Here is a 279866-nt window from a genome sequence, read left to right as displayed (position 1 = left end):
GCTGTGTGTTAAGCATTGTGCTGAGGGCAGGGGATAGAGCTGAGCACAATCGCCATTTTCCATCAATTTCTGTGAGTGGTAAGGGCTTGAGGACAGTAAAACAGGGTGATGGGCTAGAGGCCTGGGAGTCTAGGAAGACTTCTTCTGCATAGGTGATACTTGAACTGCAGGATTGCCATGGGAAGAGGGGGGCAGGTAAGTGGGAAGCATTCCAAGTAGGCGGGAGAGCAGGTGCAAAGGTCCTGAGGTAGGACTGAGTTTGGGGTATCTCAGAAACTGAAAGGCAGCCAGCGTGGCTGGAGCACTGGGAGGGAGAGTGAGAGTGGGATGGGCCAGGCTAGAGAGGGAGGAAGGGACTTAAGGGACATCCTAAGAACTCCTTCCTTCCCTTCCTCCCTCTTCCTTCCTTTCTTCTCTCCCTCCCTTTCTTCCTTCCCTTCCTCCTCCTCCTTCCTTTCTTCCCTTCCTCCCTTCCTGCCTTCCTTCCCTTTTTTCTTTCCTTCCTTCCTTTCCTTCTCCTTCCCTCCTGTCCTTTTTTTCTTACTTCCTCCCTCAATCTCTCTCTCTCTTCCTACTTTCCCTCCCTCCTTCCTTCCTTCTCTTGTTCCTTCCTCCCCCCTCTCCTTTCCTTCCTTCCCTCCTTCTTCCCTCTTCCCTCCCTTTCCTTCTCTCCTTCCTCTGTACTTCTTCTTTTTTTTTTTTTTTTTTTTTGAGACAGAGTCTCGGCCAGGCATAGTGGCTCACGCCTGTAATCCCATCACTTGGGGAGGCCGAGGCAAGTGGATCACCTGAGATGAGGTCAGGAGAGTTTGAGACCAACCTGGCCAACATGGTGAAACTCCGTCTCTAGTAAAAATACAAAAATTAGCTGGGTGTGGTGGCGGGCGCCTGTAATCCCACCTACTTGGGAGACTGAAGCAGGAGAATCACTTGAACCTGGGAGGCAGCAGTTGCAGTGAGCCAAGATCATGCCACTGCACTCCAGCCTGGGCGACAGAGCGAGACTCCGCCTCAAAAAAAAAAAGAGTCAGAGTCTTGCTCTGGCACCATCTCAGCTCACTGTAACCTCTGCCTCCCGGGTTCAAGCAATTCTCCTGCCTCAATCTCCTAAGTAGCTGGGATTACAAGCACCTGCCACCACATCCGGCTAATTTTTGTGTTTTTAGTAGAGATGGGGTTTCACCATGTTGGCCAGACTGGTCTCGAACTCCTGACCTCAAGTGATCTGCCCACCTCGGCCTCCCAAAGTGCTAGGATTACAGGCGTGAGCTACTGTGCCAGGCTCCTTCCTTCCTTCTTTCCTTCTTTCCTTCCTCTTTTTCCTCCTCCCTTCCCTCCCTCCGTTCCTCCCTTCCTTTTCTCTCTCTCCTTCCTTTCTTCCTTCCCCCCTTCCTCCCCTTTTTCCCTTCCTTTTCTCTCTCTCCTTCCTTTCTTCCTTCCCCCCTTCCTCCCCTTTTTCCCTCCTTTCCTACCTTCCTTCTTTCTCTCCTTCCTTCCTCCCCTCCTCCCTCTCTTCCGTCCTTCCTCCTCTCCTTCCCTCCCTCCCTTCCTTCCTCCTTTCCTTCCCTCCCTGCTTCCTCTCTCCCTTCCTTCCCTCCCTCCCTCCTTCCTCTCTCCCTTCCTACCTTCCTTCCTTCCCTCCCCTCCTTCCTTCCCCCCCTCCTTCCTCTCTTCCTTCCTTCCCTCCGTCCTTCCTTCTTTCCCTCCGTCCATGCCTACTGTTTCTCAAGCACTGGCCCAGGAGGCTGCAGGCCTCTGAGTCTCTGTGCTTCTCTCCCTCTTCCCTTCTCTCTTCTTCTCCCCTCCCCCTCCTCTTCTAACAGCTGCCCCACCCCCACTGGTCCAGCTCTTTCCCCTCCCCCCTACCCCATCTCCTCCCCTCCACGCCACCCCCTCCCACTGACAATGGGGAGGAACCCTGGGCTCAGCTCCCCACGGTATTGTCCCTTTAAGGAATCCCTAAATCCGGACACCCCTCTCCTCCCCCACCTGAGAACCAATTAGGGTTCCCGAATTCAAGTAGAGGCTTTTGTGTGTCACGTGTTTGGGGAACAAAGCCCTCTCCGGCAGGAATAAAAGCTTCTATTCAGGAGCCAGTTTGTTCTCATTCTAATCGTTTCCACTCCAGCCTCGCCTCCTTCCCGGGTTCCCAGGGCCGCCCAGCTCGGCCTCACCTTCCCGCCTCAGCACCCTGTATTAGTGCCCTACCCAAAAGCAGGTGGCCACCGACCCAGGGCTCTGCCCACCTTTTCTTCCCGAAAGATCACGTGATGCCGACCGGCTCCGAGCTGGGCCGTGGGCTCAGCGCTGTGTGAGCATCATTGTATGGGACTGTGAATAGCCTCAATGCAACGGAGGAAACTGAGGCTCAGAGAGGTTAGGGCACTTGCCTGAGGTCATAGGGCTGGTAAGACAGGGAGTCTACACCCTCGGGCATTATTCTACGGTACCCCCAGCTGGCCCTAGCATAGCACAGGGTGCAGAAGAAGGGAGCTGCCATTTTTATAAAGCCCATGGGTCCAGGCACCTGCTGAATATTAGAGACTCCTGACAATGCCACGTAAAGGAGCAACGATTGAGGTCAAAGTCACTGTCAAGTCCGAGGCAGGATGGCGTTGGGACTCAGAACTTGGAGGGAAACAGTGGGGCCCTCAGGTCTGAAGATGAAGAGACGGGGAGTATGGGAAGCCCATATTATGAAGCCATTAAGAAAACTGTATTGATATGGAATGGTAATTGACACATTGCCAAGAGAAAAAGGCAGTACACTGAATGGAATATAATCCCATTTGCATAAGATGAAAAGGAAATATCTACACACAAACACGTATACACATATTGCATATTTCTATGTGTATGGAATAAATTTGGGGAAAAAACGTCATAAATTGTAGTATCCTTTATTTCCTTGAAGAATGGAAATTGAGCATGGAGAGAAGTCACTTAGTACCATTCTGTGCTGTTTAAAAAAAGATATTTTCTTACTATGATCATGTATTTATTTTATGATAATTATTTTTGTGTTATTGAAGTTAACTATTTTAAAGCGTGCATTTCAGTTGCATTTAGTATATTTACAACGTTTTCATCACCCTAAAGGCAAACTTCTAACCTCATATCCAGTAAGCAATTACTTCTCCTTCCTTATTCCCCCCGCCCCTGGCAATCACTAACCTGCTTTCTGTCTCTACAGATTTACCTATTTTAGATATTTCATAGAAATGGAATTATAGCATTTCATAGAAATGGAATCAGTATGTGACCTTTTGCATCTGGCTTTTTTCTTTTCTTTTCTTTGTTTTTCTTTTCCTTTTTTTTTTTTTTTTTTTTTTTAGATGAGCTCTCACTCTGTCACCCAGGTTGGAGTGCAGTGGTGCAATCTCAGCTCACTGCAACCTCCACCTCCTGGGTTCAAGCGATCCTCCTGCCTCAGCCTCCCAAGTAGCTGGGACCACAGGTGTCTGCCACCACACCCAACTAATTTTTTTGTATTTTTGGTAGAGATAGGGTTTCTCCATGTTGCCCAGGCTGGTCTCAAACTACTGGGTTCAAGAGATCTATCCACCTTGACCTCCCAAAGTGCTGGGATTAAGGCCGGCAAAATGCACCCCTGAGCTCAGCCTGGCTTTTTTCATTTAGGATGATGTTACTGAGGTTTATCCATGTTGTAGCATGTGTCCTATTTCATTTCTTTTAACGGCTAAATAGTATTCCCTTGTATGGGTATAGCACATCTTGTTTACCCATTCATCACTTGATGGACATTTGGGTTGTTTCAATCTTTTGGCAGTCGTGAATGGTGCTGCTATGATCATGCATGTTTTTGTCTGAATACCTGTTTTTAATTATTTTGGGTATATGCCTAGGATCTGGGTCATATGATAATTCTGTTTTACTTTTTGAGAAACCATCGAACTGTTTTCCACAGTGCCACACCATTTTACGCTCACACCAGCAATGTACAGAAAGCTCCAATTTCTCCACATTCTTGCCAACACTTGTCATTTTCCATTTATTTATTTATTCATAGCTGTGGTAGTAGGTGTGGAGTGATATCTCATTGTGGCTTTGCCCTGCGTTTCACTAATGGCTTAAGATGAATATCTTTTCACAAGCTTATTGGCTATTTGTGTAGTTTCTTTGAAGAAATGTCTATTCAAGTCCTTTGCCTATTTGTACTTATTTATTAATTTATTTTTTGAGAAAGAGTCGCACTTTATTGCCCAGGCTGGAGTATAGTGGCTTGATCACAGCTCACTGTAGCCTCGACCTCCCTGGGCTCAAGTCCTCCTGCCTCAGCCTCCCAAGTAGCTGGGACTACAGGCACACGCCACCATGCCTGGCTAATTTTTGTATTTTTTTTTGTAGAGATAGGGTTTCACCATGTTGTCCAGGCTGTTCTCAAACTCCTGACCTCAAGTGATCCGCCCACCTCGGCCTCCCAAAGTGCTGAGATCACAGGTGTTACAGGTGTCAGCCACCGCACCCAGCCCTTTTCACTTTTCTTTTTTTTTTTTTTTTTTGAGACAGAGTCTCACTCTGTTGCCCAGACTGGAGTGCAGTGGTGCAATCTTAGCTCACCGCAACCTCCACTTCCCAGGTTCCAGTGATTCTCCCACCTCACCCTCCCGAGTAGCTGGGACTACAGGGGCCCACCACCACTCTCAGCTAATTTTTTGTATTTTTAATAGAGATGGGGTTTCACCAAGTTGGCCAGGCTGTTCTCGAACTCCTGACCTCAAGTGATTCGCCTGCCTTGGCCTCCCAAAATGTTGGGATTACAGGCTTCAGCCACCACACCTGGCCTCACTTTCTTGATAGTGCCTTTTGATGCACAAGTTTTTATTGTTATTTATTTATTTATTTATTTTGACACAGGGTCTTGCTCTGTCACCCATGCTGGAGTGCAGTGGCACAATCATAGCTCACTACAGCCTCGAACTCCTGAGTTCAAGCCATCCTCCAGCCTTAGCCTTCCAAGTACCTGGGACTCCAGGCTCGTGCCACAACCCAGCTAAATTTTGTTATTTTATGTAGAGACGAGGTCTTACTATGTTGCTCAGCCTGGTCTCAAACTCCCGAGTTTAAGCAATCCTCCTGCTTAGCCTCCCAAAATGCTGGGATTATAGGCATGAGCCACTGCACCCAGCCAAAAGTTTTAAATTTAAATGAAGTCCAATATATCTGTTGTTTTCTTGTGTTGTTTGTGCATTTGGTGACGTAACTAAGAATTGCCAAATTTAAGGTCATGAAGATTTACCCCTGTGTTTCTTTTATCCATTTTGAGTTCATTTTGTTTTTACATGGTGCCAGGTCCAACTTTATTCTTTCACATGTAAATATCCTATAATAATTGTTTTTAATCCTTGTCTTTGCTGTCTTAACCAATGATCTCCAAATTTTTGTGATGATACATCCCTAAGAGGAAACAATCTTTGAGCTCATATTTCTAGCATACATACATTTATATATTTACAAAATATATACATATACACTCTACTGTTATAGTATCTATGTTACAAACATCTATGCAAAAGAAATTTTTAAAAAGATGAAATAGGCTGGGCACAGTGTCTCATGCCTGTAATCCCAGTACTTTGGAAGGCTGAGACGGGTGGATCACTGGAGACCAGGAGTTCAAGCCCAGCCTGGCCAATACGGTGAAGCCCAGTCTCTCCTAAAAATACAAAAATTAGGCCGGGAGCAGTGGCACGCACCTGCAATCCATGCACTTTGGGAGGCTGAGGCAGGCGAATCACCTGAGGTCAGGGGTTCGAGACCAGCCTGGCCAACATGGCAAAACCCCGTCTCTACTAAAAATACACAAATTAGCTAGGCATGGTGGCGTGTGCCTGTAATCCCAGCTACTTGGGAGGCTGGGGCAGAAGAATCGCTTGAACCCAGGAGGCAGAGGTTGCAGTGAGCCGAGATTGCACCACTGCCCTCCAACCTGGGCCACAGAGTGAGACTCCATCTCAAAAAAAAAAAAAAGCTGGGCGTGGTGGCACACGCATATAATCCCAGATACTCAGTAGGCTGAGGCAAAAGAATCGCTTGAGCCTGGGAAAAAGAGGTTGCAGTGAGCTGAGATTGGGCCACTGCACTCTAGCCTGGGCGACAAAGTGAGATTCTATCTAAATAAATAAATAAAATAAGCAATTAGCCAGATATAGTGGCATGCACCTGTTGTCCTAGCTACTCAGGAGGCTAAAGGGCTAAAGTGGGAAGAAGGCTTGAACCCAGGAGTTCAAGGCTTCGGTGAGTTATGATTACATCACTGCTGCACTCCAGCCTGGGCGACAGAGGCAGACCCTGTCTTAAAAAAAAAAAAAAAAAAAGAGCAGGAGAAAGAGATGAAATAGAAAAAAATACTATAGAAGGCCTGATCTTTTCTTGGTGGATGATTTTGAGTGCTCCCAGGGACACTCACCCCTCTGGTGCTTGCTGGTGCTGCTGATGACAGAGTGAGGTCAGCCCACCCTCTAAAGGCACAGCTGGGACAGCTGCAGGCAGGCATGGGAGTGGGCTCTCCAGGTTGGGTCTGACTTCCCTCTTCTGAGTCACAAAATCTCACATCAGAAGGACGGGTGTTTGAATCCTGCTTCCATCTATTTCCTAGTTGTGTGTTACTATATTAAGCTATATTTGGCCACGTGCGGTGGCTCACGCCTATAATTGCAGCACTTTGGGAGGCCAAGGCAGGTGAATCACCTGAGGTTGGTAGTTCAAGACCAGCCCGGCCAACATGATGAAACCCCATCTCTACCAAAAATACAAAAATTAGCCAGATGTGGTGGTGGGCGCCTGCAATCTCAGATACTTGGGAGGCTGAGGCAGGAGAATCGCTTGAACCTGGAAGGTGGAGGTTGCAGTGAGCCAAGATCACACCACTGCACTCTAGCCTAGGCAACAAAGCGAGACACCGTCTCAAAATAAAAGCCATATAGCTATATTAAAAAGCAAAGTCCTAACAGACTATTTTTTTTTTGGACAGGGTATTGTTCTGCCATCCAGGCTGGAATACAGTGGTACTATCATAGCTCACCGCACCCTCGATCTCCTGGGCCCAAGCGATCCTCCCACCTCACGTTTCCAGGTAGCTGGGCTTACAGGCAAGTGCTGCCATGCCTGGCTAATTTTTAAATTTTTGTAGAGACAGAGTCTCCCTTTGTTGCTCAGGCTGGTCTCGAACTCCTGGCCTCAAGCAGTCCTCCCACCTTGGCCTTCCAGAGTGTTGGGTTTATAGGTGTGAGCCTTACACTTAGCCTTTTTTTTTTTTTTTTTGAGACGGAGTTTCACTCTTGTCCCTCAGGCTGGAGTGCAATGGTGCAATCTCTGCTCACTGCAACCTCTGCCTCCCAGGGTCAAGCAATCCTCCTGCTTCAGCCTCCTGAATAGCTGAGATTACAAGCATCCGCCCCCATGCCAGGCTAATTTTTTTTTCCCGCGACAGAATCTTGCTCTGTCGCCCAGAGCTGGAGTACAATGGCTCAATCTCGGCTCACTGCAACCTCCGCCTCCCAGGTTCAAGCAATTCTCCTGCCTCAGCCTCCCGAGTAGCTGGGATTACAGGCGCGTGCCACCTCGCCCAGCTAATTTTTGTATTTTTAGTAGAGACGGGATTTCACCATGTTGGCCAGGCTGGTCTCGAACTCCTGACCTCGTGATCTGCCCACCTCAGCCTCCCAAAGTGTTGGGATTACAGGCGTGAGCCACGGCGCCCAGCTGGTTATTATTTCTTAAGACTTAAAGGGGCCAATGTGTCTTCCCCACAATTCACCTATTTGTTCATTCAGCCAAGATGTAAAGAATGCCTACTATGTGCCAGCCATAATAGGGAACAAGAAGAAAGCAGTCCTTATTTATTTATTTATTTATTTTTAGAGGTGAGAGTCTTGTTATGTTGCCTAGGTGTTTGCAACGGTGCCTGGCTAACAGTCCTTTCTTTTGAGAAGCATATGACCTCGGGATACACAGACATTGCAATATACACACACAAATACACATTGTGTGTATTTATGCAGTGGAGCAATCATAACTCACTGCAGCCTCTACCTTCTGGACTCAAGAGATCCTCCCACTTCAGCCTCCCAAGTGGCTGGGGCCATATAAAGGCATGAGCCACCATACTCTGCTAATCTTTTATTCTTAGTAGAGGTGGGGGGTCTCAGTCTTTTGCTCAGGCTGGTCTGTCTTGAACTCCTGACCTCAAGTGGTCCTCCTATCTTGGGCTCCTGTCTAGCTAGGGTTACAGGGACATGCACACCACTCTCAGCTAACTTTATCTCTCCATTTCTGATGAATGAGTTCTTTTTTTTTTTTTTTTTTTTTTAGGTGGTGTTTCACTCTGTCGCCCAGACTGGAGTGCGGTGGTGCAATCTCAGCTCACTGCAACCTCTGCCTCCCAGTTTCAAGTGATTCTCGTGGCTCAGCCTCCCGAGCAGCTGAGCAGCTGGGATTACAGGCGTGTGCCACCATGCCCAGTAATTTTGTATCTCTAGTAGAGATGAGGTTAGCCAGGCTGGTCTCAAACTCCTGACCTCAGGTGATACGCCCACTTTGGCCTCCCGAAGTGCTGAGATTGCAGGCGTGAGCCACCTAGCCTGGCCAAATAAGTTCTTTTTTAATTTAATTTTTTTTCTGCCCCCGAAACCACCCTGAATGAGTTCTATTCTGCATCAGTCAACCAATAATTTAATGATGACTCAACACCATGGTGGACACTAGAGGCAATAGTTGGGCCAGTGGTAAATACACAGTTCCGCCAACACAAGTACCCACTGGCTCTCCTTTGAGGAGTGCCCACTTCTCCGTTTCTCCTTTTCCGACCCAGCTTAGATGCCAGCCTTCCCTTTCCTCTCCAACCCACTGTACTCCCTCCCTCCCTTGAGCTTCCAAAGCTCTCTTAAGGCTCTCATACTTTGCTTTGGGATATAATTTGTCCCTTTACTGGAGCGTAAATGCCTCAAGAACTGTCAGCAAGCCTTATTCAGGTGTGGATACCTCCCGAGTACCTGACACGGTGGAAAAGGCACATTTGATTCATTCACTGAGAAGAGAAGAGGCAAAGATGTAGCCGCTGAGTACTAGCTGTGTGACCTTGGGAAAAATAATCCTTTCTTTGGATCTCTAAGTTTATCCGTAAAGCAAGAGGGGGATATCAGAGGCTCTCCAAGGCAGCCTTTCTGAACCTTTTTAAAATTGGGACACTCCTGATGAATGGCATTCCCACGTGACTCATGCTTCTATGGTGTTCAGATAAGATAGTCTGAATTCTGCGCAACCCCAGCTCTTCCTCTCTCCCTCTGGAGAGCTTGTCCAAAGGCCAGGGAGCAAGAGTGATGTTATTTATAGACATAACCTTGACTCCACTTCTCCTCATTTGTTTATTTCTTTTTCTTCTTCATTTATTTATTTAAGGCAAAGAAAGCATTCTCAAGCTTCAGTAGAGGTAGTGGTTAAAAATGCCAGGCCAGAAACCAGAGACACTTGCCTTTGAATCCCCTCTTTGCCATTTCTGAGTGCAGTATCCTTGGGTAAGTTTACTGAGCCTCAGTTTCCCCATCTACAACATGGGAGGATCATCATAGAACTAACTTTAGAAGGCTGTAGAGGGGATTAAATGTGATCAGACAGGAAAGCTCTTAGCACCATGCTGTATACGGTAAGGGCTCAGTAAAGTTGTCAATATCTACTTTGTTGTTATTAGTTACATGTTACATGTGACACACTAAAAAATTGGGATATGATGCTGAGACCAAAAAGTAAACTCTTGATTAGCTTCTGCCAAATTTGATCTTTTGGGATTTTCTCACCCAGTCTTGGGGACGCTGAGCCCTGGTGAATTTCTCTGCCGGTGGAAATAGATTCACGGATGTAGCTCAATCCTTCCTTATTTTATTTTATTTTATTTTTGAGATAGAGTCTCACTCTGTTGCCCAGGCTTGAGTGCAGTGGCGTGGTCTCGGCTCACTGCAAGCTCCGCCTCCCGGGTTCACGCCATTCTCCTGCCTCAGCCTCCCGAGTAGCTGAGACTAAAAGCGCCCGCCACCATGCTAATTTCTTGTATTTTTAGTAGAGATGGGGTTTCACTGTGTTAGCCAGGATGGTCTCGATCTCCTGACCTCGTGATCCACCTGCCTCAGCCTCCCAAAGTGCTGGGATTACAGGCATGAGCCACCGCACCCGGCCAGATGTAGCTCAATCCTTCTTTACCTTTGTTACTCTATCTCCACTCGCTCATCCTATTCCCCTTTTAATTTTTTCTGTGTGTGTGTGTGTGTGTGTGTGTGTGTGTGTGTGTGTTTGTAAAGTATCACTCTCACTTCTTTTTTTCTTTTTTGACAGGGTCTTGTTCTGTCACCCGGGCTGGAATGCAGTGGCACAATCATGGTTCACTGTTTCCTCAAACTCCCGGGCTAAAGAGATCCTCCTGCCTTAGCCTCTCAAGTAGCTGGGACTACAGGCTCATACCACCATATCTGGCTAATTTCCTTATATTTTTGTAGAGGGGGGATTTTGTTATGTTGCCCAGGCTGGTCTTGAACTCCTGGCCTCAAGTGATCCTCCCACCTTGGCCTCACAAAGTGCTGGGATTAGAGGTGTCAGCCACTATGCTCGGCTTGGATGAATTTCAAAAACTGTATGTTGAGGCACAGTGACTCATGCCTGTAATCCTAGCACTTTGGGAGGTGGTGGAGGGCAGATCACTTGAGCCTAGGAGTTCGAGACCAGCCTGGACAACATGGCAAAACCCCATCTCTATGAAAAATACAAAAATTAGCCGGGGGTAGTGGTGCATGCCTGTAGTCCCAGCTACTCAGGAGGCTGAGGCAGGAGGATCGCTTGAATTCGCTTGAGGTCAAGGCTGCTGTGAGCCGAGATCATGCCACTGCACTCCAGCCTGTGTAACAAAGTGAGACCTTGTTTCAAAACAACAACAACAACAACAACAAACTGTATGAGCAAAAGAAGCCAGATGCAAAAAAATACATACAAAAATTCCATTTATATGAAATTATGAAACAGGCAAAACTAATCTATGGGAATACAGGTCATAATCACGTTTTTCTTTGGGAAGAGGGAAGCAGATATTGACATGGAAGCAGGAGATAACTTTCTGGAGGAAGGAAAGGTTCAATATCAGTGCTGCCCAATAGAAATAAAATGCCAGCTACACTCATGCCTGTAATCCCAGCACTTTGGGAGGCCGAGGCGGGCGGATCATGAGGTCAGGAGATTGAGACCATCCTAACACTGTGAAACCCCGTCTCTACTAAAAATGCAAAAAATTGGCCGGGCGTGGTGGCGGGCGCCTGTGGTCCCAGCTACTCGGGAGGCTGAGGCAGGAGAATGGCATGAACCCAGGAAGTGGAGCTTGCAGTGAGCCAAGATCGCGCCACTGCACTCCAGCCTAGGCGACAGAGCGAGACTCCATCTCAAAAAAAAAAAAAAAAAAGCCAGCTACAGCTATAAACCATATATGTAATTTAAAAATTTTCTAGGAACCACATTAAAAAGACATAAAGGCCGGGCGCGGTGGCTCACTCCTGTAATCCCAGCACTTTGGGAGGCCGAGGCCAGTGGATCACCTGAGGTCAGGAGTTGGAGACCAGCCTGGCCAACAGGGTGAAACCATGTCTCTACTAAAAATACAAAAATTAGCTGGGTGTGGTGGTGGGTGCTTGTAATCCCAGCTACTCGGGAGGCTGAGGAAGGAGAATCGTTTGAATGAAGGAGGTGGAGGTTGCAATGAGCCAAGATTGCGCCACTGCACTCCAGCCTGGGTGAAAGAGTAAGACTCTGTCTCAAAAAAATAAATAAAAATAAATAAATAAATAAAAATAAAAAGACATAAAATGAAACAGGTGAAATTTATTTTAATAATATATTCAAAAATTACATTTCAACATGTAATCAATGTAAAATTATTATCACTGTATTTTACATTCATTTTCTGCATTCTTTGATATCCAATGTATATTTTGCACTTACAGCACTGGTCAGTTTGGGCCAGCTGCATCTCAAGTGCTCAGTAGCCACACATGGTGAGTGGTCACTTTTATGGATCTGTATCTTAATCTGGGTTGTAGCTATATATAAAAATTTATATATAAAACTTGGGAGGCACTCCAGCCTGGGTGACAGAGCAAGACTTTGTTTCAAAAAAAAGAAAGAAAGAAATTCATTTGTATTGTTATATGTGTCTGTCATTTGTGCCTTTTTTTTTTTTTTTGAGATGGAGTTTTGTTCTGTTGCCCAGGCTGGAGTGCAGTGGCACGATCTCAATCTCGGCTTACTCCAATCTCTGCTTCCTGGGTTCAGGCAATTCTCCTGCCTCAGCCTCCCCAGTAGCTGGGACCACAGGCTCACACCACCACACCCGGCTAATTTTTGTATTTTTAGTAGAGACGGTTTCACCATGTTGGCCAAGCTGGTCTTGAACTCCTGGCCTCAAGCAATCTGACCGCGTCAGCCTCTCAAAGTGCTGGGATTACAGGTGTGAGCCACCAAGCATGGTCTTTTTAAGCATGGTCTTTTTTTCTTTTTTTTGAGATGGAGTCTCTGTTACCCAGGCTGGAGTGCAGTGGCGTGATCTGGGAATGATCTTGGCACACTGCAACCTCCGCCTCCCGGGTTCAAGTGATTCTCAGCCTCCCAAGTAGCTGGGATTACAGGCCTGTGCCACCACACCCAGCTAATTTTTGTATTTTTAGTAGAGATGGGGTTTCACCATGTTGGCCAGGCTGGTCCTGAACTCCTGGCCTCAAGTGATCCACCCGCCTTGGCCTCCCAAAGTGTTGGGTGCCCGGCCCTTTTCATTTTACATAGTATTCCATTGTATGAATATATCATAGTTTATCCATTCTCCTGTTGATGGACGTTTGGATTACTTCCAGTTTCTGGTTATTATGAATAATGCTGCTATCGGTGTTCTTGAACAGTCTTTAAATAGACTCATTTAAATTATTTTTACTGTTTTCTGGTTGTTAAGATAAATCCATACTCACAGAAAAAATTCATACTCATACTAACACACATGCCTCCCCACAACGTTAAACAGTTTTTACTGTTTTCTGGTTGTTAAGATAAATCTATACTCACAGAAAAAATTCATACTCGTACTAACACACACGCCTCCCCACCACATTAATGGTTTGATGCAAATGGCTTACGGTTTGATGTAAATTCTTTTCCTCCACATATAGAATCATGTATTATCATTATTAATAAAATTGTCACTTTGATGGTTCCTCCCTTGGTTGTCTGACTCCTGGGGATGCTGCATAGCTCTTAATCCTTGCCCTTCTTGTTGTAAGGTCTCTAGAAGACCAAAACTGGAAAAGACGTAGTGATCATCTAGTCCAGAGAAGGCAACACTATAGCACACTTTCTACTGTTCCATGACTACCTGCACCAAGGCAGACATCACTAATCAATCACCCGATTTCTATCCTTGCCCAGCCTTAGCCACTATCATTCATTTTGGAGGTAATTTGGGAGGCCAAGTAGAAAAACTGAAACCAATTTTCCATCTCTGGAATAATATGCCACTTTCCATTTTGCACATGAATAAACTAGTGCTCAGAGAGGGGAAGAGCCTGCTTCAAGGTCAGAGGTGGAGCCCCAGGCTCCTAACTCCCTAATACTTTTTCCACTAAGTTCACAAACTCCAAAAACTATTTCCCTGGTCCCTGAAAACCTGGGCTCTAGGGAGGGCGCTTTGTTCTCCAGACGGGGCTCAGAGATGAGAACCTCCCCTCTAGCCAGCCCCTTACCTTTAGGTCTGGCCTAAGTGTAAGAGAGGCCCCTGCCTGCAGCCTGGCACCCCTTCCCCACCGTCAGCACTGACAGACCTGTGGTTTCACTTCTCCAGGTCCGCAGTTTCAGTTTCCCAAAATAAACATTTTAAAAAATAAAACATAAAGGAGGCATCCTCTTAACATCTTTGTCTTTGGCCCCTGAATTGTAGAATGATTAGTTGAGCAGATTAAATCACAGAGTTAATTACAGCAGAGAGGTGACTTCAGATGCTGAAACCATAGAACTCTGAAGCATCCCCCCTTTCACTGACACATCAAACCAGCCCTGGCTGTCATTGGAAGCGACAGTGAGAAAGTGAGAAAGTGGGAGAGTCAGCAGGTCTGGACAGACTGTGGGTGTTCTCAGCTGGGCAAGCAGAATAGTTTATTTAATTCCCTCCCTGCCAGGGCAGCGGGGGAAAGTTGGGGGGTGGGGAATGGAGACAGAGTGTAGCATAATGTTTGGGTCAGGTAGAGCTAGATTTTTAGACTGGCCAGCTGCATGGCCTTGGACACGTCACTTCAGATGTTTGAGTTTCAGCTTCGTCATCTGTAAGGCAAGCACATTAATAGAACCTACTACATTTAATTATTGCAGTGATTCAAATGACTTGGTTAAAAAGATGTATATCAGCCAGGTGTGGTGGCACATGCATGTAATCCCAGCACTCTGGGAGGCTGAGGCGGGAATATCGCTTGAGCTCAGGAGTTCAAGACCAGCCTAGACAAAAAAGATGTATGTAAAACTACTGTGTCTCCAGATTGTCACATCTGTGAAAGTAGGAATCACTGTCTGTCTCCTTCACCATCTCATCCTCCAGCCCTAGCACAGTGATGGTTTCTAGGCAAGTACAACTAGTGAGGCCGGGCGTGGTGACTCATGCTTGTAATCCCAGCACTTGGGGAGGCTGAGGCGGGCAGATCACTTGAGCTCAGGAATTTGAGACCAGCCTGGGCAACATAGCAAAACTCTGTCTCTACAAAAAATACAAAAACTAGCTGAGTGTGGTGGCTTGAGCCTGTAGTCCCAGCTATTTAGGGGGCTGAGGTGGGAGGATCCTTTGAGCCCAGGAGGCAGAGGTTGCAGTGAGCCGAGCTCATGCCACTGCATTCCAGCCTGAGTGACAGAGTGAGACCGTGTCCCAAAAACAAACAAACAAACAAACAAAAACCACTATTGAGTACTTAGTGTAAGGTATGGTCCTGAGGATAAGGGGTGGTGGAGGAGAATGCAAAGAGGTTTAAGGGACTTTCCCTTAGAGAGCTCCCATTCCAGCCTAACAGACATTCCAGAACCATCTGTAATAATAGGTGCATTGTGTGTGCATTAAATAGGTAGATAACATAAAATTATGTTCATGATGAAGTGCATGATGGGAATTCTGGTATCAGACTTGAATTCAAATCTCAGCCCCCTCACTTACCACCCATCTTATCTTTATTAGCAAGTTGACCTCTCAATGTTTTCATTTCCTGATCTGTAAAATAGGGACCTGCCTCAGAGAGCTGTTGCAAGGATTGAATGAGTTTCCCAATGCAAAGTGCCTGATACACAATAATTGCTCAATACATCTTAGCTATTAGCTAAATGTTAGCTAAATGCTAACATTTAGTACAGATGATCCCTAATTTACAATGGTGCGACTTATGAGATTTTGACTTTATGGTACGTTTTTCTGGGTATGAAATGCATTATACACACACACACACACACACACACACACATATATAGAGAGAGAGAGAGAGACAGACAGAGAGAGAGAGAGACAGGATTTCACTCTGTTGCCCAGACTGGAATACAGTGGCACAATCATGGCTCACTGCAGCTTCAACCTTCCAGGCTCACCTCACGCCTCAGCCTCCAGGGTAGCTGGGACTACAGGGCATGCCACCACACTTGTTTTTTCTTTTTTCTTTTTTTGAGACAGAGTCTTACTCCCTTCACCCAGGCTGGAATGCAGTGGTATAATCATGGCTCATTGCAGCCTTGACTTCCTGAGCTCAAGTGATCCTCCCACCTCAGCCTCCCAAGTAGCTGGGACTACAAGCATGTGCCACCACTCCTGGCTGATGTTTTGTATTTTTAATAGTGATGGGATTTCGCCATGTTGTCCAGGCTGGTCTCAAACTCCTAGACTCAAGCGATCCTCCTACCTCAGCCTCCCAAAGTGCTGGGATTACAGGTGTGAGCCACTGAGCCTAGCCTGAAAATATTTTTGGCTTATGATGGTTTTATTGGGATGTAGCCTCATTGTAAATAGAGGAGTATCTGTATGTGACTTTGGACAAATTACTTAACTTCTCTAAGGCTTGTTTTCTTGGTTAGTAAAATAAAAACTTAGTAGTTCCTACCTTGTAGAATTGCTGGGAGAATGAAATGGGAAAATCCCTGCAAAGTGCTTAGCACCATGTCTAGTAAGTGGAAAGCGTTTAATAATTTCTAGATAATAATAATAACAATAAAAGTGAAAGCACAGTGTTATGGGAGAAAAGAGGGGCAATTCATTTCCATGGATAGGCACTGAAATCAGGGAAAGGTTCAAACTAGGTAAATGGTTTTTGTTTTTTTTTTTTTTGGTAACAGCTTTATAGAGATATAATTCACATGCCATCCAATTTACCCACTTAAAGTATGTAATTCAACATTTTAAAATATATTCACAGAATTGTGTAACCATCACTATAACCAATTTTAGAACATTTTTATCACTCCAGAAAGAAACCTGGACCCATTGGCAGTCACTCCCCACTTCCCCATGTCTTCCCTCACACTGCAAGCTCTAGGCAGACACTATTTACTTCCTGTTTCTGTGGATTTGCCTATTGTGGACATCTCATGTAAATGGAATCATGAAATGTGTGGCCTTTTGTTTCTGGCTCCTTTCACTTAGTAAAATGTCTCCAAGGTTCATGTGTGTTGTAAAATGTACCAGTACCGTATTCTTTTTTATGGCCAAATAATATTCCATTGTATAGAGTTGATGGACAGCTCTATCCTTACCTTCCCATCGTGCTGCTTTTTGTCCTAACTTTTCTCTTTTTTTTTTTCCTTCTCTCAGAGTGCTGCTTTTTGTTCATTTGTTTTGAGATGGAGTCTCACTCTGTTGCCCAGGCGGGAGTGCAGTGGTAGGATCTCGGCTCGCTGCAGGCTCTGTCTCCTGGGTTCAAGCGATTCTCCCACCTCAGCCTCCCCAGTAGCTGGGATTACAGGCATGTACCACCACGCCTGGTCAATTTTTGTATTTTTGGTAGAGACGGGGTTTTGCCATGTTGGCCAGGCTGGTCTCAAACTCCTAACCTCAAGTGATCTGTCCACCTCAGCCTCCCAAAATGCTAGGATTACAGGCGTGAGTCAGCACACCCGGCACCCCCATAGTGCTTTTGATGGACTACCTTTACTTTCCCATAGTGCTTTAGAGTGTCTAAGGTGCTTTCAAATACATGATCTCACTTAAGTCTTGCAGCAGCTCCGAAAGTAAATGGAAGCTCAGAAGGCTAAGTGGCGTATCCTTAGAACCACCCAACCAGAAACAGTGGTAGTCCTAAGACCAGCATATGGATCTTTGGACTCTCAGTCAAGTGCTCTCATTACTCCAGCTCACAGCCTTCTGGTTGAGTCCAGAAATCTGAAAGAAGGAAAAAAAAAGAGAGAAAAATTAGGACAAAAAAGTGTGGGACTGAAGACCTATGTCCACACAAAAACCTGAGCTTTCATCATAATTGCCAGAACCTGAAGGCAACCAAGACGTCTTTCAGGAGGTGAAGGGATGCATAAACTGTGGCACATCTAGAGCACATTCAGCACTAAAAACAGACGAGCTTTCAAGCTATGGAAAGACATAGAGGGGGTCAGGCGAGATGGCTCACACCTGTAATCCCAGCACTTTGAGAGGCTAAGGCAGGTGGATCACTTGAAGCTAGAAGTTCCAGACCAGCCTGGGCAACATGGTGCAACCCTGTCTCTACAAAAAATACAAAAATTAGCCAGGGGCGGTGGTGTGTGCCTGTAGTCCCAACTATTCTGTAGTCCCAGCTATTCGGGAGGCTGAGGTGGGAGGATCACTTGAGCCTGAGAGGTTGAGGCTGCAGTGAGCCTGATCATGCCACTTCACTCTAGCCTGGGCAACAGAGTGAAACTTTGTCTCAAACAAACAAACAAACAAAACAAACGAGCAAAAAAACCCAAGAAACAAAAAAATAAAACCCACACACAAAAAAAGCCACCATAGAGGAATCTTAACTGTGTGTTACTAAGTGAAAGAAGCCAATCTGAAACAGCTACTACTGTATGATTCAAACTATACGACGTTCTTTTTTTTTTTTTTTTTTTGAGACGGAGTCTCGCTCTGTTGCCCAGGCTGGAGCGCAACGGGGCGATCTCGGCTCACTGAAAGCTCTGCCTCCTGGGTTCACGCCATTCTCCTGCCTCAGCCTCTCGAGTAGCTGGAACTAAAAGCGCCCACCACCACGCCCACGCCCAGCTAATTTTTGGTATTTTTAGTAGAGACGGGGTTTCACCATGTTAGCCAGGATGGGCTCGATCTCCTGACCTCGTGATCCGCCTGCCTCGGCCTCCCAAAGTGCTGGGATTACAGGCGTGAGCCACCGCGTCCGGCCTATATGACATTCTTGAAAAGAGAAAACTATGGAGAGTGAAAGATCAGGGGTTGTCAGGGGTTGGGGGAGGGGAGAACAAATAGGTGGAGCACAGAGAATGTTTAGGACAGTGAAACTACTCTGTATGACAGTATAATGGGAGATACATGTCCTTATACATTTGCCCAAACCCATAGAATGTATAAAACCAAGAGTGAACTCTAAACTATGGACTCTGGGTGATAACAATGTGTCAGTATAGGTTCACCATTTGTAACAAATGTAGCACTCTGGTGGGGGATGTTGACAGTGGGAAAGGTTAGTGGGAAAGGTTACATACATGTGGGGTCAGTGGGTATGGGGAAATCTCTGTACCTTCTCCTCAATAAAAATAAAGTCTACTTTTTAGGCTGGGCATAGTGGCTTATATTTGTAATCCCAGCACTTTGGGAGGCCGTGGTGGTGGAGGATTGCTTGAGTCCAGGAGCTTGAGACCAGCCTGGGCAACATAGTTAGACCCCGTTCTGCAAAACAAAATGAAACAAAAATTAGCTGGGCATGGTGGCATGCATGTGTAGTCCCAGCTATTTGGGAGGCTGCGTTGGGAAGACTGCTTGAGACCAGGAGGCTGAGGCTACAGTGAACCCTCATTGTGCCACAGCGCTCCAGCCTGGGCAACAGAGTGAGACCCTGCCTCAAAAAAAGAAAGAAAAAATATATATATAGGTATATATATATATTTTTTTAAGTGGGGGAAGTTTGTAAAATGGACTGATTATAAATGCATGGCTCTTAATCAGCTTACAGTAAATTTTTCCTTGTCTTGCATGGACAAGAAATGGGAAGTTCCAGGTAATTCAGAGCTTTGTTTGGATATTGCATTTTCTTTTGTTCTTTTTTTTTTCTGAGATGGAGTCTCACTCTGTCACCCAGGCTGGAGTGCAGTGGTGCAATCTTAGCTCACTTCAACCTCCGTCTCCCGAGTTCAAGCAATTCTCCTGTCTCAGTCTCCTAAGTAGCTGGGATTACAGGCGTGTACCACCACGCCAGGATAATTTTTGTATTTTTAGTAGAGACAGGGTTTCACCATGTTGGCCAGGTGGTCTCGAACTCCTGACCTCGTGATCCATCCACCTCAGCCTCCCAAAGTGCTGGGATTACAGGCGTAAGTCACTGCGCCCGGCCAATATTGCATTTTCAAAGAATGAGAACACTGTGAAATACTCTGCATGCTAAAACCACATGGACTATAATTTAATCTTTAATTTTGTTGTTGTCATTCTCAAAGGCTCTTCAATATATCTTAAAGCTGTGTTTCTCCGAGAGTGGCCAAGGAAAACCCTCAGCTCTCAGCCTTCTCATCTGATAGAGGTGTTTGTTCAAAAACTGCCATTTTCTGAGCCCCCATCCACCCCTAGTCCACTTGACCTACAGTTTTAGAGTAGTGCATATCAAAATACGAATGTTGGTTATCATTGCACTTAAGAGATGCAGACATTCTGCTTAAATGAGAGTTCTGTATCATAGAGTAGACTCATTTACCTCATCTCCTTCAAGTCTTTGCTAAAACATCACCCTCCCCATGAGAATGTTGTTGATTTAAAATTGCATCTCAGGCCAGGTGCGCTGGCTCACGCCTGTAATCCCAACACTTTCAAGGGCAGAGGTGGGCAGATCACCTGAGGTCAGGCGTTCAAGACCAGCCTGGCCAACACGGCGAAACCCCATCTCTACTAAAAATACAAAAAATTAGTCAGGAGTGATGGTGGACGCCTGTAATCCCAGCTACTGGGGAGGCTGAGGCAGGAGAATCACTTGAATCCAAGAGGCAGAGATTGCAGTGAGCCGAGATCACGCCACTGCACTCCAGCCTGGGTGACAGAGCAAGACTCCATCTCAAAAAAAAAAAAAAATATATATATATATATGTATATATATATATAAAATTTCATCTCACCTTCTTCCCCATAGTACCCACCCTCCCTATCACCCTTCCTTCTCTGTGGCACTTACAACATCTAACTGAACACACCATTTATTTATCTATTATTTATTCATTCACTCATTCGTTCATTCATTTACTTATATGACTCTCATCTCTAGAACGCAAGCTTTACAAAGGCAGCTGCTGGGACTACAGCACCTAGGACAGTGTCTAGTACGTAGAAGATGTTCAGTAAATACGTGTGCCAAGTTGCATATCATTTGCCCACTGTCTTTCTCAAGAGGATTTTTAAAAAACTATAAAGCAAATTCTTCTTTTATTCTCTGAGTGATGTTCTGTGTGTGTAGTACCAGAGAAAAAGAGCTGGAACCACATCCTCTAATCTCTTAATTCTGAAGTCTGGGCCTGTTGCTCTAAAGATCATTTTTCCTTAATACCACTGAGATCCTCAATTTACTATGAGGATCATGAGTTTACAACTGCATTGTTCTGTGAGGGCTACCTCTAGAAGGACTTGTTGCCCCTACTGTGAACAAAGTGGACTGAAGCTGCCGCGGCTGAGATAAACCTGCACTGAAAGAGGACTTGTCTAAGTCTAACCCATGTTACTGTGATACAAACAAGCTACTGACCAAAAGAGGTAGACGCTTCCTCCTCAGATTCTCAATGAATATGCTAATACATGGATCCTATCTCAAGCTACTTCTTACACAGCGTTGGCTGACTCTGAACAGATGCCCTTACCCATTTCCTTTTTTTTTTTAATCCAAAATGTGTTTATTGAGATGGTTTCCCACTCATCTTGATTCAGAGTGCTTTGAGTGCTGCTTCCTCCTGAAGGAACATCCTTCTGTAGCCTTCCTTTTCCTCCTGTAGGCTGGCAGAGAACAGTGGAGCAGGCAACACACAAAACTACTGTTTGTGCATGGCTACAGACCATGGTGATTTTATAGCATCCTGGGCATGTCACATCCATGAAGTAGGAATTGGGACTCTGCACCAGGCGTTTCTTCTTCTGTTTCCTCTTCTCTTCTGGAGAGGGATGAAGGAGATCCCTTTCGAGAGGCATGTTCTCGTGGGTAGGTCGCCACTGCCGGAAAGGACCCATTTCCTATCCTTCAAGCTCATCTGCCCAGCAGCACCAGCATACAAACCAAAGTCCAGGAACACTGGAAGATCTCTACTCCCCGCACCTCTCCAATGACGCTTTTTAAGTTCAGACCTAAGAAGAGTCAGCTCCCTAATACCGCAGAGGCTGCCTGCTCACCCTCATCTGTGTCTCTGCTACGACACAAACTGGAATGCTTTTGTGTTGGAATGGTAAGAAATGCCTTGTGTGGCTGGCCCCCCAGTCCCCAGTCCAGGGGATGCTGAGAAACTGTGGGGCAGAGTAGGGGACACAAACAGGAAAGAGCAAGTTTGTTTCTAGTGTTATGCTCACAGGGTGGCAGGATATACCTGCTGAGCGTTCCCAGAAGGTCCCCAAGGAAACCATTACTGTAAGTCTCTCACTTTCTTCTCTGCCTGGTGGTTGGGGTGGGGGGAGGGAAGGAGGGCTAACAAGAGGGGGATGGGCACCCTTCCAGGGGTCAGAGTTATGATGCCCAGGAATAAAAGGTGTTGAATTCAGGATGGAATGTGAAGGTGAACAGCAAAGGGCTTGTCAACATGGGTTGTCACTGGATTACACTGGATGGATTAAGGTAGGGATGGGGGAAGGAGTAGAAGGTGAGTTGGGAGGGAGGGGCTTGGATGGCACTGAGACCCCCAGCAGGGATGGGAAGAAGGGGTGTTGGCCGCCTAAGCTTCCTGGTTTGACCCTTTTTTGGCTGGTTTCAGCTGGGGAAGTGAGGGGTCCTAAGGCTTGGATATGGAGAGGTGGGGATATGGAGAGGTGGGGATATGGAGAGGTGGGGACATGGAGAGGTGGGAATATAGAGAGGTGGGAATATGGAGAGGTGGGGATAAGGAGAGGTGGGAATATGGAGAGGTGGGGATAAGGAGAGGTGGGAATATGGAGAGGTGGGGATAAGGAGAGGTGGGGATATGGAGAGGTGGGGATGAGAGTGGCCCCGCAGCTCCCCTGGCGAACCAGAATACTTTCTCAGGGTTGTTCCCAGGCTGGAGGGAGGGAATTTTAGGGGTATGTGAGGTGACTCCCAGGAGCCTTGGGTGCAAGTGCTGGGGGATCCCAGAGACCCAGAAGATGGGGGTAGAAAGGAAGGTGTTTGCCTTCATGGGGAGTAGCCTCAAAATAAGAGGGACTGAGGGAAGTCATTCCAAATGCAGTGGGTAGGTAGTTTAGTCTCTTCCAATCGGATGGGGTGGAGCTTAGACCTCTGCAAAAGAAGGGGGTCATTCGGAGGGGACGGTGCACAGCTGAGGCGTTGGGCTCCTAAACTGGAAACAGGAGGCTCTAAGAGGCACTGCCTTTTCCTCCAGCCTCGGTGTGGTGGGGGTGGTGAGCGTCTGGAACCGGGTTTCCCGAATCAGGACAGGAGTCTGAATGGATCTCACAAAAACCGGCCAGGGAGGGAGAGAACCAGGGGAGGCTCCTCACACCGGGGGGTGGGGGTGGCGGCAAAATGGGAACCCGGGCTTGGGGCGCGGGATTTTCTCAACAGACTATAGGGTCCACTAACGTGGACGGCAGGGATTTGGGGAAACTAAGGGGGACTATCACTTTGGACACCAAGGGCTGAGGACGGATTGGGGAAGAGGATACGGTTTCTACTGGGGTGCTGATGGAGCTTCCCCACTCGGGACGCGAGGCATTGAGTGGGTCCCCCAAACTGGATATAGGATCCTGGGAACGGAGCGAGGGCTCTAAATTAGAGCCCTGGGGTGGGGGTGGGGGGCTCTAAATTAGGTTGGGAGGAAACTGGGCCCTCTGAGGGCGGCTTCTCGCTCCGACTGGGGAAATGGAGCGTGTGGGGACTGGGGAGCACTGGGGCTATCTCCCGCCCGACCCGAGGAGATTGGGGTTCTCTTCAATTCTGGACAGCAGGGACCTGAGAGGGAAGACCGGGGGGGTTCCCGATCCGGAACCGAGCTACCTTGAAGGCACCGGGAAGCGCTTCATTCCGGGAGGGCGTTCCCGCGGCCGGGCCCCCGCGCCGGGGTGGGTGGGGGGTGCGGCCGCGCCCTGGTCCCGGCCCGCACCGGGATTCGGGGTCTCGCTCGGCCCCGGAGACCCGGGAGCCCCGCGGGAGGGGGGTCCCGGCGCCGCCGCCTCCGCGGGCGCCCGGGCGCGCGGGCGAGCGCGGGGCTTTATGCGCGCAGGGCGGCGGGGGGAGGAGCCGGCAGGTCGGCCCCCGGCGGGCCCTCCCCTCGGCCGTCCCCGCCCGCCCGCCCGAGCGGGGTCGGGGGAGGGGGCAGCATGGCCTGTCCGTCCGGCCCCCTTCGCCGCGCTCCTCATCTGCCCCGCGCCGAGCGCCGCCGCCGCCGCCGCCGCCGCCGCTCCGCTGCCCGCGCCGCCCGCGGCTCCCGATGGAGACTGACGCGCCCCAGCCCGGCCTCGCCTCCCCGGACTCGCCGCACGACCCCTGGTACGGCCCGGCCCGGCCTGCTTGGCCCGCGCCCGCCCCGGCCCCGCCAACATGGCCGATCCGGGTCGGGCCGGGCCTCCCCGGGGCCCGGGCCCGCGCCCCCTGCGCCCTGGCGCCCGGCGCTCACGCGGGCCCTTTGTGTCTCTCCTCCTCCCGCAGCAAGATGTTCATCGGGGGACTCAGTTGGCAGACTACGCAGGGTGAGCGAACCCGGGAGCGCCCGCCGGTCCGGCAGGGCACCCCGGACCCCCCGGCGCCCCGGACCCGGACACCCCAGCCCGGCCCTGCGCCCTGCTGACCCCGGGCGCCCTCGCGCCCTCTTTCGCGCCCCGCCCGGAGACCCCGAAAGCGCAGGGCGATCCGCTAGCGCACCCGGCCCAGCGGGTGGAGGAGAGCAGATGAGGGGTTCAGGGGGTATCGGGGGGTGGGCTGGGCGCCCGGGACCCGCCGGCGGCAGCGCCAACTCTGCTCGCACCTGCGGCTCAAACTTTTGTGAGGCTGCTCCCGGAGCGGCGGGAACCCGGCCGGAGCTGTCCCCCCTCCAGCCCAGCACGGCCCTCGGCTTCCCGGGGCCCCGGTGGGCGCCAGGAGGCTCAGCGGGAACGGGGCGAGGGCGGTGGGGGGCGGCGGCAGTGGAGAGCGCGCGGGCAGCTTGGCGCGGGGGCGGCCGGGCCGCTCCGGGGTCACCGGGGGCAAAGGACGGGGGAGGGGGGAAGGGCGCGGGGCCCGGGCTGGTCCGAAGGCGGGTGTGTGGTTACAGAAGGGCTGCGCGAATACTTCGGCCAGTTCGGGGAGGTGAAGGAGTGTCTGGTGATGCGGGACCCCCTGACCAAGAGATCCAGGTGAGCCCCTCACCCCCTCCTCCTGCTCCCGGCTCGCCCCCCTCCACCCGCCACTCACTGCCTTGTAACCATCTGCCTCTCCCTCACTACGGCGCGCAGGGGTTTCGGCTTCGTCACTTTCATGGACCAGGCGGGGGTGGATAAAGTGCTGGCGCAATCGCGGCACGAGCTCGACTCCAAAACAGTGAGTGGCCCTCGGGGCTTCGGGGGTCCTTTGGGAGAGGGAGGCTGCCGGAGGAGAGGGTCAGGACTCTCCCCAGGGGACAGCTGGACGGGGTCCGTGAGGAAGGAGGGAGTTTTTCTGAGTAAGAGGGCTGCCATGCTCTGAAACTTTGTCACTAGAGTTGGGGGGGAGAGGGAGGAGAAAAATCCCTGGCCTGCCATGAGATGCTACATCCCCCCTCCCCTAGTCCTAGTGAGGGAAGAGGCAGCCGCCACCCTCTCCCTAGAAGTACTAATCATGATGCCTCAGAGCAGAGCTTGGGGTGGGGCTAGGTCCCTCCCCCAGCCCAAATTGGGTGAGTCAGGGTAGCACTGACCCACTCGGTGGCTTCTGTGAACTCTAACTAGTATTTGGCTCTGCGACACCCCCTCTTCATCCAGACCAATGGCAAAGCATCCCTTGAAGCCCCCTCCCTCTCTCCTTCCCTCCTCCCCCGACTTTTGGTCAATGAGCTCCTTGCTTTGTGTGGAAGACAGGGACCTGCTTTGCCCACGGAGGGGATTTATGAGAAGGGCTCTAGCTTGCCTGGAAACGACCCTTCGGAAGACTAGATCTTAGGAGAAGCTGCTTGGTTGGCATTCAAACTCATGGAACATTTTGCTGTTGTCCCACAGCTCCTTCGTGTCTTAGACCCTGCAGGGGGCGCTGGCTCCAGGGCAGATGGAAAAGGAGAAAAGTCAGAGGAGGGGGTTACCCCCATGTGATGGGGGTGTCTGTCTGCCGGGGGCAGGGATAGTGTGGATCTCTTCTCTCCATGCTTCCCGGCTGTCCCCCAGCCTTGGGCCTCTCTGCTTGGGTCAGTCCCTGGCTCCTGTTTACCTGCAACAATAGCTGCTTGTGCCCAAGAATTTGTCAAATTACCGCCTGTCCCCAGCTCCTGTTATCTCTGCCCAGTGGCTCCCGTTCCCGCTCGCAGTAATGAGCAAATGAGGCCAGGCCTCAACTTTGCCGGCTCTGAAAGGATCTTCTTGGCGCAGCCTGAGTGACCCAAGCCTGGAAATGGAGAGACAGTGGCCTATTGTTTTTGGTGATTATCTGCCATCAAGCTGCCTGTTCTGCTACCATCCCCTGTCCTCAGAATGCACTGATGGCTTCTGCAGTGCTGAGGAAGCTGAGATTTAGGGGCTGGGGGATGGAGGAGTGGAAGATTGATAAAGAGGAAGAGAATGAGGGAGGAAGGAGGGTGAGATGAGTATCCTTAGGAGATGGGGCCGAAAAGGGCCAGGGCTTTGTCTGTGTTTGGCGTCCTCCAGCCTGGGAAAGGGGGTGGGAGGGAGGTTTACTGTGGGGAGTCTATTTTGAGTCCTGACTTTCACCTTTTATTTACTTGTTGGGTTTTATTTATGTTGCCAGCTGTGAGTCACAGTGGAGGTGGGGTGTGTCAGGGATGGGGTGTGCGTGGGTCTGTGAGAACGTGGCTTGGGTACCATCTCCCCATTGGGGTCTGTGTAGGGGGACTGTGTGGTGCGCTGGTGGCTGGGGAGGCTGCTTGTGGGAGAAATAGAAGGATGGACATGTCCGTGAAGGTGTGGAATTGAAACTTCAGGCGGGAGAAATGGGCAGTTGTGATTTTTCCCTGGAGCCCAGTGGGACTTGGCAGGAGAGGAGGCATTGCCCTAGTGTGGATTTTGGAGGTTCCATCTCTGTGGACAGATTCCAGTGGGGGAGCCTGTAGGAGGCTAGTTCCTGGTCTGTGCCATTCAGAGAGAAGCCAGAGCCAGCCGCCTAGAAAGAGGCTGAGTTTTGAACAGAAGGAACTTTGGGAAAAGATAGATCTTCCCTGCGATTGGCTGGTGAACTTATGAATGACGTCCACCCATGTGGGTGGCAAAAAGCTCTGGCCTGACCTGGCCCTGTAGGCCCTGCATGGATCACAGCGTCTCATGCCCTGTCTTTTGCTGTTCGTCATACAGCTATAGTACCCAGGAGTACACCCAGATGCATCTTGATTTTTCCCTCTGGTTGTTCACAGCCGAGGGCAAAGGTGGCCTGCTGGTAATAGCACCTTTGTTTGTGCAATGAAGGGCAGTTCACAAAGGGCCGCTTTCACCCGCGTTATCTCATCTGATTCCCCGCAGCTGCCCCCGGGAAAAGCGGGTGTGATTGTCCCCACTTTGCAGATGAAGGAACTGAGGCTCAGAGAGTTCGAGTGCATTACCAAGATCACAGGCTTGGCAAGAGGCCCAGAGTTTCTAAGTCAAGTCGCATGCCCTTTCACGTCACCAAAGACTGCACTCTGCCTTGCCCCAAGCCTAGCTGTATTATCAGGGAGCTGTTTGCTCACAGCCTCAAGGAGAGCTGTTTGATGTTGATAGTACTGGGAAAACAGAACTGAGCCTACTCCTGATGGTTATGAACTCTCAGCTTGTGGCCTTTTGCAGACAAAGAGTATTCCCATTTGCAGGGTTTCCAAAGCCTGAATCGCATACCTTACCTAGATGGGTCATCTGTGTGAAGTCAGTTACGCAAGGAAGGCCCTCGATTTACCTGATACTTGAAGGAATAAGACAGCTTACATTTTTTATGTTTTTGTTTTTGCTGTGAGCTAGACACCATGCCAAGTGCTTTGTGTGCATTATCTCCAATAATCTGCCGATGACCCTTTGAGGTGGGTGTTATTATTTGCCCATTTTGCAGGTGAACTTGACCCTGACGTTCAAAGAGGGGAAATAACTTGACCGTGGTCTCACAGCTGGGAAGCAGTGCAAATGGGATTTGAACCCAGCAGTGGGACGTTAGGGTCTAAATGCTTAACTGGCTGGGCGTGGTGGCTCATGCCTGTAATCCCAGCACTTTGGAAGGCCGAGGCTGGTAGCTCACCTGAGGTCAGGAGTTTGAAACCAGCCTGGCCAACATGGTGAAACCCCGTCTCTACTAAAAATACGAAAATTAGCTGGGTGTGGTGGCACGCACCTATAATCCCAGCTACTAGAGAGGCTGAGGCAGGAGAATCACTTGAACCCGAGAGGCAGAGGTTGCAGTGAGCTGAGAGCGTGCCACTGCACTCCAGCCTGGGTGATAGAGTGAGACTCTGTCTGAAAAAAAATGAAAATAAATGCTTAACCACTATTCTGTCCTCCTAGAGGCTTTTGTGATTTCCGTCACCTTTGTGTCCTGGGAGGAGAGAGGTCCTGAGGGCTGAAGGCTGTGTGGTCACTATTCTAAAAATGCAATAACCAAGACCCCTTCTACCTCTCCCTTTTCTTGTAGATTGACCCCAAGGTGGCCTTCCCTCGACGAGCACAGCCCAAGGTAGGTGTGTCTATGTCTGGGAGGAGCTCTCTTACTATGGGCAATGCTGGGCAGTGATTTTCCCAGTATTTCCTGCTCTGGAAGATGCTTCTGGAACCTCTGCTTGGAGTGTTTGTGGAATGGGCTGGGCTGGGAGAGGGGATTCTTGACGTCCTTGCTCTGTGGCCTGAAGACACTACACGTCTTTCCACGTGAGCTCTGGGGTGGACTGGAGAGGGGCTTGTGTGTTTTGGGAGAAAGGGGAGCTACTCAGAGGATTCATCGTCCTGTATTTGAACCCAGTAGAGTTTGGAGCCTGAGTCTAATTCCAACATCATAGACCACAGCTTTGACGCCCAGGCCTCTGGAAGTGAAATACAGGCCAGACTTAGACTCTAAGGCCGCGCTACAGGCAGGCTAGGGAGCTACCCTTGGATCCCCCCAGTCACCCTTTGCAGAGGCAGAGGGGACCACAGACTGTGTTACCTGTTGACTTTCAGTTTAGATGTCTGTGGCTGCTTTCTCAATGCTCTCTTACCCTGCTGCTCTGGCGAGTTTTCCCGGTGAGAGGGGCAAGGTGCGCAGAAAACGGATTTCTGAGCAGTTGAGCAATACAACACTCAAAAAACTTTTGGTGCAGGGCAGGGGCCTAAGAGTCTATTCCAGGCCTCAGGGCAACTACCAGGTCTTCCTTTTGAAGCAATTGAATATAGAGGACAGAAGGAGAGACTGATTGCGGAACACGGGGTCAGGACCCCTGAGTTTACTGACTTATCATGGGTCCTAGGACGAGGTCCCTCTCCAGGAGAGCTCGGTTTCCTCCTTTGCCAGGTGGAACTAGAGCTCTTTAAGATTCCGGGCCAGTGAATTCCATCAAGGCCCCCAACTCCTTCCAGGGCTGAAGGAGAAGAAGAGTTTTGGGAGACAGGAAAGGGGCATCTCTGGAAGGGTCCAGTAGAGGGCCTGAAAGCAATTATGAAGCAGGTATTCGAAGGAAGCCACACCAGGGAGCACATGGTCGGAATTGGGTTAATTCCATTAAGCAGTTTGGTGACAGAAGGTGCTTTAGTGTTAGGATGGGGCTGGGAATTGCCGCGGATTAGCCATGCGCTCCTGGGGTAATTAGGACCATGTGTTCTTCCTAAAACAGGGCTGGGGCCATGGGGCTGCCAGAAGTTGTGTTGGGAGGAGGCTGACAAGGAAAATGTCGGCATTGAGTTCAGGGAGACTCTGTGATGGAGCTTGGGGGGTCTACCAGGAGGGCCAGTGGGGTCTTAGAGTTAGGGCTAGGGCATGGGTCTGGGTCACTGGCCCGCCCCCTTCCCTGTGTTAGTCCTTAGGGAAGGCATTTTCTGGACATAGTCTCTAAGGAGGGAGGCAGGAAGGAGGCACACTCGAGCCAGCCAGGGTGTGGGTGCACAGCTGCCCATGACAGGCCTAGAGGCGGGGGTCCAAGAGGGAGCTTGGGGGAGGCCTTTCAAGAGGCTGGGGCCACAGAGAGCTTGTCAGCTGGCATCCTGGCAGGGGGGCTCGAGCCCCTGCTGGTGGCGGTAGGCCACAGGACTCAGATGCCCACTTTCTCATTCCCTCCCCTAACAGATGGTGACTCGAACGAAGAAGATCTTTGTTGGGGGGCTGTCGGTGAACACCACAGTGGAGGACGTGAAGCAATATTTTGAGCAGTTTGGGAAGGTGGGTTTAAACTGGGGGCACTCGCTGCTGGGGCTGTGAACACACTGTAGAATGGGGCACTAGCAAGCCGAATCCAGCCAGGTCATTCCATTCCTGCAAAAGATGAGAGTGGGGCTGGATCCTGCTGTGGGGGGAGACCAGGCCAATCCACCTTGCAGCCTCCTGGCTCATCTGTGAGCTTCAGACTCAGGATATCCCTAGGGACAGAGAAGCCACACAGTAGCTGGCCCTGTTGTTGCCCTTCTACTGTATTTTTCTCTTACTTATCTTCATTCTCACAAGGGAGGCAGTGCTCCCGCAGCCAGTTCAATCAAGTCACCCCGTGGCCTCCTGGGAGTTTGCACCTGTCCAGGCCACGGGCTATTGAACCTTTCCCCACTCCTTCCAGGTGAGGATGATAAGGAGGCAATAAATATGACTCCCAATTGCACTCGGCACCCTATTTGCACAGGTGGGGAGCTTGGAGCAGGAGCTGGGGGGCTGCTGGTCCCCTGGGTATTGGGGGGAACTGATGAGAGCACCCCCCAATTCCTGATGAGGCCCAGAGGATTGGCTGTGAGCTGTAAGGGGCATGGAGCTTTAATTTCTGGGCCTCTGAAGAGGTAGATGTTGTGGCGACATCCGACAATAGGGTGTCCTCTGAAAGGTGGAGAATGTGAACTTTGGGGTCCCATGGGGAGATGGCAGAGAGGGGCCTAGGTTTGAAGTCTAGGAGGGAAAGAGGGTTGTTTTGCTTGGGGCCGGGGTCCCTGGTCTTTCTTCTTTTAGGTGAGACAGGCGAGAGGCTGGGTCTCTACTTTCCCATCAAGACACTTCGAGTCACCCCCAGGCAAGCGAAGGGGGACGTGGCCTGGGAAATGGGCCTGGGATTGTGTGTGGGGGGGAGGTGCCCCCTGGCCAGCTGAGGCTGGTGGTGTGGGGACCAGAGGCCTCGGCTTTCGTGCCTCGGTGGGCACCTGGGTCCAGGACGGAGGGCAGGTCGGGCGGGCCTGGGCCCCAGAGGGTAGGGCGCTCCTGGGAAGCAGCAGGCCCGGCTCGACTGCGGCGGGGTGTCTTTGTGTCTGAGCGCCGAGCATTAGAGCTCGCACTAATCTGATCCAGCAGCTGTGATTGGAGGCCGCCTGCCCCCGGGGCCGGCGTTGCCATGGCAACCGGGCCCCAGGAGAAGCCGTCAGCGGCCGCGTCTTTTGTTCGGGCCTAAATCGGCGTTGGCATGTGAAACCGGCCCGGGGAGGCCAGGGGGAGCCGGAGAATAGGCTGCCAGGGAGCGAGGGGGACAGCCGGGAATGCCAAGGGCCCCGCGGCGGGGGGCCCCCCGCCCGGATCGAGGGGCCGCCGCCGAGGGGGGAACAATGGTCAGCCGCCATGGCTGCCACTCAGGCTTAGCGGCCGCCGAACTTGGCGGCTCGGCTCCCACTGGTCAGCAGGCCTCGGCCGCCTCCCCTCCCCCCGCCCGATCCCCCCTGCCCTCGGGTTCCCATGGAGACCAAAGCCTATTAAGGACACTGGGCCGGGAGCCTCCCTCCCCTCAGCTGGCCCCAGGAGGGGACACCGGTGGGGGTAACCTGGACCCCCAGCCATCTTCCTTGCCGCCTGCCCTGGCCTCAACCCCACCGTCCCACTAGGGGCCTCTCCCGCCAAGGCCCAGGTTGAAGGGTGTAGTGGGGCCAGGGATGGTGGCTTTCCTTGCAGGGTTGGGTGGAGGAAGGTGGGAAAAGTTGTGGATTTGGGCTGAATCCATTTGTGGGTCAGGCAGGGACTCGGACCTGTAGGATTAGGGGGGAGGGTGTGGCTGGTTCGTTCATTCATTCATTCATTCATTCATTCATTCAAAAAATGATTGAGCTCCAGTCAAGGTGCTCAATAGGATGGTGATCATGGCCCTAAATGACACAGACGCTGTCCTCACGCAACCTTCAAGCCAGTAGTATCTGGCTGCTCTCTCCCCATCTTTGCCACGTTCCCCCCGTGTAACTATGGGCAAGTCCCTCCCTTGTAAAGATAACAATAATAGCTATTATTTATTAGGCACTTACTGTATCCCGGGTGCTGTGAGTTAAGAGTGTTACATGCACTATCTCACTAAATCCTCTCATAGCCAGGCTCAGTGGTACACACCTGTAGTCCCAGCTACCAAGGAGGGTGAGATGGGAGGATTGCTTGAGCCTAGGAGTTCAAGACTAGCCTGGGCAATATAGCGAGAACCCTTTCCACAAAAAAAAAAAAAAAAGTGTCTTTCATTTAACTTCAACCTGTGAGACAGACACTGTTATGCCTGTTTCACAGATGAGGAACCAAAGCCAGAGAGACATCAAGTCACCTGCCCAAGGTTACCCAACCAGCAAATGCAGGATCCAGGATTCCAACTCAGGCCCGTCCTACTCAAAGCCTGTGCTTTGATCACAATCCTTCTTTCTGGGTTTCTGTTTTTCATTGGTTAAGCGAGGGGTAGGGAAGATGTGCTGAACCTGAAATGATTGTCCCATTCGGGTGGTCCAGCTGATTTGGGATTGGGACTCAGAGTGGGTCCATAGGATGGGAGTGAGAGTGCCACTCTGCTGCATGGGCCCCAGTACAGGCAGCTCTTTGAGAAGAGAGATGTCATGAGATTCTCCAGGGACCTTGTTGCCTCCTGGCTCAGTGGGGTCCTGGTTCTCCCAGTGGGAGTCAGAGGCCCACTGTAGCTTGATGCCTAAGGAGAGCTGGAGGATCACTGTAGTTCAGGGTCTTTAATGAGGCAGGGGAGGGCCTTTAGAAGGTGGATGATGAGGTCGGGCCTGGTGGCTCACGCCTGTAATCCGAGCACTTTGGGAGGCTGAGGCGGGTGGATCACTTGAGGCCAGGAGTTCAAGACCAGCCTGGCCAACATGGTGAAACCCCATGTCTACTCAAATACAAAAATTAGCCAGGAGTGGTGGCATGCACCTGTAATCCCAGCTACTTGGGAGGCTGAGGCAGGAGAATTGCTTAAACCTGGGAGGCAGGGGCTGCAGTTAGCCGAGATCACTCCACAGAACTCCAGCCTGGGTGACAGAGTAAGACTCTGTCTCCAAAAAAAAAGAAGGTGGTGGATGATGGGCCTGGAAGTAGAGGGAAGGAGAGTAGGGAAGAGGCTGGTTACCCATGGCTTGATGGCTTGAGAAAAGTTTCTTTTTTTTTTTAATCCTTTGGATGTCTGGTCATTTGGGGGAGGGTTGGGGCCTGGAGTAGGATTGGGTTCGCTATCAGAGGCAGCCCCTGATTTTTACCAAAGGTGACTCAGACCTTAGCTAAGAAAGAGGGCAAGGAGGAGGCACCAGATGCAGGCAAACGGAAGGTGGCACCAAGGCCTTTGGTGACCGGATATCCAAGGGGTACCTAGAGGAAGTAACAAGAGTGGACTGGGGTCCAAGAGAAGATGGATGATGTAGATCCTCCCCCTTCCCCAGTCTCCTTCCCCTCCCCCAGTCAGTGGGAGGCAAAGCAGCCCAGGCACTGAACTCTACTTGCTTTAATTACAGCCTCTAGCAAAAGGAAACCTCAATTAGAGGAAAAGATCTGTAGCCAGAGAGGGGAGTCCAGTCTGGTTGCTGTCCTCCTGGCCTTTTACAGAAAGGGATGAGGCTTTTGCTTCCCCATATTGTCATTTTCCTCCCTCCCATATTTCCTTCTCTAGCATCTTCTCTGTGCCTCCCCAGCTTGGTCAAGGTCTTGCTGTGTGATCTTGAGCAGGCAACTTCACCTCTCTGAGCCTATTTTCTTATCTACACCATGGGGATCTTACCATGCAGGGAATGTTGGGAGGACGATGGAGCTTAATAAATGCAGGCTGGTGCATTGAGATGGTGGTGATTGAAAAGGGTTTTCAGTGGGGTTGCAGAAGGAAAGTTGTCCCCTGTGCAGGGAGCAGGTTGAAGGTCAAGCCTGGAGTGGGCAAGAGGGCAGTGGGTTGCCAGAGCCCCTGTTCCTTGGTGGTGGTGGGTTCCGCTGGTATCTACTGGGTCCTCCATGGCAGGCTGTGTTTCAGGTGGACGACGCCATGCTGATGTTTGACAAAACCACCAACCGGCACCGAGGTGAGTGTGGCCCCCTCCCCCTTCCCAGGCTGGGCCCCGTGGTCAGCCAGGGGGCTGCAGGTCACAGCTGCCCTTTCATCTTGCCTCCTGACATCCTATCCCCCAGGATCTGCGTCCTTTCCCGGGCCTGGCCTTACAGAAGGCTTTTGTCCCACCATTTCCTGTGCTAGAAACTTGCCGAATTGCAGACACATGAGAGGAACAGAGGAGTACCCACCCCCCCACCCAGTCCCCGCAACCCACTGAGTCTCCTACCCCCACCCTAGTGGTGTCTGCCTCTGCCCGGGCTTACCTTGTCCCTGGTAACCAGAGCTTAGGCCAGGCCGCCCAGGGTCAGGCTGACTCCACAGCCCCAGGCAGTCACCTCCTGCCCAGCCCCCAGCCCCCAGCCCCGTTGCCTCTGAACCTGTGACCATCTGGGCCACACCGTGTGCGTGTGCGCCACCTGGCTGGTTTTCTCCCGAGGGCCTTACTTTCTGAGAAATCCCTTTCCAGCTGCTGGGGCACACCCAGGAGGAGATGGGGTTGTTTCTCCAGTTGTTTCAGGACTTTTAGTCCATTTTGGGAGTGGGGTATATGCTCTGTGTGTGTGTGTGTGTGTGTATTTGTATCTGTGCAAAAGGGGGTATCTGTGCCTAAATATCTGTTTATATCTGGTATGTCAGGGTAACTGCATGTGTAGAGCAGCCCTCAGAGTCTGTGTGATACACGGGTATCTAGGTGTGTGCATGCGTGAATGTGTGTGTGTCTATGTACATTTGTATGTTTGGACATGTACACCTTTGTGTAAGTTTAAATGAGTGTGCATGTGTGTTCCTTCTTCCCTCTTTGGAAAACACCTGAGGACTAGAAAAAGCATGTTGAGTGTATTCTCATCACAGCTCTACCACTTTCTAACTTGCTGTGTGACCTTGGGCAAGTAACTTCACTTATCTGAGCCTTATTTTCCTCATCTGTAATCTGGGACTTGAAACCCTGTCTCAGTGGATAGTTGGGAGGATTCCAGGCTGTGAGCAGAGCCTTTCATTAACTCTCACTCGCCAGAGAAAGAGAAGCGGGGATATTGGTATGACCTGGGGTTGAGTTTTGACCCTGCACTCTGGTTCTGACCTTGCCTTTATCCTTTGTCCAACCTGTAGGGTTCGGGTTTGTCACGTTTGAGAGTGAGGACATCGTGGAGAAAGTGTGTGAAATTCATTTTCATGAAATCAACAACAAAATGGTGAGTTGGGGCTGGGCGCAGTGGATGACGCCCGTAAGCCCAGCACTTTGGGGAGGCTGAGGTGGGGAGATTACGTGAGGTTAGGAGTTCGAGACCAGACTGGCCAACACAGTGAAACCTTGTCTCTACTAAAAATACAAAAATTAGCCAGGCATGGTGGTGCGTGCCTGTAATCCCAGCTACTCAGGAGGCTGAGGCAGGAGAATCGCTTGAACCCGGGAGGTGGAGGTTGCAGTGAGCTGAGATTGTGCCACTGCACTCCAGCCTGGGCAACAGAGTGAGTGAGACTCTGTCTCAAACAAAACAAAACAAAAACAAAAACAAAAACATGGTGAGTTGGGATTGGTTGGAGCACAGGCACAGAGAAGACTGGGCTCCTTGTGGGGCCTGCCAGGGAAGCTCTGAGATTCTAAAGGCAGGCAGAGGGGCTTCGAGTGAGTGGAGGCAGAGCCAGTTCTTCCAACCCCTGAAAACCTAGACAGAGAGGCAGTGTCACACAGTAGTTAATCGGGCAGATGACCTCCCTTCTCTGAGCCTCAGTTTCCACATCTGTCAAATGGGACTGGAAAAGCTCCTCCATCATAGTATTGGTGTAAGCATTCATTGAACGATTGCATGCAAAGCCGTTTACACACTCCCCAGCACATAGTGAGTGCTCCATCAGTGATAACCATGAAATTGTTTTCAGCTGGACAGTGAAATTAATAAAATTAATAAAGAGGCTTTTCAGGGAACAAGAGGGCTAATGACTGTAGCTCTGTGGGAAAGACTAACCGCCAGGTCTCATTGCAGGTGGAATGTAAGAAAGCTCAGCCAAAGGAGGTGATGTCGCCGACGGGCTCAGCCCGGGGGAGGTCTCGAGTCATGCCCTATGGAATGGACGCCTTCATGCTGGGCATCGGCATGCTGGGTATGCGCGAGCCTGCGCCTGCGGCTTCTTTCTGCCGGAACTGCTCCCAGGGCTAGCAGGGGCTGTGTGGGTGTTGCACCTCCTCTGTGGTCTGCCCTCCTCCTGTCTGAGTCATTGGGCAGGAGTGGGAACTAGGGATCTGTCGGGTCTGGCAGTCCTATCCAAGGTGGGGTGGTTTGGTTGGGGGGTGCTGCCCTCTGGTGGTAGCCAGCAGAAAGGTCCAACCATATTCATTGGTCCTGTCAATCCGTCCATTCTCTCGTCCATCCATCCCTCCATGTGTCCATTCCTCTATCCATTCATCCATCCAGTACAGTTATTGAGCAACTCTATATGCCAGACATTATGCCAGGAACTGCAACAATGACTTTCTTTGGAGCTTTACAATCTGGCAGGGAAAACAAGTAAGAAGATAAATAGATTTCAGATGCAGATGTGTAGGGTGCCGAGAGAGTGTGGTCACAGGGAACTTGACCATGACTTGGAGAAGTGGGAAAAGAAGTTACATTTAAGTTGAGTCTGCGGGTGGAGTAGGGAAGGCTGGAGAGACGGGAAGGGCAACAGTGTTCCAGGCAGAGGGAACAGCATTTGCAAAGGCCCAAAGGCCTTTGGAGGGGGCAAAAGGAAGGCTCCCTGGTCTTATTCATTCAAGTAATATTTATTGAGCAACTTCTGAGAAGCAGAGCCTGCTCTCATGGGGCTCTCCTTCAAGTTGGAGACAGGAGTAAATGGGCACTGCCACTACAGAGTGACTGGAGGCTGTGGGAGGCCCAAGGAGGCACCTAAACCCACCTGGAGGTTGGGGAGACTTCCTGGAGGAGGTGAAGGCTGCCATGAGCCTTGAAAGCTGAGCAGGAGTCAGCTGTACTTTGGGTCCAAGACTGAGGGTGGTAAATCTGAGTTCGGCCCCCCAGGAAGCTCATAGGCTCCCTGGGGAGATGAGATGTGTACACACAGAAAGAGAAGCGTACAAGGGGGTCTTTATGCCAGGCATGGGGTAGTGGCACACAGAGAGGTACTCTGGGAATTCAGAGGAGGGGGCACAGCATGGGCTAGAGGGTCAGAAGTCAGGGAGGCGAGCAGCCTCCAAATAGGGCACAGTCTTCCTTGAAGCTTTTCTTTTTCTTTAACATGTTATTTGGAAGTAATCCCAAACTCAGAGGAGCTGCAAAAATAAAACAGTACAAAGAACATCCATATACCCTGTTATCAGATTCACCTGTTCTTAACATTTTGCCCCCATTTTGCTTGATCAGTTTTACTCTATGTGTATATATGTGTGTGTATGTGTGTTTGCAAATATGTATGTACACATGTATACACACACACAGACTTGTGATTTTTCACTGAATCATTTGAGGGTTAGTTACATGCATCGTGGCCCTTTACCCTTTGATGCTTCCTAAGATTAGGGATATTCTTTCATATAACCATAGTTTAGTTATCAACTTCCTAAGTTTATAATTGATACAATATTTTTATCTAATCTACTTTCTATTTGCCAATTTTATCAATTGACCCAATAATGCTCTTTTTTTTTTTGGTAGAGACGGGGTCTCACTATGTTGCCCAGCTGGTCTCGAACTCCTGGCCTCAAGCAATCTTCTCACCTCAGGTTCCCAAAGTGTTGTGGTGGTAGGCATGAGCCACCATGCCCGGCCAGACCCAGTAATGCTCTTTATAGAATATTTTTGTCCTTCAGAACAAGATCCAGGCTAGAATCAGGTATTGTAGTTAGTTGTCCTGTCTCTTTCACCTTGTTTTGTTTAGAACATTGAGAAAGTTTTATTCTAAGGTGATTCATGAGCTGTATTCACCCTTCATTTAAGAGGTGGAAAAAGAGGTTAGGCACCTTGGCTCACGCCTGTAATCCCAGCACTTTGGGAGGCTGAGGCAGGTGGATCACCTGATGTCGGGAGTTCAAGACCAGCCTGACCAACATGGAGAAACCCTGTCTCTACTAAAAATACAAAATTAGCTGGGAGTGGTGGCACATGCCTGTAATCCCAGCTCCTTGGGAGGCTTGGGCAGGAGAATCGCTTGAACCCAGGAGGCGGAGGTTGCGGTGAGCCGAGATCACGCCATTGCACTCCAGCCTGGGGAACAAGAGCGAAACTCCATCTCAAAAAAAAAAAAAAAAAAAAGTGGAAAAAGAAATTATCTAACAAATAGTGAGATCGGTGGTTAAGAGGTTTGGAGCCAGTCAGATCTGAATTTTAATCTTAATTGCACCATTATTGCTAACTATTTGATTTTTCTTTGAGAAGACAGAAAATCAGCACTTAAAGAAATCATGAGTACTTTCTGGCCATGCTTGTAATTCCAGACCAAGGCAGGAGGATCACTTGAGGCTAGGAGTTCGAGACCAGCCTGGGCAACATAGCAAGACCACATCTCTACAAAACAATTTAAAAATTAGCCAGGCATAGTAGCACACACCTTGTAGTCGCAGCTACTGGGGAGGCTGAGGCAGGAGAATCACTTGAGCCCAGAAGTTTGAGGCTGCAGTGACCTATGATTGTACCACTGTGCACTCCAGCCTGGGCAAAAGAGCAAGATCCTGTCTCTAAAAAAGAAAAAAGAAAAAAAATCGTGATATAAGTTCAGATAATGATCATCAGTACTAAGAAAAGCCAAGGTGACATGATAGAAATTGTAGCTGATGGGAAGGAGGGCAACTATGGGAAGATGTTTTGGAGTCTTGCACAATGAGAGGGACTCAGGCATGCAGTCATCTGGAAAGAGTGCTCCAGGCAAAGGCACCAGCATGTGCAAAGGCCCTGAGGTGGGAATGAGCTTGGCAAAGCTGAAAAACAGCAAGGAAGCCAGTGTGGCTGGAGCAGAGGGAGGGAGGGGCAGTGTGCAGGAGATGAGGACAGGAGGGAAGCAGGAGCCAGAGCTCGAAGAGCATTGGATTATTCTCAGCCAAAAAGTGTCACCTTTCAGAGCCTCGGTTTCCTGTCTGTAAAATGGGGCGCCTAACAGTACCTACCTCTAAGGCGAGTTTAACGGGATAATAGTGTGCAGTGTGCTCGGCACAGGGCTTGGTATGAAGAAGGTATTTGGAGGGTGTAGCTATTATTCATGATAAAGGAAGGTGAGGGGACATGAGTGGCTCAGGTCCTTCTCCATGATCAGGATCCGCCCTGTGGATGAGACATCTGACACTGCCCCCTTGCCCCATCAGGTTACCCAGGTTTCCAAGCCACAACCTACGCCAGCCGGAGTTATACAGGCCTCGCCCCTGGCTACACCTACCAGTTCCCCGGTAAGTCCTGCTCGGTATCCCTCTGCTGCCAGCATGCCCCTGGTTCCCGGGCAGTCTGACTTCTCAGGGTGGTGTCTAGGGGTGCATGGCTGGGGGTCTGCTTGCTGGAGGCTTGGAAGGAAGGGCATGTCTGAGGAAAGAGGGCCTCTCCCCACCCATCCCCCGCAAACCCCTCCCCAGAAGCTGGGGACAGGGGCTCCCAGCGTGGCCCTGCATGGCACTGTTTTCTCCCAGGCCATCCTCTGCCTGCCTCCTGCCTGTCTCTCCTCCACACCCGACTCCAGGGTTGCCACTTCCACCAGAGAGGGCATCGGGCTTGTAGTGGGGGCCTCTCCGAGGGCCATTGTTGGTTGCATCATCACAGACACCTATAATGGCCAGGCTCTAGGCTGAGCTCTTTCAAGTCCAGACAAGGTATTATGCTGAGACCCTAAATGCTGAAAACCAATTGAAAAGCATTATCATTACCACGCTTATTTGTAAGCCAACATAAAGATAACACTAGACCTGAAAGTAAATGTCAGGAAGCCCAGCAAAGTTCTGGACTTCCCATGATGACTACTCAATGCAGTTTTCTTTGAAATAAGAAATACCAAACTTTTGCAAGGCTATTTATTTATTTATTTACTTGGGGGTCTTATTTATTTGGAGGGCCCCTAAGCACTTACATCCTCTGCCTCAGGGCTGTTCAGCTTGGAGAACTTTGTGTACGGGACGTTGCCTAATTCTGTCAATAATCTCATGGGGGAAGGACGCTTATCCTCATTTTAGAGATGAGGACATAGGCTCAGAGAGGAAGAATGACAAGCTAAGAAGAGCCAACTAGGAAGTGGCAGAGCTGGGACTTGAACCCAAGCCTGAGCTGTTCTACCTACTCTAGGGCCGTCGCTTTTCATCAGGCTCCCCGCCCCCCCCCCACCAACACACACACACACACATACACACACACACACACACACACACACACACACACACGCACGAGAAGAGGATTCTGGGAGATGTTTTTGGTAATAATCAAATTGTAAGCCTTTTAGAGACACCCGAGGCTGGACATGGTGACTCACGCCTGTAATCCCAGCACTTTAAGAGCCTGAGACGGGAGGATGGCTTGAGCCCATGAGGTTGAGATCATCCTGGGCAACATAGTGAGGCCTTGTCTCTATGCCTATGTCTCTTGCCTTGTCAAGTTAGCCAGGCATGATGTTGTGCGCCTGTGGTCCCAGCTACTCAGGAGGCTGAGGTGGGAGGATTGCTTGAACCCAGGAGGTCAAGTGTATAGTGAGCTGTGTTCATGCCACTGCATTCCAGCCTGGGCAGCAGAGTGAGACCCTGTCTTTTTTTTTTTTTTTTTTTAATAAAAAGGGCCGGGTGCGGTGGCTCACGCCTGTAATCCCAGCACTTTGAGAGGCCAAGACGGGCGGATCACGAGGTCAGGAGATTGAGACCATCCTGGCTAATACAGTGAAACCCCGTCTCTACTAAAAATACAAAAAATTATCCGGGCGTGGTGGCGGGCGACTGTAGTCTCAGCTTCTTGGGAGGCTGAGGCAGGAGAATGGCATCAACCCGGAAGGTGGAGCTTGCAGTGAGCTGAGATCACACCACTGCACTCCAGACCGGGCGACAGAGTGAGACTCCGTCTCAAAAAAAAAAAAAGAGAAAGAAAAGAAAAGAAACGGAAAAGAAGGAAACAAACACCTGGAATCGTAGCTCCAGCCCTGCCCCGTGCCCAGGGTATAGGTGGCAACTCTGCTCTCTCTCTCTGTCTCTCCTCTGTGTCTGTCTCCTTTGCCCTCCCCTGCCTTCTGGGAACTGTGCTCTCCCCCTCCCCAACTCTTGGGTCCTGTGCATGGCCTGTCTCCTCACCCAGTGTCCCTGTGGGTGCATTTGTCCTCCCTGGGCCATGTCCAAGGGGCCTCCCCTGCTTCTTCCTAAGCTGTTTTACGTTTCATTTTAGAATTCCGTGTAGAGCGGACCCCTCTCCCGAGCGCCCCAGTCCTCCCCGAGCTTACAGGTCAGTCGCTCGGATTTTGTATACCTCTCAGGCCACATGGGGAGAAAGAGAAGGGGCCCAGGGAGTTTCCTGGGGAAAGCTAACGGGATCCTTTTCTCCTGCCTGCCAGCCCTCTGGCTGTGGGGACACAGCAGACTGTGCCTGGGCACTGGCCAGTCTGGGCGGCTACATGGCCCTTAAGGGTGGGGCATAGGGCCAAGCCAAGCAGATGGAGGCAAAGTCAGTCATTCATCCATTTGGCAAATATTTATCTAGCACCTCCTGTGTGCCAGGCTCCATGGAGGCTCTGGGATCCCGCAGTGAACAAGCCAGGGTCTCAAACTCATTGCAAAGTGGGCTGGGTGGGGACATCTGCACACCAGCGTGGGCATACCTGCCCTCGGTGCCAGCCGACTCTTGCTGGGAGGGGATACAGACTCACTATGCTCAGATCTCATGTTTTTCTAGAGATGCCAGAAACCTGGCTTTTGCTTTCGTATGAATTTTTCCATTATTTTTCAATGTTGGCAACAGATTCTAAATGTTTAAAACCCTGTGAGCCAAATGAAATATTGCCAAAGGCTGAATCCAGCCCTTTAGTGACTTCTAGACAAGTGGGGTGAAGGTGACAGAGGGCCGGTTTCCTGGCTGGCACCTTCACTTCGGCTAGCCAGCTCAGCTGCAGGGCCAGCCTTGAGCCAAGGACACTGCAAGCACGTGGGGTGGGCTGCACGGGGTTTCTCTATCCAACCTGCTTCTCCCCCACCCCACCCCCAGACTCCCCTCAACCTGGCCATGTGTGGAAGACGTGAGCATGGACCCTGCTTTAGATAAGACCTTCCTTCCAAGGGGTGCTCAGGGTTCCCCCAAAATGGGGGAGAGGAAGAGAAACCTGGAGTGAAGGAAGGGGTGGGGAGGAGAACCCTAGAGATGCAGGTGACAGAGGCTCTTCCCTGAAAAGAGGGAGAGTTTGGCCAGTAGTTGTCGGGGTGGAGGGCTGGAAGGAGGTCCTTGTTACTCATTTAAGAACTATGTGTGCTGGGCGTGGTGGTTCACGCCTGTAATCCCAGCACTCTGAGAGGCCAAAGCAGGAGTATCCCTTGAGGCCAGAAGTTCAAGACTAGCCTGGGCAACATGGTGAAACCCCATCTCTACTAAAAAACAAATAAAAAACTAGCCAGGTGTGGTGGTGGTACATGCCTGTAGTCCCAGCTACTTGGGAGGCTGAGGTGGGAGGATCCTTTGAGCCCAAGAGGTGAAGGCTGCGGTGAGCCATGATTGCATCTTTGCACTCCAGCCTGGGCAACAGAGCACCATGTGTTACGGACCTACTGTGCACAGGATGCTCTCCCAGATCCTGGGGACAGAGCAGGGATAAAACAGAGGCAGGCCCTGATCTCACAGAACTTGCAATTTAGAGAGGGGAGCAAATACTTATTACATAAATAAGTCATTCTTTAGTGTGGTAAGCACATGCTGGGGTTGGCTCCTCTGACTTTATGGAAATGCCTAAATGAGCCAAACAACAGACCTCAGAGCCCAGTCCCTGGCCTTAAAGAAATGACAGAAGAAATGTCCCTTTTAGAGATATCTTGGCAGGCAAAGGAGTAGGTACAAGATCAACAGTGCTTGGGCACCTAGGATCTGAACTTTCCTCTAGCCTTGGAGAAAAGGAGACTTGGGTGGTTTTTTCATGCATTCAATAAATATTCATTGTACCAGACACCACTCCAGGCACTGGGGACACAACAGTGTGTGAGACAGACAAGGTTCCTGTCTTCCTGGAACTGAAATTCCAGAGGAAGGAGACAGCAGTAAACAAGTAAACAGGCCGGGGGTGGTGGCTCATGCCTGTAATCCCAGCACTTTGGGAGGCCGCATCAGGTGGATCACTTGAAGTCAGGAGTTCGAGACCAGCCTGGCCAACATGGTGAACCCCCATCTCTATTAAAAATACAAAAATTAGCTGGATGTGGTGGTGCATACCTGTAATCCCAGCACTTTGGGAACCTGAGGCAGGCAGATCACCTGAGGTCAAGAGTTTGAGACCAGCCTGGCCAACATGGTGAAACCCCATCTCTACTAAAAATACAAAAAAAAAATTAGCCAGGCATGATGATGCGTGCCTGTAGTCCCAGCTACTTAGGAGGCTGAGCCAGGAGAATCACTTGAATCCAGGAGGCAGAGGTCACAGTGAGCCGAGATCATGCCACTGCACTCCAGACTGGGCAACAGAGCTAGACTCTGTCTCAAAAAAAAAAAAAAAAAAAAAATCAAGTAAAACAAGAAAGGCTTACCTGAGTATCCCCAAAGCAAATAAGATATTTTTGGGCTGGGTGCTGTGGCTCATGCCTGTAATCCCAACACTTTGAGAGGCCAACACAGGAGGATAGCTTGAGGTCAGGAGTTCGAGACCAGCCTGGGCAACATACCAAGACCCTATCTTTTATTTTATTTTATTATTATTATTTTCTTTTGAGATGAAGTTGTGCTCTTGTTGCCCAGGCTGGAGTGCAATGGCACAGTCTTGGCTCACTGCAACCTCCGCCTCCTGGGTGCAAGCGATTCTCCTGTCTCAGCCTCCCATGTAGCTGGGATTACAGGCATGCACCACCACGCCTGGCTAATTTTTTTGTTTTGTTTTTTATTTAGTAGAGACGAGGTTTCTCCATGTTGGTCAGGCTGGACTTGAACTCCCAACTTCAGGTGATCCGCCCACCTCGGCCTCCCAAAGTGCTGGGATCACAGGCATAAGCCACCGCACCCGGCCTTTCCAAGACGCTATCTTACAAAAAAATTAATTAAAAAAAAAAAGATATCTTTGGAGGGTGAGAAGTTCCATGAGGAAATTAAAGCTAAGGCGTTATGGTTGGGGACAAGGGGCCGCCTGAGTGGGGGTATTCAGGGAAAGCTTCTTAGAGGAGGTGGCATCTGAGTGAGAAGGAGCCCACCGTATGAAGTTTTAGGAAAGATTCACAGGAGGAGGTGCTTACCTCTCAGCCCCAGGGAGCTCCAGGCTCAAGCCATTCAAGCCACTGGGTGTTTTAAGCAGAGGCCCTTTCTACTCCTTCAGCAGTTATTAAACACCTTCTGTGTACAAGGCAAGGTGCTAGGTGCTGCAGAGGTGACGATGATGGCAGACACCAAACAAGGGGATAGGTGCCTGTGTCTGAAGAGGAGATGGCAAACAAAGAGGCTGGGGGGATTTGGGGGAGGCAGTGGTCATTTCTGGGTGGTCAGGGAGGCCCTTGGGGTGCTCTCAGGAGACAGGGGCGAGGGGAGCAGGACAGGCAGCAGAGGGTGTGGTGCAAAGCTATGTCCTCAGTGGGAGCCCAGCCTCAGCTTGACCCCTGGGCGCTCTACCTGGGGGCAGCAGGCCTGGGGGGCTGTCCCGTGTCTGTCTATCACTAGCTGTCATGGGCTGCGAAGAAGGACGTGAGCTCCCAGGCACCTCTGGGCCAAGTGATCCCTGTTTTGCCAAGGGCATCCTGGAGAAGGGGGCAGCTGCGGGCAACCTTCGCAGCTTCTCAGGGTTGGGTGCCCTGCCTCCACCCTCCATGAGCTTTGGGTTGTTCAAGCATGTCCCCCCAGACCAGGGGAGAAATTGAGGCTCAGCTACTCACTGGGAAGCTGTCCTCTCTCCCACCTTTTTCCATCCATGCCACAGGTCAGGACACAGATGGTGGCCCAAGGTAGCCTTTTCTGCCTTGACCCTGGGGCTACATGGAACCCTCTGAGGTAGGGCCAGGCTGGACAGGCTCTGCCTAAAAGGTAGGGGCCTCCTTCACCCATCTCTGCCCCTCACCGCCATGCTGATGTGCCCATCCCTTTCCTTTCAGCCATTCCTCTCACTGCCTACGGACCAATGGCGGCAGCAGCGGCGGCAGCAGCTGTGGTTCGAGGGACAGGTGAGCTCTTCTGAGGTGCAGGAAGAAAGATGAGGGAGCGCAGGGAGCAGAGAAGTCCAGGGGAGGGGAGGAGGCCACTGCCACCCCTTTGCAGAGGGACACTTGTTCATTCACTCAAGTATCACCTGATTACCTGCTCTGTGCGGGGCATCGTGCCAGCATGGGCAAGCCAGCCCTCAGCAAGACTGACAGGGTCGGCTGGGTGCAGTGGCTCTTGCCTGTAATCCTGGCACTTTGGGAGGCCGAGGTGGGCAGATCACCTGAGGTCAGGTGTTCCAGAGCAGCCTGGCCAACATGGTGAGACCCCGTCTCTACTAAAAATACAAAAATTAGCTGGGCGTGGTGGTGCGCGCCTGTAATCCCAGCTACTCGGGAGGCCAAGGCAGGAGAATCGCTTGAACCCGGGAGGCAGAGGTTACAGTGAGCTGAGATCACGTCACTGCACTCCAGCCTGGGCAACAGAGTGAGACTCCGTCTGTCTCAAAAGAAAGAAAAAAAAGACTTACAGGGTCTCTGCCTTCCAGGGCTTGCAGCCTGGTGGTGGCATCAGGTATTAAAAAGGCAATAATGCTGATGGCTGATGCTGCTGCACTACGGGGAGTCCGGTACCAGAGGAGGTCCCAGCTGGGGCCTCTAGGAAAGGCGAGGGAAGGCTTCCAAGAGGAAGGGCCTCTTAACTTTGCATTCAAAGGCAAAGAGGAGGAAAAGTGTTTCTGGTTGAGGGAATAGCATATGCAAAGGCTTGGAGGCCAGTGGGTGGGGAGAGTGCGGAAGTGGGAAGTGGAAAACGGAGGCAGGAGGAGCCCGGGTGTTGGGGAGACAGTGGAAATTGCAAGTAGCAGAGGGACGCAGGTCAGGGTTTAGAACATGCATTTAGCTGCTAGGTGGGGAGAGGTTGGGAAGGGGCTCAGGAGGTGAGGCTGCTGAGTGGTCAGACGAGATGATGGGGGTCAGGGCTAGGGGTGACTGGGTGGATAGGCGTGGGGAGATCTCCAGGAGGTGGGCCCACAGGACTTTCTGAAATGTGGGGCTCCAGGTTAGGGTGGGTGGGACAGGCTTGAGGGGGTGCCGTGGGGTGGCAGAGGGCACCGGGGCTATCACCGTCTTCTTTCTGGGTTGCCAGGCTCTCACCCCTGGACGATGGCTCCCCCTCCAGGTTCGACTCCCAGCCGCACAGGGGGCTTCCTGGGGACCACCAGCCCCGGCCCCATGGCCGAGCTCTATGGGGCGGCCAACCAGGACTCGGGGGTCAGCAGTTACATCAGCGCCGCCAGCCCCGCCCCCAGCACCGGCTTCGGCCACAGTCTTGGGGTGAGTGGCCAGGCCCAGCGGCCTCCATCTCACCCCCCACACCTTGAGAGACCCCCAAGTTGGGGAAGGGAGAGACCTTCTTTGTCTCTGGGGGCAAAAGGAGGGTGAGGGAGGATAAATGGGGAAAGATCACTAAGGAAGAACTGTGGGGGTTATCATTCATTCAGTGGGCACTTAGTTATCGTCTCTGAATGCCAGGCATAGTGGGCTGTAGGTGCAAATGAGACACATGGCATCTCTGCTCGCATGGAGGTTTGATTCCAGGGCTGCCCTGGTTTATTCCGGGGTACGGTTTGTGCAGATTCCCTGGCCCTCTGTTGGAGAATCTTTGAGCAGACCTGCAGTGGGGGGCGATCCGGCCAGGCAGACCTGCAGTGGGGGGGCGATCCGGACAGGTAGAGAGAGGTCTGCGCCTCACCTCAGATGTCCTGCAGAGAGAGAAGGAGCCCCTGATCTTCCTCTACTTTCCCAGGAATCTAGGAGTCAAATTATTTCCTTTTCAGGGCCCTTTGATTGCCACAGCCTTCACCAATGGGTACCACTGAAGCAGGGGACGGTGGCAGGAGGTGAGGATGTGGGGGTGGGCAGGTGGTGGGGTGGCACTGGGGAAGCCTGTCCTGGGCCATCAAATCTGGGACACAGACCCCATCCCTGCCCTCAAGAACCACAGTCCCAGGGGAGACAGATCTTTATACCAGCTGTGGTCAATAAAGATGAAAATCTGCTCACCCTACTCCATTTAAACACAGAATCAAAGCAACCGTAAGGCTTCACATCCCACCTATCAGGTTGGCAAAGATGATGATTATTATTATTTTTGAGACAAGATCTCGTTCTGTCCCCCAGACCTCCTGGGCTCAAGGGATCCTCCCACCTCAGACTCCTCCCGAGTAGCTGGGACTGCAAGCACATGCCACCATGCCTGGCTAATTTTTTAACTTTTTTTGTAGAGACAAGGTTTCACTGTGTTGCCCAGGCTGGTCTCAAACTCCTGGGCTCAAGGGATCCTCCTGCCCTGGTCTCCCAAAGTGCTGGGATTACAGGTGTGAGCCACCAGCGCAGGCCACAAAGATTTTTTAAGATCTTTTATTATTATTACTATTATTTTATTTTATTTTTTTAGACGGAGTCTCGCTCTGTCGCCCAGGCTGGAGTGCAGTGGCTCAATCTTGGCTCACTGCAAACTCATCCCCTGGGTTCAAGCAATTCTCGTGTCTCAGCCTCCCGAGTAGCTGGGACTACAGGCATGTGCTACCACACCTGGCTAATTTTGGTATTTTTTTTGTTTTTAGTAGAGACGAGTTTTGCCATGTTGGCCAGGCTGGTCTCAAACTCCTGGCCTCAAGTGATCCATCTGCCTCGGCCTCCCAAAGTGCTGGGATTACAGGGGTGAGCCACCGTGCCCAGCCCTAATATTATTATTATTTTTAATAGAGATGGGGTCTCACTGCCACCCAGGCTGGAGTGCAGTGTGCAATCACAGCTTGCTGCAGCCTGGAACTCCTAGGCTCAAGCCATCGTCCACCTCAGCCTCCCAAGTAGCTGGGACCACAAGAGCATGCCACCATGCCTGGCTAAGTTTTTTTAAAAAAATTTTTGTAGAGATGGGGTCTCATTATGTGGCCCAGGTTGGTCTTGAACTCCTGGCTCAAACGATCCTCCTCTGCCTCGGCCTCCCAAAGTGCTGGGATTTCAGGCATGAGCCACCGGGCCCGGCCACAAAGATTTTTTAAGATGAACACTGCCCAGCATTGATCAAGATATGGGAGAAGCAAGTAAGTACAGTGGCTCAGGGGTTCCCGGGGCAGTCTGGCAATGTTTGTCCCAGTTTCAAACATTCATGCCCTTGGACCCAACAATTCCACTTCTAGGCATTTATTTTTAAAATTGCAAATAACTGAAATATCCATCAAAAGGAGAGTGGTTAAACAAATTAGTGTGTGTACAGTGGTATAGTACACAGCTATCAAAACAGGATACCTTGGCCAGGCGCAGTGGCTCACGCCTATAATCCCAGCACTTTGTGGGGCCAAGGCAGGCGGATCACCTGAGGTCAGGAGTTCTAGACCAGCCTGGCCAACATGGTAAAACCTCATCTCTACTAAAAATACAAAACTTGGCTGGCGTGATGGTGCGCACTTGTAATCTCAGCTACTCGGGAGGCTGAGGGACAAGAATCACTTGAACCCAGAAAGCGAAGGCTGCAGTGAGCCAAGATCAGGCCACTGCACTCCAGCCTGGGCAACAGAGCAAGACTCCACCTCAACAAACAAACAAACAAAAAACAACAGGATACCTTGACTTATGGGACTGTGTACATGGCCATCACAGTGTCTATCCAGATGGTGGGAGACTGTGAGCCCATGACATTCTGTTCATTCACCCATTCATTTATGAGCCCCATTCCAGGAAAGAGGGATGAACAAGACGGACAAAGTCCTCTCTCATTTCTCAGGACAAAAATCAAGTGAACATATGAGATAATTCCAGACTGTGCATGACAGGGCTATTTTAGATGTGGGGTTCAGAGAAGGTATCTCTGAGAAGGGGACATTTGACCATTCAAAATCTGGGGAAAGAGCCATCCAACCAGGGACCAGAAAGTGCAAAGTCTGGCTGGGTGCGGTGGCTCACATTCGTAATCCCAGATCTTTGGGAGGCCAAGGCAGGAGGATGGCTTGAGGACAAGAGTTTGAGACCAGCCTGGGCAATATAGTGAATCCCCATCTCTGCTACAACAACAAAAATGAGCAGAGTGTGTTTGCCTTCACCTGTAGTCCCAGATACTACCTGTAATCCCAGATTCTCAGGAGGCTGAGGCAGGAGGATCACTTGAGCCTAGGGAGGTTGAGGCTGCAGTGAACTATGATCGCTGCCACTGCACTCCAGCCTGGGCAACAGAGCTGGACTCTGTCTCTAAAAAAAGAAGAAGAAGAAAGTGGGTAGTTTACGAACAAAGCTCTTCTGGGAGAGAACTGGGGAGGGCTGCGTGTGCCCCGGGAGCCCCCATAACCTCCTGGCTGTGTTCCCAGCGCCCCAGCCTGCAGCTGACTGAGGACCACGAGTGAGCCAGCGAGGGGGCGGGAGACCTCAGCCGCAGCCGCCGCCCCCTCCCCTGCAGCGACTCGGACCCGCTACTGCCTGCCCCCCACTCCCCGGGCCCGGCCCCTGCCCTGCTGCCCCCGACAGCGTCTGGCTCCCCTACTAACGTCCCCCTCTTCGCCCTTGCCCCCGTCCTCACCCGCCCCTCTCCCGGCCCTGCTTTTATTTATTTTGGATTAGCCGGTTGCCCACCCCAGCCCTCTGGTCCATCCCTCCCTGCCGCGCCCCTCCCTCCGTGCCGCGCCCCCCTAGGACCGCCCCCTCCCCAAAACGCTTTTGGATTTGTGCATAGCTAGAGTGAAGGCGGAGGGAGCCTGCTACAGGCCGCAGCCCAACCCCTGTTTTTTATTCCGATTTCCCCTCCTTTACCCTTTCCCTTTTTTTTTTTTTTTAAAGAAACCGTTTTTAAACTATTTCTAGGTTTGCGAATGTGAAGCCCCAGGCCGCAGGGGGCAAGGGGCCAGGTGCCCCCCACCAGCTGAGAACAAAGTGTCTATCTGGGTGTGGGCCCCTGGCCGCCTCCCTCCAGCCCTGGAGAGGAGGGCAGGGCTGCGGGGAGGCCAGGCCGAGCCCCTGGAACCATCCCGTCCTGTATCATATGTAAATACTGTGAGGTGATGTGCCCACCCCTCTCTAAGACCCCTCGGGGGTGAGGGGCTCCCCCCTCCCCTGTTTCTGTCCCCTCAGACACCGTTACTGTAAGCTTGCAGGCCTCAGCTGTGGCCACGGCAGGCCCGCTCTCTCAGGCCCTCAGGGGTCAAGGCCTTGGTAGGACCTGCCCACTCCAAAAACCCAGTGTGGGGGCAAAGGGCGTGAGAAGAGCAGGGCTTGCCCAGAGACACTGCTGGACAGGAATTAACTCTCCAAAGGTCTCCCCTGCTCCCTACCTAGGTTGGGTCTTCATGGTTTCTGCTCAGTCTGTCCCCCTTCCCCCTCCACCCCCGCAATGAGTGGGCACCAGGGGACGCTCTGGTGAGGGCAGACCCCAGGGGAAAGCAAAGGGCGTCTCAGGGAACCCCCACATTCTCTCACTGAAGTTTCCCACCAGGATGACCCCACAGCCAGAGTCCCTTGGCAGCCCCTCACCCCAGAGCCCCCTTCTAAGGAAAAAAAGAGGTTCAGAGCGTTGGACCTTCATGAACAGTGGCCTGGCTGGCGTGGCAGGGCCAAGGCCCACCCACTGCCATCCCCCTTCTGTGTGTCCCTGTCCCCCAGTTATGAGGCCCAGGGCCTGAGCTCTCTTCCCCAGCATCGCCCCTACCCGGAAACCCTGCCTTTGGAGAGTTAATTGTCTGTGTGAGGTGCTTAACCTATCAGCCCTGAGAACACAAAGCAATAATCTTTGTTACTGAGATGCGCGGCTGTTCGTGTTTTGGGTTTTTTTTTTTTTTTAATGTTTCCTAATAAAAGAGAAGCTGCATTTTATTGGTTTTTATTTTTAATTTTCTACACGTTTGAGCTGAGTCCTGAGACACTTAGCTTCCCTCTCCCTCATCCCCAGACCCTTCCACCCCACTGGACCCAACCATGGGCTCAGGACCCTGGAATTCCGTTTTCTGATTTGTTTGGGGATTTTTTTTTTAAAGATGTTACATGGTGTTTCGAAGCCAGCAAGTTACCACCCTCCGGTGTCTCTTCTCTCCACATCTGTAACTTCTTTTTCCAGGTTTTATTTTCAGTTTTAAATTCCTAATAAATTATTTGAAAACGTTGCTGGGCTTGTGAATGTCTTGTGTCTCTGTGCATTCAGGGATACCTCATTTTCCTGTTTTAGGGATGACAGGACTCACCTCCATCCTCTTAGGGTCCTGGCAGGATCCAAGAATTAAATTGACACAAGATAGATGAACAGGGCCAGTCAGTCACGGTGGCTCATGCCTATAATCCCAGCACTGTGGGAGGCAGAGGTGGGCAGATCACTTGAGGTCAGGAGTTCGAGACCAGGCTGGCCAACATGGCGAAACCCCATCTCTACTAAAAATACAAAAATTAGCCGAGTGTGGTGGTGGGCGCCTGCGGTCCCAGCTACTCAGGAGGCTGAAGCAGGAAAGTCGCTCGAACCCTGGAGCTGGAGGCTGCGGTGAGCTGAGATCGTGCCACTGCACTCTAGCCTGGGTGAGAGTGAGACTCTGTCTCAAAAAAAAAAAAAAAAGAAAAAGAATAGGAGAAAAGCATACACATTTATTTATTAAAAGTTGTGCATGGCATGGGAGCCTCCATAAAGAAAAGAAATGAAGGCAGAGTGTGGTTGCTCACACCTGTAATCCCAGTACTTGGGGAGGCTGAGGCAAAAGCAGTGCTTGAGGCCAGAGGTTCAAGACCAGCCTGGGCAACATAGCGAGACCTTCATCTATATAAAATATTAAATTATTTAGGCATGGTGGCACAAGCCTGTGGTCCCAGCTACTCAGAGTACAGAGGTGGGAAGATTGCTTGAGCCCTGGGAATTGGAGGCTGCAGTGAGCTGTGTTCTTGACACTGCATTCCAGCCTGGAGGACAGAGCAAGATGCTCTCACTCTCAAAAAAAAAAAAAAAAAAAAAAAAAAAGAGGGAGAAATGAAGATCTAAAGAAGCAGTTAGAGTTACTGATACACTAGATTGGACAAAGAATAGTAAATTATGAAAAAGCCACTCAATTATGTGGAGAAGCTTAAAAGATAAGAGCTATTTTGGGCCAGGCATGGTGGCTCACGCCTATAATCCCAGCACTTTGGGAGGCCAAGGCGGGCGGATCGCCTGAGGTCAGGAGTTCGAAACCACCCTGGGCAACATGAAACCCCGTCTCTACTAAAATACAAAAAATTAGCTGCGTGTGGTAGCACGCACCTGTAGTCCCAGCTACTTGGGAGGCTGAGGCACAAGAATCATTTGAGCCCGGGAGGCAGAGGTTGCAGTGAGCCAAGGTCGCGCCACTGCACTCCAGCCTGGGTGACAGAGTGAGACTGTCTCAAAGAAAAAAAAGAAAGCTATTTTGGCTGAGTACAGTGGCTCAAAACTGTAATCGAAGCACTTTGGGAGGCTGAGGCAGGCGGATCCCTTGAGTCCAGCAGTTCGAGACTTGCCTGGGTGATATGGTAAAACCCCATCTCTACAAAAAAATACAAAAATTAGCCGGTTGTGTGGTGGTGCAGGCCTGTAGTCTCAGCTACTTGGGAGGCTGAGATGCGAGGATTTCTTGAGCCAGGGAGACAGAGGCTGCAGTGAGCTGAGATTGCACCACTGTACTCCAGCCTGGGTGACAGAGCAAGACCCTGTCTCAAAAAAATAAAAAAATTAAAAAAAATTACTTTAACAAGCGTCTGCACAGAATTATCTTGGTGCCGACTTCTCGCCCTTGAAGATAAGGATGTTGCCTTTCCTTCCAGTACAGGTTGGGGGTCTTTCACTCAGGAATTTCATCATCTTCTGCTTTTAAGAAACAGCACAAAGGTGAGAGTGATCATCTTTTTCCTGCTGTTTTTCAAGTGTCTTTAACTTAAATAATCAGAGTGGATATTTTTAAATATTCTCTGCACTTTCTCCCTCCTGCTTTCCTCCTGGGAAGATCTTTACTTTCCATTTGACCCAGAGCTTAGTGTTGACAATGAGATGCCACTTCACACTCATTGCTGGGATTACAGGTGTGCACTACCGCACCCAGCCCTTCAAACAGATATTTGTACGCCAGTGTTCACAGCAGCAATATTCATGATAGGCAAAAGGTAGAAACAACCCAAAAGTCCATCAATGGATAAATGGATACATGAAATGTGGTCTATCCATACAATGGACTATTTATTCAGCCTTAAAAAGGAAGGAAATTGGGCTGGGTGCGGTGGCTCACGCCTGTAATCCCAGCACTTTGGGAGACCAAAGCAGGTGGATCACCTGAGGTCAGGAGTTTTGAGACCAGCCTGGCCAACATGGTGAAACCCTGTCTCTACTAAAAATACAAAAATTAGCCAGACGTGGTGGTGGGCACCTGTAATCCCAGCTACTTGGGAGGCTGAGGCAGAAGAATCGCTTGAACCCAGGAGGTGGAGGTTGCAGTGAGCCAAGATCATGCCACTGCACTCCAGCCTCCAGCCTGGGTGACAGAGCAAGACTCTGTCTCAAAAAAAAAAAAAAAAAAAAAAAAAAAGAAGGGAATACTGTCATATACTACAACATGCATGGATGAACCTTGAGGACATCATGTTACATTGTGTTATGTGAAATAAGACTGTGGATGAAATACTATGTGACTCCACTTATATGAGGTACTGAGATTAGTCAAATTCATAGAAACAAAAAGTAGAATAGTGGTTACCAGACCCTGGGGCAAGGGAGAAAGGAGAGTTGTTTAATGGGTGCAGTTTTGGATTTGCAAGATGAAAAAGGTTAGCAGTGTGAATATACTGAACACTACTGAACTGCCTATTCAAATACGGGTTAAGATGGTAAACTTTATGTGTTTTTTACCAGAATAAAAAAATCCTTAAAGTTTGAAATGCATACAGAAGTGCTTATGAATAAAATGACTTGAGAGCTATGATTTGCTTTAAAATAGCCAATAAAAAAGAAGTATGTGGGTGATATGGTTTGGCTCTGTGTCCCCGCCCAAATCTCATCTGGAATCGAAATCCCCAGGGAGGGACCTGGTGGGAGGTGATTGGATTATGGGGGTGGTTCCCCCCATGCTGTTCTCATGATAATGAGTTCTCACAAGATCCATTGGTGTAAAAGTAGCACTCCCCACTCTGCTCTCTCTCTCCTGCTGCCATGTAAGACGTGCTTTGCTTCCCCTTTGCCTTCTGCCATGATTGTAAGTTTCCTGAGGTTTCCCAGCCATGTGGAACTATTAAACCTCCTTTCTTTATAAATTACCCAGTCTCAGGTAGTATCTTTATAGCAGTGTGAGAACAGACTAATACAGAGAACTGGTACCAGCTCTCATGAGATCTGATGATTATATAAGGGAGAGTTTTCCTACACAAGGTCTCTTCTCTTGTCTTGCCACCATGTAAGACATGCCTTTCAACTTTTGCCGTGATTGTGAGGCGTCCCCAGCCAGGTGGAACTATAAATCCATTAAACTGTTTTTTCTTCCCAGTCTCAGGTATGTCTTTATCAGCAGCATGAAAACTGACTAATACATATGAAAATGCCTGGATGTCCAGGCAGAAGTCAGCTGCAGGGGCAGAGACCTCATAGGGAACCTCTGCTAGGGGTACTGCTATACAGATAACCTGAAACTTGTAGATGTGACTTTGGAATTGGATAACAGGCAGAGGTTGGAACAGTTTAGGGGGGCTCAGAAGAAGACAGGAAGATGTGGGAAAGCTTGGAACTTCTTAGAGACTTGTTGAACGGTTTTGACCAAAATGTTGATAGTGATATGGATAATGAAGTCCAGGCTGAGGTGGTCTCAGATGGAGATGAGGAACTTACTGGGTACTGGAGCAAAGGTCATTTTTGCTATGCTTTAGCAAAGGGACTGGTGGCATTTTGCCCCTGCCCTAGAGATCTGTGGAACTTTGAACTTGAGAGAGATTATTTAGGTTATCTGGCAGAAGAAAATTCTAAGCAGAAAAGCGTTTAAGAGGTGATGTGGCCTTTTCTGAAAGCATTCTATCATGTGCATTCACAAAGAGATGGTTTGAAATTGGGACTTATGTTTAAAAGGGAAGCAGAGCATAAAGGTTTGGAAAACTTGCAGTCTGACCATGTGGTAGAAAAGAAAAACCCATTTTCTGGGGATTCAAGCCAGCTGCAGAAATTTGCATAAGTAACAAAAAGCCAAATGTGTTAATGGCCAAGACCGTGGGGGAAAATGTCTCCAAGGCACATCAGAAATCTTCATGACAGCCCCTACCATCACAGGCACAGAGGCCTAGGACAGAAAAATGGTTTTGTGGGTCAGACCCAGGGCCCCATTGCTCTGTGTAGCCCCCAGACATGGTGCCCTGCATCCCAGCCACTCCAGTTCCAGCTGTGGCTAAAAGGAGGCAAGGTACAGCTCGGGCCATTGCTTCAGAGGGTGCGAGCCACAAGCATTGGCAGCTTCCATGTGGTGATAGGCCTGCAGGTGTGCAGAAGACAAGAGTTGAGGTTTGGGAACCTCTGTCTAGGTTTTAGAGGATGTATGGTGATATGGATTGGCCGTGTCCTCACCCAAATCTCATCTTGAATTCCCACGTGTTGTAGGAGGGACCTGGTATGAGGTAATTGAATCATGGGGGCAGCTCTTTCCTTTGCTGTTCTCATGATAGTGAATAAGTCTCATAAGATCTGATGATTCTATAAGAGGGAGTTTCCCTACACAAGGTCTCTTCTCTTATCTGCCACCATGTGAGACATGCCTTTCACCTTCTGCCATGATTGTGGGGCATCTCCAGCCATGTGGAACTGTAAGTCCGTTAAACCTTTTTTTCTTCCCAGCCTCAGGAGGGTCTTTATCAGCAGCATGAAAACGGACTAATACATATGAAAATGCCTGGATGTCCAGGCAGAAGTCTGCTGCAGGGGCAGAGCCCTCATGGAAAACCTCTGCTAGGGCAGTGCAGAAGGGAAACGTGGGGTTGGAGCCCCCAAACAAAATCCCCACTGGGGCATTGCCTAGTGGAGCTGAGAAGAGGGCCATCATCCTGCAGAACCCAGAAAGGTAGATCCACTGACAGCTCACACCATGTGCCTGGAAAAGCCACAGGTACATAGCCCCTGAAAGCAGCCATGGGGGCTGTACCCTGCAGAGCCACAGGATGGAGCTGCCTTAGGCCTTAGGAACCCACCCCTTACATCAGTGTGTAGGGTCCAGCCCCACAGGGTTGGTGGGTCTCTCCCCGTGTGCAGAGATGAGAGTATAGAAATAAAGACACAAGACAGAGATAAAAGTAAAGACAGCTGGGCCCAGGGGACCACTACCACCAAGTCGCGGAGACTGGTAGTGGCCCCGAATGTCTGGCTGCGCTATTATTTATTGGATACAAAGCAAAAGGGGCAGGGTAAAGAGTGTGAGTCATCTCCAATGATACCTAAGGTCACGTGGGTCACATGTCCACTGGACAGGGGGCCCTTCCCTGCCTGGCAACCGAGGCAGAGAGAGAGAGGGAGAGAGAGAGACAGCTTACGCCATTATTTCTGCTTATTAGAGACTTTTAGTACTTTCACTAATTTACTACTGCTATCTAGAAGGCAGAGCCAAGTGTACAGGATGGAACATGAAGGCAGACTAGGAGCGTGACCACTGAAGCACAGCATCACAGGGAGACGGTTAGGCCTCCAGATAACCACGGGCGAGCCTGACTAATGTCAGGCCCTCCACAAGAGGTGGAGGAGCAGAGTCTTCTCTAAACTCCCCCGGGGAAAGGGAGACTCCCTTTCCCAGTCTGCTAAGCAGCGGTTGTTTTCCCTTGACACTTATGCTACCGCTAGACCACGGTCCGCCTGGCAACGGGCGTCTTCCCACACGCTGGCATTACTGCTAGACCAAGGAGCCCTCTGGTGGCCCTGTCTGGGCATAACAGAAGGCTCGCACTCTTGTCTTCTGGTCACACCTCACTATGTCCCCTCAGCTCCTATCTCTGTATGGCCTGGTTTTTCCTAGGTTATGATTATAGAGCGAGGATTATTATAATATTGGAATAAAGAGTAATTGCTACCAACTAATGATTAATGATATTCATATATAATCATATCTAAGATCTGTATCTGGTATAACTATTCTTGTTTTATATTTTATTATACTGGAACAGCTCGTGTCCTCGGTCTCTTGCCTCGGCACCTGGGTGGCTTGCCACCCACAGTGTACCCTGGATGTGACATGCAGTCAAAGGAGATCATTTCAGAGCTTTAAGGTTTAATGACTGCACTGCTGGGTTTTGGACTTGCATGGGGCCTGTGACCCCTTTGTTTTGGCCAATTTCTCTCATTTGGAATGGGAACATTTACCCAATGCTTGTATCTGCATTGTTTCTTGGAAGTAACTAACTTGTTTCTTATTTTACAGACTCATAGGTGGAGGGACTTACCTTGTCTCAGATGAGACTTTAAACTTGGACTTTCGGGTTATTGCTGGAATGAATTAAGACTTTGGAGGACTGTGGGGAAGGCATGATTGATTTTGAAATGTGAAAAGGACATGAGATTTGGGAGGGGCTGAGGAGGAATGATATGGTTTGGCTCTGTGTTCCCACCGAAATCTCATCTCAAATTGTATTCCCCAAGTGTAGAGGGAAGGACCTGGTGGGAGGTGATTGGATTATGGGGGCGTTTTCCCCCAGGGTGTTCTCAAAAAAAAAAAAAAAAAAACAAAGAAGAGAAAAAATATATAGCATATTTGAGTTTTAAAGCGTAATAACACCCAGTAACCTCTACCCAACCCAATAGTCATTTCAAAAAACAAAACAAAACAAAAAACAATGGTTTAAAACTACGTATCAGAATCAGCTAGAAAAAAAATTTTTTTTTTCGAGATGGAGTTTCATTCTTGTTGCCCAGGGTAGAGTGCAATGACGCGATCTTGGTTCACGGCAACCTCCGCCTCCCGGGTTCAAGTGATTCTTCTGATTCAGCTTCCCGAGTAGCTGGAATTACAGGCATGCACCACCACACCCGGCTAATTTTGTATTTTTATTAGATATGGGGTTTCTCCATGTTGGTCAGGCTGGTTTTGAACTCCCAACCTCACGTGATCCACTGGCCTCGGCCTCCCAAAGTGCTGGGATTACAGGCGTGAGCCACCATGCCTGGCCTGCTGAAAAAAATTTTAAATAAAAAAGAGCGGCTGGGCATGGTGGCTCACGCCTGTAATCCCAGCACTTTGGGAGGCCAAGGCAGGCAGATCACCTGAGGTCAGATGTTTAAGACCAACCTGGCCAACATGGCGAAACCCCATCTCTACTAAAAATACAAAAAAATTAGCCCAGCGTGTTGGCACATGCCTGTAATCCCAGCTACTTGGGAGGCTGAGGCTGGAGAATCACTTGAACCTGGGAGGCAGGGGTTGCAGTGAGCTGAGATTGCACCACTGCACTCTAGCCTGGGTGACAGAACCAGACATCGTCTCAAAAAAAAAAAAAAAGAGAGAGAGACCACAGATTTCAGATCCTTATACCCAACCTGCACATCTTACGTTCCAACAATCTGTATTACCTTTTTTTTTTTTTTTTTTTTTTGAAACAGGGTCTCCCTCTGTTGCCCAGGCTGGAGTAGAGTGGTGCAATCACAGCACAATGTGGCCTTGAATTCCTGACTCAAGCAATCCTCCTGCCTCAGCTTCCAGAATAGCGGGATTCTAAGCCTGAACCATCATGCCCGGACTATATCACTCTTTAAGTTTTCCAGGGGAGTCCAGGGATCAGTCAAGTTTGGGAACCACTGGCTACACTATTCCGTCTCTGGAGAGATGGAGGTAGACAATGCCATTATAGCAGTTAGGAGGCTGTCAGGAAGATCCTGACACTGAGGATGGTGGCTTTGGGAGTGGAAAAGGTTTAGTTACACTGGTATACTGCCTCCATTTGCTCATTGGCACCTGATGGTAGGCTAGCCTATACAAGGCTCTTAGTATCCTTCCTAGCACAGCCTCACAGCATGTTAATTGCTGCTGTTGTTATCACTGGAGAGAGCAGGAATCAGAGGCAGGTAGACACAGGTTCAAATTTTTTCTCCACCACTTTGTAGCCATGTGACTTTGAGCAAGTTACTTAAACTCTCTGAAACTGCTTCATCATCTATAAGATGGGGAAGATGCTGACAACCATCACAGCAATAATAACTATATCAGAAGAGTGTTGTTAGGGTGAAAGACAACATATGTAAAGCACAGTGCTAGCACGGTGCCAAGCGTATAGAAACACTCAGCAAATGGTAGCTGGTAGCTGCTGTTAAGCACTTCCTAGAAACAGGAGCCTTATCCTTTAGAAGCCAAGTAGACCTGGCCGGGCATGGTGGCTCACGCCTGTAATCCCAGCACTTTGGGAGGCCAAGGCGGGTGGATCACCTGAGGTCAGGAGTTTGAGACCAGCCTCAACATGGGGAAACCCCGTCTCTACTAAAAATACAAAATTAGCCGGGCATGGTGGTGCATGCCTGTAATCCCAGCTACTTGGGAGGTTGAGGCGGGAGAATTGCTTGAACCTGGGAGGCAGAGGTTGTGGTGAGCCAAGAGCATGTCATTGTACTCCAGCCTGGGCAACAAGAGCAAAACTCCATCTCAAACAAAAAAAAAAAAAAAAAAAAAAAAAAAGAAGCCAAGTAGATGTGACCTTGCAAAAGTGTGGGTATGCCATCACCTGAGGGAGTCAAGAAGCTATGCTTAGCTGTTCTTTCCACTGAAGAGTGTGTTTTCCCAGGCTGGGAGAGGCTGTGCTTCGCACACCTGTGCAGGGATCTGGGGTGGTGGAAGGTCAAGGTACAAAGAGCGTAGGGGCTTGGGGAGCTACCTAGTGCCCTTCCAGGTCCCTTATACTGTCACCTCTGTGGCAGGGGCCACAGAGGTCTGGGCTGTCACAGTGAGCATGTCTCTTTCCAGGGGGAGAGGGTTGTGGCAGCAGCCGGACCCCCTCCCCACCAGATGCTTTGCCTAAACTCCAGCACGTGGAGTTTGTCTAGATTGTCCTTAGGAAGGCTTTCATGGGCTGGGGAAGGAGGGAAGTCGTAGGTTGGACTGAATCTCTTCCTTCCTCAAGGGACTTTCAGTACTCCCTAGCCTGAGATGGCAGCATGAGAACCAGATCGAACTCATATCTTGGTCCTGATGTGTGGCTCTGGGGCAGTCACTTAACCTCTCTCAGCCTCAGCTGTCTTCTCTGTAAAATGAAGTTTGTACTTGGACCCACCTCGACCTTTGTGCCAGGTTCTTAGCATATGGGACCTGGGATGGAGTTAGCGCTCAGTTAATAGTAACTCGTTAGCCAGGTGCGGTGGTTCACGCCTGTATTCCCAGCACTTTGGGAGACCGAGGTGGGTGGATCACTTGAGGCCAGGAGTTTGAGACCAGCCTGGCCAACATGGCAAAACACTATCTCTAATAAAAATACAAAAATTAGCCAGGTGTGGTGGCACTTGCCTATAGGCCCAGCTACACAGGAGGCTGGGGCAGGAGAATCACTTGAATCTGGGAGGTGGAGGTTGCAGTGAGCCAAGATTGCGCCACTGCACTCCAGCCTGGAAAAAAAGGGTAATTAATAACTTTATTTGCAACCACAGCTGTTTCTCCTTCTTTGAGCCACCCCCAATCACCCACTTAGGATCCTTCAGGCCTAAATCTAGGAGCAGTGCCTGATCCTCTGTCTTGTTATGACCCCAAGGAACCCACTTAAGAGGGACTGAACATTTTGCTGGGCAAGGCTTCCCTTTGCTTGGGCAGACTGCACTCATTCTGGGGCTGCAGAGGCAGGACCATTCAGTCAAGCTGATGTGGGATTCTGACCTAACCAAGTCCCCCTCCATTAGTCCTCATAGCCCCCACCTCCCATGGGGCAGCCCTGAGACAGGCTCTGTGACAATCCACAGCAGCCCTGTCCAACAGAAACTTCTGTGATCATGGAAACATTCTGTAGCTGACAATCTGGCAGCCACTGGCCACATGTGTCTATGAGCCTCGAAATGTGGCTATTGTGACTGAGAAACTGAATTTTTAATGGTATTTCATTTTTATTTTTATTTATTTATTTTGAGACAGAGTCTCACTCTGTCGCCCAGGCTGGAGTGCAGTGGCGTGATCTCGGCTCACTGCAAGCTCTGCCTCCCGGGTTCACGCCATTCTCCTGCCTCAGCCTCCCAAGTAGCTGGGACTACAGGCACCCGCCACCACGCCTGGCTAATTTTTTGTATTTTTAGTAGAGACGGGGTTCCACCATGGTCTTGATCTCCTGACCTCAGGTGATCCACCCGCCTCGTCCTCCCGAAGTGCTGGGATTGCAGGCATGAGCCACCGCGCCCGGCCCAGAAAAGAGGTGATTAAACACAAAGCAGCCATGTGATGAAATGGCATTTTGCCTCTGTGGTCTTCCTCCCCCAAACCCATAACTCTAATCCAATTATGAGAAAAACACAGGGCAATTCCAATAGAGAGCCAGGCGCGGTGGTTCACGCCTGTAATCCCAGTGCTTTGGGAGGCTGAGGCAGGCAGATCATGAGGTCAAGAAATCAAGACCATCCTGGCCAACATGGTGAAACCCCGTCTCTACTAAAAATACAAAAATTAGCAGGATGTGGTGGTGTGCACCTGTAGTCCCAGCTACTCGGGAGGCTGAGGCAGGAGAATCACTTGAACCTGGGAGGCAGAGGTTGCAGTGAGCTGAGATCGCGCCACTGCACTCCAGCCTGGTGACAGAAAAATAAATAAAAATAAATAAATAAAAATTAGCTGGGCATGGTGGCACATGCCTGTAATCCCAACTACTCAGAGGCTGAGGCACAAGAATCACTTGAACCTGGGAGACAGAGGTTGCAGTGAGCCGACATTGTGCCACTGCACTCCAGCCTGGGCGACAGAGTGAGACTCCAACAAACACACACACACACACACACACAAATTCCAAGAGAGGGTCATCCTGACCAATACTCCTCAAAACTATCAAGGTTGCCGGGCACAGTGGCTCACGCCTGTGATCCCAGTGCTTTGGGAGGCTTAGATGGGAGGATCACTTGAGGCCAGGAGTTCAAGACCAGCCTGGGCAACACAGGGAGACGCCATGTCTCCAAAAATTTTTTTGGAGACAAGAATCTCGCTCTGTCGCCCAGGCCAGAGTACAGTGGCGTGATCTCGGCTCACTGCAAACTCTGCCTCCTGGGTTCACGCCATTCTTCTGCCTCAGCCTCCCAAGTTGCTGGGACTATAGGCGCCCGCCACCATGCCCGGCTTATTTTTTGTATCTTTAGTAGAGACGGGTTTCACTGTGTTAGCCAGGATGGTCTCCATCACCTGACCTTGTGATCCGCCCGCCTCGGTCTCCCAAAGTGCTGGGATTACAGGTGTGAGCCACCGTGCCTGGCCCCAAAATTTTTTTTTAATTAGCCAGGTGTGGTGACACATGTCTGTAGTCCCCACTAATTGGGAGGCTGAGGTGGGAGGATTGCTTGAGCCCAGGATGTTGAGGCTGCAGTGAGCTATGACTGGGTCACTGCACATCAGCCTGGGGAACAGAGTGAGACTTTGTCTCAAAAAAAAAAAAAAAAAAAAAAGATAAATAAATTAAATAACCAGGCCCCCCTTATCCCACAGGATTGTTGTAGAGGTGACATAGGAACAGAAGAGCACCAAGTTAACCAATTATAAATCTATAGACAGAGAAGCAGATCAGAGGCCAGGCACGGTGGCTCATGCCTGTAATCCCAGCATTTTGGGAGGCTGAGGCGTGTGGATCACCTGAGGTCAGGAGTTTGAGACCAGCCTGACCAACATGGTGAAACCTTGTCTCTACTAAAAATACAAAAATTATCCAGGCATGATGGCAGGTGCCTGTAATTCCCAGCTACATGGGAGGCTGAGGCAGGAGAATCGCTTGAACCTGGGAGGCAGAGGTTGCAGTAAGCTGAGATCGTGCCATTGCACTCCAGCCTGGGAGACAAGAGCGAAACTCTGTCTCAAAAAAAAAAAAAAAAAAGAGAGAGAGAGAGAAGCAGATTAGCAGTTACCAGGGGCTGAGGGAGTGTGACTGCTAATGGGTACAGGGTTTCCTTCTGGAGTGATGAAAATGTTCTGGAACCCCATAGAGGTGACAGTTGCACAACACTGTGAAGGTACTAAATGCCACTGAATTGTTTACTTAAATGTGGTTAATGTTATGTGAATTTCACTTAAACAATGTTATATAGATATTTGGCCGGGCGCAGTGGCTCACGCCTGTAATCCCAGCACTTTGGGAGGCCGAGGCGGGTGGATCACAAGGTCAGGAGATCGAGACCATCCTGGCTAACGCGGTGAAACCCCATCTCTACTAAAAATACAAAAAAAAAAATCAACCGGGCGTGGTGGTGGGCGCCTGTAGTCCCAGCTACTTGGGAGGCTGAGGCAGGAGAATGGCGTGAACCTGGGAGGCGGAGCTTGCAGTGAGCCGAGATCGCGCCATTGTACTCCAGCCTAGGCAACAGAGCAAGACTCCATCTCAAAAAATATGTATAAATAAATAGATATGTGATGTGACAGGTTTTTTTTTTTGAGATGGAGTTTTGCTCTTGTCCCCCAGGCTGGAGTGCAATGGCGTGATCTCAGCTCACCGCAACCTCCGCCTCCAGGGTTCAAGCCATTCTCCTGCCTCAGCCTCCTGAGTAGCTGGGATTACAGGCATGCACCACCATGCCTGGCTAATTTTGTGTTTTCAGTAGAGACAGGGTTTCTCCATGTTGGTCAGGCTGGTCTCAAACTCTCCACCTCAGGTGATCTGCCAGCCTTGGCCTCCCAAAGTGCTGGGATTACAGGCATGAGCCACCGTGCCTGGCCTCTGATATGACAGTTCTAATGCCCTTTAGTATTCTATAATTCAGACTCAGGCCTTTGGAATCCAAAGCCCAGGTTTTTCTCACAAACCCACACTGCAGAGGGGAGTGGTGGAAAAAAATAAAACCTCTGCCTTGGAATCAGACAGATCTAAACTGGAGCCCTATTTTGTCATTTGCCAACTGTGTGACCTTGGGCAATTACCACAACTCTCTGAACCTGTCTCTTCATCTGCAAGGTGCATGACTGATGGGACTATTCAACCAGACCCAGTGCACAGATTCAGGCACTTGATAAGACATGGAGGCTGCAGGCAGCAATCTTTTTTCTTTTCTTTTTTTTTTTTTTGAAATAGGGTCTCGCTCTGCCGCAGAGGGTCAGTCATGGTTCATTGCAGCCTTGATCTCCCTGGCTCACGAGATCCTCCCATCTCAGCCTCCTGAGTTGCTGGGATCAAAGGTGCAATCCACCACCACACCTGGTTAACATTTTTTTTTTTTTTTTAGAGATGAGGTCTCTCTATGTTGCCCAGGCTGCACTTCCTTCTTGTCTCTCTTATCCCAGCATCCGACTGAACTGACGGCTCTGCTTTCCCCAACCAGCCCATGAAGCGGGGCTGAGTACAAAGTGGTGGGTATGAGGGTCACGATTGTAAGATCTGAAAACTCTAGAAACCATCCCTTTGGTTAACAGTTGCTAAGGACAAATGCATAACATATTTTCCAGTGATCCCATGCTGGCAAGTCGTCAGGGTCATTCCTGCAACAGACAGATTCAAGGCCAGCCCCAGACTCAGCCAAGAGCAGAGCAAACACTCTAGCCTTATCTGGGCGGGAGTGTGTGGAGACTGACTATAAGACTATACCTGAGACTGGTCATCTCAGTTATTTTCTCACCTCCTTGACTGCAAGATGAAACTCCTTGTGCTAGCTGTGCTGCTCACAGGTAGGCAAGTCTCCCCGGCTCCACCCGCCTTTCTCTCCCAAGTGAGCTAAGATCTCACTCCTCTGGAATGGGGGCCACAGGCCACAGCAGACAGGGCTGGCCAGCCCCGCAGTCTCAATTCGAGGTTCCCAGTGGAGCTTAAGGGCTCCTCTACTGGGGTTCCCTCAAGGCTGGCACCTTTTCAACCTGCAAGTCTGAACTCAGATTGCCTGAGCTAAGAAAGCTTGCCTTTATTTTCTTTTTTCCAGACAGGGTCTTGCTCTATCACCCAGGCTGGAGTTCAGTGGCACAATCATAGCTCACCGCAGCTTCCAACTCGTGGGCTCAAGTGATCCTCCCACCTTAGTCAACTAAGTAGTTAGGCCAATCTCCCATTTATTTTATTTTATTTTTATTTTACTTTATTTTATTTTTGAGACAAGGGTTCACTCTCACCCAGGCTGGAGTGCGGTGGCGTGATCTCAGATCACTACAACCTCCGTCTCCTGGGTTCAAATAATTCTCTTGCCTCAGCCTCTCAAGTAGCTGGGACTTCTAGCTCTCAAGTAGCTGGCACACACCACCATGCCCAGCTAATTTTTTTGTATTTTTTTGGTAAAGACAGGTTTTCACCATGTTGGCCAGGCTGGGTGACCTCCCTTTTAGATTCTCCTCATCCTGCTCTATTTTTCCCCTTTCTAACGCAGAATCCAGTTTCCTTACTTATCACATTTATTATTATTATTATTATTTTTTTTTTTGAGACAAGAGTCTTGCTTTGTCGCCAAGGCTGGAGTACAGTGGCGTGATCTCGGCTCGCTGCAAGCTCCACCTGCCGGGTTCACGCCATTCTCCTGCCTCAGCCTCCTCAGTAGCTGGGACTAAAGGCGCCCACCACCACGCCCGGCTAATTTTTTTGTATTTTTAATAAAGACGGGGTTTCATCGTGTTAGCCAGGATAGTCTCAATCTCCTGACCTCATGATCCACCTGCCTCGGCCTCCCAAAGTGCTGGGATTACAGGCATGAGCCACCACGCCTGGCCTTATCACATTTATTATTTATTGTTTTTCTCTCCCACTAGGTTGTAAGCTCCATGAGGTTAGAGATTATTATTATTATTATAATATCTGTTCACTGCTATATCTCTAGCTCCTAGGACAGAGCCTGGCATGTAGTAAGTGCTCAATAAATATTCACTGGATAAACAATGCAGATAGCTTAAAACTATCTGGCCTAGGGAGGCTGAGGCAGGAGAATGGCGTGAACCCAGGAGGCGGAGTTTGCAGTGAGCCGAGATCCTATCACTGCACTCCAGACTGGGCGACAGAGCAAGACTCCGTCTCAAAAAAAAAAAACTATCAGGCCTAGCTGGGTGGCACAAGCCTGTAATCCTAGCTGAGGCGGTAGGGTCCCTCGAGCCCAGGAGCCCAGAGACCAGCCTGGGCAATATGGCAAAACCCCGTATCTACAAACAACACAAAAAATTACTAGGGTATGGTGGCCCATGGCTGTAGTCCCAGCTACTTAGGAGGCTGAGTTGCAGTGAGCCATGATTGCACCACTGCACTCCAGCCGAGGCAACAGAGTGAGATCCAAAAAGAAGAAGAAGAAGAAAATATATATATATATATATACACACACACATATATATAAACTTTATATATATAAAGTTTTCATTAAAAAAAAAAACCTCTACCCACTTTCACTTTACCAGGTTCCTGGGTCCAACGGTCTTCAGAGGAGGCAGCTGGCAGGCGTCAGGGAGCAGCGTGGGGCCCGAGGGAGCAGGAAGGCACTGTGTCCCCGGGGTGCTGGCAGACCGATTTGAACTCTGGCTATGTTTTCTTGCAGTGGCCGCCGCCGACAGCGGCATCAGCCCTCGGGCCGTGTGGCAGTTCCGCAAATTGATCAAGTGCGTGATCCCGGGGAGTGACCCCTTCTTGGAATACAACAACTACGGCTGCTACTGTGGCTTGGGGGGCTCAGGCACCCCCGTGGATGAATTGGACAAGTAAGTGATCCGCCTGGAGGAAAATTGGAGTGCCTGCCGGGGGCGGGGTGGGGCACACGCCAAGGATCTCAAGAGGCATACAAAGGGGACTTGCATATCTGTTAAGGATAACATATTTTCACCTCTTGTCAAATAAAGAAATATGTTCCAAGAGGACCCTGTAGCGAACGCTCCCCATTAGAGATGGAAACAATGACCGACGTACAAAACAGTGGGCAATGCTACCCTCCAGTGGCAGAATGTGGCAACAATAAACATCACAGCAACTATCCACGTGTCATTTTCTAGCAGTGGTTAAGTGTCACTGCACCTTATGAATACAGGATTTTACTGTATTCTTGCAACCATGTTAAAAATCGCTTTCAGGCCAGGCGCAGTGGCTCATGCCTGTAATCCCAGCACTTTGGGAGGCCGAGGCGGGTGGATCACTTGAGGTCAGGAGTTCAAGACCAGCCTGGCCAACATGGTGAAACCCTGTCTCTACTAAAAAATACAAAAATTAGCCGGACGTGGCGGCGAGCTCCTGTAACCCCAGCTACTTGGGAGACTGAGTTGGAGGTTTCAGTGAGCCAAGGTCGTGCCACTGCAGTCCAGCCTGGGCAACAGAGCAACTCTGTCTCAAAAAAAAAAAAAAAAAAAAAAAAAAAAAATGCTTCCAATAAATATACGATAAAAGGACTTATATTTTTTGAAGCCATAGGATCATTTCTCCTGAAGCATCTTGGCAAATTCATCCCCACCTCTTCCTGAGAGTGGGCAGGTGAGGGCTGACCTATTGCTCTGCCCTTACTCCTATGTCAGCTGTCCTTCCCACTTTCCAGGTGCTGCCAGACACATGACAACTGCTACGACCAGGCCAAGAAGCTGGACAGCTGTAAATTTCTGCTGGACAACCCGTACACCAACACCTACTCATACTCGTGCTCTGGCTCGGCGATCACCTGTAGCAGTAGGTTTACACCTTCCTTGACCTATGAATTCTAGTAGGTTCTCAGTAGGCCGGGGGGAAATAATAGTAACAACAGCCATGATTTAGTTATAATTTTCTTGGTTCTGAGCAGTGTCTCCTTTAATCCTCACAACAACACTATGGGATAGGTACAATTATCCTCACTTAACAGATAAGAAAACTGAGGCTCAGAAGGCTGAGCTATTTGCCCAAGATCACACAGCTTGTAAGTGGTGATGGTTTGGGTTTTTTTTGTTGTTTAGAGACAGGGTCTTACTCTGTCACCCAGGCATGAGCACAGTGGTGCGACCATAGCTCACTGCAGCCTCAACCTCCTGAGCTCAAGGGATCTGCTGACCTCGGCCTCCCAAGTAGCTGGGACTACAAGCGTGCACCACCATGCCTGGCTAATTAAAAAAATTTTTTTATAGAGACTGGGTCTCACTATGTTGGCCAGGCTTGTCTTGAACTCCTGGCTTCAAGCAATCCTCCTACCTTGGCATCCCAAAGTGCTGGGATTACAGGCGTGAGCCACCATGCCCAGCCACTTATTTCTTTACATTCTATCTTTCCAATAGAATGTAAGATCCACAGAACAGGGATTACTGCCTATTTTCTTCCTTTCTTTTTTGAGACAGAGTCTCACTCCATCACCTCAACCTCCGCTTAGCTCACTGCAACCTCTGCCTCCTGGGTTCAAGCAATTCTCCTGCCTAAGCCTCCTGAGTAGCTGGAACTACAAGCGTGCACCACCATGTGCGGCTAATTTTTTGTATTTTTAGCAGAGATGGGGTTCTACCATGTTGCCCAGGCTGGTCTCAAACTCCTGACCTCAAGTGATCTGCCTGCCTCGGTCTCCCAAAGTGCTGGAATTATAGGCATGAGCCACTATGCCTGGCCGATTACTGACTATTTTCTTTATTGCTATATCCCCAGATCTAGAGCAGTGCCTGACATATAGTAGGTGCTCAGTAAATAATTGATGAATGCATAGCCTAGATATAAACTTTCTTTTTCTTTTTTTAAAACAATCTTGACAACTTTGCAGAATAAATACAATCTTGCATTCTGCCTTTTCACTTATCACCTTGTCATGACTTTTTCATATTGCCTCAAACCTTTATTGTTACTGTTTTTTCCACTGTTACTATTTTAATCACTGAATAACATGGCTTAATTTGCTTATACATCCTCCTGCTCCACTTTAGAAGGCCAAATTTACAAATCTGATGAAAGCTATGAACCCTCTCCCCAGGGAAATACACACACACACACACACACACACACACACACACACACACACAGAGTTTCTTTTTAATGTTTCCAACTAGAACAAGAAACCTGCATTAAAGGATGTTTGCTCATATTAATTAAAAATAACTCAGTTGGGCACAGTGACTCAAGCTTGTAATCACAGTACTTTGGAAGCCCAAGGTGGGTGGATCACTTGAGGTGAGAAGTTCGAGACCAGCCTGGTCAATATGGTGAAACCCTATCTCTACTAAAAATACAAAAATTAGTTGGGTGTAGTGATGCATGCTTGTAGTCCCAGCTACTTGGGAGGCTGAGGCAAGAGAATTGCTTGAACCTGGGAGGCAGAGGTTGCAGTGAGCCGAGATCCCACCACTGCACTCCAGCCTGGGTGACACAGCGAGACTCTATCTCAAAAGAATAAATAAATAAAATAAAGGATCGGAGAGAAACAAAACTAATAAGATTCCTGAAGGTAAGCAGAGATACATTATATGTAATAAAGTTTAAATGCATTTTGACTGTAATCTTATTGTTTATTTTGGTTACAAAATAAACAAGCCAAAAGTAATGCAGCTTCAAACTCTACATAAATATCTGTTATGGAAAGTGGAAGGCATCTATAACCCAAAGATAACCAGTTACATATTCCTCCAGATTTTTGGGGCATACACTAGCTTTTTTTATTTGGGAAAATTTCCATGTGCAGGCGTACCTAATTTTTCTAAATGTCTATATAGTATTCCATTTAAGGACGTTCCATAATTTTTAAAATACATGCTTTAAAGTAGAGAAACTAGGCTGGGCATGGTGGCTCACGCCTGTATCCCAGCACTTTGGGAGGCCAAGGCAGGTGGATCACTTGAGGTCCGGAGTTTGAGACCAGCCTGGCTAACATGATGAAACCCTCTCTCTACTAAAAATACAAAAATTACCTGGGCACGGTGGCGAGCACCTGTAGTCCCAGCTACTCAGGAGTCTGAGGCAGGAGTGTCACCTGAACCCAGGAGGCGGAAGTTGCAGTGAGCTGAGATCGCACCACTGCATTCCAGCCTAGACGACAAAAGGGAAACTCTGTCTTAAAAACAAAACAAAACAAAAAAACACAGGATGCCCAGATAAATATGACTTTCAGATAAGCAATGGATAATTTTTTGGGGGGTATATGTCCCAAATATTGCATTCATTGTTTATCTGAAAGTCAAATTTAACTGGGCATCCTGATGTATTTGTATTCACTTAATCTGTCAGCCCTAAATGTGCATCAGTGGAATGGCTGCCAGATTATTCCAGTTAATTCTTCTTGCCCCAGATTGTACAAAACAGGGTCCACCTTGGCTCACTCCTCTCCTTTCATCCCTCTCAAGGCAAAAACAAAGAGTGTGAGGCCTTCATTTGCAACTGCGACCGCAACGCTGCCATCTGCTTTTCAAAAGCTCCATATAACAAGGCACACAAGAACCTGGACAACAAGAAGTATTGTCAGAGTTGAATATCACCTCTCAAAAGCATCACCTCTATCTGCCTCATCTCACACTGTACCCTCCAATAAAGCACCTTGTTGAAAGACCTCATGTTTGGATATTGTTTTATTCTCTGTCTATAAACTAGGTCTCTGCCTACTCTTTTATTTTTATTTATTTATTTTTTCTAGGTGGAGTCTTGCTCTTTGGCCCAGGCTGGAGTGCAGTGATGTGACCGTGGCTCACTGCAACTTCCGCCTCCTGGGCTCAAGCAATCCTCCCGCCTCATCCTCCCGAGTAGCTGGGACCATAGGCATGCACCACCATGCCTGGCTAATTTTCGTATTTTTTGTAGAGACAGAGTTTCGCTCTGTTGCCCTGGCTGGTCTCAAACTCCTCAGCTCAAGTGATCTGCCTGGCTCGGCCTCGCAAAGTGTTGGGATTACATGCATGAGCCGCCATGCCTGGCTACTCTGCCTAGTCTTTTGTGAGTATCATTTCTTCCAGCCTTGGAAGCTAAGTTGAATTAGAAAGACACTTCCAGGAAGCAAGCAAGCACCTTGAGACCTGAGTAGTGATTAACAATCACCATCTACTGATTATTTACTCTGTACCAGGACTGTGTGTCCATAAATCCTCTTGACAGCCCTATGAGGTATTGGCACTATTAGCAAATCTTATTTTCCTAAGCTGAGGCTCAGTAGGAGAGGTCACTTTTCCAATGCTATCATCTAGTAAGCAGCAGAGAGGGAATTTGAACCTGGCAAGTCTAACAACAGAAAACACATGCTGAACCACTGCCCTTCCCTGCCTGAAGTGGTAGGCTTTAGTTTGAGCCAGACCTTGCCCCCGTCTCATGATTCTGCCTCCATTTTCAACTGTATTAAACCATTTTTCTACAACGACTTTTTTTTTTTTTTTTTTTTTTTGAGATGGAGTCTTGCTCTGCCGCCCAGGCTGGAGTGCAGTGGCGCGATCTCGGCTCACTGCCAGCTCCACCTCCCAGGTTCACACCATTCTCCTGCCTCAGCCTCCCTAGCAGCTGGGCCTACAGGTGCCCGCCACCACGCCCAGCTAATTTTTTGTATTTTTAGTAGAGACAGGGTTTCACCGTGTTAGCCAGGATGGTCTCAATCTCCTGACCTTGTGATCCGCCCGCCTCAGCCTCCCAAAGTGCTGGGATTACAGGCGTGAGCCACCGCACCCAGCCACAACTTTCTTTTCTAAATAAAAGACCTCCCACACTCTACAAGCTAATTTTGACACTGTAGTCATGAAATATAATAAACATTAACAAGCCTGGCATGGTGGCATGCACCTATGGTCCTAGCTACTCAAGAGGCTGAGGCAGGAGGATCTCAATCCCAGGAGTTTGAGGCTACAGTGAGCTATGATCACAGCACTGCACTCCAGCCTGGGTGAAAGAGTGAGACCCTGTTTCAAGCTACTAGGGAGACTGAAGTGGAAGGATCCCCTGAGCCCAGGAGTTGGAGGCTGCAGTGAGCTGTGATCATGCCACTGCACTCCAGCCTGGGTGACAGAGACGCTATCTCAAACAAACACACACACAAAACCCAAACAAAAAAACAAAACCAAACAAAAAACCAATAACAGCTTGCATTTCTTGAGCACTTACTGCATACTTCCTTGTTCTGAGTTTTCCACATCTCATCTCATTAAATGTTCAAACCAGCTCTGTGATATTGATATTTTTGCTCCCATTTCATAGATGTGGAACTAAAAATTCAGAGAAGTTAAGTCATTTGTCCAAGATCACACAAATGGCAAAATCAGGATTTGGCCAGGTCTGTCTGATGGCAGTGCCCGAGCTTTTAACCACTAAGTCACTTCAGCCCAATTCCTCTATGAGTATTTATGACTACATTTACATTGAAATTCACCAGAACTAAGCCAGGGACAGTGGCTCACGCCTGTAATCCCAGCACTTTGAGAAGTCTAGGTGGGCAGATCACTTGAGGCCAGGAGTTTGAGACCAGCCCGGCCAACATGTCAAAACCCTGTCTCTACTAAAAAATACAAAAATTAGCCGAGTATGGTGGCACAGGCCTGTAATCCCAACTACTCAGGAGGCTGAGGCAGGAGAATGTCTTAAACCGGGGAGGCTGAGGTTGTAGTGAGCTGAGATCACACCACTGCACTCCAGCATGGGTGACAGAGTGATACTCGGCCAAAGAAAGAAAGAAAAGAAAAAGAAATTCACCAGAGCAAGTGGGGAGAGGCAGAGAAGGGAACTGAAGCAGAAAAGCAAAATTGAGGCCAGGCATGGTGGCTCATGCCTGTAATCCCAGTACTTTGGGAAGTCGAGGAGGGCAGATCACTTCAGGTCAGGAGTTCGAAACCAGCCTGGCCAACATGGCGAAACCTCATCTCTACTAAAAAATACAAAATTTAGCTGGGCATGGTAGCGTGCATCTGTAATCCCAGCTACTCGGGAGGCTGAGACAGAAGAATCACTTGAACCTGGGAGGCAGAGGTTGCAGTGAGCCAAGATAACACCACTGCACTCCAGCCTGGGTGACACAGTGAGACTGTGTCCACTATCAAAAGGCACCATTAAGCAGTTTCAGACCACTGGAAACTGACAGAACAGCCACCACTTCTGGGTATGTGGTGGGCAGTAGAAGACCTTCCATTTGAAGAAGGGAGTGTGTGTGGACTTATCTTTTGGCATAATTTCTCTCTTATTTATTTATTTATTTTTATTTTTTTTTTTTTGAGGCAGATTCTCACTCTGTCCCAGGCTGGAGTGTAGTGGCGCAATCTCGGCTCACTATAACCTCTGCCTCCTGGGTTCAAGAGATTCCCCTGCCTCAGCCTCCTGAGTAGCTGGGACTACAGGCGCGCACCACCACGCCCAGCTAATTTTTTGTATTTTAGAGATGGGGTTTCACCACATTGGCCAGGATGTTCTCGATCTCCTGACCTCGTGATCTGCCCGACTTGGACTCCCAAAGTGCTGGGATTACAGGTGTGAGCCACTGCGCCCGGCCCCTCATTTTATTCATCCATTCAATGATGATTTATTGAACTCTTACTCTGGGCCAGGAACCATACAAAATTCTGAGGATACAATGTATTTGGGGCTGGCCACAAGACAATGATTTAGTGTTAGTATCTGTCTACAATTCAGTCTGCTCTGAGACTTTTTTTCCTACTCTTCAAACTGGCATCCTTATATATATTATGCTGTATGCTCCAGACCTTGTCATGTCTTTTGCACAATTATCTTGTCATCCTTGAAGTTCTATAGTTGTAGGTACTGTTATATCCACATCTGATGGATGAGGAAACTGGCTTAAAGATGCAATGGATTGCCAAAAGTCACTCATTCCTGGGTGGCATAGCTGACCTTGGAACCCAAATCCAGATAATTCAGAGAAGTGCTATCAGATTGTGAACGTGTTGAAGGCAGAGTGAGGTGTCTTAGCCACTTTTGTTTCTCTACTTGCCTATAGGAGACACTCAATAAATGATTGCTGAATGCTAAATGAAGTGTTGGTCATCAGTGCTCAGGGTCTTTTTAATTCTTTGGTAGGCAAGAATGGGACTATTCTCAAATTCAAATTCAACAAGCATAAACCGAAGAACGCTTCTTTGCATATTGTGCTATTGAGAATTTCAAGGGATGCAAAATCAAGTTAGACCTGGCCTTAATCTTCAACGAACTGTGAAGGCCATAAAAAATATTTCTTCAGTGGAAAGAGATTGCAAGTCCCTGTTGGATGGAAGAAAAGTGGGCTTTTAGGAAAATGGTGCTTACTTCTTCTTATTTATTTAGATGACAGAACAAACGAGAGAGAGAGAGCAGTCACAGGGCTACTAAAGGCTCTAAAGATATCCTCTGATGTAAAAATCTATCTCTTGGGCCGGGCGTGGTAGCTCAGGCCTGTAAATCCCAGCACTTTGAGAAGCTGAGGCTTGCTTGAGTCCAGCCTAGACAACACGGTGAAATCCCGTCTCTACAAAAAATCAACAAGGTGTTGCATGGCTGTAGTCCCAGCTACTCGGGAGGCTGAGATGGGAGTATCACCTGAGCCCAGAAGGTTGAGGCTGCAGTGAGACTGCACTCTGGCCTGGGTGATAGAATGAGACCCTGTCTCAAAAAAAAAGAAGAAAACAAACAAAAAACCAAGAACAAAATAACCTACCTCTTTTTCATTATCAAGGCTTGGGAAGAGAGAATAAATTCCCTTAATAATCTTTAAATGAGCATTTGTATGAAAGTAAGATACGGAAAACTAGATGAATGTCTAGGATGATTTGAATGAAGAAACAAGGAAATAAGCTGGACAGAGTAATTTGATGGAGAGATTACAAATTCTAGCAACCGCAGTGTCTTCATATTGTCTAGCGCATCACATAAGTTCATTAAATAATTGTTCAGAGACGGTAGTGTGACGTAATGTTTCGCCGAAGCCAAGGAGAAAAAGCCACGTGGCCGTATTTACCTTTTCATGTCACGTGATGCTGCGTGCCCAACCCGATCAACTTCTAGTCTACCGCCCTCCCAAGCCACCGGCACAAGATGTGATTGTGATTGGATATCTTGTGAGCACGTGGCTCTCGATCTCTCTTTTCTATTGGTGAATAGCGGCCCAGCCCCCCGGTCTACTTCTGCCCCTCCCCGGCCCAGGCCCCGCCCCTCGGCGCGCACAGGAAATCCGAGTCGGCGCAGTGGCTGGTAATGGTCGCACTAGGTGGCGTCCGCGTGAGGTGGAGGCGGCGGCGGCTCCTGTGTGCAGTTTCCTGGGGTCCTGGCGGCGCTCTTCTCCTGAGCCAGAATCCAGCAGGAAGGACAGAATGGGCGCTAGAGTGTGAAAAGAGGGCGAACTCACGTGGATGTGACTCTCCGGGTCGCTCTTCCCTGTCCCCCAGCTCCCCCTGCCGGTTTCCTGTGGGCATCGCGTTCATTGCTTTTATCCCGGGGACGGATTAGGGGATAGGGAAAGTGGGCTGCAGGGAACAAAGGGGAGCTGAGAGGAGAGGTGGCCAAGCAGAGAGGCAAGGGGATGTTGGGCGAGCCACAGGCCTCTGAGGCGCCCCAAATCTACACTTAAATTTCCACCCCCACATTGAAGGGGAAAAAAAACGAAGAGATTTGGTCTAACCGCCATGCTTTTGCATGGGTGGTTTCCTCCCTTTTCCTTCCTGGTGAAGGCATGTTTATCTTTCAGAACCCAGCCTGGGTCACTTCTGGAAGTTTCTTGAGCTTTGTCCTTCTTCCCCAGGTACAGCTGCTGTTACCCCACCGGGTTTCTACAGCAGAAAGTCCGAGAGCGAACTCAGAACTGGACAGACTGGCCTTCATTCCTGGCCTAGTCACCCTCTTGGTGACCTTGGGCAGGTTACCCGAAATAACAGTGCTCTTATCGTAGGGTTGTGGGAATTAAGTGTGCAAATATGTTGTGTAAATGCTTCCTAAGTGCTTGTTGTATAGTAAATGTTCAATAAATACTATTTTCTTAAGGGGAAGGAGAGGAAAGGATAATGCACTTTAATTTTTCTTTAGAAGGTCTTTATTACATTAAGCAAGCCTTGATTTGTAATCTTTTTCTATTTTTTTACTTTTTATCACTATTATTTTTATTTTATTTTTTGAGACGGAGTTTAGCTCTTGTTGCCCAGGCTGGAGTGCTATGACGCTATCTCAGCTCATTGCAACCTCCGCCTCCCAGGTTCAAGCGATTCTCCTGCCTCGGCCTCCCAAGTAGCTGGGATTACAGGCGCCGGCTACCATGCCCAGCTAATTTTGTATTTTTAGTAGAGGCGGGGTTTCACCATGTTGGTGAGGCTGGCTGGTTTCGAACTCCTGATGTCGGGTGATCCACCCGCCTCGGCCTTCCAGAGTGCTGGGATTACAGACTCATGTGAGCCACCGTGCCGGGCCTATTATTATTATTTTATGTATATATATACATACACACATATATATATATACACATACATATATATATACATACATATATATATATATATATATACATACACATATATATATATATTTTTTTTTTTTTTTTTTTTTGAGACGGAGTCTTGCTCTATCGCCCGGGCCAGAGTGCAGTGGCATGATCTTGGCTCACTGCAGCCTCTGCCTCCTGTGCCCAAGCGATTCTTCAGCCTCAGCCTCCCGAGTAGCTGGGGTTACAGGCACTGGCCACCACGCCCGGCTAATTTTTGTATTTTTAATAGAGACAGTTTTCACCATGTTGGCCAGGCTAGTCTGGAACTCCTGACCTCAGGTGATCTGCCCACCTCGGCCTCCCACTGAGCCTTGTTTGCAATCTTTTTTAAAAAAGACAAACAGGTACACTTTGGGAGGCCGAGGCAGGTGGATCACGAGGTCAGGAGATCGAGACCATCCTGGCTAACATGGTGAAACCCCGTCTCTACTAAAAAAATACAAAAAAAAATTAGCCGGGCGTGGTGGCGGGCGCCTGTAGTCCCAGCTACTCGGGAGGCTGAGGCAGGAGAATGGTGTGAACCTGGGAGGCAGAGGTTGCAGTGAGCTGAGATCGCGCCCCTGCACTCCGTTCTCAAAATAAAAAGAGACCAACAGGTACCCAAAAAGGAAATGAGGCTCTGGGGGAAGATGATTGTGAAGGCTAGTTAAAGAGGCTGGGCGCAGTGGTTCACAATGTAATCCCAGCACTTCGGGAGGCCAAGGTGGGCAGATCACTTCAGGCCGGAAGTTCAACATGGCGAATCCCCGTCTCCATTAAAAATACTAAAATTAGCCAGGTGTGGTGACCCACGCGTGTAATCCCAGCTACTCGGTGGCTGAGGCACAAAAATCGCTTGAACCCGGTAGGCAAAAGTTGCAGTGAGCCAAGATCATGCCACTGCACTCCAGCCTGGGCAACAGAGTGAGATTGTCTCAAAAAAAAGCACTCAATGTGGGCCAAAGGCAGATATGATGATTTCCTTTTCCACCGTCCTGTCCATCTCCTAATGATAGTGGCTGCATTTCCTTATTACGTGCCAGGTACTGTGCTACAAGCTTCACATGCATCATTGCCCTGCTTAATCTTGAAACCAACCCAATGAGGTAGCCACTATTCATCTACAAAGAGCCTGAAGTTAGATAAAAATAACTTGCCCAAGCTCTTCTAACTAGTAAGTAGAAAAACTGGGATTGAGACTGGGTAAGGTGGCTCACACCTGTAATCCCAGCACTTCGGGAGACGAAGGTGGGAGGATCGCTTGAGTCCAGGAGTTTGAGACCAGGCTGGGCAACATAGTGAGATCCCATCTCTACAAAAAATTAGCCAGGCATGGTGGTGCGCACCTGTGGTCCCAGCTATGTGGGAGGATTCCTTGTGCCAAGGAGGTTGAGACTGCAGTGAGCCCTGTTCCTGCCACTGCATTCCAGCCTGGGTGACCGTGTCTCAAAAAAAAAAAAGGGGGGGGCATTGAATTCCAAGTCAATCTGTAACCTACGAGTTTTTTTGTTTTGTTTTATTTTGTTTTTGAGACAGAGTCTCACTCCGTCACCCAGGCTGGAGTGCAGTGGCACGATCTTGGCTCACTGCAGCCTTTGCCTCCCACGTTCAAGCGATTCTCGTGCTTCAGCCTCCCGAGTATCTGGGACTACAGGTGTGCACCATCACACCTGGCTAATTTTTGTATTTTTAGTAGAGACAGAGTTTTGGCATGTTGGCCAGGCTGGTGTCAAACTCCTGGCCTCAAGTGATCCACTCACCTCGGCATCCCAAAGTGCTGAGATTACAGGCATGAGCCACCTCGCCTGGCTTCCTAAGAGTTTTAATTCCATGCTATATTCCTTTTCTAATAAATTGAGAAAAAAACAAAAAAAGAAAAACCTAGGCTGGGCACAGTGGCTCCCACCTGTAATCCCAGCAATTTGCAAGGCCGAAGCGGGTGGATTGCTTGAGGTCAGGAGTTCAAGACCAATCTGGCCAACATAGTGAAGCCCTGTCTCTACTAAAAATACAAAAAATAGCCAGATGTGGTGGCATGTGCCCGTGATCCCAGCTACTTGGGAGGCTGAGGCAGGAGAATCGCTTGAACCTGGGGCGGGGGTGAGGGTGGGGGCGGGGGTGCAGAGATTGCAGTGAGTGAGATCGTGCCATTGCGGTCCAGCCTGGGTGACAGAGCTAGACTCTGTCTCCAAAAAAAAAAAAAACTCCTTTCTTGGATTGGTTTAATTTCTTTCTTCATGAAGTGGAAATTACCTGTATTGTGACATAAACATTAAGTAAAAAATCTATATCTCAAAGCAGTGTATGGAATCTCAGCAAGGATAATATATTTTGAATTAATTATGATATCTGGGTGGCTGGGCGCGGTGGCTCACGAGGTCAGGAGATCGAGACCATCCTGGCTAACTCGGTGAAACTCCGTCTCTACTAAGAAAATACAAAAAAATTAGCCAGGCGTGGTGGCGTGCACCTGTAGTCCCAGCTACTCGGAGGCTGAGGCAGGAGAATGGCGTGAACCCGAGAGGTGACGCTTGCAGTGAGCCAAGATCGCACCACCTGCACTCCAGCCTGGGCAGCACAGCGAGACTCTGTCTCAAAAAAAAAAAAAATTATTGTATCTGGGCAACTTCTGTTGGGTGAGTTGCATGATGGTCAGGGTGACCAACTCATCCTGGCTTTAGCACTGAAAGTCCTGCATCCTGTGAAACCCCTCAGTACTGGGCGATTTGCGACAGTTGGTCACGCTTCTTAGGAGTGTTGGGTTTCCTACTGGTCCTTCCGTTGATCTACTCAGAAAAACTTAATTCACTTTTGCGAAAGTTCACCTTTATGTATACCCAGACATCTCTTGGGGGGTAAACTTTCATTAAGTGGGTTAATGTAAAGCCGGGCGCAGTGGCTCACGCCTGTAATCCCAGGATTTAGGGAGGCTAAGGCGGGTGGATCATTTGAGGTCAGGAGTTCAAGACGAGCCTGGCCAACATGGTGAAACCCCATCTCTACTAAAAATACAAAAGTTACCCGGGCATGGTGGCACGTGCCTGTAGTCCCAGTTACTCGGGAGGCCAAGGCAGGAGAATTGCTTGAACCCGGGAGGTGGAGGTTGCAGTGAGCCGAAATCATGCCACTGCATTCCAGCCTGGGTGACAGAGCAAGACTCCATCTCAAAAAAAAAAAAAAAAAAAAGTGGGTTAATGTATTGTTAAATGCTTTGCACAGTGTTTGGTTTATGGTATGTGCTCAATAAATGCTTAGGGTTTTGTTTTTTTTTTTGAAACAGACTTTTGCTCTTGTCGCCCAGGCTGGAGTGCAGTGGTGCGATCTCAGCTCACTGCAACCTCCGCCTCCTGGGTTCAAGCAGTTCTCCTGCCTCAGCCTCCCAAGTAAGATGGGATTACAGGCACCTGCCATCACACCCAGCTAATTTTTTGTATTTTTGGTGGAGACGGGGTTTTGCCGTTTTGGCCAGGCTGGTCTCGAACTCCTGACCTCAGGAGATCCACCCTCCTCAGCCTCCCAAAGTGCTGGGATTACAGGCATGAACCACCGTGCCCAGCAAATAAATGCTTGTATTTCAGGGAGAGGTGAGAGAAGAATATCCATTTATGAGAGCACTAAAAGGAAGAGTATGAGTTAGTGGGGAGGAAGTTTCCAGTCTTATATACCTGTTGGCCTATGTGAATCCCACTTACTAAAACTGTGACAGCGGAGCAGAACTGCTGAGGCAACTGAGCGGGACACAACCCAGAGTCATGCTTAAGGCTGGTCTTCTGCAGCTGGGACCGCAGAACCAGGCCAGTGGCAAACTGATAGCACCCACTACTAGTGTGTCACTCTAATGAAGGATACATGCAAGTGGGTGAGGATCTGCCACGATGGTAGAAAGCAAAAGACTTAAAGCAAGGAGACAGACATGAGGAGTGTCAGCTTCAGGAAATACCACCTTCCTCTTGGGGTGCATTTTTTGGTGGAAAGAATTCCATCTGAGGAGGAAATATGAACAAAGCAAACATTCCAGAGGCTCTCCAGACTTGATTTCATCATTCGTGCCAGTTCTGAGGTGCTAAAAGAGCCTGCCTTCCCTCCCTGGCTGCCTAATCTGCTCTCCGTTGGTCATTACATTTTTTTTTTTAAGTGCAGAAATCTTGGGCAAGGTCACTACATTGTAACCATTCCTGGTCTCCTTGGCCAAGTGTACTACTGATTTTTACTTCAACTTTGGGCTGGCCACCTTTGCCACAATCTGATCATAATCTGCAGACAAATGAGATTGCTAAAAAAAGAAAAAAACTATGCCAGATGGCGGTGGCTCACACCTGTAATCCCAACACTTTGGGAGGCCGAGGCAGGCAGATCACTTGAGGTTAGGAGTTCAAGACCAGCCTGGCTGACATAGTGAAACCCCGTCTCTACTAAAAACACAAAAATTGGTCGGACGTGGTTACACATGCCTGTAATCCCAGCTATTTGGGAGGCTGAGGCAGGAGAATCACTTGAACCTGGGAGTTGGGGGTTTCGGTGAGCCAAGATCGAGTCATTGCACTCCAGCCTGGGGGACAGAGCAAGACTCCATCTCAGAAAAAAATAAAAAAAGGCCGGGCGCGGTGGCTCACGCCTGTAATCCCAGCACTTTGGGAAGCCGAGGCGGGTGGAGCACCTGAGGTCAGGAGTTTGAGACCAGCTTGGCCAAGATGGTGAAACCCTGTCTTTACTAAAACTACAAAAATTAGCCGGGCGCAGTGGTGGGCGTCTGTAATCCCAGCTACTTGGGAGGCTGACGCAGGAGAATCGCTTGAACCTTGGAGGCGGAGGTTGCAGGGAGCTGACATCGCACCACTGCACTCTAGCCTGGGTGACAGAGTAAGACTCCATCTCAAAAAAAAAGAAAAAGAAAAAAACTGGAAGGAAAGTCTACTTCGATTCTAGTTATGGCTCTGACATTATATAGTGTGGCCTTAGGTGAATCTGGATTTTAGTTTCTTAAGAAATAAAATGGGCCAGGCTCGGTGGCTCATGCCTGTAATCCCAGCACTTTGGGAGGCCGAGGTGGGCAGATCACGAGGTCAGGAGACTGGGACCATCCTGGCTAACACGGTGAAACCCCGTCTCTACTAAAAATACAAAAAATTAGCTGGGCGTGGTGGCAGGCACCTGTAGTCCCAGCTACTCGGGAGGCTGAAGCAGGAGAATGGTGTGAACCCTGGAGGCGGAGCTTGCAGTGAGCCGAGATCACGCCACTGCACTCCAGCCTGGGCGACAGGGCGAGACTCTGTCTCAAAAAGATAAAAAATAAAAAAAATAAAATGAGGGGATAGAGTAAATTTTCTCTGACTCTGTTGTTCTGTGCACTACTCTGACGTTTTCTGTTAGAGAATAAGGAGGGATGGGTGGTGGTGGCGGTGGAGAAACAGTATATTCTCTGCCAGCCACTTGAGGACAAGACAAGTTGTATCTTTGTATCCTTAGTACCTTAATACTACTGTGTCTGTCAGTAACTTGATGAGGCTGGGCGTTGTGGCAGGTGCCTGTAATCCCAGCAATTTGGGAGCCTGAGCCAGGTGGATTGCTTGAGCCCAGGAGTTCAAGACCAACCTGAGCAACAGAGCAGGACCCTGACTCTACAAAAAAATAATAATTTTAAGCCAGGTGTGGTGGCTTACACCTGTAATCCCAGCACTTTGGGACGCCAAGGCAGGTGGATCACCTGAGGTCGGAGTTCGAGACCAGCCTGGCCAACATGGCAAAACCCCATCTCTACTAAAAATACAAAAATCAGCTGGGCATGGTGGCACACACCTGTAATCCCAGCTACTTGGGAGGCTGAGGCAGGAGAATCGCTTGAACCCGGGAGGTGGAGGTTGCAGTGAGCCGAGATCACACCATTGCACTCCAGCCTGGGCAACAAGAGTGAAACTCCATCTCAAAATAATAATAATAATTTTTTAAAAACTGTTGATGAGATTTGTGGATGACAATGGCTTGAGATTCAAGACCCAGATTTTAATACAATTGTTGGTACTGACTTTGGGTAACTGAGGAAATCTGGTTGAAAGCAATTCAGGATCCTCATCCGCAAAAAAAGCTGGAAAGAGATTTACTTACAACAACCTTACACCTCTTCAGAGTAATGACCATGAGCAAACCCACAGTTGTTCAGGTGAAAAGAACTCTGTGTTTCCACGATCTTGGATTATCCTAGTTGACTGAAATTGCTTCCTGGGCAGGTACAGGATGGACATGTATTGCCTGCCCTGATTTTAGACAAAAGGCTATCAGATATGTGATTCTTTCATCTACCTCACTTTTTTTTTTTTTTTTTTTTTTTAAGATGGGGTCTTGCTCTGTCACCCAGGCTGGAGTGCAGTGGTGCAATCACGGATCACTGCAGCCTCGACCTCCTAGGCTCAAATGATCCTCCCACCTCAGCCTCCCAAGTAACTGGAACTATAGCCACACACTGCCATGCCTGGCTCATTTTTAATTTTTTGTAGGGATGGGGTCTCACTATGTTACCGGGGCTGCCACTCACTTTTGATGAGATTATGCAGAAAGCTTTAGCCTGGTATACTGATTCTTTTTGGCTAACTCAGGCATCAAACAAGTCTTGCTTCTTTCCTCTGCAGAAACAAATCAACTTAAGTGCCCATTTAGGAATGAACTGTTTCCTCTCTATGGAATAGGGTCAAGCCAGGTGTCTATTCTGACAGCCGAAATGGAGTAGAAATCAATCCTTAGAAAACTGTCATAAAGCCCCATTCTTGCCGGGTATGGTGGCTCATGCTTGTAATCCCAGCACTTTTGGAGACTAAGGGGGGGCAGATCACTTGAGGTCAGGAGTTCGACACTAGCCTGGCCAACATGGTAAAACCCTATCTCTATTTAAAAATACAAAAATTAGCTGGGCATGGTGTTGCATGCCTGTAGTCCCAGCTAACTGGGGGGCTGAGGCAGGAGAATCGCTTGAACCCGGGAGGTGGAGGTTGCAGTGAGCCAAGATTGTGCCACTGCACTCCAGCCTGGACAACAGAGCTAGATTCCATCTCAAAAAAAAAAAAAAATCCTCATTCTCTTTTTAGCTGATTAAATATATGTATATATGTATATATGTAAATATGTGTGTGTGTGTATATATATATATATAGCAGGGCATGGTGGCTCACAACTGTAATCCCAGCACTTTGGGAGGCCGAGGAAGGCAGATAATAAGATAAGGAGTTTGAGACCAGCCTGACCAACATGATGAAACCCCATCTCTACTAAAAATACAAAAATTAGCCGGGCGTGGTGGCGTGTGCCTATAATCCCGGCTACTCGGGAGGCTGAGGCAGGAGAATCCCTTGAACCCGGGAGGTGGAGGTTGCAGTGAGCCGAGATCTCGCCATTGCACTCCAGCCTAGGCAACAGAGTGAGGTTCCCTCTCAAAAAAAAAATAGGCCGGGCGCGGTGGTTCATGCCTATAATCCCAGCACTTTGGGAGGCCGAGGCGGGTGGATCACGAGGTTAGGATATCGAGACCATCCTGGCTAACACAGCGAAACCCTGTCTCTACTAAAAATACAAAAAAGTTAGCTGGGCGTGGTGGCTGGCGCCTATAGTTCCAGCTACTCGGGAGGCTGAGGCAGGAGAATGGCGTGAACCCAGGAGGCGGAGCTTGCAGTGAGCCGGGATCGCGCCACTGCACTCCAGCCTGGGCTAAAGAGAAAGAGCAAGATTCCGTCTCAAAAAAAGAAAAAAAATATATATATATGTACATATATGTATATAAAAATATATATGTATATATAAATATATGTATGTATATATAAATATATAGGTTTTATATATATATATAATTAAATATATAAACACGCAATCCACATACCTAGTGTGTGTGTGTGTGTGTGTGTGTTTTTTTTTTTTTTTTTTTTTTTTTTATGAGACAGAGTCTCGCTCTTTCACCCAGGCTGTTCAGTGGCACAATCTCGGCTCACTGCAACCTCCGCCTCCCGGGTTGAAGCGATTCTCCTGCCTCAGCCTCCTGAGTAGCTGGGACTACAGGCACGTCCCATCATGCCTGGCTAATTTTTGTATTTTTAGTAGAGACGGGGTTTCATCATGTTCGCCAGGATGGTCTCAATCTCCTGACCTTGTGATCCGCCCTCCTATGCCTCCCAAAGTGCAGGGATTACAGGCGTGAGCCACTGCGCCTGGCCCTGGTGTGCTGTTTTTATTTTTATCTATTATTATTTTTTTTTTGAGACGGAGTCTTGCTCTGTCGCCCAGGCTGAAGTGCAGTGGCGCGATATCAGTTCACTGCAAGCTCCGCCTCCCGGGTTTACGTCATTCTCCTGCCTCAGCCTCCCAAGTAGCTGGGACTATAGGCGCCCGCCACCGTGCCCGGCTAATTTTTTTTTTCTTTTTTTTTTTTTGAGTCTCGCTCTGTCGCCCAGGCTGGAGTGCTGTGGCAAGATCTCGGCTCACTGCAAGCTCCACCTCCCAGGTTCATGCCATTCTCCTGCCTCAGCCTCCCGAGTAGCTGGGACTACAGGCGCCCGCCACCACGCCCTGCTAATTTTTTTGTATTTTTAGTAGAGACGGGGTTTCATCGTGTTAGCCAGGATGGTCTCGATCTCCTGACCTCGTGATCCGCCCGTTTCGGCCTCCCAAGGTGCTGAGATTACAGGCTTGAGCCGCCGCGCCCGGCTGGTGTGCTATTTTTAAAAGATTCCTTTATCCCTTGGTTAATAAAAAATTCATTCATGGCCATTGCTTATTTTTTCAAAAATTATATCAAAATTGTTCAGTTAAAGACACTTAACCATTTGGATTATAAGTTTAGTCATTTCCTTCTACCCTTACCCCACAAAATTAGTGAGATCCTTGGGTTGGCACTCCAGAGACCACTCTGGCCTACATATGTCCCAGGCCATTTCTCCTGCCGGGTGAGATAAAAAGGAAATGTATGCAGCTGCTTCTTTGAAAAAGTCTTTGTTCAGGGGCAAATCTCGTCAGCCTAGACCTTAACTCGTTGGCTGGGAAAGCTGCCGGGTTGAGAAATGGGCTGGCAGAGAGATGTTGGTTTGTTGCCCCCTACAGGCTGCACTCAGCGAGCTTCGACTAGTTTGAGAAAAAAGGGATGCTCCTTAGGGCTCTGTAAAGAAATGAAACAAGTTAATGCAAAGATAAACCAAGAGCGGGGTCCAGGGAATGCTTGTGAACATCAGCCTATCAGTCACAATACCATAGCGCTTAGGACATGGAAAGATGACCACTGGCCGGGCGCGGTGGCTCACGCCTGTTATCGCAGCACTTCGGGAGGCCGAGGTGGGCGGATCACGAGGTCAGGAGATCGAGACCATCCTGGCTAACATGGTGAAACCTCGTCTCTACTAAAAATACGAAAAATTAGCCAGGCGTTGTGGCGGGCGCCTGTAGTCCCAGCTACTCGGGAGGCTGAGGCAGGAGAATGGCATGAACCAGGGGGGCGGAGCTTGCAGTGAGCAGAGATTGCGCCACTGCACTCCAGCCTGGGTGACAGAGCGAGACTCCGTCTCAAAAAAAAAAAAAAAAAAGATGACCACTATGTATTATTAAGTGAAAACAGGATGTAATAAAACACGAAGCACAGCTTGAGTCAATTTTCAGAAAAACACATTTAGTTATCCCAGAATGTTAAGCTTCAGCTATCTCAGTGGTAAGATTATGGGTAATTTGTATTATCTTCTTCTATGTACCATTTAACTTTCTACAATAAATATGTATTATTCTAGTAGTAGGAAACTAGTTTTAAGGTGTATTTTATTTTATTTTTTTGAGATAGCCTTGCTCTGTTGCCCAGGCTGGAGTGCAGTGGCACAACCACCACTCACTGCAGCCTCCACCTCTTGGGCTTAAGTGATCCTGTCACCTCAGCCTTCTGAGTAGCTGGGACTACAGGTATGTGCCACCTTACCTAGCTAATTTTTTTTTTTGTAGAAACAGGAGTCTTGCTATGTTGCCAGGGTTGGTTTCAAATTCCTGGGCTCAAGCAATCCTCCTGCCTCAACCTCCCAAAGTGCTGAAATTACAGGCATGAGCCACCGGGCCCAGCCAGTATCTTTTATTTTATTTCAATATTTATTTATTTTATTTTTTGAGGCAAGGTCTCTCTCTGTTGTCCAGGCTAGAGTGCAGTGGCGAGACCACAGCTCACTGCAGCCTCGACCTCCTGGGCTCAAGCAGTCCTCCCGTCTCAGCCTCCCAAATAATTGGGACTATAGGTACACGCCACCATGCCCAGGTAATTTTTTATATTTCTTGTAGAGATGGGGGTTGCCCCATGTTGTCTAGGCTGGTCTTGAACTCCTGGGCTCAAGCAGTTCTCCCACCTCAACCTTAAAAGTATCTTTTATTTTGGCCAGGCGCGGTGGCTCACGCCTGTAATCCCAGCACTTTGGGAGGCCGAGGTGGGCAGATCACAAGATCAGGAGATCGACACCATCCTGGCTAACATGGTGAAATCCCATCTCTACTAAAAATACAAAAAATTAGCCAGGCGTGGAGCCACGCGCCTGTAGTCCTAGCTACTTGGAGGCTGAGGCAGGAGAATCACTTGAACCCAGGAGTCAGAGATTGCAGTAAGCTGAGATCGCACCAGTGTACTCCAGCCTGGGCGACAGAGCGAGACTCCGTCTCAAAATAAAATAATTTTTAAAAATCTTTTATTTTTATTTTATTTAGTTTTTTGAGACAGGATCTGTGTCACCCAGGCTGGAGTGCAGTGGCACAATCATGGCTTACTGCAGCCTGGACCACCTGGGCTCAAGTGATCCTCCCACATCATTTCCCAAGTAGTTAGGACCACAGGTTTGTGCTGCTATGGCCAGACAATTCAGACAATTGTTTTGTATTTATTTATTTATTTATTTATTTTTTGAGACAGTTTCACTCTGTCCCCCAGGCTGGAGTGCAATGGTGCCATCTCAGCTACTGCAACCTCCGCCTCCTGGGATCAAGTGATTCTCCTGCCTCAGCCTCCCGAGCAGCTGGGATTACAGGCGCCCACTACCACGCCCGGCTAATTTTTTTTAATTTTTAGTAGAGACAGTGTTTCACCATACTGGCCTGGCCGGTCTCGAACTCCTGGCCTGTCAAATAAGGAAACAAAGTCATAAGGCCGGCGCAGTGGCTCACGCCGGTAATCCCAGCACTTTAGGAAGCCAAGGCAGGTGGATCACCTGAGGCCAGGAGTTTGAGACCAGTCTGGCCAACATGGTGAAGCCCCATCTCTACCAAAAATACAAAACAATTAGCCAGACGTGGTGGCGGGCGCCTGTAATCCCAGCTGCTCAGGAGGCTGAGGCAGGACAATCGCTTGAACCCAGGAGGCAGAGGTTGCAGTGAGCCGAGACTCAACAAGAGCAAATCTCTGTCTTAATACATATGTGTGTGTGTGTGTGTGTGTGTGTGTGTGTGTATGTATTTTTTTTTTTTAAGGTCAGGCCAGGTGCAGTGGCTCAGGCCTATAATCCCAGCACCTTGGGAGGCCAAGGCGGGCAGATCACTTGAGGTCAGGGAGTTCGAGACCAGCCTGGCCAACATGATGAAACCCCATCTCTACTAAAAATACAAATAATTAGCCAGGCATGATGGCTGGCACCTGTAATCCCAGCTATTCAGGAGGCTCAGGCAGGAGAATCTCTTGCACCCGGGAGGTGGAGGTTGCAGTGAGCTGAGATTATGTCACTGCCCTCCAGCCTGGGCGACAGAGCAAGACACCGTCTCAAAAGAAAAAGGCCAGGCGCAGTGGCTCATGCCTGTAATCCCAGCACTCTGGGAGGCCGAGGTGGGCGGATCACCTGAGGTTGGGAGTTCGAGACCAGACTGACCAACATGGAGAAACCCCATCTCTACTAAAAATACAAAATTAGCTAGGCGTGGTGGCGCATGCCTGTGATGCCAGCTACTCGACAGGCTGAGGCAGGAGAATTGCTTGAGCCCAGGAGGTGGAGGATGTGGTGAGCTGAGATCATGCCATTGCACTCCAGCCTGGACAAGAGTGAAACTCCATCTCAAAAAAAAAAAGGCCATCCACTGACTGGGCACAGTGGCTCACGCCTGTAATCCCAGCACTTTGGGAGGCCGAGGTGGGTGGATCACTTGAGGTCAGGAGTTCGAGACCACCCTGGCCAACATGGGGAAACCCTGTCTCTACTAAAAAGACAAAAATTAGCCAGGCGTGGCGGCACATGCCTGTAGTCCCAGCTACTTGGGAGGCTGAGGCAGGAGAATCGCTTGAACCCGGGAGGCAGAGGTTGCAGTGAGCCAAGATCACGCCATTGCACTCCAGCCTGGGCAACAAGAGTGAAACTCAGTCTCAAAAAACACACAAACCAAACAAAAAAAAAGTATGAAGTGTTCAGAATAGGCAGAAACAGAGTGATTAGTTGTTGCCAGGGGCCAACAGGTGATAATGGCAGTGGTGGGAAACAGGAAATGACTGCTAATGGACCCAAAATGTCTTCTTGGAATGATAAAAATGTTCTGGAATTAGATAGGAGTGATCAAAGCACACCTTTGTGAGTGCACCAAAAAATAAGTCAATTGTACACTTTTAAAGAGTATACTTTATGTTGTATAAATTATTATTTCAAAATTATTATTTTTAAAAGTGGGAAAAAGCAATGGCAGATTTCGGAACATTTAGTGTCTTAAAGAGCTACATGTCTAGAATTTGAAAACCATAGTATTTCAAACACTACAGCTTAATGTACATTTAAAAATTAGCTTTGGGGCCGGGCTTGGTGTCATGCCTGTAATCCCAGCACTTTTGGAGGCTGAGGCAGGTGGATCACTTGAGGCCAGGAGTTCAAGACCAGCCTGGCCAACATGGTGAATTGAAAATACAAAAATTAGCCGGGCATGCTGGTGGGCACCTGTAGTCCCAGCTACTCGGGAGACTGAGCCAGGAGAATCGCTTGAACCCGGGAGGCAGAGGTTGCAGTGAGCCAAGATCATGCCACTGCACTCCAGCCTGGGCTACAGAGCAAGACTCCATCTCAAAAACAAAACAAAACAAACAAACAAAAAAAACGCCCGGGCACGGTGGTTCACGCCTGTAATCCCAGCACTTTGGGAGGCCAAGGCAGGCAGATCACTTGAGGTCAGGAGTTTGAGACCAGCTTGGCCAATATGGTGAAACCTCGTCTCTACCAAAGCTATAAAACATTAGCCAGGTGTGGTGGTACGTGCCTGTAATCTCAGCTACTTGGGAGGCTGAGGCAGGAGAATCACTTGAATCCAGGAAGCAGAGGATGCAGTGAGCCAAGATCACACCACTGCACTCCAGCCTGGGCAACAGAGTGAGACTATCTCAAAAAAAAAAAAAGTTTTGGCCAGGTGTGGTAGTTCATGCCTGTAAAGTCAGCACTTTGGGAGGCTGAGGCGAGTGGATGGCTTGAGCTCAGGACTTTGAGACCAGCCTGGGTGACAAAGTGAGACCCTGTCTCTACAAAAAATACAATTAGTTGAGTATGGTGGTGCACACCTCTAGTCCTAGCTACTTGGGAGGCAGAGGTAAGAGGATGGCTTGAACCTGGGAGGCAGAAGTTGCAGTGAGCTGAGGTCAGGCCATTGCACTTCAGCCTGGGTTACAGAGCCAGATCCTGTCTCAAAAAAAAAAAAAAAAAAAAAAAAAAAAAAATTAGTTTTAGTGCTCTCTTCAGCAGCACATATACTAAAATTGGAATGATACAGAGGTTAGCATGACCCCTGTGCAAGGATGACACACAAATTCATGAAGCATTTCATATAAAGCTGAACAATTTTTTATTTTAAAAAATGAGTTTTAATTAAGAATATCCACACATTAAGTTACCTAGAACCTTCTATACTTTGTCAGTACACCCTACTCTGTCGAATGGGAACTGGAATCTGTCATCTGAGAAGGCATTTACCTTTAGCAGCAAGATTCAAGTGAAAGTCCCTGTTCCAGGTTCTGGAATATCAGGCTGTGGTCAGCGTGGGTCTATCAAAGGCAGCAACTCTCCACAACGAGAATTCAGTTTCAGACATGCCAAGTCATCTGACCGTGTGGGTCCAATGTTCAGTATTGCAATCGGGAGCTTCTTCTCCCAGGCAGTGAGGATAAACCTGTAACCGGAGTATACCTGCATGGGGAAAAGACATACATAAGAATGTCTAGGTTCTCTAGATCTAGAAAAAGTTAAACCAAACAGGGGGTCTCTCCAGGACTCCCAATCCCGCACAAGGGGCAGTTACCACTCTCGCCAAGTCAGATACCTGCAAGGATGATCCCACCACCAAGAGGGAGTCGGCTTCTTTTACACGCTTGTGCACAAAATCAACCTTGTCAGGGTTCACTGTGTCCCCAAAGAAAATGACATCTGGTTTCAGACGGCCTCCACATTGAACGCAGGTTGGGACCTGAAAGCTCCGGACTTGCTCCTCTGAGAGAAAGACGTCACCATCAGGAGCCAGGCCATGGGCCTCAGCACTCCAGGTGGGGTTCAGGACTTGGAAACGCTCTTGCAGCACCCCCCGGGGAGTCTGTTCCCCACAATCCAAGCACAGGACCCTGGAACCAAGGAAGACGCCGACTGAACAGTATGCCCTTGGGAAGCACAAAGCTGTCAGAGACGTTTCATCCCCAACCACTTTCAGCCCTTCCATCGCTGCTTTCTTTCCCTAACACACAATCCCCACCCCGTTTTAGCCATACTTTCTGTTTTTTTTTTTATATTTCTGGAGACGGGGTCTGGCTGTTGCCCAGGCTGGAATGCAGTGGCACGATCTCAGCTCACTGCAGCCTCAACCTCCTGGGCTCAGGTTATCCTCCCACTTCAGCCTCCTGAGTAGCAGGGACTACACTACAAACACGCGCCACCTCACCCAGCTAATTTTTGTAGTTTTGGTAGAGACGGTGTTTCACTGTGTTGCCCAGGCTGGTCTCAAACTCCTGGCCTCAAGTGATCCTCCCTTCTTGGCCTCCCAAAGTGCTGGGATTACAGGTGTGAGCCACCGCACCCAGCCCATCTATTTCCTTCCTATACACTCCTTCCTAACCTTCTGCTATAGCTCACTTCTATCCTTAACATGACTGCAAATGCCTTGCCTGCTGATTTCCTTAATGCCCAAACCTGCATTTTTCCCTCTATACTTTCCCTTGCTCATGTGCTGCATTTGCCACTGTCTATTACCATTCCCTCTAAAATGCTTCTCCTTCTTGGTTTCCAGGACACAGTGTCTCCTGGTTCCCTTCTCACCTCTCTCTTTTTTTTTGAGAGCGAGTTTCACTCTTATTGCCCAGGCTGGAATGCAATGGCATGATCTTGGCTCACCGCAACCTCCACCTCCTGGGCTCAAGCGATTCTCCTGCCTCAGCCTCCTGAGTAGCTGGGATTACAGGCAGGCGCTACCACACCCGACTAATTTTTTTTGTATTTTTAGTAGAGACGGGGTTTCTCCATGTTGGTAAGGCTGGTCTCAAACTCCCGACCTCAGGTGATCCGTCTGCCTTGGCCTCCCAAAGTGCTGGGATTACAGGTGTGAACCACTGCACCCGGCCCCCCTTCTCACCTCTCCAATCACCAGAGCTTAAGCCAGTGAGGGAGAGCACTTTGTGTCTGTTTTTATTTTTTTATTTTATTTTTATTTTTTTGAGACGGAGTTTCGCTCTTGTTGCCCAGGCTGGAGTGCAATGGCGCGATCTTGGCTCACCGCAACGTCCGCCTCCCATGTTCAAGCAATTCTCCTGCCTCAGCCTCCCAAGTAGCTGGGATTACAGGCATGCACCACCACGCCCGGCTAATTTTGTATTTTTAGTAGAGATGGGGTTTCTCCATGTTGAGGCTGGTCTCGAACTCTTGACCTCAGGTGATCTGCCCGCCTCAGCCTCCCAAAGTGCTGGGATTACAGACATGAGCCACCGCGCCTGGCCTATTTTTTAAATTTTTTTAAGAGACAGGGTCAGGCCAGGTGCAGTGGCTCATGCCTGTAATCCCAGCACTTCGGAAGGCTAAGGCGGGCGGATCACGAGGTCAGGAGATCAAGACCATCCTGGCTAACACGGTGAAACCCCATCTCTACTAAAAATACAAAAAATTAGCCAGGCGTGGTGGCAGATGCATGTAGTCCCAGCTACTCGGGAGGCTGAGGCAGGAGAATGGCGTGAACCCGGGAGGTGGAGCTTGCAGTGAGCCGAGATTGCGCCACTGCACTCCAGCCTGGGCGACGAGCGAGACTCCGTCTCAAAAAAAAAAAAAAAAAAAAGAGACAAGGTCTTGGCCAGGTGTGGTGGCTCTTACCTGGAGTGCAGTAGCATGATCATAGCTCACTGCAGCCTTGAACTCCTAGGCTCAAGCAATCCTCCTGCCTTAGCCTTCCAAAGTGCTGGGACTACAGGTGTGAGCCACCACACCCAGCTTCATTTTTCTCCTTTTAGTTCTAGTCAGCCATCAGATTATGTTGATTTTCTCCTCTTAAAAGGCCCCCTGTGGTCAGGTATGGTGGCTCACACCTTGTAATCCCAGCACTTTGGGAGAGTAAAGCGAGAGAATCGCTTGAGCCCAGGAGTTCCAGACCAGTCTGGGTAGACAGCAAGACCCTGTCTCTACAAAAAAAATTTTTTTTGCTTGTCTTTTTGTTTTTTGAGACGGGGTCTTGCTCTGTCGCCCAGGCTGGAGTACAATGGCGCGATCTCGGCTCACTGCAACCTCCGCCTCCTGGGCTTAAGCAATTCTCCTGCCCCAGCCTCCCGAGCAGCTGGGATTACAGGCGCCTGCCACCACGCCCAGCTAATTTTTGTGATCTGCCCACCTCGGCCTCCCAAAGTACTGAGACTACAGACATGAGCCACCACGCCTGGCCAAAAAAAATTTTTTTAATTAGCTGGAGTTCTAATTACCCAGGAGTTCTAGGTTACAGGTAGTTATGATGGCACCATTGCACTCTAGCCTGGGTGTCAGAGCCAGACCCTGTCTGAAAAAGAAAAAAAGGCCAGGCCAGGCGCGGTGGCTCACACCTGTAATCCCAGCAATTTGGGAGGCCAAGATGGGTGGATCACTTGAGGTCAGGAGTTTGACACCCGCCTGGCCAACATGGTGAAACCCCGTCTCTACAAAAATACAAAAAAATTAGCCGGGTGTGGTGGCGCACACCTGTAATTCCAGCTACTCAGGAGGCTGAGACAGGAGAATTGCTTGAACCCAGGAGGTAGAGTTTACAGTGAGCGGAGATCATGCCATTGCACTCCAGCCTGGGTGAGAGAGCAAGACTTCATCTCAAAAAAAAAAAAAAAAAAAAAAGCCGGGCACAGTGGTTCATGCCTGTAATCCCAGCACTTTGGGAGGCCAAGGCAGGCAGATCACCTGAGGTCAGGAGTTTGAGACCAGCCTGGCCAACACGGTGAAACCCAAAAATACAAAAATTAGCCGGGCGTGGTGGTGGGAGCCTATAATCCCAGCTACTCAGGAAGCTGAGGCAGGAGAATCGGTTGAACCCGGGAGGTGGAGGTTGCAGTGAGCCAGGATTGCACCACCGCTATCCAGCCTGGGCGACAGAGTGAGACTCTGTCTCAAAAAAAAAAAAAAAAAGAAAAGAAAAAAAGGCCCCTGTGAAATGTCAAGAAGTCCTGGATTGTTTTAAAATGCTTAAGAAGAGACAGAGAGAATGGATAAAGTAGACATGACAAAATCTTGATAAAACCTTGGAATCTGGGTGATGGTATATGAGAATTCATTATACTATTCTCTTTACTTTTGTGAATGTTTGAAATTTTCATTATTAAAAAAACAGATTTTCATTATGAAAAAAATTGGTAGTTTTTTTTGAGACAGAGCTTCACTCTTGTCACCCAGGCTGGAGGGCAATGGTGCAGTCTTGGCTCACCGCAACCTCCACCTCCCAGGTTCAAGCGATTCTCCTGCCTCAGCCTCCCGAGTAGCTGGGATTACAGGCATGTGCCACCATGCCCGGCTAATTTTTTGTTGTTGTTGTACTTTTAGTAGAGACAGGGTTTCTCCATGTTTGTCAGGCTGGTCTTGACTCCCAACCTCAGGTTATCCGCCCACTTCGGCATCCCAAAGCACTGAGATTACAAGCATGAGCCACCACGCCCGGCGAAAAAAATTGTTTTAATGAATCCATAAGCATCATTAACTCAAATTCCCTGGATACCACCTTAGTCTAGGTCCTTCAGGCTGACCTCCCTGACCTGCTCTTTTTAATCCTGTCTAGCCTTCCTCAAATGCTATTTTTATCATGTTGCTTTCTTGCTCAGAAACCACTAATAAACCCCTTTGGTGTCTCACAACAGACCTAACTGCACTGCCTGATTTTCAAATGTAACCATGATTTGGGCCTAACTTTCCCAGACAATCTGGTTTCTGCAAGTCCCAGGTCCAAACCTCTACAGAGGCCAGGCCAGACTCCTCTGGGATCTACAACTTCCCTTCATTTGGAAAGCCCTGTTTCCTGCTCTTGCCTAGACAAACCTGAGCCAGTCTCAAGCCCCCTGTACCCATAAAAGCTTTCTTGGGGCAGGTGCAGTGGCTCACGCCTGTAATCCCAGCACTTCGGGAGGCCGAGGCAGGTGGATCACGAGGTCAGGAGTGAGTTTCAGACTAGCCTGGCCAATAAGGTGAAACCCTACCTCTACTAAAAATACAAAAAATTAGCTGGGGGTGGTGGCAGGCGTCTGTAATCCCAACGACTCAGGAGGCTGAGGCAGGAGAATCACTTGAACCCAGGAGGTGGAGGTTGCAGTGAGCCGAGACCACACCACTGCACTCCAGCCTGGGCAACAAGAGCAAGACTCTGTTTCAAAAAAAAAAAAGCTTTCTTGGGCCAGGCGTGGTGGCTCACACCTGTAATCCCAACACTTTGGAAGACCAAGGCAGGAGGAGGGCTTGAGCTCAGGAGTTCGAGACCAGACTAGGCAACACAGCAAGATCCTGTCTCTATTTTTTAAAAGTTTAAAAAAAAAAAAAAAAAAAAAAAGCTTTCTCAACCGATTATTCCAATCTTTACTAAATCTGTTTATTTGAACATGTACAGCATATAAATCAAGAACCACACAATTTAACAATCATGCATTGTCATTTATCATTAATTATGTGTTTTTCTTTGTTTGTTTGCTTGTTTGTTTTTTGAGAAAGAGTTTCATTCTTGTTGCCCAGGGTGGAGTGCAATGGTGCGATTTCGGCTCATTACAACCTCTGCCTCCAGGGTTCAAACGATTCTCCTGTCTCAGCCTCCTAAGTAGCTGGGATTATAGGCATGCACCACCATGCCTGGCTAATTTTGTATTTTTAGTAGAGACAGGGTTTCACCGTGTTGGTCAGGCTGGTCTTAAACTCCTGACCTCAGGTGATCCCCCCACCTTGGCCTCCCAAAGTGCTCGGATTACAGGCGTGAGCCACCGCGCCCGGCCAATTATATTATTTTTGTGTCTTCCCAAATATTACAAAGTTCTTGCATATAAAGTCAGCCATGTTTTATGCTTTGGTTTTTGTTTGTTTGTTTGAGACAATCTCCCTCTGTTGCCCAGGCTGGAGTGCAATGGCACGATCTTGGCTCACTGCAACCTCTGCCACCCATGTTCATGCAATTCTCCTGCCTCAGCCTCCCGAGTAGCTGGGACTACAGGCACCTGCCACTACGCCCGGCCGATCTTTTATGTTTAGTAGAGACTGGGTTTCGACATATTGGCCAGGCTGGTCTCAAACTCCTGAGCTCAAGTGATCCACCCCACTCAGCCTCTCAAAATGCTGGGATTACAGGTGTGAGCCACTGCGCCCAGCCTATACTTTGGTTTTGACCACTAAGAAGCACAGTAATTAGTGTTATAATGTACTACATGGTGTAATGTATGTACACCATACATTCTAGGCACCCAGTAAATATTTCACCATTGGCAGACTGACTTTAGCCCTCAGAGGAGCCTCTCTAGGGCTTAAATAAATAAGTCTCCAATTAGCTACAATTATTGCCAGACCCATAAGCATGATACCCTCCCATGTATCTGCTCCCTCATTATTGATTGAGTTCTGACTACTGCCCGGCTACGTTATGGTCTATGTATCTAGGCATCCTAGGCATTGGAAACCCAGCAGTTTATAGCACATGCTATTGGTGTTCAGCTCATATTTTCCTCAGAACATGCTAAAGGCCACATTCGAACAGTTTCCTTTCTTTTTGTTTTTTTATTGAGATAGAGTCTTACTCTGTTGTCCAGGCTGGAGTGCAGTGGCACAATCTTGGCTCACTGCAACCATTGCCTCCCAGGTTCAGGCGATTCTCGTGCCTCAGCCTCCCAAATAGCTGAGACTACAGGCGTGCACCACTATGCCCAGGTAATTTTTTGTATTTTTAGTAGGGACGGGGTTTCACCGTGTGGGCCAGGATGGTCTCGAACTCCTGACCTCAAGTGATCTGCCTGCCTCTGCCTCCCAAAGTGCTGGGATTACAAGCATGAGCCACCGCACCTGTCCCAGTTTCCTTTCTCTGTTTTTTTGTTTGGCTTTTTTTTTGACGGAGTTTTGTTCTTGTTGCCCAGGCTGCAGGCTGGAGTGCAATGGCACAATCTCGGCTCACCGCAACCTCCGCCTCCCAGGTTCAAGCTATTCTCCTGTCTAAGCCTCCCGAGTAGCTAGGACTACAGGCATGCACCACCATGCCCAGCTAATTTTGTATTTTTAGTAGAGATGGGGTTTCTCCATGTTGGTCAGGCTGGTCTCGAACTCATGACCTCAGGTGATCCGCCCAACTCAGCCTCCCAAAGTGCTGGGATTACAGGCACAAGCCACCGCGCCCAGCCAATTTCCTTTCTTAAAAAAATTTTTTGTAGAGATGGAGTCTGGCTGTGTTACCCAGGCTGGTCTTGATCTCCTGGCCTCAAGCAATCCTCCTGCCTCGGCCTCCTGAGTTGCTGGGATGACAGATATGAACCACAGCACCCTGGTGCACACAATTTTCTTTTCTTTTTTTTTTTTGAGACAGAGTCTCACTCTGTCACCCAGGCTGGAGTGCAGTGGCAAGATCTCGGCTCACTGCAAGCTCCACCTCCCAGGCTCTCGCCATTCTCCTGCCTCGGCCTCCCGAGTAGTTGGGACTACAGGCACCCGCCACTGCGCCTGGCTAATTTTTTGTATTTTTAGTAGAGATGGGGTTTCATCATGTTAGCCAGGATGGTCTCGATCTACTGACCTCAAGATCCGCCTGCCTCAGCTTCCCAAAGTGCTGGGATTACAGGCGTGAGCCACCGTGCCCGGCCTACACAATTTTCTTACAAGCAGTTTCCTGTGTCTCTCTTGCCTCGGATGTTCTCTGCCCATGGAAGCCTCCTTGGGAGGAGCAGAGTCAAAATGTTAGGGAATTAATTCCCCTAGAGTGATCCTGGACCCATGAGGGATGAGAGATGGTGAATAAATACCCTAGCTTCAAGGCCAAGCACAGTGGCTCACACTTGTCATCCCAGCACTTTGAGATGCCAAGGCAGGAGGATCACATGAGCCCAGGAGTTCGAGACCAGCCTGGGCAACATAGTAAGACTTCATCTCTACAAAAAATAAAAGTTAAATTAAAAATTAGCCGGGCATGGTGGCGTTTGCCTGTAGTCCCAGCTACTTAGGAGGCTGGGGTGAAAGGATCACTTGAGCCCAAGAGATGGAGGCTGTAGTGAGCTATAATCACACCACCGCATCCCAGTCTGTGTGACAGAGTGAGAGCCTGTCATACATACACACACGTGCACACACAAACACAAAATAAAAGAAAAAAGAAAAAAAAAATCACTCTAGCTTGCTCAACTTTCCTTTTTTTTTTTTTTTTGAGACAGAGTTTTGCTCTGTCACCCAGGCTGGGGTGTGGTGGCATGATCTCAGCTCACTGCAACCTCTACCTCCCAGGTTCAAGCGATTCTCCTGCCTCAGCCTACTGAGTAGCTGGAATTACAGGTGCGTGCCACCACGTCCAAGAGATTTTTGTATTTTTAATAGAGACGGGGTTTCACCATGTTGACCAGATTGGTCTTGAACTCCTGACCTCAGGTAATCTGCCTGCCTCGGCCTCCCAAAGTGCTGTGATTACAGGCGTGAGCCACCACACCCGGCCTCAATTTTCTTTAAAAAAAAAAAATATATATATATATATAATATATATATATAAAATTTACTTTATTTATATAGAGACAGAGTCTCACTGTGTTGGCCAGGTTGGTCCTGAACTGTTAGCCTCAAGTAATCTTCCTGCCTCAGCCTTCCAAAGTGCTAGGATTACAGGTATGAGCCATTGTGCACCGTCCTCAACTTTTTTTTTTCTTTTTTTTGCGCTGTTGCCCAGGCTGGAGTGTAGTGGTGCAATCTCGGCTCACTGCAGCAACCTCTGCCTCCCAAGAGATTTTCCTGCCTCAGCCTCCCAAGTAGCTGGGATTACAGGCATGTGCCACCACGACCGGCTAATTTTTGTATTTTTAGTAGAAATGGGGTTTCACCATGTTGGCCAGGCTGGTCTCGAACTCCTGAGCTCACGTGATCTGCCCACCTCAGCCTCCCAAAATGTTGGGATTACAGGCGTGAGCCACTGCGCCTGGCCCCAGTCCTCAAGTTTCATTGAGACGATCCTCAGGCATGTCCTAGACAGTTGGAGGGTCCCTCACAGGACTGAACCCCAGTGCCCAAAGCAGTAACCCACTCATTAACACACCCTTTCTTGGCTTTCCTCTCTTTCCTGTTTTACATCCTTGCTCCGTCAATGAATTTACTGGAATCAACTGCAAAATAAACAACTTGCTCTGAAATCCTTTTCTCAAGGTCTAAGACTGTGGTGATCAAGACAGCCAAGGTCCCTACTCTCCCAAAACAACACACGGGTTTGCGTTCAAACCGTGTACACCTCCTGCACCTGTGCATGCATCCGTGAAGCTCTGTCAGGCGCCGACTGCCCGCCTTGGTGTGCAAGGCATCCACATTTTGCGTCACCAACCAGTACAGCTTTCCGAGTTTCTCCCAGGTGCTCAAAGCCCAGTGTGCAGGGTTAGGCTGGTGGGAGGAGAATTGAGGCCAGCCTACGAAGTTTCTTGCCCAGTACCGCTGGCGGATTGGGGCACTCCGGACAAAATCGCCATGCTGGATGGGCCTGCGGTCAGTGCGGGCATAAAGCCCCACTTTTTCTGACCTGTAGTCTGGTATCCCCGATTCGGTGGAGATTCCTGCCCCAGTCATCACAAGGAGTCTCTTGGAAAGGGTGATGAAACGCTGTAACTCTTTGACCTTCTCAGGGTCCAAAGGAGGACTTGCTGGCACAAATAACCCAATGGAGGCTTTGGAGCACGGCTGGCTGGGGTTTGCGATCCAACGGCCTTTTGCTGACCTGAAAGTCAACACAAAGCTCATCTTCATTCTAGAGAAAAAGAAGCCTCATGTGAGAAACTGGGGTGTTTTTTTTCTCATTTTTTGTTTGTTTGTTTTTGTTTTGTTTTTTGAGACAGAGTCTCCCTTTGTTGCCCAGGCTAGAGTACAGTGGCATGATCTTGGCTCACTGTAACCTCTGCCTCCCGGGTTCAAGTGACTCTCCTGCCTCAGCCTCCAGAATAGCTGGGACTACATGGCCACCATGCCCGGCTAATTATTGTATTTTTAGTAGAGACAGGGTTTCACCATGTTGGCCAGGCTGGTCTCGAACTCCTGACCTCAGGTGATCTGCCCGCCTCGGCCTCCCAACGTGCTGGAATTACAGGTGTGAGCCTCTGAGTCCGGCCCTAATAAGTCAGGTTTTGTTTGATTTTGTTCATGTAATTAAGCACACACACGCATTCCTTTTATTTTTTCATTTCCCCCTTATTTTAGTTTACCCTCCACTGCAAGCTCTGCTATGTGGACACGTCAGAGAGACAAGACCCCTGCCCGTCAGCTTTTCTAGCTGTAACAATAGAGGGCCGGGTGCGGTGGCTCACGTCTGAAATCCCAGCACTTTGGGAGGCCGAGGCAGGCAGATCACTTGAGATCAGGAGTTCGAGACATGCCTGGCCAACATGGTGAAACCCCGACTCTACTAAAAATACAAAAAAAATTAGTCGGGCATGGTGGCACGTGCCCGTAATCCCAGCTACTAGGGAGGCTGAGGCAGGAGAATTGCTTGAACCCGGGAGGCGGAGGTTGCAGTGAGCCGAGATCGCGCCATTGCACTCCAGCCTGGGCGAAGAAGCAAGACTCCGTCTCAAAAAAAAAAAAAAAAAAAAAAAAAAAAAATTTGACATATTATTTGATATAATGCTTAAATCCTCTAGTGACATGCACCCCATATGTAAACATTATTTTATGCTTGGCTTTCCAGATCTGAGATCAGGACCCCGCTTTCTCCTTGACATTCCACAGCAACACGTGAACAGCTGAACAAACACACAGTCCGGTTTCCCGAGACCAAAGGGTCAGGGAAACCCCCGCTGAAAACGTGCATCAGTGGAACAACTACTCTCTTCCAGGTCCCACCAAGGGCAAAGAGGAGAAATAGAATCCCTCACAATAAATCCACAACTTCTAGAAACCCGCAGCACACACAGAACACACTTACCTCTCACAGCTCTACGGACACTTCACAGCCCACAGTGGGACCGTCTGATTACATTTGCATTTTGGGACATGTAGTCCAGAAAGCTTAAATGATGCGAGAAAACTACAAGTCCCACAATCCTCCGCGTCTCTCAATTGACGGCCCCGGAACATCCAGGAACGCCCCCTGTCGGCTCTTTCTGGTCGGAGGTCCTCTGTTAATATTAAAGCTTTTAATCATGGATTTTTTTGTTTGTTTTCAATTTCTGTGGGCACTTAGTAGGTGTATATATTTATGATGTACATAAGATTTTTTTTCTTTTTTATTTTTTTTTGGGATGGAGTTTTGTGTTTTTTTTTTGAAAAAACTCCAGTCTGGAGTGCAGTGGCACGATCTCGGCTCACTGCAACCTCCCTCTCCCAGGTTCAACCGATTCTCCTGCCTCAGCCTCCCGAGTAGCTGGGATTATTTTTGTATTTTTAGTAGAGACGGGGGTTTCGCCATGTTGGCCAGGCTCGTCTTGAACTCCTAACCTCAGGTGATCCGCACGCCTTCACCTCCCAAAGTGCTGGGATTATAGGCGTGAGCCACCGCGCCCGGCCATCTTTTCTGTTATTTTTTGTCTTTTTTTCTTTTCTCTGTGCCTATCTATGCTTTACCCACATGAGATGTTTTGATACAAACACGCAATGTGAAATGAGCACGTCATTAATCATGGATCTAGATTTGACTTTTTTTTTTTAAGTTTTTGTATGTTTAGTAGAGACGGAGTTTCACCATGTTGGCCAGGCTGGTCTCGAACTCCTGAGCTCAAGTGATCCAGGCTGGTCTCGAACTCCCGACCTCAGGTGATCCACCAACCTCGGCCCCCCAAAGTGCTGGGATTACAGGCCTGAGCCACTGTTCCCGGCCTAGATTTGACTCATTCTAAACATCAGAGTTTGTGATCCTTTTCATTCACAGCGACAGTATCAAGTTATTTGCTATTGGTAAAATACCTTGAACTTGTGAAGAAATGTGTTTATACATATCTGAAAAAGTGATAGTTTTTTTTTTTGTTGTTGTTGTTGTTTGTTTTTGAGATGGAGTCTGGCTCTGTTGCCCAGGCTGGAGTGCAATGGTGCCATCTCGGCTCACTGCAACCTCCGCCTCGAGGGTTCAAGCAATTCTCCTGCCTCAGCCTCCTGAGTAGCGGGGATTACGGGCGCGTGCCACTACGCCCAGCTAATTTTTTTATTTTTAGTAGAGACAAGGTTTCACCATGTTAGCCAGGATGCCCTCGATCTCCTGACCTCATGATCTGCCCACCCTAGCCTCCCAAAGTGCTGGGATTACAGGCATAAGCCATCGTGCCCAGCCAAAAGTGATGTTTTTACAGTTAATATGAAGCCAAATATATTATACGTGGACTAATGTACTTAACCTGCTTGGCTTCTCCAATTTATCATATTTTTTTTTATTAAGTTAATCAACACAAGGCCTGCATCTTACTCCCAGTGATTCTGATCTACAAATTTCCTAATTGTTCCTAATGTGTAGACAACCAGAACTGCTGTTCTACAGCATCACCTAAATCAATAAATTTATAAGTGTCTTTGGACATAAAGGTGGGCAGCTAGCAGGGACCTTGAAGACCACCTAAGGACTCCCTTCACCCGTTTTAAGATGAATTGGGCTGAGTGCAGTGGTTCCCTCCTGTAATACCAACACTTTGGGAGGCCAAGGCAGGAGGATCACTTGAGCCCAAAAGTTCAAGACCAGCTTGGGCAACATAGTGAGACCCACTCACTACAAAAAATAAACAAAATTAGCTAGGTGTGGTGGTGTGTGCCTGTAGTCCCAGCTACTCAGGAGGCTCAGGTGGGAGGATCACTTTGAGCCCATGAGATCGAAGCTGCAGTGAGCCATAATTGTGCCACTGCACTTCAGCCTGGGTGACAAAGTGAGATCCCATCTCTTTAAAAAATAATAATAATAAATAAAGATGAACTGAAGTGCAGAGAAGTAATATGGAAGCTTGAGAAAGAGTTTTTAGGTTTTTGGTTCTATCATTGTATCTTTGGAGGTAATATTGGTAAAATGACCATTTAGTAGTTTGCCCATTTCTGCTTTTTTTTTTTTTTGAGACAGGGTCTCGTTCTGTCACCCAGGCTGGAGTGCAGTTGTGACATCACAGCTCACTGCAGTTTCTACTTCCCAGGCCCAAGGGATCCTCCAACCTCATCCTCTCAAGTAGCTGAGATCACAGGCATCCACCACCGCGCCCAGCTAAATTTTGTTATTTTTTATTTTTGTTGAGACATGGTCTCACTATGTTGCTCAGGCTGGTCTCAAATTTCTGAACTCAAGGAAAGCTCTTGCCTTGGCCTCCCAAAGTGCTGGGATTACAGGTGTGAGCCACCATGCCGGGCCTGCTTATTTCGACTTGCCAGCATTGTTTCATGAAGCCTCTGACTCTGTGACAATATACAGCTCTCCAGAAAGATGCTTTGAAGACAAAACACAATAGAGCACAGAGCCCTCCATGTCTCTTCCAAGTCACTATATTCATTAAAAGATAAACGACTCCAGTCATTGCCTTTTCCTGCACAAGATAATGTCTGATGGGGTTAGTGATGATACCTCTGTAATCCATAACCAGATATACTCTTGCACCCAAACTTTGATATGATTGTACTTTAATGTAACTTTCAACAAGTTTAATGTGATTTTGCAGGCACCGAACACTCACCACTGGTATATGAGTGGCTGAAATTCTGTGTTGGACCAGTCTGATGGAACTGCTCCCACGCTATAGCCCTCGGTCTGTAATCCTCAGTAAGACTTGTAAGTAAAACTAACTTTAATTTTTTTTGAGAGAGAGAGTCTGGCTCTGTTGCCCAGGCTGGAGTGCAGTGGCACGATCTTCGCTCACTGAAGCCTCTGCCTTCCCGGCTGAAGTGATTCTGCTGCCTCGGCCTCCGGAGTAGCTGGGATTACAGGCGCCCACCACTGCGCCCGGCTAATTTTTGTATTTTTAGTAGAGATGGGGTTTCGTCATGTTGGCCAGGCTGGTTTTGAACTCCTGACCTCAGGTGACCCACCTGCCTCAGTCTCCTAAAGTGCTAGGATTACAGGAGTGAGCCACTGCACCCCGCCACTTTTATTATTATTATTATTATTTTATTTATTTATTTATTTATTTTTGAGACGGAGTCTTGCTCTGTCGCCCAGGCTGGAGTGCAGTGGAGCGATCTCTGCTCACTGCAAGCTCCGCCTCCCAGGTTCACGCCATTCTCCTGCCTCAGCCTCCCGGCTACAGGCGCCCGCCACCACGCCCGGCTAATTTTTTGTATTTTTTTTAGTAGAGACGGTTTCACCGTGTTAGGCAGGATGGTCTCTATCTCCTGACCTCATGATTCGCCCGCCTCAGCCTCCCAAAGTACTGGGATTAGAGGCCTGAGCCACCGCACCCGGCTATTTATTTATTTATTTATTTATTTATTTTTTGAGACGGAGTATTGCTCTGTCGCCCAGGCTGGAGTGCAGTGGCACGATCTCAGATCACTGCAACCTCCGCCTCCCCGGTTCAAGTGATTCTCCTGCCTCAGCCTCCCGAGTAGCTGGAATTATGGGTGCCCGCCACCTTGCCCGGCTAATTTTTGTATTTTTAGTACAGACGGGGTTTCACCATGCTTGTCAGGATGGTCTTGAACTCCTGACCTCGCGATCCGCCCGCCTCAGCCTCCCAAAGTGCTGGAATTACAGGCATGAGCCACTGCGCCTGGCCACTTTAATTATTTAAAAGCTTATTTTTTTATTTTGGGGACATGGTCTCACTCACCCAGGCGGGAGTGCAATGGCACGATCACTGCTCACTACAGCCTCAACCTCTTGGACTCAAACCATCCTCCCACCTCAGCCTCCTGAGTAGCTGGGACTACAGGTGGGCCACCACGCCCAGCTAATTTTTGTATTTTTTTGTAGAGAGGGAGTTTCACCATGTTGCCCAGGCTGGTCTCGAACTCCTGGGCTCTAGGCTTTCCAAAGTGTTGTGATTACTGGTGTGAGCTACTGCGCCTGGCCGATTCTTTTTTCCTTAGTGGACAGGGAGTAGTAGCTCCAGCAACAGCGAAAGTCAGTAGCTGTAGGATCTACTAGGCGGGGAAACTCATATGACAGCCCCCCTCCTTTTTTTTTTTTTTTTTGAGATGGAGTTTCACTCTTGTTGCCCAGGCTGGAGTGCAATGGCGCCATCTTGGCTCACTGCAACCTCCGCCTCCCGGGTTCAAGCGATTCTCCTGCCTCAGGCTCCCCAGTAGCTGGGATTACAGGTGTGAGCCACCGCGCCCGGCCACCCCCTTTTTTTTTCAAGGCTGCAGTGAGCCATGATCCTGTGACTGCACTTCAGCCACTGACAGCCCTTTCTGCATTAGTTAACCTGACCACATCTGCTGAAAGAAAGAACCAGAAGCTAGACTGAAATTTTCATTGTCAAAAAAATTATAATCCCCCCCAAAATTAAAAAATTATAATCCAGCACATTTTCTGCACACATTTTCTGAGTATTTGATCATAACTTTAAAAAATGTGAAAACAGTGACATTCTCCTTCCCCACCCACCAATTTTACTATGAAAAAGTTCAAACCTAGGTTATTTTTTCAGTTCTCCAAGTGGAATGATCATCACTAATAGAGATTGGTTGGGAATTCTATTGTGTTTCTAGACCCCCAAAAATCTCATGCTCTGAGGAAAAGTTAGCTGAGTTTTCAATTTTTCTCATGCTGCTGGAAAATCATCCCTGGAAGGTGAAGTCATCCAAGTCTTTTTTGTTTTGTTTTGTTTCTTCTTTCTTTCTTTTTTTAAAAAAAATTTTGTATGCTTTTTTAAATTTGTTTCTCTTTTTTTTTTTTTTTGTCAACCAAGTCAGCTGGTTTGAAACACACAATTTCACTTGATAGCTACTGAGAGAACGTAATGGGCCACCCATTCTAGAATTCTCAAGGGCTAGGAAGTTCCTTTGATACCCTCATGGGATTAGGATTAGGGCTTTAGTCTTTTTCTCTCTCTGTTTTTTTTTTTTTTTTTTATTATTACAGGCGTGAGCCACCGCGCCCAGCCCCATTATTTATTTATTTTATTTTATGTATGTATGTATTTATTTATTTATTTTGAGATGGCGTCTCGCTCTGTCGCCCAGGCTGGAGTGCAGTGGCCCAATCTAGGCTCACTGCAACCTCCGCCTACCGGGTTCAAGCGATTCTCCTATGTCAGCCTCCCGAGTAGCTGGGATTATAGGCGCCTGCCACCATGCCCAGCTAATTTTTGTATTTTTAGTAGAGACGAGGTTTCACCATCTTGGCCAGGCTGGTCTTGAACTCCTGACCTTGTGATCCACCCGCCTCGGCCTCCCAAAGTGCTGGGATTACAGGCGTGAGCCACCGTGCCTGGCCTAGTGTTTTTCTCACAACTCCACCCCACCCAGAATTAATGACTAAATCCTTGACTGGATGATCAAAGTAAAAGAATCTAAATTCACCACATTGCTAGTCTTTTTTTTCTACTGATTGCTGGTGTAGGGAAAATCAGTATCCAGGCTGTGACTTAAATAAGTAGTCGGCTGCAGTGGCTCAGGCCTGTAATCCCACCCCTTGGGGAGGCCGAGGCGGGCGGATCACTTGAGCCCAGGAGTTGGAGACCAGCATGGACAACATGGTGAAACCCTGTATCTACAAAAAATACAGAAAAATTAGCTGGGCATGGTGGCGCGTACCTGTAATCTCAGCTACTTGGGAGGCTGAGGCAGGAGAATCACTTGAACCCAGGAGGCAGAGGTTGCGGTGAGCAGAGATCGCGCCATTGCAGTCCAGACTGGGCAACAAGAGCGAAACTCAGTCTCAAAAAAAAAAAAAAGGAAAATAGGAACTTAAGCTGGTATTTTCACACCAATAGCAGCATTATTCCCATAGACAAAAGGTGGAAACCAGCAATGTCCATCTAAAAATAAATGGATAGGCTGGGCGCGGTGGCTCAGCACTTTGGGAGGCTGAGGCAGGCGGATCACTTGAGGTCAGGAGCTTGAGACCAGCCTGGCCAACATGGTGAAACCCTGTCTCTACTAAAAATACAAAAATTAGCCAGGATTGGTGGCACGCACCTGTAATCCCAGTTACTCGGGAGGCTGAGACAGGAGAATGGCTTGAACCCGGGAGGCGGAGGTTGCATGGGCTGAGATTGAGCCACCGTACTCCAGCTTGGGCAACAGAGCGAGACTCTCTCAAAAAAAAAAAAAAAAAGGATAAACAGTTGGCCCGGGCGGCAGCTCATGCCTATAGTCCCAGCACTTTGGGAGGCCAAGATGGGAGGATCGCTTGAGCCCAGGAGTTCGAGACCAGCCTGGGCAACATGGTGAGATCCTGTCTGTATGAAAAATACAAAAATTATCCAGCTGAAGTGGGAGGAGGATCACTTGAGGCCTGGAAGCAGAGGTTGAAGTGAGCTGAGATTGCACCACTGCATTCCAGCCTGGGCGACAGAGCCAAAAGGTGTCTCAAAAAAGAATGAATGGGACCGGGCGCGGTGACTCACGGCTGTAATCCCAGCACTTTGGGAAACCGAGGCGAGTGGATCACCTGAGGTCAGGAGTTCAAGACCAGCCTGACCATCATGGTGAAACCCCGTCTCTACTAAAAATAATCCCAGCTCCTCGGGAGGCTGAGGCAGGAGAATCGCTTGAACCTGGGAGGCAGAGGTTGATCTCGCCATTGCGCTCCAGCCTGGGCAACAAAAGCAAAACTTCGTCTTAAAAAAAAAAACAAGAATAAATGGGCTGGGTGAGGTGGCTCACACCTGTAATTCCAGCACTTTGGGAGGCCAAGGTGGGCAGATCACGTGAGGTCAGGAGTTTGAGACCAGCCTGGCCAACGTGGTGAAATCCTGTCTCTACTAAAAATACAAAGAATGATGGCATGCATCTGTAATCTCAGCTACTTGGGAGGCTGAGGCAGGAGAATCGCTTGAATCCGGGAGGCAGAGGTTGCAATGAGCCGAGATCATGCCACTGCACTCCAGTCTGGGCAACAAGAGCAAAAACTCCATCTCAAAAAAAAAAAAAAAAAAGGATAAACATCTCATACAATGAAATATTATTCAGCCATAAGATTAATGAATTGCTGATACATACTACAACATGGATTAACCTTAAAAACATTATTCTGAATGAAACAAGACTGACCCCAAGGACAAATATTGTATGATTCCATTTATATATATAAAGTACTCACAAAGTCGTAGAGATAGAAAGTAGAAAAGAGGTTGCCATGGGGGCTGGAGGAGAAGGGAACAGGGAGTAAGGGTTTAATGGGTACAGAGTCTCAGTTTCCACCATTGGGCATGAAAGATAAAGTTCTGGAGGTAAGTAGTGATGATGGTTGCACAACAATGTGAACATATTCTATGCCAGTGAATTTACACTTAAGGTTAAAATGGTAAATTTTATGTATACTTTGGCTCAATTTAAAAAAAAGTCTGAAAAAGAAAAAAGACAAAACAATAATCGTCTTTGGAGAAGTCAGTTACACTGAATCTGGAGCCAAGTGAACAGAACCCTGATTTAGATCCCTTTTCTCTCAAAAGCCCCTTGCAGTCTCTGAATTAAGTCTATTAGCATGTTCCTCCCACAGTGCTTTGCTTCATAGCAACAAAAACCTAGCTAAGTGAAATCAGCAACAATATGCAGAAACCACCTACGTAGCTCACAGACATCCTTCTATGATTGTATAATTTTCAAGCAAGCAATAAGTGAAGATTTTTCCATAGGCCCTAAACTCACCTTTGCGAAATAGGAAGCTGACTTATAGGGAGTGATGAGCAGGAGGCGTAACTAGTTAGCTTTGCGCAGTGGCAGTATCGTAGCCAATGAGGTCTATCCGAGGCGCGATTATTGCTAATTGAAAACTTTTCCCAATACCCCGCCGTGACGACTTGCAATACAGTCGGCACTGGCAATTTTTGACAGTCTCTACGGAGACTGGGCTTTCTTAGTGATTAAAAAGTAGATTTTTTCGTCTTACTGCTGGTGTGTTTCTGTTATGAGAAATGGAGTGGTAACTATCTACTATTACCTGACGCTCTAATTCGGGGATGGAAAGGATTTCCCGGCCATCTCTACAGAAAAGGTGCAGTTCTTAACGTGTTTGGTGTTTTGCGTTTGTGAAGGACGGAGTTGCTGTTTTCGTGATCTCTATTTTCAATCAGGGTGGTGTTGAATTTTCTTGCCAGCTGGCTGTTCTGTTTTCTTTCTCTCGCACTGTTTTTTGAGACGAAGTCTCACTGTCGCTCAGGCTGGAGTGCACTGGCTTGATCTCGGCTCGCTGCAAACTCTGCCGTCCGGGTTCAAGCGATTCTCGTGCCTCAGCCTCCCGACTAGCTGGGATTCTTGCGTCTGCCCACCGCACCCCGCTAATTTTTTTGTATTTTTAGTAGAGACCCCGTTTCACCATCTTGGCCAGGCTGGTCTTGAACTCCTGACCTCGTGATTCACTCGCCTTGGTCTCCCAGAGTGCTGGGATTACAGGCGTGAGCCACCACGCCCAGCCGTGTTCTCCATTCAGATTTTGTCACAGTGACGTCTTAAAATTATTCCCAACTCCCTCACCCTGCTGTTTCCGCACCCTCGAGCACAGCTAGTCGTCCCTCTGCGCCCTCCAGGCTCACTTTCCCACTGCTCACTCTCCTCGCTCAAAATTCGAGTCTCAACCGAGTCATCTCTGTGACGTCACGTTGATTTGCATAAGATTCCCCAGCGTCCCAAGCGAATGTCCTTATCGTTTACAAAATCTGAATGTTTGACACAGGATGTTCCAAGAACAAGAAAACTCCCATGCAGATGGGCCTTAAATACGGCTAGTGGAGTGGGAACACGTTGTATATACGGACAGAGTGGCAAGCACTCACCCTCAATGTAATGGGAGTCATCATCCGTGGGGGAGCGGGGCGCGAAACATGATTTTTCAGCTTTGCGCAGTGGCAGTATCGTAGCCAATGAGGTTTATCCGAGGCGCGATTATTGCTAATTGAAAACTTTTCCCAATACCCCGCCATGACGACTTGAAATATAGTCGGCATTGGCAATTTTTGACAGTCTCTACGGAGACTGAATTATTGTAAGTCTAAGGAAAGTTCACAGGTATGTATGTTGTTGAAATTTGTTTACTGTATTTGAGGAGTTGTAAGCTGCTGGTATGGTATGAGTTTTTTTTTTTTTTTTTTTTTTGAGGAATACACAGTGATTGAATACTTGGTGTTTGTGCGGATACTCTGAGTTATTTTCCAAAATATATGACAGACTATGTGGGGAATTGGGTTCTTAGACAGTTACTGTTGATCTTCCTTATCCAAATGCAGCTGGCGAGTGAGCTACTCTACTTGTTTTGTCACTGAAAGTCATAAGGGAATCTTAAAGGGAAGGGGAACTCTAAAACTAACACATTAATACATCCAAAGTCTTCCTTTTTTTTTTTTTTTTTTGAGACGGAGTTTTCGCTGTTGCCCAGGCTGGAGTGCAGTGGCGCAATCTCGGCTCACTGCAACCTCCACAGTCCGGGTTCAAACGATTCTCTGTCTCAGCCTCCGGAGTAGCTGGGATTACGGGAGCCCAACACCACGCCCGGCTCGTTTTTGTATTTTTAGTAGAGACGGGGTTTCGCCTTCTTGGCCAGGCTGGTCTCAAACTCCTGACCTCAGGTGATCCGCCCGCCTCGGCCTCCCAAAGTGCTGGGATTACAGGTGTGAACCACCGCGCCCGGCCCAAAGTCTTCCTTTTAAAGCCACCAAGAGGGAAAAAGGCACAGAAGACTTGCTCAGGTCCTACTGTGGAGTCCTCGGCAGAGCTGGGGCTGATCAGGTTCTCTTGCCCCTAGTGTGGTACTTGTTCCCACTACACCAGCCTCTTCCAGTCTTATCTTTTTACGAAGACCTGGGCTGTCCATGGACAGAGGTCCTCAGGAGTCACAACCCTGGGCATGGCGGATCCAGCTGGACCTGCTTAGGACACCGCCCATAAAAGACTCCTCCAGCCTGTAGCAAAAAGAGGTGGCAAAAAGGGTGGCAACAATACCTACAAGGTCAAAGGCGGTGCTGGGAAAAACAGCTCCAGTGGCAAATTAAACTCAGTCCCCAGTTCAAGGACCTCCTCACAGACTGGAGACATGGAGGCGAAGGTAGCAGTGAGCTGAAATTGCGCCACTGCACTCCAGCCTGGGTGACAGTGAGACTCCGTCTCAAAAAAAAAAAAAAAAAAGAAAGAAAGAAAGAAGAGGCCGGGCGCGCGGTGGCCCACGCCTGTCATCCCAGCACTTTGGGAGGCCAGGGCGGGCAGATCACGAGGTCAGGAGTTCAAGACCAGCCTGGCCAACATGGTGAAACCCCATCTCTACTAAAAATACAAAAAAAAAAAAAATTGGCCGGCCATGGTGGTGGGCGCCTGTAATCCCAGCTACTCGAGAGGCTGAGGCAGGAGAGTCGCTTGAACCCGGGAGGCGGAGATTGCAGTGAGCCAAGACTGCGCCATTGCCCTCCAGCCTGGGCGACAGAGTGAGACTCCGTCTCAAAAAAAAAAGTTATCCAAAACTTAGAAATAACGTAAAAAGAATAGTGCATGTCCTTTCAAAATCGAACTACAACAATTTCTTAAATTTTGGTGTGCATAAAAATAACCTTGAGAATTTGTTAAGACACAGATCGAATCCCCATTCCTAGAGATTCCAATTCAGGAGGTCTGGGATGGAGACTAAGATTCCGCATTTCTAAAAGTTCGCAGGTGCTGGTCCAGGGTCCACAGCTTGAACAGCAGGGGAAGAAATGTAGCATTGTATAATTAGCATCATCACACTCTAGAGGAAAACTCCACTTACTGTTTATTACAGATTTTTTATTAGAGATGTGTTCTTGGCCGGGCGTGGTGGCTCACGCCTGTAATCCCAGCACTTTGGGAGGCCAAGGCAGGAGGATCTCTTGAGTCCAAGAGTTCAAGACCAGCTTGGGCAACATCGTGAGACCCTTGTCTCTACCAAAAAATATGAGAATATTTTTGTTGTTGTTATTTTTGTTTTTGTTTTTTGGAGAGAGCAGGGTCTCACACTGTCACCCCAGCTGGAGTGCAGTCATGCAATATCAGCTCACTGCAGTCTCCACTTCCCAGGCTCCAGTGATCCTCTCACCTCAGCCTCCTGAGTAGATGGAACTACAGGCACGTGCCACCACACTCTGCTAATTTTATTTTATTTTTTATAGAGACGGAGGTTTTGCATATTTCTCAAGCTAGTCTCAAACTCCTGGGCTCAAGCCACCCACCTGCCTTGGCCTCCCAATGTGCTGAGATTACAGGCATGAGCCATCATGCCTGGAAAAATTAAAAAATTAGCCAGGCGTGCTAGTGTTTGACTGTAATCCTAGCTACTCAGGAGGCTGAGGCAGGAGGGTTGCTTAAGCCTAGGAGGTTGAGGCTGCAGTGAACCGTGATATCGCCACTGCACTCCAGCCCAGGCGACAGAGTGAGACCCTATCTCAAAATCCCCCACAAGGAAAATCCAAACAAAAAAATTGAGGTAAAATTTACATAACATAAAATTAACCATATTAAAGTGGATCCTTTTTTTGTTATTATTCTGCAAGGCAAGGAGAGGAGAGAGGGCTCCATGTGATTTTTACGTATCATTGTTTTCTGTTTCAACCCTAAATTCTTTTTTCTGAATACAAAAATTACTGCATGTTTGTATATAAAATTCAAATATACACATGAAACAGTGACAAAGGCTCCCACAATAATCCCACCTTGACTCCAAGGAGATAGTCACAGGTAGGTGAGATTATTCCTCCAAAATGTTCTACTTATAGGTCAACATAATTATTAACAAAAATTGGATTATACTTGGCTGGGCAAGGTGGCTCACACCTGTAATCCCAGCACTTTGGGAGGCCAAGGCAGGTGGATCACGAGATCAGGAGATCGAGACCATCTTGGCTAACACGGTGAAACCCCGTCTCTACTAAAAATACAAAAAACATTAGCCAGGCGTGGTGGCGGGTGCCTGTAGTCCCAGCTACTCGAGAGGCTGAGGGAGGAGAATGGCGTGAACCTGGGTGGCGGAGCTTGCAGTGAGCCAAGATCGCGCCACTGCAGTCCAGCCTGGGCGACAGAGCGAGACTCCGTCTCAAAAAAAAAAAAAAAAAAATTGGATTATACTCTACATATAGTTCTATCACTTCCTTTTTCTTTCTGCTGTACGATACATTGTGGACACATTTTCCATGCCAGCACCTAATTCCCCTTTTCCCATATGGATGTGACCTACCAAGGTTAACCAATCCCCCATTATTGGACATGTGAGTTGTTTCCAGTTTTTCCCATAAGCAATGCTATAATGAATACGCTTGATGCTACGTCATCTTTCCTTACTCTTGGGGTATTTCTGGGGTGAAATCTCTTCCTTTCTTTCTTTTTTTTTTCTTGAGACAGGGTCTTGCTCTGTTACCCAGGCTGGAGTGCAGTGGTGTGATCTCGGTTCACTGCAGCCTCGACCTTCCAGGCTCAAGCAATTCTCCTGTCTCAGCCTCCCGAGTAGCTGGGATTACAGGCATGTGCCACCATGCCCAGCTAATTTTTGTATTTTTAGTAGAGACGGAGTTTTGCCATGTTTGCCAGGCTGATCTCGAACTCCTGACCTCGTGATCCACCTGCCTCGGCCTCCCAAAATGCTGGGATTACAGGTGTGAGCCACCGCGCCTGGCCTGATATATACATTTGTAAGTGTTCTGCAGCTTTCACGGGGCTGTCAAGGGTCAGGGAGGGGAAGAAGCGGAAGGGTGAACGTGCATCCATTCTCCTGAGGCGCTGACTGTACAATCCAGCTTCAACCTAGGTTTGTCTTCCAGCTGTTTTCCAGGCAGAGAGAAGGGAGAAGGGGCTGAGTTGGGTGAGATGAAATGTCTCGGAGGGAGAAGAAATCTGGGCTCATCCAAAACTGACCTTCTCCCTATCCACCATGTAGGTAATATCCTTGGATACATTAGCCACCCCACCCGCCATGAGGCCAACCCCCACCCACCCTCCCACCCACTGGCTCCAGGGGATGGAAAAGTCCTACTACAAGGGCTATCTCGGCAGGGAAAGAGCCCACAGACCCCTAAACAATCTGCTCAGCGTTCAAGGCACTGCAGAATGTTAGCAAGAATCACCAGCTTCTAGGTTAAAAATACCCCGTGCCCAAGGGGCCCTCAGTGTCTGTCTCAAAACAGAGCTGGCTCTAAGCTCTACAGTTTCTCCATCGCTGGGAAATTAACTGAGGCCAACTGATTTTTTTTTTCCCCCATGAATCTTTGAAGCCAGACTTGGGTTCAAGACCTTGCTTCGTTATTCTCTACTTGCATGACGGTAAGCCACTCATCTACCCTCTCATGCTTCAGTGTCCCTGGCTGTAAAAACAAAGAGAGTCCTGATTCTATCTCAGAGTTCGGTAGGTCTCCACCCTGACTGTGTGTGCACAAAAACCACCTGAGGAGCTTTACAAAAATCCCTGTGCCCCGGCTGCATTCCAGACCCATTAAATCAGAATTTGTGAGGAATGGGTCAGGGCAAAAAAATGTGTGTTAAAGCTTCCAATGTTTCTCCAAGGATGAGACCCACTACCAGAGAGATTTGGTGAGTATTTTTTTTTTTTTTTTTTTGAGATGGAGTCTCGCTCTGCTGCCCAGGCTGGAGTGCAGTGGCGCGATCTCGGCTCACTGTAACCTCCACCTGCCGGGTTCAAGTGATTCTCGTGCCTCAGCCTCCTGAGTAGCTGGGACTACAGGCGCCCACCACCACACCCGGCTAATTTTTTTTATTTTTAGTAGAGACGAGGTTTCACCGTGTTAGCCAGGATGGTCTCGATCTGACCTCCTGATCCACCTGCCTCAGCCTCCCAAAGTGCTGGGATTACAGGCGTGAGCCACTGCGACCGGCCAGAGATTTGGTGAGTATTAAGTGAGATATGGGAAGAGTGCTTCCTTTGGTGCCTGTTTCAGAGTTAGTGGGGGTGGGGTGGTCATAGGACTGACTAGCTAAGCCTGGGTGGTTGTCAAGGAGGGCTTCCTGAAGAAGGGGGTAGCTGAGCTGTGAACTGAAGGAGGAGAGGCATTAACCAGGACAAAGAGGACAGGATGGATTTTAGCAGCGGTAACAGCACTGGCAGGGGCCTGGAGTCAGGAATATGTGGCCTTTCTGTTGTGGTGGTTGTTGTTGAGATGGAGTCTTGCTGTGTTGCCCAGGCTGGAGTGCAGTGGTGAAATCTCAGCTCACTGCAACCTCCACCTCCCAGGTTCGGGCAATTCTCTGGCCTTAGCCTCCCGAGTAGCGGGGATCACAGGTGCTCGTCACCACACCCGGCTAATTTTTGTATTTTTAGTAGAGACGGGTTTCCACCATGTTGACCAGGCTGGTCTCGGATTCCTGACCTCAGGTGATCCGCCTGCCTTGGCCGCCCAAAGTGCTGGGATTACAGGCGTGAGCCACTGTGCCCAGCCTTTTTTTCCTTTCTTTCTTTTTGTTTTTTTTTTTTTGAGCTGGAGTTTCAGTCTGTCACCTAGACTGGAGTCCAATGGCACGATCTCGGCTCACTACAACCTCCACCTCTCAGGTTCAAGCAATTCTCCTGCCTCAGCCTCCCAAGTAGCTGGGATTACAGATGTGGGCTACCACGCCCAGCTAATTTTGTAGTTTAGTAGAGATGGGGTTTCACCATGTTGGCCAGGCTGGTCTCGAACTCCTGACCTCAAGTGATCCACCCACCTCAACATCCCAAAGTGCTGGGATTAGAGGTGTGAGCCACTGTGCCCGGTGTTTTTGTTTGTTTGTTTGTGTGTTTTTTTTTGAGATAGAGTCTCTCTCTCTGTTGCCCAGGCTGGAGTACAGTGGTGTAATCTCGACTCACTGCAGCCTCCGCCTCCCAGGTTCAAGTGATTCCCGTGCCTTAGCCTCCCAAATACCTGAGACTACAGGCATGCATCACCATGCCCAGCTAATTTTTGTATTATTTATTATTATTACTTTTTGAGACAGAGTTTCACTCTTGTTGTCCAGGTGAAGTGCAATGGCACAATCTCGGCTCACCGCAACCTCTGCCTCCCGGGTTCAAGCGATTCTCCTGCCTCAGCTTCCTGAGCAGCTGGGATTACAGGCATGCGCCAGCACACCCGGCTAATTTTGTATTTTTAGTAGAGATGGGGTTTCTCCATGTTCAGGCTGGTCTCGAACTCACGATCTCAGGTCATCCACCTGCCTCGGCCTCCCAAAGTGCTGGGATTACAGGCGGGAGCTACCATACCCGGCCATCGTGGCCAATTTTTTTTTTTTTTTTTTTTTAAGATGGGGTCTTGCTCTGTCTCCCAGGCTGGAGTACAGTGGCACGACCTCAGCTTACTGCAAACTTTGCCTCCTGGGTTCAAGTGATTCTCCTGCCTCAGCCTCCTGAGTAGCTGGGATTATAGTCATGCACCACCACGCCCAGCTAATTTTTTTATTTTTAGTAGAGATGGGGTTTCGCCATGTTGGCCAGGCTGGTCTCGAACTCCGGTCCTCAAGTGATCCACCCGCCTTGGCCTCCCAAAGTGCTGGGATTACAGGTGTGAGCCACCACACCTGGCCCAACAAAGCTTATTGAACAACCTGAAAATCATTCCCAGTGAGTGGAGCTGAGAAGGGAGGAAGTAGAGAGAGTTGGTGAGGAGGTACATACTGGGTCCTCTAATGAGATCATGAAAAACCACTGGGCTTTATTCTGGTGTCATGAAGGTTTTATGCAGGGCAGTAACCCAGACTATGTCCTTCTCCCAAATTCAGAGGCAGCCAGAGCCTTCCCAAGGCACTGTGTCCAAGTCAGCTGGCAATCCTGGACTTGCCCAAAGGCTGTGGCACAACCCTGACACTCCCCTTCATGAGTCAGACAGTCTTGGGTTTGAATCCTGACTCTTCCACTTTGTAGCTGTAGCTGGGAGCAGGTGACTTTACTTAATAAGCCTCAGTTTCCTGGCCTGTAAATAAGACATAAAACACCCGTTAGGTTTTAAAGACTTAACATGATGCTTTACACATGTTAAACAATGTGTTCTCAATAATAATAATATTTATTGTTAACTCACAACAACTCGATTCAGCACTTGGGTGGCTGGATAAATCCCCAAAACTGTCCTTTTCCCTCTTAGCCCTAAAGTCTCACTTCGGTTCTTCGATGATGCTAATAGCTACAATTTCTCAGCCCTTTTCATGCATTTTTGTTTTTTGTTGTTAAATCCACGTAACAGCCATGGAAGGCATATATATGTTTTATTATCCAGATTTACAAATAAGGCAACTGAGGCTCAGAGTGGTCAAGTCACTTGGCCTCAAACCACACAACTACTAAGTATTAAACCTGTAGAACCTCACTCCCATTTTACTGAAGAGAAAAGTGAGGCTCAGAAAGGTGAAAGGTGAGGTATCATGCCTAAGACTACACAGTTGGCAGATAGAACTGGGATTTCTTTTTTTCTTTAGATGGGGTCTCACTCTGTCACCCAGGCTGGAGTGCAGTGATGGAAGCTCAGCTGACTGCAACCTCCGCCTCCTGAGCTCAAGCGATCCTCCCACCTCAGCCTCCGGAGTAGCTGGGACCACAGGCACCCACCACCACGCCTGGCTAATTTTTTGTTTTTTTAGTACAGACAGGGTTTCGCCATGTTACCCACGCTGGTCTCGACCTGCTGAGCTCAAGTGATCCACCCGCCTCGGCCTGGGTAGTACTGGGATTATAGGCGTGAGCCACCGCACCCAGCCAGAACTGAGATTTAAACCCTTGCCTGTTTTGGGTTTCCTGGACATGAGGAGCTTCTCCTAGAGGGCCAAAATGCCTGGTAGGACCCACGCTCTGAGCCATGAGGCTCCTCCTTGAGATAAGCCAGGGGAGGCTGGAAACTTTCCGTCTTACTACCCCTATTCTGGAGCCCTCGGCATAGCTTTCCAAATACCAACCCCTCCTTCCAGAATGCTCTTCCCACAGCCTCCCTTTCGCAAAACATCAAGCTAGGGTTAGCTCTTTCCAGGAAACGTTTTCAAGTCTCAGTTGAATTACTCTTGAGCGGTTGAGGCCCCTCTTGTTAGTGTCTGTACTGCCTTTCTTTTCTTTCTTTTTTCTTTCTTTTCTTTCTTTCTTTTTTTTTTTTTTTGAGACAGAGTCTCACTCTATCGCCCAGCCTGGAGTGCAGTGGCGTGATCTCAGCTCACTGCAACCTCCGCCTCCCGGATTCAAGTGATTCTCCTGCTTCAGCCTCCCGGGTGGCTGGGACTACAGGCACGTGCTACCATGCCCGGCTACTTTTCTGTATTTTTAGTAGAGATGGGGTTTCACTGTATTAGCCACGATGGTCTCGATGTCCTGACCTCGTGATCCACCCACCTCAGCCTCCCAAAGTGCTGGGATTACAGGCATGAGCCACCGCTCATGGCCCGTCTGTGTCTTTCTTTCTATTTATCTTTCCCCTCCCTCCCTCCCTCCCTCCCTCCCTTCCTTCCTTCCTCCCTCCTTCCCTCCCTTCCTCTCTTCCTCCCCTCCCTCCCCTTCTCTCTTTCTGTCTTTCTTTTTTTTTTTTTTCCAGCTTCCAAAAGCTTTATTGGCAAATATACTCTATCAAAGAATGATCAATCCTGTTGCCTCTAAGTCAGTGGAATGAAGAGCTGTGTCCAGGGACACACCACGCCGTGCTGAAGGAGACTGCTGCTGTGTCCACCTCTTATTCATAGAGCCAGTCATGAGCAGGAGACTTGTAGTCAACCAATTCTTCAGGCTTAAACCATAGGCTGATTTCTTTTTCAGCACTTTTTACTGAATCACTGCCATACATGATGTTCCTGCCAACCTGAATGCAGAAGTCCCCACGAATGGTGCCTGGCTTAGAATCTGCTGGATTGGTCTCCCCAAGCATCACTTGGCCTGTCTTCACCACGTTCAGCCCCTCCCAGACCATGGCCACGACCGGCCCTGAGTTCATGTACTTCACCAGCCCAGGGAAGAATGGGCAGTCCTTCAGGTCAATGTAGTGCTGCTTCAGGTGTTCTTCAGAGGCCGGGAGGAACTTCATGGCCACGAGGCGGAACCCCTTCTGCTCGAAGCGCTTGATGATCTCGCCCACCAGGCCGCGCTGCACGCCGTCCGGCTTGATGGCGACGAAGGTGCGCTCGAGGTTGGCCATGGTCCGGGAAGCTGGAGGGGCCGGGTGGCGGCGCTGCGCTCCTCTCTTTCTTTTTTGAAACAAGGACTGGCTCTGTCACCCAGGCTGGAGTGTAATGGTGTGATCATGGCTCACTGCAGCCTCCAACTCCTGGGCTCAAGCAATCTTCCTTCCTCAACATCCCCAGTACCTAGGACTACAGGTTGGCACCTCTACAACTGGATAATTTTTTAATGTTTTGTAGAGATGGGCTGTTTTCCTGAACTCAAGCGATCCTCCCGCCTGGCTTCCCTAAGTGCTGAGATTATAGGTACTAGCCACCACACCCGGCCAGTAGTGACATTTTTTTAAATGTACTTTTTAAAAAATTTTTATTTATTTATTTATTTTATTTTATTTTATTTTATTTTTTTGAGACAGAGTCTCCCTCTTGTCGCCCAGGCTGGACTGCAGTGGTGCGATCTCAGCTCACTGCAACCTCCCACTCCTGGGTTCAAGTGATTCTCCTGCCTCAGCCTCCCCAGTAGCTGGGATTACAGACATGCACCACAATGCCCGGCTAATTTTTGTATTCTTAGTAGAGACGGAGTTTCACCATGTTGGCCAGGCTGGTCTAGAACTCTTGACCTCATGATCCGCCCGCCTCAGCCTCCCAAAATGCTGGGATTACAGGTATGAGCAACTGCGCCTGGCCTATTTTTGTAAAATATTAATTTGTTTTAGCAATAGATTAAGTTACATATGTGGGCCAAGCTCGATGGCTCACACCTGTAATCCCAGCACTTTGGGAGGCTGAGGCAGGCAGATTACCTGAGGTCAGGAGTTCAAGACCAGCCTGGCCAACATGGTGAGACCCCATCTCTACTAAAGATACAAAAAAATTAGCCGGGCACGGTGGCACACATCTGTAATCCCAGTTACTCAGGAGGCTGAGGCAGGAGAATCGCTTGAACCCAGCAGGCGGAGGTTGCAGTGAGCCGAGATCGTGCCATTGGACTCCAGCCTGGAGATAGAGCAAGACTCCGCCCCTAAAAAAAAAAATTCAAACTATGCAAAAGAGTACTTAGTGAAATCTCCTTTCTACTCTTGATTCCCAGCCACCCCATTCCTCCAGCCCCACCCCTAGCCAGTTAACATTGGTAGTGTACATTCTTTCAGAGTTGTTCCAATTTGTATAAGTATCTTTTTTTTTAGACACGGCCTCACTCTGTCCTCCAGTCTGGAGTATAGTGGCACACTGCATCCTCCACCTCCTGGGCTCAAGTGATCCTCCTACTTCAGTCTCCTGAGCAGCTGGGACTACAGGCACCCACCACCATGCCTGACTAACTTTTTTTGTATTTTTTTTAGAGATGGGGTTTCACCATGTTGCCCAGGTTGGTCTGGAACTCCTGGGCTCAAGCAGTCCACCCTCCTTGACCTCCCAAAGTGTTGGGATTACAGGCGTGAGCCACTGCACCCAGGCTTGTATAAGTACCTTTTTTTTGAGACAGAGTTTCACTCTTGTTGCCCAGGCTAGAGTCACTCTTGTTGCCCAGGCTAGAGTGCAATGGCTCAATCTCTGCTCAACACAACCTCCCCCTCCGGGTTCAAGTGATTCTCCTGCCTCAGCCTCCCGAGTAGCTGGGATTACAGGCGTGAGCCATCATGCCCGGCTAATTTTTGTATTTTTAGCAGAGATGGGGTTTCACCACATTGGCCAGGCTGGTCTCGACCTCCTGACCTCGTGATCTGCCTGCCTTGGCCTCCCAAAGTGCTGGGATTATAGACGGGAGCCACCGCGCCGGCCTGTATAAGTATCTTATAAACATATTGTATCCCACTTTTTCCCACAGATGATACCCACGTTACCTACATCGTTCAGTGTTATGTTTTCAGATCTTGGAAGCTGTTTCGTATCAGTACATTTGAGCTTCCTGGGATCTTTTCTGTGGCTACATAATTTTCCGTTGTAGAACTGTATGTGATTTAATTAACCAGCCCCCTATTGATGGACATTTGAGTTGTTTCCAGTCTCTTGCCCTTAAAAACAGCACTGCGGCTGGCCATGGTGGCTCACGCCTGTAATCTTAACACTTTGGGAGGCTGAGGCAGGTGGATCACGAGGTCAGGAGTTTGATACCAGCCTGGCCAACTTGGTGAAACCCCATCTCTACTAAAAATACAAAAATTACCTGGGTGTGGTGGCTCACGCCTGTAATCCCAGCTACTCGGGAGGCTGAGGCAGGAGAATTGCTTGAACCTAGGAGGCGGAGGTTGCAGTGAGCCGAGATTGTGCCATTGCACTCCAGCTCTGGGCAACAGAGCAAGAGTCCATCTCGGGGAAAACAAACAAACAAAAAAACGGGCCGGGCATGGTGGCTCATGCCTGTAATCCCCAGCACTTTGGAAGGCCGAGACGGGCAGATCACAAGGTCAGAAGATTGAGACCATCCTGGCTAACACGGTGAAACCCCGTCTCTACTAAAAATAAAAAAATAAAAAAAATTAGCTGGGAATGGTGGTGGGCGCTTGTAGTCCCAGCTACTCGGGAGGCTGAGACAGGAGAATGGCGTGAACTCGAGGGGTGGAGCTTGCAGTGAGCTGAGATCGCGCCACTGCACTCCAGCCTGGGCGACAGAGGAGACTCCGTCTCAAAAAAAAAAAAAAAAAAACCACTGCAATTAAGACCCCTGTACTGTCTTGTGTGTCAGTCCTGGGAAGATCTGTGAATGGCCTGTGAAGGAGGAGAGAGATTTGGGCTGGGGGCCAGGACATTGGGGTTTTCATCCTGATGCTACAACTAATTATGCAGCCCAGCTCACTCATCTCCTGGCATCTCCATGTCGCCAGTCTTTCATTCGTTCAAAAATAGTTACTCAAACCTACCATTCCAGATGCTGGTGAACAAGCAGCAGACAAGACAGACATAGTCCCTGTTCTCATAGCCCTGACATTTTATGGGGGAGGCAGAGACAAATAATAAACAAGTAGACAAATAAATGCAGAATATAATGGCAGAAGGTGAACCTCAACAAATACCAGGGTAAGGAGTCTGATTTGGTGGGGTACGGGGAGACTTTAGATAAAATATTCAGGACCCGCAGAGGTGGCATGTGAACAGCTATGCCAAGATCTGAGATCAGCTATGTCAAGATCCCAAAGTGCTAGGATTACAGGCATGAGCCACTGCAACTTTATTTATTGGGCATTAGCCCAATAAAGTTGATTTTTTTTTAAAAAAAATGTAACATTGCCGGGTACTCACGCCTGTAATCCCAGCACTTTGGGAGGCCGAGGGGGGCGGGTCTCCAGAGGTCAGGAGTTCGAGACCAGACTGGCCAACATGGTGAGACACTGTCTCTACTAAAAATACAAAAAATTATCCAGGTGTTGTGTCGTGTGACTGTAATCCCAGCTACCCAGTAGGCTGAGGCAGGAGAATCACTTGAACCTGGGAGGCGGAGGTTGCAGTGAGCCGAGATCACACCACTGCACTCCAGCCTGGACGACAGAGTGAGACTCCATCTCAAAATAAATAAATAAATAAAATAAAATAAAATAACATTAGGCTGGTGCCGTGGCTCACGCCTGTAATCCCAGCACTTTGGGAGGCCGAGGGGGGTGGATCACCCAAGGTTAGGAGTTCAGGACCAGCCTGGCCAACATGGCAAAACCCTGTCTCTACTAAAAATAAGAAAAATTAGCTGGGCGTGGTAGCGTGCCTGTAGTCCCAGCTACTTGGGAGGCTGAGGCAGGAGAATGGCTTGAACCTTGGAGGCGGCGGTTGCAGTGAGTCAAGATTGTGCCATTGCACTCCAGCCTGGGTGATACAGCAAGACTCCATCTCAAAAAAATTTTTTTAAAAAGATAACATTGGCTTATTGGCTTCTGGGTAGAAAATTGACAACAGAGGTCCAGTTTGGAGGTTCATGCAGTAATCCCAGGCAAGAGAGGGCAGTGCGTGGCTGCACCTAGAGAGATAATTGCAGAGGTGAAAATGAGGGGGTAGGGGTGGGAATTGGGTTACACTTTGCTGATGGACAGGCCGAACTGGGTATGGAAAGCGAGGACAGGGAGGAACAGAGGATGACTTCCAGGTGGACACCCGGGCAACATGTGGGGTCCTTAGGTGATAGAGAGGAGGATGAAGGTGAAAATCCAGCCCCCTTCACCTGAGAAAAGTTTGGAGAATCTCTTGAGATCCTTTTTGAACTTATAATTCTTTATTTTCTTTAACTTTTTCTTTTTTTTTTTTTGAGATGGGAGTCTCACTCTGTTGCCCAGGCTGGAGTGCAGTGGCCCAATCTCGGCTTACTGCAACCTGTGTTTCCTGAGTTCAAGTGATTCTACCTGCCTCAGCCTTCCAACTAGCTGGAATTACAGGTGCGTGCCACCACACCCAGTTAATTTTTGTGTTTTTAGTAGGGATGGGGTTTCACCATGTTGGCCAGGCTGGTCTCGAACTCCTGACCTCAAGTGATCTGCCCACCTCGGCTTCCCTCAGTACTGGGATTATAGGCATGAACCACCATTCCAGGCAGTCATGCCATACGGAGAAGAATTCTCAATATCCCCATCTCACAGATGAGAAAACTGAGGCTAAGAGAGACTCTCCCAGGATCACCAACTGGGAACTGAGGAAAACTGGAATTCTAGCTCAAATCTTCTTTTTGTTTTTCTTGAGATGAAGTCTTGCTGTGTCATCCAGGCTGGAGTGTGCAGTGGCACGATCTCGGTTCACTGCAACATCCGCCTCCCAGGCTCAAGTGATCCTCCCATGTCAGCCTCCCAAGTAGCTGGGACTACGGGGCCCGCACCACCACACTGGCTAATTTTTGTATTTTTAGTAGAGATGGCATTTTGCCATGTTGGCCAGGCTGGTGTTGAACTCCTGACTTCAGGTGATCCACCCTCCTCAGCCCTCAGACTCCGAAAATGCTGGGATTATGGGCGTGAGCCACTGTGCCCGTCCCTACATAGTTTTAAGTGGACTCACTTTAAAATAAACAAACAAACAAAAAAACCTTATCTTTATCCTAAACAATAATATTGGAGCCAGGCCAGGCGCGGTGGCTCACGCCTGTAACCCCAGCACATTGGGAGGCCGAGGCAGGTGGATCATGAGGTCAAGAAATCGAGACCATCCTGGCCAACATGGTGAAACCCCATCTCTACTAAAAATACAAAAGCTAGCCGGGCGTGGTGGTATGTGCCTGTAGTCCCAGCTACTCGGGAGGCTGAGGCAGGAGAATCACTTGAACCTGGGAGGCGGAGGTTGCAGTAAGCCAAGATTGTGCCACCGCACTCCAGCCTGGCGACAAAGCGAGACTCCGTCTCAAAAATTAAAAATAAATAAATAAATAAATAATATTATTGGAGCCATCACAGGTTTTATGTGCTAATTAGATAATTCTCTAACACATAAATATGTAACTATTAAAATAAGGAATCTGGCCGGGCACGGTGGCTCACGCCTGTAATCCCAGCACTTTGGAAGGCCAAGGCGGGCGGATCACGAGGTCAGGAGATTGAGACCGTCCTGGCTAACACGGTGAAACCCCGTCTCTACTAAAAATACAAAAAATCAGCCAGGCGTGGTGGCAGGTGCCTGTAGTCCCAGCTACTCGGGAGGCTGAGACAGGAGAATGGCGTGAACCCAGGGGATGGAGCTTGTGGTGAGCCGAGATCGTGCCACTGCATTCTACCCTGGGCGACAGAGCGAGACTCTGTCTCAGAAAGAAGAAAAAAAAAAAAAAAAAAAAAGCTGATCTGGGCATGGTGGCTCATGTCTGTAATCCCAGCACTTTGGGAGGTCGAGGTGGGAGGGTTCCTTGAGCCCAGGAGTTTGAGACCAGTTGGGCAACAAAGTGAGACGTCTCTGTCTCTGCAAAAAAAAATACAAATAAAATAATAAAATAAATCTTTGTACTAGCTACAACCTCTCATTCCACCAGTGGCAGTTAGTCACGCTATATTTGGGAGAATTATGCCTGGGACCGCCCTACAGTGTTGCGTGTCAACTCAGTACTCATTAAATATACATGATATATTTATCTAGATACAGCTGTTATAGACCACACTTTGTCAACACATAGTAAACGGACTAACGCGACACTTAACCTCACACTTCCACTCCTTAAGAACTGATCTGCAGGAAATCATTAAGAAAGTGCTCCGAGATTTAACTACAAGGATGTTCTCCTAGCATTGCTGATTATAGTGAAAATTTGTAACTAACTAAATTTTATCAGGAGATTGGCTAAGTAAATCCTGGTACAATTATACAATGCGATGCTGTTTTACCCAAGGAATTGATGTTTCAGAAGAATGTTAAATGCCATGAAAAGATGCTCACACTGGACTGGCCACAGTGGCTTATGCTTGTAATTCCACCTCTTTGGGAGGCCAAGACTGGAGGACTGGTTGAACCCAGGAGTTGAAGAACAGGCTGGACAACATAGGGAGACCCCCAGCTCTACAAAAAATTTAAAAAAATAACTAGATGTGGTGGTGCACACCTGTAGTCCCAGCTACTCAGGAGGCTGAGGTGGGAGGGTCACTTGAGCCTGGGAGGTCGAGGCTGCAGTAAGCCGTGTTTGCACCACTGTACTCCAGCCTGGGTGACAGAGGGAGACCCTGTCCCAAAAAAAAAAAAAAAAAAAAACCCAAACAAAAAACAAAGTAGTGATAAATGGGTAAATGAGAAAACCAAGTTTCAAAACTGTGCAAAAATATTCAAATATATATTTAATGTTTTATATCTAAAAACATATGTGTATGTTCTTTGTGTGTAAAAGAACACTCTGGAAAATCTACAACTGGTCATTCTTTTAGTTTTGGATTATGGATAATTTTAATTTTCATCTTAGTTTATTCATTTTAAAATAAGTTTTTTACTTTAAAAGATATCTGTAGGTCTGAATCTGAAAGGAAATCCAATAAAAAATAAAATAAAAATAAAGAAGAAGTCTTACTATGTTGCCCAGGCTGGTCTCGAACTCCTGAGCTCAAGTGATCCTCCTGCCTCAGCCTCCCAAGTGCTAGGATTACAGGTGTGAGCCACTGTGCTTGGCCATTTATTCGAGTTTTTGAGACGTTTTCCCGCAATGACCAACTATTGCTTTTGTAAAGAAAATGTCCATATCTATATTATAAGCTGTGGAACTGACTCTTCTAGATCTGCTTTTATTCTCTCTCTTTCTTTTTTTTGAGACAGAGTCTCACTCTGTTGCCCAAGCTGTAGTGCAGTGGCACGATCTTGGCCCACTGCAAGCCTCCCAGTTTCAAACGATCCTCCTGCCTCAGCTCCCCTAGTAGCTGGGATGACAGGCACGTGCCATCATGCCCAGGTAATTTTTTTTTTTTTGAGACAGAGTTTCACTCTTGTTGCCCAGGCTGGAGTGCAATGGCGCAATCTCGGCTCACAGCAACCTCCGCCTCCCAGGTTCAAGCCATTTTCCTGCCTCAGCCTCCCGAGTAGCTGGGATTACAGGCATGCGCCACCACGCCCGGCTAATTTTGTATTTTTAGTAGAGATGGGGTTTCTCCATGTTGGTCAGGCTGGTCTCGAACTCCGGACCTCAGGTGATCCACCTGCCTCAGCCTCCCAAAGTGCTGGGATTAAAGCATGAGCCACTGCGCCTGGCCAGTAATTTTTGTATTTTTAGTAGAGACGGGGTTTCGCCATGTTGCTCAGGCTGGTCTTGAACTCCTGACCTCAGGTGATCCACCCACCTTGGCCTCCCAAAGTGCTGGAATTACAGGTGTGAGCCAGCAGGCCTGGCTGCTTTTTTTCTCTTAACCTTTTTCTTCCCAACTTCAGTTAATGCAGTGCTAAGGCTAATTCATTAAGTGTGTGGTTAATAAATGTTATTCACCCAACAAATCTCTATTGAGCACCTGTTGTATGCCAGCACTGGGATAGAACAATGAGCAAATGGTCTCCACCTTTCTGAAGCCTAGAGTCTAGTAGGATACAAACACAAATAACAAGTTAATAGGAATGATGATGATTATTATTTTTGAGACAGAGTCTTGCTGTGTTGCCAGGCTGGAGTGCAGTGGCGCAATCTCAGCGGCTCACTGCAAGCTCCGCCTCCCAGGTTCACACCATTCTTCTGCCTCAGCCTCCCGAGTAGCTGGGACTACAGGCATGCGCCACCACGCCCAGCTAATTTTTGTATTTTTAGTAGAGACGGGGTTTCACCATTTTGGCCAGGATGGTCTCTAACTCTTGACCTCATGATCTGCCCACCTCAGCCTCCCAAAGTGCTGGGATTACAGGCATGAGCCACCGTGCCTGGCCGGAATTATTTAATTATAATCATGATAAGTGCTTCTAGAATGCTAAAAAAAAGATCTTATTTATTTTCATTTTTATTATTTTTATTTTTATTTTTTGAGAGGGAGTCTTGTTCTGTTGCCCAGGCTGGAGTGCAATGGTGCGATCTCAGCTCACTGCAACCTCCACCTCCTGGGTTTGAGTGATTCTCCTTCCTCAGCCTCCTGAGTAGCTGGGATTACAGGTGTGCGCCACCACACCTGGCTAATTTTTGTATTTTTAGTAGAGACGGGGCGGGGGGTGGTTTTTCACCATATTAGCCAGGCTGGTCTTGATCTCCTGACCTCGTGTGATTCATCTGCCTTGGTCTCCCAAAGTGCTGATTACAGGTGTGAGCCACCACGCCTGGCCCCAAAAAAGATTTTAATAACAGGGCTGACATAGTTCAGCAGGTCAGGGAACAGTTTTCTGAGGAAATGATTTTTAGGTTAAAACCCCCAAAATAGGCCAGGTGTAGTGGCTGACGCCTGTAATCCCAGCACTTTGGGAGGCCGAGGTGGGCGGATCACGAGGTCAGGCATTGGAGACCAGCCTGGCCAACATGGTGAAACCCCGTCTCTATCAAAAAAAATACAAAAATTAGCCGAGTGTAGTGGCATGCGCCTGTAATCCCAGCTACTCGGGAGGCTGAGGCAGGAGAATTGCTTGAACCCTGGAGGTGGAGGTTGCAGTGGGCCGAGATCGTGCCATTGCACTCCAGCCTGGGTGACAGAGCGAGACTCCATTTCAAAAAAAAAAAAAAAAAAAAAAAAACCCAAAATAGTGATGACAGCTGACATTTAAAACTGTACTGTTCAACGCAGTAGCCGCTAGCCACATGTGACTACTGAGTACTTAAAATGTGGCTAGCTGGCCCGGATGCAGTGACTCATGCCTGTAATCCCAACACTTTGGGAGGTAGAGGTGGGCGGATGGCTTGAGCCCAGGAGTTCAACACCAGCCTGGGCAACATGGCAAAATCTCATCTCTACTAAAAATAAAAAATATTAGCCAGGTGTGGTGACATGTGCCTGTAGTTCCAGTTACCCGGGAGACAGAGATGGGAGGATCACTTGAGCCTGGGAGATTGAGGCTGCAGTGAACCTCGATCTCACCACTCTACTCTGGCATGGACAACAGAGTGAGACCCTGTCTCAAAAGAAAAGAAAACAAATGTGGCTATTTGGATTGAGATGTGCTGTAAGTGTAAAATACACATTGGATTTTGAAGACTTCATACAAAAAAGAGTAAGATATCTCACTGATATTTTGTTATATTGATTACAAGTTGAAATGATAACATTTAGGATTTTTTTTTTTTTTGAGACAGAATCTTGCTCTGTCGCCAGGCTAGAGTGCAGTGGTGCGATATCAGCTCACTGCAACCTCTGACTCCCTGGTTCAAGTGATTCTCCTGCCTCAGCCTCCCGAGTAGCTGGGATTACAGGCACATGCCACCAGCTAATTTTTGTATTTTTAGTAGAGATGGGGTTTCACCATGTTGGCCAGGATGGTCTTGATCTCCTGACCTTGTGATCCTCCCGCCTTGGCCTCCCAAAGTGCTGGGATTACAGGTGTGAGCCACCGTGCCCAGCCAACATTGAGGATATATTGAATTAAATAAAATATATTATTAACATTAATTTTATCTATTTTATTTATTTATTTATTTATTTTGAGATGGAGTCTCATTCTGTCCCCCAGGCTGGAGTGCAGTGGTGCGATCTTGGCTCACTGCAAACTCCACCTCCCAGGTTCAAGCGATTCTCCTGCCTCAGCCTCTGGAGTAGCTGAGATTATAGGTGCCCACCACCATGCCCAGCTAATTTTTGTGTTTTTAGTAGACCAGGCTGTTAGCCAGGCTGGTCTTGAACTCCTGACCTCAGGTTATTTGCTCACCTTGGCCTCCTAAAGTGCTGGGATTACAGGCATGAGCCGCCGTGCCCGGCAATATTTTTTTTATTTTTTATTTTTTGAGATGGAGTTCTGCTCTTGTAAGCCAGGCTGGAGTGCAGTGGCACGATCTTGGCCCACTGCAACTTCCACCTCCTGGGTTCAAGCGATTCTCCTGACTCAGCCTCCCAAGTAGCTGGGATTACAGGCATGTGCCACCACACCTAGCTAATTTTGTATATTTAGTAGAGATGGGGTTTCACCATGTTGGTCAGGCTGGTCTCGAACTCCTGACCTGAGGTAATCCACCCATCTTGGCCTCCCAAAGTGCTGGGATTACAGGCATGAGCCACCGTGCCTGGCCTGTTTCTTTTATTTTTTTTAAAGATTTTTTTTAGAGAGGAGGTCTTGCTAGTTTCCCAGTTTGGACTCAAACTCCTAAACTCAAGCAATCCTCCTGCCTCAGTATCCCATGTAGGGGGACTACAGGCATATGCCATTGCACTTGGCTAAAAAAGTTTTGATTGGGCCGGGCGTGGTGGCTCACACCTGCAATCCCAGCACTTTGGGAGGTGAGGCAGGTGGGATCACCTGAGGTCAGGAGTTCAAGACCAGCCTGGCCAACATGGTGAAACCCCATCTCTACTTAAAAAAATACAAAAATTAGCCAGGTGTGATAGCGGGTGCCTGTAATCCTAGCTACTCAGGAGGCTGAGGCAGGAGAATCACTTGAACCTGGGAGGCGGAGGTTGCAGTGAGCTGAGATCATGCCACTGCACTCCAGCCTGGGCGACAGAGTGAGACTCTGTCTCAAAAAAAGGAAAGAAAAAAAAGAAAAGTTTTGATTGCATATCCGGCTTGCATTCTGTTTCTTTTCTCTCTCTCTCTTTCCTTCCTTCCTTCCTTCTTTCTTTTTTTTTTTTGACAGAGTCTCGACGGTGTTTCGCCATGTCGGCCAGGCTGGTCTCGAACTCCTGACCTGGAGTGATCCGCCCGCCTTGGCCTTCCAAAGTGCTGGGATTACAGGTATGAGCCTGGTCGAGTTCTGTTTCTACTGCTGAGTTAAGAGTGCTATTTTGTGGTGACAAGGACCATTCTAAGTACTAGGTGTGTAGTTTCTTATTTAGTCCTATGAGGACTCTGAGAGGTAGCTACTATTAACCTTTCTATAGGGGAAGAAACTGAGGCACAGAGTAAATTGCCCAAGATGAACCACTAGCAAGAAGTCAGCAGGGTTGTCCATCTTCTCTGTCAATGTCGTTTAATCTTTAGGAAGAATGAAAAAACCTGATTGATTTTATCAAATGCAAGGGACTGAATGTTCATATCCTTGAAAATTCATATGTTGAAATCTAATCTCAATTCAATAGTGTTAGGAGGTGAGGCCTCAAGAGGTGATTAGGTCATGAGGGCAGGGCCCTCATGAAAGAGATTAGTTAGTGCCTTTATTAAAGGGACCCTCTTTGTGCCATGTGAGGGTACAAAACGTCAACAGTCTGCAGCCCAGAAGAGGGCCCTCACCAGAACCTGACTGTGCTGGCACCCTGATCTTGAACTTTCAGCCTCCAAAATTGTGAAAAAGTAATTTCTGTTGTTTATAAGTCACTCGGTCTACAGGATTTTGTTGTAGCAGCCTGAACTAGACACCAAGTTTAACTGCTGTGGGGTGAGAGTCCGAGGGAAGAAGGAAGCCAGGGAGGAAATGGGGGTTTAGGAATGATTTACATGAGGAAATCCCTGGCAGGGACCTGAGTGTTCGAGTTCACCAGCACTCATCTCTGAAGCTTCAGTTCTCTTTAGAACTCCACATACCAATGAGAAACTTGCCCATTCAATGGGTGCCTTGCATTTCCAGACCACACAGCTTTGAAAAAGAAAGGTTTTAGACCTTTGGAGAAGTGGACAGGCGTATGCCCTGGGGTTGGTCTAAGTCATTAGCAGTTTCACTTAGCCGTTTCATAACCAGGCCTTGGCATAAGCCTCCCCAGGTTCAAATCTCAGTTTCCTTACTTATTAGCTGTATGACCTGGAGTAACTCAACCTCTGACTCTCAACTCTTCCAGCTGTAAAAGGGGCTAACAGTGCTCATCTCCTAGGCTTGTGGTCAGTATTAAATGTCTTGTCTACAGATCTTTGCACATGCTGTTCCACACAGCTGGGAGTGGGGCGAGGCTACTCATCCTTCATGCTAGCCGCTTTGCTCTTTTGCGTGCACCTTTAGATTCAAGAAGGTAAACATCATGTTAGTCTTATTCATCATCCCAGCCTACTCAACAAAGCAAGACTGTGTCTTAAAAACACAAAAACAAGCTGGGCGTGGTGGCTCACGCCTGTAATCCCAGCAATTTGGGAGGCTGAGGGGGAGCAGATCACCTGAAGTCAGGAGTTCAAGACCAGCCTGGCCAACATGGTGAAACCCCGTCTCTACTAAAAATACAAAAATTAGCCAGGCATGGTGGTACACACCTGTAATCCCACCAGGAGGCAGGAGATCACCTGAGATCAGGAGTTCAAGACCAGCCTGGCCAACATGGTGAAACCCCATCTCTACTAAAAATACAAAAATTAGCCAGGCATGGTGGTATGCGCCTGTAATCCCAGCAGGAGGCAGGAGAATCACTTGAACTTGGGAGGCGGAGGTTGCAGTGAGCTGAGATTGCACCACTGCACTCCAGCCTGGGCGACAGAGTGAGACTCCATCTCAAACAAAAACAAAAACACACAAAAACTAAGACAAAATAGAGGTATGTGCAAGATGTTGGAAAAGCATGCAATAGAGTGTTTGAGGAACAGTCTTGGGTCTTGAATTTATTATAGGAGAATGTGGCAGCCACAGAAGCTGCTTGGATCTGCCTTTACAAAATGACTGAACATGGTGGGAGCATTGGAACCCGGATACTTCTGCCCAAGGGGACTTCTCATTTTTTTTGTCCTGGAATTCCCTGATGGGTTGACCTGTCTGTCAGATCTGAGTCTCCTTGCCCAACCCTGATTATTCCCCCTTCTCTGTCACAGGCATTACCCCTAGCTTTATCTCAGCATCTCATCTGCTTTCTGGAGGACCTGACCTGACCCAGAAGGCCTGGATTCTTGAGGGACAAGGGGAACTTGAAGCTGTACTTGCAGAGCAGTTTTATATAAAATCCACAAACTGCCATCACCCATCCCAACGGGTAGGGAAGTACCTTTAGGAGGATTAATTTAGAGAACAGCTATATAGTGTCTGTCTATTCAGACACTCAATAAATGGTAGCTGTTATTATTACCCAATTTCCGAATGTGTGGGAGCACTGGGTGTGACTTTCCTGTAGTTTTCCCTTTAATGTCTAATCTGGGGTCCCCTCTGCCCCATGCAGTTTTGGAAAAGTGACTAGGGAGGGTGGATGTGTGGAAGTAATATTAAGAGAGATGGAACCACACAGATATTGGGTTTGGGCCAGAAAGGGTGAACTACGAGCTGCACTGCCATTGATCCAGAGGACAACCCCAGGAAAGGTCAGCTACGGGCTCCGGGCCTTGCCTGATACTGATTTATGGTCCTCCTGGGTGGTGACCTACAGGTGACAGACGGACAGGTGGGCAAAACTGACTGTCCAGTGGACAGGCATGTGATGACCGAGTGGCTGACGAATGCACAGACACATGGCTGTGGACGGATTTGTCATCCGCAGGGTCAGGCAAGTGACTTTGAGAGGGACAGAAAGATGGATGGGAGTGGCTGGAGGCCTGGGAGCCGCCCACCTGCCCGCTTAGCCGCGAGGGGGCGCCACCGGCCCGCCCAGCGACGCCCACTGCCCGGGCTCTTGGTGGGGGCGGGATCAGCGTGCGCAGGGGGCGGGGCCAGCAAGTTAGCGGGGGTGTCCGGGGGCGGGGCGCGCGTGCACAAGGGGGCGGCCGGGGGCGGGGCGCGCGGCGGGCGCGGGCGCGCGCGGCGGCGGCGCGTTCCGTTCCGGGCCGAGGCTCGCGGCGGAAAAGTTGCGGTGCATAGAGGAGCGGCCCCGGGACGGGCAGCTAGCGCGACCCTGAGCCGGCGCCCGTGGTCCGGCCATGGACGACCTCGGTGAGTGAGCGGGAGGCCGAGGGAGGAGGAGGCGAGAGGCGCGCAGCTTGGGGCCAGGCGGGCGCCAGCGAGCGGCTGGGGCCGCGGGATCCCACCCTCGGCGGCCCCGGCCTCAGCTCTCGTCCCTGCCGGCCGGGGCTCCGCGGGGCCGGGATCCCTAACCGGGCCTTAGTCCCGGGCCAGGCCGGCCCCGGCACCGACCGCACAGCAGCGACTCCCCGTCTGGGACGGCTTCACCTCTGGACACCCGACCTCGAGGACCCATCCACGTCTCCCAGAAGGGCCCCAGGGACCAGTCCGCCCCTCAGGGACCCACCCCGTCCGCTGCAGGGACGAGACTTCCTGCGGCAGACCACCTCGTCAGCTACGGGACCCTCACCTCGCAGACCTTTCCCCACCCCCACCTCACAGATCGACCGCCCAACTCGGGGAGCAGCTGCCCGATCTCTTGGGCTGCTCCCTCATTTCCTCGACCTGCTCCCCGTCCCTCCAGGGCTGCCCCCTACTTCACAGACTGGCACCCCCCTTCAGGGATAACCCCTCGGAGCCCACCCCTTTCATTTCACAAGTCAGATGCAAAAGCTAGAGATGAGCGTGTGATGACCACACCCCCATTTCAAAGATAAGTTTCCCAGTCTGCCTGCTCTCCTGACCCCCCACTTCAAATCTGCTCACCCCGTTTCAAGGACCCATCACTCGTTTTCTCTCACTGACCTCCGCACTCTGTGGACCAGCCCCTCAATTCACAGACCAGTCCGTCTTCCATGTTATCTAAGTCTAGAACGGTAATTTGGGAGTCCTGATTCTCTCCCCACCCCCAGATTCTGGTGAAATGCCAGGGGAATGAGGTGGGAGGTGGGCCCCAAGCTATGACCATCCCTGAACGTGTCCTGGCTAGCAGGGTCCCCTCCACCCTCTCGGCGGGTCAGGCCCTGCTGGAAGCCACGCAGGTAAAAGAGGACAGGATGCCCAGAACAGAGTTTTACTGTTTTCCTGTTATTGGAGCCCCAAGGCTACTCTTTTCAGTCCAGTCTTGATCTGGTGTTAGGGGAAAGAAAGTATCTCCTGGAAGCCGACTCTAAACCCAAGGGGGTTGGTGCCAGGGTTCTAGGAATGCCTTGGGTGGCGTGAATGCAGGAGTGGGAGGATTCGCTGTTTCTCCCTTCCCTTCATGCCTGTAGCTGGAGGGCCCTGAGCTTGGGAGGTGAGGAGGGGGGCAGCGTTTCTTCTCTGTAGGAGCCTTGTCTTTCCTCTCTGGACTGTGGGTGACTTGTGTGACCACTGATGCTTCCTCTGTCCCAGGCTCTGAGGAGTAGATTCAGCAGACAGGACTGATGGACCTCTACCAAGCAGCGCCGGGCACTAAGTTAAGACTGGCTATTTGTAGGCGCTGGACTTGACTGCTTCCCTCCAGCTTCCTTTTGGGATCAGGGTGCCCCTGAGATCCTGGAGCTGGGGTTGGTGTAGGGTCCTGCCTGTTTTGCAGAGTGAGATGGCTGCCAAGCGTGGTTCTGCCTTTGGGTCAGGCTTGGCACCCATTTTTCCAGTGTGCTCAAGGTTGGCATGGCTTCCAGGCAGGTATTTTTTTTTTTTTTTTCACATAAAAATAGCTCAGCTGGAAGGAGGCTGGGGGATGTTCTTTGAACCAGGATCTAAGAGTCTCAGTGCTTTCCCAGTGGGAACTAGGAGCAAAGTTACAGTTTCTAAAATGCTGGTGCAGTTCTGTTGCTTCTCGGCAGTCCCTGTGCTGTTTCAAGGACTGAGAAAGTCTTTGTAGAGCTCGCCATCGAAATCCGGAATTCCTGTCTTCTGACAGTCTTCCATTTAGGGCCGGGAAACTGAGTTCTGAAAGCAAAGAGTACTGTATATGGGAGAGGGGATTGTAGGGATTTAAATTGCTGTTTGTGGAGTACTTCCCTATACCTCGATTTGTGATATCCGTACAACAACCCTTTTATCAGATTCCACCTTAAAGCCAATGCTGTCATGACCACCTGCCTTTTTACAGATTGAGAAAGCTGAGACTAAGAGAGGCTGATTCTCTTGCCCAAGGCTGCACAGCCGTGAAATGACAAAACCGTAACTGGAAGCCCAATTCCTAGCTCCGAGATCTGTGGCTCTTGTATACCGAGAAGACTTTTCTTCCTGGGGAGGAGGCAAGGGCACTTGAAGGAGGGGTTGCCACTGGGTGATGGCGATCACCTGTGACTTCTGCTGCTTTCTACCATAGACTCCCAGTTGCTTACATCCGGGCTGCCCGACTTCCTTGGCCTGAGCTCCCAAGGGGCAAGCCACGCCTGACTGACCGGAGCCCGGGGTGGGAGGAATGGGGTATGCAGGAGGGGAGAGGAATTTGCCTCTGCACTGGGGCCCCGTCAGCTGTCTGGATGGTGGCTCAGCACACTGCCCGTCAGCTGTTTTCCTTAGTTAGGGTGGACACAAAGCCCAGACCTCTTGTTTTTATTTTTCTCCTGAGCGTGCTCTCAGCCGTGTGCCTCCTGGTCCCTAACACAGGGGAGAGTTTATGGTGTGTCCAGTAGCAAGGCCAGAGGGTGCATCACCTCCTCTGTGACTTTGTTTTTTGGTCTAATAAAAAATGGGGAACTCTTCTCCTTCCCGTAGTTGCCAATGACAGACTCGCCATGTGCTGCTTAATAAGTTACAAATTTATAGCTCTCTGAGCAGAAAAATATCAACACAGCGTGTTCTGCCCTTCCCTGTGTGTTCTCTCCACTTTGTTCTTTGGGGTGGCTGCCTGGTGGCTTTTCTTATTACTGTTTAGATGCTGGTTTGGCCCAGAGTTCACTCTGTTCAAGTTCTGGCCGGAGTTTCCTGGACAGAGTTCCCACAACACTGAGATGCACTCTGACTGTGTTTTCTAAGCTGATTGCTTGCTCTCCCTCTGTTCATGTTCTCAGTGTACTTGGTGGGGGCTTTGACCACAACTGAGGTCTAATCATGATCATGTGCGCTTCATGGAAGACAGGCGCTGTACTCAGCACTTTACGAGCTGTATCACAACCTTTCAGAAAGGGAGGTGTTTTCCCTCCACTTTATAGATGTGGAAACCTGAGCTCAGGGAAGTTTAGTGGTAGTGCTGGGATTTGAACCCAGGCTCATCCAATTCCAGATCCGGTTATCTTAATCATCATAAGATGGTAGGTGCTGGTGAATAACCAGGGGGATGAGCCTTGGGGCCTGCTGAGTAATTGATAGTTACCTTTAACAATCTCTGCCCTAGGGGCCCTTCCCAGGAAATGGCAAAGGGTGTGTGCAGTGCAAGACTCGGTAGCTTTGCCTTCCCATCCTCTAGCAGGGGGAACAGCCAGCTGTTGGCAGTGCCCAGTTGCTGCTGGAATCTGGACATGTCTTCTTTCAGCTTCTCAGCAGTCTTGACCCTTTGGAAAACAGTGCCTCATTGTCCTTGGGGGTAGTGCTAGGGGGGCAGAGGAGTTGCCTGGGGCATTGGGAGCTATGGAGCCTCCCTGTTTCCATGGAAAGTCTGGACTTTGGGCTTTCCTGTCTGTGGTCCCTCTGTGTGTTAGGGCAGAGTCAGGGCACCCAGCTGCTGGGCCTGTGGCAGAGGCGGCATTTACCCATGCAGCGATGGTGCCCTCCTGGTGGGCTCTGCATCAGTGCCAGACCTTCTCCTGGGCTTTGTGCTAGTAAGGGGCAGAGCTGGGATTCAAACCCTGGTGTGTTTGATTCTTCAGCGGGTACCCTTTCTGATATGTGAAGCCGTCTGCTGCCTGGGCAGACATAGCTTGATGGAGAAAGGCTCAGCCTACTGGAACCCAAAGCCCTGTCACTATGGATTCAAGGTCTTTTGAGGGAATATCTCAGTATTCCTTTTTTCCAGCTTCCCTAGTGATGGTCATGCATTGAAGAGACTGGGTGTACCCTTGGCTGGCGAGGCTGATGGAAGGTCAGAGTTATTGGTGGGCCACTGAGCAGCCCTCCTCTCCTATTTAGTCATCGTGCATGGAGTATCTGACTCTGAAGCTTCTCTTGGGTCTTTACCTCGCTCCAGAGATGTTGAATAAACTTCCAGCCTCATTGCAGCCTTTCCTGGGGTCGTCCTAGTCTCAGTGCCTTCATTAATAATAACAAAATCTGCCGGGCATGGTGGCTTACACCTGTAATCCCAGCACTTTGGGAGGCCGAAGTGGGTGCATCATTTGAGGTCAGGAGTTCAAGACCAGCCTGGCCAATGTGGTGAAACCCAGTCTCTACTAAAAATACAAAAATTAGCTGGGCGTGGTGGAGCGTGCCTGTAGTCTGAGCTACTCTACTCAGGAGGCTGAGGCAGGAGAATTGCTTGAACCCGGGAGGCAGAGATTGCAGTAAGCTGAGATCGCATCACTGCACTCTGGCCTTGGGGGTACTTTTCTTTTTTACAGTGTTTACAGAACTTTTTCTCATAATACTTATTGAGCACTTATTATGTGCAGGCACTGTGTTGGGCACCTTACATGCATTGTTTGTTTGAATCAAGCTGGCCATATGAGGCAGGTTTTATTAGTCATATTACCACTACCCATTTTATAAGTGAGGAAACTGAGACACAGAGAGGTGAGCTCACTTGCCCAAGTTCTACAACTAGTGAATGGCAGTGCTAGGATTTGAATCCAGGTGGTCTGGCTGCTGAGCGGTACTTGCAGCCAACTGTTTTGTACACTTTTTTTTTTTTTTGAGACAGGGTCTGCAGCCTCCGCCTCCCAGGCCCAAGTGTTCCTCTTCCCTCAGCCTCCCGAGTAGCTGGGACTACAGGCGCATGCTGCAATGCCCCGCTAATTTTTAAAATTTTTTGTGGAGACAGGGTTTCACCATATTGCCCAGGCTGTTCTTGAACACCTGGCCTCAAGCAATGTGCCCGCATCAACCTCTCAAAATGCTGGGATTACAGGCGTGAGCCATTGTGCCTGGTGCATTCTTTACACTTCTGTTCATAATACTGCATCTGATATGGGTTGCCCATTGGTTTGACTGTTCTCTGTTTCTAGGACACTAACATTTTTCTGCACCCACCCTATTCTCTGTTGTCTTCCACATCTGTCGTTTCCCTGTTCTCTGCAGCTTCTTCTCTTTCTTTTGTTCTTTCTTTTTTTTTGAGACGGAGTTTCACTCTTATTGCCCAGGCTGGAGGGCAATGGCATGATCTCGGCTCACCACAACCTCCACCTCCCAGGTTCAAGTGATTCTCCTGCCTCAGTCTCCCAAGTAGCTGGGATTACGGGCATGAGCCACCACGCCCAGCTGATTTTGTATTTTTAGTAGAGACGGGGTTTCTCCATGTTGGTCAGGCTGGTCTCGAGCTCCTGACTTTAGGTGATCCACCCGCCTTGGCCTCCCAAGGTGTTGGCATTACAGGCGTGAGCCACTGCACCCAGCCTTTTTGTTCTTTCTTGGGGACACACACTCAGGATGGGATGCAGGGTCCTGGGGGGAGTGTCTCCTGTTCCAGGGGAGGCCCCACTCCTCCCTCCCTGGTCACCTCTCCAGTCACCTGTTACTCTTGAGACAGAGCAGTGGGCTTACAGCACCACTGCCAAGGAGAACCTGGGGCACGTCCCCTGTGGTCCCTTGCCACCTCCTCTGCTCAGGAGTCAGAAGACTTCCTGTGCCCCCAGCCCCACTGCACCTGAAGATGCTCCTTGTCTTTCCTATATCCAGAGGAGGGAGTTGTTGAAAACTTTATGGTGGAGAATGAAGGATGTCCTATGGGAGGGGGAGAGGAAGAGAAAGAATCAGGAAGCTGAGTTTTCTCAGAAATGTTCACAAAGCAAGTCATGGAAATGCCTTCGGGGTGCCCTCCTCACCTGGGATGGGCCCTGAGACTCCATCGACAGCCTCACGGGGTCCACTGTGCCTTTTGCAGTCTGGGTCTTGTTGGGAGTCTCATATCTTGCCTTGAGTGTACATTCATATCCTGATAAGTCTTCCAACTAACTAACCGATTGCCTAACCAGTGGTGCTCAGGGCTGGCCTCTCCAGGGAGGCCTTGGATGCTGGGCCATTGGTAGACAGAACATGCGGTTGGCCAGGCCCAGTGGAACCCCAGTGGCCAAATCTTCCCTTAAAGACAGCCTTTTAATGCTTATTTCTTGTGTGATTGTGGTATTGTGGTTTTATGGGAGAATATTGTTATTGTTAGGTGCATGCTAAAGTATTTGGGAGTGAAGTGTCATGATGTCTTGCAACTTATTTTTTCATTTTTTATTTTTGAGGCGGAGTCTTGCCCTGTCACCCAGGCTGGAATGCAGCAGCGCGATCTTGGCTCACTGCAACCTCCGCCTCCTGGGCTTAAGCAATTCTCCTGTCTCAGCCTCCTGAGTAGCTGGGACTATGGGTGCATGCCACCACACCCGGCTAATTTTTGTATTTTTAGTAGAGGTGGGGTTTTACCATATTGTTTAGGCTGGTCTTCAACTCCTGATCTCAGGTGATCCACCCGCCTCAGCCTCCCAAAGTGCTGGAATTACAGGCGTGAGCTACCCCACCTGGCCTCAACTTAGTTTTATTTGTTTTTTGTTTGTTTGTTTTGAGGCAGAGTTTTGCTCTTGTTGACCAGGCTGGAGTGCAGTGGCGTGATCTCAGCTCACTGCAACCTCTGCCTCCTGGGTTCAAGCGATTCTCCTGCCTCAGTCTGCTGAGTAGCTGGGATTACAGGCATGCACCACCACGCCCGGCTAGTTTTTGTATTTTTAGTAGAGACCAGGTTTCTTCATGTTGGTCAGGCTGGTCTCGAACTCCCGACCTCAGGTGATCCACCCACCTCGGCCTCCCAAAGTGTTGGGATTACAGGCGTGAGCCACTGCACCCCGCTCAACTTAGTTTTAAATGATATAATGAAAAAAAGGATACACACATAAAGGGCAGAGAGCACAAGGGCCATGCGTTTACACAAAGTGGTAAAACAATGACAGCCATTCAATCTAAGTAAGAGTACCCCAGCCTCTCAACTTCTCTGTGTGCTTAGACATTTTTATAATGAAAAGTTGGAGAAAAGTAAGGAAACCCTGCTTTTCCATGGTGGGCTTGGAGTTGTTGGGCCTAGGTGCTGGCCTGTGCCTGCCTATGTTTGGCCTGAATGACTGTTGGTCTCCTGTGATTGCGCAGGTGGTGGGAAGACTGGGTGAGCAGAGACAGAAGCTGGGGTGCCTCAGGTGACAGTGACTGCTATCAGCTGGGAAATGGGGAGCACAGTGCTGTGACCTGTGCAGAAAAAAGACAGGCCCAGAGACAATGTGTGTCCATAGGTGTGGAGGCAGCCTCATGAGTTATTTGAGCATGATGACATTAATCAGACCAGGGTTGAAGCATGTGAGATGCTGAACTCTGGTTGGAGTTTGAGATGGGTTGTCCAGGCTGATGGGATGCAGAGCAAGACTTTTTTTTTTTTTTGAGACGGAGTCTTACTCTGTCACCCAGGCTGGAGTGCAATGGTGTGATCTTGGCTCACTGCAACCTCTGCCTCCCAGATTCAAGTGATTCTCGTGCCTCAGCCTCTCCAGGAGCTAGGATTACGGGCGTGCGTCATCACGCCTGACTAATTTTTGTATTTTTAGTAGAGATGGGGTTTCACCATGTTGGCCAGCCTGGTCTCGAACTCCTGACCTCAGGTGATCCGCCTGCCTTGGCCTCCCAAAGTGCTGGGATTACAGGTGTGAGCCACGGCGCCCAGCCACAGCAAGGCTTTACACAATTCAGGGAATGGTCTCTGGGCAGCTCGAGGCCTGTGGGAGGGGAGGAGATTGTCTTTTGCCTCACATCATGAACCCCTTATCTGTGGCCAGTGGAACACCATTAACCTGTGGGCAGTGATGGCTGAGTGTCCCCGGGCTTTTGCTTGTAGCTCAAGTCTGACCATCCAGTTTTCCAGCCTTCAGGCTCCCCCTCCTGGAATCCCCACTCCCTTGGTCCCTCCTTTCTAGTTTGTGATGACTCAAAGCTGGCCCTCTTGGACCTCCAGTCTGTTTTGGGGAAATAGCTGGGTTCTGGCACCAGTGGCCCTCTTGGCTCTGAGGCAGAGGTGAGGGCCCTGGTGCCTACTAGAAACATTTCGGGCAGCCAGCAGGCTCTCATGAGGGGAGGGCTTCATGCCAAGGTCTTCTTTCAGCCTCATGTCATCTATGTCAGCATGCAGAGATGCCGAGGCTGGCCACTTGGCGAGGACTATGAGGTCTTCTAGCGAGGGCTCAGAGCTTCACTCTGCCTATTTGAAAGCAGCATGATGTGTGTTTTATGGGGGAGGGGGTGGTGCTGGGAGGAAGCTTTATGTAATTCTTGGCTGGAGCTCAGGTAATTGTTTTAATGAAATGGAATGCAGCTTATTCAGAATTCGCTTGGCAGAAACAGCCATGTTCTGTTCTGTTTTCTTGTTGGGGAGAGCAGGGCACACATTTCCAGCTGTTTTGAATCGTAGAACTCTGGGTGAGCTGGAGCAAGGTGGGTGGAACCCTCCAGGGAGCTCCAAGGAGCTTCAGGCCGATTCTCTTCTGGATCCCGGTCTGTGTGTATCGTTTTGAATGAGCCTTGGAGACTTTGGCCTCTTGTAAAACATAAAAACCCTACTGAGGCCGGGCATGGTGGCTCATGCCTGTAATCCCAGCACTTTGGGAGGCTGAGGCGGGTGGAACATCTGAGGCCTGAGGTTGGGAGTTCGAGACCAGCTTGACCAACATGGAGAAACCCCATCTCTACTAAAATACAAAATTAGCTGGGCGTGGTGGCATATGCTTGTAATCCCAGCTACTCGGGAGGCTGAGGCAGGAGAATTGCTTGAACCTGGGAGGTGGAGGTTGCGGTGAGCCAAGATCAGGCCACTGCACTCCAGCCTGGGTGACAGAGTGAGACTCCATCTCAAACAAACAAACAAACAAACAAAAAACCCTATTGAAAGCAGGCTATGAAATGGGCGCAATGCCTGCCTTCCACATTGTTGGGAGACTGAGTGAGGTGCTTAGCACATAGTAGACAGATCCTCAAGGATGGCCTCTATTTGCTCACGCTTTACTCCACCCGCCACGTCCCCATCTTTCCACCCCCTTTTATACCTCATGGCCATCATCTTCTGTCAGTGTAGATGGCTGTGCCCCATGTGGCCCAGAGGTCCCCATCTGCAGGTCCACCTGGCTCTCCTTTTTCTTCTGGTTCCCTTTTTCTCCTCTCCTTCTCTTCTTTTCTTTCTCTTTTCTCACAGGGTCTTGTTCTCTTGCCCAGGATGAAGTACAGTGATCTGATCACAGCTCACCGTAACCTCCAACTCAAGCGATCCTCCTGCCTCAGCCTCCTGAGCAGCTGGGACTACAGGCACGTGCCACCATGCCTGGCCAATTTTTTATTTTTTATACAGACGGAGACTCATTATGTTTCTTAGGCTGGTCTCGAACTCCTGGCCTCAAGCAATCCTTCTGCCTTAGCTTTCCAAAGTGCTGGTATTATAAGTGTGAGCCACCATGCGTCTTGCCTGTTTCCCTCTTTTTACTTTTCTGCTCTTACTAACTTCAGTTTTTTGTTTTGTTTTTTAGAGAGTCTTGCTCTGCTGCCCAGAATGGAGTATAGTGGCATGATCTTGGCTCACTGCAACCTCTGTCTCCCAGGGTCAAGCGATCCTCCTGCCTCACCCCCTGCCTCCCCACCCCACCGCAGTAGCTGAGATTACAGGCACACACCACAATACCTGGCTAATTTTGTATTTTTGGTAAGGATGGGGTTTCATTTGCCATGTTGGCCAGGCTGGTCTCGAACTCCTGAGCTCAGGTGATCCGCCTACCTCGGCCTCCTAAAGTGTTGGAATTACAGATGTGAGCCATTGTGCCCAACCTCCTCTTACTAACTTTTTTACTTTGCTCCTTTTTATTTTATTTATTTTTAAATTTATTATTATCTTTTTTGAGATGGAGTCTCGCTCTGTCACCCAGGCTGAGTGCAGTGGCACGATCTTGGCTCACTGCAACCTCTGCCTTCCGGGTTCAAGTGATTCTTCTGCCTCAGCCTCCTGAGTAGCTGGGACTACAGGCACCTGCCACCACGCCTGGCTAATTTTTGTGGTTTTAGTAGAGACGGGGTTTCACCATAGTGGCCAGGCTGGTCTTGAACTCCTGACCTCGTAATCTGCCTGCCTTGGCCTCCCAGTGCTGGGATTATAGGTGTGAGCCACCGCGCCCGGCCTGCTCCTTTTTAAATTTTAACACAGCCTGACGCATTCTTCCACGTTTGCTCGTTTGCTGAGACAGCTGTCTCACGCTTTAGCTGCCATATTTTTTTCTCCCTTCCTTAAGCTCCGCTTGCTTCTCCAGAGACCCTCCCACCTTCTTGTCCTAGGTCTCCTCTGATCCCTGAGTGGAGGTGCACCTGGGTGTTTTCCCAAAGGATTTCTCTGAACTCCTTGTTTTTCTCCTATGCACCTCGGTCAGTTAATCCACTGCATGACCTCTTTTATAACCTGTGTGCTGGCGACTCCCAAATTTATATTTCCACCCCTGACGTGAATTCTATTGTCCAGATTCTTCCGGTCTGCGCGCCAGCAGAGACTCAACTCATTTCCTTTCCACTCTCCCTTCTCATCTACTCCCTTCTCATTTCCTTTTCACTCTCCCAGGCCCCATCTACTGCCTGTTCTCTGTTAGCGCCCCCTCTCTTCTCTGGGCCTGTATTAGATAATGGGCATTTGTGTAGCACGTTAAGCTTGAGGAAGTATTTTCATGTGCTTCTTTATTTTTTAAAAAACTAAACCTTAGGCCGGGCATTGTGGCTCATGCCTGTAATCCCAGCACTTTGGGAGGCCAAGGCAGGCGGATCTCGAGGTCGAGAGATCAAGACCAGCCTGGCCAACATGGTGAAACCCCGTCTCTACTGAAACTACAAAAATTAGCTGGGCATGGTGGCGCGTACCTGTAATCCTAGCTACTCGGGAGGCTGAGGCAGGAGAATCTCTTGAACCCAGGAGGCGGAGGTTGCAGTGAGCCAAGATCACGCCATTGCACTCCAGCCTGGGTGACAGAGCGAGACTCCATTTCAAAAAAAAAAAAAAACAAAAACAAAAGAACCACTAAACCTTATTGTGTATATTCGAGGTTTACAACATGTTGTTATAGGATGCATATAGATAGTAAGGTGGTTACTAAAGTGAAGCAGATTAACCTATCAGTCATCTCACAGTTACTTTCCTGTGTGCCAAGAGCAACTAAATCTACTTATGTAACGAAAATCGGAAAATCCCTAGTACGATTTTCTTAACTTCAGCCTTCATGTCATACATTAGATTTCTAAACTTGTGCATCCTGTGTATCTGCTACTTAGTATACTTTGACCCACATCTCCCCATTCCCTACTTCCACCCATAGTAACCACTGTTTCATTCTCTATCTCTGTATTTGACCTCTTTTTATATATATAAATATATATATTGGACTGGGCATGGTGGCTCACACCTGTAATCCCAGCACTTTGGGAGGCTGAGGTGGGTGGATCATCTGAGGTCAGGAGTTCGAGACCAGCCTGGCCAACATAGCAAAACCCGGTGTCTACTAAAAATACAAAAATTATCCGAGCGTGGTGGCACGGGCCTGTAATCTCAGCCACTTGGGAGCCTGAGGCAGGAGAATTGCTTGAACCCAGGAGGTGGAGGCTGGAATGAGCCAAGATCACGCCACTGCACTCCAGCCTGGGTAACAGAGCAAGACTCCATCTCAAAAATAAATAATAAATAAATAAATATATGTATATAGTACATGTAAGTGAGGTCACGCAATGTTTTTCTGGTTGTGTCTGGCTTATCTTACTTAGCGTGTCCTTCCCTGCTGTGGCAAATTGGCAGAATCTCCCTTTTTAAGGCTGAATAATTCACTGTATCTATATACAATGATATATAAACCACATTTTATGTATCTGTTTGTCCATTGACGATCATTTTTTATATGGTTCTGATAGCCACCCTTTGAGGTAGATAGTAGTTATTTTCATATTATTAATGAGGAAGCTAAAATGAAGCCCAGAGGAGTTAGGGGAAGGGAACACACCCAGTGTTACCACAGGCAATGATGCAAGAACCTGAACCTTGGGTGGGTCTTCCCACAACTAGCCCAGTCTCTTTCTGGTTTTTCTTTTTCTTTTTTTTTTTTTTTGAGATGGAGTCTCGCTCTGTCACCCAGGCTAGAGTGCCGTGGCTTGATCTCAGCTCACTGCAACCTCCGCCTCTGGGGTTCAAGCAATTCTCCTGTCTCAGCCTCCCAAGTAGCTGAGACTACAGGCGTGTGCCATCATGCCTGGCTACTTTTCATATTTTTAGTAGAGACGGGGTTTCACCATAATGGTCAGGCTGGTCTCAAACTCCTGACCTCCGGTGATCCACCTGCCTTGGCCTTCCAAAGAGCTGGGATTACAGGCCTGAGCCACTATGCCTGGCCTTCTTTCTGGTTTTTCATATGGGAAACCTCAAGGTAGAAATCAGAAATCTACGGGTCAGATTTGGTCTGCAGACCCTTGTTGCTTGGTCTCCATGGTATTTAAAATATTCCAAATTAGTTGCCAACATTTAAAACATCAGGAGATTGCACCAAAAAGTCCGTGTCGTTCTTTTTTTTTTCTTTTTTTTGAGACAGAATCTCACTGCGTCACCCAGGCTGGAGGGCTGTGGCATGATCTCGGCTCAACTGCAACCTCCGCCTCCTGGGTTCAAGCAATTCTCTTACCTCAACCTCCTGAGTAGTTGGGATTACAGGCGCCCGCCATCACGCCCGTCTAATTTTTGTATTTTTAGTAGAGACGGAGTTTCATTACATGTCGTTTCTTTTGAAAAATCAGATCAGGCTTCATGGGATGTGGGTACTCTGTGTCACCACTTGGTTAACCTCAATAGCTCCAGCCTTGTATTTGACCCTCTCTGTTGCCTACATTGGGTCTCACTTGCCTTATACATAGTCCTACTTGGCCCCTGCTTCGGGGGATTCTAAGAACTCTCTGTGCTCGATATTTAATGACAAATGCAGTTGCCAGATCTAGGGGGTATCTTGTACTGCAGTCTCTGAATTACATTTGACTTCTGACCATACCAACCACTCAGTTCTGCCTTGAGTCTAGATCTTGGTTCAAGTTGCAGAAAATAGCCTTCTCCTGACTCACCTTACCCTCTGCCTTTAAAATCTTAGCTGAATCCACCTTTTTGAGAAGGCTTTTTTTCCCGATAAAACTAACCAGCCTGTTGACCCTCCTACTAAGGTAAAACTTTACAAATCTGTGTAAATTAGGCTTGCTTCTGTCTCCCGCTCTGCCCAGTAAGCTCCTTGAAGACAGGGATTTTATCTGCCTTTCAAATATCTCTTGCCACCAAGCACTGCTCTGTTCTCTCTGTGGTCACTTAATAAATACTTGATGGTGGTTGGTGATTAAATGGGTATGAACTGCGACACCCACAGTGATGCTGAGCCTGCAGCAAACCACTTCCTCCTCTGGAGAACCTGAGTTCTCTCTGGGTTCGGGGTGGGGAGGTGGCATAGAACCCAGCCTCTGACATCAGCCACACTTGGTTCTGTATCAATGCTGTCGCCTACTACTTGTGTGACCTTGGCAGATCACTTTACACTCTGAGCCTTGGTCTCCTAATCCATGAAATAGGTGCATTTCCTGACATACTTTCCCGAAATACTTTCAAAGTGCTCAGTAACTGGTGACGGTTATCGTTCATTCTTGGAATAATCTTGACAACTCCTGGGGTGGAGGGTTTGGCTTTTGGTATCATTCTCTTGGCATTTATTTGTTTGTTTTATTTATTTATTTGTGAGACTAAGTCTCGCTCTGTTGCCCAGGCTGGAGTGCAGTGGTGCAATCTCGGCTCACTGCAGTCTCTGCCTCCCGGGTTCAAGCGATTCTCCTGCCTCAGCCTCTCAAATAGCTGGGATTACAGGTGCCCACGACCACGCCCAGCTAATTTTTGTGTTTTTAGTGGAGACGGGGTTTCACCATGTTGGCCAGGCTGGTCTTGAATTCCTGACCTCAAATGAGCTGCCCGCCTCACCTCCCAAAGTGCTGGGATTACAGGGGTGAGCCACCGCGCCTACCTGTTTGTTTATTTATTTATTGAGATGGAGTCTTTGTTGTCCAGGCTGGAGTGCAGGGGCGTGATCTCAGCTCACTGCAGCCTCTGCCTCCCATGTTGAAGTGATTCTTCTGCGTCAGCCTCCTGAGTAGCTGGGATTACAGGCATGCGCCACCATGCCGTCTATTTTTTGTAGTTTTGGTGGAGGTGGGGTTTCACCATGGTCGCCAGGCTGGTCTCAAACTCCTGACCTCAAGCGATCCACCCACCTTGGCCTCCCAAAGTGCTGGTATTACAGGCGTGAGCCACCATGCCAGGCCTTATTTATTTTTTAATTAATTGATTTTTTTTGAGACAGAGTCTCGTTCCGTTGCCCAGGCTGGAGTACAGTGGTGTGATCTCGGCTCACTGCAACCTCTGCCTCCTGGGTTCAAGTGATTCTCCTGCCTCAGCCTCCCGAGTAGCTGGGATCACAGGCGCCTGCCATCACGCCCAGCTAATTTTTTGTATTTTTAGTAGAGATTGGGTTTCGCCACGTTGGCCAGGCTGGTCTTGAACTCCTGGCCTCAAGTGATCTGCTCACCTCGGCCTCCCAAAGTGTTGGGATTACAGACGTGAGCCATTGCACCTGGCCCACTCTTCGAATTTAAGCTTCCACTTCCTCTTTAGGTTGGCTGCATTTCCCGTGGCCTTGGTGGTGGGCACTTAGTGCAGTTGGCCCTGTTTGGTTGCTTAGTTTGGCCTGGGGGAAGAATCTGACTTCAGTTATTTTCTGGAAGAGTGTGATTTAAGACTCTTCATGGCGCCGTGGGTTAGAGAATGTTTGGAACTGTAATGTGGAGGTGAAATGGCCACACCCCTGGGCTGGTGGTGTTAAGTTGGGTTTTGGTTATATGACTTTTAATTTCCCCTGAGCCTCTTTGGTGGCTTTCATGAGGAAGTGGTGGGGGAGGAGGTGGCTTGGTGGCTTGGTTTATACTAATCGCTCATCTAACACTAATATTAGTGAGAGCTGCCACAGGGAGCTGCACTGAGATCCACTCCCAGATCAGCCCTGGGCTTGTCCTAGCACTCTAGGCATCCAGAAAGCCTAATGGGGTGGTCTGGCCCCTGAGGCTCCTAGTAGCAGTAGAAAAAAAGAGAGTCGGTTTTCTGGACTATAAACTTGGTGGTTGCATACTGAGTGGACACAGCTGTGTCATGAAGCTGGCCCAGTGACTGTACCCCTTTAGGGGCAGTTGATCTGTGGGACCCACCCTGGGCTCTGTTGGAGGTTTGAAGTGGCTCAGAGAGTCCTGGCCAAACTTTGCCCCCTCTGTTTCCAGGAACATTCCTCTTCCTTAGGTGGAAATGGGAGTGTCCCATGGCCTGCACTTGGTTTCCTCTGGATTTGCCATTTCCCCTGTGTGCTCCTGGCTTGGCTGGCCGGCTAAGGCAGTTTCTCATCACTGATGTGCTCTGGGACAGTCGAGTGGGACGGGCTCCTCTGGGGTGGGTGTGGAGGAGTGTTCGTGATGCCTGGAACACTGCAGTCACTCCTCAGAGACCCAACTTGGCAGCCCTCCTGAGCCTGCCTGGTTACATGCTGCCCGTCTTGGAAGGTCCTCTGTCCCAAGCAGTGGATGTGCAGTTTCTTTGCCCCTCCTTAGCATCATCAGGCACAATGCGTCTTTGAGGTGAGGTAGCTGTTGGGATAGCTGGGTGGTCTCATTTCTTCCCTGCCTTACCACCTCAAATGGCCTCTTCTGCTGTGTCCTGAACTTTCCAAGAACTTCTCCCCCTTCTCTCTTTGGAAGTTGGCACTTGAAGTCTTTTTGTCTGGTCTTTGGAGGCAGCCAAGCCGGAAAGAAGCTGGGGAAGAAGATCGTCACCTGGAGGCGGTTGTCATGGCTTCCTGTGGTCACTTGTGGTCATCTGCTTCTAAACATCCTGTTTGTGCCTCTAGAGCAGCAGGAACAGTGACCAGGAGACAGCTGTTATCTGCCTGACTTTGGCCAAAGCATGGGGGCTGGGGTGTCACTATCCTGGGGGATGCTTGATTGGCTGATCACTGGCAATTGAGGGCATCGCTGGTAGCAGCTCCTTTGGGCACCACTGGCTCTGTCCTTCCTCTTCTCCCGCTTCGACTGTCTGTGAGACTTTCCCTCCTGACGGCCTGTTGGGTATTATCAGTCTGCACTCCCCCTCTGCGCTTCTGGACTGATCCATTCTTTCTTAGAGTCCTCCTGTGCTTCCAGAGCTAGAAGGAACCTTAGGATGTCATTTCCTCCTATGGTTGGGAGTTTGTGGCCGTCACCTTCTTCAGTCAGAGCTGCTTACTTTTTCTCTGTTTATATATTGGGCTTCCATCTAAGACCACAATTACAAAAGGGGTTTTGTGGATTTTTATTTTATTATTTATTTATTTTGAGACAGAGTCTTGCTCTGTCGCCCAGGCTGGAGTGTAGTGGCGCAATCTCGGCTCACTGCAACCTCCGCCTCCCGGGTTCACGCCATTCTCCTGCCTCAGCCTCCTGAGTAGCTGGGACTACAGGCGCCTGTGGGCACGCCCGACTAATTTTTTTTGGGATTTTTTAGTAGAGACGGGTTTTCACCGTGTTAGCCAGGGTGGTCTCGATCTCCTGACCTCGTGATCTGCCTGCCTTGGCCTCCGAAAGTGCTGGGATTACAGGCGTGAGCCATTGTGCCCAGCGAAAGTTGTTTTTTTCCTTAACTTCTTTTTTTTTTTTTTTTTTTGTGACGGGGTCTTGCTCTGTCGCCCAGGCTGGAGTGCAGTGGTGCGATCTTGGCCCACTGCAGCCCCAATCTCCCAGGCTTAGGTGATCCTCCCACCTCAGCCTCCTGAGTAGCTGGGACTACAGGCATGTGCCACCACGCCCAGCTGATTTTTGTATTATTTATAAAGACAGGGTTTCACCATGTTGCCCAAGCTGGTCTCAAACTCCTGGGTTCAAGTAATCCTCCTGCCTCGGCCTCCCAAAGTGCTGAGATTACAGGCATGAGCCACTACTCCTGGCCTACTTTTATGAAAGTTTTTAAGTTAAAGAAGATACATGTGGCTGGGCACGGTGGCTCATGCCTATAAGCCAACACTTTGGGAGGCTGAGGCGGGTGGATCACCTGAGGTCGGCAGTTCAAGACCAGCCTGAACAACATGATGAAGCCCCGTCTCTACTAAAAATACAAGTTATCCGGGAGTAGTGGCAGGCACCTGTAATCCCAGCTATTCGGGAGACTGAGGCAGGAGAATCGCTTGAACCCAGGAGGCGGAGGTTGCAGTGAGCCGAGATGGCACCATTGCACTCCAGCCTGGGCGACAGAGCAAGACTCTGTCTCATTTAAAAAAAAAAAAAAAATGATACATGCTTATTGTAAAAAGAAAAAAAAAAAGCTACAGAAGCGAAAGTTCCTTCTTCCTTTCCTCCACCAGGTGTAAATATTGTTAATAGTTTGGTGTGCATCTTTCTCAACCATTTTCTATGCATTTATAAATATATAAGCATGGATATGATATGCATATCCTTCAATGTTATTTTTTTAAAACTAAGGTGAAATTCACATAGTGTAAAATTAATGATTTTATTTAATTTTATATCTATCTATATATATAGAGAGAGATAGATATTTTTTCAGACAGAGACTCACTCTGTCGACCAGGCCAGAGTGCAGTGGTGCAGTCTTGGCTCACTGCAACCTCTGCTTCCCATGTTCAAGCGATTCTTGTGCCTCAGCCTCCCACATATCTGGGATCACAGGTGCGCATCACCACACCTGACTAAGTTTTGTATTTTTAGTAGAGATGGGGTTTCACCATGTTGGCCAGGCTGATCTCAAACTCCTGACCTCAGGTGATCCACCCGCCTCAGCCTCCCAAAGTTTTGGGATTACAGACGTGAACCACTGCACCTGGCCATAACTGCCAACATTAATACAGTGTTACTCACTCTGTGGCAGCCACTGTTCTAAATACCTCCCTTGCATTCCCGTATCATTTCCTCACAACAGCCCTCTGAAGTAGGTATTCTAGATGACGACACTGAAGCACAGAGAGGTGAGCGACTTGCCCGAGGTTAGTTGCTGGCTAGTGGCGGAGCTGGGATTGGATTCAGTGACTGTCCCATACAGCCCTTTGCTCACATTGTAGACTCTGTTCTGATTCCTGCTTGCCAGTGAGGATGATGCCACGCCGTGCCACTGGGGAGGAGGGAAGAGAGGGGACAGTCTGGGTGGGTGTGTGTGTGTGTGTGTGTGTGTGTGTGTGTGTGTGAAAGTCATCTGTGGATCGTATATGGTGTGCTTGGGGGTGCAGTAATTGAGGAAACATAGTCAACCAGGTGTCTGCTGAGGGCAGTGGGGGCTGTTGAACACTGACCCCTATCCAGGGTTGTCAGGGACTGACAATGACCCCAGGAGAAGTGTGGTGTGAGCTGGCGTGCTTCCCTCTGGAGAAGGTCTGTGGACTGTGCACAGAGGAGGGAGCATTTCCTGATCTGTGGCCATCCTCCAGCCCCCTCTTCTACCGTGAGCAAAGGCTGGCGTCCCTTGTGTTCCCCAGACCAGCAGTCTGGCAGCCCGCTGTCCTCCTGCTCTTCACCTCTCTTGGGTTGTTTGCTTATATCTTCCCCTGGCTTCCTTTGGAAGAGTTTGTTCTCAATTATTGAGCTTTCTCAACTGGAGAGTCAAAGTCTCCAGTTTCCAACTAGGATTGTGGATTTGTCACTTTTTCTTTTCAATTTTGTCCATTTTTGCTTTATCTACTTTAGAGCTCTGTCGTTGAGTGGGTGTACATTTAGGATGATTATGTCTTTGGGACGAGTTGACTCATCATTATGACATGTCCCTCTTTACCTCTGGTAATATTCCTGTCTGGAAGTCTGCCTTGTCTGATATTAACAGAAGCACTTCAACTTCCTTTTTTTCTTTTAAACAACTGCTATTCTGTTTAATAAAATAGTTGCTTGAACCATCTGCAGTGGTGACTTTAACCTTGAATCTCAGCTCAGTACAGATGGACGTAATCTGCTTAGCAATCTCGGGAGGACCATCCAGGTCAGTGAGTCACTTGTGGATTCTCATCTGGAAACGATCGCTTGTCCTAGAACCTTCACCACGAGGCGTTTTTCTTATAGTGATTCTCAGAGTCTTGGTAGGCATCCGAACTGATCCTTCACTTTGAGATTCTTTTCCTTTGCACCTCTGATCAAGTCAGCACACACCTTCTCCAGAGATTTGATGTTGTGGCAGGCTAGGGTAATTCTGATTTAATAAATTGCCACCTCTAGTTCCACGGATGGCTTTGAAAGCCATAGCTGTGGTGTGGCTTCCTAGCTGACTTGTTCTGGGGTGAGGGCAAACAGTGGCAACTCGGGAGCAGGCGAGGGCACACCAGAGCTCAGTGGCAGCTGCCAGCTGGCTCCCTCAAAGGGCCACTCTGCCTTCCTTGATATTAGTGTTTGCATGGTATATCTTTCTTCATTGCTTTACACTGAATCTATCTGTGTCTTTATATGTAAAGTATGTTTCTTGTAGATAGCGTGTATTAAATACTGCATTTCTACCCAGGCTGACAATCTCTGCCTTTTAATTGGAGTATATAAACCTTTTAGATTTTAAAGTAATTATCAATGTGGTTAGATTGAAGTCTATCATGTTGCCATTCGTTTTCCATTTGTGCCATCTGTTTATTCTTTCTTCTTTTCTAGCCTTCTTTTTTTTAAAATTTTTTTTTGTAGAGACAGGGTCTTGCTGTCACCCAGGCTGAAGTGCAGTGGTACAGTCATGGCTTACTACAGTGTCAAACTCCTAGGCTCAAGTGATCCTCCTGCCTTAGCCTCTCGAGTAGCTGGGATTACAGGCATATGCTAACATGCCTGGCTCCATTTTTCTTTTTTTTTTTTTTTTTTTTAAGACAGAGTCTCACTCTATTGCCCAGGCTGGAGTGCAGTGGCGTAATCCTGGCTCACTGCAACCTCTGCTTCCAGGGTTCAAGTGATTCTCCTGCCTCAGCCTCCAGAGTAGCTGAGACTACAGGCACGCACCACCACGCCTAGCTAATTTTTTGTATTTTTAGTAGAGACGGTGTTTTACCATGTTAGCCAGGATGGTCTCGATCTCCCGATCTCATGATCTGCCTGCCTCAGCCTCCCAAAGGGCTGGGATTACAGGCGTGAGCCACCGCGCCTGGCCTGGCTAAATTTTTCTTTTTTCTTTTTTTTTTTTTGAGACAGAGTCTTTCTCTGTCCCCCAGGCTGGAGTGCATGGCTCACTGCAACCTCTGCCTCCCAGGTTCAAGTGATTCTCATGCCTCAGCCTCTGGAGGAACTGGGATAACAGGCATGCGCTACCATGCCCAGCTAATTTTTGTATTTTTAGTAGAGATGGGGTTTCACCATGCTGGCCAGGCTGGACTCGAACTCCTGACCTCAAGTGATCTGCCCACCTCAGCCTCCCAAACTGCTGGGATTAAAGGCGTGAGCCACTGTGCCCAGCCTAATTTTTTATTTTTATTTTTGTAGAGACGGAATCTCACTGTGTTGCCCAGGCTGGTCTCTAACTCCTGGCCTCAAGCAATCCTCCTGCCTTGGCCTCCCAATGTGCTGGGATTATAGGTGTGAGCCATTGTGTCTGGCCTCTTGCCTTGTTTTAGATTCATTGAGTATTTTTTAGGGTTCCGTTTTATTTCCACTCTTTGCTTATTTAGCTATACTTCATTGATTTGATTATTTTAGTGGTCACTCTATGGTTTGCAGGTTTAAATTAATCACAATCTGCCTTCAAATCATACCATACCATTTCACGTATAATGTAAGAACAGTATATTTCCATTTCCCCCTCCTGTTTTTTGCGTTATTTCTACATATATTATGAAACCCGTACTATGTAGTCCACCTTTTATATTTATCCACAAATTTACTATAATATTTCTAGCATTCTTTTTTTTTTGAGACGGAGTCTCGCTCTGTCGCCCAGGCTGGAGTGCAGTGGCGCGATCTCGGCTCACTGCAAGCTCCGCCTCCCGGGTTCACGCCATTCTCCTGCCTCAGCCTCCGGAGTAGCTGGGACTACAGGCGCCCGCCACCACGCCCGGCTAATTTTTTGTATTTTTTTTAGCAGAGACGGGGTTTCACCGTGTTAGCCAGGATGGTCTCGATCTCCTGACCTCGTGATCCACCCACCTCAGCCTCCCAAAGTGCTGGGATTACAGGCGTGAGCCACTGCGTCCGGCCGCATTCTTTTTTTTTAAAGTCTAAAGAAGTTACCAAAAATGTCGGGAAACCATTGTGTTTTTTTTTTCTTCCCCTCCTTTTCCCATTCTCGTCTGAGAACGTGTTGTCTTCTTCCTCCCTGGCTGGTTTCCCTGCCTGTGAACTCCCTCAGCCTCACTAATCTGTGCGTGCTTTGTGGCTCATCCCATCTGGGGTTCAGGCATGATAATCGATGCTGTCAGTCTCTCTGGGCTACACAGCCCCACACTTAGTGTTGCTGACACGTTCCGGTGGTGCACGTTTGAGAAAATCCGCACATTCCAGCTCATGTCCCCTGCCTCCTCTGCTCCGTGGGGAGAGGTGTGACCAGATCTGCATGGCCTGGAGCTGCCACACTCCTGTTCCTTCTTGCTCTGTTGCTACGTAATGCCCCTCCTCCTCCTTCCCCAGCACCAAGCCAAAGAGTCACCCAGTCCCGGGCCCCAACTCCCTTCCAGCTGCCTCATTCCTATGCCCTGAGCCCACCTCTTGGAGCTCCCCTTCCCCACCCACAAAGGAAGCCAGATAGGCCACTCAGTGAGTTTAAACCTTAAGTACCCACAAGGGGCTATGCTCCAGCCACAAAGTCTTGTGGACTATTCCTTTTATTTTTTATTTTTTTATTATTTATTTTATTTAATTTATTTATTTGTTTTGAGACAGAGTCTCGCTCTGTCACCCGGGCTGGAGTGCAGTGGCACGATCTCAGCTCACTGCAACCTTTGCCTCCCGGGTTCAAACAATTCTCTGCCTCAGCCTCCTGAGTAGCTGGGATTACAAGCGTCCGCCACTGCGCCCAGCTAAGTTTTGTATATTTTTGTTTGTTTGTTTTGAGACGGAGTCTTACTCTGTCATCCAGGCTGGAGTGCAGTGGCGCGATCTCTGCTCACTGCAAGCTCCGCCTCCTGGGTTCACGCTATTCTCCTGCCTCAGCCTCCCGAGTAGCTGGGACTACAAGCGCCCGCCACCACGCCTGGCTAATTTTTTTTGTATTTTTAGTAGAGATGGGGTTTCACCGTGTTAGCCAGGATGGTCTCAATCTCCTGATCTCGTGATCCACCCGCCTCGGCCTCCCAAAGTGCTGGGGTTACAGGCGTGAGCCACCGCGCCCGACCAAGTTTTGTATTTTTAATAGAGACAGGGTTTCACCATCTTGGCCAGGCTGGTCTTGAACTCCTGACCTTGTGATCCACCCATCTCAGCCTCCCAAAGTGCTAGGATTACAGATGTGAGCCACCATGCCCAACTATTTTTTTTTTGTTTGTTTATTTTAGGGTAGGAGTTTTGCTGGTTGGGGAGGGGTGGTGGCAACTAGATCACAGTAGATGGGACATTCTGGGATAGAAGAGTAGGAACAACTTGGGCCCTGTGCTCCTGTGTTGCTCTCCCTCACCGGGCTTTTCATATAGTGAGCTCTTAGGGAGGACCGGGAGGTGGCGTGAGCTGAAGTGGCAAGGCTGATCTCAGCAGCAGACTGGCTTGGCGCAGGTCATTTGTTGATTTGTTTGGTATCATCCATGGAGCCCCTATTATGTGCTAGGCTCTGCTCAATGCTCAGATGAAGATGAATATAGGCATACTCCCTACCCACAATGTGCTATTCCTACGCTGTGAGACATGGCCCCTTAGGCACACAGTTCCTACCAGCTTGAGATGTTCTCATAGGAGAAGTGCACAGTGCTTTGGGAACTCAAAGGCATGGAGCCTCAAACCCTTTGTAGGAGAGTAAGGTCAGGGAGGGCTTCCTGGAGGACATGGTATCCTAAACTGACTCTGTTTTGTGTGTGTTTTAAGAGATAGGATTTCTCTGTTGCCCAGGCTGGAGTGTGGTGATGCCATCATAGCTCACTTGCAGCTTCAAACACCTGGGTTCAATCCATCTTCCAGCCTCAGCTTCCTAAGTAACTGGGATTACAGGCATGTGCTATAGCACCTGGCGAATTTTTAAAAATTTTTTGTAGAGACAGGGTCTTGCTGTGTTGCCCAGTCTGGTCTCAAATTCCTGCCCTCAAGCAATCGTCCCGCCTTGACCTCCCAAAATGCTTGGATTACAGGCATGAGCCACCATGCCCAGCCCTTTGTTGTGTGTTTAAATAGAACCTCAACATTTAGAAAAGGCCCCAACCTTTGTCCTTTACTTAAATGGTCATTCTATAATAAGATTTTGGAAAGAGGCCTTCCCAGCATAAAAGCAACATGTTGCTTTTTCTCTAGGTAGGCAGGATGGATCCTTTTTATCCTCTTGTTGAAGAAGATAAACTAAGCTATTATGAGTCTCAAGGGATTAGAAAGGATTTAGCCGGGTAAAGAAGACAGGAGAGAGGTCTAGGGAGAGGGAATAGCTCATGCAGAGGCCTGGAGGGCGGACGTGTGTGTGTGCAAGCATGTGTGTTTAGTTCATTGGTAGTGATTTGGTGCCCTGTGTCCAGTTGGATCTTTCAAGCTAATCAAACTTATCCTGAGCCACAAGGCCAAGGACAGTCATTAGGCTTTGCATCCTCATTGGAATGACCTTTTGGGGATGGCCTTGCTACGATAGCTGAGATGGGGCTGGCCTTTGGGGCATCTGTTATCCTACAGTGAGATGAGCCTTTTTTTTTTTTTTGAGCCAGAGTCTCGCTCTGTCGCTCAGGCTGGAGTGCAGTGGCGCAATCTTGGCTCACTGCAACCTCTGCCTCCCAGGTTCAAGCGATTTTCCTGCCTCAGCCTCCTGAATAGCTGGGATTACAGGCGTGTACCACCACGCCAATTTTTGTATTTTTAGTAGAGACAGGGTTTCTCCATGTTGGCCAGGCTGGACTCGAACTCCTGACCTAAAGTGATCTGCCTGCCTCTGCCTTGCAAAGTGCTGGGATTACAGGCATGAGCCACCACACTTGCCCATGAGATGAGCTTTATCTGTGCAAAGTCTCTCTGTGGTCAGCTGGGGCTGGAGCCATAGGTCAGTTCTGAAGGGCATTTCCACGAGGGTTTGGGACCTGAGATTGTGTCCTGGGCCCTCTGGCCCCAGTGGTGAGCCGCATGCTCATGTGGCAGGAAGGATCTGGTTCCTCTGATAACCTGCTTAGCCTGACCCCTCTTTTTCCTGGAGGACGGCTGTCAGAGATGGGGCTGGCTTTGTATTTGAATTTCAGAGGCAGACTTAGTGCAGATGGGTGCGGGCAGAGGAAGGGAGCCCATGGTCTTCCTGAGCAGTCTGAGAATTCCCAGAGCAGGCTGCATGCAACTTCCTGAGGTTCTCCCAAAGCCAGACAGGGAGAACAACTTGTGTTCAGGAGAAGGGTACCATATAATTTAACAAACTCTTACTTAGATAGGTGCCTTGGCCAGAGAAAAACGTCCTTGGGCCCTGGCTTAGGGGAACCCTGTGGCTCTGCCTGTCCTTGGTGTGACTCCTGATCCTTGTTACCGTCATTACCTGACCCCTGCCGCAGGCCTTCTTCCCTGTCTTATCTGGTGGCTGTTCCACCCCTCCTGCAGGAAACAAACATGGGAGGCATCCTGCACTCCTCAGTCCTTCTCCATATCCACTCAGTTTCCAGGTAACATTGATTTTACCTGGTTTCATGTAGAGTATTGCAACTCTCGCTCTTCCTCCAGTTGAGCCCTGCCTCCCTCTGATCTCCCCTGCCTGAGTGATGTAAAGTGCAAGCCTGGTCCTGCTGTTCTGCTGCTAACTGCCTTCCTTCCGTGGCTTGCCCTTGTAAGTCCAGACTCCCCAGTGGGCCCTCGGCCCTTGACTCCTCTTCCATCAAGCTGGGACTTGCACTCTGAGCTCCCATCCCCTCTGTCTGGGCACTTTCCCAGGCTGTTTTCCACCTCTGCCTGGAAAGCCCCTCCCCTTTCCTCCTGGCCCACTACCGCTTTCAGGGCCTTCTGCCCCTCGTTTATGACAGTCTCCCACTAGTCAGTGCTCCCCGGGGACAGGCATTGTATCTTTGCCCCTCCCATGCCCAGCATAGTGCCCGTGCGCACTATGTGTTTGTGAACGTGATTGGAACCATCACTAGTAAAGGTGAGGCTGTCCCAGTGAGAGCGTCGGAGGGAGGGTCTTGGAGGCGGCATGTGAGACAGGTGCAGGTGGCTCTGCCTTGGATACCCAAGTGAGGCCACATCTGTTTTGTGCCTCCTGAACTGGGGTGGCTTCGCTGGAGTTTGCTGCCTGGGTCAGTGCCCAGGCAGGTCCCATTCCAGAAATTCCGATCACCTGGGATTGAGGTGAAGATGAGGCAGCTTCAGCTTCAGCCCCAAGTGATCAGACTTGTCTTCAAAGGACCAAGCCGTGATCTGACAGGGGCAGGGTGGTGCACTGTCAGACCTGCTCAGGGCAGTGGTTTCATTCAGATCCCCAACCCCTTTGGGCCATGACTATTGGGATCTCTCCCCAGAGTAGTGTGGTAGGGACATGGTAGCGAAATTTCCGGTGGTCCACAGATCCCCAGGAGGGTCAGCTCTAGATGCCACATTAAGACTTCTGATATAAAGTTTAGCTCCCTTGGGGGGCTCTCTTCCTCTCTTTCCCTTTGAAAGGGAAAAAAGGAGAATGTGGAATACTTTTGCTCCAGGGGTGGGGAGCTGAACTGAGCCAGCGGGAAGAGGGTGGATTGTGGGGCCAGGTGCAGGCCACCCTGAGTGGGTGGGCACTGTTATGCCTGACACTCAGGGCCTCTGGAGTCGGTCCTGGGTGGGTCAGTGTCGATGTTCCAATGGCTGAACGCTCTGGCAGAGTTAGGAGGCAGAGACTTCAGAAGGGCCATCCCTGGACTCCTTTCTTGGCACTTGCATTGTTGGGAGCGTTGTGGGGCTGCGATGCCAGCTTTTGGATTGGACTGGACTCCTGGGAGGATCAGCAGTGCCCTTCTTCCTGTTGGCTTATGCACTGAGCTTCCCACACCACGAGTGCAGGGGCCTCCAGATGCATCCGCTTGGTGACCCTTTGAACTTGGGAATGGCTTCAAAGCCAGGGAGAGAGATTGCTGTTTTGGTTGGGTCCTGCAAAGCCTCTCAGCTTTTTAGCCCAGATCTTGTTTACAGTCTGATGGTCTGGTCCTGGTGTCCTAACAAATGACTCTGGAGGTACTGTGGGAGAGTCAGACTACCTAACTGACACCTGTCAGAGCACCTTCTCTGCAGTTGCTTATGGCTTGCAGTGCTGGGCATGCACTTGCTCTGGTGGGGCAATCAGGGATGTCAGCTTTGTGGGTGGGGCAGCTCTTCATCCCCCATCTGTCACCTGTCACCTGGTGAGATAGGCACTAATGATATGCATGGCTGTGTGCTTGTGATGTACCAGGACTGCTTTATGATTGTTATCTTATTTGTTCCTCTACATGGCTTGAGTGAGGCTTGGGAACCCCACAATCCCCATTATATAAGGGGCAGTTATTATACGCATTCTATAGATGAGGGAACTGAGCTCAAAGAGGTGTCATGCTAGCAAGTGGCAGAGCTGGACTTTAAACCATGTAGTTCAGCTACAAAACCTGTGCTACATTTTTGTTGCATACTCAGTTACCTGCAGAGGCCAGGCAGATCATGTGAATGGATGAGTGGGCAAAAGAAAAAAAAAAAGGGAGCTAGATTTCATGTTGTTCCAAAGAAGGCAGCCAAGCAGACCAGTGTTGCTAGCTAGCTCTTCTGACTGTTCCTAGGAAGCCAGAAATCCTGGCTTTCATGTGAAATCTCTCAGTTTATTCAGATTAGCTCAGATTTTTAATTTAATTAATTAATTAATTTATTTATTTATTTATTTATTTGAGACAGAGTCTCGCTCTGTCACCCAGGCTGGAGTGCAGTGGTGTGATCTCAGGTCACTGCAACCTCCGCCTCCCAGGTTCAAGCAATTCTGTTGCCTCACTCAGCCTCCTGAGTAGCTGGGATTACAGGCATGCACCACCATGCCTGGCTAATTTTGTTTTTGTTTTTGTTTTTGAGACGGAGTCTCACTCTGTTGCCCAGGTTGGAGTGCAGTGGCACGATACTGGCTCACTGCAACCTCCGCCTCCGGGGTTCAAGCGATTCTTTTGCCTCAGCCTCCCGAGTAGCTGGGACTACAGGCATGCGCAACGATGCCTGGCTAATTTTTTGTATTTTCAGTAGAGGCGGGATTTCACCATGCTGGCCAGGCTGGTCTCGAACTCCTGACCTGTGATCCACCCACCTCAGCCTCCCAAAGTGCTGGGATTATAGACGTGAGCCACCCCGCCTGGCCTAAATTTTTGTATTTTTAGTAGAGACAGGGTCTCACCACGTTGGCCAGGCTGGTTTGGAACTCTTGACCTCAGGTGTTCCGCTGGCCTCGGGCTCCCAAAGTGTTGGGATTACAGGCGTGATCCACCACACCCACCAGACACTTCCACCCTTTAAAAAGGAGAAACTAGTGGCACCAGGAAAGGGCAGTAGTGGGACAGGCGCTTGCTCAGCTCCCTGGCTTTTTTGGTGACCATTTCCTGTCTGAACATAAACATGGGCAGGAGGAGAAGGAGCAGCCCCACTTGACAGTTTGGTTCCCATCAGAGGTTCCCTAGCTGACCACGAAGCTCCCTGTGTTGCAATACAGTAGTTAGCGGGCAGAAGCACGGGATTTCCTGTCCTTGGGAAGTTTAGCTTAGGAGCGTCCGAGGACAGCTGTGCCCCCCATACATAGCTAGGCACAGAGCAGGTACTGCCTGAAGGAGGAATGATGGGGTTCACCCTGGCACCTCATGGCAAGACAGCAATCTCTGCAGACACTGCAGAACCTAGCATCCACTGGAGCTAGTGATGTAAATGGTCTACCTGAACAGTCACCCAGGTTTCCCCTCAGAGTATTGTTTCTATTAGAAGACATTCTCCACAGCTCAAAATCCAACTTCCAAACAACCTTCTGGAATGCTCCACGTGTGTACATGGGGACTTTCTGTGTGGTGTTTCTGGGCATTGCAGCCACGTACTGCTGTTGCCCTTTGGCTCTTCTGGGCTGGATTTGCGGAGCCCCAGAGTGTCTCCTGCAATAAAATCCAAACCAGTGGCGAGGTGTGTACCCCCTCCCCCATCAATCCCTGGCATAGCCAGCTAGGCATGGTGGAGGGAGGCCAGGCCAGCCAAGCCTGGTTGGAGCCCTGGAACCCTCTCTGCTGCATGAACCCCCGGGCACAGGCACCTCCGTTCCGTTTACCCATGAGGCTTGGCGTCTGCTTGGCCTGCTTCCTCAGCTTTGGGGTTAGTGGGCTTCTTGCAGGCTAACTACGACGTGGTCTCATTTGAGTTCTGTTCCCACGCTATCCCTCTCCCCTGCACCTTGATATCCCTACATGTGAACTCCACCAGCCAGACTGAAAGCCCAGAGGTCTCCCTGGGTGCTTTTTGTTTCAGGAAAATATCTTCTCTCCTTTTTTTCTATTGTGGTTTCCCAGCGTGACTCTGCAGCTCCATCTGCTTCCTCCCTGTCCAGGAAGAGGCAGATTTCCCCATGTGGAGAGTTGGCAAGGCTCCGGGCCTCCGGAGAAATTGGCCTTGCCCTCTTCAGGACAGTGGCCGGGGCATTCCTCCTTTGTAGCTCAGTGATGCCCTCCCACCAGCGCCCTGGGTTGGGTCAGGCCTGCTGCCTACGATTGTGCCTGGGGAGCCTACAAAGCTCAGTGGGGTGGGGGGACTGAGACGAGACTTGGAGCTTCTGTGCATGGGATGGGCCCTCCTGAGACCACTCCTTATTCAGGAGATGCCAACTCTCTGTGGGGATGCCAGCTGTCAAGGGGCCTCAGCATTTCCTAGAGCCCTGAAATCAGCAGATGGCTTCCAAAACTTGTGTGTCCAAGAAGACCCAGGGCTGGATGATGTAGACACTTCTAGGGAGGCAAAAGGGTCACTGAGGGTCAACTTGGGGAGCACTCTGGGGGCAGCTAGCCTGACTCCCCTCCCCCACTTCTTCTCAGCACTCGTGACCATCTATGATAGTGGTTTCAAATGGTGCGCTGCCAGGACATAGCCTTCAGATGACACCGAGGGTGTGTCTGGCATTCTGTGCACTCCTAGCTCTTTCTTTCACTCAAGTAAATGCACTGGAACACATGTGGGTGGGGCTGATGGCCATGGAGTCATCTTGAACCCACTTCAGTTTGTTTTCTCCAAAATAAAAGCAATGGCCAGCAGGAGTTCGAGACCAGCCTGGCCAACATGGTGAAACCCCATCTCTACTAACAATATAAAAATTAGCAGGGTGTGTTGGCACATGCTTGTAATTCCAGCTACTTGGGAGGCTGAGGCACAAGAATTGCTTGAACCCAAGAGGCAGAGGTTGCAGTGAACCGTGATCATGCCACTGTACCCCAGCCTGGGCAATAGAAGTGAGATTCTGGGCCAGGTGCGGTGGCTCAAGCCTGTAATCCCAGCACTTTGGGAGGCCGAGGTGGGCGGATCACGAGGTCAGGAGATCGAGACCATCCTGGCTAACATGGTGAAACCCCGTCTCTACTAAAAATACAAAAATTAGCCGGGCGTAGTGGCAGGCGCCTGTAGTCCCAGCGCTGCTCGGGAGGCTGAGGCAGGAGAATGGTGTGAACCTGGGAGGCAGAGCTTGCAGTGAGCTGAGATTGCACCACTGCACTCCAGCCTGGGCGACAGAGCCAGACTCCGTCTCAAAAAAAAAAAAAAAAAGAAGTGAGATTCTGTGTGTGTGTCTGTATGTGTGTGTGTGTGTATATGTATGTACACACACACACACACACACACGTACATACATAAGCAAGCAAGCAATGACCAGGTGCAGTGGTTTATGCCCATAATCCTAGCACTGTGAGAGACTGAGGCAGGAGGATCGCTTGAGCCCAGGAGTTCCAGGCTAGCCCTGGAAACATCCTAAGACCCTGTCTCTACAAAAAATAGAAAAATTAGCCAAGTGTGGTGGCATGCACTATAGCCCTCATGACTTGGGAGGCTGAGGTGGGAGGATCACTTGAGCCCAGAAGTTTGAGGTTGCAGTGAGCTATGATCACACCACTGCACTCCAGCCTGGGTGACAGAGTTAGACCTTGTCTCAAATAAATAAATAAATACATAAATAAAATTAAAACATCAGCTGGGGCCGGGCACAGTGGCTCACACCTGTAATGCCAGCACTTTGGGAGGCCAGGGTGGGTAGATCACGAGGTCAGGAGTTCAAGACCAGCCTGGCCAAGATGGTGAAACCTTGTCTCTACTAAAAATACAAAAATTAGCTGAGTGTGGTGGCAGGCACCTGTAATCCCAGCTACTCGGGAGGCTGAGGCAGGGAATTGCTTGAACCCGGGAGGCGGAGGTTGCAGTGAGCTGAGATGGCGCCACTGCACGCCAGCCTGGGCGGCAGAGTGAGACTCCGTCTCAAAAAAAAAAAAAAAGATCATCTGGGCATGGTGGCACACACCTATGGTTCCAGCTATTCAGGAGGCTGAGGTGGGAGCCCAGGAGGTGGAGATTACAGTGAGCTGTGATCGTGCCACTGTATTCCAGCCTCCAGCCTGGGTAACAGAGCGAGACCCTGTCTCAAAAAAAAAAAAAATCAGTTGCTGATGTCCATACCTTACGATGATTAGCCAAGGACTGGTGGCACACCTCATGGCTGATTGCATGTCAGGGTCGAGAGCCAGTGGCTGAGGACAGCTCTATGCTCAGGCTTGTGTTTCCCCAGCGTGTTGTGCCCTCTGCAGCCCTCTTGTGCCCAGACAGAGAGTAGGTAAAAACATTAGTACAGAGGGCAAGACATGGAACTGCCTACTTTTTTGCTCAGTGGGAAAAGTGCTTGGGTGAGACATGTGGCTGTCCATTGAAGGGAACAGCTATGCTGACTGTGGTTTGGAAAATCTAGGCTGGCTATCTTGCTGGCTGTCCCCTGTTGGCTGGTTTGGTGCCTACAGTGGAGTCCCTTGTCTGCCTGTGTATCTCCTAATGATTCTGATGTCATCTCTGTGAGGTCAGAGGTTGGTTCCTGGGGCAGGCCCATCTTGCATCCTGGGGTTCAGATGGGACCACAAGCAGCGTAGCACAGGGGGAAAACACTTGTGCGCGTCAACCTTGCACATCAACAAGTTAGGCCAGAACATGGAGTGCACCAGCCTTCTCAGAATTCTTGAGCTCTCTGTACCACCACTAGGGGCTCCTCTGTGGCTCAAGACCCCTCCTGAGGCAGAGGGTGAGGAGGACAAGAGAACTGGAGACCTGGAGTGGGCAGCGGTAGAGCGGAACCCAGCAGACCCGCCTTTTTGGATTCCTCTGGGGTCTCTGGGGATGTGTGTTGTGGGAGTGGAGAGTGGTGACGAGCAGAGGAGGGACAGCTGCCGAAAGCAATCATGCCTCTCCTTGTGGGGCGTCCTGGGAAGAACATGAGTGATCTCTGCAGTCAGGCAGCGCTGTCCTCGTGGGGCCTTATGGGGCAGCTCTGGGTGTCTGCATTCTAATCCCTGGCAACAAATGGGGCTGCAAGGCTGGGCTCCTGGTAGATGCTCAGGAAGGGCTGTTCCACTCCTCACCCCCTCCTGAGCTGCTTTCTGGCCTCGCAGCCCTGTCTTTGGATCCCTTTTTGGCACTCTGCTGGGCTCAGAGCTTCCGTGGCAGGAGCAGAGGCTGCTCTCTCCTGGGTTCCTCTGGGAGCTACTGTGGAGCTTGGGCAGTTCCTTCTACTGTCGCGATTCTGGGTTCAAAGCCACAGGCCTCTCAGACAGCTGTGACTTCCCGGCAGGCAGTAGGGATGGGGTGGGGGTGGAGACGTTGGGGCCCTGCAGCTTCCCTCACTTGCCTCTGTCCTTGCTAGGCAGTGAGTCGGAGGCGCCTGGGCTCAGCTGATGTTCTCCAAGGAGGACTTGGAATGAACCCGAGACACAGAGGGTGAGGTCAGTGGTTTGCTCAGCAAGAAGGCTGAGTTAGTGACAACCTGTCACAGCTCCCAGGATCCCTGGCTACAGTCCCTGGCTCCGACTCCTCCCCCTGCTGGCCTTAAGGGAGATGAAAGTCAGTGGTGTGGATCTACTGACTGAGTGTCTCCTGTGTGTCAGAGCGGGAGGCTTACGCTTATTTTATCCCAGCCACCAGGATGGCTTTCACATTCTTTCTCATCCGTTACTCACTGTGCGCTATGAGGTGCCTGAGTAAACTAAAGCCCAGAATGATCTAGTCACTGGTCACCCAGGCTAGTGAGTGGCGGATTTGAACCCATCCTCCTCACTGTTAGACGGCCCATTCCTTCCACTCTACCACACTGCCATGCAGGTGGGATGCCCGGAGGGTGTCCAAAGAACTGTGTGACCATCCCAGCTCCCAACGACAACAGACCAGCCAAATCTGTGATATGGGCAGGGGTGGTTTTATGTGTGGACAGTGGGGGCTTTGTGGTGCTGCTTAAAATTGTTTGCCAAAGTCCCCAAGAGCATGTGCAAAACGTCCTCTTACCTGTTTTTGTTTTTGTTTTTTTGAGACAGAGTCTTGCTCTGTCGCCCAGGCTGGAGTGCAGTGGTGCAATCTCTGTTCACTGCAACCTCTGCCTCCTGGGTTTAAGCCGTTCTCCTGCCTCAGCCTCCCAAGAGGCTGGGATTACAGGCATGCACCACCATGTTCAACTAAATTTTGTATTTTTAGTAGAGTAGAGATGAGGTTTCACCATGCTGGCCAGGCCAACATGGTTTCGAACTCCCGGCCTCAAGCAATCTCCCTGTCTCGGCCTCCCAAAGTGCTGGGATTACAAGCATAAGGCACCATGCAGGGCTTGAAGCCTCTCTTTTTATCTTATGATTTCACTTGCATTTTGCATTTGACTCCATAATGTAGCCTTGTTTGTTTTAAGACAATGATTTACATTTCTTGCCCCTGAGTACATTTGATCCTCAAAGTGTTCTGGGTTTATCCTGAGGTGGCTTCCTGTACCCCTGGCTTCCATCTGTCCCCTGGGGGTATGGGTATCCTTGTGCGAGAGGCTCAAACCAGGTGAACGATGATAGAGGTAGTGGTGGGACACAATCGGTATTGTGAAGAAAGGCACACTGGCGAAAAGGGAAGCGGGGAGCCCAGTTTGGCTGGAGACGTGGGTTGCAGTGAGGGGGACCAAGGAGGCAGTGAAGGTTAGTTTGGGGCCATATTCTGAGAGGGTCAGGAACAGAATGCCATCCCCAGGGTTTCTGACCTTGTTTTATAGCCAGAGAGGGCAACAGTGGGTGAGTATTATAACTCCGCCCCTTGCTCTGCACACATTCATTCAAGCCCCTCTAAGAGGCCTGTGAGGGCCGGGCACAGTGGCTCATGCTTGTAATCCCAGCACCTTGGAATGCCAAGGTGGGTGGATCACTTGAAGTCAGGAGTTCGAGACAAGCCTGTCCAACAATGTGAAACTTCGACTCTACTAAGAAAATACAAAAATTAGCCGGGTATGGTGTATACCTGTTGTCCCAGCTACTTGGGAGACTGAGGCGGGAGGATCGTTTGAACCCAGGAGGTGGAGGCTGCAGTGAGCCGAGATCATGCCACTGCACTCCAGCCTGGTTGACAGAGCAAGACTCCATTTCAAAAAAAAAGGAGGCCTACGAGGGTATCCATGCTGTGGGGATTCAGGAGCAGGAGGACGTTCTTGCCCACAGAGGACCTGCAGTCTAGGGGGAGAAGCCAGAATGAAGTATGAGGCATGCCCCAAAAAGGCTGGGTGCCAAGAAGTTCGGGCCGATGGTGCCTGCAGGAAGGGTTAGGTTGGGAGAACCCAGGGCAGGGGGCTGCAGTCAAGTTCAGGTAGGCACTGAGCATGGATTCGAATGCTAGTCCAAGTGCTTGGCTGTGGTGATGAAAGGAAAGGGAGGCAAGTGATGACAGGGAGAGGCCCCGCGAAGGAAGAATCGATGTGACTTGGTGACCAACTAAATGTAGGAGCTATTAAAGGGACTTAGAAAAGAGAACTGGGGAAGTCAGGCAAGCGAGAGCTGACTTCAGGGAAATGACCTTGCTGCCTGAGAAAAGGGGAAGGTGCTGGTTGGTTAGTGAGAACCTGACCAGCAAAGAGTAGGTAACTAATGCTATGAAATCCACAAACATCGCAAAAAAACTGCAGCTCATCTCAGGAACAGGCAAACTTTTGAACTTTTTGTTCGGGTCTCTGTGGGACGATGACTCACTTTGAGCCCCTCCTAACCTCTGTTGGTGATTAGCAGGGGTGAGAGGCCCAAGGAGCCGCCCTGCTCTGCAACAGATCAACTTGCCTGGAAGAGCCCAGATTGCAGGAATGGGCTGGGGTCGATTTGGAACAGCTAAGAACCTTTCCAGCCCATGAGTCTCCTGAGTTTGAGGCTGTCTTTTTGTATGTGAATCTGGGTTTTACCCATTGAAGGAGCTGTGAGTCGGGCCTGGAATGGGGCCCTAGGCTTGACCTTAAAAGGTCTAGCATCTCTGGGTGACCTAAAGAGGTGGATGACATCTGACCAATGAAATGTGTCCACAATGTTCTGGGACCTCTGGAGGAGGGAGGGGCCCACTGATTCTGGACAGGAGAGATGAGTTATTTACAATATGAAAGAGACTCTGGGGCCGGGCATGGTGGCTCATGTCTGTAATCTCAGCACTTTGGGAAGGCCCAGGCAGGAAGATGGCTTGAGGCCAGGAGTTCAAGACCAGCCTGGGCAACATAGCGAGACCCTGTCTCTACAAAAAAGTTTTTAAAAGCCTAGTGTGGTGGCGTGTGCTTTTAGTCCTAGCTACTCGGGAGGCTGAGGCAGGAAGATCCCTTGAGCCCAAGAATTCTAGGCTGCAATGAGCTGTGATCAGGCCTCCAGCCTGAGTGACAGAACAAGACTTGTCTCAAAAAAAGAAGAGAAAGACTGGTGTTTGGCCAGCCTGGCCTGAACTCCTGTGCCTGTAGCCTAAGGCAGACGCATAGAAGTGCTCAGAGTCAACCTGGGCGGCCTTCGCCTTGTCTCACCTGCTGTTGCTTAAGCTCCTGGAGCCCAATTTGATGGGGAAGTGGCCAGGAGCCTGATGGGTGGGCCCTGTGTGGATGCCTGGTGCAGATGGGCCTGGCATAGTTGGTATTCTGCCTGGAGCTCAGGGTGACTGCTGGAGTTGCCTTGCAGCCGTCATTCTCTCGGGTCTCTGGTTACCTGTGCCCTGTGACCTTGGGCACAAGCCAGGCAGCCAATAAAGCCAGCCTGTCTGCACACTCATATTTTGTCACCCTCTGCAAGGAAGAGCTCGTCAGCATACAGGAAGCCACCCTCCTAAGCTAGGCCTGTAGGAAGCCTGGGGAAGAACCACTTCATCCAAATGACCACCCCCTCCTCCCTTGGCGGCTGACTGGAAGACTCTCAGGCCTTCTCCCCTGGCTTCCTGTGTGTCACCCCCCAGCCCACACTTCCTTCAGGGCTGTGAGGGTAAAATGCAGTTCCTGTTGAGTGAGGCATGAGTCAGCGGAGGAGAATTGGTGGCTGAGTCTTTGTAACCTCCAGGCATGGCTATTAAATATTTAAATGACACTATGGTATTGATCGTTTCTCATCCATCCTCTTAGGAGAGCAGTTCCTGTCTGGGATTCAGATAATAGCAGAATCTTGGATTTAGACTAACTCGGAAGAGCTCAAAGGTGCTATATAAATCTCATCCATAATCGTATTATCTCCTCCTCAGAGCGTGCTACTGGGAATGGGGACAAATTGGGTTCTGCCCATTTTCTTGATAGAGAAGACATCCAGAGAGGTTAGAGGATCCACTGAGGGGCCCCCACTGATCCGCTGGGCCTGGGATCAGGGCATCCTGGCTCCCCTCCTCCGCACTAGCTGTTTGCTCTGCTCACTGCTGCTTCTCCATCCTCCTCCTCTTCACAGCTCCTCTGTCATTCAGCCATTCATTCTAGCTGCTGGGGATATGGCATTGAACAAGACCAACAAGGCCCCTGCTCTCTGGAGCTTAATTCTTGGAGAGGAGACGGTTGACAAGAACCCAAATTGGCAGGGAAGGCCCCTCAAGGAGACAGTGTTACTAGTCAGTGTCCAGGCCCTAGGTCCCTGGGCTGGGGGTGGGTGGGGCAGAGTGGATCTGGCCTAATTGTGGATTGGCCCTTACTGAGGACGGACGGTTATCAGGATAAATATACCCAGCTCACCATTCCTGGGGACTTACTCACCGAGTGAAAGCACCCCGCTGCGGATTAGATTACCTCTGCTCTAACTGCTCATGTGCTCTGGGCTGGGGGAGGGGAGGGGAGCTTGGAGCCAGGGGGAGGGGGGAGACCCGCCTTCCCGTTCTGTTTTCCTTCCTAATCTGGAAGAGTCTCACCAAAGGGGCTGAGATGAGACCATCCCTGAGCTGGTCCTGCTGTTTACATAGCTCCTTCCTTAGGAAGCACCAAGCCCCGCTCACTGCTTATATCCCTGAGCTTGGGCAACTGTAAGGAGGCCGCAGCTTCTCTGATACTCAGAGCTACCAAGGCTGCCCAGGTGGTCATCAGGGGGTTGGGAACCTCCCTTGTCCAGAGTTCTGGACCCAACAGGATAGACAGGCCATGAGGCTGGGCGTCCCTAGACCCCCTAGGACAGGGACTTGTCTCTCTGGGAGTCTGGGTTTCCTATCAGATGGCAGGGATGGACAGCTGGCCCAGGGCTGCGGGGAAGGCCCCTGTGCTATGGCAGCCCGTTGCTGCTGGTGCTGGAGCTTTCAGGGCGGTGTTTGCTGCTCCTTCCTTCGGCTTGTCAGCTCCTAAGGAAGCTGCACTGGCCGCCCCCTGCCTGGGGCAATGAAAGCTGAGTGAAATTGGCCTGCAGAAGAAGGTGGGTGAGGTGGCTGGAAATACCTTGTTCTTACGTGGGCCTCTCAGGCCTCGAGAATGCAAGGCGTGCTAAGGTGGGGCCGCCTGAGGGCCACAGGACTATACCTCTTCTAGTTCTGCCTGGGGCTGCTGGTGGAGGAATCCAGAATGGCAAAGGTGGGCAGGGACCACGGGGCCCTGGCGCTGGGGCTGGTGTGGCAGGGCAGCCTGTAAACTCCAAGAAGGGATGGAAAAGCTGGCTCCATGCCCCACATTTACCTGCTTCCTGCTGATCTGGGACTGGGCAAAGCACCCTTTGCCCTCAGGGATTGGATAGGACGGGGAGGTGATTTCTTTCCCCTCCTAGGGCTCAACACCTCTCTGGGAAGAAGCTTGTAATCTACTTAGCAACTCCCATTTCCTGTGTGCTCTATTCCAGGCACTGTGCTAAGTCAGCACTTTATATCTATTTTTCTCATGTAGTCCCAATCCTGTGAGTAAAATGGTGGAATTCCTATTGGGCAGACAAGGAAACTGAGGCACAAAAGCAGTTAAGCAGCCTATCCGAGCAATTCAGCCATTGAGCAGAGCCCAGGTGACTGAGGATTCACCGTACAAGTTGTAACATTGAAAGTCCTCAGAGCCTGGGAGGAGAGAATGGAATCGCTCTGGGTCCTCCCTCCCCCTCAGAGAGATGGACCTTTATCTCCTCTCTCTTGGCACCTGTCCAGCTCCAGCCCTCTGGTCTTGATAGTCGTTATCACACACTAAGAAGTGGCAGGGGCTTAGGCAGGAGGAAGAAGCCTGGCTTGTTTCTATGCTACAGTTGGGGGTGGGGGCGGAAGGGTTTAATTGATTCTCTTTAATCTGGTATTGAGTGCCATGTGTCAGTGGATCAACCGGGGTCCCCAGAGCCACAGTCTGGGGGACATCCCCTTATTGTAGGTACAGGGGGACCCAGGTTTCCTTCCACCCTGAGCCCCTAGGTGGGTACAGGAATGTGAGGGGCATAGCTGCAGCACTTGCCCTGGAATGCAGGCGAACCGGTCCCCTCCTCCTCGGAGCAGTGGGCTGAGGGTGTCTGCACCTTAACCCTCCAGCGGCTCCCACCGGTTGTAAGGATTACGCTCAGTTGGTTGCTGAGGCCCAGGGAAGGGCTTCTTCCTCTCAGCCTGGCCGTGGTGCGCTGTTTCTGCCCAGCCACCTGCCCCAGGGCGGCCTCCCGACCCAAAGCTGCAGCTGTTCCGTGCTGTTGCTCCGACCAGGTGCAGCCATGGGGTGCAGATGGGGGCGCACACGGTGCTGCATTTGCACAGGGCCCTGGAAGTGAGGGCGTGCCCCCCTCTGGTTCTCCAGAGCCCTGCATGTCACCCTTGGGTTGTGCCTTCAAGTGATACCGGGCTACCTGCGTTACTCCTAGGAGCTTGCTGTATTCCTCCAGCTCAGCCTTGTTGTCTCAGGATTGAAACTTCCCCACTGCGCCCATGGCCGGGGCTCCCCAGTCTTCTCCGGCTAGAAAATTCCAAGATTGCACGAGGTTACCCAGTGGCAGGAAGCTGACGGGCCAATGGTGCCCTCTGGTGGGGAGCAGCAGACAGTCTGCACCCCTTCCTCGCCAGGGTGGAGCCAGGACATAGCTCCATGGCCTTTGCCCATGGCTCGCTGGGGACTTTGCACCTAGCCCGCCCTCAGCCTCGAGACAGCCTCCTCATGTTGCATACTTCCTCTGGCCCGGAGAGACAGAAAACCTGCAGAATTCAGGGTGGGTTTCCTCCAGAAAGTGGTTGGGAAGCCCCAGAGAGAGAGCTTCCTCCTTCAGGGTGACTTGGGTCTGGAGGGCCCCAGGCCTGGACCTGGAAACTTAGTAGAGTAATGCGAAGGAAATTTGAGGCCTTCCTTAGCTTGAATGAGGGCTCCCGACTACTTCCGAGCAGCATGTCTGGAATCTGTCCTCCTAGCATGTGGGAAGGGAGGGTGCATTCCTGGTCTTGAATGGTTTCAGTGGGTACCATTTTCTTTGAAGAGTGGATAGCCTGACACCTTCCTTGGGGTATGAGTAGAAGGAATATTTAGAGCGGAGGGAAAGGCTGGAGCTGGACACTGGGGGACCCCGCTGGGATGGGGCTCTGCCTTCAACTGGACTCCTGTGTGCAGTGTCTGCCGGCTCTGTTTGCTCAAGCCAGGGGGGACGTTTGCTGAGCTCGCAAGGGGACTCTGACCCTTAACCATTTTGCAGCCTATGGGGAAGTCTCAGGTATTTGCACCCACTGGAAATCAAAGTAAAGCTAGGAGTCTACTGTTGGCTTGCCTCCTATATTTCTGGTTTTCTTTCTTGAGGAGTTTGTGGGGGGTTTGGAGGCACCAACCCCTACCCTTCTTGCCTAGTCCTTGCCTGTCCAAATCACTAGGTGAGGATGAAGGGTGGAGAGAGAGGAGGAAGCCATACCAGAGACCCTGTGGCTGGTGGATGGACTTGCTGGGGTTTTTCTCTGTCCCTCAAATAGACAAAACTTTGGAGAAAACTGAATAATGATGTGCCTTCTCCCTGACATCTACACTCTATGGTTGGTTGGTTGGTTGGTTTTTAAGACAGGGTCTCGCTCTGTCACCCCGCCTAGAGTGCAGTGGTGCAATTGTAGCTCACTGTGTAGCCTTGACCTCCTGGGCTCAAGCAATCCTCCTGCCTCAGCCTCCTGAGTAATTGGGACTACAGGCGCATATCACCACACCCAGCTAATTTTTAAATTTTTTGTAGAGATGGGGTTTCACTGTGTTGCCCAAGCTGATCTCCAACTCCTGTTCTCAAGTGATCCTCCCACCTCAGCCTCCTGAGTAGCTGGGACTATAGGCATGCGCCATCACACCCAGCTAATTTTTAAATTTTTTGTAGAGACAGGCTCTCACTGTTTTGCCCAGGCTGGGACATGCTACACTTTGAATGTTACTTTATTACTTTGCTTTTCTTTTCAAGGTTGCCCTTTTCACGGTTTGTTCATATTCTACCCAGAAAAGACTTAGGAGACTTAGGAGAAGTCAGTACTTTGCATCCTACCTACACTGCTCTCCTTGGAGAAGGACCTTATTCTGGATTTTACAGAGCAAATCAGATTTGATGTTTGTAGCTTCCAATGTGCTATGGAGCTTCCTCCTGCAGAGTGACTTGGGTCTGGAGACCCTGATATTTGCAACTGATGTTTGCAGCTTCCAGTGTACCTGCTAGCCCTTATAAACCTCACACCAGTACTTTGAGGTCAGAGTTATTCAAGAACTTACTGAGAAAACAGGCCCTGAGAAGCTAAGCGATTTGCCCTGTGGCATGGATAGTAGAGAGGGGAGCTGGCGCTTGAACTCAGGTCTGGCTCGACCTCAGAATGAGTGATCTTGTGTCTCTGTGCCCCAGAACTGCATCCTTTCACCGGTACTTCACCAACCTAGGATCTGTGCTCCCAAGAGCCTGTTGACATTGTAAACCCGAATCCAATCCATAAACCAAAAGCCCAGGCTTAGAATCACATTGTGGTGGAGCGGGCGTTTGGTGGAGTCCCTGATTCAAAATGTTTGACAAGGAAGCCTGACCATTTGTCTTCTGTTGGGTGTTTGGAGTCCAAGAGACCTGAGTTCAGAGTCCAGCATTGTCACTTCATCCAGTCTTGGCAGTGTGGGATGTGACTGCCTCTGAACCGCAGTTATACCATCTGTGCTAGTGGCGTTGTGAGGATGGCGGGTAACAAAGGTGAAGCTCCTGGCCCCAGTGGGCCTTCAAGGATGGCAGCTGCTCCTGCCCCCTGCATTCATTCATTGATTCATTGATTCATTGATTCATTCATTCATTCATTGCCTGCTCTGGGGAGTCCTATGGGGTTTCTTAGCTGGCCCTGCCCATGGTGGAGAAAGAGGGATCCGCCCATTGCTGATTGGGCCCAGAGGAAATGAGGACACTGCGTGAAGCCAAGACAGCAGGTGTGGCCCTGGAGAGGCCGTGGGGATTGGCCTGGACGCTGGTTCCTTTTCTGCCGTTACCTAGATACCTACCAACTCCCTCTAGTTCCGGTTTGCTAGAGACAGGAAGCCAGGCCTCCTCCATGGGACCCAGAGGGCAGGGCGGGCTGTAGGACCTGAACTTCTTCGGAGGTCAGGAGACCAGACCCGGGGTCCCGGGCCTTGGAACAGACATCCCCTCTGTCCATCTGGGCAGGAGCCTGGGGTAGGTGTGGCCAGCCTTGAGGGTAGGAGATCAGGACAGGCAGCTGGGAGAAGGTGTGGCCCCATAGACTGAGGCCCTGGGTGAGGGCCTTGCTTCTCTATTCCCTCCTCTGAACACAGGTTGGGGGACTGGGAGCAAGGCCACAAGGAAGGATCACACTGGCAGGCTTCACAGCTTGGGCCTCCAACATTCAGGAAGTTGAACCCTTTAAGTATGGCGTCATCTGGTAGTCACAGTGGGCTCTTACAGGCCAGGTTTTTGGGGTTTGGGGCTTCTGAGGAGTCAGACAATTGTGCCACTCACTGGCTTTGTTATTTGGAGCAAACACCTCTGACCTCTGCCTCTCCAAGCCCGGCTTTCCTCATCCCTGCGGGGAGAATCAATTCCAGCTACAGGGGGTATTAGGGGGATTAACGGAGACCTTGTACACGCTGCTAGAATGCCTAGCAGTGTGCCTGTTACTGATAAGTGGCAATAAACGCAGCCATTGCTTTTTAGATGTTTATTATCCTGAGGGCTAGGGATCAAGCTGTCAGCTCCCTGGACCCAGCAGGTTACCAGGGAGCTGAGAGCAAGCAAGTTGTGAACGGGGCAGGAATGAGGGTGTGGCATCCAGGGCCGGGCTGTCTGAGCCGTGAGGCTGTTGAGGGTCCCAGGAGGGGAAGGAGGAGGTGGGGGTCAGCAGGTCCTACTCCTGCCCCTCTATCTATACCCTTCTTTTCTGGAGACTGGGGAGACCTAGTGCCCCCCTGTTGGCTGCCAGGTGCCAGGGTAATGGAAGCTTAAACTAGAGGGCTGATTTGGCTCCCTTGCCGCTGTTAAAAGCAGAACAGTGGGGGCCTGGAGCCTCTGGGGCCGGGCTGCTTGCCAGACTTCCGCAGAAACAGCCAATGGAGCAGCCTTGCCCCCTGCTCACTGAGGGGGTGGGGACCGCTGCACCAGCCTCACTCCAGCCCCCACCTCCCCATACACCTTACCCCGTAAGGCTGGAGCCTCAGGAGGAACCTGGAGCCTGGGCTTCTGCCTCTACCTGGTTAGGAGGGCGGGGGCCATCCTGAGTGCCCCTTCCAGTCGGGGGCTGAGAAAGCCTAAGCTCTTAGAAATCAAGTGAGGGCCTGGCACTGCCAGGGCCCCTCCCTGTGACGTGGGGCCCCTCCCGCCCATTCTCTCTGCGTTGCCCTGCAGATTCAGAGTTCCAGACAGGCACTTCACTTGCGGCTGCGCGGCCCTGTCAGGAGGGAACGCAGTGCCAGGTGCCTGACTCCCAGAGGTAGGAGATCCCACAGGGCAGCCCCAGAGCCCGCCTCTAGAGCACTTTCAGTCCTGGGTTGCCAGAAGAAGTCAGCTTTGGGAGCCGGCTCTTGGTTAGGCTGGTCGGGGCTGGTGGCTTCCTGTCCCAAGGCTGGTCATTACTCCCATGGGTGGGGCAGGTGCTAGAAGGCATTAACTCTTGAGGTGCAGGCAGGGAGGGCCCTGCCACGGGAGAGTCCCCAGGATTCCAGTTCTCACCTGCTCCCCGTGCCTTCTCTTTGCAGACGCCCTGCTGGCGGACTTGGAGTCTACCACCTCCCACATCTCCAAACGGCCTGTGTTCTTGTCGGAGGAGACCCCCTACTCATACCCAACTGGAAACCACACATACCAGGAGATTGCCGTGCCACCCCCCGTCCCCCCACCCCCATCCAGCGAGGCCCTCAATGGCACAATCCTTGACCCCTTAGACCAGTGGCAGCCCAGTGGCTCCCGATTCATCCACCAGCAGGTGAGGCGGGGACAGTGGCTGGAAGACCGAGGAGGCTGGGGGACAGAGGGAACTTACCTGGCAGGGGCTTAGGGAGCCAGGGGATGGAATGGAATTGGGGCAGTCGACCCTTCCCAACCAGACACTGCTCCTACCACTCACCACGTGAGTGGAGCAGTGACCAAGTGGTTAATCACAGGTCTCCTGGCCCGACTGTGGAAATTCCCTGGTGAGACTGGCTGTGGGCAGGAGCCTCCTGGGGGTGACTGGAGCTGCTCCTGGCCCCTGTTCCTTTTTCTCTCCTCGGGGTAGCCTCTGAGCATTCTCCTTCTCGCAGCCTCAGTCCTCATCACCTGTGTACGGCTCCAGTGCCAAAACTTCCAGTGTCTCCAACCCTCAGGACGGTGTTGGCTCTCCGTGCTCCCGAGTGGGTGAGGAGGAGCACGTCTACAGGTACTGCCCCAGTCTGCCCAGGGCACCTTCCCTCCTGCTTAGAAATCTCAGGGACCTGGCCAGGTGGGAGGCAGTGGAGGCCCGGGAGCAGGTATGGCGAATGGGCCTTGTGGGGTTACTCTGGTTTAAGCTGCAGAAGGCCTGTCGGTGGGCCCGTCTACCTCATCAGTGCCATCTCCATGCAGTGGACATTCTGGGCTATCACAGCATCTCTGTGTAGCTGAGGAACTGAAGCAAGACTTCCTTCCTCCCCTCTTCTTTTTTTCCTTTTCTTTTTTTTTTTTTGAGATGGAGTCTCGCTCTGTCGCCCAGGCTGGAGTGCAGTGGCGCGATCTCGGCTCACTGCAAGTTCCGCCTCCTGGGTTCATGCCATTCTCCTGCCTCAGCCTCCCAAGTAGCTGGGACTACGGGCACCTGCCACCACGCCCGGCTAATTTTTAGTAGAGACGGGGTTTCACCATGTTAGCCAGGATGGTCTCGATCTCCTGACCTCATGATCTGCCCGCCTCGGCCTCCTAAAGTGCTGGGATTACAGGCGTGAGCCACCGTGCCCGGCCTCCTCCCCTCTTCTTACCACATCCCTTCCCTACCCTCTGTCCTCTTGCGGGGGAAGACTTCGCATCTCCTCTGCCTTGTTCTCCCTGGGAATCTGGGAACTGCCAAGCCAGTACAAGGCCAGAGAGCATCTCTCACTGTCTTCTTTCCTTTGCCTCTCAAAGCTTCCCCAACAAGCAGAAATCAGCCGAGTCTTCACCCACCGTAATGAGCACGTCCCTGGGCAGCAACCTTTCTGAACTCGACCGCCTGCTGCTGGAACTGAACGCCGTGCAGCATAACCCGCCAGGCTTCCCTGCAGGTAGGACCAGGTCCCTGGGGCAGGGTCTACCAGGGCCCAGGGCCCATCTGCTGACCTCTAGATCCCAGGAGGGCTCAAGGGCTGAGCAGCCTTTTTCTCTCCTCTCTGCAAGATGAGGCCAACTCAAGTCCCCCGCTTCCTGGGGCCCTGAGCCCCCACTATGGTGTCCCAGAGACTAACAGCCCCTTGGGAGGCAAAGCTGGGCCCCTGACGAAAGAGAAGCCTAAGCGGAATGGGGGCCGGGGCCTGGAGGACGTGCGGCCCAGTGTGGAGAGTCTCTTGGATGAACTGGAGAGCTCCGTGCCCAGCCCCGTGTGAGTACCCACTGGGCTCTCCCCAGGTGGGGAAGGGCTGGCCCAGCCTGCCCCGGGTCCAGTGTCTGTCCCCTTAGCCCTGGTATCACCCACTCCCTCCCGTGTCTGCCATTTGCCAGGCACTGGGGGGATAGTGGTGAGTCACATGGACACCATCCCTGCCTTCAGCCAGTCACTGCCAGTCAGAAAGGACAGACATTGTGCACGTCGAGGGCGCCTGGAGCTTAGCAGCTCTTGGCACAGGCTTTGGGGCCACACAGTAGAGTTCACATCTTGGCTCTGACAGTTAACTGTCAGCTCTCAAGCCTTAGTTTTCCCATCTGTAAAATGGGACAAGAACTTATGAGATCACTGGAATAAGACCACCTACCTCAATAAGGGTGAGAACCAGTAATCCATGTAAAGCGCTTGGAATGGTTTCTGGTGTGTAGTGCGTGGCACACATGGTGAGTGTCCAACACGTGAGCTCTTACCAGTGCCGTTGTGTTACTGCAGTAGCCTCACCTCCATGTCCAGTGTTGTGGAGGAAACGTAGGGCGCTTGGGCTTGTTTCACAGGCCAGCTTTCACTTGGGCTGGGGGCTAGAGGAGTCTTCCTGGCACTTCCTGCTGCCATTGAACTGCCCTTTCTTCTGACCCAATGATGGGTACCCAGGAGAGACTGGGAGCTGGTGGGCCGCCCTGGGGTTGGGGATGGTGAGACCCCAGTGTCTGAGGTGAGAGGTCGATTTGATCCCCGTGAAGTGTGGGGCTGACTGTGGGCTCCCCACTGATGCCGTGCCCACCCTGCAGCCCTGCCATCACTGTGAACCAGGGCGAGATGAGCAGCCCGCAGCGTGTCACCTCCACCCAACAGCAGACGCGCATCTCAGCCTCCTCTGCCACCAGGGAGCTGGACGAGCTGATGGCTTCGCTGTCGGATTTCAAGGTGCCCTGTGAACCCTCCATCTTCCCTGCCCTGCCGCCCCTCCCTCATCCTTCTCCTCCCTTACCTCTGTGTGGGTAGCTGGACCTTGGCATCTCAGTGTTTGGGTGCCTTGCCCTTGAGCCAGGGACACTGTCATGCCCTGGCCTTGCTATGATGCCAGGAGACGGGGAGGGAGGGCCAGGTGAGCCTGCCTGAGGATTGCAGTAGCCAGTGAAGGCAGACAAGCTGGAGAAGTGCTCAGCTGAGACATTCCTTCCTCCCGGGGTGCTCCCAGCCACTCAGGTCGAGGGGATCAGGAGGCTGGGACGCTGGGACAAAGAACCTTGTGTTGATGGCTGCTCTGGGTGGGGGAGGGCATTCTCTGCTGGGCCATGTGGGACTTGGGAGCCTGTGCCTGGGAGGTCATTTGCCCTGGAGCCCCATCTCCCACGCTAGCTGTCCTCAACACATCCTCTTTCTTTCTGCCTCTGATCCTGAATCCACAAGCCTCCCTTGCTACCCTTCTCCCATCCTTCCCTCTCGCCCTCCAGGGCCTCTCAGTTCCCACGAGCGTGTCTGTGGGAAACCATGGGGCCAGCCTTGCACGAGGTACCTGCCCTTCCCCTGCCCTGCCGGGCCTCCCCAGTCCTGCCAGGCCTGAGATGTTTAATTTAGAGGATTCAGTGTTTCCATGGGGATTGATATTGACAGAACTCACCAGCAGCTGCTGACTTCACACTTCCATGTGGGTCAGCTGGAGACCTTTGGGGCATGACCTAGGGAATATGAGAGGGGAGTGAATGGTCCCTGCACCCTTGGCCCTGATGGTGTCTCCTAGCCTCCCTTCAGCTGAGGTTTCATGGTGGGAGATGGGAGTGTGGCTGGGGTGGAGGGTTGAACCTGGCCCTGTGACCCTCGCATGCTATAGTTCCAGCTCCAGGCCAATGGTTCTGAGCAGCCACGGTCAGAAGCGAGTAAGTTGGATTCAGGGCCTGGCCTGAGGGAGCTGTGCCCCGGTGCTTTTAAGGCTGCCATTTTCTCAGACGGCCTGTGTCCTGATGCCAGGAGAAGCAGCAGTGGTTTTAGTCAGATCCCTGGAGCCAGGACTTGGAAGACGTAGAGGACTTGGGATGTAGGAAGGCTGGGATTGTCCAGAGGGACATGGCCGAGTTGGGCCAGTGTCCGAGGCGGGCTCAGCAGCCCCCTGGGGCTGGCTCTCCCTCCATTTGTGTCTGGGGCTGTCTTCCGTAGCCACCTGGCTCCCCATTTGTCCACCTCACCATGGTCTTTTCTTTCTCATACCCTCCCTGGGTGGCTCCACAGGCACGGCTTGGCGGCTGCTTTCTCTTGCTTGGGTTTGGTGAGGGCTAAGCACGCGAAGCCCAGGGAAGCCTTTTTGGGGTCTGGGTCTCCTTCAAGGGTCAGTCCTGTGCGTCAGCTTTGCAGCCACCTTGGTCAGCCCTAAGGCCGAGCCCACTGCTTGCAGGGTGCAGCCGTCCTCACTCCCCTCATCTCTCTTTCTCCTCTCCCCTCTGCCTTTCTCTCTCTCCTCCAGACCAGCTCCTCCACTGTGGCTCTGAGTGCCCTGGGGCTGCTGTCCAGCTCCGCTCCATCCTCATACTGCTCCCTTCCTCCTTCTCCTCCTCCCATGCCATCTGTATTTCTGCCACCCACCACTACACCCTCCCCTCGAGGCCAGGGCCACACTCCGGAGTTCCCTTGTACTGAGCAGAGTGGACGAGGCCTTCTACCTCCTGTAGCCCCCAGCTGGCTTGATTTGGCTGGTCTTGGGGTGATGCCTGACACCCCCAACTCAAGGTCTCCCTCTGTGGAGGGTTCTCTGTGGGCAGTGGGCACAGAGAGCCAGGGTCGAGATTGGAGGCCCCTGCCGACCATCACAAGTGAGCTCTCTGGGGCTCCGCGCTGCCACACTGTACCCTGTGCTGGTAGCATAGCTCTCCAGGAGCCTGGGGAGCCCCAGGGGCCACCAGCCAGCCCTTCGTGCCCAGAGGAGGCCTTGGCTGCCACATGGGAGCGGACATGGGCTGCGGAGGTATTCAGGCCTGAGAGAATGCCCCCCTCTGGAGCTGCTCAAAGCTTCCAAGAAGTAACAGAGCCAGCTGTAGTGGCAGTGGACCGGCAGGCCATCTTCCCAGATACCTGGACTCTCGCGGAGGAACACGGCCTACAGCAGGAGAGGCCAAGGCCAGAGCCAGGGAGGCTGGGAAGCAGCTCCCCCGCCTCAGTTACCATGGAGCAGCTAGGTGCAAAGATGACCGAGAGGGGAAGTGTGGCCAGGCCAACCCAGGGACCTGAAACCCCAAGGATCCCAGAGGGCACCACCGAAGCTGCCACCCAGGCCGGGAAGGAACAGCCAGAGCTTCCATGTGCCATGGCCACGGGCACACCCAGCACCACGGAGAGGATTTCCACCTCTGGCCAGGCAGGCGCCAGCTCGCATGGCTGCTGGGCATGGCCCTTGGCGGGTCTGAGTGTGGGCCGCTCCTTGCTAACTGCATGCAGCCTCCCACTCTGCGCGTGTCTGCTTGGGCAGAAAATGCTGAGACACTGTGGCCGGACCTGACAGTCAGCACTTGGCAGTGGGCTCTGTGGACCGGCATTTCTCATAGCGTCAACCCACCTCTTGCTTTGTTAAGGCTTTTTCGTTTCAGATGAGCTGGCCTTGACATTCTGATGTGGTGAAATGATTAGAAGCATGGACTTTGGAACCAGATAGACCTAGATACAAACCACATCTCTAACACTTGCTACCTCTGTGACCTTGGGCAACCCCCTCCCTCAGCCTCAGTTTTCTCATCTGTAAAGTGGGGAGAATTTCCATCAAGATTGTCCGGAGACCTAAATGAGATAATTCCTGGAAAGTGTTTAGAACACAGCATGTGGTCTCTCAATAGGCCGTGGCTGACAGTACTTTTGTTACTTGCTTTTTGCTTAATTAAAACTTTATGCCGGGCCAGGTGTTCTGGCTCACGCCTGTAATCCCAGCACTTTGGGATGCCGAGGCGGGCGGATCACCTGAGGTCGGGAGTTCGAGACCAGCCTGACCAACATGGAGAAACCCCGTCTCTACTAAAATACAAAAAGATTAGCTGGGCATGGTGGCGCATGCCTGTAATCCCAGCTACTCGGGAGGCTGAGGCAGGAGAATCACTTGAACCCGGGACACAGAGGTTGCGGTGAGCCAAGATCATGCCATTGCACTCCAGCCTGGGCAACAAGAGCGAAACTCAGTCTCAAAAAACAAACAAACAAAAAAACAAAAAAACTTTATGCCTCACCTTGGCACAGTGGCTTATGCCTGTAATCCCAGCACTTTGGGAGGCTGAGACAAGAGGATTACTTGAGCCCAGGAGTTTGAGACCAGCCTAGGCAACACAGCGAAACCCTGTCTCTACAAAAAATTAAAAATTAGCTGGGCGTGGTTGCGCATGCCTATAGTCCCAGCTGCTGGGGAGGCTACAGCAGGATCGCTTGAGCCCAGGAGTTTGAGGCTGCAGTGAGTTGTGATGGCACCACTGCACTCAGCCTGAGCAACAGAGCAAGACACTGTCTCAAAAAAAAAAAAAAAAAAAAATCCCCCAAGCTTTATGCCTCTTTGGAAAACAAAACGAAACAACCAAAAACCCCCAAAACACTACCAACAAGTATAATAGCATAATATAATATTAGCATAATAATATAAATAAGAAAAAAAGACTAGTTAAAGAAGTTCCTGGCTAGCTGGGCACGGTGGCTCACGCCTGTAATCCCAGCACTTTGGGAGGCCGAGGCAGGCAGATCACAAGGTCAGGAGTTTGAGACCAACCTAACCAACATGGTGAAACCCCGTCTCTACTAAAAAAAAAAAAAAAAAAAAAATTAGCCAGGCGTGGTGGTGCATGCCTTTAATCCCAGCTACTCAGGAGGCTGAGGCAGGAGAATCTCTTGAACCCAGGAGGCGGAGGTTGCAGTGAGACCAGATCGCGCCACTGCACTCCATCCAGCCTGGGCGACAGAGCGAGACTCCGTCCCACCCAAAAAAAAGCTCCTGGAAGGAAAGACTTCTTCTATTATAAATAAATAAAAAAAAAAGAAAAAAGAAAGAAAAAGCCGTATGCCTTGTCAAGGGCATGCACTTACATCCTGTGGAATAATTCTTGTGCAAACCCAGTGCGGTAAGCCAAGAAAATCTTGTGGTTCCATTTTAAGGAAGGGGAAGCTGAGGCCCGTGGCAATTAAGTGTCTTGCCCAAGGTCAGTGGCCAGCTTGGAGGTGAATGCTGGGTCAGAGGTCTCGCTCGCAGCCTGTGCTTCTGGAGCCAGTCTGATCTTCCCCCTCCCCTTGCCTCCACCCACCTCCGCTTGGCTCTTTGGTGGTTTTCTTTTGTGCTCCCTCTCCTGAGGCATCTGAGTGTGGCCTGAGCAGCGTTGTGCAAGCTGGGAGTGGGACAGTGACAGCCTACCCTCCCCCTCCCCCTAGATCCGATCTGTGATCAGGAGGAGCCGGGAGACTGGCCACGCACACCCCATGTCCCGGGAGCCCTCCCCTCGCCGCCGGCTGGACCCTGCCACCTTGAGCAGGACCCCATCCCAGGAACAGCTCATCGCGGAGCTGCAGGGGCGGCTGGGCATCCAGCCTGAGGCAGAGGAGCTGGCGGAGGCAGCGGGGCCCTCTGCCCAGGACTGGCTGACCGAGGGCGTCATCATCACTGTGCAGCCACGTGGGAAACGGGCTGGGGGGCAGCTCATAGAGAAGGTGGCGAGGAGATGCCCATGGCTGGGGCTGGGCCAGAGCCAAGCACCTGGGGTCCAGGTTCTTCCCTGGCCCCAGTGCTGGCCGGAGGGGAGATCTGGGGAGAGGGTGGGGGTTTCTTGCCTCCTGTGACCTTGGAAGACTGGCCCCATTATTGGTGCAGAGTAGGAAGGCCCAGGGGGAGCCTGGGGAGGTCCCCCCACCCCTGTGGGCTGAGCTGGCGATTTCTTCCTCATCGCTCTCCCTCCTTTCTTCTCCCCAGGTTGTCTTCCCTCCTGGCTCTCCCATTCCCCTGAGAAGAACCATCTCTGTCCTGGCTTCTCCTTCTGTCCCTTTGCTCCAGCATCGCACAGACGCCGCGGCCAGCAGCTCTTCTCCCCTGCCCGCCTCCTCCCCCCTGGGGCCCTCAGCTTATACCTGTGGTTCTTCTGGGGTCCAGAGTGCAGGGGAAGAGCCCCATGATGAGGGGGTGCAGGGCCCTGCCCTTCCCACTCCTGCACCCCAAACCATGAGGTCCGTGGGCTGCCAGACCGATGAGGACCCGCTCTTCCCCCCGATGCAGGCAGGCCTTAAAGGAGCCCCCCCTCCCTTTCTGTCCCCTGTCCTAATGCCTGAGCCATCCCCCACTCTGTACACACACACACGTGCACACACACATACACAGATACCCTCCATCCCTCCATCCACAAGCCCCAGCACAGTAATCACAGTCCTGCCGTAAACCTTGACCCCGGTCTTCCCCCACTCAGAAGGTCCGCTGCCCTCTTGCTTTTCTGTGGGTCCACCCATGTCTGCTCCTTCCTTGACTGGTCCTCGGTACTGCCCTGGGCTCCCATCGAGGAAGGAAGCCACTCCAGAAGGGAGACCAGAAACCTGTCTCCTCCCTTCCAGCCCCCAGGCCCAGCGCCTGGTGAGGCCTCATCACTGAGCCCAGCCACCTCCCCTTGCCATGTCCTCTGCCTTTGGTCGACTCCCCTCCCTGTCCTTCTTCCTTTCTCCCTGGGCCTCTCTCTCAGGGCTCTTTTTCTCCAGATTTTTTCCCCCAATTTTGGTCCTGCCAGTGGGGGAGAAACCCTCAGATCTCATCCTAGATTCCCTTTTAGTCCAGTGACAAGGTCTCGTATTCTTTCTTTAATTTTTAAAAAAGATTTCTTATCCTCATCTCTTCCCCTAAGATCCAGGGCCTGGAGCAAAGAGCAGATGGGGAGCGGTGCTGGGCGGCCGACTGGCCTCGGGACGGCGGGCGGAGCAGCCCTGGAGGGCAGGACGAGGGAGGGGTCAGTGCCAAGGCTGGGCTGGGTGTCCTGCGTGTCGTGCTCTCCCTGGGCTTGGCCATGCCTGCTGGGTGCCCTGAGCCTTTCCGACCCTGGTGGGCCCCTCCAACCACCAGGAGTCCTGCTGACGTCACTCCCACTTTAGGGCTTCTGGCCCCTGGAGGAGGTTGTACTTCTTGTCTCCATCAGCTCATCTGTCCAGGAGGGAGAAAAGTACCCCCATCCCTGTGCTGCCAGACACTGTACCCCGAGCCTCAGGAGTCCTGACCAGCCCCCTCCCTGTTTCCACAGTTCATGGCCCAGGGGAAGACAGGGAGCAGCTCACCCCCTGGGGGGCCCCCGAAGCCCGGGAGCCAGCTAGACAGCATGCTGGGGAGCCTGCAGTCCGACCTGAACAAGCTGGGGGTTGCCACGGTCGCCAAAGGAGTCTGTGGGGCCTGCAAGAAACCCATCGCCGGGCAGGTGATGAGGGGGAGTGGGCCGGGGTGTGGCCAGTGGACTCCTGCAGGGGTGGGGGTGCTCTGGGGCTGGCCTCGGCCCTGGACCGCATTCCATCTCCTCCTCAGGTTGTGACCGCCATGGGGAAGACGTGGCACCCCGAGCACTTCGTCTGCACCCACTGCCAGGAGGAGATCGGATCCCGGAACTTCTTCGAGCGGGATGGACAGCCCTACTGTGAAAAGGACTACCACAACCTCTTCTCCCCGCGCTGCTACTACTGCAACGGCCCCATCCTGGATGTGAGTTCCTCATCTGGCACTGCGCCCGCTTCCGCTCATTCCAGCTTCACCGCAGCCCTCTGAGGGTGCAGGGGGTGCCTTGGGAGGCTCACAGGGCTAGGGAACAGTGGGGCCGGATTCACAGCCACACCTGAACCACAGCCTGTCCCGATGTGCATCGGGCAGCCCCACCTCCCTTCACCTCCCATCTCAATTCCTTTCTGTGGAGACTCCCAGGACTCAGGAGCCAGCGGCCTCACTCTCCCGCTCTGTGAACTTAGGAAATGCCTGGCCTCTCTGAGTCTATGTTTCTTCACTTATAAAATGGGAGTCACAGTAGAACTTGTGCCCTCTACTGGGGGTGAGGATTAGAGGAGAGGGTGTGTGTCTGGCTTGTCCCATCCTGAGTAACTCTGAATTCTCAGAGGCATTCACAGCACAATTAGGAGAGACCCCCATCTTGGGAGTGTTTTGCTCTGTCTATGGCTATGAGCTGCGGGTGGAAGGACGGCCTCGCTGGGCGTCTCAGTTGTGAGATCTGCCCAGAGCTCAGCCTTGATCCGACACTTTGCTTTCACAGAAAGTGGTGACAGCCCTTGACCGGACGTGGCACCCTGAACACTTCTTCTGTGCCCAGTGTGGAGCCTTCTTTGGTCCCGAAGGTACGGGCTGGACCGGCGGACTGACCCACCGCCTCTTAGGAGGGCCGGGGAGGTGGGGGTGGGAGACGCTGCTGAGGTTGGAGTCAGAATGGCTCCACTTCTGGAAGCTGGAATGAACTGTGCCTCCAAAACCCCCGCTCCCCAGGGTTCCACGAGAAGGACGGCAAGGCCTACTGCCGCAAGGACTACTTCGACATGTTCGCACCCAAGTGTGGCGGCTGCGCCCGGGCCATCCTGGAGAACTATATCTCAGCCCTCAACACGCTGTGGCATCCTGAGTGCTTCGTGTGCCGGGTAAGGAGCCCCTGACCACATCTGGAGGGGCGAGGAGCAGGCAGTGGGGAGACAGGGGTCTTGCTCGTTGTGCTGTCTGGATCCAACTCAGAGGCCTCATTTGGGGTTATTAATTGGGGGAGCAGGCAGGGGATCTCCTTCCTCCAGTTCAGTAGGTCCTGGGCCAGGGTTTGTACTGAGGCTGGGACAAACCAGGAGCAAGGTAGACATGTCCCCCAGTCCAGCCCTGTGCAGTGGCCCTGGGCCATTCCTATTTGGGAGGAGAATGTGTGAGAATTAAATGAGATAATGCAAGTATTTAGCAGACTCAACAGAAATGGGCAGTGGTTTCCAAAACCACTGCATTCTGGGGGCCCCACAGGGGTTATTAATGATTCAACAAGGGCTCTCTGACCAAATGAGTTTGGGAAACACTGTTCCCTGCAGGACTTCTCAGAGCCTTTTCTTTTCTTTTTTTTTTTTTTTTGAGACAGAGTCTCACTCTGTTGCCCAGACTGGTGTGCAGTGGCACGATCTTGGCTGACTGCAACCTCTGCCTGCTGGATTCCAGTGATTCTCCCGCCTCAGCCTCCCAAGTAGCTGAGATTACAGGCACACGCCCCCATGCCTGGCTAATTTTTTGTATTTTTAGTAGAGACGGGGTTTCACCATGTTGGCCAGGCTGGTCTTGAACTCCCGACCTCAGGTGATCCGCCTCCCTTGGCCTCCCAAAGTGCTGGGATTACAGGTGTGAGCCACTCACCCGGCCCCTCTCAGAGCCTTTTCTACCTATATGTGATGTGAATCTCCAATGAGAATCTAGGAGGCAGAGTTTGACTACAGACCAGTGTCACACCTGTGTTTCTGGGAACACTGTTACAGCCACCTGGCTAAGTGCTCAGGAGTCAGACCTGTATATGAGTCCCGGCTGTGAACTCAGTAGCCGCGTGACCCTGGGCAAGTTACTTCACCTGTGTGCCTCAGTTGCCTCCCCTGTTGGGAGAACTAAATAATTCCAGCACTGTGGGAGGCCGAGGCGGGAGGATTGCTGGAGCCCACATTTGACCAGCATGGGCAATATAGTGAGACCCCCATCTCTACAAAAAAAATTTATTTAATAAAATAAAAATGAAAAATAAGCGTTTAGGACAACATGGCACATAGGAAATGCCTAGCAAGTAGGAGTCACTCCGAGTGTGCCGACTATGCCCATCTCGGCCCCATCACACTGGGTGCGGCTCTAGCCCGAGGGACAGCTCCCTGAGCCCCTCTCTCTGCCTGGCAGGAATGCTTCACGCCATTTGTCAACGGCAGCTTCTTTGAGCATGACGGGCAGCCCTACTGTGAGGTGCACTACCATGAGCGGCGCGGCTCGCTGTGCTCTGGCTGCCAGAAGCCCATCACCGGCCGCTGCATCACCGCCATGGCCAAGAAGTTCCACCCCGAGCACTTCGTCTGTGCCTTCTGCCTCAAGCAGCTCAACAAGGGCACCTTCAAGGAGCAGAACGACAAGCCTTACTGTCAGAACTGCTTCCTCAAGCTCTTCTGCTAGGCGCCCCGCCCGTCTCTGTCCCCCTTCCCCAGCCAGCATCCCCAACTGCTACTGTGACCCAGAGACTTCGCCCGGGGGTGAAGGGGTAAACCTGACTGAAACTGGAACCCTTGTCCTCCACTGGTGCGGGATGGACAGAGGGCCGTGAGGGGTCCCCCTGCTTGTCTTCACCCCTGCCAGAGCCTCTGGGCCCCCTCCTCCCTCCTGCAGCTCTCCCTAGGCTGCCCACTTTCCATCCTCCCCAGGGGTAGAGGCTGGGGGCTCCACCCCAGCCCACGTACGTCCCCATGAACTGGCCTGGCCAGCACCCCACACTGGAGCCATCTCTTCCTCATATTTCAGCAGTGCAGCCGGGGGGCAGGGAAGGGCAGGCAGGGTCTGTTGGGGTCTCTTTTTATCCTTATTCCTCCCCCGACCTAATTGTCTTTGTTCTGTGATTTTTGGGGGACACCCGGCTCCCTCCAGACAATGCCAGCATAAATCCATCCATCCAAAGGCAGAGAACCCAAGGGGCCATGGAAGGTTCTCTGTGCTCCTCCTACCCTTCCAGTACCCTAGGTCTGGCAACTGCCCCTGCCTTTTAGACCCACCCTCCCCTTTTATACCTGCTCTGGTTCTACTGAGAAAAGCCTCTCCAGCAATAATGTTTTCTAGTCACTTCCTCCGTCTCCGGGACGGCGTGCCTGGACACTGTACCGACTTTGATAGATTTCTACACTGAGGTTTGAATTCATATCGCCTGAGTTGCTTTTACTTCTCTATACAAAATGATTTTGAAGAGATTTTAAAGATGTTCCCTTTTGTATTCTCTTCCTCGTCCACTGCCACTGGGCCTGTCGCTGATGGTGGCTCTGGTGTGAAGTTTGCTTTGTACTGAGGGTTGGGGTGGGGAAGCAATTTGTATTTTATTTTTTCTTAGCACAAGCAGGTGAACTGGGAGCAGCTCTGTGACTCCCCCTCTTTCACTTCATAGCTCACCAGGACTGTTTTATAAACTGCTGTATTTGGGAACCCCTTCTTTACTTCCCAGGCCAGCAAGCTCTTCACTGAAACTGGTTGAAGGGTGTTGCACCCTTTTGGGCCTAGAATTCTGAACTTCATCTGTTCTGTTTCTGTGGGAGGAGAAGGGGAAGTATGTTTTGGGGGGCTGCTTCCTGTCTGAGTAAGCCCTCAGGAGCCTCTGCTCCCCTGTGAACCCACTGAACCTTCCGAGCCCCCACCGCTTCTGTGGGGCTCTCTCTTCTGCCTTCTCAGGAAAGCTGGTGTCTGATTTTGGCCATCAGGACTCTGATGTCTCTTTGGTCTTGTTGATTTCCTCTGGGCATATCCCTTCCCCAGATCTGCTCTCCCCAAATCTGCTCCTCCCCTTTCACAGGTGGGATCGGCACTCAGGGGGTCTGGAAAGAAGGTCATAAGGGAGCATGATAGGATTTGGGGCACAGGGACAGGATCCTCTGGGGAAACCCCCCAGAGCTCTTTACCAAGGATGAAAGAGGAGCCAGGCCTTGGGCTCCTGATCAAGAGAAAGGGGCCCCACCGGGGTCTAACGGTGAGAGTCCAAACCACTCCACTGGCCTCCTGGCAGAAGCCGAGTGTGCTGGGGTCTCCGAAGAGGGTCCCTCCTTTGTGGGGGAAGGTCAGCCTGGCCCCTCCAAAGGTCTGATGTCTCCACTTTCACCCACAGGCCTTACCACTCTGTTTATAGTGACCCACCCTAGACCCTCCCCAAGAGGGGCTGGGGTTTCTGGGGTCCATTCTCTGAGTCAATGGTTATTTGAAAATTTGATTTTGATTTTATTTTTTCTCTGTAAACTTCTAACCTGGCTTATCCCATTTCAATTCCTGTGATTTATGCCAATAAAGTTTGCCCATGATTCTCACCTGTGCTAGTGCTGTTTCTTGGTGGTCTGAACCTCATGGTCCCAGCAGAGACCAAACCCACCCCGGATGCAGCTGGGTCACCAGATGGAGGGTAAATGTGGATGTTTCCTTTCTTGAGGTCAAAATCCCTGGGGCTGGGGTCCGTGGTCCTTGCCTGTGGTCACAGGTCCTCCCCGTGGGCTTTGCTCTTGCCTGGGCAGTTGGTGAGGACAGGCTGGGGAGTAGTGGGATGGGGCCCTGTGGGGCAGGGCCTGCCCAGGGTGTGATCACCTGGGTTTACCAAGGGCATCCTCACTCACAGGGGCTTGTGGGTGGCTTTCCACTCATTTAGAAGTAAGGAAAGAGGCTCCAAGACAAGAACCTACATGTACAAGGCAATCTGAGTGAGGGCAGAGCCATGATGCGGACCCAGGGCTTGCCTCTGCCTGTGTTCCTGCACTGAACCAGACACGGCCGTGCCTGAGCCCACACAACGTGGGTTAGTCCCTTCCCTGCCGAAGGCAGCTACTTACAGTTGAGGATGGGTCTCTACTGCCTCCTCGTCGTCATGTCCGGATTTGCGTGCTTCCTCTTTGCTCCGGTCAGATCCAGAGCTCCAGTCCTAGGCCCTAGAGCAGGGATGTCCTTTTTTTTTTTTTTTTCTAGAGATAGAGTCTCACTCTGCCCAGGCTGGAGTACAGTGGCATGATCTCGGTTCACTGCAACCTCTGCCTCCTGGGTTCAAGTGATCCTCCTGCCTCAGCCTCCCGAGTAGCTAGGATTACAGGCAGCCACCACCATACCTGGCTAATTTTTGTATTTTTAGTAGAGCCAGGGTTTCACCATGTTGGCAAGGCTGGTCTTGAACTCCTGATCTCAAGTGATCTGCCTTGGCCTCCCAAAGTGCCGCGATTACAGGCGTAAGCCACCACTCCTGGCTTTTTTTTTTTTTTTTTTTTGAGATGGAGTCTCACTCTGTCATCCAAGCTAGAGTGTAGTGGCACGATCTCAGTTCACTGCAGCCTCTACCTCCTGGGTTCAAGCAATTATCATGCCTCAGCCTCCCAAGTAGCTGGGATTACAGGTGCCCGCCACCACACCCGGGTAATTTTTGTATTTTTAGTAGAGCCAGGGTTTCACCATGTTGGCCAGGCGTCTCGAACTGCTGATCTCAAGTGATCTGCCTGCCTCGACCTCCCAAAGTGCTGGGATTACAGGCATGGGCCACTGTGCCCAGCTGGGTGTCCAATCTTTTGGCTTCCTGGGGCCATGTTGGAAAAAGAAGAATTGTCTTGGGCCACACATAAAATACACTAATGATAGCTGATGAGCTAAAAAAAAAAATAAATAAAATCACAAATCTCATAATGTTTTAAGAAAGTTTACAAATTTGCCCTGTAATCCCAGCACTTTGGGAGGCCGAGACGGGCGGATCATGAGGTCAGGAGATTGAGACCATCCTGGCTAACACGGTGAAACCCCGTCTCTACTAAAAATACAAAAAAATTAGCTGGGCATGGTGGCAGGCACCTGTAATCCCAGCTACTCGGGAGGCTGAGGCAGGAGGATGGCATGAACCTGGGAGGCAGAGCTTCTAGTGAGCCGAGATTGCGCCACTGCACTCCAGCCTGGGTGAGAGAGCGAGACTCTGTCTCAAAAAAAAAAGAAAGTTTACAAATTTGCATTAGGCCAAATTCAAAGCTGTCCTGGGCCGCATGTGGCCCACAGGCCATGGATTGGACAAGCTTGTCCTAGAGCTTCCCTGGGCAGCTTTGTTTAACCTTGAGCTGTGTCTTCACAGCTTCCCTGTTGTTTGGAACGGTTCTCCAAAAGCAGCATGTTGAATTCTAGTTTAAACCCTTCCCATGCTATAGTGAGCTCAGAAGTGAAAATTACCTTCAACGCTCACCCAAAGAGAAGGATGGGGCCAGGCTCTGTGGCTCATGCCTGTAATCCTAGCATCGTGGGAGGCCAAGGTGGGAGGGTCATTTGAGCCCAGGAGTTCAAGAGAATAACTTGGTTTATTCTTCCAGCCCATGTTGGATTTATTTTATTTCTAGAAATGGGTATGGTATATTTCTTTTTTTTTTTCTGAGATGGCATCTCACTCTGTCACCCAGGTTGGAGTGCAGTGGCGCAATCTTGGCTCACTGCAACCTCCGCCCCCCAGGTTCAAGCAATTCTCCTGCCTCAGCCTCCTGAGTAGCTGGGATTACAGGCACCCGCCACCACGCCAGGCTAATTTTTATACTTTTAGTAGAGATGGGGTTTCTCCATGTTGGCCAGGCTGGTCTCGAACTCCTGACCTCAAGTGATCCACCCTCCTTTACCTCCCAAAGTGCTGGGATTACAGGCGTGAGCCACCATGCCTGGCCGGGTATGGTATATTTCATTGTAATTTGCTTTTCGCTTTGCTTTGTGGATATTTTCCCATGTCAATAAATATAGATCCGTACCATTTTCTAATGGCGTCATGGTATTCTGTTATATTGATGTACTACAATTAGAGATTATATTTATATCATCAGAGCCAGGAGGTCCTTAGAAATGTACCTTGTGCATATGTATATACTTGGAAAAGTGCGTTCAGAGGGAGGCCGACTCAGGGTTTGGAAGGGACTGTATAGCACAGTGAGGCCCAGGGGCTTTGAACTTCCTCCTAGCTTTCAGTTCTAAAGCCATCACTTACTGGCTGAGAGACTTGGGCAAATTATTTAACCTTCCTGTGAGTATTCTCATCGATAAAATGGGAGTACTGACAGTACTGTATCTCCTCAGAGGATTGTTGCAAAGATTAGCTTCAGTAATGTGCACAGAATACTTAGGACAATACGAAGTGTGCAGTAATACATTGCCATTAAAAAGAGATCTTGGGTGTCCGCGGGTTGCCGAATGGAGCTGAGCATCTTGATGGAACCAGGGATCTCAGGGTGAAGACTGAAGCCCTAGGCTATGGCGGAAGTTGGGCGCCTGAAGTACAAGTGGAAATATGCCAACTGAACATTGGACCACCACAGCCTGCCCCTGGCTCAGCGCCCAGTGCCAATAGAACACCTTTCAGGATCCACAGCAATGCAGACAACGGAACCCACACAGGCTTCCATTCTCAAAAGGCCATCAAAACATAACTGCTGGCTGGGCACAGTGGCTCATGCCTGTAACCCCAGAACTTTGGGAGGCCAAGGCCAACAGATCACTTTAGGTCAGGAGTCCAAGACTAGCCCGGCAAACATGGTGAAACCCTGTCTCTACTAAAAATACAAAAAATTAGCTGGGTGTGGTGGTGGGTGCCTGTAATCCTAGCTACTCTGGAGACTGAGGCAGAAGAATTGCTTGAACCCAGGAGGCGGAGGTTGCAGTGAACTGAGATTGCACCATTGCACTCCAGCCTGGGCGACAGAGCGAGGCTCCGTCTCAAAAAAAATAAAATACAATAAAATAAAATAAAAATTAACTGCTGACGAGACAATTTATATTTCCTTCCCCTCACTACACTCCCTGAATGTTCTGGATCAATGTGTCTCACACCTTTGGATCTTACAAGCTAGTTGGGAAAGTTCTATGGAGAAGGCAAAGATTTTGAAAGCACAGGAGACTATCATAGATACTCCCAATGATCACAGATAGTAGTAGCATAGTATCATAGATACTCACAATGGCATCTCCCTAAAGGATTCAAAAGCTTTGCATCAACCAAAGGAAAAGCACCAGTGAGAGTCAAGATACAGTTCCAGACAGGTGCTACTTCTTATTGTAAAGGTGTCCAGGTCTTGTGCTTATGATGTGTTCAGATCAGTGCCGGAAACGATGAAGACAAAGAGACTGGAAGGAAGAACACGAAAGTTTAGTGAGTACTAAGTATCGTCAGTTAGATTGGGGTCCCTAACTCTCAGGCCAAGGACCAGTACTGGTCCGTGGCCTGTTAGGAACTGGGCCGCACACCAGGAGGCAAGCAGCAGGCGAGTGAGTGAGCTTGTCGTCCTGTCAGATCAGCAGCAGCATTAGATTCTCACAGGAGCGCGAACCCTATTGCAAACTGCATACGAGGGATCTAGGTTGTGCGCTCCTTATGAGAATCTAATGCCTGAAGATCTGAGGTAGAAGTTTCATCCCCAAATCACACTCCCCTCTGACCCCTGGTGTCTGTGGAAAAATTGTCTTCCATAAAACTGGTCCCTGGTGCCAAAAAGGTTGGGGACTGCTGAGTTAGATCGTAACACTTAACCCTGATAACTCTGTAGGCAAGGTTTGTTTGGCCCAATAAACAGCAGAAATATGGGTCAAATCTAGGTTCAAAGTTGATGCTCATTCTACGATACATACTGCCTCTTATAACAGGTATCCTAATAAGTACCTTCCTGGAGAGTTTTGTTGCTATATGACTTTCTGTAGTTACTTTCTTTTCTTTTTTTTTTTTTTTGTGACGGAGTCTCACTCTAAATAGTCGATATTTTAAGCTTTGGGGATCACACAGTCTCTGTTGCAACCACTCACTTGTGACAGCCATAGACAATGTATAAATGAATAGGTGAGCAAGGCTATGTCCCAATACAACTTTATTTATTTATTTATTTATTTATTTATTTATTTATTGAGATGGCGTCTTGCTCTGTCGCCCAGGCTGGAGTGCAGTGGCACAATCTCAGTGCACTGCAAGCTCAGCCTCCTGGGTTCATGCCATTCTCCTGCCTCAGCCTCCTGAGTAGCTGGGACTACAGGCGCCTGCCACCATGCCTGGCTAATTTTTTGTATTTTTAGTGGAGACGGGGTTTCACCGTGTTAGCCAGGATGGTCTCGATCTCCTGACCTTGTGATCCACCCACCTTGGCCTCCCAAAGTGCTGGGATTACAGGCGTGAGCCACTGTGCCTGGCCTATTTACTTATTTTTATTTTATTATTATTTTTTTGAGACAGAGTCTCACTCTGCCGCCCAGGCTAGAGTGCAGTGGCACAATCTTGGCTCACTGCAACCTCCATCCCCTGGGTTCAAGAGATTCTCCAGCCTCAACCTCTGGAGTAGCTGGGATTACAGTCGCCTGCCACCGAGCCTGGCTAATTTTTGTATTTTTAGTAGAGACAGGGTTTCACCATCTTGACCAGGCTGGTCTTGAACTCCTGACCTCATGATCCACCCGCCTTGGCCTCCCAAAGTGCTGGGATTACAAGCGTGAGCCACTGCGCCCGGCCACAACTTTATCTACAGAAACAGACAGTAGCCATATTTGGCCCATGAGCTATAGTTTGGCAAACCCTTGTGATATACCAAAGATAGTCATTTTTGACATATATCAGTCTACATAGTTTCAGAGTGCTCTGACTCCTGTAATTCTTGCAACTCCCTAGTTCTGTATCCTGCAGTGATTCCCCAGTGTCCCTCACCATAGAAGCCTCCATGTTCTATTATAACAAAGCCTTGGAAACAAGGGTGTGAGCCAAGGACTCGAGCTTGTGCCCATCATGGTGAAATTTGCGTCATTAGAAGAATATTTACAGCTGGGCGCAGTGGCTCACACCTGTAATCCCAGCGCTTTGGAAGGCTGAGGCGGGCAGATCACCTGAGGTCAGGAGTTCGAGATCAGCCTGACCAACATGGAGAAACCCCGTCTCTACTAAAAATACAAAAAATTAGCCTGGTGTGGTGGCGCACGCCTGTAATCCCAGCTACTCGGGAGGCTGAAGCAGGAGAATCGCTTGAACCTGGGAGGCGGAGGTTGCGGTGAGCTGAGATCACGCCATTGCACTCCAGCCTGGGCAACAAGAGTGAAACTCCATCTCAAAAAAAAAAAATTTACAAAGGACTTTAGAGAAATCAGAGTCAGTACCCCACTGCTTGCAACAGAGCTACCCCTGTGGTAGGAAATCTCATACAGTGGGTAGGCTCTAATTTCAGAGGATAAGAACCTGGCCTCCCACAGAGGTCTCAGCTGGAGCTATTGATTTATGGTAGAACAAGATGAGATTGACAGCACTTGAGCTACCCGTATCTAAATTCTGTTCAGGGAATTTTATGCCAGTCAGCTGCACCAATATACCCTGCCATGCTAGCAAGTGTCTTGGTTTTAAACCTGCTACCGCCACCACCCCCCGCCCTGCCCACCACTTTACCAAATTATTCATGTTGGCCTGATTTTCTTACTCTTCCATCTTTTCTGGCATTTTTGGCGTGTGTTTGTGTGTGTGTGTGTGTGTGTGTGTGTGTGTGTGTGTGTAGCTGCTTTAGAGACATTCTGCCACCTTTCTGAACTTAGCTAGATCAGGGAGAGTAGGCAGGTTGTGATTGGAATCTTTTTTTTTTTTTTTTTTTTTTGAGACAGAGTCTCATTCTGTCACCCAGGCTGGAGTGCAGGGGCACAATCTCGGCTCACTGCAAGCTCCGCCTCCTGGGTTCACACCATTCTCCTGCCTCAGCCTCCCAAGTAGCTGGGACTACAGGCACATGCCACCACACCCGGCTAGTTTTTTATACTTTTAGTAGAGATGGGGTTTCACTGTGTTAGACAGGATGGTCTCGATCTCCTGACCTCGTGATCCGCCCACCTCGGCCTCCTAAAGTGCTGGGATTACAGGCGTGAGCCACTGCACCCGGAGTGATTGGAATCTTAATAACCTGTCAAAAGAGAGCATTTAAATCTCATTCTGTTATTTTCCATCCTTCTCATGGAACACAGATAGCCAAGAAGACAAATAAAAGAGGCCCCAGGCCAGGCACAGTGGCTCAAGCCTGTAATCCCCGCACTTTGGGAGGCTGAGCTGGGCAGATCACCTAAGGTCAGGAGTTCGAGACCAGCATGACCAAAATGGAAAAACCCCATATCTACTAAAAATACAAAATTAGCCGGCGTGGTGGCACATGCCTATAATCCCAGCTACTCGGGAGGCTGTGGCAGGAGAATCACTTGAACCCGGGAGGTGGAGGTTGCGGTGAGCCGAGATTACACCATTGCACTCTACCCTGGACAACAAGAGTGAAATTCCGTCTCAAAAAAAAAAAAAAAAAAGAAAAAAGAAAAGAAATACAGTAATGTGAAATCGAGCTACTTCTAACTTTTTTTTTTTTTTTTTTTTGGAGACAGAATCTTGCTCTGTTGCCCAGGCTGGAGCACAGTGGCGTGATCTCAACTCACTGCAACCTCCGCCTTCTGGGCTCAAGCAATTCTCCTGCCTCAGCCTCCCAAGTAGCTGGAATTACAGGCACCCGCCACCACTCCTGGCTAATTTTTTGTATTTTTTAGTAGAGATGAGGTTTCACCATGTTAGCCAGGATGATCTGGATCTCCTGACCTTGTGATCTGCCCGCCTCAGCCTCCCAAAGTGCTGGGATTACAGGCATGAGCCACTGCACCTGGCCTACTTCTGACAGTTTTATGGTGTGTGATATAGGATGTAACATGATGTATGAAGCTCTTTGTAATAATTTTTAATTTTGAAATAGCTGATTCTTTGGGGATCATTTAATACATAATTCCATAGGTTTTAGTGGGAAAAAAAAAACAAAACAGATCTCAGGGTTGGGCAAGGTGCCTCATTCTTGTAATCCCAGCAATTTAGGAGGCCAGGTGGGAGGATCGCTTGAGCCCAGGAGTTTGACATCAGCCTGGGCAACATGGCGAGACCCCGTCTATACAAAAAGTACAAAAAATTAGCTTGGTGTGGTGTGCACCTGTAGTCCTAGCTACTTGGGAGGCTGAGGTGGAAGGATCGCTTCAGCCTGGGAGATCAAGTCTGCAATGAACTGAGATTGCTCCACTACACTCTAGCCTGGGCAACGGAGGGAGACTCCTTCTCAAAAAAAAAAAAAAAAAAAAAAAAAAAAAGATTTGATGGAGGTGAATTATTCTATGGATGTTTGTTGGTTAGTTTTCTAGGAAGAGGGAATGGCCAATGTAAAAGCCCCCAAGTAAAGCTTGCTCTGGAAAAGCAGCAGAGCATCATCTGGGTGGAAAGCAAATAAGTCAGGAGGAAAACATCTGAGATGATCAGAGTGGGCGTGAGGGACAGATAGGTAGGGCCTTGTAGGTAGTTTAGGTTTTAGATTTTTACTCTGTAGGAAACGGAAACTTTTAAACAGATAAGGAGATGAGCTGACTTAGGTTTTTCTTTTTTTTTTTTTTTGAGATGGAGTTTCTTTCTGTGCAATGGTGTGATCTCAGCTCACTGCAGAGCTTACAGCTCCCAGGTTCAAGCGATTCTCCTGCCTCAGCCTCCTGAGTAGCTGGGATTACAGGCGTGCGCCACCCTACCCAGCTAATTTTTGTATTTTTAGTAGAGACGGGGTTTTGCCATGTTGGCCAGGCTAGTCTCGAACTCCTGACCTCAGGTGATCCACCCGCCTCGCCCTCCCAAAGTGCTGGGAGGATAGGCGTGAGCCACCGCACCCGGCCAGGTTTTAAAAGATCCCTCTGTTTTGGTAGGAGGAAAAACTAGAGAAGACAAGAGACCATTCTGAGGCCGGGCGCGGTGGCTCAGGCCTGTAATCCCAGCACTTTGGGACGCCGAGGCGGGCGGATCACGAGGTCAGGAGATCGAGACCATCCTGGCTAACACAGTGAAACCCCGTCTCTACTAAAAATACAAAAAAAAAAATTAGCTGAGCACGGTGGCGGGCGCCTGTAGTCCCAGCTACTCGGGAGTCTGAGGCAGGAGAATGGCGTGAACCCGGGAGGCGGAGCTTGCAGTGAGCCGAGATGGCGCCACTGCGCTCCAGCCTGGGCGACAGAGCAACACTCCGTCTCAAAAAAAAAAAAAGAGAGACCATTCTGTTTCTAAGCGTGTGCAATTATGTCTCAGCTCCACGTCATACCTTTTAGTTTGCTGAGCTCACCAGGTGGCAGACGGAACCGGGAGTCCGATTTCGCAGCTCCTGCTCCAGCCCAGCAGGTGGCAGCAGCTCAGAGCAAGCTCCTCCAACGTGAGGCAGCGGCTTCCTTCGCGACCCTACTTAAAAGCGGCTTTCCGTTGGCTGGAGTGGCAGCGATATTATCCAATGGTTGCCTGTGTTCGTTCAGCTTTGTCGGACGGGCGATGGCGCCAGCCAATAGATAGGCGCGCTATACGCGGTTTCTGATTGGCTACTTTGTTTGCATATAAAATGCACGCGCGGGCGCGAGTCCTTTCTCTCGCCAGGCGTCCTCGTGGAAGGTTCGTGTGTTAGATGGGCGCCAGGGGCCGGCAGTGGGAAGCAGAGAGGGGTTTTTGGGGGCCTTTGGGAACATGGAGTCCTATCCTGTTCCGCCTGGGGCCTCGGTAGCGGCTTGCACGCCCCGAGATGACGGCCGCTGCCCTAGGCTGGGCCGGCGGGCGCTTGCGCGTGTCCTGCTCCTCGTAGGCCCGGGACCGGCGGATGGGTGTCGGGGTGACCAGGCCTGAGCTCCCTATTTCTCCTCAGTGACATCGTCTTTAAACCCTGCGTGGCAATCCCTGACGCACCGTCGTGATGCCCAGGGAAGACAGGGCGACCTGGAAGTCCAACTATTTCCTTAAGATAATCGTAAGTGCAGGGTGGGTCGTCTCTGCCCTTCATGTTGCCCCAGCGCAAATAGGGACAGTCAGCTGCTATGTGCTGAGGGTCTGCTCAGTACCGGCTACTGAATTAGGCCATTTTTGGGAAAATCCTGTTTAGTTAACAATTTCCTGAGATAGGTCCTTTCCGTTGCACATAAACAGGCTCAGGCAAGTTAAGTGGCTTCTAAGATGACAGCATTCATATCCAGGTCTGTCTGGCTTCCAAAAGAGCGCGCTTTATACTTTTTTCTTTTTTTTTTAACGGAGTCTTGCTCTGTTGTCCAGGCTGGAGTGCAGTGGCTTGATCTTGGCTCACTGCAACCTCCGCTTCCCAGGTTCAAGCGATTCTCTTGCTTCAGCCTCCCGAGTAGCTGGGACTACAGGGGCGCGACACCACACCCAGCTAATTTTTGTATTTTTAGTAGAGACAGGGATTAATTTTTGTATTTTCAGTAGAGACAGGGATTCACCATGTTGGCCAGTATGGTCTTGATCTCTTGACTTCATGATCCACCTGCCTCGGCCTCCCTAAGTGCTAGGATTACAGGCGTGAGCCACCGCCCGGCCGCACATTACAGTTTTACTCCATTTTTGAGAAGGTCTAAGGCCAGGAATGACTCATTGTAAGGAAGCAAGTTGTTGCATATTTAGGACCTGTCAGCCAAGAAACTTAAGTGTCCAGTGACTTTTGGATGGCCTTTGAGGTGGGTCTCCCTTGCCCAGAAATGCTGACTGTACTGCGCTTAAGCAATTAGGCAGCATTGTAGAGCATAGCTTGTAATACATTTTTCCACACTTAGAAGGTTTTCAGACACAAAACCCAAAATAATTGTGTAACAGTCCAGATAAACACACCTAGATTGTTTTTACAAATAATAATATTGCTAATATTGCTATATTTGCTTAATGTTGTGCTTTTAATGCTGTGAATCTAGCCCTCCTCTTGACCAACTTACTTGGAACATTACTTTTTTATCCTGTTAACCATTTTAGTGAATCAGAAACATGCCTGGTAATTGGGAAAAATTAAAAACTAAGTAAAAACTTAAAGAAAAAACTTGATTGAATGTAGAAACCTAATTTTCAGCATTCATACCCAGCTAGCCAATCATTCAGTTTGGCAGTGTTACAATGCAGCTCCCAATCTCCCTCTGACTTCAAAAGCTTAGAAGAAAGGGAGTGGGATGGAAAGAAATTGTGGGGTTCAGTTTCTTCTGGCATTTTTTTCCCTCTTTCTTCCTGTTAAACTTGGCTCCTCTGGCTTGTTTTTGTAGCAACTATTGGATGATTATCCGAAATGTTTCATCGTGGGAGCAGACAATGTGGGCTCCAAGCAGATGCAGCAGATCCGCATGTCCCTTCGCGGGAAGGCCGTGGTGCTGATGGGCAAGAACACCATGATGCGCAAGGCCATCCGAGGGCACCTGGAAAACAACCCAGCTCTGGAGAAGTCAGTTCTCCTGGCAGTCCTTTCTCCCCAGTGCCCGTCTCCCTCTTCCTGGAGAATGGTGCTGAAAGGTGATTGTCTCCCATAAACTTCTGTTTGCAGACTGCTGCCTCATATCCGGGGGAATGTGGGCTTTGTGTTCACCAAGGAGGACCTCACTGAGATCAGGGACATGTTGCTGGCCAATAAGGTAAGGGGACAATTGGGTTGGCTAAAGAGACTTTGTAGTTGCTCCTTAAAGCAAAATGGACCATTCTCAGGTTGTATGAGTGGAGAGGCTTTTCTCACTGGTTGTTGTCTTTGTCAGGTGCCAGCTGCTGCCCGTGCTGGTGCCATTGCCCCATGTGAAGTCACTGTGCCAGCCCAGAACACTGGTCTCGGGCCCGAGAAGACCTCCTTTTTCCAGGCTTTAGGTATCACCACTAAAATCTCCAGGGGCACCATTGAAATCCTGGTGAGTGGACCTGGTTTGCCTGTGCTAGACAGGCAAATGGGGAGCTGCTTTTAGTGGCCATGGATCTGCTGGTTGTCCAACAGGTGTTTACTGCCCCACTATTATCTTGTTCAGAGTGATGTGCAGCTGATCAAGACTGGAGACAAAGTGGGAGCCAGCGAAGCCACACTGCTGAACATGCTCAACATCTCCCCCTTCTCCTTTGGGCTGGTCATCCAGCAGGTGTTCGACAATGGCAGCATCTACAACCCTGAAGTGCTTGATATCACAGAGGAAACTCTGCATTCTCGCTTCCTGGAGGTACATGCTCTCAGCCTTGCCCCCTCTTACACTGATGGTTGAGAGCATGACAAGGTTCAGACTGAGTCCCTGTAACCAAGGACTGTGTTTTCATCTGTCTACCTACCTCATCTGTAAAATGTCAATAACAACATAAGATTGTTGAAGGAATTTTTTTTTTTTTTTTTTTTTGAGACAGTCTTGCTCTGTCGCCCAGGCTGGAGTGCAGTTTCGCAATCTCCCGGCTCACTGCAAGCTCCACCTCCCAGGTTAACGCCATTCTGCCTCAGCCTCCTGAGTAGCTGGGACTACAGGCGCCCGCCACTACGCCCAGCTAATTTTTTGTATTTGTAGTAGAGACGGGGTTTCACCGAGTTAACCAGGATGGTCTCTATCTCGTGACCTCGTGATCCGCCCGCCTCGGCCTCCCAAAGTGCTGGGATTACAGGCATGAGCCACCGCGCTTGGCCAAAGGATTTAATGAATGAATGGATGTACAGTGCTGGGCCTGTAGGAGGGGCTGTTATTCTAGGGCCTGCATTGAGAGTCAAATTTTGCCATTAAAATGCCTTTTAAGAGGCGGAGGTTGCGGTGAGCCGACATGGTGCCACTGCACTCCAGCCTGAGTGACAGAGTGAGACTCTGTCTCACACAAAAAAATGCCCTTTAAATAATGAATAATAGTGATAGAAAATGTCATTTCTTGGACAAACGAAAAATAGAAATTAATGTATATAATTAGATATTATTAGCTACTCTTAGGTAGCTTCGTTTACTTGTTGAAAGTTTGACTAGTGAATGAAATTCACATCTGGAAATCGTTGAACATTTTTCGTTCATGGAACTCAATGGCTATGTCAGTCGTTTATGCTCTTCACTGGTAGTGGCTTTGGAAGTAAATGCCATCAATAATGGATACAGAACACCTGGGTTTGGAATAAGGGCACAATTTATTTGACGGGTCTGAATTGCTCTGCCAGGAGCATTTGGTATGAGATGAAATGGCCTCTTTTGAGACTGAGCTGCCAACCTGGCAATTATTGTCTGCCAAGGGTTCTCTTTATTCAGCTTTACTTGGACTTCCTTTCCTGTAGGGAATCTCACGTAAAATGAAATCTTTCCTCCCCTAGGGTGTCCGCAATGTTGCCAGTGTCTGTCTGCAGATTGGCTACCCAACTGTTGCATCAGTACCCCATTCTATCATCAACGGGTACAAACGAGTCCTGGCCTTGTCTGTGGAGACGGATTACACCTTCCCACTTGCTGAAAAGGTAAAAGGATTCCACCAGGACCACAGTGGGCCTGACTGTGACAAATTAGCAGGGTGACGTGGCCTTCTACCTTAGTGCTTTTATAGTTGTATTTTATATAGCAGATGATGTGAGAGGATATTTGAGAGGTTGGGAGGCAGGGAAGGCGTTTCTTACTTGAGAAATGACAAGAGACCCAAAGAGGGGGTTAATGGGCAAGAGCTGGGCCTCAGGAACCCCGCCTCACTAGGCCATACCCAAGCTGTCCTGCTTGGGCTGCTTCTGACAGGAAAGGCTTCACACGGACTTTGATATTGTTGGTCCTTAAACTCTACCAAGGCAGGAGGGTGGTGGGTAATAGAGGAGCGCGGATGACCATTTTGACCACTTCTCCGTCCCTTCAGGTCAAGGCCTTCTTGGCTGATCCATCTGCCTTTGTGGCTGCTGCCCCTGTGGCTGCTGCCACCACAGCTGCTCCTGCTGCTGCTGCAGCCCCAGCTAAGGTTGAAGCCAAGGAAGAGTCGGAGGAGTCGGACGAGGATATGGGATTTGGTCTCTTTGACTAATCACCAAAAAGCAACCAACTTAGCCAGCTTTATTTGCAAAACAAGGAAATAAAGGCTTACTTCTTTAAAAAGTCTCTGGACTCTTAATTTTGTAATTTTTTTTCCTTTTTGACACAGGGTCTGGCTGTTGCCCAGGCTGGAGTGTGGTGGTGTAATCATAACTCACTGCACCCTCGAACTCCTGGGATCAAGGGATCCTCCTATCTCAGCCTCCCAAGTAGCTGGGACTACAGGCACACACCATGACACTCAGCTACTAATTTTTAAATTTTTTTTTGTAGAGATGTTGCACAAGCTGGTCTCAAATTCCTGGCCTCAAGGAATCCTCCTGCCTCAGCCTCCCAAAGTGCTAGGATTACAGGCTTGAGCCCCCGTGTGCCTGGCCCTTAATTTTGAGATTTATAGTGCCATATGCCAGAAACCAAAGCCATGGTAAAACCAGAGCCTTGTATTTAGGTGTTGATGTTGGGGTATCTAAATGAAGCTACCGATCAAACATCCTATACAGTTTTCTAGACACAGTTGTAACTATTACGCTAGAATTACTGTTTCTATGGCCACTGCATACTTGGAGTAGGTTTAGTGTAAGCTGAGAGGCACCTGGTAGATGCTGGGGCCGGTCCCCTAGAGCAAAGATTTTCAAACTGGGTGGTGCTCCAACTCAGTAGGTGGTAACCGATTTGTATTTTTGAGACTGGGGTGCAGCGGCTTGGTCTTGGCTCACTGCAACCTCCGCCTCCTGGGTTCAAGCGATTTTCCTGCCTCAGCCCAATACTGGTGGCCGCCACCACACCGGGCTAATTTTTTTGTTGTTGAGACAGTCTCGCCCTGTCACCCAGACTGGAGTGCAATGGCATGGTCTCAGCTCACTGCAACCTCTGCCTCCCGGGTTCAAGCAGTTCTCCCACCTCAGCCTCCCGAGTAGCTGGGACTATGGGCATGTGCCACCACTCGGCTAATTTTTGTATTTTTAGTATAGACGGGGTTTCACTATGTTGGCCAGGCTCCTGACCTTGTGATCCGCCCGCCCTGCCCTCCCAAAGTGCTGGGATTACAAGGGTGAGCCACCGTGCCCGGCCTTCTTTGCTATTTTTAGTAGAGACGAGGTTTCGTCATGTTGACCAGGCTGGTCTGGAAATGCTGACATCAGGTTGATCTACCCACCTCAGCCTCCCAAAGTGCTGGGATTACAGGCGTGAGCCACCATGCTTGGCCCCAGTATTTAAAGAGAAAGCAGCATCTGCTGAGAATAGGTGTTTTGTTGATTCCTGTAATTCACTTAAGAGATCTGTCTGCTGGAACATGATATGTTCCTTCTAACTAGGTCTGTGTCAAAGGTTTGAAAGCCACTGCTAACAGGGCCGACAACTAAGCTGTGGAGACCCTATTCCCTAAATTGCAGCCACCTCTGCACGTAGCCTCTTGCCCTGTGGCCTTCAAAACTCCCAGCCTGGGGCATCCAGCATTTCCCCAGGGCAGGGGCCTCCTTCAGTTCTGAACCTTCCCTGACCTCCGTATCCACCCACGTTTGCTAACCCTGTACAAGTCATCCGCCAACTGAACTACAAACTGAGAACAAAAGACTAGTTCACTTTTTAGTTCCTGCTATCTAGGAAGCAACACTTGTTTTTCTGAAGAACTTAGCCATCACTCAGGAAAGGCCCACGTGGGGCTGGAAGTGGGTCAGGGGCTGCAAGGCGGGCCCATAGCGTTACACCGCGGGCTCACCACGTTATAAGCGCTAGTCTCCCACGAGGCGCCCGGGGCTGAAGAGTGGGCCCTGGGGAGGAGGCCTTGTGGCTCGGGCGCGGGCCAACTTTAAGCCCGTGATCCGGCTGCCCCGGCTGCAGCGGCCGCCGTCCCGCCCGGGGGCGCCAAGCCCGGGGCCCTGCCCCAGCTGGCTCCCGGCCTCGCCCTGCCGCGTGGGCCACGCTGTGACCCGGAAGCGCTCCGGAAGCGGTTCCGGAATCAGCCCCGGCAGGATGGCGGCGGACACGCAGGTGAGGCGGGCGGCTGCGGGGCCAACGCGGCGAGGGAATGGGTGCAGACGGTGGCCGTCGGGCGGGGCCCCTCTCGCTCCTCGGCTTAGGGGCGCTGGGGGTGGTGGCTGTGGAGGGCGTAGTCTCGGGGCCGTCTCAGGCTGGACTCTCACGGCTGCGGGCTTGGCCCGGCCCGGGCGGCGCAGGCAGACCGCGGGCTCGAGGAGTCCGGGGCTCCCGCCTCGACTTCGGCAGCTGGAGCTCGGCGGGGCCTTTGCCCGACCCCAGAGTTGCAAAAGTTCACTTTACCGAGCCTCTACTTCTTTCCTCCAAAGCCCTCCGGCTGTGAGCCCTGGGGCAACGCCAAGTCTTCCTTAAACTTTGTATTCAGCAAATGTTCTTTGAGCAGCTACTATGAGCAGGGACTTTTGAGTGTAGTCTTTGGATTCATACAGATCTGGGCTTGAGTTCCTGCTAGTCGATTTCTGTGACATGCCAAACAAGTGACTTAACCCCGCCAAGTCTGCCTTTTCATCTATAAAATGAGGTTAAAACAATACTTACCATAAAAGGTTGTTGTGAAGGTTCAGTGAGATAAAATACGGCTTGATATATGTTGGTTGTTATCAGATCCAGGGTTAGTGAAACGAACTGTCCTGTCCAGGAAGAGTCTTGTCACCCTTGAGTGTTACCTGTGGGTACCTTGTAGTTCAGGAAGGACCTGGGAAAACCTTTTCCTCCACCCAGTTGTTAATGTTTTAAGGTGAAAAGACATTGTCATGAGGCAGGGGAAAAACAGGTGTCTAAAGGACAGCTGGGCTGATTTAGGGTCTCCAGGGTGATGGGATTGATTTTTATGTGTATGCCCAGAAAATGACCACTTAAGCATTCAAAAAGACATTTATTGAGACTCCTATGCAGGTGGCTGATGTTCAAGTTATGTTGTACTGAATCCTAGAAAGAAAAGCTTAGTATGAGAGGGTTAGGGGAATACATACTGAATGTTTAACATTGATACTCGAGGGAAAAATCTTCTCCAGAGCTGCAATGTCCGGTATGGCAGCCACATGCCTACTTAAGTTTGTTAAATTAAATTAAAAAATTCGTTGTTTGGCTGGGCGTGGTGGCTCACCCTGTGATCCCAGCACTTTGGGAGGCCAAGGCAGGTGGATCACTTGAGGTCAGGAGTTTGAGACTAGCCTGACCAACATGGCAAAACCCCGTCTCTACTAAAAATGCAAAAAATTAACCGGGTATGGTGGCATGTCTGTAATTTCAGCTACTCAGGAGGCTGAGGCATGAGAATCGCTTGAACCTGGGAGGCAGAGGTTGCAGTGAGCCGAGATCGCGCCACTGCGCTCCAGCCTGAGCAACAAGAGTGGGACTCTGTCTCAAAAAAAAAAAAATGTAGTTCTTCACTTGTACCAGCCACATTTCAGTGCACAGTTAGCCACATGTAGCCAGTGGCTACTGTATTGGGTGGTGCAGGAGAATATTTCTGTATTTTATAATTTTTGTATTTTCAGTAGAGGTGGGGTTTCTCCATGTTGGCCAGGCTGGTCTCGAACTCCTGACCTCAGGTGATCCTTCTGCCTTGGCCTCCCAAAGTGCTGGGATTACAGGCATCCGCCACCATGCCCAGCTAATTTTTTTTTGTATTTTTAGTAGAGATGGGGTTTCACCATGTTGGCCAGGATGGTCTCTATCTCCTGACCTTGTGATCCGCCCGCCTTGGCCTCCCAAAGTGCTGGGATTACAGGCGTGAGCCACCGCACCCGGCCTTGTCTTCAGTATTCTAAAGGAAAATGATTTCAACCTAGAATTCTGTATTTGGCCAGAACATTTTCATACTTGTAAGGAGTTTACAAAATGGAGGATGTGCTTCACCCAAACACAAGAAAGTACATGTTCAGTGTGATAAACTGTGCCCCAGCTGTAGAGGATCACATGCCTAATTGGGGCAGGTCAGAAAACTCTGGGAGAGATTTCCTTAGGAAGGTGGAATTTGATGGAATACCTGATCTCCCCAAATGTACTGAGATTTAGACAAATGGCAAAAAGTTTGGGGTTTAATTATTTATAAGAACAGATAAAACAAGTCAAACTGAAGTGAGGTGGGAAAGGGTAATTATTAACACCAGGGGCATAAAAAAGCTGGGAAGAATCAGAGTTTATTAAATGGATGTTGAATGCCCTTTACATATAATGTAATCACTGACTACTGACCTAGCCTGTATATGAAACTGGGGACTTCCACTGGGGAAATGGGGAGGGTGTGTGATGGGGTCAGAGCAGGAAAGGGAGCTGTGGTGGAAAGGTAGCAAAACTGAAAAATCAAGAAGCACATGCAAGTTACCTCCATATTTAGAGATACTTAGATATATGGAGGTAACTACCCAAATATCCACCAGATCAACCTAAGGGTTGCCCATGGAGAGTGAGGGCAAGGGACTGGTTTTTATGGCAGACTTCTCAGAACTCTTTGGTTTTGACACTGTATGCATTTATGACTATAAAAACAAAAGACATTTTAAAGTTAAAACTACATCATTTATGTAGAAGACAGTTTTGGAAATCAGTTTCTTTTATTCATTGCCAATAGAATTATGGCAGGGATTTAAGCACGAAAAACTCAGCATTATTTTATTTCTGTGTGTACGCTTGACTCTTATGCTACTGATAAAGCCTGCCTGTGAAATACCCTCAAAAGAAAAAGATGATGACCCCACTGTGTTAAGTTACATGAGCCTTATCATGCCCTGCTCTACGGCTTATGAATCCACAACCTGTCCACTTGGTAGCTTGTAGAATATTGCTCAAGAGCAGGTTTTCAGGGATGTTTGCAAACTGCCCCCCCTCACTGGGTCTTATGCTTATGTCCCTATGCAGGGGACTGCAGCTGTGGTAACTCGATAGCTGTTGAAAGCTAAAAATTTGTTAGCATCAGTTTATAGACCTGTTTGGTTTCAAAGTTAGTTTCAAAAACGCAGGTGCTGTGGCTCTCGACTCCACTCTGAGCAGTGACTTCCTCTTTTGGAGATGGTTTCTTTCTCATTTGGAGATGGTTTCTTCATCGCCTATAAAACGGGGATACTGATGCCTCCCTTGCAGGTTTATTGGTAGTAGTAGCCAACTTTTTGCTTGGGATGAGAGTAGACGCCCCTTATACGCAATCTCATTTAAACCCCATAACAGTCATATGAGGTAGCTGCTATTGTCCGCATCTTGTAGATGAAAAAACTGAAGATTGGGGGAGTGACATTATTTGACTAAGTTTCCACAGCTAGTAAAAGGCAGAGCTGGGATCCAATCTCCTAACCTTTCCCCTTTTAGCCAGTGTGCTTATCCTCTGCCAGTGAGTTGCCAGGATGCTGACATTCCCTTTATGGGGAGGTTAAAGTGAGATAATGTAAAGGGAACATACTTGGCACGTACTAGGCCCTTGCTAGATTTTGGGTAGTTCTGAAGGGATATTTTCTTTTCAGAGGTCTTTGCCTTTCTTCTTATTGCCCAAGTTGAAATAAGGTATATTGATTTGTCGACTAGTTGAATTAAAGCAGTACATCTCAAGTGGGAGTGATTTTGCCTCCCAGGAGACATTTGACAATGTCACAACTGGGGCGGGTGGGGGAGGTGGGCTGCTACTGACATCGAGTGGGTAGAGACCTGGAATGCTGCTAAAAACACGGCCCCCACAACCAGAATTACCCGGCTCAAATTGTCACCAGTGGGGAGGTTGAGAAACCCCAGGTTAGAGACATCCCCAAATTCTACACCCACCCCTCAACACACACACTCATTGTTTTATAGTCTGACTAGTGAATTTTTCTCTGTTGTTTGGCATTCACAGGTTTCCGAGACACTAAAGCGTTTTGCAGGGAAGGTGACAACAGCCAGTGTAAAGGAACGGAGAGAAATCCTCAGTGAACTTGGGAAGTGTGTTGCTGGAAAAGGTATTTATTTTTCAGCCACATACCCTGGACAATATTCATTGTTTTTCTTTCTTTTTTTTTTTTTTTGAGACAGAGTCTCTCACTGTTGCCCTGGCTGAAGTGCAATGGCATGATCTCAGCTCACTGCAACCTCCACCTCCTGGGTTCAAGCGATTTTCCTGCCCTCAGCCTCCCGAGTAGCTGGGATTACAGGTGCCCACACCATGCCTGGCTAATTTTTGTATTTTTAGTAGAGATGGGGTTTCTCGAATGACAGTGTTCCATATCAGGAACATTGATATGGCTGGCCTCAAATGACAATGTTCCATATCAAAAATAAATTGTGGTTTTTTTTTTTTTCTTCTTTTTGAGACAGAGTCTCACGATGTCGCCCAGGCTGGAGTGCAGTGGCATGCTCTCGGCTCACTACAACCTCTGCCTCACTGGTTCAGGCGATTCTCATGCCTCAGCCTCCCCAGTAGCTGGGATTACAGGTGTGCGCCACCACACCCAGCTAATTTTCGTTTTTTTTGTAGAGATGGGGTTTCACCATGTTGGCCAGGCTGGTCCTGAACTCCTGACCTCAAGTGATCCGCCTGCCTTGGCCTCTCAAAATGCCAGGGTTACAGGCACGAGCCACTGGGCCCGGCTGAAATTGCCTTTCTTTAGAACCATGGCCTTGGCCAGGCGCGGTGGCTCACGCCTGTAATCCCAGCACTTTGGGAGGCTGAGGCCGGCAGATCACAAGGTCAGGAGTTTGAGACCATCCTGGCCAACATGGTGAAACCCCGTCTCTATTAAAAAAAAAAGTACAAAAATTAGCCAGTTGTGGTGGTGTGCACCTGTAATCCCAGCTAATTGGGAGGCTGAGGCAGGAGAATTGCTTGAACCTGGGAGGTGGAGGTTGCAGTGAGCCGAGATCATGCCACTGCACTCCAGCCTGGGCAACAGAGCGAGACTCCGTCTCAAAAAAAAAGCCCAGGTGTGGTGGCTCACGCCTGTAATCCCAACAGTTTGGGAGGCTGAGGCGGGTGGATCACGAGGTCAGGAGTTCGAGACCAGCCTGACCAACATGGTGAAACCCTGTCTGTACTGAAAACACAAAAATTAGCTGGGCGTGGTGATGCGCGCCTGTAATCCTAGCTACTCAGGAGGCTGAGGCAGGAGAATCGCTTCAACCTGGGAGGCAGTGGAGGTTGCAGTGAGCTGAGATCATGCTATTGCACTCCAGCCTGGGCGACAGAGCAAGACTCCGTCTCAAATAAAAAAGGAACCATGGCCTTCATCCCCCCTCCCTGCACAGCTTCTGCCTTTACTTTATTTCCTTGCTATAGTGTGAGTTGCAACAGTTAAAACTTTTGGGTTAGTGGAGAGTTTATTCATTCAGGTGTGAAAGCTATTTACACTTTTAACCATTTTGATTGGAAATAGTTAAAAAAGATAGCTAAAATCTTTCTCAAGTAGTATACGGAGTACAAAAACTTTTTTTTTTTTTTTTTTTTTGAGACAGAGTCTCGGGGTGTTGCCCAGGCTGGAGTGCAGTGGTGTGATCTCAGCTCACTGCAAGCTCCGCCTCCTGGGTTCATACCATTCTTCTGCCTCAGCCACCGGAGTAGCTGGGACTGCAGGTGCCTGCCACCATGTCTGTCTAATTTTTTGTATTTTTAGTAGAGACAGGGTTTCACCGTGTTAGCCAGGATGGTCTTGATCTCCTGACCTTGTGATCTGCCCAAAGTGCTGGGATTACAGGTGTGAGCCACCGCTCCCGGCCAAAACATTTTTTTTATGACTTGGGATATCATTTTTCCCAATCTGCGTTCCATGGAAGTCAGCAACATGGTAGTAGGTGATTGGCCAATAAAGGATTCCAAGATCAAATAAGTTGGGAGAGGTTTTTTTTTTTTGTTTTTTTTTTTTGTGAGACAGAGTCTCCCTCTGTCACCCAGGCTGGAGTGCTGTGGCGCGACCTCGGCTCACTGCAACCTCCGCCTCCCAGGTTCAAGTGATTCTCCTGCCTCAGCCTCCCAAGTAGCTGGGGTTACAGGCACCTGCCAGCACGCCCAGCTAATATTTGTATTTTTAGTAGAGATGGGGTTTCACCATGTTGGCCAGTCTGGTCTTGAACACCTAATCTCAGGTTATCCGCCCGTCTTGGCCTCCCAAAGTGCTGGGATTACAGGTGTCAGCCACCACGCCCAGCCTAGAGGTCATGTTTTTGATGTCCTCTTGGAATATTCGCAACAAGGTGTTTTCACTTTATTAAGCTTCCTTGGATTCAGTGTTTTCTTTGAACCTCTTTTTTGCTGAAAATCTGTTCAGGGTCTGGGGAACACATTTTGGGAAATGCTGAGCGTATCTCATTATCCTGATCTGCACCATAACCAAGGGATAGCTCTATGACTTATTAGAGTAAGACCATTTTGCCTTCATTCAATAAATTCTAGGGTTTTTTTTTTGTTTTTTTTTTTTTTCATTTCTTTTGGTATGTTTGTTTTTACTGTATAGCACTGGCTCTCAAAGTGTGGTCCCTGGACAGGCAGCATCAGCATCATCTTGGAACTTGTTAGAGATAAAAATTCTCAGCTCCATTGGAGCAACTCAAATCAGAAATCCTGGAGGTGCTGTAGCCCCAGCTACTTGGGAGGTTGAGAGGTGGGAGGATCACTTGAGCCCGGGAGGTTGAGGCTGCAGTGGTCCATGATTGTGCTACTGCTTTCCAGCCTGGGTGACAGAGTGAGACCCTGTGTCAAAAAAAAAAAAAAAAAAAAAAAAGATTGGGCACAGAACCCAGCATTTGTGTTTTAACAAGTCCTTTAGGTGATTCCTATGTTTACTAAAGTTTGAAAACCATGGCCATAGCTGGGCTCGGTGGCTCACACCTGTAATCCCAGCACTTTAGGAGGCCAAGGAGGTTGGATCACCTGAGGTCAGGAGTTCAAGACCAGTCTGGCCAACATGGTGAAACCCTGTCTCAACTAAAAATACAAAAAAATTAGCTGGGCGTTGTGGTGGGCACCTGTAATCCCAGCTACTTTGGGAGGCTGAGGCAGGAGAATCGCTTGAACCTGGGAGGCGGAGGTTGCAGTGAGCTGAGATTAAGCCATTGCACTCCAGCCTGGGCGACAAGAACGAAACTCTGTCTCAAAAAAAAAAGAAAATCCTGGCCATATAGATTGGGTCTCCCTTTCTGTCCACTTTCACTTCCTATTTCTGCCACTTCACCCAGCTTCTCATTTGCTGCTTCTGACCTACTTATGCCTAGTAAGATACCCAAGCTTGTAAACTTGCTGTTTGTGAGCGTCTCAGAGATTCTCTTGTGTGTTAATGCTTCAATGTATGAGTTTTATGGCATCCTCAAAGGTTTTTCTGGTCACTTTCCCAGCAGAGCCCTCTGGTTAGAAAAGGCAGCCATGTGATACCAATCTTTCCAGTCACAGGCCTCTAGTGCAGCAGTCAGTGATGAAGGGCTCAGATGGGCTGTGCCACTTCCAGGCTGTGTGACCTGCTTCAAGTTACTTCACCTCTCTGAGCCTGTTTCTTTGCTTTGAACATGGAGATAGCAGTAGTACTTCCCTGATAGGTTGGAGTAAATGTAATGCATTGTCTGGCTATGGTAAGCTCACAGTGTATGTTAGCTGTTATTGTCATTGTCTTAGCCACAACCTGTTTCTAGCGCCAGTCATTCTTTTCCCCAGTTACTGAAATAGCCCCAAATCACATGGACCAATGCGGTGGTGAGGGCCCTGGGGAAACGGCGTCCCTGTACCTCATTCATTTCTCTTCCATCATTCAGGTGCCTGAAGTGTGAGGAATGGTATGGGCCTCCTGCTCTCAGGTTCTTCCTACACCCAGTATAAGTCTGTCTTACACTGCAGGTTAAATTTCCTCCTCCTCAGACGCTCCTCCCTTTTGTTTACATGCTTCACTGTGTCATGCAGCACTTGTCACAGGCTGGCTTTCCAACATTATTGAGCACTCTTTTTTTTTTGAGATGGAGTCTCGCTCTGTCTCCTGGGCTGGAGTGCAGTGGCGCCATCTCTGCTCACTGCACCCTCCACTTTCTGGGTTCAAGCGATTCTCCTTGCAGCCTCAATCTCCCAGGCTTAGGTGATCCTCCCACCTCAGCCTCCTGAGTAACTGGGATTACAGACATGTGTCACCATGCCCAGGTAATTTTTGTATTTTTAGGAGAGACGGGGTTTCGCCGTGTTGGCCAGGCTGGTCTCAAGTTATCCTCCCACCTCAGGGTGACCCCAGGTCACCTCCTGACCTCAAGTGATCCGCCCACCTTGGCCTCCCAAAGTGCTGGGATTACAGATGTGAGCCCTGCGCCCAGCCATATTGAGCACTCTTGTTCAACCAGGAGTTGAACTCTTTCTGCCCAGAGTTAGAGTGTATCTGTTTCACTCCAGAGTTAGTTAGGGTGTATCTGTTTCACTCTGACTGGCTGGCTTGGTTTCCCATTACTTGGTTTCTTCATTTAAAAATGGGCTTAATCCGGGTGCGGTGGCTCACGCCTGTAATCCTAGCACTTTGGGAGGCTGAGGTAGGTGTATCACAAGGTCACAAGTTTGAGACCAGCATGGCCAACAGGGTAAAACCCCATCTCTACTAAAAATACAAAAATTAACTGGGCGTGGTGGCGCGCACCTTTAGTCCCAGCTACTCGGGTGGCTAAAGCAGGAGAATCACTTGAACCTGGGAGGCGGAGGTTGCAGTAAGCCGAGATCACACTACTGCACTCCAGCCGGGGCGATAGAGTGAGACTCCGTCTGAAAAATCAAAGCGGGGGGGGTGGGGGCCCTTAATAACAGTGCCCACCTTATATGGATTAAGTGAGTGAATGTGTATGAATGATCCAGAGCACGGTCTGGCGTCTTGTAAGCACTAAGAGCTAGGGTGTTATTAGTCTCCTCTTTTCTTCCTCATGTGGTCTGAATAGGTATTATGCCTTCTTAACCCTGCCGTCCACATGTATCTCCCTCTCTTTCCATTTTTCCAGAGCCTACTAATCTGTCAGGCCAAGCTTATGTGTCCTTCGGACTTTCAGAAACACTCCAGTTATAGGTGTTCTTCCCTTTTCTGGTCCCTCATAGTACTTCAATGTTGTACTGTTTTTTAAACTGTTTATTAGAATGAATGTATGTAAAGAAAGGTACGCCTCCTAATGGAACAGCTCACTGAATCATCACATGTTAAACACCAGTATAACCAGCACCCAGATCAAGAAGTAGAATAATTCCAGCACTCCTGAACCTCCTCTTGATGGCATGTGAGGTTTCGAGGCCACTTTTATTTTCTTAGTTTCGTTCATTTAGCAAATGTCTACCCAAAGCTTTTCTGTACCAGACGTTTTCCTAGAGTCCTGTTTTGTTGTTTCTTTTTCTTCTTGGGTAGGAAAGTCTTAAATATATGGGGAGTGTCCAGTGGGCTGAGATCATGTCTGGCAGAATACCTGACTCCAGCAGCTTACCAAGTCATTTTTATTGACTGCTGTCTGTGTAATCTCTGGTTTCAGATCTGCCAGAGGGAGCAGTGAAGGGGCTCTGCAAATTGTTCTGCCTGACTCTGCATCGATATAGGTGAGTCCCAGCCAAAGGCCCCATATCTGGAGCACTTTGTACATAGAGGGGATTTAGGGTAGTGGTTAGAGCCCAGGTTAGAGCCAGATTGCCTGGTGCCAAATCTGGACTATGTCACATCCTAGCCGTTAGATCCTGGGCAAGTTACTTAACCTCTCTGTGCCTCAGTTTCCTTGTCTGCAGAATGGGGATGGTGCCATTTTCTGTCTCATGGGTGGTTGTTAGTAAGCGTGAGGTGCCTGGAACAGTTGCCTGCTGTGCCATAGTGGTCAGTGTGTTTATGCTGCCATTAGTCATGTGTGTTAAATCTTCTGGCCTACTTTGAGACCGTTATAACCGCTCCATAAATGTAGGTGCTGCCCTTACACACTCAATGGCTTATTTGCCCTTATGAGATACTTTTAGAACTCTAGGAGGAGGTGAGTTTATCTAGTTATTTCCTAATCCCTCCTCTGTGATCTACTGGAATATGGTGTGATCAGTTTCTCCTGAGAAAGACCAGTGTGTGGCCTGAGCAGCCTTGCCCCTGCCTCTGCCTGAGGTCTGCATGTTCACCTTTCCCTTTGCCTCTTCCCCTAGAGATGCAGCCTCCCGCAGGGCCCTGCAGGCAGCCATCCAGCAGTTGGCTGAGGCCCAACCAGAAGCCACTGCTAAGAACCTTCTACACTCTCTGCAGTCTTCCGGTATAGGCTCCAAAGCAGGTGTTCCCAGGTAAGAGGTAAAAGTTGTGGCCCCCTGAGGATGGGTACAGTCCTGCTCAGGAGAAGCTGATGCAGTTGACTGTGCACCAGAGGGAGGAGCCAGGATAGCAAGCTTAGTGGAGAAAACCACTTTCCCGAGGAGCAGGGTTGGGAAACAGTGGAAGCAAGGCTATTTTGAGGGGAACCAGTTGCCCACCAGGCCCCTAATGGTGGAAGCCGTCTGTTTGTTTTTATAGTTGTCAGTGCCAGGAGATGGGAGTTTGGCCACTGAAGCCTGGACTTTTTGTCCTGAATTGCCACAGATGGTTTGTGGGGAACTGGTTTCAAAGTTCTGTTCCACGAGGTCAAGGGAGGGTCCTGCATTACCAGGCGGGGCCTTAGGGACAGTGTTTGTCCTCAAGGTGGAGGCTGCTGCTCTGAACTCACCCCCAACTCTGCTCTACAGTAAGAGCAGTGGCTCTGCCGCCTTGCTGGCCTTGACCTGGACCTGCCTCCTGGTGCGCATTGTCTTTCCATCGAGAGCCAAGCGACAAGGGGACATCTGGAACAAACTGGTAGGTTCCCTGTGTCTCTGAAGTAGCAAGGGTCAGCTTTCTGCCAGGAGTTAGAGCATGTTTCAGCACCTTCTTGGTGCCAAGTGCTTTTCTGGGTGCTGGGTGACCAGACACTCTGAGTTGTCCCGAGGTGTGTGGCTTTGGTGGATGGCCATGGGTGCAGCATAATCACATTGTTTGGTGTATTAGACATTTTGGAGCTTCTCTGTCAGTCATGGTGCTAGGCACTAGAAATGCAGTGATGGACAACAGAAATGAGGCCCCTGATTTCATGGCATGTGTGGAAGCCGTGACAGGCCGGAGTTGGGAAGACAGCCAAAAAGCAAGTAGACTAGAAAATATCATAGTGTAAATCCTCTTGGTTTTTTCTGGCTAATCATTCCATTCCCTGTGTTTGATTTCAGTGCTGAACTGGTGAATGGAATGGATTTCTTGTCTTGGTTTTGGTTCTTAAATTCCCTCTTTCCATTCTCTACCTGCCCTTTCCACATTCTCTTCTTTTTCTTTCCACATGTCTGCTCACCAGGTTGGGAGGTGAGCAGAGCAGAAATGTACCTGGGTAGGCTTAGTGTAGGTCATGAGGAGTGGTTTTTTTTTTTTGAGACGGAGTCTTGCTCTGTTGCCCAGGCTGGAGTGCAGTGGTGTGGTGTCGGCTCACTGCAACCTCTGCCTCCTGGGTTCAAGCGATTCTCCTGCCTCAGCCTCCTGAGTAGCTGAGTAGCCAGCCTGCCACCATGCCTGGCTAATTTTTTTGTGTTTTTAGTGGAGACGGTTTTTCCATGGTGGCCAGGCTGGCCTTGAACTCCTGACCTCAGATGATCCGCCTGCCTTGGCCTCCCAAAGTGTTGGGATTACAGGCGTGAGCCACTTTGCCTGGCCTTGGATCTGATTCTTGTCCATGAGACTTGGCTGAATCACTTAACTTCTGAGCCCATTTCCTCATTTGCAAAGTGGGAAAGAAAATACTACTCACCCTGTCCGCCTCAAAGAGTTGTCGTAAAGCCAGGTTTAGTTGAGGGTTGAGATGACTGTGGAAACTGGAGAGTCCCAGGCAGGTAGGTGCCAGTGATGACTGGCCTTAGGAAACACAAGTACCGCTCCATGAAGCAGCCTGCTAGTTAGATAGAGGGCTGCATCCCCGGGAGCTTATCCAGCACACCTCTGGGGACAAACATGGAATGGTTCTCAGTATAATTGATTGATGATGGATTAGAATGCTGAAACCTTGAGGGTCAAGGATTATGTATTGTTGTGAGCTGGGACTCTCTTGGATCCCCTTCAGGGAATGGGTGTCATTGTTACCAAAAGCCTCCTTGTAAGAAGGGGCAAGCTCATTGGCTTATCTGCACTGAGTGTTTTTTTTTGTTTTGTTTTGTTTCTTTTTTTTTGAGAGACAGAGTATAATTCTGTCACTCAGGTTGGAATGCAGTGGCGCAATCTCAGCTCACTGCAACCTCTGCCTCCCAGGCTCAAGCAGTTCTCAACCCTCAGCTTCCTGAGTGTAACTGGGACTATATGTGCATGCCACCACACCTGGCTAATTTTTGTATTTTTAGTAGAGATGGGATTTCACCATGTTGGCCAGGCTAGTCTCAAATTCCTGACCTCAGGTGATCCCGTCTATCTCAGCCTCCCAAAGTGCAGAGATTACAGGTATGAAGCATTGTGCCCAGCCTACTTTTTTTTTTTTTTTTTTTTTTTTTTTTTGAGATGGAGTTTCACTCTTGTTGCGTAGGCTGAGAGTGCAATGGTGCGATCTTGGCTCACTGCAACCTCTGCCTCCCGGATTCAAGTGATTCTCCTGCCTCAGCCTCCCAAGTGGCTGGGATTACAGGCATGTGCCACCATGCCCGGCTAGTTTTGTATTTTTAATAGAGATGGGGTTTCTCTATGTTGGTCAGGCTGGTCTCGAACTCCCGACCGCAGGTGATCCACCCGCCTCGGCCTCCCAAAGTGCTAGGATTACAGGCATGAGCCACCGCACCTGGTCATGCCCAGCCTACTTTTAAAAAAATATATTTAAAATTTTTTTTTTACACACCGTGATTCTGCAGGCTTTTTTTTTTTTTTTTGAGACAAAGATCTTGCTCTGTCACCCAGGCTGGAGCACAGTGGCATGATCTCAGCTCACTGCAGCCTTGACCTCCTGGGCTCAAGTGATCCTTCTGTCACAGCCTCCTGAGTAGCTGGGACTACAGGCATGCTGGTGTATGCCTGGCTAATTTTTGTATTTTTTTAGAGATGGGGTTTTCTTTCATTGCCCAGGTTGGTCTCGAACTCCTGGGCTCAAGGGAACCACCTGCTTCGGTCTTCTGAAGTGCTGGGTTTATAGGCGTGAGTCACCATGCCCAGCCAGTAATCCTTTCTATACCACGCTATATATAGGGAGTCCTCTGTTGTTTACGGTTTTTTATTGTTACTAACAGTGCTGCAAAGAATAACCTTGTACATATGCCATTTTGTATACATGCAAATGGAATTTATCAGCATTGCTTTCCACAAGCGTATCTGCTTTCTTTCTTTTTTTTTTTTTTTTTGAGACGGAGTCTCGCTCTGTTGCCCAGGCTGGAGTGCAGTGGCGCAATCTTGCAATCTTGGCTCAGTGCAAGCTCCGCCTCCCGGGTTCACGCCATTCTCCTGCCTCAGCCTCCCGAGTAGCTGGGACTACAGGCGCCTGCCACCGTGCCCAGCTAATTTTTTTTGTATTTTTAGTAGAGACAGGGTTTCACCGTGTTAGCCAGGATGGTCTCGATCTCCTGACCTCGTGATCTGCCCGCCTTGGCCTCCCAAAGTGCTGGGATTACAGGCGTGAGCCACCGCGCCCGGCCACAAGTGTATCTGTTTTCTGAGGGTGGCAGTTCACACGACTCACTAGTGACCTTGGGCATTTATGGCACATAAAGCCTCTGAGATTTTTGTTTGTTTTTTTTTGAGACAGAGTCTTTGTCGCCAGGCTGGAGTGCAGTGGCGCTATCTCGGCTCACTGCAAACTCCACCTCCTGGGTTCAAGCAATTTTCCTCCTGAGTAGCTGGGACTACAGGCGCCTGCCACCACGCCCGGCTAATTTTTGTATTTTTAGTAGCGACAGGGTTTCACCATGTTGGCCAGGATGGTCTCGATCTCTTGACCTTGTGATCTGCCTGCCTCAGCCTCCCAAAGTGTTGGGATTACAGGCGTGAACCATCGCACCTGGCCTTTTTTTTTGAGATGGAGTTTCGCTCTTGTTGCCCAGGCTGGAGTGCAAAGGCGTGATCTCGGCTCACCGCAACCTCTGCCTCCTGGGTTCAAGCGATTCTCCTGCCTCAGCCTCCTGAGTAGCTTGGATTACAGGCATGCGCCACCATGCCCAGCTAATTTTGTATTTTTAGTAGAGACGAGGTTTCTCCATGTTGGTCTCGAACTCTCGACCTCAGGTGATCTGCCTGCCTCGGCCTCCCAGAGTGCTGGGATTACAGGTGTGAGCCACTAGGCCTGGCAGCCTGTGAGATTTTTTTAGTCAAGGACCTATTATGTATGTCAATTTGGGTTGGACGGTGTGAGCTCCATGCAGTTCGAATCCCCATATCACGATGCACCTCTGTATTCACAGTGCTCAGCATAGAGCCTGCCATGTAGTCAGTGGTCAGTAAGTATTTGTGGAATTAATGAAGAACAGGTCAAGGCAGATAAGTAAATGAAACAGGACCCTTATTCTTTTCCTGCATGGCACTTAAACCTCACTGAAATTGTATGTTCATTTGTGTATTTATTTGTTTAATATCTCTTTTTTCCTCTGAATTCTAAGGTACATGAAAGCAGGGACCGGCTGGGCGCAGTGGCTCACGCCTGTAATCCCAGCACTTTGGGAGGCCGAGGCGGGCGGATCACAAGGTCAGGAGATCGAGACCATCCTGGCTAACACGGTGAAACCCCGTCTCTACTAAAAATACAAAAAATTAGACAGGCGTGGTGGTGGACACCTGTAGTCCCAGCTACTCGGGAGGCTGAGGCAGGAGAATGGCGTGAACCCGTGAGGTGGAGCTTGCAGTGAGCTGAGATCGCACCACTGCACTCCAGCCTGGGTGACAGAGCGAGACTCTGTCTCAAAAAAAAAAAGAAAAAAAATTAGCTGGGCATGGTGGCACGCACCTGTAGTCCCAGCTACTTGGGAGGCTGAGGCGGGAGAATCACTTGAACCCGGGAGGCGGAGGTTGCAGTGAGCTGAGATCGTGCCACTGCACTCCAGCCTGGCGACAGAGCGAGACTCCGTCTTAAAAAAAAAAAAAAAAAAAAAGCAGGGACCATGTCTATCTTCCTCCCCCTTGTGCCTTCATTGTCTGACTCATAATAGGTGATCACCAAATATTTACTAAACGAACACTAGAGGGAACAGTGTCGTTAAAGGACAGAACTAAATGTGTGGGGTGGAGGGAAGAGGATCTGGCTGGAGTTGAGTGGGAGAAGCTGAGTGGAGATGAAGCCAGGATTTGGAGGGGCTGATGGAGGTCTTTGCAGGCTGTGAGGGCCATGGGACCCTCAATCTCGTGTCCCACCTTGACCTGAGTCTTTCCTGGTCCTGGCAGGTGGAAGTGCAGTGCCTGCTCTTGCTGGAGGTGCTGGGTGGCTCCCACAAGCACGCCGTGGATGGTGCTGTGAAGAAACTCACGAAGCTGTGGAAAGAGGTGACAGGACTGCAGGGGTTGGTGGGCATTGCTTCTTCCATGCCACTCCCCCACTGCCATCTTAAACACCTGCCTGGCACTTTCCTCTTCAGAACCCCGGGCTGGTGGAACAGTACTTCTCAGCCATTCTCAGCCTAGAGCCCAACCAGAACTATGCCGGCATGCTGGGGCTGCTGGTGCAGTTCTGCACGAGCCACAAGGAGATGGACGTGGTCAGTCAGCACAAGGCAAGTGCCAAGGTGGAGTGACTGTGGGTTTGCTACGTTGGGGATGTTGGGAGCTCGCTGGAGGGAAGGAATGGGAACCTGCTTTGCCCTGGTGACCCTAGCTGTTGACCTCATCTGAAACTTGTTGGTTTTCTCCTGTGAGACTCTGGCCTTTTGCCATGATACATGAACTTCTAGGAGTTGGAAAGTTTCCCTTCTGTTTCTGGCTTGGGTGATAGTTTGCTTGTTCATGCAGTCACTTATTCATCCCAGTTGAGCGGCTGCCATGTTCTAGGCACTGTGCCCAGTGTTGGGGGTACACCAGCGAATAAGGGAGCTATGACCCCTGCCCCCATGGAACTGAGTCTGAGAAACTGACATTAAACAGATAGTCTAGCTAATTATAACTAGTATGTGCTGCAAAGGGAAAGTGTGAGAAGTCGTGAGACTCCACAACGGAAGGACCTGATTTAGGCTGTGGATCAGAGAACACATCTCTCTAAAGAAGGAACTTTGAGAGTGAAGAGGAATTAGCAAGGTCAAGATGTGAGGCAGAGCATTTTGGGCAGAAGAAGCAGCCTGCGGGCAGGAAGAGAGAGGAGGCGAGCGGGGTTGGAGTGGCAGGAATGGGTTAGAGTGAGACGCAGCCAGCTGAGTGGTGGGCAGGGCCTTATAAGCCATACAGAGGACTTTGGACTTTATCCCAGGGGGCCATGGAAAGCTGTGGAAGGGTTTTAAGTGGGGTTGCATGATCAGTGGGACCTCTATGCTTAACACTGAAATTTGGGGCATTGATTTGTATTTTTTGGAGGCACTCTCACAAGAGGGACCCCTTAGGCCAGTGATGAGATATTTGAGAATGTCAGGATCTAACCAGAGCTTTGTGTTCTCTAGAGCGCCCTACTGGACTTTTACATGAAGAACATCCTGATGAGCAAAGTCAAGCCTCCGAAGTACCTGTTGGTGAGCGAGAGGTGGACGTTACTCACCTGGACAACTGATCCCATTTTCAATTCTGGGATGCTGAACTATTTTTTGCTTCTTGGTCTGTTCCCATGAGGGCTAGGTGCCTTATTCCTTTTTCTTTGTAGGATAGCTGTGCCCCTCTGCTCCGATACCTATCCCACTCCGAATTTAAGGATCTGATACTGCCCACCATACAGAAGTCCTTACTGAGGAGTCCCGAGAATGTTATTGAAAGTAGGTTGCTGTCAACCAGGATGGTGGGAGGGAGATGAGTTGCCTCTATCTCTGTTCCCGATATTTGGCAACAAGAAGTGTGTGTGGTAGCAGGGAGGGAAGGGCGATGTATTTACTGTTTATCTTGTTGGGACCTTGGGAGAGAGATTGGGGACCTTTTGCGATTATGTTGAAAGCCAGATGCATTGGCTCACACCTGTAATCCCAGCACTTTGGGAGGCGGCGGTGGGCAGATCACTTGAGCGCAGGAGCTCAACTCGGGAGGCTGATGTGGGAGGATAGCTTGAACCCAGGAAGTGGAAGTTGCAGTGAGCCAAGATGGCAACACTGCATTCCATCCAGCCTGGGTGACAGAGTGAGGCCCCATCTCAAAAAACAAGAGGCTGGGCGCGGTGGCTCATGCCTGTAATCCCAGCAGTTTGGGAGGCTGAGGCAGGTGGATCACCTGAGGTCAGGAGTTTGAAACCAGCCTGACCAACATGGTTAAACCCCGTCTCTAATAAAAATTCAAAAAAAATTAGGCGTGGTGGCACATGCCTGTAGTCCTAGCTACTTGGGAAACTGAGGCAGGAAAATCACTTGAAACCGGGAGGTGGAGGTTGCAGTGAGGCAAGATCATGCCATTATACTCCAGCCTGGGCGACAGAGCCAGACCCTGTCCAAAAAAAAAAAGGAGAAAATGTCATGGGCTCTCTTGTTAGAAGAATGCACAAAAGTATATCCACTAAGAATACTGCATATAATTTTAGGGGTTCAAGAACCCACTGGATCAGTTCATAGCTTTATATAGATGCTAGCCATTGTTCTGATTCCCAGAAAATATCAAGTGTTCACTTTCAGAGTTGAGTGGAAGAAAACAAAATATCCTCTTACCCCTCCACCTCCCCTAAAGAACTTTCTGGAGACCATTCAGGTTAAGAACCTCCTCTCTAGACATTCTGGAGTTAGTATGGATGTGGCACTTGAGATCATGGGATCTGAGGGTTGAGTCTCTGTCCTTGTGTATCTTAGTAAAATGTGTTGGTGGGATGTTGGAAAGGCAATTTTTGCTGATCGGGATGGGGAGGTATACAGCTTTTCAGCAGAGCTTTGGGACTACTCATGTAGCCTGTAGAGATGAAGGGCCAGACAGCAGGCCTAGTGGCATTTGCTGGGGAGTAAGGGAACAATTATCTGTTGAATTTATTGCTTAGACTGACATGGTCAGTGCTTTCTGTCTCCCTTAGCTATTTCTAGTCTGCTGGCATCAGTGACGCTTGACCTCAGCCAGTATGCCATGGACATCGTGAAAGGACTGGCTGGTGAGTATCCCAGCCCCTCTCTAGCCTATAAGTGTCACCTTGGGTTTGGTTGTACTTGTCCTAATTGTTGTAGCAGGGGTAGGGGACAGCTCAGGATAGTAATAAGGCCCTAACCTAAACTACATTGACATTGGCAGTTTCTTTCTTGAGATGATTTGAATGAGAGCAAACAGCTAGTACTGAAGAGATGGGGGCATGGAAAAGACAAAGACGGAAGTCTGGATGCTCAGTTGTTGGCTGCTTCTGAGTAGTGGCTTTGTGTGTCCAGGTCACCTGAAATCCAACAGTCCCCGCCTGATGGATGAAGCTGTGCTGGCACTGCGGAACCTGGCACGCCAGTGCAGTGACTCTTCGGCCATGGAATCCCTGACCAAGCACCTATTTGCTATCCTCGGAGGTGAGCAAGCCCTCTTGGCCATGCGAGTGGTTGAGGCGTGGCCCCTGGTATTTCCCTCAACTGGGATCTGAAGGGGACTTGATGCTCCAAGTCTGCTTGTGGCAAGGCTGTGTGGCCAGGAGGACATCACACTGGAATGTGAATGTGTGTGAATGAACAAAACCCTGCACGGGGTGGTGTGGATGGGGTGATCTCAGGTTTTTCGTTTTTAAGATACACATTTTTGTAGGCATAGCAGAAAAAACTAAAGGAAATACACCAGAAAAGAAATGTCTTTGAGTAGTGGAGACATGATTGCCTTTTAAATGTTTTTCTTTATATTTTTTCTGTTTCTCAAGTTTTTTGTAGGAACATTCCTTTTTGAGTCAGAAAGCAAAAGGCTAGTAAAAGTTATTTTAAACCCAGCTTCACAACACAAAGGCTACTTCTGGAATCAGAAACCATATCGTGGCATCACACACGTGACTGCATTGTTCACTCTCTTGGAAATATGAATGTGAATGTGAATGTTTGCTGTCTCTCCTCTCAGGCTCGGAAGGAAAACTAACTGTTGTAGCCCAGAAGATGAGCGTCCTCTCAGGTATAGGATTTCTTTTTTTTTTTTTTTGAGAGAAAGTCTTGCTGTGTCATCTAGGATAGAGTGCAGTGGCGCCATCTCAGCTCACTGCAATCTCTGCCTCCCAGGTTCAGGTGATCCTCATGCCTCAGCCTCCTTAGTAGCTGGGATTACTGGTGCGCACCACCACGCCAGCTAATTTTAGTAGAGATGGGGTTTCACCATATTGGCCAGGCTGGTCGTGAACTCCTGGCATCAAGTGATCTGCCCGCCTCAGCCTCCCAAAGTGCTGGGATTACAGGCAGGTACAGGATTTCTCTGCCAGGAGTAGAGCTGTGATCTAGTAGTAGATAAGCTTTTTTTTTTTTTTTTTTTTTTTTCGAGATGGAGTTTCTCTCTGTCGTCAGGCTGGAGTGCAGTGACACAATCTTGGCTCACTGCAACCTCCGCCTCCTGGGTTCAAGCAATCCTCCTGCCTCAGCCTCTTGAGTAGCTGGGACTACAGGTGCGCACCACCACATCCAGCTAATTTTTTTGTATTTTTAGTAGAGACGGGGTTTCACCACATTGGCCAGGATGGTCTCGATCTCGACCTCATGATCCGCCTGCCTCAGCCTCCCGAAGTGCTGGGATTACAGGCGTGAGCCACCGCGCCTGGCCTAGTAGTAGATAAGCTTTAACATAACTCTTAGGTAAGGCGAAGCCTTCTTTGCATCTTGACTCCTGTGACCATCTTGGGTCCAGCCTGCCTCCCAGGACCCTGCTGCGTGCATGCTTGACGAGAGGGACTTGTTCAGGTCTAGCAAGAGGCTTGGCTTCTATAGAAGGCAGGAGGTGTAGAGGGGGCATTGAAGGAAGATCAATAATGGCCAAAGGAGAGGTATGCCTGCTGGAGACACAGAAGAGGTCTGTGACCCAGAGTGCAGAGGTGGCAGCAATAGGAAGACTTGCCTCTTTGTGGTTCTGTGCTGATAAGGGACTGAACAGGGAATCTGCCTTTTAGGGATTGGGAGCGTCAGTCATCATGTGGTGTCCGGACCTTCCAGTCAGGTCCTGAATGGGATCGTGGCTGAGCTGTTCATCCCGTTCCTTCAGCAGGAAGGTAATTCTGTGCAACATGGTGAGCATGCGTTCTGTACTCATCCTTGACTGTGGTTTTTCACAGTTGGAGCTTTCCTTCCATAAACCTCTCCTAAAGACACACCTCCCTCAGAGAGCAAGGCTCGGAGCTGTCTGAAATATCACTGCTTCCTCCCGCTTGTACTCTGGCTTGTTTTTTGCACTGCTTGCAATGATTTGACATGGTTATAAGACACTGGACTGACTGGACTTCTGCTTTTTGCCCTAGTTCATGAAGGGACCTTGGTACACGCTGTCTCAGTCCTGGCTCTCTGGTGTAACCGATTCACTACGGAAGTGCCCAAGAAGCTCACTGAATGGTTCAAAAAAGCTTTCAGCCTTAAAACCTCCACATCTGCGGTGAGGCACGCCTATCTGCAGTGCATGTTGGCCTCTTACCGGGGTAAGACAACTCCTAGGGCTAGTGTCCAGGCCTTCCTGCAGAGGTTACCGAGTCTTTAGGGTATTAATAGTGTTCCCGCTTTCCCTGTTAGTTCAGCTTATTTTGCACCATTTATTTCTTCCTGAAATAAATGAGAGCATTGGGCTTAGCCCAAAATCCGAATTCAGTCTTCACAACAAATTCTGGCTTCTCCCCTTTGTCAGACTTTCAAAGTACAAAGCTTTATTCAGAGAGGACCAGAACCAGAACTTGTCACTACAGTATCTGAAATCATGGAGAAATGACTCAGATAAGACTGGTTTAAGGGCTGGGTGCGGTGGCTCACACCTGTAATCCCAGCACTTTGGGAGGCCGAGGCGGGCAGATCACCTGAGGGCAGGAGTTCAAGACCAACATGGCGAGAACTCGTCTCTACTAAAAATACAAAAATTAGCTGGGCATGGTGGCGGGCAACTGTAATCCCAGCTATGTGGGAGGCTGAGGCAGGGAGAATTGAACCCGGTAGATGGAGGCTGCAGTGAGCCGAGATTGCGCCATTGTACTCCAGCCTGGGCAACACAGCAAGACTCTGTCTCAAAAAAAAAAAAAAAAAAAAAGACTGGTTTAAAAAATCCAACTTCATGTAAACTTTACTCTGGACTTATTAAAAATGACCACCACCCTTCCTTCAGTGTTGAGGAACCTACTGTCATTTGGGCAAGCAGAGCTGGGGGAAAATTTCAAATCTGTATAGGAGCTTGGTCTCCAAGCTATAAACCTCTAATACTGATTTCCATCTCAGAGATATGCTTGTATTTCTTTTTAAAAAGATTTAAACTTATGAGCTATATTTAAAGAAGCATCTAGGAGAGGCTCACGCCTACCAGCGCTTTGAGAGGCCGAGGCGGGTGGATCACCTGAGGTCAGGAGTTCGAGACCAGCCTGGCCAACATGGTATAACCTTGTCTCTACAAAAATACAAAAATTAGCCAGGCATGATGACAGGTGCTTGTAATCCCAGCTACTCGGGAGACTGAGGCAGGAGAATCGCTTGAGTCCAGGAGGCAGAGGTTGCAGTGAGCCGAGATCAAGCCATTGCACTCCTGCCTGGGTGACAGAGTGATACTCTGTCTCAAAAAAGAAAAAGAAACATCTAGGAGATTCCAGGGCCTCCTCTTGAGAGGGGACCCCCTTCTGTGTGAAATGTCTTGTCTGAAGAACTTTGTACTCACATATTTCTTTTAATGATAAGGGAAGAAGAATCTGACCATAAGAGATTTTTGCAGTGAGTTGAAAGCAATAAATCTTTTTCTGAAATATGTCTCCCAGCTCAGAATCATAGATCATCTTTGTGCAGTGGTTTGTGAGGTTTATTCAAACCACAGGTAGTGCTGATTGAAGTCACAGATTTTCCGTGGGTAGAAATGTACACTCAATACATTTTCAGCTGCTTTAGGGATATAGTGAACTCACATCCATGACTTAAAAACAGTCTATGAGGCCAGGCGAGCTGGCTCACGCCTGTAGTCCTGGCACTTTGGGAGGCTGAGGTGGGAGGATTGCTTGAGCCCAGGAGTTTGAGACCAGCCTGGGCAACAAAGTGAGACCCCCATCTCTACAAAAAAATTAAAAAAATAGCTGGGCATGGTGGTACATGCCTGTGGTCCCAGCTACACAGGAGGCTGAGGCAGCGGGATTGCTTGAGCCCAGGAGTTCAAGATCAGCCAGGGAAACATAGCAAGATTCTGTTCTCTAAAGTACTGTATATATCAGTTTGCGTTATTGCTGCATTGAATGACCATCAATTGTAGGTGGGACCTTGAATTGTAGATGGCAAAAACTTGGTTTTACCTAGTTTCTTCAGCTTGAGCTAGTTCTGCTCGTTGCATTTATTTTTAATTTATTTTTTAAAAAAGGAATGCAGAGTGCCAGAACTCAATGCTCATTGCTTTTAAAATAAGCATAATATAAAATAAACCTTTTAAAAACAAAACAAAAATAAACCTTTGTAATAAAGATTTCTTGGATTCAAGTCTAAAACATTATCTGGAAAACTGCTTTCATTGTGAAATGTTCTGATGTACCCATTTAGTAGCTATGGAAACATGGAACAACAAACCCGGGTGTTGGGGTGGGAAGGAAGAAAACATGTGCTTTTTTTTTGAGATGGAGTTTCTCTATGTCACCCAGGCTGGAGTGTAGTGGCGCGATCTCAGCTCACTGAAACCTCCGCCTCCTGGGTTTAAGCGATTCTCCAACCTCAGCCTCCTGAGTAGCTGGGATTACAGATGCCTGGCTAATTTTTGTATTTTTTAATAGAGACAGGGTTTTGCCATGTTGGCCAGGCTGGTCTTGAACTCCTGAGCTTGGGTGATCTGCTTGCCTCGGCCTCCCAAAGTGTTGGGATTATAGGCATGAGCCACCGCACCCAGCCAAACTAGTTTTAACTGGTTTCTCTTTTTTTTTTTCTTGGAGATGGGGTCTCGTTCTATCGCCCAGGCTGGAGTGCAATGGCACAATCTCGGCTCACTGCAACCTCTGCCTCCTGGGTTCAAGCGATTCTCTTGCTGCGGCCTCCTGAGTAGCTGGGATTACAGGCGCGCGCCACCCCACCCGGCTAAGACAGGGTTTCACCATATTGGTCAGGCTGGTCTGGAATTCCTGACTTCATGATCCCTCCTGCCTCAGCCTGCCAAAGTGCTGGGCTTACAGGCGTGAGCCACCGTGCTTGGCTTCCTTTTTTTTTTTTTTTTTAAATGAGTTTAGTTCAGAGGTCAGCGGATTTGGACTCAAAAATTTAGAATTTGGGTCCAAAGGTCATCTGTATGGGGGAAGAGTACCAGATGGGAATTGATAGGATTGAGGGTGGCTCTGACTTGCCTCAACTAGCCGTGTGACCTTGAGCAACACACCTAATGTCTCTGCTTATCCATCAGTTGAATAACTGGACCACGCCCAGCTAATTTTGTATTTTTAATAGAGACGGGGTTTCTCCATGTTGGTCAGGCTGGTCTCGAACTCCCAAACTCAGGTGATCCACCCGCCTCGGCCTCCCAAAGTGCTGGGATTACAGAAGTGAGCTGCCACACCTGGCCGTAAGGATTATCTTTCTGCCTCTAATTTTGTGGCTGTAGAATTTGATTTAAGTTTTGATTTCACTTCACTTCTTTTTGAGATATTTGAAAAATCAACTGAAGGGTTTTAGTCGTCTGGTTAACAGCTGGTTAGATAAATCCTTTCTCAGTCCTGTCATTTCCAAGGATCAGGATGTCCTTTAAGGTGCGTGTCCTCTCTCCACAGGTGACACACTGTTGCAGGCCCTGGACTTACTGCCCTTGCTCGTCCAGACAGTGGAGAAGGCAGCCTCCCAAAGCACTCAGGTTCCCACCGTCACTGAAGGGGTTGCCGCAGCCTTGTTGCTCTTGAAGCTGTCGGTGGCTGACTCACAGGCTGGTATGAGTCCAGAGGTGTCCAGGATGGTAGAGACAGGGGCCTCTGACAAGAGTCCTTGGGAGGTGTGTCTTGATATTCAGGGTTAGCTTGGTCCTGACCACACTGGATCAGCCACAGGTTTGCTCGTCATCTGCAGGATGAACCTCAGGGTTGCATGGGCAGTGGGAATGTAGTCTCGGGACTGTGTCACTGTCCTCCTTCATTCTGTTGCTCCAGTGCTACACGGGCTTGTAGATGATACCAAGATGGACCAGGGTTTAGTATTGGGACTGTTTGTTTCAGTTGGTTATACATTCATACAGTACAAAATTCAAAAGGATATAACATGAGAAGCTTCCCCTTAGCCCTGTCTTTTCCTGTAGCCGTTAAGTTTCCCTCTGTAAACAGTGTTACCAATTTTGCACTTTGGGAGGCCAAGGCGGGTGGATCACGAAGTCAGGATTTCGAGACCATCCTGGCCAACATGGTGAAACGCCGTCTTTACTAAAAATACAAAAATTAGCTGGATGTGGTGGCGCATGCCTGTAATCTCAGCTACTCGGGAGGCTGAGGCAGGAGAATCGCTTGAACCCAGGAGGCGTAGGTTGCAGTGAGCTGGGATTGTGCCACTGTACTCCAGCCTGGGTAGCACAGTGAGACTTTGTCTAAGAAAGAAGAAACAGTATTACCAATTTTATGTCCAGAGATAGTGTGTTATGTAATTGAACATGCTGGGGAACATACTCTATATACCATATTATTTATAATATATAATATATATACTATATATATCTTCGAAATGATTCCAAATCAGTACGTCAGAAAGAGCTTTCTCATTATTTTTTGTGGCTGCATCATATTTCAGGCTTTCTTTTTTTTTTTTCTGAGACAGAGTCTCGCTCTGTCGCCCAGGTTGGAGTGCAGTGGCACGATCTCATCTCACTGCAAGCTCTGCCTCCTGCCTCAGCCTCCCGAGTAGCTGGGACTACAGGCGCTATGCCGCCACGCGCAGCTAATTTTTTGTATTTTTAGTAGAGACAGGGTTTCATTGTGTTAGCCAGGATGGTCTCGATCTCCTGACCTTGTGATCCGCCCACCTCGGCCTCCCAACGTGCTGGGATTACAGGCGTGAGCCACCGTGCCCAGCCAGGCTTTCTTTATTTCATCTCCCAATCTCTGCACTGGGACACACCTGAACTTACTCCTTTGGTTAGGAATGGAGCTCAGCTCTCCTCATGTAATATCGTGTTCCCACTGTGGCCACGCAAGGCACTGGGCTACCTGGGGGAATGCTAAGATGAACATGACCTTCTTCAGCAAATTTCAGGGTGCTTACTTCACAGTGGGAGTGAGGAAATACAGAAATATATCCGTAGCTTAAGACAAAATGTGGCATTAGAGCAGTTTTGAAAGAGAGATTGCTTTTAGTTGGGGGGATGGGTATTGGGAAGGGCTTCATGGAGGAAGCATTTGAACTGGTACCCTGAAGCCTGGGAGGGATTTCATTATCCTGAAGGGATGGCCCAGTGTGAGTCCAAACAGCCCCAGTCAGGGAAGGGCAGGGAAAGCCAGAGTCTGTAAACCTCAGATATTCCAGCTTGGCGCCTGGGGTGGATGGGAATTCCGGATGAGAAGCAGTTCACCTAGGCTCCTGTAGGCAGCAGAGAACCACCGAAGAGTTTCATACAGGAGGTGATACCAGAAGGACTGAGGTCAGTTCCCCAAATGGAAGAGCACTGAGCCTCCTGCTGCAGAGGAGGGTTTGTCAGCAAAGCCCACCCCAGCAGCTTCAGGATGGAGTGGATCAGCTCTGGGGGATGTGGTGAGCTGCGTCGTGGGGTAACCTTTTGTTTCTTGCAGAGGCTAAACTGAGCAGTTTCTGGCAGCTGATTGTGGATGAGAAAAAGCAGGTTTTCACTTCTGAGAAATTCCTGGTCATGGCTTCAGAGGATGGTAAGTTATTCCACGCTTAGTTGAACTCGGGATTGAGGCAAAGTCTCTTTGGAAAATCTTCAGAGAGGACCCTTTCTTGACCAACCAGTCAGGTCTGCAAAAACCTGGACCAGAGTGATCTGGCCAACAGCTTAGCTGTTGTAGGAATAAATTCATTCCTGTAGGGAATGTAAGGTTAGGGAAATGGGACTTGGGAGATGTATGGAGACAGAGCAGTAATGGCTGTGGAGCTACGATATGAGCTGTAATTATAGCTGATTGGGTAATTGGTGCTGTCTTGGAGGTTTTCTTGTGTTAAGGCAGCTGAGAAGCTCTTGTGGAGTCTGGCAGGCTCTACTCCCCCACCAAGAGACACAAAAACTACTGGTTTCTATCCTGGCAGAAAAGGAACAGTTGAATTTTAAATGTCTGTTTAATATTCTACGTTGCCTTAGGAGTGTCTGCCACTAATTGGTGATTTGAAGAGTCTTTTGACTCATAAATCGCAGCATTCCATTAATGAGCTACAACTGTTAGTCATTTCCTGGTTTTAGAAAAATTTTTAGCTAAATTTTGAAAAGGAAATAGACTAATGTAATTCAAAAATAGATACAAGAGGGTCTACATTGAAAATTATACCCCTGCTTTGATATCTGGCTACCCAGTTCCTCGGCTATAGATAACCAATTTTATTAGCTTCTTCTGTAGCCTTGATATTTTATATATATGCAAGTAAATACCTGTATATGTTTGTTCTCTACCTTTTTTACACAAATGGTAGTGTGTCTGCCGTATGTACTGTGCTTTCTAGACCTGGAAATGAGTCCATGTCAGTACATAATGAACTTCATCATTCTTTTTTTTTTTTGAGATGGAGTTTCGCTCTTGTTGCTCAGGCTGGAGTGCGGTAGCGCGATCTCAGCCCACCGCAACCTCTCCCCCTGGGTTCAAGCAGTTGTCTTGCCTCAGCCTCCCGAATAGCTGGGATTACAGGCATGTGCCACTACCACCAGGCTAATTTTGTATTTTTTTTTTTTCTTAGTAGAGATGGGGTTTCTCCATGTTGGTCAGGCTGGTCTCGAACTCCCGACCTCAGGTGATCTGCCTGCCTCGGCCTCCCAAAGTGCTGGGATTACAGGCATGAGCCACCATGCCTGGCCTCTTTTTAGAACTTCATAGTAATTTGTTGTTGTTGAGACAGGATCTCACTCTGTTGCCCAGGCTGGAGTGCAGCGGCACAGTCGTGGCTCACTGCAGCCTCGACCTCCCTGGTCTCAGGTGTTCCTCCCACCTCAGCTTCCTGAGTAGCTGGGACTACAGGTGCACACCACCACATCCGCCTAATTTTTTTTTTTTTTTTTTTTTTTAAGAGACGGGGGTTTTACCATGTTGCCCGGGCTGACCGTGAACTCATGGGCTTAAGCAATTCTCCTGCCTCAGCCACCCAAAGTGTTGGTATTACAGACATGAGCCATCGTGCCTGGCCTTAGTAATTTTTTTTTTTTTTTTTTTTGAGACAGAGTCTCACTCTGTCGCCCAGGCTGGAGTGCAGGGGCGCGATCTCGGCTCACTGCAAGCTCCGCCTCCCGGGTTCACGCCATTCTCCTGACTCAGCCTCCCGAGTAGCTGGGACTACAGGCGCATGCCGCTACGCCTGGCTGATTTTTTGTATTTTTAGAAGAGATGGGGTTTCACAGTGTTAGCCAGGCTGGTCTTGGTCTCCTGGCCTCGTGATCCGCCTTCCTCGGCCTCCCAAAGTGCTGGGATTACAGGCGTGAGCCACTGGGTCAGGCATTTTTTTTTTTTTTTTTTTTTTTTTTGAGACAGTCTCACTATGTTGCCCAGGCTGGAGTGCAGTGGCACAATCTCTGCTCACTGCAACCTCCACCTCCCAGGTTCAAGTGATTCTCCTGCCTCAGCCTCCTTGAGTAGCTGGGATTACAGGTGCACACCACCATGCCTGGCTAATTTTTATATTTTCAGTAGAGACGGGGTTTTACTATGTTGGCCAGGTTGGTCTCGAACTCCTGACCTCAGGTGACCTGCCTGCTTTGGCCTCCCAGAGTGCTGGGATTACAGGCGTGAGCCACTGTGCCTGGCCAGTAATTTTTAATTATTAAAAAAAAATAGGCTGGGGCCGGACATGGTGGCTCAGCCTGTAATCCCAGCACTTTGGGAGGCCGAGGCGGGCAGATCATGAGGTCAAGATCGAGACTATCCTGGCCAACATGGTGAAACCCTGTCTCTACTAAAAATACAAAATAAGCTGGGCGTGGTGGCAGGTGCCTGTAATCCCAGCTACTCGGGAGGCTGAGGCAGGAGAATCTCTTGAACCCAGGAGGCGGAGGTTGCAGTGATCCGAGATTGCACCACTACACTCCAGCCTGGGAGACAGAGCAAGATTCCGTCTCAACAACAACAACAACAACAAAAACAACAAAATACATAGGCCTCGCATGGTGGCTCATGCCTGTAATCCTAGCACCTTGAGAGGCCGAAGTGGACTGATCACTTGAGGTCAGGAGTTCAAAACCATCCGGCCAACACGGTGAAACCTCGTCTCTACTAAAAATAGAAAAAAAAAAATTAGCCAGGCTTGCTGGTGGGCTTCTGTAATCCCAGCTACTCAGGAGGCTGAGGCAGGAGAATTAGTTGAACCTGGGAGGCGGAGGGTGTAGTGAGCCAAGACTGCACCACTGCACTGTAGCCTGGGCAACAGAGCGAGACTCTGTCTCAAAAAAAGTAAAAATAGGCTAGGTGCGGTGGCTCACACCTGTAATCCTAGCACTTTGGGAGACCAAGGCAGGTGGATCACTGTGGTCAGGAGTTCAAGACCAACCTGGCCACCCTGGTGAAACCCCGTCTCTACTAAAAATACAAAACTTGGCCAGGTGCAGTGGCTCACACCTGTAATCCCAGCACTTTGGGAGGCTGAGGCGGGTGGATCACGAGGTCAGGAGATCGAGACCATCCTGGCTAACATGGGGTAAACCCTGTCTCTACTAAAAAATACTAAAAAATTAGCAGGCGCCTGTAGTCCCAGCTACTTGGGAGGCTGAGGCAGGAGAATGGTGTGAACCCGGGAGGCGGAGCTTGCAGTGAGCCCTGAGATCACGCCACTGCGCTCCAGCCTGGGCGACAGAGCGAGACTCTCTCTCAAAAAAAAAAAAAAAAAAGAATTTATATATATATTATTTATATATATTTATATAAATATTTATATATAAATATAAATTATATATAAATATTATAAATTATGTATAAATATATAAATATAAAAATATATAAATATATAAAAATATATAAATATATATATAAATATATTTATATATTTACATATATTTTTATATATATATAAATATATATTTTTATATATAAATATATTTTTATATATAAATATATTTTTATATATATTTATATATAAATATATTTTTATGTATATTTATATATAAGTATATTTCTATATATATAAATATATTTTTATGTATATTTATATATAAATATATTTTTATGTATATATATAAATATATTTTAATGTATATTTATATATAAATATATTTATATATAAATATATTTTTATATAAATATATTTATATATAAATATATTTTTATATAAATATATAAATATATATAAATATATTTATATATAAATATATAAATATATTATATATAGATATATATTTATATTATATAAATATATTTATATATATATTTATATTATATAAATATATTTTTATATATATTTATATTATATAAATATATTTTTATATATATTTATATTATATAAATATATTTTTATATATATTTATATTATATAAATATATTTTTATATATATTTATATTATATAAATATATTTTTATATATATTTATATTATATAAATATATTTATATAATATAATATATATAATAAAAATAGTGTATACTTTACTGATTCCAAAATACATGTGTGCATAATAAGCAAAAAAGAAAAAAAGCTGTAATTTCACTTCGAGTGATAATCACATTTATATTTTGGTGTTAATTTTCAGTTCATTCCAGTTATTTCTGGATATTGGTATGTATGTGTACACTTAACTATTTTAAAAACACTTCCACTCCTTTTCTTCCCTCCCAGCCCTGTGTACTGTGTTGCATCTGACAGAGAGACTTTTCCTTGACCACCCGCATAGACTCACTGGCAACAAAGTTCAGTACGTGAGGCTGACTTACCTTTTCTTTTGGGCCAAATGAGGCGAAGGCTGGCAGGAACCCGAGAAAGGGTGTGTGGCAGGTGGAAGGGTTGGCTGTGGAAAGCCCTGCTCTTGGCCTTCCCCCAGACCTGTCTGTCCCTGTGCTTGCAGGCAGTACCACCGGGCTCTGGTGGCGGTGCTCCTGAGCCGCACCTGGCACGTCCGCAGGCAGGCTCAGCAGACAGTTCGGAAGCTGCTGTCCTCTCTTGGGGGCTTTAAGCTGGCGCACGGACTCCTGGAGGAGCTGAAGACTGTCCTCAGTTCTCACAAGGTGAGGGCATCTGGGCTCTAGAACTGGGGCTCTTGGATCCACTTAGCTGCCCCTGCTTATGCTGTGTGGTTTTGGCTGGGCCACCCCCTGGGTGTTCTTTCTTAATCTGTGTGATGCCAGCATCTTCTGCTCTGCTGTCGAGCTCCAGTAACATCTTTCATAGGATTCCTTTTCCTTTTCAGAGACTTTTTTTCACATGTAGCTTAATCTTTTTTCCAGGGTTTTTGGGGTTTTTGTTTTGTTTTGTTTTTCTCACTGCAAACTCTACTTCCCAAGCTCGAGTGATCCTTCCACCTCAGCCTCTCAAGTTGCTGGGACTGTAGGTGCACACCACCTACAGTGACCGCTAATTTTTTGATTATTGATTTTTTGTAGAGATGGGGTCTCGCCATGTTGCCCAGGCTGATCTCGAACTTCTAGGCTGAAGTGATCCTCCTACCTTGGCTTCCCAAAGTGTTGGGATTACAGGCACGAGCCACTGTGCCCTCCCCCTTTATCCTTGATTAATTGAATAACACTTTATGTTTTTAAAGCACTTCGTACTTTTTAAAGCATTTTCTACCCATTTTTTCCTTATGATTTTTTTTTAACAATGCCTTTCAAAGGCAAATAGGTCTTGTTATTCTTGTGTCATATGAATTGACCAGGGTTCTAGGAGCTCAAATGACTTGCACAGGGTCTCCCCCGACGGAGGGAGACCCTCAAAGATCTGGCTCTTATTTCTGTGCTCTTTGTGCGGTGTTCCACTGCTTCCCTCCCTCCCTAAGCCTGTTGAGGAATGTGAGCCAGTGACAGACTTGCCATCACAGGCTGGGTCTCCTGGACCGGTTCCTGTTGCCTTCTTTACCCCCGTAGGCTTTTTAGATGCAAAGTCACAGGTGCTTCCTTCTTCCAGGCACATCTCACAGCTTGTGGGTCCCATTGCAGGAAGCTGGGCATCCATTTCCACTCCAGCAAGGACCCCAGGGAAGAACTGAGTGAGGGGCCACTGTGTCCATAGCATATTTGGTTCCTGTGTTCCAAGCCTGCACAGGGCTCTTAGCAGTATTATCTCACATGTCTCCACACAGGTGCTGCCCTTAGAGGCTTTGGTGACTGATGCTGGAGAGATGACTGAGGCGAGCAAGGCCTATGTGCCTCCACGGGTCCTGCAGGAGGCTCTGTGTGTCATCTCCGGTGTGCCAGGGCTCAAGGGTGATGTCACTGACACCGAACAACTGGCCCAGGAAATGCTGATCATCTCTCACCACCCATCCTTAGGTCCGTGGCTGCAGTGGGTGTGGGAGAGCCCAGGGCTTTAGGGGATGGGGTAAGAGCAGGCCAGGCAGAAGGCCTCAAGGAGCTCCCTTCCCCTTCAGTTGCCGTGCAGTCTGGACTTTGGCCAGCACTTCTTGCCAGGATGAAGATCGATCCTGAAGCCTTTATCACCAGGCACCTGGATCAGATCATTCCCAGGATCACCACACAGAGTCCCCTAAACCAGGTGATGGGAACATGAGCTGGTCTGGCCTCAGGTTGGGGAGGGGGCCCTCTCATCACAGGGTACAGGAAGAGAGGATTCAAAGAAGCAGGTGAAGATGGATGAAATGTAGGCTTGGACCTTTGGTTGCACGTGACAGAAATGTAAACTGGTTTAAGCCCAAAAGGGAACTTAACTGCCTCATTTACTTGCAAAGTCCAAGGATATGACTGGCTACAGGGGTTCAGATGTTGTCCTTGGAACATTGTAGGTGATGTCTCTCTTACTCTGTCCCATCCATCTTTGTCTCTTGTCTCTGTTTTCCACGATGTGGGCTCCATTCTCAGGCTTTCCCTTTCTGGTAGCATAAGAGCTGCTAGAGTTCCAGGCTTTGTCTCCCCATCAGCTCCTGGAGGAATAGCTTGTGTATTTCAATACTGTCTACTGGCTTGGGCTCGCTTTGACCCTGATTAATCTGACTTGGGTGCCATGCTCATCTCTGCGCTCATCCTTCTGTTCTGGGTCACACGCCCACCTCTGGAAAAAGTGAGGGCAGCTCCACCTGAACCACGGAGACTGAGAACTGGGAAGGAGTGTATCACCTCACGTCAGGGGCTGTGTCAGACAGAGGAGCACTGCTTGGTGAGGAAAGCAGACACAGACTCCAGCCAGCCACTGTGATGGGCAGTGCCCAGGAGTAACAAGGCAGTGGCATAAAGAAGGGGAGCCAGTGCCAGGGGCATTCAGGTGTGGTGGACCTCTTGCCAGTGCCAGCCTTGGCACACACTGACCATGTCTGCGTTTGTTTGGCAGTCCTCCATGAATGCCATGGGCTCCCTTTCCATCCTGTCGCCGGACCGGGTCCTCCCACAGCTCATCAGCACCATCACTGCCTCCGTGCAGAACCCTGCACTGCGCCTGGTGACGCGGGAGGAGTTTGCCATTATGCAGACCCCTGCTGGGGAGCTGTATGACAAATCCATCATCCAGAGGTGAAACCTCACTTGTGGGCTCAGTTTCCTTTGCTCCCCAGGGCATAGTTTTCTTGCGTGTAGAATGGAGCCAGCGCCTCCTGTGAGTTGAATGCAACAGCCTGTCCATTCATTGACTAAGTGCCTGTTGTGTCCCCGGCATGGTGCTTAGGTCCTGGGTACTTAAGTGTGTCCTGGGTACTTAAGTTAAGCACCAGCACAGTGCTTAACAGCTAGTTGGAATTTCATGGCTGGCGGGAGGCTGACAGGACTTGCGGTGCTTTTCAAGCTGGCTGATGACCCACTCTGGTGTTTCAGTGCCCAGCAGGACAGCATAAAAAAGGCCAACATGAAGCGAGAGAACAAAGCTTATTCCTTCAAAGAGCAGATCATCGAGCTGGAGCTGAAGGAGGTGAGTACACGGAGGCACTCACGGAAGGTGGCTGCTGAGCTTGGTGGCCCCAGGCTGGTGGCTTTTCCCACTGCACATATGCTGTTCACTTGGATCATCCTGAGGCCCATGGCACACTCCTGCGATGCCCCTGACCAGTGTCTGGTGCACTGGCACACTTTCCCTTCACCCTTGCTTCATAGCTTCTTCCACCCACAACTCAAAACCTGTTTCTTTCTCTGCTGGGTGCTGGCGACAGTGCACATGTCTCCTCTGCTAAGTGGTGTTGCTGGATTCCATGTCTGTTCCTCCACTTCCTTGAAGACTGGGACCCATCTAGACTCCTGATAGCAGGCACAGCGCCTGGTACAGTGGGACTTCTGGGGAATCATGACTTGATTGCTGAATTCAGCGGGTTCTGACAGGAGCAGAGCACACAGGACTCTTTCCTGTCTCAGCGTTTGCTCTTCTCTCTGTCTTTACAAGGCAGGATTCTTGTCTTTCACATCTCAGTCCACATGTGCGCTTCTCAGAGAGGTGGCCAGCCTGTCCACCCTATCCAAAGTAGACCCCACCCTTCCTCCCTGTTACTAAGCATCATATTCGTTTCTTTACTAACATTTGTCGTAACCCAAAAGCATCTTGTTTATGTGCTTGTTGACTTGTTTATTATCTATCTTCGCCTGCTAGATTGTGAGCTCCGTGAGGGCAGGGACTTTATCTTGTTCCTACGATATTCCTGCCATCTGGAACAGTGCCTGGCACAATCCAGGTGCTCACTGAATGTTTGCTGAATGAGTGAGTGAGTTCTGTGGCTTGTTGTCTCAGGCCACTATAGCAGGCCTTTTCTAAGCTTCAGCTTATCCTGTGAGAGAGCTTCTGTAGGAAGGGGTTGGAGAGGAGGAGGCTAAAGTTTTGATTCTGAATCCATTTGGCTGTCAGAATACCCTTTTGAGTACCTTGAGGAACCTTTATTTCTCTTAACATAAAAAGCCCTCTTAGCCTTTGTCAATAGAGAATCCAGTAAAACGACTACTTCTCTATTGCTGTCTCCATTCTATAGAAACCAGGTGGCTGTGGACTTTGTGGGAGGTTGGGGGTGCACATGGTGGGTTCAGGGGCCCAACTCACAGACTTAGAGCTGGTATGGTGCTGTTTGTGTGGAAGCAAGCTCACCTTCCTCTGTTGGGGAGGGAGATCTGTTCCCTGGAGATGGGATTGGTTGGTTTGCCCATCCTCTTTAGGAGATAAAGAAGAAGAAAGGCATCAAAGAGGAGGTGCAGCTGACCAGCAAGCAGAAGGAGATGCTTCAGGCCCAGCTAGACAGGGAGGCGCAGGTCCGGAGGCGGCTGCAGGAGGTGAGTGTCCACCTCCGCCACACGCTCAAGCCGGAAGAGTGCTGGGCAGCTTGGTCCCGCTCCTTGCTGTCACAAGCAGGGCCCTGCTGACCTGCCTTCTGGACAACTCTGCTTGCAGCTGGATGGGGAGCTGGAGGCGGCACTTGGACTGCTGGACATCATCCTGGCCAAGAACCCGTCCGGCCTGACCCAGTACATCCCTGTTTTGGTCGACTCTTTCCTGCCCTTGCTGAAGTCTCCCCTGGCTGCTCCCAGGATCAAGAACCCCTTCTTGTCCTTGGCTGCCTGTGTCATGCCCTCTAGGCTCAAGGCTTTGGGTTAGTCCTGTTTGCTGGCTGCAGGGATGGCCCAGGGGTGCCCCTGAGTGCTTGGACAGGGTGTGCCCCTGAGTGCTTGTGGGGAGGTGGGTGGTGACCTCAGCTGCTGAGTTTTGTTTTCTTGTGGAAGCAGCCTTGGAGACTCAAGCTGGATGTGCTTAGGAGAGACGTAGTGCCTCCTCTTCTCTCCCACTTCACATCTGTGCCCTCCCTCTGAGGAGTAGGTTTTAGATGCTAGTCAGTGTTCGATCTTTGTGTACCAGTTTTAAAACTAAGAAGTCAGAAGTTCAGTGGCAGTGAGGATGGTTTGGTGGTTCAGCCCAGCCCAGGTCTCCTGAAAAGCCACATGACAGCAGTGAGCAGAGGCCCCTGTGACCTTTAGCTTCCTGTTAGCTCTGGAGAAACAAACACCAGGTAGGGTGGCTGGCAGTTCTGGTGGCCTTGCTTTTGTGGGTTGTTTAGTGGCCTTCAGCAGACTTCTATCCTGGCCTAATGGTGATGTTCCCACGGGTGAGGCTAGAATCTGGGAACTGTTCTGAGTGGAAAAGTCAGCTGGTGCATATGGAACCTGCCAGAAGTGTCACCTGGCTGTCTGGGCTTGTTGCGTAGAGGTGGAGATGCTGCACAGATAGAGCTGTACTCTTGGCTGAATGACTCTTTGGTGGCCCTTGTCTCCTGTCAGTGTACTCATTTCTTGAATGTCCAAAGGGCAACTCCCTGCCTACCTGCCCTCTGAGGCTGTCACAAAGATCAAGTGAGAAATTGTTGGGGACATTTTGGCGAAGCAGAAAGTTTTTTTTTTTTTTTTTTTTTTTTGAGACGGAGTCTTACTTTGTTGCCCAGGCTGGAGTGCAGTGGCGCCATCTTGGCTCACTGCCAGCTCCGCTTCCCGGGTTCATGCCATTCTACTGCCTGAGCCTCCTGAGTAGCTGGGACTACAGGCACCCACCACCATGCCCAGCTAATTTTTTGTATTTTTAGTAGAGACGGGGTTTCACTGTGTTAGCCAGGATGATCTCAATCTCCTGACCTTGTGATCCGCCCGCCTCGGCCTCCCAAAGTGCTGGGATTACAGGCGTCAGCCACCGTGCCCAGCCACAGACAGATTTTTTTAAGTCAGAAGGATGAGGCACTGGGTCCCCTGTTTCATCCTGAGCTGGATTCTGCATCTCTGTGTGTCATCCCCTGCCGGGTCTCTCCTCTTCAACACAGGCACTTTAGTGAGCCACGTGACCCTGCGCCTACTGAAGCCAGAGTGTGCCCTGGATAAGTCCTGGTGCCAGGAAGAGCTGTCGGTAGCCGTGAAGAGGGCGGTGACGCTGCTCCACACCCACACCATCAGCAGCAGAGTGGGCAAGGGGGAGCCAGGTAAGGGCTGGGACGCGATCAGGGGCACCAGGCGGTGTGAGCTGGTGCCAGGAATGCTGTTCAAGGCACAGCGTCACCCAGGGCCTCCTGAGCCTGGGGGATTGGACCAGATGGAGGATTTCTGAATTGAACCTTCGTAGTCTGTGAATTGCAGTGAGCCCAGTTGAGGGTTTACTTTTCGTCACTGGTGTCCCCTTCTCTGTTTTAACTCTCACATCCTGGAACTGGGCAGTGTTTGGCAGTAGAAGCAGAATTGGTTTTAGAACTGGACTACCAGCTGCTGTCTCTGTCCTCATGCCATGTGCTTCCAGGTGTCAGAACGGGCCTCTGGTCCATCCCTTCCCTACTTTCCCTGAGGATAGAAATAGGCAGCAGTGACCTGGGTCCCTGCCCTGCCTGCAGGATCTTATCTGCTTCTCGCTCTCACAGGTGCTGCGCCGTTGTCCGCGCCAGCCTTCTCCTTAGTCTTCCCGTTTCTGAAGATGGTGCTGACCGAGATGCCCCACCACAGTGAGGAGGAGGAGGAGCGGATGGCCCAGATTCTTCAGATCCTCACTGTCCAAGCCCAGCTGAGGGCCTCCCCCAGCACCCCCACCGGGCGGGTGGACGAGGTTGGCAGGGAAGCTCTGCTCTCCCCTTGGTTTAAAGGGGATCAGGGAGGCAGGGCCTGTGGACACATTCTGTCTCATGAACAGTTCTGGTGTGGAAATAGTGTATGTTTATACCAACAGCAGCCTCACACAGTGTTGTGGGTTTTTTAAGGCAAAAACGGGTCAGACTGCTTCTTTCACGTGATTGTAGACTCTGGCTCTCCTGCCATGCCAGTGCATATCAGTTCACCTGATTGACTTTGTTGGCTGCATGAGATTCTGTGCTATGGATGTACCATGTTTTACTTAACTCTTTACCTGTTGATGAGTTCTTAAGGTTATTTCTAACTTTTCCCTCTTTTGAGCAGCAGTGTGATGTGCTCTCTTGTATGTATATGCTCCCTACTTACCCAGTGTGAGCATTTCTTAAGGACAGGTTCATTGGACATGGAATTACTAGATTATATGGCATATTCTGAGCTATACTCTCACCAAGAGTTTTCTTTTTTCAAAGCCTAATGCAGCCTCAGATAATATCGTCAGTGATGAGTGAAAGAATGATAATCTCATTTTATTTTGCATTTCATGTAAAGTTGAGTGTGTCTTCATATATTTACGGTCTTTCTGGATTTCATAGTGTGAATTTCAAGCAAGTTTCAGAATTTGGTTTTTAGTTCCTGAGGATCATGGTTGACTGGGGTTAGCACGTATGGACCTAATTGTAAACCTAATGAGGTTTCTATGGTGGGGCCAGTTGTATGATCCAGAATGTTCCCCTGTGGGTGAGAGGATGCCCTGTCATTGGCCGCCTGGGTTACAGACCTCCCCACAGCCTCATCTCGACTTACCTGCCATTCTCTCCTAGAATGGCCCAGAGTTGCTGCCTCGCGTGGCCATGCTGCGTCTTCTGACTTGGGTGATCGGGACGGGCTCGCCTCGCTTACAGGTGACGTGGTTTTCAGTTGGTTGTTGCTGTGACTCAGTTCGTGACCCAGACCTCAGGTCCCAGTATAAAGGGTGGAGTCCTAGTTTCCTTTCAGCCCTTACTTTTGGACTTTGGTAGAAAGACTGCTTTAGAGAGCCAGCCTGACTGTTGTTAGCTAGTGAGGGGTTTTGCTTGGGTCCTGCCACTGGAGCTGGGGTCTTAGCCCTTGCAGTGCTGTAGGGGTGGGCGTTCTCAGTGCATATCCTTCTCTGGCCCCCTAGTAGTAAATGATTTGCTGACTGAACCAGTGGATTGATGTTCTTCTTAGGTTCTGGCTTCAGACACCCTGACCACCCTGTGTGCCAGCAGCAGTGGTGATGATGGCTGTGCCTTTGCGGAGCAGGAGGAGGTGGATGTGCTGCTCTGTGCCTTGCAGTCCCCGTGTGCCAGCGTGCGGGAAACCGTGCTCCGGGTGTGTGCTCAGTCTCTCACAGAGCCACTGCAGTGTCCCTTGTCACTCTATGGAAGTGCAAATTGCATGATGGGCATTTGAGAGAATGTCCCTCACCCTGGTGTGAGGCCTAGAGGCAAAGAGAAGAAGTCACACGGTTGGGGTCTCTCTGAGAATCAGAACACTAAGCAGTCATGATGTATCACTGTACTTTTTCCTTTACCTTGGAACACTTCACTTAATTTTTAAACTGGAATGTGGACCTTGGTACTTCCACAGAGCTAACTTGCAGGAGGAGTTCATTTCTTTAGCCCACTGCCATGTACTTGGCTTTTCTTCATGGCTTTTAGACCAAAAACTAAAGCATCCCCTTGTAGTGGTAAGACAGTGGTTCCTACCTGCTGATCCACAGCCTCCTGCTATTGATATGTGACAGAGTTTTCACTGGCTTTTGGTAAAATGTGAAAATGATGACAATATAGTAAATTTTTCCTTAAAAATTATTTGAACAAAAGGAATACGCTTTTTCTGAGGTTTTATCTGTCTGGTTTATTTAACGTTTTAATTTTCACATTAAAAAAAACATTTTACCACCTCACACTCTAAGGAACTTACTTAGAGTTAATTTTAATTGATTTAACTTTAGCCACATGCGGTTAGTGGCTACATCTTGGACAGTACAGCCTAGAGAGAGGTGAGGAGGCAGGTCAGAGGCTCTTCTGAAAGACGGTGCCTCACACGGTCCAATCCCACCCCTTCCAGGGGCTGATGGAACTCCACATGGTATTGCCAGCACCTGATACCGATGAGAAGAATGGCCTGAACCTTCTGCGGAGACTCTGGGTGGTCAAGTTTGACAAGGAGGAGGAGATCCGGAAGCTGGCTGAGAGGTGAGAGAGCCAGCATGTCGCTTTCTTCTTGCTGCATCCTCTCTTCCTTTAGGAAATAACTGAGCCCAGTGTGCTCAGCCTCCAGTGGGAAGAAGGGCTGGGCTGGCAGGGCAGGTGCTGCAGATCTTTGTCTAAGCAGCCCCCGCCTTGGATCTCCCACAGGCTGTGGTCAATGATGGGCCTAGACCTGCAGCCAGACCTATGCTCCTTGCTGATCGACGACGTGATCTATCATGAGGCGGCTGTAAGGCAGGCGGGGGCAGAAGCCCTCTCCCAAGCAGTGGCACGTTACCAGCGGCAGGCGGCGGAGGTTATGGGCAGGCTCATGGAGATTTACCAGGAGAAGCTCTACGTGAGTGACCTCTGCAGCCCTGATGCAGTCTGGGTGTGTGCGGTTGGGTGGGTCTCTGCTCAGCCCCCTACTGCTCCAGACAGGAATCTCGGGGCTCACGGTGGCTCAGGGTAGCTGCGGCTAGTTTCCCACCTCACAATCCTGGTGCCCAGGTCATCGATCTGCCCGTTGCAAAGCATTTACCAACTTGTCTGTTGCAGCGGCCGCCCCCAGTGCTGGATGCTTTGGGACGAGTTATTTCAGAATCTCCTCCAGATCAGTGGGAAGCCAGGTATAACAATTGTTCAGCCTCGTTCTACTCCAAGCTTTGTGAGATGTGGCAGGTTGGTTGGGTGGGTGCTGTGAGGAGGCAGCATGGGATAATGAAAGAGCAGGACCTCCCTCAGAGTCAGGGAGGCCTGAGTTCCATCAGCCCCTGGAAGGGGTGGGATTGGACTGTGTTAGGCACTGTCTTTCAGAAGAGCCTCTGACCTGCCTCCTCACCTCTCTCTAGGCTGTACTGTCCAAGATGTAGCCACTAACCACATGTGGCTAAAGTTAAATCTATTAAAATTAACTCTGAGTTCCTTAGAGTGTTCCTTAGAGTGTCCCCTCCTGCGCTAGCTGCGTGACCGTGAGCGTGTTTCTCCTTTTCCCCAGGCCTCTGTTTCCTCATCTGTATGCAGGGCACAATAACAGAAGCTACCAGCCTTTCTCCACAGAGCCCACGAGTAGCAGTTGGAGGATTAGACAGATGTCTGGGAGCAACTGGGACCTTGAAAGACGCTTGCCTCCCACAGAGCAGGCGCAAAACATGCAAGGGTGTTAGTTTTCTGAATGGCTCATCCTGGCCATGTCCACTCCCATGAGGCCTTGTGTGTCAGTGTAGGGTGGTGTATGGGCCCATCCTGGCTTATTTTTCATTCCAGACCATCAGCCAGGGATAGGACACAGATTCTTTGCTCCATGACTGGAAAGAGTAATACCACTTTGCCCTTGGAGAATGTGTTCACTTCCACGGGCCTCTACATCTGGTTCTTTTACCTCTGTCTTCTCTTACAACCTGCTTTGCAGGTAGAGGGGTGAGCATTGCACTCACATTCCTCTCTGGGGAAACCAACGCAGGGCTGGTCACCCAGTAGGAGGTAAAATCAGGGCAGATGGCAAGTCTCCATATGACAAGTGGGTTGTTCCAGAACATTGGGTGAGCACTGGGTGGTGGGCTTCAGGCTGTTCTCTGCCCCCAAAACGGTGTTTGCCTCAGGCAAGCTCCCTCTCGGATGCTGTGCACCAGCAGAGGTTCCACTGGCAGAGGAGGCCCCCTGGCTGCTCCTCCTTATGTGCTCCCACTTCTTTCCCAGGTGTGGCTTGGCCTTGGCCCTCAACAAGCTCTCCCAGTATTTGGACAGCTCTCAGGTGAAGCCACTCTTTCAATTTTTTGTCCCTGATGCCCTCAACGACCGACACCCAGATGTCCGGAAGTGCATGTTGGATGCAGCCCTCGCAACGCTCAACACTCATGGGAAGGTAAGGGGGTCCCAGCCAGGGAACACCCATGGGAAGGTAAGGGGGCCCCAGCCTGCTGAGGAGACACAGGGGAGGCAGGCGCTAGGGCTGAGCAGGGGCCAGAAATGCTGAGTGCCAAGAGTCCTGGCAGAGCACTTTGAGCCAAAAAGACCACGATAGTATGTTAAATTCTTTTAAGTCTGTGGCAGTCCTGCCAGAAAACTGGAAGAGCCACTGGCTGGCATGTCAGGATGCCTGTCCCAGAGCTAGACTTGGTCTTGGTCCTCAGGGCGGGGACTGTTGTCCCCAGATGCAGCCTATAGGGTTGACCTGAGGCTCTGAGGGGTTTGGCTTTCCAGGAGAACGTCAACTCGCTGTTGCCAGTATTTGAGGAGTTCCTGAAGAACGCGCCCAATGATGCCAGCTACGATGCTGTGCGACAGAGTGTGGTGGTCCTGATGGGCTCTCTGGCCAAGCACCTGGACAAGAGTGACCCCAAAGTGAAGCCCATTGTTGCCAAGCTCATCGCTGCCCTCTCCACCCCCTCCCAGCAGGTACCTGCCATCTGGCCTGGGACCCACATGCCGGTTAGAGAATTAGGACCCGGCTGTGGTTAGGCAGTGGGATACTAGGGGCAGAGTTCGACAGTCAGGGCCCAGAAAGCCCAGTTCTTGGTAAGGATTCACCCCCTCTCCCAGGGGAGAGCCTGGTTTATAGTCAGGAACACTCCTGGAGTGGGAGTTTCTTTGTTGCTTTGTTCTAGTAGACCTCCCAGATAGTTTCATTTTTTTCTACTCACCTGGTTTATAGTGAAGAACGCCCCTGGAGAGGGAGTTTCTTTGTTACTTTGTTCTAATAGACCTCCTAGATAGTTCCATTTTTTCTATTCACTAATGTGCACTGGGAATCCAAAGGGAAAAAAAAAAAAGGTCAGGCTTTCTCTTATGTCAAGCATTTTCCTGGCCCTCTACATGTGTTGGTTGTGTGTTACAGGTGCATTTTAATGGAACCTCTAAGCTACAGTGCAAAGAAATTTCTTTTTCTTTGTTTTGAAAAACATGCATATATATATATATAAATTTATATATATATTGTGTGTGTGTGTGTGTGTGTGTGTGTGTGTGTGGTTTGCATTTTGGATCACTTAGAGTGTCTTCATAAAATGAACAATTGGGCTGGGCGTGGTGGCTCATGCCTGTAATCTCAGTGCTTTAGGAGGGTGAGGTGGGAGGATTGCTTGAGGCCAGTAGTTCGAGACCAGCCTGGGCAACATAGTGAGATCCTGTCTCTACAAAAACTTTAAAAATTAGCCAGAGGTGGAGGCCATGCCTGTGCTCCTAGCTACTCAGGAGACCGAGGCAATAGGATTGCTTGAGTCCAGGAATTCAAGGTTATAGTGAATTATGATTGTGCCACTGCACTGTAGCCTGGGTGACAGAGTAAGACCCTATTTCTAAAAACAAAACAAAAAACAACAAAAAACTATACCAAAAAAATGCACAGTTGAAAACCAGTGTCCAAAATTGTGGTCAAATATGGTGTCAGAAAGCCCAAACAGCAAAAGAGTCCCACCTGGGCACCTGTCAGCATGGCCTCGGGGTTGTTGCTCCCAAGCTGGGCTTAGTGAGCTGCGGCTGGGAGGCAGGATTGAGTGTCTTTTGGTTCCACTCAATTTGTGCCTGGTCCTATAAGGTCCTGCCCAATTTCTCTGTGATTTTGACAGGTTTGGAAACAGAGACACGGGCTGTTTTTATGGTGGCAAAGCAGCACACTTCTCTGGAAGCTTTCTTTCTGAGTGGATTTAGTCTTTCGAGTCCCTTCCTTGGCCCCCTGCCCCACTGCCCAGGCCTAGGTTTTCCATTTAGACCAGAAATGGCACCATATAGGCCGAAGCTTTTGTTGTCAGCAGATTGTAGTGTGCACCCTGAGAGGTATACAACACTGTGTATGCCTGTTTGCTTCTCTGGTGCCCTGTGACACCCGCAGGCAGTGGCTGAGATGGGGCTTGGGACATCTAGTGGTGGGTGCTGTGTAGAATGGTCAGACCCCCCCACCAACCATGAAACGGCTGCAGCGGAGCCACAGCATTGACAGGTGGGCCCTTCCCCAGGTCCAGGAGTCCGTAGCCAGCTGCTTGCCACCCCTCGTGCCAGCCATCAAGGAGGATGCTGGAGGGATGATCCAGAGGCTTATGCAGCAGCTGCTAGAGTCAGACAAGTACGCAGAGCGCAAAGGGGCCGCGTATGGCCTGGCGGGCCTGGTGAAGGGCCTGGGCATCCTCTCGCTGAAGCAACAGGAGATGATGGCAGCACTGACTGATGCCATCCAGGATAAGAAGAACTTCCGCCGGCGAGAGGGTGAGCATCTCTGAGCTTGGGGCTGCCCAGCATGGGAAGTCAGTCCCTGGGTTGCCGGAGGAAGGAATCTGACCCTGGCGCCCCAGGTGGAGGCCGCTGCTTGTGCGTGTACTACAGAGGGCCCCACTGTATGCGACCCAGTCCAGCCGCATCCTTGCTGCTTTCCTTGGACTTGCAAATTTTTTTTTATTTTCTGTTTTTTTTTTTTTTGAGATGGAGTCTCGCTCTGTCGCCCAGGCTGGAATGCAGTGGCACAATCTCGGCTCACTGCAAGCTCAACTTCCTGGGTTCATGCCATTCTCCTGCCTTAGCCTCCGAAGTAGCCGGGACTACAGGTGCCCGCCACCTCACCCGGCTAATTTTTTGTATTTTTAGTAGAGACGGGGTTTCACCATGTTAGCCAGGATGGTCTCAATCTCCTGACCTCGTGATCTGCCCGTCTCGGCCTCCCAAAGTGCTGGGATTACAGGCATGAACCACTGCGCCTGGCCACAGATTTCTAACTCAGCAACACCCTTAGCTGAGAGAGGTTTGGCTTTTCTTTCTTTTTTTTTTTTTGAGATGGAGTCCCACTCTGTCTCCAGGCGCAATCTCGGCTCACTGGAATCTTCACCTCCTGGGTTCAAGCGATTCTACTACCTCAGCCTCCCTAGTAGCTGGGATTACAGGTGCCCACCACCATACCCAGCTAATTTTTGTATTTTAAGTAGAGACGGGGTTTCACCATGTTGGCCAGGATGGTCTCTATTTCCTGACCTCGTGATCTGCCCGCCTCAGCCTCCCAAAGTGTTGGGATTACGGGTGTGAGCCACTGCGCCCGGCCAAGGTTTAGCTTTTCTAACTGTTAGTGCCAAGAAATGAAGGCGGCTCCCCTGCGCTGTCCTCCCTTCCGCTCAGCCACATTCCTTCTCTGGGGCTTCTTAAGCTGAGGCAGAGGGTGCTGCTTCCTCATGGGGCATCCACTAGTTCCACCACTGTTCTGAGTGTTTCCAGAGGGGTGGGAGGTGGCAGGGAGGTTGCTGTCCCTTCTTCTGTTCTCTGTGGCTACCCCCAGGGGACATTCTCTTCCCAGCTGTCCCACCTTCTTTTCCCCTAGGAGCCCTCTTTGCCTTCGAGATGCTCTGCACCATGCTGGGGAAGCTCTTTGAGCCGTATGTGGTTCACGTGCTGCCCCATCTGCTCCTGTGCTTTGGGGATGGAAACCAGTATGTGCGTGAGGTAAGTCCCCGGACTGCTTGGGAGAACAGCATCGAAACTTTATGAGATGTGTTCCCAGCTGTGTCTACAGGCCTTGGCACAGGGTCTGACATAACAGAACCCCAGTAAGCGTTGGTCACAGGAGGAACACTACGACTGGTGTCAGGCCTTGCCCCTTGCTTGGGCGAGGAGGCCTCTGAACGTCTTTTCTCCTCCCTTGAGGCTGCAGATGACTGTGCCAAGGCTGTGATGAGCAACTTGAGTGCTCACGGGGTGAAGCTGGTGCTCCCCTCCTTACTGGCTGCCCTGGAGGAGGAATCGTGGCGGACCAAAGCTGGTAAGACCACTCGCTGTGTCTCTCTTCCCAGCTTCCCGTTGTGAAAACCAGCCTCAGCAAGGATCCTGGGTAGCCACAGCTCTTGTCCTGTGAGCTCCCCAGACCAGGGATAGGGTTAAGACTCTGCTTTTTTAAAAATTTGAGATGGAGTCTTGCTCTATCACCCAGGCTGGTCTTTACCTTTGGGTCTCAAACCATTCTCACAGGAGCATGCCACTACACCTGGCTAATTTTAGTATTTTTTTTTTTGTAATGATGGAGTCTCGCTATGTTGCCCAGACTGGCCTTGAATTCCTGGGTTCAAGTGACCCTCCTGCCTTGGCCTCCCAAAGCACTGGGATTGCAGGTATGAGTCACCACGCCTGGCCAGCTCTCCGTCTGGCAGTTGGATCTTTCTATAGTTTGTGTACTTTCATGCCAAGAAACAGGTCTCTGACAAGAGCCGCAACCCTAAGTCAGGAAATCCTAGAGCTGTAAAGCTCTTCTGTGGCTTTAAAGTTTTCCCCCCCAGGACAGCTCTTTTTGAAAATAACCTTAGGCAGGAGAATCTCTTGAGGGCAGGAATTTAGACCAGCCTGGGCAATATAGCAAGACCCTACCTCTACAAAAAAAAAAAAAAAAAAAAAAGCCAAGTGTGGTGGTGCATGCCTGTAGTCCCAGCTGCTCAGGAGGCTGAAGTGGGAGGATCACTTGAGCTCTGGAGTTTGAGGCTGCAGCGAGCTATGATCATGCCACCACACTCCAACCTGGGCAGCAGTGTGAGACCCTGTCTCAAAAATAAATAAATAAAATGTCTGGCACCCTAATAAGCAAACAGATAAAAGTAGAGCTGCTCTAGTTGGGGGAGGATCACCATCTAAGGCCCTCCCACTCAACCTCCTTCTCAGTCCTTCAGACTTCACCCTGTAGTTTGAAACAACACAAATCTAAATCGGTTTCCTCATTTGTGGATGAAGAAACACTTCAGAGAAATTCAGTGAATTGGCCTTGGATATCACTGTAAGGATTAAACCAGGTCTTACCTATCCTGGTCTCTTTCTCCCATACTGCCCTGCCTCTCACCTGGGATCCCATTGTTCAGCAGGCCGCAAGAGCTTTTTCAACCCCTCTGCTAGAGCCAGCCCCCTCTCCCCTCCTCCCAGTGACTGCTTGAGCACAGTCTGCAGGGGCCAGGGTAGATGTCCCTTGCTCATGTAGCCAGCACAGGTGAGTTGCTGGCCTGTGCTCAGTGATTCAGTACTGGGCTTGTGTCTGCTATCCACAGGGTCAGTGGAACTTCTTGGGGCAATGGCGTACTGTGCTCCTAAGCAGCTGTCGTCCTGTCTACCCAACATTGTGCCCAAGCTTACGGAGGTGCTGACCGACTCCCATGTCAAAGTCCAGAAGGCTGGACAGCAGGCGCTCAGGCAGATCGGCTCCGTCATCAGGAACCCGGAGATCCTGGGTAGGCCTTTCCCGTGAGGGTGCTTGCCCTGACCTCCCACCAACCCTGCAGCCTTTGGACACTGCAGGGAACTTGCACCCATTCAGCTAAGATCTTTGCCTCCGAGGACAAATATGTTCACAGTGAAATAGGGACATTGAGTCATTGGCTCAGGAGCAGTTTGACTCCAAGAGATCCCTGGGCACTAAGCCGAGCATGAGGTCAACAGAACTGAATGACATTCTCTGGACCACATCAGCACCATTCAAAATGTTAGGACCTGTGAAAACTTTCTATTCCGTCTCATTCCAGGAGGCCTTTGATAGAGGGGAGGGTTAAGGAAGGGTTAGGATTAACCTAACCACTCTGGATGTGGTTCTTTCTCGAGTACTGGGAAGAGGTCGATCGCTAGGAACAAAACCCAGCCAGCCACCTTGACCAGCATGTCACTTGTTAAATTCTAAGCTTCAGCTGCCAGTGCCCAGTCAGTACTTCAGTCTGGAAAGTGGAATAACCTCAAAATATATAAAACAAAATTTATAAAGCTACAGGGAAAAGTTAACAAATACATTATATCATAGTGGGAGATTTCAACACACTTCTCCATTACCGATTGGGCAAACCAGACATTTACTAAGGATACGCGCTTTTCAAAAATTTTATTTCTGTGGCTCATGCCTGTAATCCAGCGCTTTGGGAGGCCGAGGCGGGCGGATCACCTGAGGTCAGGAGTTGGAGTGAAGTAAGGATTGCTCTTTGTGGGTTGCCTGTCTTCTCCAGCTGGTGACTTGTGGGGCTTCAGGGAGGAGGTGTGCCAGACTCCCTTCTCTTCTGATCCATTCTAGTTCTGGGGGCCCAGGGGCCTTGCAGCTGCATAGATGTATATCATCCAGCTCTCTTCTCTTTGGATGCAGCCATTGCTCCAGTCCTCCTGGATGCCCTGACGGATCCCTCCAGGAAGACCCAGAAGTGCTTGCAGACCCTGCTGGACACCAAGTTTGTCCACTTCATTGATGCCCCATCCCTGGCCCTCATCATGCCCATTGTCCAGAGAGCCTTCCAGGACCGTTCCACAGACACGCGGAAGATGGCAGCCCAGATTATTGGCAACATGTACTCCCTGACAGACCAGAAGGTAGCAGCCCAGCTGAGGCTAGTGTGGGATAGACCAGAAGATGGCTGAGTGCAGAGTCAGAGGTGCAGAGTCCCCACATTAGACATGGAAAGTTATGGGCGTTAGTCCCTAATTATTTTTATGGGGAGAAATGAGCCATTTTGGGGTGGAAATCTGGGCTCTCTGGGCATCTTAGTGCAGTGGTTCAAGTGCTTCTTAGTTCTCAGCTGAGGCCCAGAAATGCCTGTCTTTTCTTTTGACCTCTCAAGAGTGTTGAAGTGCTTGCCACTTTGACTACTTGCTCTTGACAAGAATACTCCTGTATTCTTGTCAGGAGAGCCTGGTTTGGGAGATTTTGTTTGTTTCTTTGTTTGCTCCCAAGAGTTTGCATGTGTGGTCTCACTGTCTGCCGTAGGAGCTTGCACGTGTGGTCTCACTGTCTGCTGTAGGAGCCCGCATGTGTGGTCTCACTGCTGCCATAGGAGCCCGCATGTGTGGTCTCACTGTCTGCCATAGCTCTGCTTTGCTTACTGAGGCTATGGGCAAAAATATATAAAAGTTATATTAATCCTAGAAAATTTGGGAAATTAAAAAACCAGAAAAACAGACCAGGCTTGGTGGCTAATGCTTGTAATCCCAGGACTTTGGGAGGCTGAAATGGGAGGATTGCTTGAGCCCAAGAGGTTGAGGATACAATGAGCCATGATAATACCACCGCACTCCAGCCTGGGGCGACAGAGCACGACCCTATCTTAAAAAGTAAATTAATTTAAAAAATTAGAAAACCAAAATATTTTATCTACAGTTCCCCACTACGAAAATAATTACTGTTAAAAATTTTTTTTTTTTTTTTTGAGATGGAGTCTCGCTCTGTTGCCAGGCTGGAATGCACTGGCACAATCTCGGCTCACTGCAACCTCTGCCGCCTGGGTAGCTGGGATTACAGGCACCCACCACCACGCCTGGCTAATTTTTGTATTTTTAGTAGAGACAGGGTGAAACCATGTTGGCCAGGCTGGTCTCGAACTCCTGACCTCAGGTGATCCACCCGCTTCGACCTCCCAAAGTGCTGGAATTATAGTCGTGAGCCACCGTGCCCGGCCAATTACTGTTAATTTTTAAAATTACATTTAAACATGGCATTCCTAAACTTAAAACTTATTCCCAAGTTATAACAAGTTATTCACAAAACTGATTTTTAATAGTTACATAATATCTCAACAAGTTTATATACCATAACTTATATAATTCTATCATTGGTCATATAGTGTCCAAGGTTTTTGGCTATTTTAAGTGATGCTGCAGTGAACATAAGGCATTTTCTGTATTTAAAATTATTCCCTAAAGCTGAATGCTCTATCAAAAGACATAAACATTTTGAGATAAAGAAAGGGAAGATGTTAATAAAATTCTGAAAGGAAATTACCAGAAGTAATTTGCTAAAGATTCCAGAGTCTGGACAGGCCTTGGTCCTAAGAGAAGAGTGGGAGGTGCAAGAGCATTGAACTCCTGTTTGTTGAGGATGGACCTGGGGTCCCTTGTAGGAGTCCCCGAGCAATTGCAGAGGGCCTTCAAGGAACCAGTCGGAGAGGGGACTTACTTGCCCTCCCTGTTCCGTGGGCAGTGAGGTTTGCATGCTAGGTGCTCCTGCCGAGCACTCCTTGCCAGCAGAATGGGGAGGTCAGGGTCCACAGTGGAACAGGCCTGGAGAAAGCAGGAGTCGGGCCTCACCTGAGCCGCCTCCTGTGTTGTTGCAGGACTTGGCTCCGTACCTGCCCAGCGTGACGCCTGGCCTGAAAGCATCGCTTTTGGACCCTGTGCCTGAGGTGAGTCTGAGGTAGGCTGGGGGATGGGCCAGGCCCCTCATCCAGTCCCCATAAATGGATTCCTGAGAATTCCCCAAAGCTGCTTTTGTGTCTGTTGGGTAAAGGGAAAGAGGCCCTCGGTGCCCCTCCCTGCTCCCATGTAGCTACCTTGTTTTGAGCCTCATCTTCTCACACCATCTCTGCTTTCGGTTACCTGACAGGTGCGGACCGTATCTGCAAAGGCCCTCGGGGCCATGGTGAAGGGCATGGGGGAGTCGTGCTTTGAGGACTTGCTGCCGTGGCTGATGGAGACACTGACCTATGAGCAGAGCTCTGTGGATCGCTCAGGCGCTGCACAGGGTAAGGCCAGAGCAGGTCCAGTGGCCAGCCTGGGAATGCTCTAAGGGGCCCTCAGATCCAGTGGACTCATTCTGTCCTTTGTTGCAGGGTTGGCTGAGGTCATGGCCGGTTTGGGGGTGGAGAAGTTGGAGAAGTTGATGCCAGAAATCGTGGCTACAGCCAGCAAAGTGGACATTGCCCCCCATGTCCGAGATGGCTACATTATGATGTTTAACTACCTGCCCATCACCTTTGGAGACAAGTTTACTCCTTATGTGGGGCCCATCATCCCCTGTATCCTCAAAGTAGGTACCATGACCTTGGCAAGGGTAGAGTCCATGAGGAGAGCAGGAGGCAAGTGCTCTCCTGGAGAGCTAGAGATCTCTGCTGGGTGGGGTTGGTTGGCACAGCCCTCAGCCTTCAGTGAGCCCCATGTGTTTTGGGCTGAGGGCCTGGGGGTGGCAGCTCTGGCCGACCCACCCTCTGTGTGCCCAGGCTCTTGCTGATGAGAATGAGTTTGTGCGTGACACCGCCCTCCGCGCGGGCCAGCGGGTTATCTCCATGTATGCTGAGACAGCCATTGCCCTGCTGCTGCCCCAGCTAGAGCAAGGCCTCTTTGATGACCTTTGGAGAATCAGGTGAGAACTTGGGCAGAAAGACCCAGTGGGGTGATGCGTGGTGGCTCATGCCTATAATCTGAGCACTCTGGAAAGCCAAGGCAGGAGGATTGCTTAAACCCAGGAGTGTACGATGAGCCCTGGCAACATAGTGAGACCCTGTCTCTATAAAAAATAAAAAATTAGCTGTGAATGGTGGTGCATACCTGTAATCCCAGCTACACAGGAGGCTGAGGCAGAAGGATCACTTGAGCCCCAGAGGTGGAGGTTGCAGTGAGCTGAGACTGTGCCACTGCACTCCAACCTGGGCAACAGAGCAAGACGCTGTCTTAAAAAGGAGAAAAAAAAGATCCAAAGGGCTGAACTTTGCATTTTGATAACTCCAGTTGAGAAATGAAGAGCAGAATGTTGCCAAGAACTCTCTCAACTTTTTCCAGACCCTTGCTTTTAACCATTTTGTAACTTTTTCAGTTTCCTGTAGCAATGTCTTTATTCTGATTCTTTTAAAAAAAGTCCTCTCTATACAGGCCTCCAATTTGTATTCAGATTTTAAGTGTCAAGTACTCTTTAATCTAAAAATTTTACTTATGGGAATATATTTCAAGGATGTATGGAATGGTCAAGTGCTTAAAGCTGTTAGACATAAGGATGTTTGTTGCAGTATTGCTTACCATTTGAAAAATTGGAGGTTGATTTAAAAATATAGCACACTCATACAGTGGTCTTTTTTTTTTTTTCTTTTTGAGACAGACTCTCGCTCTGTCACCCAGGCTGGAGTGCTATGGCATGATCTCGGCTCACTGCAACCTCTGCCTCCTGGGTTCAAGCGATTCTCCTGCCTCAGCCTTCTGAGTAGCTGGGATTACAGGCACCCGCCACCACGCCTGGCTAATTTTGTATTTTTAGTAGAGGCGTGGTTTCTCCATGTTGGTCAGGCTGATCTCGAACCCCCGACCTCAGGTGATCCGTCTGCCTTGGCCTCCCAAAGTGCTGGGATTACAGGCGTGAGCCACCACACCTGGCCTGAAATAGTTTATCATTCTAAGGCCTCTCCTGGTTCCTCCACTTCTGATGATCAGTCTTCCTACTTGCCTGTTAATGCTTCCCCGTTTGTACTCACTTTATTTTTTATAACTTTTGTTATAGAAATTTTTACATGTTTTTAAAAAAAGGTTTTTTTCCCTCAACATTAATGTATGTTCATTAGTAGAAAACTTGGAAAATATGTGGGCGAGTGTAAAGAAATGTAAACCACTTGACTGTTCCCATTCCAAGATGACCGTCATGAGTATTTTGGGTGCACTTCTTTCCATCTTCTGTGCAGTGCTCAGTTGTGCCGAGCCCACTGCTTGCAGCTGTGTGACTGTGTTGTTGGCCTCCTTCTCAGGTTCAGCTCTGTTCAGCTCCTTGGGGATCTCCTGTTTCACATCTCAGGAGTCACTGGGAAGATGACCACAGAAACTGCCTCTGAGGATGATAACTTTGGAACTGCCCAGTCCAACAAGGTGCCTGCCCCGCAATGGCTTTCCTGCCCCTGCTGATGGTGGGGTGTGCCCTGATGCCCGTGCCATAGAGGCTTCACTACTCTGTGTTCTCTGTCCCCTTCTACTGGCTGCAGGCGATCATCACTGCCCTGGGGGTAGAGCGGCGGAACCGGGTGTTGGCAGGGCTGTACATGGGCCGCTCAGACACCCAGCTGGTGGTGCGGCAGGCGTCCCTGCATGTCTGGAAGATTGTTGTCTCCAATACCCCCCGCACCTTGCGTGAGATCCTGCCCACTCTCTTTGGGCTCCTGCTGGGTTTCCTGGCCAGCACGTGTGCAGATAAGAGAACGGTGAGTTTCCTGGGCCTTGTTTTGGACCAGTAGCCCCAGTGCCTCCTTTCAGAGCCTAGAAAGCTGGGTCTGCAGAGCCTGGGAAAATACCCATCCACCCTGCTTAACAGAGGAACATTGTGTTCTTTACTTAGTCATTCTGCAAATATTTTTTAATTATTTTTATTTTATTTTATTTATTTTTTTGAGATGGAGTCTTGCTCTGTTGCCCAGGCTGGAGTGCAGTGGCGCGATCTCAGCTCACTGCAAGCTCCGCCTCCTAGGTTCATGCCATTCTCCTGCCTCAGCCTCTCGAGTAGCTGGGACTACAGGCATCCACCATCACACCCGGCTATTTTTTTGTATTTTTAGTAGAGACGGGGTTTCACCATGTTAGCCAGGATGGTCTCGATCTCCTGACCTCGTGATCCGCCCGCCTCGGTCTCCCAAAGTGCTGGGATTACAGGCGTGAGCCACCGCGCCGGCCTCTGCAAATATTTATTAGCATCTCCTGTGCACTAAGCAGGGGCCTAGCACCTGGGGACACAATGGAGAAGAAAGGCATCTTCATTCCTTATCCTCGTGAGAGGTAGTCTGGTCGAGGAGATGGATATTAATCAAATAACCACACAAAGAGATGTAAAATGCGACTGTGGCCAGTGCTGCATGGCACTGCAAATGCTTATGATACCTGCATTGGACCTGCTGGGGAGGGATGGGCCTGTGTTAGTGAACACTTCTCAGAAGAAATGATGCTGGAAGATGAAAGATAAGCACTAACCAGGTGAGGAGGTGGCGAAAGACCATTCCAGACAGGGAATAAATAATGTTTTAGATACAAAGACAGGATATGCAGAGGTCCTGTGGTGGGCAGGAACCACCAGTAGAGGCTGGGCAAGGCCAGTGTGGCTGGAGTGAGGAGGTAGGGAGGAACAGTGCGGCATGAGATCAGGCTGGTGCGCTGGCAGGGGCAGACAGATCAGTGGTCCCGGAGCAGGTGCCCACATGGGCTGGTGATCATTTCTGCCCGTCTCCTTTGGTCTACTTCCAACCCCCATCTTTGGCAAGCAAATTGTGTATTTGGCTCTAAAGAAGGGTTTGCATGAGGTCTCGGAAAGTAAATGTTTTTTTTCCTTAAAGCTTTGTTCTAGATTCGGCTCCCGCTCAGCCATAGCACAGTGTTAAGGCTTCAGTCATCCAGGGAAATTGGCCCTTGACTGTGCAGCAGATGATGAATTTTTTGTTCATATGTAAGGTGCTGCTGGCTCTTAATGTTAGGTTGTGTAGATGTGTGTGAAACAGATAATTTTTTGGTAGTGTTTTGCAAGCACTACAAAGAGTACTTGGGGGCTCTTTAGGGGTAAGAGCATTTGGGGAAGTTAAGTCAGTGATTCAGATAAAGCCTGGGAGGTTTCAGGGCCCTCATTCTGGAGTCCTCCTCTGGATGCCCTGGGCTTTGCAGGGACTTTACTTCCTGGATTGGTCTCTGTTGACAGATTGCAGCGAGAACATTGGGAGATCTTGTGCGGAAGTTAGGGGAGAAAATCCTCCCCGAGATCATCCCCATCCTTGAGGAAGGCCTGAGGTCTCAGAAGAGCGACGAGAGGCAGGGTGTGTGCATTGGCCTAAGTGAGATCATGAAGTCCACCAGCCGGGACGCCGTGAGTATCTTCCAAGGATCCCGCCAGCTGTGCACTGCAGACGACCTGACCCAGAGGGCGGGGGAGGGCTACTGAAGGAGGTTCACCTCTAGGGGGTTTGCGCTGCCCTCAGGGATGAGCCAGTCTCACTCTGGGGAGGTGCTGGCTGGGTCACATGGACTTGAGGCTCCGTCTTCTCAGCTTTCCTATCAGTTTTGCAGGCTAAGAGCTAAGTGATTTGGATGCCTCCTTGAGTGGCCTTTGGAAACTGGAGATGATCGCTCTCTTACAACTGTGGAGGTTGCTTGGGATCAGTCTCTTTTGTGATGCTATATAAGTCCAGTTAAAATGTGTGCACCTCCTTCTGGGAAAGGGGGTGGACAGCTGTATGAGTGAATAGGGCAGGAGGGAGCGGGAGGGGGTGTGCACTCACCCTTAGCAGGAGGGGAGCAGGTAAGAGTTGTGCCCAGTGGGGGGAAGCGTATTGCGTCTGGCAACAATACTGTTTCCATAGCAGCAACGTTCAAGGGGTGTGAAGGCCATTACTCTTACTTGGTTCCTGAGGTAAATGATCCTGGAGACTCCCCTGGGGAGTAGGTTAGGAATGCTTATAGGCACTGCCTTCGTGTTTGGATAAAAACGCCAAAGGAATTGAGTGGATGGCCCGCTAGAAATGTAAGCAAGTAGCCAGTTGCTTGGCTTGGGCATCCTTGTCTGAATACCTAGGATACCGGATCCCTCTTCTCCTATATTGATGTTTGTCTTACGTTTGGTTTTTAAAATTTACATTTGGCAAGGAATCAAAAGAAATTCTGTCATCAAAAAGAGTTGTGATTCATTGGAGAGGTAGAGTTCCACAGAGGCTGAGTTCTTGTCTGCAAAGTCCCCACAGTCCAATGGCGAGGCCCACATGCCAACCAGTCATTAGAATGCAGAGTGGGCTTTGCTGTGCTGGGATTGCTACTGAGGGAGCAGAGCCATTATTGGCTCCATTGTAGACCCAAAGACTTCATAGAGCACAAAGTCTGGATTGAGACTTGAAGAAGGACTTGGAGTTTTCCAAGAGAATAAGCAAAAGAAAGAGTCCAGGGAGAGAGGGGGCCAGATGCCATGGGAAGGAGTTTGCAGTTCTTAGAGAAGATGGGAGGTATATTGAGAATTCACCTAAAAGAGTCAAGCTGTTGATTATAAAGTCTCAGTGAAGGATACATGGGGGTGCATCACATCCTCTCTGCTTTTTTTTTTTTTTTTTTTTAATTGAGACAGGGTCTTACTCTGTCACCCAGGCTGGAGTGCAGTGGTGCGACCATAGCTCATTGTAACCTTGACCTTCTGGGCTCAAGTGATCTTCTCGCTATGGCCTCCTGAGTAGCTGGGGACTATAGGTATGCACCACCACACCTGGCTAATTTTTGCATTTTTAGTAGAGATGAGGTCTCACTATGTTGCCCAGGCTGGTCTTAAACTCCTGGCCTCAAGTGATTCTCTTGCCTCCACCTCTCAAAGTGTTGGGACTACAGGCGTAAGCCACTGTGCGCGGCCCCTCTCTACTTTTTAATTTTTTTAAAATTTTTAGTTTAAGACAATCTCACTCTGCCGCCCAGGCAGGAGTACAGGGGCACCATCTATGTTGGCTACAGCCTCTGCTTCCTGGGTTCAAGCGATTCTTGTGCCTCAGCCTCCTGAGTAGCTGGGATTACAGGTGCGCATCACCACACCCAGCTAATTTTTGTATTTTTAGTAGAGATAGGGTTTTGCCATGTTGACCAGGATGATCTCGAACTCTTGGCCTCAAGTCATCCACCCACCTTGGCCTCCCAAAGTGCTGGGATTACAGGCGTGAGCCACCGTGCCCGGCCCCTTTTCTCCTTTTTTTTATTTCACAGTAAAGAGTTAAGTTAAAAGACAAGTCAGGCAAAGACAGGGTGGCCTAGCTGGGTCAGAGTCCCCTGCCTGTGCTTCTTGTCTGCTTCTGCTCCTTCTTTGCCTTTCCTACATCTGGTACAGTTGTAGCTTGCCATTGCAGGTGCTGTATTTCTCTGAATCTCTCGTGCCTACGGCAAGGAAGGCTTTGTGTGACCCACTGGAGGAGGTCAGAGAGGCGGCAGCCAAGACTTTCGAGCAGCTGCATTCCACCATCGGCCACCAGGCTCTGGAGGACATTCTCCCATTTTTACTAAAGCAGCTGGTGAGTGGATCTACCACACACCTACCTACCAGTTTGGCTTTTGCCATCTTTGTAGATGCAAAATACAGGGCGATTATTCTGTCAAGGCAGTTGCAATGTGGGCCCTCCAGAAGGAGTGGGTATAGCAAGATCAGACTTGGCTTTGTGCTTCGCCTTTGACAGTGAGGAAATGTGGGTGCAACAGGAGGGAGGGAAACAAGTGGAGAAGGAAGTTGGCGGTGGCTGGTTGAGACAGCAGAGATGCAGATTCCTCAGGGTTGTCCCCAACACCCTCTTCAGGATGACGAGGAGGTGTCAGAGTTTGCCTTGGATGGTCTGAAGCAAGTCATGGCTATTAAGAGTCGTGTGGTGCTGCCCTACCTCGTGCCCAAGGTAAATCCCAACATGTGGTCAACACCCTCTGGCTCCAGGGCATTGGCATTCCAGGGCCTGCAGTGAAGACCAGTTCTGAACGTAGATGTTGGGGGGCTGGGGGAGGAGGGTGCAGTGCAAGCATTACATCCTTCCCCTGTTGTCTTCCAAGATATGCTGGAGTAGATGCTTGGCTCTGAGCAGTGGGCTTGGGCTCTCTTGCCCACCCGTCTGTTCCCAGAGCCTAGCGCAGCACCTGGCACAGTATTCACTGAGTTAATGTTTGTCATTCCACCAGCTGACAACGCCACCTGTCAATACCCGGGTGCTGGCTTTCCTTTCGTCAGTGGCTGGTGATGCCCTCACCCGTCATCTTGGCGTGATCCTCCCAGCGGTCATGCTGGCCCTGAAGGAAAAGCTTGGGACCCCAGATGAGCAGCTGGTAAGGGGCGCGCCTGCTCCTGCTTTCTCATGTCCTGTCTGCCCGGAGGATCCCTGCTCAGCACACATGTCCCTTGTGGTTTGCAGGAGATGGCCAATTGTCAGGCTGTGATCCTCTCCGTAGAGGATGACACAGGGCACCGGATCATCATCGAGGATCTGCTGGAGGCCACCCGCAGCCCTGAGGTGGGCATGAGGCAAGCTGCTGCCATCATCCTCAACATCTACTGTTCCCGCTCGAAGGCTGACTACACCAGCCACCTGCGGAGCCTGGTCTCGGGCCTGATCCGCCTCTTCAATGACTCCAGCCCTGTGGTTCTGGAGGAGAGCTGGGATGCCCTAAATGCCATCACTAAGGTGAGGGGACTGCTGACCCCACAGCCAACTTTTGCTTTTAGAAAATTCCAGACATTTACAGGAATAGACTTATAAGAATTCCCCACATACCTGTCACTCAGCTTCAGCGTTTACCCACTCGTGGCAAGTCTTGTTTATACTCCCACCCACGCTTTCCCCATATATTCTTTGGAAGCAGTCTTGAGAGGGCTGTACATCCTCTTGCTTTTTCCTGGATTCCTGCAGAAGCTGGATGCTGGCAACCAGTTGGCACTCATTGAAGAGCTGCACAAGGAAATCCGGCTCATAGGGAATGAGAGCAAAGGCGAGCATGTGCCAGGATTCTGCCTCCCGAAGAAGGTAAGCCAGGGCCTCGTGCAGGGGGCTGTGGGCATGCAGTCTGCTGTGCCCTTCTGGCCCTTACCCCTGTCCCAGGTCTGCGGTAGGGGCTGCTGGAGCAGCAGCCGTGGTGGTTGGTGTTCAGCACCTTCACAGACAGCATGTTTTCTTCCATGGCAGTCAGATGGGGACAGGGTTCATGCTGCCTTTGGTTTAAGCTCTGCAGGTCACCTTGGCCAGAGTGAGTGGGCCACAGGGTAACAGCAGTGCACGTTCTCTCATGTGATAGGCCTGTTGGGGCCCTTGTCGTCTTTTCTCTGCCAAGACTGTTCCATAGCCAGCCCTCTCAGGCTGTGATCCTGAGATTCAGCACGAATCAATATCTCCCATGGAGTTGAGGGGAGGACAGCTGTCAGGACCACTTTGCTTGCATGGGAGACACCGGGGCCCAGGGTGTTTGAGATTTGACTCAGTTGTGGTTCTCTTGTCAGGGAGTGACCTCCATCCTTCCAGTGTTGCGGGAAGGAGTCCTGACTGGCAGCCCTGAGCAGAAAGAGGAGGCAGCCAAAGCCTTAGGCCTGGTGATCCGCCTGACCTCGGCTGACGCCCTGAGGCCCTCCGTGGTCAGCATCACTGGCCCTCTGATCCGCATCCTGGGGGACAGGTTCAGCTGGAATGTGAAGGCGGCTCTGCTCGAGACACTCAGCCTCTTGTTGGCTAAGGTGAGTGGCTGATGAGTTTGTTCAGATCTTAGAGAACAGGTCTGTCTGCAGGAGCCTGATATAAGGTGTCATGTAGCAGCAGGGCAACAGGTTTATTGTGGAGAGCAGCATAGCAGAGGGAGGTAAGACCTTGGACTTCAGACATGCTACACCATGGGTCAGTTCCAGGTCGTCCTTCCTAGCTCTGTGACCAGGATGACCTTGGGAAAGCCATATAACCTAAGCCTGTTTCCTCACCTACAGTGTGAGACTAATAATACCAGCTGCCTCCTGAAGGGCTGCTAGATACGGGGATTAGATGAGGTTATGTCCAGCATGATGCCTGCTACATACTAAGCACTCAGTACATGTGAAAGGCTATTATTTTGAAAAACTGCTTTTTCAAAGGAAAAAATTCAGGACCACACGTAAATACAAGGAAAACATTGTTTAAAGATACTGCAGTTCTTTTTATTTTTTCTTTTTTGTTTTTGAGACAGAGTCTAACTCTGTTGCACCCAGAGCTGGAGTGCAGTGGCGCGATCTCGGCTCACTGCAACCGCCGCCTCTTGGGTTCAAGCAATTCTTCTGCCTCAGCCTCCCAAGTAGCTGGGATTACAGGTGTCTGCCACCATACCCGGCTAATTTTTTTGTATTTTTAGTAGAGATGGTTTCACCAGGCTGGTCTCGAACTCCTGACCTCGCCCAGCTCAGATTTACCAGCTCCCCCTATCCGCTTTGGGTGCCTGCCACAGGCTGCACACCCACCCAACTCCAGTATTTCCAGACCTTCATTGGCACTGAACCTCCGAACAGTCACTCTGGTTTTCCTAATTAACAATAAGTAAGCCGGGAGTGGTGGCTCAAGCCTGTAATCCCAGCACTTTGGGAGGCCGAGGTGGGCGGATCACCTGAGGTCGGGAGTTCCAGACCAGCCTGACCAACATGGAGAAACCCTGTCTCTACTGAAAATACAAAATTAGCTGGGCGTGGTGGCAGGTGCCTGTAATCCCAGCTACTCAGGAGGCTGAGGCAGGAGAATTGCTTAAACCCGGGAGGCGGAGGTTGCAGTGAGCTGAGATCGCGCCTTGCACTTCAGCCTGGGCAACAAGAGCGAAACTCCATCTCAAAAAAAAAAAAACAAAACAAAACAGTAAGTAAATCTTTACTCTTGGACCCACCTGTATTTTATCAAAAGTGTGCCTGTGTTTCTGTATAGTCAGGGGTTGAACTGGATTTTTAGTTAGGTGGGTACATATTTGTGCAGGGAGGATTCTCCAAGGTCATTTGTTTCATAGGCTTGTTCTGAGGGCTGAATGTGGAGTGCGTATCCTGCTGTCAGTTGCTCAGTAGGTGGGCTCTGCAATTATACATTGAGTCCCTTTCCCTGTCTTGGCATTAGAACTGTGCGTCAGCACTGCCAACAGTCTGCCCTGCTCGTTAATGTATTCAGAGGAGGTTTTGAGTCACTTATCGATATGGACAGGTCTCCACTAAGCCAAACCCCAATGCAGCCAAGGCTGCGAGACAGCTCCCTCAGTTAGCGGCTGCCGCCTCTTCGGCCTCCTGCTCCTCCAGTGTATCAAAGCATATGGATATGACCAGGAGGCCAAGCGAAACCTGTCTGTGCTTGGCCTCTCTGATGGGCTATCTGTCCCCAGCCCTGTGTGAGAGCTGGACTCGCTGTGGTGGCTTGGGATTGTCATTTGTTCTCATGCCTGTGGTACACTGTGGCTTTAGGTCCACCACAACTGTCTTTCACGGATGTGGGTTCCTCCCACAGGTTGGGATTGCCCTGAAGCCCTTCCTGCCCCAGCTGCAGACCACTTTCACCAAAGCCCTGCAGGACTCCAACCGGGGGGTGCGCCTGAAGGCGGCAGATGCTCTGGGAAAGCTCATTTCCATCCACATTAAGGTGGATCCCCTCTTCACAGAGCTGCTCAATGGCATCCGCGCCATGGAGGACCCAGGTGTCAGGTACGGCGCTGGCCAGGGAGCACTGTGGCCTCCAGGAGGCCAGTGGTTGCTGTGGGCCGAGCCTGCGCTGGCAGGAGGGGTGGTGGTGGAGGCACCCAGGGCTTAAGGCAGTGTATCGCTTCTGCAGGGACACCATGCTGCAGGCCCTGAGGTTTGTGATTCAGGGAGCAGGGGCCAAAGTGGATGCCATCATCCGGAAAAACATCGTCTCACTCCTGCTGAGCATGCTGGGACACGATGAGGTATGGCTGCAGGCAGGACTAGTGGCAGCACTGGACCACTGGTTTCCCTCCTCCTCCTTAGGTTGAGTTCTTCACTTTGTGTTAGAACCAGTACAGCTCAGTAGTAATAAGCATTCCTGACATTTCTATCACCCTGTATGCTTCACCAATATTTCCTCAGGTTTCAAGGGAAACGGGGCAGGTATTGTGGATATATTGGTTATTTCTGTTTGTTTGTTTGTTTTTGACTGAGTCTTGCTGTGTCACCCAGGCCGGAGGCAGTGGCACAATCTTGGCTCACTGCAACCTCCACCTCCTATCAAGCGATTCTCCTGCCTCAGTCTCCTGAGTAGCTGGGATTACAGGTGTCCGCCACCATACCCAGCTAATACTTGTACTTTTAGTAGAGATAGGGTTTCACCATGTTGGTCAGTCTGGTCTCAAACTCCTGACCTCAGGTGATCCACCCGCCTCGGCCTCCCAAAGTGCTGGGATTTACAGGCATGAGCCACCGCGCCCCGCCGGTTATTTCTGTTTTATAGATGAGGCAAGTAAGCTTTGTAGAGACCCAGACCTCTCACCTATTTGCTCTCTGATCTTAAAGAAGTCACTTTCTCTGTCTGCCTCTCATTTCTACTTTTGTAAAATGAAGAGGTTTATTTATTGTTTTGTGAAACATTTGCCGAGCTAAAGGGCCTATCCCAGAGGTGCATAGACCTCGTGGTCACAGACCTCAAGAAACTTAGTGTGTAGTGGGATAAATGGTCTCCAGGGTGTGTCCCGGTGGGAAGTCTTAGAGGTCTATTTTCGAGGGTGAGACTTGGCCATACCCAGCAAGTAGTAGATTCCAAACCAGAAGCCCTGAACTCCTGGTTCTGTCCAAGTTCCATCAGCCTCACCTAGTCTGGAAGCATCTGTCAAATATTTGGCTGTGAGCACTGTGGGGCCAGTAGGGAGTTGAGTCTGTGGAGAAGAGTTTTCTGTTCCCTTTTCAGACAGCCCTCTGTTGTGGCCTAATTTACTTTGTAGGGCCAATCTAGGAGGAGAGGGCCTTTGGGCTCACATGGTTTTACACTTCATTGACACACACACACCCACACACACTCCTCCTGCCCACACCCCCGACACACACACTTGCTGCTGCACTTCCCACGTCTCCAAAGGCCTAGTTCTGGTCCCCAGGCGCAGCTGTCGGGCTCCAGCCCCAGCCTTCTCTGTGGGGACAGACGGGAAAGTCTGCTGTCTTGGTCACAGTCTGTCAGGGCTTCTGCAGAGTTATGTGTACAGTGCAAGCAAAAGTTAGTATTGAAACATATTTGCATTTTACCACAGTGCAGCTTAAAATAGGTGAAGTTGGAGAGAGTGGGTGTCAGAGCCAGCTTTAGCTTGGCACCTGGGCTTCTGCTTCGAGCTCAGAGGCCCAAACTGCTGGCAGTCCATTCTCTTACCCTCTGAACCTCCACTCAGATTGAAGGTGGCAGTTCAGGGTGCCAGCCTGGCATTAGCTTTTTGGGTTATTGAGTCCCTGGTTGGTGGTTTGTTTTGGGGACATGTTGAGTTGGCACCTATAATAAGGAACATAACTTAAAATCCTCTCTTGGTATTCCATAGTTAGCTGGCCAGGGAGGAGCACGGAGCCACTCACGTACCTGGCTCTGATTTGAACAGGAAGTGCTTGCCTTTCCTTATCTTCCTTGGCTCGATGAGTGGCTTTAGTTTGACTTCCTAGGATGAACCCAAGTAATTTCGGTGGCAGTGGGGCACTCATGCAGTAGGGAGATAGCAGGAGTCATTCTGGCCGCAAGATGACACGAGCTCTATGGGAGAAAGGGGCTCACAGTGGCCGTCTCTAGCCGATTTCCCTGGTGGCTGGGGGCAGGTGCCTCCCCTCCTGCCCCTCCCGCCCTTCCCTGCTTCACAGGGCTGTTGATAGTAATCGAGATAATAAATATGAAACATTCAGCCTTCCTAAGAAGAAAGGTGCTATGTAAATACAGTTATTAGTGCTATTACGAGGATGATTACCATATGCATACACACTGGGGTTTTCTATAATTAAGTGAAGTGCTGGGTGTGTAATGTTTAACTCCATACCAGTGGCAGCCCAGTCTGGCAGGGGAGCACGAGTGTGTACAGGAAGGACTGGATCTTGAGTCTCTGAGTTGGCTTGTTCCACCTTCTTTCTTGCTGTCCGTCCTGGGCTCTAGAGCTGCCTGCCCTGGTTCCCACACAGCTGGTGTTGTTCCCTGCACCCCCTCACTCCCTTCTCTTCCCTGTCAGGACAACACTCGCATCTCCTCAGCCGGGTGCCTAGGGGAACTGTGTGCCTTTTTGACTGAAGAGGAGCTTAGCGCCGTTCTACAGCAGTGCTTGCTGGGTAAGTACACTGGAGAGTTCCCCTTCAGGGACCTGGGCCTCTCAGCCCTAGCGAAGAGTCGACGGGCATCTCCCTCCCTCCCTCCCTCAGAGGATCTTTTAGCCACTGGACTGTCCTTTCCTTGGGAATCCAGCAGTTAAAGCAAAATCCAGGCCAGGGGTGGTGGCACTCACCTGTAGTCCCAGCTACTCAGGAGGCTGAGGTGGGAGGATCAATTGAGCCCAAGAGTTGAAGGTTGCAGTGAGCCTTGATCACGCCCCTGCACTCCAGCCTGGGCGACAGAGCGAGGCCCTGTCTCTAAAACAAACAAACAATACTGAATTTGCAGTGGTCCCGTAGCCCTGAGTGTCTCTGCTCAAAGAACACAGCTGTAAGCCTGGAGTGGTTCATGAGCTTTCCTTACTTTCCTTAATGTGCCGCTTTGGGGAGCTTCTGCCAAGATAGCAGGGAGGTCCATGTGAATGTGGCCTGGAGTTTTCCCTGTGCTCCGGGTCAGCACACTGGTCTCCAGCGGGGTGGGCCCACAGGCCTCATGGGTGCTGGGGACATGCTATAAAATACCAGTTGATCCCAGTCGTGTCCTTCCACCCAGCGGACGTGTCCGGCATTGACTGGATGGTTCGGCACGGGCGGAGCCTGGCACTTTCCGTGGCTGTGAATGTGGCTCCTGGCAGACTTTGTGCCGGCAGATACAGCAGTGATGTTCAGGAAATGATCCTGAGCAGTGCCACGGCGGACAGGGTAAGGCATTTGGGCCATATCCCATAGGCAGCACCTTGTGGACACAGCACAGGTGGAGCCCAGACTGGGGCTTAAGAAGCTTGGGTCTAATTTTACCTTTGTCAGTAACTTGCTGTGCCCTTGGACCAGCAGTTGATCCCTTTGGGCCCCAGTTTCATCATCTAAACAAGGAATTTGGGTTGAAGAATCTAGATGCCCCTTCTGGGTCAGGTCTTGGATCCCCGTTCCTGGGAACCAGTGACTGTGCTCATCTGCCTCAGCCGGGGCAGCCTGCCTGAGAGCTGTCATGGTGTAAGGGGTGATGTGGTGGTGACGTGGTGAAGGGTCCCCGAGATTACTAGGAACTGGGGTTTTCCTGGCTCTGGGGAAGGGGTGGGGGGCCTCCCATCTAGTGCTGGCTGTTCTCCACAGATCCCCATTGCGGTGAGCGGGGTCCGGGGTATGGGCTTTCTCATGAGATACCACATCGAGACAGGCGGAGGGCAGTTGCCGGCCAAACTTTCCAGCCTGTTCGTTAAGGTGAGTGGGGGCCAAGCACGTGTTTAATCCCTAACACCTGGCTTGTGAGGAGGTCCTAGGATCAGAGACCACCAGCAGTGCGCCCTCAACTAGTTGTGTACTCGTTCTCCGTGGACAGCCTCCAGGAGATCGCTGAACACTTAGGGATGGAATGTAGGGGGTTTCTGTGTGTGCTTTACACTGCAATAAAGCCTAACTTTTTGTCAGATTCTCAAATTGACCTGTGACTCTGAATCAAGTTAGGAATCGTTATTTTAGGCATTCTTTCTAGGCACCCTAGTTTTGTAAAATTAGATACAGACCTGGGTTCCCATCTTAATACCTCTCTTTTCCCTCCTTCCTCTTTTAGCTGGCCCAGCACTTCTTGGTGTGGTTACCGTGCTGTGTGCCAGGCCCTAGTTAGGAAAGCCAAGGAATGTGCCAGCAGGGCTCCCGTGGCCCGTGTGATATGGTGTGCTTCTGAGGTGTTACTGTGCACAGAAATCAGAGCCAGGGTGCATTTTAGTGAGATAGGGCCATGCCTGCTACTCTAACCAGCTCTCAGCACCAGTGTCAGTGGTGCTGCGCATGAACCTTGCCTTGAGTAATGAGGTTCCCAAGGGTGACTGCCTCCCCCCGCAACACCGGGAACCCACGGAGTTTCTGAGGGGCCTGATTCGATTGAGCCTCATCTGTGATGACATCAGCCTGCACCCGCTTGTTCACTTGGCATTATCCTGAAGGTGTAGAGATGAACAAGGCAGACAGGATCCCTGGAGCCCATGGGGAGGACCCTGATATAGATAAGATTGGCAGGGGGCACCTCTAAAGGATGACATGGGAGCTGAGACCTGCAGGATGGGAAGGAACTAACCTAGAGAGGATCCGGGGCAAGCACGGCCCAAGCGGTGGGACCAGCCAGGGCAGAGGCCCGAGGCCCGAGGACCTGGGATGTTTGAGGAAGTAAAAACGCATGTGGGCTGAGAGTAGTGAGCAAGGGGAGAGTGGCATGAGATGAGGGTGCAGGGAGCCAGGGCCAAGTCATGCTGGGACCCTCCCACAGGAGCAGGGGGGTCAGTGTCCACGCTGTAGGGAGAGTGTTGAGGCTGGGCATTTGGGCTGCTTCAAGGAACAGATGATGTGCCTGTCCAAAAGCCTGTTTGTGGTTCTTTTTACAGTGTCTGCAGAACCCATCCAGCGACATCAGGCTGGTGGCTGAGAAGATGATCTGGTGGGCAAATAAGGACCCGCTGCCTCCCCTGGACCCCCAGGCCATCAAGCCCATCCTGAAGGCTCTTCTTGACAACACCAAGGATAAGAACACCGTGGTCAGGGCCTACAGCGACCAGGCAATTGTCAACCTCCTCAAGATGCGGCAGGGCGAAGAGGTGTTTCAGGTGGGAGTCTGGGGGCCTCACCGGGGCGTGCTGTGAGCATTTGTCTTTCAGCTCTTCTTCAGCATGGAAATATTTAAACCACAGGCTCTTCTCTGCCACCACGGATGTGCTAGCTTTCAGGAGCAGATTAAGATTTGGGTGACTGGGGCTGGGCGCGGTGGCTCACGCCTGTAATCCCAGCACTTTGGGAGGCTGAGGCGGGCAGATCACCAAGTCAGGAGATCGAGGCTAACACGGTGAAACCCGTCTCTACTGAAAATACAAAAAAATTAGCCAGGCATGGTGGTGGGCGCCTGTAGTCCCAGCTGCTCGGGAGGCTGAGGCAGGAGAATGGCGTGAACCCGGGAGACAGAGGTTGCAGTGAGCTGAGATCATGCCACTGCACTCCAGCCTGGGTGACAGAGCGAGACTCCGTCTCAAAAAAAAAAAAAAACAACATTTGGGTGACTGGCCCAGTACCTGAAAACACGTTTCCATGGTTTTCAGATTTCTTTCCGAGCAGGGCCCTTTCTTCAAATAAAATCTCACATGACACCTAAACAGACATAGCAGATCCCAGGAGAGCTGCCCAGAGAAAACCCAGAGTTGTGTTCACTCAGTCCCCAGCCCCCAGCAGCCTTGAAAGCCCAAAACCTGGCCGGCCGCGGTGGCTCACACCTGTAATCTCAGCACTTTTGGGAGGCCAAGGCAGGCAGGTCACCTGAGGTCAGGAGTTCGAGACCAGCCTGACCAACATGGAGAAACCCCCTCTCTACTAAAAATACAAAATTAGCCAGGTGTGGTGGCACATGTCTGTAATCTCAGCTACTTGAGAAGCTGAGGCAGGAGAATCGCTTGAACCTGGGAGGCGGAGGTTGTGTTGAGCTGAGATCATGCCATTGCACTCCAGCCTGGGCGACAAGAACGAAACTCCATCTCCAAAAAAAAAAAAAAAAAAAAAAAAAGCCCAAAAGCTGCAACTCCCACTGCCTCGTCTCATGAAAAGCATGATGGGGCCAGGTGCAGTGGCTCATGCCTGTAACCCCAATACTTCGGGAAGCCAAGGTGGGAGGATCACTGGAGCCCAGGAATTCAAGATCAGCCAGGCAACATAGGGAGACTCTGTTTCTACAAAAAAGGGAAAAATAGAAAAGCATGATGAGTGTTTTCATTGGCTTTCCCTGGATCCATCTGATTCCCTTATTTTGCCAAATTCCACCTCAGTGTCTCTAGTTCTGGGGTTAACATTCATTTTTGTCTTTCTCCGATTGGAGAACGTGGCAGCTGTATGTTTTGACTATGTTTCCTCCCGCTCATCCTTCCCCACAGTCCCTCTCCAAGATCCTGGATGTGGCCAGTTTGGAGGTGCTGAACGAGGTTAACCGAAGGTCCCTGAAGAAGCTGGCCAGCCAGGCCGACTCCACGGAGCAGGTGGACGACACCATCCTGACATGAGAGGCCTGGGCCTGCAGCAGCATTGCCGCTCCACATCTTTGCTCAATGTTTTCATTTTTGAAAATACATTTGTTCCGATGGGGAGCTTGGAAGATGGCGTTCCCAGAAAGTATTTTAATATATCAATAGACCACAGCCAAAGCCTTAAATCAAGCCCACACACAACTGAAAATTGCCTCCTCCATCTCTCACCTTTTCCTGTGGAGAAGAGAAGGAAAAGCGCACGCATGCGCCTCAGCAAATGGCATTCCAGGAGCTGTTTGTCCAGTTTAGCATGGCTAGGTCTGGAACTATAATAGCAGGGTCAGACTGTGGGTTCCTCTTCTCCTGTGCTTGAGCTCTGGTTTGAGGGCTGGCGCTACCAACCGTTTGCCTAGATCCCGAGTGGGGCACAGACGGTGGACCTCTGCCCAGTGTGGTGTGTCTGGCTTGGCTTTTCAATATTGTGAGGTCTGATTGGATCTGACCCCTGTCAGATGACAATGATCCACAGCTCTGGCAGTTCCCAAGTCTGGGGAGGGGTATAGGTTTGAAAGACTGTTTGAAAGAGGAATGTTTAATAAAGGCTTTGATTTAATCTTGATATAAACAGATTTTTAAAAATCTCCACCCATTAAACATGAAGCTTCCTGCATCAGGAATAAGGAAAGGTTTGCAACTGTTTTTGTAAGTATTTACAGTTCTCTGATTTCTGGACATATCTATCTCTCCCCTGCTTTCGAAAGTCTTAGCAATCCCTGTAGACTTCTGTCCTGAGGTTGGGTTTTGAGAGATGTGCAGCCCGGCCTGTGATCTCCCCCAGTGTGGAGAATGCAAAGGTGGAATTAGCCACTTTCCTGTTCTGTTCAGACTTGGAAAGGTAGGGAGCTTCTGGTTCTCCGGTTGTAAAGAGAAATCCAGCCCCTCTGAATAAGAAAGGGCCACATTCCTATAGTTGAAGGACTTGCAAGAGGAAGCCAAAGTTGCATTTCAGCATCTGCCTCCTTTATGAATGACTTCCTTCCTCCTGATTCTTAGAAGGCTCGTGACACACACATTCTGTCTGATGGAGCACACCCCACTGGGCCTAGTGACGCAAGTTTTTCTGGGCTGTTCCCTGGCCACAATACAGGACAAACCTCTGTCAAAATTACTGGCCTGAGCTGTAAAAGGAAGAGAAATAAAAAGTGGTAGTGGCAAACTCACTTTATGAAAGGTATAAAAATGCTATGCCAAAAAAAGCAAGACTTTGGTTATTAATAATGCAGCTAAGGTAGAAAGTAGGCCCTGTGACTCAACACTTCCGATGAATAAGGCAAGGTGACCTCTAAGGCATTTCTCATGAGCCATGTTTTCTTGCAGCAGACATGGTGTCAGCTGGCTCGAGGTAACTGTAGAATCCCAGGGCTGGAAGGGACCTTGAGAGGTCAGCTGAGTCCTTGTAGCCAAAACAGCCAATGGCTACAACTTTTGGTAGCCATGGTAACCGTTCTCTGCCTCTGGGATTCGGATGGTCATCAGCATCCTCCCAGCTGCCAAGGGCATGTGTCCATCAGGCTGTCTGCAAATGTGTTCTCCTCCACCAGTCAGCTGTGGGGAGATAGGGGAAAAGTTTCTGTTGAGGGGCATGAGCTGGGAAACCTGTTAAGCTGTGAGACCATCTTCACTGTTTCCTCCAGGGTCTTGATCAGATGCTGATATCCACCTGTGGCTTTTAGCCCCCCTTCTGCAACTGGGAGGGGAACCTGACATACTTAGAGGTATCAGACACTCATTAAGCAAAATCCAAAGGAAAAACACCAGATACCAGTTCCAGAAACCAGAGGAGGATGAGCTCTCTGTTCGGAATGGATGGAGCTTGACTGACAGACGGGGATGACTCAAAGGCTCCCAGAGCATATTAAGTTGCATTCTCTGAGTCTGGAAGGAGGGTGTGAGCTCCCAGGAAGTGAGCCATGAAGGGCTGTCATGGACATGCCAGGGGAGCCCGCAGAAAGGACCTTGTCACCCCAAAGTCCTAGCAATCCTGAGAACAGCAGCCCAGACCAAGCACCCTGGGGACATTGAGGTTAGCAGCAGAGAAGCAAAAGCTATTTGTCCTGGAGGCTGGTAGAGCTGTTTCGCCTTGGACAAGTCATCTGACCTCCCTGGGCCGGTTTCCTCTTATGTACAATGAGGAATTTGGAAGAGAAGCTCTAAAAATTTATTCTCAAAAGTTTTTCTGTAGGTGGTGGTACTTACAACACGTGACATTTGCTATCATTTCATTTAGTCCTCTTAACAGTTCTATGAAGCGGTTTCTCAATACTATTTTCTAGAGGAGGAAACTGAGGCACAGAGAGTCCACTCCCCCAGGGTCATATGGCTAGTAAATGGCAGTCTGTCCCCAGACCTCTATTTTTAGCCTTTCTCTTAACTTCTATGCCGGCTAGTTAGCCATCAGCATTTTTCATTCTTTAGAGTAGAGCCTCCAGAACTTTTCCATCCAGGTATATACAGGAAATTAGTACGTGTATAGCACCCTAACTGAACGGCTCCAGCCACCTTGCCCAGGGATGCCATCCCCTCCAGACCCTACCCAACTGCTCTGCAGGCTGTGGGGAGGAGGATCTCACTCCACTTAACAGGACACTGGCTGGGAAAGTCTTCAGAGAAAGCAGATTATTCTCAAAGACTCGCAGTGATCCTCCAGAGGAGACTGTCCCTCTTTCTCTTCTTGTGTCTGAAAGTCAGTGACAAAGTCATATTCCCTTATCCAGAGAAAACTGAAAAAGTTCTAAACTGAGCATTCCCAAACCTTCACCTAACTCTGGGAGCCTCAGGAATCATGGGCAGCAAGATGATTTTTAAAACGGGGGGTATTAGGCCGAGGTGGGCGGACCACCTCAGGTCCAGAAGCAAGACCAGCCTGGCCAACATGGTGAAACCCCGTCTCTACTAAAAATACAAAAATTAGCCGGGCTTGGTGATGAGCGACTGTAGTCCCAGCTACTCAGGAGGCTGAGGCAGGAGGCGGAGGTTGCAGTGAGCCAAGATTGCGCTACTGCACTCCAGCCTGGTGACAGAGCGAGACTCCATCTCAAAAAAAAAAAAAAGCGGGGGTGGATATTGTTAAAACATGGTTCACACAACCCCTCAAGGAACCAGACCTTCAGGTGCATTCTCTTTGTCCAACACTGTGATGCTGGAGGACTTGGGAGAGTGGCAGGGAGGCTGCAGAGTTGACAGTTTTGGGTGCAGGGATTGGAGACATTATTTGACAGATTTTGAAACACAACTGGCAGTTAGGAATGTTTTTCCTCAATGTATGGCTCTGTAGATGTGTCTCAGATTGCTTCAATGAGGAAAAAGAGGAACCAATCTTAACTTATAAGGTCTAAGTTCTAAAATATTGTGAAGGAAGTGTAGATACCGCTTTAAAGTTCTAGTACAGGATAGTGGAGCCACAGGGACTTTCAGGACAGGTTGGAACCTTAATTTCACTGCTTAATACTAAGCTGTGTGACCTAGACCATGTTCCTTAACCTCTCTGAGCGCATCCCCTCACCTTGACAGCGCAGTCTCACCGTGTTGTCATCTGCGTTGAATGACATAATGCACTTTGCACAGAGCCAGGCACACATAGGAGGTTCTGGATACATGGATAGTGACAGTGAAACAAGGATGATGGGGAATGAGATTCATTTTGAGAAATTATGATGATGACTATGTTTGATTCTCCAGAATGCTGAGTGTACATACACCAGCACACAGATGGTCTCCACTGTGCACGAGCAGGAAGGCACATTACCACCACTGTTAGATCGGTGCTTCCCACCGTCGTGAGAGAGGCCGGCAGGACGTGGTCTTTATTTTATGAAGAGTAAAGTTGAGATACAGATGGAAAGGAGCATCTCAGAGGTCAGGTTGGCAGAACTGGGAAAAACCCATATTTCTTGATTCTCTGCTCACCAAGCCCCAGGGGCATTCTACAAAAATACTTTGGAAGGTGAATGTAACAAAAGTGAAACCCACGTTCTTGGCCTGTGACTGGGTTTCACTTTTTAAAGAGATGGTGCCCAGTTATTTCACAGGGTGGCTCTGAGTTGCCCCTAGGCTCTCTTAGGAAGGGTCCCTGCTGCCTGCCCCAGGGGAAGGGGAGTGTTGATGTCAACACAGCTCAAGAAACTGGAAAAACTGGTCCGAGGGATGATTGCCTCAGTGGGATTTCTAGGTGAGACCTTCCTGATTGTGCCTGAATGGATACCCCAGTCCCTGTCAGGTTCCCTCCTGTGAGCTATTTCTCTAGTGAGATGGTGGCCTGGTCACAGGGACAGTTAGTGCATGATAATTCCTCAGGGCTGTGCCCCACAGTCCCACAAGAGAAAGCTGTGGGTTTTGAATGTATTTACATTAGATCCTTCTTACCACTTAGGTTCCCACCAAAAAAGGGAGCTAGGAAGCTGGGGTGCAGGATTCAATCTAGCATTTCGCAAATATTTTGCCCTCAAGTATCCTTATTTATTTACATGCAGGGTACTGCTGTGTCGCCCAGGCTGGAGTGCAATGGTGTGATCATGGCTCACTGCAGCCTTGAACTCTTGAGCTCAAGTGATCCTCCTGCCTCAGCCTCCTGAGCAGCTAGGACTACAGCCACGCACCACCACACCTGCCTGATTTTGTTTTTGAGATGGAATCTCACTCTGTCGCCCAGGCTGGAGTGCAGTGGTGTGATCTTGGCTCACCGCAGCCTCTGCCTCCCAGGTTCAGGTGATTCTTGTGCCTCAGCCTCCAGAGTAGCTAAGATTACAGGTGCCTGCCACCATGCCCAGCTATTTTTTTTTTTTTTTTTTTTTGTATTTTTAGTAGAGATGGGGTTTCACCATATCGGTCAGGCTGGTCTTGAACCCCTGACCTCAGGTAATCCACCCGCCTCGGCCTCCCAAAGTGCTGGGATTACAGGTGTGAGCCACCGTTCCCAGCCTGGCTAATTTTTTTAATTTTTTTGTAGAGATGAGGGTTTCACTATGTTGCCCAGGCTGGTCTTGAACTCCTGGCCTTGAGCCATCTTCCCTCCTCAGCCTTCCAAAGTGCTGGGATTACAGGTGTTTGTCACTGTGAACAGCCGGGATCCTTTTATATTTTGAAATTTTTTTGAGGACACCGAAGAGTTCTTGTGTATACCTATCTTACCTATTGATATTTAGCATCTTAGGAGTCAAAACCAGGCTAGGCACGGTGGCTCACGCCTGTAATCCCAACAATTTGGGAGGCTGAGGTGGGAGGATGGCTTGAGGCCAGGAGTTCAAGACCAGCTTGGACAACATAGTGAGACTGTTGTCTCTACAAATAATTTAAAAATTAAAAAAAAAAAAATAGCCAGACACAGTGGCTCACACCTGTAATCCCAGCACTTTTGGAGGCTGAGGTGGGCAGATCACCTGAGGTCAGGAGTTTGAGACCAGCCTGACCAACATGGCGAAACCCTGTCTCTACTAAAAACATAAAAATTAGCTGGGCATGGTGGCATATACCTGTAATCCCAGCTACTCGGGAGGCTGAGGCAGGAGAATTACTTGAACCCAGGAGGCGGAGGATGCAGTGAGCCGAGATCATGCCACAGCACTCCAGCTCCCACCTGAGCAACAGAGCAAGACTCTGTCTCAAAAAAAAAAAAAAAAAAGCCAGGCATGGTGGTACGTGCACCTGCAGTCCCAGCTACTCAGAGGTGGGAGGTTCACTTCAGTCCAGGAGGTCAAGGCTGCAGTGAGCCATGATCGTACCACTGCACTCCCAGCTTGGGCAAGAGAGAGACCCAGTCTCAAAAACAAACAACAAAAAATCAAAACTGTTCAAGTGACATTTTTTTAGGTTTCTAATGTCTGGATTCGCGTGTCGGCTCTGCATTTGGTCTGTTGTATCACACGTCATGTAGGCTCTGGCAAACACTGTACACTCATAAGCAAATGAAAGTGAAAAAGGCAAATCACATCTTAGTATTGTGAACATGTTTTGACTCTGAAGATCCTTTGAAAAGGTCTTAGGGAGCCCTGCGGTCCTCAGACTACACTTGCAAAACCACTGATTTAATAATATAAAAGTTGAGTGAGAAAATTCCTGCTAAACGGTTTGGAGTCAGGGGAAGAAGATGACCCTGAGTTAGACCCCAAGTTTGGCCCAAACCCCAAAAAGTGAACTCAAGAGAGGGTTCAACTAATTGTATCTGACATTCTTTCCAACTCTCACATTGTGTGTATGGCTTCACTTTAATTGAACAGGTATCAAGCACCTACCAGGCACTGGGTCTCCAGAGGATACAGATAAAGAGATGGTCCCTGGAATCATGGAACTTACATTCACTTGATTTCTGGGGGCTACATGAGGGCAGGGCAAGGCCCACTGCCAAGTCTCTTGGTGTGGCATCAGGCTTGCAGGTGTGGGAGAAAGGGCCCGTTTCCACTTCCATCAGAGGGAGAGACCAGGCATCATATCATATCCTCTCTTCCTTCCCTCTTGGACCAGTATGCTGAGTGGTCCCCATCTTGCTCCTAACTTAAAGTCCCTGTTGGTCAGTTTACCTGCCTTCTCTGAGTTCTGATTCACCACCCACTGCTTCCTTCCTGGATGATCACAGCACACGTTCCCTCCCTTGCTACCTAGCACTTAGCAGCTTTGAGTCCATGTTGCTGTCTAAAATAATGGATTTCACAGGTCTCTCCAACCTCCACTGCACTGACCTTCATCCCTGACACTGCTACCCTTGAGGACCTGAGGTCCCCCTCTCCTTTACCCACTTAGCCTTCTGGTTGGTGACACCTTACTTCCCAAAGCTCTTTGAAGTGCCCTTAGCTCATCTTCCCTCCAAATATTCACTCCTTATTATTCCCTGGCTGCTAATCCTCTGCTTCCACTATCCTGAAAAATACTTCATGAGCCCCACTGCTCTCACCACCAAGCAGTTTCTTTTCATCCACTGCCAAACTTCCTGCCACCTGCGTGGCTCCACTGCCTGCTTCTGCAAACCTCAGCGTGCTCCCTGCTTTACTTTTCTCCTTGGACATACTTGGTGCCTGTATTCTCTATCAGAATATAAGCTCTACGAAAGCTGGGATTTTAAAATTTTACTTACTGCTGAATCCTCAGCTCCTAGATCAATGTCTGGCATAGTAGGCCCTCAAGTATTTGTTGAATGAGTGAATGACTTGTTCCCCACTAAACTGTAAACTCTGTGAGGACAGGAGCTTTGTTTTGTTCATATTCTAGCCTCTGTGCCCACTACAGTGCCTAACACCTAGTAACTGTGCAAATCTTTTTTTTTTTTTTTTGAGATGGAGTCTCGCTTTGTCACCCAGGCTGTAGTGCAATGATGCGATCTTGGCTCACTGCAACCTCTGCCTCCCAGGTTCAGGTGATTCTCCTGCCTCAGCCTCCCGAGTAGCTGGGACTACAGGCGTGTGCCACCACGCCCAGCTAATTCTTTTGTATTTTTAGTAGAGATGGGGTTTCACCATGTTAGCCAGGATGGTCTTGATCTTCTGACCTCATGATCCACCTGCCTCGGCCTCCCAAAGTGTTGGGATTACAGGCGTGAGCCA

At 49.7% G+C, this 279866-nt stretch overlaps 6 protein-coding genes, 3 long non-coding RNA genes, 3 other non-coding genes and 2 pseudogenes across 31 annotated transcripts; 10 read left to right on the top strand and 4 right to left on the bottom strand.

Annotated features, from left to right (window-relative positions):
• Positions 1–16779: 16779 nt before the first annotated feature.
• On the bottom strand, positions 16780–22189 carry LOC129049351 (small ribosomal subunit protein eS27-like; annotated as a pseudogene).
• Positions 21315–23567, top strand: LOC129049353 (uncharacterized). The gene is made up of 3 exons (XR_008512400.1): positions 21315–21663; positions 21787–21842; positions 21930–23567. It is a non-coding gene; the product is annotated as an uncharacterized LOC129049353 (long non-coding RNA).
• A 141-nt stretch (positions 23568–23708) lies between these two features.
• MSI1 (musashi RNA binding protein 1) lies at positions 23709–51360 on the top strand. Of its 8 annotated transcripts, none has more exons than XM_054528312.2 (15): positions 23709–23891; positions 24051–24091; positions 24652–24733; positions 24833–24917; positions 28167–28208; positions 29787–29879; positions 33886–33934; positions 35074–35156; positions 35949–36066; positions 39254–39334; positions 41292–41348; positions 45167–45235; positions 46392–46546; positions 47050–47112; positions 49579–51360. In XM_054528312.2, exons 1-14 carry the CDS (start codon positions 23833–23835, stop codon positions 47089–47091), a joined length of 1056 nt encoding a protein of 351 aa, XP_054384287.1. In that variant the 5' UTR covers positions 23709–23832; the 3' UTR covers positions 47092–47112; positions 49579–51360. The 8 variants fall into 8 exon arrangements, with proteins under 8 accessions (XP_054384287.1, XP_054384293.1, XP_054384291.1 ...); XM_024256954.2 differs by having other exon boundaries at positions 23760–23891; positions 46359–46546; XM_054528315.1 differs by lacking the exon at positions 41292–41348 and having other exon boundaries at positions 23760–23891.
• A 13424-nt stretch (positions 51361–64784) lies between these two features.
• On the top strand, positions 64785–70760 carry PLA2G1B (phospholipase A2 group IB). The gene is made up of 4 exons (XM_002823849.5): positions 64785–64998; positions 66831–66990; positions 67812–67939; positions 70558–70760. Exons 1-4 carry the CDS (start codon positions 64965–64967, stop codon positions 70680–70682), a joined length of 447 nt encoding a protein of 148 aa, XP_002823895.3. The 5' UTR covers positions 64785–64964; the 3' UTR covers positions 70683–70760.
• Positions 70761–85297: 14537 nt separating this feature from the next.
• Positions 85298–109868, bottom strand: SIRT4 (sirtuin 4). Of its 9 annotated transcripts, none has more exons than XR_008512397.2 (5): positions 109242–109854; positions 99492–99989; positions 90873–91167; positions 90527–90739; positions 85298–85743 (listed from the first exon to the last, which is right to left on the bottom strand). XR_008512397.2 is itself a non-coding variant. In XM_054528310.2 (4 exons), the coding sequence occupies exons 2-4, from the start codon at positions 99986–99988 to the stop codon at positions 90587–90589; spliced, it is 672 nt and encodes a 223-aa protein (XP_054384285.1). In that variant the 5' UTR covers position 99989; positions 109242–109846; the 3' UTR covers positions 90282–90586. The 9 variants fall into 9 exon arrangements, 7 of the variants coding, with proteins under 7 accessions (XP_054384285.1, XP_054384286.1, XP_054384282.1 ...); XR_008512398.2 differs by having other exon boundaries at positions 99492–99959; positions 109242–109843; XM_054528310.2 differs by lacking the exon at positions 85298–85743 and having other exon boundaries at positions 90282–90739; positions 99765–99989; positions 109242–109846.
• Positions 90283–90386, top strand: LOC112135905 (U6 spliceosomal RNA). Its single transcript, XR_002917138.1, has one exon. It is a non-coding gene; the product is annotated as a U6 spliceosomal RNA (small nuclear RNA).
• LOC112136034 (U4 spliceosomal RNA) lies at positions 109007–109147 on the top strand. The gene has a single exon (XR_002917235.2). It is a non-coding gene; the product is annotated as a U4 spliceosomal RNA (small nuclear RNA).
• Positions 109869–110131: 263 nt separating the features above from the next.
• On the top strand, positions 110132–110272 carry LOC112136033 (U4 spliceosomal RNA). The gene has a single exon (XR_002917234.1). It is a non-coding gene; the product is annotated as a U4 spliceosomal RNA (small nuclear RNA).
• Positions 118768–119419, bottom strand: LOC100533969 (non-metastatic cells 2, protein (NM23B) expressed in pseudogene; annotated as a pseudogene).
• PXN (paxillin) lies at positions 130488–190199 on the top strand. 5 transcript variants are annotated; one of them, XM_054526459.1, is made up of 15 exons: positions 133446–133613; positions 176353–176579; positions 176896–177011; positions 177731–177867; positions 177980–178181; positions 178973–179108; positions 180643–181530; positions 183567–183842; positions 184102–184401; positions 185015–185116; positions 185405–185575; positions 185680–185853; positions 186413–186494; positions 186640–186788; positions 188053–190199. In XM_054526459.1, the coding sequence occupies exons 1-15, from the start codon at positions 133601–133603 to the stop codon at positions 188317–188319; spliced, it is 3240 nt and encodes a 1079-aa protein (XP_054382434.1). In that variant the 5' UTR covers positions 133446–133600; the 3' UTR covers positions 188320–190199. The 5 variants fall into 5 exon arrangements, with proteins under 5 accessions (XP_054382432.1, XP_054934489.1, XP_054382434.1 ...); XM_055078514.2 differs by lacking the exons at positions 180643–181530; positions 183567–183842; positions 184102–184401 and having other exon boundaries at positions 133440–133613; XM_054526457.2 differs by lacking the exons at positions 133446–133613; positions 180643–181530; positions 183567–183842; positions 184102–184401; positions 185015–185116 and adding an exon at positions 130488–130579.
• Positions 184958–199194, bottom strand: LOC112135726 (uncharacterized). The gene is made up of 4 exons (XR_002916952.3): positions 198981–199194; positions 193834–194001; positions 190713–190808; positions 184958–187038 (listed from the first exon to the last, which is right to left on the bottom strand). It is a non-coding gene; the product is annotated as an uncharacterized LOC112135726 (long non-coding RNA).
• Positions 199195–199293: 99 nt separating this feature from the next.
• On the top strand, positions 199294–203748 carry RPLP0 (ribosomal protein lateral stalk subunit P0). Its single transcript, XM_002823848.6, has 8 exons — positions 199294–199318; positions 199566–199667; positions 200956–201131; positions 201231–201318; positions 201436–201582; positions 201697–201882; positions 202992–203132; positions 203516–203748. The coding sequence occupies exons 2-8, from the start codon at positions 199614–199616 to the stop codon at positions 203675–203677; spliced, it is 954 nt and encodes a 317-aa protein (XP_002823894.1). The 5' UTR covers positions 199294–199318; positions 199566–199613; the 3' UTR covers positions 203678–203748.
• Positions 203749–205485: 1737 nt separating this feature from the next.
• Positions 205486–272902, top strand: GCN1 (GCN1 activator of EIF2AK4). The gene is made up of 58 exons (XM_024256398.3): positions 205486–205677; positions 209507–209609; positions 215107–215170; positions 215750–215881; positions 216317–216425; positions 220989–221087; positions 221180–221314; positions 222188–222256; positions 222385–222493; positions 223720–223794; positions 224063–224191; positions 224721–224771; positions 225751–225849; positions 226096–226269; positions 229549–229701; positions 231541–231633; positions 235728–235803; positions 235954–236113; positions 237184–237373; positions 237472–237596; positions 238386–238564; positions 238862–238955; positions 240179–240292; positions 240411–240609; positions 241822–241977; positions 242407–242588; positions 243433–243513; positions 243821–243964; positions 244706–244833; positions 244996–245185; positions 245386–245456; positions 246526–246691; positions 247030–247224; positions 248781–249027; positions 250124–250245; positions 250447–250561; positions 251826–252005; positions 252899–253119; positions 254856–254924; positions 255125–255263; positions 255351–255547; positions 255738–255880; positions 257247–257364; positions 257478–257693; positions 259169–259333; positions 261339–261500; positions 261780–261872; positions 262150–262293; positions 262380–262649; positions 262875–262988; positions 263459–263689; positions 265452–265645; positions 265773–265887; positions 268147–268243; positions 268836–268984; positions 269396–269503; positions 270661–270879; positions 272188–272902. The coding sequence occupies exons 1-58, from the start codon at positions 205660–205662 to the stop codon at positions 272311–272313; spliced, it is 8016 nt and encodes a 2671-aa protein (XP_024112166.2). The 5' UTR covers positions 205486–205659; the 3' UTR covers positions 272314–272902.
• LOC134759474 (uncharacterized) lies at positions 233439–234229 on the top strand. The gene is made up of 2 exons (XR_010135697.1): positions 233439–233507; positions 233932–234229. It is a non-coding gene; the product is annotated as an uncharacterized LOC134759474 (long non-coding RNA).
• Positions 272903–279866: the final 6964 nt, after the last annotated feature.

This window comes from Pongo abelii, chromosome 10, assembly GCF_028885655.2.
Source record: "Pongo abelii isolate AG06213 chromosome 10, NHGRI_mPonAbe1-v2.0_pri, whole genome shotgun sequence".
In the NCBI taxonomy this organism is placed as follows: Eukaryota; Metazoa; Chordata; class Mammalia; order Primates; family Hominidae; genus Pongo; species Pongo abelii.
The sequence above is the reverse complement of the archived record's forward strand: the minus strand, read 5'-3'. Positions and strand labels throughout refer to the sequence as shown.

What these genes read in the sequence shown, in the direction of transcription:
- MSI1 (XM_024256954.2), top strand. Translation starts at nt 23,833, where the DNA reads ATGGAGACTGACGCGCCCCAGCCCGGCCTCGCCTCCCCGGACTCGCCG. An exon ending in CTACACCTACCAGTTCCCCG is followed by an intron (nt 39,335 to 41,291) that starts GTAAGTCCTGCT and finishes GTTTCATTTTAG; the next exon opens with AATTCCGTGTAGAGCGGACC. An exon ending in AGTCCTCCCCGAGCTTACAG is followed by an intron (nt 41,349 to 45,166) that starts GTCAGTCGCTCG and finishes CTTTCCTTTCAG; the next exon opens with CCATTCCTCTCACTGCCTAC.
- PLA2G1B (XM_002823849.5), top strand. Translation starts at nt 64,965, where the DNA reads ATGAAACTCCTTGTGCTAGCTGTGCTGCTCACAG. An exon ending in GCTAGCTGTGCTGCTCACAG is followed by an intron (nt 64,999 to 66,830) that starts GTAGGCAAGTCT and finishes GTTTTCTTGCAG; the next exon opens with TGGCCGCCGCCGACAGCGGC. An exon ending in CTCGGCGATCACCTGTAGCA is followed by an intron (nt 67,940 to 70,557) that starts GTAGGTTTACAC and finishes ATCCCTCTCAAG; the next exon opens with GCAAAAACAAAGAGTGTGAG.
- SIRT4 (XM_054528307.2), bottom strand. Translation starts at nt 99,988, where the DNA reads ATGAAGATGAGCTTTGTGTTGACTTTCAGGTCAGCAAAAGGCCGTTGG. An exon ending in CTTCACGGATGCATGCACAG is followed by an intron (nt 91,168 to 99,491) that starts GTGCAGGAGGTG and finishes CCTTGGTTCCAG; the next exon opens with GGTCCTGTGCTTGGATTGTG. An exon ending in TGGTGGGATCATCCTTGCAG is followed by an intron (nt 90,740 to 90,872) that starts GTATCTGACTTG and finishes TTCCCCATGCAG; the next exon opens with GTATACTCCGGTTACAGGTT.
- PXN (XM_054526459.1), top strand. An exon ending in GAGGAGGAGCACGTCTACAG is followed by an intron (nt 177,012 to 177,730) that starts GTACTGCCCCAG and finishes TGCCTCTCAAAG; the next exon opens with CTTCCCCAACAAGCAGAAAT. An exon ending in AGCCTTCTTTGGTCCCGAAG is followed by an intron (nt 186,495 to 186,639) that starts GTACGGGCTGGA and finishes CCCGCTCCCCAG; the next exon opens with GGTTCCACGAGAAGGACGGC.
- RPLP0 (XM_002823848.6), top strand. Translation starts at nt 199,614, where the DNA reads ATGCCCAGGGAAGACAGGGCGACCTGGAAGTCCAACTATTTCCTTAAG. An exon ending in AACAACCCAGCTCTGGAGAA is followed by an intron (nt 201,132 to 201,230) that starts GTCAGTTCTCCT and finishes TTCTGTTTGCAG; the next exon opens with ACTGCTGCCTCATATCCGGG. An exon ending in TGCATTCTCGCTTCCTGGAG is followed by an intron (nt 201,883 to 202,991) that starts GTACATGCTCTC and finishes TTCCTCCCCTAG; the next exon opens with GGTGTCCGCAATGTTGCCAG.
- GCN1 (XM_024256398.3), top strand. An exon ending in CATCGTGAAAGGACTGGCTG is followed by an intron (nt 223,795 to 224,062) that starts GTGAGTATCCCA and finishes TTGTGTGTCCAG; the next exon opens with GTCACCTGAAATCCAACAGT. An exon ending in CCTATTTGCTATCCTCGGAG is followed by an intron (nt 224,192 to 224,720) that starts GTGAGCAAGCCC and finishes CTCTCCTCTCAG; the next exon opens with GCTCGGAAGGAAAACTAACT.